This window comes from Camelina sativa, chromosome 12 (assembly GCF_030686135.1).
Source record: "Camelina sativa cultivar CO46 ecotype springtype chromosome 12, ASM3068613v1".
Taxonomy (NCBI): domain Eukaryota; kingdom Viridiplantae; phylum Streptophyta; class Magnoliopsida; order Brassicales; family Brassicaceae; genus Camelina; species Camelina sativa.
Window position 1 is genome coordinate 10010901 of NC_141891.1, and position 252076 is coordinate 10262976.

Genomic DNA, 252076 nt, shown 5'->3' on the forward strand with positions numbered 1-252076 from the left:
TTTCGTGTGTCAGAGGATGCATCAACCAACAACCTCTGACTTCAGTCCGCTCAAACGGATCTTAAGATATATGAAAGGCACACTTGACATAGGGCTACCGATTAAGAAGAACAAAGAGTTCACCTTGTCTGCATACTGTGACAGCGATCATGCAGGCTGCAAACAGACAAGAAGATCTATTGGTGGTTTTTGTGTCCTTCTGGGCTCAAATCTAATCTCTTGGTCAGCAAAGAGACAGCCCACAGTCTCAAGCTCATCAACCGAAGCAGAGTACCGAGCACTGACAGCTACTGCAAGGGAGATTACTTGGGTTTCTTCACTCCTCCGAGACATTGGTATTCCACAATATGAGCCTACACAAGTATAATGTGACAACCTTTCTGCAGTTTACCTCACAGCGAATCTAGCTCTCCACAACAGAACCAAGCACTTCGATACAGATTATTACTACATCAGAGAACGCGTTGCTCTTGGACTCATCGAAACGCATCACATCTATGCGGAAGACCAACTTGCAGACGTGTTCACGAAGTCTCTTCCTCGTAAGTCGTTTGTTCTGTTACGGACCAATCTTGGTGTGTGTGTTCCTCCCACTCCAAGGTTGCGGGGGAGTGTAAGCCACATAGTGGAGATGGGCTCAAGTGAGTCCACCAAAGTTTCCATAACAAGCCCAACAACAGTCAAAGAAGCTGAAGATAAGAAGAACAAAGAGACAGCTCAAAAGCAGAGTACGGAGAAGACGACGAAACCATTATTACTTCACGACAATATATTCAACGTTCTGCAACCTCAACCTAGTGACTCATCATGACAGCTATACCAATTGTCTAACCTATTCTAGATTGTTCCATAATGTCTATATAAGAGAAGTGTAAATCAACATTGTAAATTATTGAGAAAAGTAAAGTTTTTACAAAATCTCTCTCAGAGTCTTTTAATAATAGTATGTCCAAAGACGTGTTTATACTTTATATTAGTATAGTACTTGTTTTACATTTTCCAATAATTAGTTGGTTAGTTAATAATTATTGATCCCATTACAAAAATCAATTAAATTGTAGGAAAATGAGGTCACCCGACTAATTTTATGTTAAAATACGAAAGGCATGAAACTTATCAAACCAAAGTTTTGATGAGTTCACGAGCGCTTAAAAAGAGAAAAGGACAGCTTGCTTTCAATCCCGAATTCTACGGATAATTAGTTGATTGGTTAATTAAATTATGTGGGGTTTCATTAAACGTAAGTAATCGAGGCATTAATTATTAATTATATTGACGTCATACTCAGTACTTAAGGTTTGCCATCATCCAGTACTTGAAGAGGGCATAAAAATGATTCTCATATTGTATTTGGTTTTTCCAAACCATTTACCAACAGATATCAATGAAAATATTAAAAACTTATGGTTTCCATATAGTAAAAGTTTTTCGGGTCAACTAGTTTAGAACAATGATTTACAACATAATGTAGTACTAGTAACTGATAGTAAAATAATTTAGTTAAAGTTGGTAAATGAAGCTAATTAACAACTAGTAAATCTAAATGTAAGTCCAACGTGGAAGACACCTAATTTGCGTCAAACTTTGTCGTGCTTCTGCTTTTTCTCACGAACCCAACTAATGGTCCCCTCCCCACCATATTAGATAAACAATTATGTTTATAAATGTTAAAATTAATTTTTTACTAACCCTTAACCTCAAGTGGATGTTAAATAAATGTCTAAGTGATCTAATCTACAAGCCGTGTAAATAGTTTTTTTTTTGTCAAACAGAAGTAATATGGTTCTTTTTTTGCTTTTTTTTTTCATAAACATAGTTGTGTATTGGGATAGAAACAAAGTTGAAGGCTAGTGTCAATACTTAGGGACGGGGGAGGCATGTGGGTTAATTAATGATTAAGTGGGTGCTTTGAAGGCCATTAAGACGGCATAATTGGAGACAAATTAAGCTAACGACAAAACTATAAAGCTTAAAGAAACCTCACATGATTTAAGGGGTTCTTTCCATTACGAATCTCATTAACACATTTATATTCATTGATTTAATCACACTCAGTTCAGAAACATGGGTTTACCACTAACATATGAAAATCCATAACTGTGATCTTTAGATTGGATTGGATTGGATACCACTCATGGCTAATAAAGAAATCTAATCTAAGTAATACTGTAAAAAACAGAGTATATATATATATACTTGTTTAGAAATATATGTTTGTTTTTGAGGTGATTAGTCTAAGGCTGTTATGTTGGTTTAGAATGATAGTGATGGAGTGGGACTAACATATCGATATGTTTTACTTTTACTTGGATTGATTGGTTCAGTTTGGATTTAATCTTGTTTTTAGGATATAGTAGAAAAAGAAAACTCATTATCTATACTAGTATTTTTGCAGCAGTTTTTGCTCAAAAATACTAATAAGAAAATTTTTTGCAATTAATGCTACTAATGCAATTAATTCTGTCGACCTCTAGCAATTTTATATGGACTTTTTAGTATTTTATGGGTCTTGATAATTCATAATTTAAGGGTCTCCATTTATTTAGGTTGTACAGAAAACGATGTCCAAAATTTCATAGGACCCGCAAAAATATATTCTTTTGCTAATAATCTAGACAAAATTTCCGGAAAATGAATTTGTAGACAAAATTTTTGGAAAATTACATTGAAATAACTATGACATTAATGATATTCTCAATTGTCATGAATACAAATGAGTAGACGCTTGATTTATCAGGCATTCAAACTTTAAAAACTTTTATTGGTTTATTCCGGTTCTTTATTTTAAAGATTTTTAAAAGATTAAATATGAAAAACATTTAAAATTTTTAAAAAGTTAAATATGATAAATATTATACCGTAGATACAAAATAAATATTAAAAGTTAAGATGATATAGTGTGAATTAAAATATCTCCAGACAGGGTTATATAACGGGACAAGTTTTATCGATATTTATATAAATTAAAAAATATCAGTAATTCGGTATTACACAGGTAAAACATCATTTTATTATTTTGTTAACACTGTCAGTATCAGAGAATAGACATATGTAATTAAATTTAAATAAATTTTATATAAAAAATAATTTATTTAACAATTATTATATAATTATAACATATTTAACCAATAAATACAATTTATAATTTTAATATTTTAATTATAAATAATTTTATCCCGCGGATGCTAATCTAGTAGCTTAATATTAATGTTGAACATTGTCTGAAATGGAATCTTGCATTATAAACAAATAATGGGCTTCTGAAATTAAACAATAAAGGTTACATTGGTATATGCAATAATTATAACTAATCGTCCAACTTTTCAGGACGCGTTAAGGGTCAAATTTCATTTTTTTTTTTACAAAAAATATTGAACACTAATCTCTCTTTTGCTATTGGCTGACCAGAATGTTTCCGAACAGCTTGTCTTAGTTCTGCCAAACAGCAATTTTTTTTAGTTAATTATACCTTCTTAAGAGTATTGTATTACTATAATACTTAACCGCAAGATAAACTAAAATATACGAGGACATGAGTTTTTCGAATCAGGTTTTGCTTTCCCAGATATGGCAGTTGTCCAAAGATGTATATGTTATATTTTATTCACTCTCTATGGCTGGAGAAAAAATAAATGTAAACCTAATAATAGCTAAGATATTATTTCAACACAAGATTCCTTCTATTCTAAGTCCCAACTTTCTCCAACGATTTTGAAAATGTTGAATAATTTAACAGTGTTCGTTCTCGCAGCAGTGATGACAAACAATTTTCTAACAAAAACATATATTATACATATGATTGTCTCAAATAAATATCATAAATTAGTAAAATTAAGCATATGTACTATGATGGATTAAGTCAAGGTTATATATATGTCTATATATTTTATACAGAGTGTTGTTAACCATCCAGAAGTTTAACGTCCATTAAAGAAAAGATTATTAGGAAACAAAACATGTAAATTACTAAAAAAAAGTTACTATTTTTTTAAGCCTTACCAAAAAAGTTACTATTGGTTTACATGCCTAATCTTTGATGGACCGGGTGACCGAGATTAAAAAAAAATGGGCCATCATTGCATGAATGGGTTTTTTGGACCCGAACAGTTTCTCAATCATATTTAATTAATTACTTGAAGACTTACGATAAGATTAAGGCTATAAAGTACAAACGAATTTATAAACGTATCCATAATTATACTTATTTGTTTCTTATCTCTAATTCGATGTAAAAGTATATTGTTGAATGCAAATTCTTAAGATCCTAGTACCAGATTCCATTTCACATACTTTTTTGTTCTTTAATTAGTCCTCGTATCATTAGCTATCTAATTTTGATAAAAGGATATGATAATTTCTGTTAAATAAAAAATTATAGCTAAAGTGATTCGCATAAGAAGGAAGCAGAACTTTACAGGTTAACTTAGCTGTATGGGTACTATGGTTCGGGTATAGGATGAAATACCAATTTATTTATATAGGTAACTAAAAGAGAGAATTATCCACGGTAACCCACTTTTGTTAATGATTAGCCATGCTAACCTCTTTTTATTTTTATTGTCAGACTAACTCATATTTTGTGTAAAAATTTCCATAATACCAAAAACGTTCTTTGTTTTTTTCTTTTCAAATGACAAAAATATGTAGTTCATAAAATTATTAAAATTAAATTCCAATCTTTAAATATTTATGAAAATACATTAATTGTTTAAAACCTAATATAATATTAATCTTGAATCGGACTTTTTCATTCTCCACAACATAAGATCTCTTACGTCTTTTTCTTTTTGATTAGTTTTAGTTGTTCAAGTTTATTGAATTTCTGGGCTGAATTATTGTTAATTCTAAACCCCTATCCTTCGATTGTGTTTCTAGAATTCTCTGTTCTTATTTAGATTGAAACTACTATTAATATATTTTAATTGGGTTTCATTAATAAGTTTTAAAAATACCACTGAAATGTAAAAGAGAGGTGGATACAATGGCTATTAAGAAACTTTTATGAAACTACTACCAAACAAGTCTACTAAAATTAATATTAGAGTTCTGCTACAATACACCAGACTTAACCAAAGTCTAGATTACTCCGCAGACTAGCTATAAGTCTGTTTAATATTTTTTAAAAATCTACCAAAAATGCGAAAACTTTATTGAAGTATATGAATCTCCGCAGACTAACTATAAGTCTGCTTAATATATTTTTTAAGTCTACCAAAAATCCGAAGACTTAACAAAAGTCTAGATAACTCCGCAGACTAACTATAAGTCTGCTTAATATATTTTGAAGACTTAACTAAAGTCTATAGAACTCCGTAGACTATCTATAAGTCTGCTTAATATAATTTTGAAGTCTACCGAAAATACAAAGATTGAACCAAAAGTCTATAGAACTTCGCAGATTAGTATAAGTCTGCTTAATATATTATTGAAGTTTACCGAAAATACGAAGACTTAACAAAAGTCATAGATTTACTCCGCAGATTAGCTATAAGTCTACTTAATATATTTTTGAAGTCTACCAAAAATACGAAAACTTAACAAAAGTCTAGATTACTCTGCAAACTAACTATAAGTCTGCTTAATATATTTTTGAAGTCTACTGAAAATGCGAAGACTTAATTAAAGTCTAGATTACTCCGCAGACTAGCTATAAGTCTGCTTAATATATTTTTGAAGTCTACCAAAAAAGCGAAAACTTTATCGAAATATATGAATCTCCACAGACTAACTATAAGTCAGCTTAATATATTTTTGAAGTCTACCGAAAATCCGAAGACTTTACTGAAGTCTATGATTCTTCGCAGAGTAATTATAAGTCTGACTAATATATTTTTTAAGTCTACCAAAAATGTGAAGATTTAACCAAAGTTTAGTCTATAGAACTATGCAGACCTATAAGTCTGTTAAATTTTTTTTTTGAAGTCTACAAAAAAATTACCAAATTTTTTTGAAGATTTTTCTTTTAAAAAATATTTCTTTTTTCATCTGATTCTCTTATTAAATGATTTCCTTTATTAATTTTTGTTTGTCGATTATTTCCTTTTTAAATTTGTTTTTTAAAATAATTTTCTGAATATTTAGTATTGTATGTGTGATTTTTACAATATTTATGTGGTTAGGAAGAAAAATGAGTAATATATGCAAGGGTAATATGGTAAAAATGTGCTATACAAATATTTATATAGTTGTTTCTAATAAATTGTAGGTTAGCGTAGCAAATCTCCCTAACTAAAATTGTGAAAAATATTAATTTTTTTGCTTCCTGGTTGTTTCTTTATGGTTTTGTCCAACAACCACTTTTAATCCCCAATCCCGGAAAACAGTGATAAATCCTTGTCACTTCATAAAAATTAACTAATCGTATCTTTTATTTTTGTCCTTGAGTCCTCTTTAGTCAAAACCTTTTTAGAGAAGCAACAAAATAAAAGTTGAAATATCCAATCATCCAAGAAAAAGATGGTATTCTTATTTCTTAATTCATAATGTTTTTATTTGAAATGATGCCTTATGCAATTATTTGTTGCTTTTTGGAAAGGAAAATATAAAGCCAAGGTCCACCGGTCACATATCCTCTTCCAACACATCTTTGGTCTTTGTTATTTGTATGTTCAACTAATTCTTTCTCAGTTCCGTGAATTATATAGTTTCTATTTCTGTAAGTGAGACAAGTTCTGAAAACCATCCACACAACTAAAAGACTACATTTGTGGTGTATTAGATGATGTCAAACTCTTCTTACATGAAAGTTTTGTTGTTTGCTTTCCCCTATTTCATTCCTCAATCAATATCCAAATTTTCGTACAAACAATAGTTAATTTTTTTCTACTAATTTCACATTTTGGAAAGAAACAAAAAAACAAAATATATGATTGAAAAGTGGAAATGAGACTGTTATGGAATCATCATCACCAATGCACTTAAGGGTGTATACAGGAAACCCACCCAACTTGTTCAACCATTTCTCCCTATTGGCAGTTACAAAAGCATCCTCGAGATAATTGTTTCAACATCACTCTCTCACGCAACTCATGCTTCTGATCTACAAGTTCTATAAAATCCTCCACGCAAACAACAAAACCATTGCCCACCTCCAGACACAATTTCATCTTCATCAACAAAACAAAGTAACAAAGAACTATATCTGCAAATTTGGCAGCAACCTATATAAAGATTTTGTTTCCTTTCTCCCAAATTGTTTATTTTTTCAAGGAAAAAGGATGTCTGAGACATCAAAGTCAGAGTCTGTCGATCCAGAAGTTTCTGGAGGGTTTAGTTCAAAGACCTTGATGCAGAGCACTGTTCATGAGCTGAAGCTGCAGATGAGAATTGGTTTGCCATTGGTGGCTATGAACTTGATGTGGTTCGGTAAGATGACCACCACGTCTGTGTTTCTTGGCCGTCAAGGTGAGCTTAACCTAGCCGGAGGTTCTTTAGGTTTTTCCTTTGCAAACGTTACTGGCTTTGCTGTTTTGTATGGAATCTCTGCTGCAATGGAGCCTATTTGTGGCCAAGCTTTCGGAGCCAAGAACTTTAAGCTTCTCCACAAAACCCTTCTCATGGCAGTGCTCTTGCTACTCTTGGTTTCGGTACCAATCTCTTTCTTGTGGCTCAACGTTCACAAGATCCTTATTGGTTTTGGTCAAAGAGAAGACATTTCCTTCATAGCCAAGAGATATATTCTCTACCTCCTTCCTGAGTTGCCAATCATCTCTCTGCTTTGTCCTCTTAAGGCTTATTTAAGCTCACAAGGTGTTACTCTCCCAATCATGTTCACAACAGCCGCAGCCACTTCTCTTCATATCCCCATCAACATATTCCTCTCTAAAGCAAAAGGGCTTGAAGGAGTTGCAATGGCGGTTTGGATAACCGATTTGGTCGTTGTGATTCTTCTAACGGGGTACGTGATAGTAGCAGAACGATCTAAAGATAACAAATGGAAAGAAGGTGGCTGGTTAGACCAATGTGCTCAAGACTGGTTGACACTTATCAAGCTTAGTGGACCATGTTGTCTCACCGTGTGCCTTGAGTGGTGGTGCTACGAGATCTTGGTCCTTTTAACTGGGAAGTTACCAAACCCGGTGCAAGCCGTATCGATCTTGGTCATAGTTCTTAACTTCGACTACTTGCTTTACGCTGTGATGCTCTCGTTGGGTACGTGCGTGGCAACACGAGTGTCCAATGAGCTCGGCGCAAATAATCCGAAAGGAGCTTATAGAGCAGCTTACACTACACTCATTGTAGGTGTTGTTTCAGGCTGCATAGGAGCGTTAGTGATGATAGCGTGCAGAGGAGTTTGGGGGTCTCTGTATACTCACCATGACCAAATCATCTTAAACGGTGTGAAGAAGATGATGCTGATAATGGCAGTTATAGAAGTTATAAACTTCCCATTAGTAGTTTGTGGAGAGATAGTTCGCGGTACAGCAAAGCCGTCGCTAGGAATGTATGCGAATCTTGGTGGATTCTATCTCTTGGCTTTGCCTTTGGGAGCTGCTTTGGCGTTCAAGGCAAAACAAGGGCTTGAAGGGTTCTTGATCGGGTTTTTAGTTGGAATCTCTGCCTGTTTTACGATATTGCTGGTCTTTATTGCAAGGATAGATTGGGAGAAAGAAGCTGGGAAAGCACAGATTCTGACCTGTAACACAGAGGAAGAAGGTCATGATATGATCTCAAATTAAACCTGAAGAAGTGTATCTTAAAGTGTAAAGAGGTAGATAGGTACGCCTAGTGAGCCTTAAAGTGGAAAATGCAAAGAAAGGAGTGGGCAAATAAGGAAGGAGGAGGTAGAGTCAGAAGATAGCCTATGAAGGACATGTCTTCTGTCTGACCAAAACCAACAAGAATCTTGTTAAGTAAAGATTTTCTTAGGGAAAGTGTGTGTTTAGTAAGTTTTGGCCATTTGGATCAAACTTGTTTTACTAATATGAAATTTAACATGAAAAGATTTTTCCCTTAAGAAAGTAAAGTAACGAATAAGAAAAAGAAAAGCGCCCACCGTGGGGCTCGAACCCACGACCACAAGGTTAAGAGCCTTGCGCTCTACCAACTGAGCTAGACGGGCTGTTGATAGTAAACCACAGTAAATTGTAATAGTCGTAAATACTTGACCAATCTGACTCCTCTATTGGCACTAATGCTTTTACGGTTTTACCATATAAAGAACTCTCTCTTTTACAGCTGAAAGCTAAGGATATTTCTAAAAAAAAACTTGAGAACCAAAAGACATGGATTCTAAGTGAGTTACCAAAATTTACTAAAAAGAAGGAATATAAAAAAAAAAATGAATAAGAACATCTCCAACATGGATTCAGTTTATCAAAAGATAGGATTCAGCTATACAGACTATGTTAGTTGAAGTGAAGACAAAAGAAGAAAAACAAACCTGGACTGTTCTGATTTTGGTATCATATGACACAAAGCCTAAAGGCATCTTCAGTTCTTCACAAACCCACCCTACATCAAACGAAACCTGAAGAAGTATTATATAGTGTAAAGAGGTAGATATATAGTTACGCCTAGTGAGATAGCCTATGAAGGAGATGTGTTCTGTTTGACCAAAACCAACAAGGATCTTGTTAAGTAAGTTTTGATTTACGGAAAGTGTGTGTTTATTAGTAAGTTTTGGCCATTTGGATCAAATTTGTTTTTCTAATATGAAATAAATTCAAAGCTTTTCTCAACTATATTTTTCTTTGCAACATGAGAAGTAAATAAAGCTAAATTGATTTTGGAGAGAGCCTTTAAAAAAGTAAAGTAATGAAAAAAAGAAAAGAAAAGCGCCCACCGTGGGGCTCGAACCCACGACCACAAGGTTAAGAGCCTTGCGCTCTACCAACTGAGCTAGACGGGCTTTTGACAGTAAACCACAGTAAATTTTAATAGTCTTAAATACTTTCTTGATCCTGATGATTCCTGAGTGGTGAAGGTGAAGACTGAAGAAGACAAACAAACCTGGATTCTGATTTTGATATGGCATGACACAAAACGCCCAAACCTTTAAGGCATCTTCTTCACACACCCACCCTACCTGTAATGCAACATTGTATCACTCTGATCAACCAAAAAATTCTCACTCACTACTTTGAATTACTCAATCTATTCTAATCTAAACAGACACGATTTGTTAATTAAAATTTCGGATAAACTAATACGATTCCTGGATAAAGATCGAATAAGAAGAAATCATCAAAATTAACTTAGATCACGAAAACCTACGCGGTGATTTGAGCTGGATTAACAGTACCATAACGGATCCGTCTGTGCGTGCGTGCTTGCGCATTTTAGCTTTCTGGTGCTAATATGGCTTAAGGAATTGAGAATTGAGATGCCCAAGGAAAGGAAGAAGAAGATGACGTCTCCCGTTTCCGACTCCGAGGATGAAGAACTACGAAACGATATCCTTTTGAAGCAGTTGTTGACTCTTTCAGGTAAATGGGCTCTTGTTTTAAATTAGACCAATGGGCCTTTGGCTTATTATCTTCAGTAAACATAAAATATCCACCTAATGTTATTTAAAGAGTATCACATGTTTAGTGTATTTTATTTTTATGTTAATATTATCATCTTCAAACCCAAACTAAAATAAAATAAAAAATCTAGCTCCACCACTAAAATGTACTTATATCTTACTTAACAAAAACAAAGATAAGATAAGTATGTATATCATATTTTGGTTGCATCAATATCTGGATCCATATTGCAAAAGTTCGAAATGTTGTATTCATATCTAACTAACCTTTTTTCTTTCTTTCTTTCTTTTGTGTTAAAGGATTTATCTATATCTAACTTTTAAACAAATGATTTCTTTGGTCAAGAATGTACCGAACGAAATAGTACAGTACTTGTAGCTTCTATCGATTTTCATGAGTATTTTACTTCTGCAAGTATTAAAAAAAAAAAAAAAAAAAAGTGTTGTTCATTGAAATAATAAAGAGTGACATATACCAAACGGAAATAAATATCTTCACCAATACACAGCAAAGTTATTGGAGTACAACCCATTTCTTGTTTTTTTTTGGTTCTTGATGTTTTGGTAGACAAAGAACCTAAAGACATTGATTGTGTCTTGTGAGTGCCATGTGAATCGGAAACACATCTCCGAGGTGTAGTGTGGGGCACTCAAATATATATCTCAACTTTAGGGTTAACCATTAACTTAGGTTGATTTTGGTTTCTTATTATATTTATTGGTGATATATTACTAAGTCTTAACTTAAGTGTTCGACCACGTTCGTTTTATAGATCGATGAATAGAGACAGACACGGACTCGGGTGGTTCGGAGTTATTTTATGTTTTGTCAACGTTTTATTAATTGTTTATAGCGTTGAGTTTTTTGTTGTTATTAAGAGCCGTCAAAAGGCCGGTTTAGAAGTTAAGACTCTTTCTTGTTAGTTGTTTGTTACATATGAACTTCATTTGAATTTAGGTCGCTCACATGATATTAAAATTTTGGAATCTATCGCTGTTTGGAGAGGCTAATTCTGGTTTCAGAGTTCGAATTGTGTTTCAGTTTCATGGCCAAGTGTTGATCATGAGATAGATGGATTTTGGTACATCCTGAGAGGATGATGAAGTGGTATAACACCCCATGTGATGTATCATGCATATGAGCTTGTGATATTCCTTCTGTGCTTAACACATTTATTTCTCTCTTGCGCGCCTTTTTATTTTTATTAGTATGCTTTGTGTAACATATTAGAAAAAGGTGAAGAAGAATCGCGTTATAAAATAAAATAACAAAAAAAGGTTAAACGGGTTTTCTTCGACATCGTTCTTAAAACGTTAATAACATTACTTAAATCACGTTTTTTTCCTTTATAAATGCAAAGCTAATAACAAAAATCACGTTATGTTTTACCAAATATGTTGATCATCAACCAAAAGGTGGACACGACAATGAAATTAATTATCTAAACTTTTGGAACACGATTGAAAAATCTTAAGAATAAGTAATATCTTTTTTTTCAAAGTGAAAACTTATTAGAGCTTCCGATCCCTACAAGGCTACAAGATTAGAATATCGTAAGAATAAGTCATATCTTTTTTCATGAAGTGAACTAGTGAGAAAAGTGAAAACTAATAGAAATGTTACGAAATCTATATAAAGGTAGTTGTTACACCTATCTAAATATTTTGAACAATATAAAATATTTCGAACAAAAATACAACAACTATACTCCTAATTTTGATATATGATCGTGATCAGGCAGTTAGTTGTCGCTGTATCGAAATGTAAAATTCTTAGGTTCATTTTCAAAAATAAAAAATAATATAGTCTGAAGAACATCTTTTACATATTCTATATATATATTTAAAAAATGTTGGCTACCAGCTGTATAATACATGACTTTTTATTATAAAGTGTAATACATGTCTTATAAACGATATATATACGTATTATATTGTTAAAAGTGATTAGAAGATGTCACTATCTTCTAAATTGTGAGTCAAATATTAAGAAAAGTGAAATGATAAGAAATTGGCCGGTTCAAAAGTCTGAACTTACAAGCCAAATAATAGTCCCACGCCACACTCTTCTCTTTGAATTGTCTTTGACAATTACTAATTTTTTTAGTTCATACGTTCCTTACATTCTGAATAAATTATCTCACTCATTAGTGTCAAATGCGAATGGGAAGTATAAAAATACGAAACTAAATGGATAGCATATTATTATATTCGTTATCTGTAATTCTTCTGACCATTGAGTAGTGAGAACTGTTGCATGCAGCGACCACATGTTTTCTGTCTTTGACCAAATCCTAATCCTCTCTATCTGTCCTCTGATTCTTTACAGATTTCATAGAAGAATCTATAACTCGACCGTGATCGACGGCTCAGATCTGACACTATAAATATCGAGATCCAGATAGCTAATTGCGTCCCACTTTCCCGGTTTCACCACTTACTGCGACAATTGCGGATATTTTTTCTCAATAACAGATTATTAAGGATTTAAGTTTTAAAAAAAAAATAATAAAAGAGAGATTTACATCGAAGAAAAAAAAAGTTGTTTACATTCAAACGAATTGTTCCAATAATAACGATCCTTTTTATTATTGTACATCCATTAGCGATTTCTACATAAAATAGTTTAAGTTTAGACCTAAAGCTATGCATCCGTCAACCTAAAATATCATATTTTGTTGTGACAATAATCACACGCAAATCTCCATGTCCGCTATCCCGGATTCAAGTATAAAGATAAAACGCATAATTGTGTCTTAAAAATATTAAAAATGGGCGTGACTCCATAAAAAGACGAATAACACATCGGTGCTACAAGCACTCAAGCAGCCGCCACCACGACTCGAGTGTTTCCATTTAAATAAGCTCAAACCATTTCATATGACACTTTCAAACTTATCTTTTTGTATCAAGATTTTTCTTTTCTTTATGATATTTTCCGTTACAAAATCATTATATAAATGGAGACTTAAGAATTAAATGTTTTAACAGAACGACGGTTGCTGTTTATTCATTTATGACTAAATTTTTGTGACGGAGAGGGTTAGGCCATTTATGAATATGTTTTGTGTATCTCATGTAAAAATAAAAATAAATAAACAAAGCCACACCGACCAAAGTCGCTCACATGTCGAATGGTACACATGGGTCCAACTTCTTTTGACGCGCCTTCAACTACTACTACTCTACTACCCTTTCAAAGGCCGTTTCTTCTTTACCGTGGCGTGAACAGATGATTTTTCCACAATTTTTTCTTCAACTTTTCAACGCGTTTTTTCAATTTAACATGAAACTAACACAAGACTTGTTTTCTCTTCTAAGTTTAGCAATTTCCTATATTCAAATTACTACAATGAAAACAAAAACAGATTACCAAATTTTATTATTTCAGAACTGAAGTTGAAAGTTGAAACGCTATTGGTATATATCAAGGAAAAAGAAGATAGTGATGGTGAAAAAATAAAAGAATTACATGTGAACTTAGAAAATGTATATAACCCAAAAAAATATCTGAGTGTGAACGTGAAAATTGGCGGGAAGACAGCCGATTAATCCGCGCGAACCGGAGACATCAATGGCTGTTTGTTATCACTACTCAAATCCCGTAAATCCTAACGGCGTTAATTTTTTTTTTTTAAAAACTCAAAACGTTGTTAAATCTACCGTTGACAAACCGCGCGTAAAAATCTTACAACACTCACATGTGACATGCGCCACGTAGGATCCCCCCGACCAAAGTGGTTCACTTTGTGTTCGGTTGTATCGTACGGCACCACCATTGATTTTTTTTTTTTGGTTCGTTTAATTTTTAAAAAATTAAAAATTAAAGTAAAAACTAAAATAGTTAGACAAAAAAAAAGGGAAGGTGGGTAAAGAATCCAGGAGACAAGAACGGAAAGTCTAATAAGAAAGATTTTTTTTTTTAGTTTTTGTTTTTTTGAAAATTCTAATGGTTTAGATTTTTTTTCTATGGGATAGGAAGCCCCCAGAGTTTTCCAAAGCAGGAACAGGTCAGCGTCTGTTTTTTTATGTATTTTTTTCTATAGAGCTCGGTCCTAACGCCTACTTGATATTTTAATCATAAATACTATTTCTATTTATTAGTAGTATATATTACCCATTTATTTCTTATCCTATTAAATTCTCTAGACAGACTTGGAAGTAACTCTGCCCCTGGAGAAAAAGAGAGAGAGAGAAAGACAGATGCTCTGTAGAAGAAGCACATGAATTGTTCTGGTTTTATGATAGCTTTCTCTTAACATCTGAAGAATAAGATAAATAAAAAGGTGGTGTTTCTGAGTTTATAAGGATTATATTTTCTGAAACAAGGAGCAAGAAGAAGAAATTAAGATGGAGTTATCTGATTGCTCTAATGAATTTGAGAAACTCGTTGTTCGGATGAACATGCCCAGGTACATATATATCTTCTTTAATCTTGTTGCTCTTTTCTACTTATGAACATCATCATCACAGAAAAGAGTCGATGTTGAAGATTATAATCTTTTATGAAGAAAAAAAAGATTCTTGTTTTCAAACATCAACTTTTTATTCTTCTCCTTATAATCGTTCAAAACTTGATTTCTTTGTGAAATTTCTTCATCTATGTTTGTTTAATATTTAACCTAAAATTAAAATATAATCATCTTAGGATGAGTTTTCAGAAACAATTAAGGTTTATAGGAATTTTCTGTAATAAATAAAAAAAAAACCCTCCAATTTGTATGGAAGGCTTCGTCACAACCTGGCTTTACCGTCATCTAATAGTATAATAAACAGTAAAATCACAAGTCAAATTTAATTGACAATTTCAATAGATTTTTCTTTATTTAAATTGTTTTGCTGTTTGATTCATACACAACAACAGTGATATAATTAAAAGGGTCACTGTCTTTTTGGTCACTTGCAGGGTCGTAATTGACAATGGAGTTTGCCCTAATTCAACTGTCGTCAAGGTACTTTTTTTTACCCTCACGCAACCTTCCTCTGTTTCGTCTTCGTCTCTTCTCTTCCTTTTTTATTGAAAACGATTTTTATTAATATTTTCTTGATTTTTTTTTTTCCTTTTTTTCTTCCCCTAAAGATTGATAGTGCAAGAAGCCCAGGGATATTGCTAGAATCTGTACAGCTTCTCACAGATATGAATCTCTGGATTACAAAAGCTTACATCTCTTCTGATGGGAAATGGAATATGGATGGTAATCTCATCCCTAATCTCACGCTAATTAATTATAGTACTAAATTAAGGTTTTTTGTAATAATTTATTTCTTTATTCAGTTTTTCATGTGAGCGATCTTAACGGAAACAAATTAACCGACGAGAACCTAATCCGTTACATTGAAAAGGTAAATTTATATTTATCATTAATCATTCTTTAATTACAATATTAACTTTCTTAATATTATTTGCTTACACTCGTTTCATTTTATTTCATAGTCGATCGAGACGTCTTATTACTGTAAAACCGAAGGGTATACCGGTTTAACCGCTCTGGAGTTAACCGGAACAGACAGAGTTGGTTTACTCTCTGAGGTTTTCGCTGTTCTTGCTGATCTTGAATGTGATGTTGTTGAAGCCAAGGCATGGACGCATAACGGGAGAATTGCGTCGATGATATATGTTAGAGATGGCAACTCCGGGACTCCGATCGATGGAGACTCCGACCGAGTCCAACGAGTAGAAGGGCAGTTACGTAACTTGCTAAAAGCAGACGATGGTTACCAAAACAACACGAGGACATGTGTTACGTATGGTGGCAATACTCATATGGAGAGAAGGTTGCACCAGAGGATGTTTATGGACCGTGACTACGAGAAGAAGTTTGATACCGAGAAATCTCCGATCGTTTCGGTACAGAATCTTCAGAAACGTGGTTACTCTGTTGTGAACTTGCAGTGCAAAGATAGAATGAAGCTTTTGTTCGACGTTGTTTGCACGTTGACTGATATGGCTTACATTGTGTTCCACGCCGCGATTCGAACGGTTGGAGAAACGGCGTTTTTGGAGTTTTATGTAAGGCATAGTGATGGACATCCGGTTAGTTCGGAACCGGAGAGACAACGTTTGATCCAATGTTTACAAGCCGCTATTGAAAGAAGGACGGTTAAGGTATGAAACTATGAATAAACTCTTGTTTGGTTATAAGAAACTTCAAACTGATTGGTTTATAGTAGCTGACTTACAAGTTATAACTCTTATGTAGGGTGTGAGATTGGAGTTATGCACCGCGGATAGACCGGGGTTGTTAGCAGAAGTAACACGAGTATTGAGGGAGAACGGATTAAACATTGCTAGAGCCGAGATATCTACTAAAGATGGTATAGCGAGGAATGTGTTCTATGTGACAGATGCAAATGGTAACCTAATAGATCCCGAGATAATCAGATCAATTAGGGAGAAGATTGGAATCAATGATCTAAGCGTTAAAGAACCGTTCCCGACTAATTGCCGAGAAGAGGTTGAGAAGGAACAACAACATCGAGAACTGCAAGATCACAACGGACGCAATGGAGGAGGGACAGTGTTGGTGTCACTTGGGAGTCTAGTGATGAAAAATCTATACCAATTGGGTTTGATCAAATCATATTTTTAAACCGATGTAACTAACCAATCCATATAGACCAATTCAATCGTGTTTGTTAATAACCCACGCAGTTGAATTGGTGTATATGGAGCAGATTAGTGAACCGGTTGGTTATGTTGTAATGTGATGATATCTTGAAAAGGTATTGTTGTACATAAAAGTGGGAAGTTAGTTAAGAATTTGGTGGTCGGTCTTCATGTTGGACCAATAGGTAGTACAAGGGATGTTAGGTAGAATCTTGGTAACATTTATATTTTAATCTGTACATATTTATGATATAACCTATGGTTGTTAGAAGATTAGTTTTGTGAATAGGGAAATCAGTGTGTTTATGTAAAATTACATAATTAAATTATTGGGTTAGTTTTACGCAAAGGAGACAAACGGGTCCTACATGTGTGAATCTTATTGATTCGTTTTTGTTTTTTATAATCTCAAGTTATCTTCGCATGCTTATAAAAAGACTAATATATCTTCAAGATGAAGATAAGCTTTACATGTGACCAATAAACAAAAAAAAGATTAAGACTTATGGTTAAGAAGAAAATGATAAATAAACTTTACACAAAACTATTGGCCATGAACATATGTGTCGTCCCTATGACGTAAAGCCTACGTATTATTGTGACATCTATGATGATGAGTCATTTGCTTATGGACAGATTAAAATAACAAACATAAAAAAATTCTTAAGGTATTAGTTGATACTTATGGACATTTTAATGTCCGTTTAGATACCTTTCGAAATTGTTGGTATCAATATTATTATTTTCCTAAAAAAAATTGAAGGCAGCATTATTGGTGGAAAAATTGAATGAAGAAGTCAAACAAAATTTGAAAATTGGAAAAATCGTACTCATGCTTCTCTGTACTTGTATGCTGTGTGTACAATAATAGTTCTCTATGAATCAAAATTAGAAAAACAATCCAATAAGAAGTTAAAGAGAATCTAACTTTACTGTGGGCTTTGAAAGCAAAGTTGCAAACAGCTAAGCATTAGTGACCAATACAAGCCATACACGTGACTTCTGAATCTGAAACTTGCACCAACCCGGTTCTTCTGACATGTTGCCATACATATACCGCCGGTTAAAGTCAGGTTCGCATTATATAAGCTGTAAAGTATGATTGGACTTTTTATGTAAAGTATTTTATTCATTGGTGTAAATGATACAATTAGATGTAATGTGAGACGTTTATACTATGGATTATTAGGCCCAAACTAAATTACATTGGGCTGTTTCCATTATTTGCTCATGGTCTTATTTTAAAAAGCAAATTGTTGTCAATAATGAATTTATCAACCTAATCACATTTCTTCCTAAACATATAGTAATTCACTATTACTACTACTACTAAATTGCTAGTACTAATCTATCTTATCTCTATTTTCTTAATTAATTTTCTTGTATTTTTTTTTTGGAAATTATGTTTTAATCGCTACATGTCAATGCTTTGTGGTCCCAAATTATATTATTTAAAAAACGATTATGATTCATGATTACTTCCATTGTGTAAATATTCAAACAAAAAAGTAGTCCAAACCTTGGAAATTATAATTAGTCATACATATTATAATATATATGCTTACATTAGCAAATAATGTGATAAAATATTGTTGTTGACAAAGAAGAAGATTATACGATGTATCTTTTTTTTTTCTTTTCAAAAGAAAACAATTTGCTTTGTAATTCAAAATGACAATAATTAGTATGGTCTGTATAAATCATAGTGAGCCAAACAGCTACATGTCCGTGCCGGTTTAGCTTGAAATATGGCATTATTTGAAAGACACACCATAGATTGTCTATTGTCGTTCATCTCTTTGTGTTGTCGTGTTGATGTATTAATTAAACACTTATGACTGATATAGTACGGTGAACAGATTCATAGCAATTTACAGGATTAGCGACACATTTTATAATTTTTTTACCAATAAGAAAATTGAAGTCGAGTAATATTCAAAGTCAATACCAAGACTATTTTAGAGATATGGAGTAGTTGAAACGTATCACAAATCACACCCAAAAAAAAAAATATACAGTATATATATATATATATATCATCTGATTATTATTATCATTATATGATGTATTATTATTTTTCAACTACCAACCTATTCCTACAGACATTTATCAAGATGCGAATTAGTAATAAGTAAAAAGAATTGAACATACAAATATATATATGGTTGGAAATTTCAAATATATTGTTTCTTTAGTGACCATACTTTTTAATACATACATAAACCGGGTATTACCATACTCCACGCTCGGTTTTGTTGGTTTTGTTAACTTTGTTCGTATTGACTGGTATGTTATATGTTTTTAAGTTTTTTTTTTTTCATTTTTTTGTGTGTGTGGCCTTGTGGGCAAAGTCTTATACATTAATAATGCTTTGTTGATGTCCAAGTCAATAAAACAAAAAACATCCAAAAATTCAAACCGAAAACAAAATCAATTCCTAATAGAATGATAGAACGATTAAATCTTAAATCAAATCAGAAAGTAAATATTGCCAAATCAAATCAGGGTGTTGTCTTGGTCCCTATGTCATGTGTATTGCGCATGAGTCTTGTTTTTGATCTCCAAAACCACATGACCAAAATTTGCTTTCCTATACGCCTAGTAACTTGGTTTAGATCATTGAAGCAGTCTGTGAGTCCTTAATATTTCCTCTCTCCCATAATGATGTAAATAGGAGCAGATGAGTCTTTCATCCAAGAGCTCAACCCATTGGTGATATTGTACTTGACATTAGAGATAGGTTTGGATATTGTACAATAGTGTTTTGTTGTATTTTTTTTTTAATATTGTAAATGTAAATATCATTTAAATTTAAAGTTTAGAGGTTATACTATAATACAATGCCTATGATGATTGAGAGTTGAGACCTTGGCAACAAAATAAAAAACAAGGTAACAATAAACGAAGAAGGCACAAGAGTGAATCATTTCCAAAATTACATTAGGTTTCCACTATCTTAGAGGGGTGATGCTGCTCCAAATCTCTCTGTCATGAACTTGAAAATAGTGTAACGAGGGACTGAATGTTGGTTGTGTAAACCGAGCATTCATAACACTGTTAATTTCAAACTATATAAAACATATTATGAGTGACTAAACGTTGATTTGGGAAGAGTAATTAATGACTAAAATTAGTCATACCAAAGAAGATAATTCTTTTATCACATGAGATTCTTTGAATTTTTTTTTGTCGACATTAAAATTCATTTATTAAATTTTTTTAATTCAGTAATATTTGTGTAATCTGAAGTACGCCATAGATTAATCGGTGACTTAGCTTCACTCGGTTTAATCATCGGTTTAATTATCTTGCAACAAATTGAAGGCACTTCGTTTCACAGTCACTGATTAATCCATTATCCATTTGGACAAATATTTCGCTACTGTTAAATATATGTATACATCTTTTTGCATATAGAACACTGCAAAATTTGAGAAGCTTAACAACGAAACACTAGGAGCATCCAGAAAAAAATGTATGATAATGAGATAACAATAACTACTTGTGTTGTGTTACGTACCGTGGTCACACTACTAACAAGTAACAACGATACATCTAGTTTAATGTTTGACATATCAAAATGTAGAATCTGTTACAAGATCTCGTGCTTTAAGCTTACTCTGTTTCAACTTTCAAGAGTCGTGCTTTAAGTTTAAGCTTAGTTAGCATAGAAGTAAAATATTTATGTAATTTGTGTCGTCTGGTATTAAATTTTTTTATTTGTTGCTAAAATCAATTTCTGTATATTTCAAAACAACAATGATATAAAATCGTTTTGTCAAAGAACAATGATATAAAAATTCACAAGCAAGAGAGGAAAAAGAAAAAACAAACTCTTATCTACAGGCCACCTTTATCTTTTCAAAATTAATTTAAAAAAGTAGTAGAAAATTAGTATCACCCACTTTCAGTTTTTTTTCTTTTTCTTTTACTCACTTATTTATTAAATATTCTCTCTCATTTAGTTTATTAATTTCCCCCATCGGATTCCAGCTAAAAACACGAGTTCCCATTTCTATAAATGACAAAAATTATAAATATTTTCTCCAAGTTAAAATATAAATAATTGTGAGTTGTTTTATAACGCCCTATTAAATACATTTCCTTTTCACGAAAACAATACATTTTCTTTTTTCGTATTAATCTATTCAAAATATTAAATTAAAAACGGACAGACAAGGAAAAAGTTAGGAAGGAAATGAACTGAAAGCCTGAACCCAAAATATTATTAAATTATATATATGAAACGCTTTTCTTTTTAAAATAAACAAATCTTTGGTATTTCCAAAAATTCAAAAATCAAATATTCATTGCCGTCAAAAAAAAATATTTATTTTCTTTTTTCATCTAAACCACACAAGCATAAATAAATCTAATTTTCCTCACTTTCCTCTCAAACATTTCCTAATTCCATCCTAATAATTTCCATAGCTTTTAATTCTAAAGAAATTGTAATATTCTCTACAAGAAAAATATTATTATCTCATATTTTTCTTCCTCTTTTGATTTTTAATCTGATTTCTAAATTATAATTTCAACTTTTCTTAAAAATATAAAAAAGTTTATTGTTCTTGTTTCTTTAATTTCTTGAATGGTTTAAAGCTTCTGTCTTAAAAATCTATTGTCGATATGGAGATTACCGGAGGAGAAGTTGTAAAAACAACCACCGGGACCGACGGTGGCGTTACGGTGGTGAGATCCAACGCTCCCTCTGACTTCCACATGGCTCCGAGATCAGAAACTTCAAATCCACCTCACACCTCCTCCCTCTCTCATCCTCCTCCTCCTCCACCGTCGCAAAGCTCCTTCGCTCCTCCTCCACCACCGGCGACTTACTCAGGCGGACCAGTGAAGAAGAGACGCGGACGCCCTAGGAAATACGACGGAGCAGCAACGGTGACGCTATCCCCAAATCCGATATCATCAGCCGCACCAACGACTTCTCGCGTCATCGATTTCTCTGTATCGGAGAAACGTGACAAAGTGATGATATCAGCAACTACTACCAGTTCTAACTCCTTCATCAGACCAAAGTACCACCACCAAGTCGAGAATTTAGGTAAATTATTAATTTTATTTTTTTTCTAAATCTTTGGTTTCATTTTTAAGAGTTAAGACTGAATCTTGAGTTCTTGTGACTATTAAAGTTTTTTTTTAAAAGATATATTTTGGGATCTTTCTGGGTCTTTTTTAAGTTTTAAGACATGCAAAAGAAAAGCTTTCTACTAACTTCAACAAGTGGGACCTCTTACCTTAATACTTCAACTTTTGTCCGTACATACACGGTTATCTATACGTATATATACGGTAATAGTGTTATATAGTGCATGTTAAATTGAGGAGATGTTGTGCTTTTTAAGGTGAATGGGCTGCTCCTTCCTCTGCCGGAGCTAATTTCACACCGCATATTCTCACGGTGAACGCTGGAGAGGTCAGGAGAAACATATATTATATTTTTTTAAATTGTGTTTTTATGTTATGAGTAAATTGATGATTAGTATTGGGGAATTTGTTTTTTTTTTTTTCTATATAGGACGTAACGCAAAAGATAATATCGTTTTCTCAACAAAGGTCTGTAGCTATTTGTGTTTTATGCGCAAACGGTGTCGTTTCCAGTGTTACACTTCGTCAGCCTGATTCATGTGGCGGTACATTGACCTATGAGGTATGTGTTGTGTTGTTTCCATCTCCAATCACTCTGATGAAAAAGACCGTAACCAAACTTTTATTTGAAGTTTTTTTAACCGATTTTTTTTTTTTAATAATCATTTTTAAGGGTCGGTTTGAGATATTGTCACTGTCTGGAACATTCATGCCTAGTAGTGACGCGGATGGGACAAGAAGCAGAACAGGTGGGATGAGTGTTTCTTTGGCTAGCCCTGATGGACGTGTTGTAGGCGGTGGTGTTGCTGGCCTGCTGATTGCAGCTACTCCTATTCAGGTGGTTGTTGGAAGTTTCTTACCCGGAACGAACCAGCAAGATCAGAGACCGAGGCAGCAGAACCACAACTTCATGTCGTCTCCAATGCCAACCATCAGGCCCATGCCCTCCTCTTCTCTCCCTATCAGTACATGGACACCGCCTTTACCTTTTGATCCGCGACACAAGCCTTCTCATCATGACATTAACATCACTTTAACGTGATTGCTACCTCAAAGATCTCATAAATCCTCTGTATCTCAGTTCAGAACTCTACCTGTCAGAGGTTTAGGTGTTATGTTGGTCTGTAACTTAGGATTGTTTTTTTCCAACTTTTCCTACCGTTTCTTTTCACTCTTGAATGTAGAAACTGGTTCAGTTTGCAAATGATTGCGCACTTAGTGATTGCGCGTTTAGCAACTCCACTAGCAAGCTCTATGAAAGTAACATCTAGTCACTACGCAAGATACAGTAGTATTACTGAACTCTCAATACATGACCATAACTGTTTAAAACTATAAATACATAAATGGTATGAGTGTCGTTGGCTAGCCCTGATGGTTGCCGTGGAGGCGTCGCTGGCCTGCTGGTTACAGCCACTCCTATTCAGGTAGTTGTAGGGATACAAAGTAGAAAGAACAGAGACCAAAACAGAAGAAGTACCACCTCATGTCTACTCCAATGCCAACCTCTTCCTATGCAGCTGATTATCGAACCATCTGTCCCACGCCGTCTTCTCTCCAGATCAGTACATGGACACAGTCTTTATCTTCTGATTCACAACACAAGCCCTTGCACATTCTGGTTTACCCAATCTACAGACTGTTTCTTTAACACTGATGTTGATGGATGATCCTAAACCGAAATCTCAAAGTACTGAACTCTCAAGTCTCAACCCAGCTACACGCAAGTGTCTTACGCAGTTTCTTCTCTTCCATAGCATCTCTTACATTCCTTGCATCATCCCATCTACCAACAGACGTATATATATTAGCAAGATGTGAAAGATAACCAGTAGGATCAGTCTCAAGTTCAACACAGTGGCTGCACGCAATCTCCCCAAACTCAACGTTGTTGTGTAAACCACTAGCTAAAAGCAACGCTCCCCAAACACCAGCATTTGGCTGCATAGGCATACTCTTGATCAGCTCATACGCCTCCTCTAGCCTCCCAGCTCGTCCCAACATATCCACCATTATCCCATAATGATCAGCTGAAGGTTCCAGGTTGTAGTCTTTCATGGATTTGAAGCATTCATAGCCTTCTTGAACAAGACCTGAATGGCTATACGCTGATAATAGCCCTGTGAATGTTACTAGATTTGGAGGGATCTTCTTTTTGATCATCTCTCTGAACAAACGGTTTGCTTCTGTGGCCATGCCATTTATCCCACAGCCCATGATCATAGCAGAGTAAGAAACTGTGTCCTTTTTGTTTAGATTACTGAACAATTTGGATGCCTTGGCAAAGTCTCCTCCTTTCATGTAAAGATCGATTAGCGAGGTGCTTAAGAGATCATCAATCTTGATTCCATGTTCGGTTACATAAGACTCAACCCATTTACCAAAACTGGTATCACCTAACTGTGAATTAGCTGATACGACACTTGAGAGTGTGATCTCATCCGGCTGAAAATCAGAATTAAGCATCTGAGAGAATAGCTTCAGAGCATCCTTTGGCTTCCCGTTTTGAGCATAACAAGTTATCATGGCATCATAGACGAGTTTGTCTTTCTTAGACATATGTCTGAAGAGCTCCTCAGCAGACTGAACATCACCCGATTTTGTGTACCCTGAAATCATTGTAATCCAAGAAACACTATTCTTCTGAGGCATTGTATCGAAATAGGTTCTTGCTAGTTTCATTTCCCTGCAATTCACATAGCCACCAATCAAAATATTCCAAGAAGCTGAGCTTTTCAAAGGCATCGCCAGAAACAAAGAGCATGCATTTCCCATGTCACCTTTTTTGGCATAGCTCGAGATTATCAGATTCCATGAGACAGCATCTTTCTCAGGAATCTTGTCAAAGACACTACGAGCTTCATCCACATTCCCACTTTCCAAATACCCCTGTAAAAGCGAGTTCCACGAAACTGTATTCTTCTCAGCAATATCATCAAAAACCTTCTGTGCCATCTCAATGTAACCGAGCCTAGCATACAAACCCACCAAACCTGTCTGAACATAAACACAGCCACATAATCCTGTTTTAAGCGCCTGAGCATGAATCAACTTACCATCAATCACGTTCTCTATCTTACCACAAGCTCTCAACACTGAGGTTATAGCATGTGAACTTGAAGGAACTCCAGAGTTGTGCATTTCAATGTACACGGAAACCGTTTCTTTAAACTTCCTATGCTGGCTCAAGAACCGAACAAGACACCCCCAGGAGAAAGAATCCAGACCATTGAACCCCTTAAGGATTCTTTTGACATAGTTTACAACATTTCTAGAGAACTCTTTAGTCAACTGAAGAGTTTGGTGGACCAAAACGGGTTCAAGATGGTTAAAGCGGTTCAGAACTAACTGTGCATGTACCTGCTTCCCCTGTCCAAGCACTACACATCTTTGAAGGAAGAACCTCAGCTTCGAATCCAACATTTAATTTGAGAAACCAACACACACAAAAAAAAAATACCCAAGTTCAAAGAAATCACTCTCCTTCTAATACTCTGTTAATGGCTCAGTTCCTATTTTCAGTTCTGTTCTATATAGAAAGGCCAATTTGGATTTCCAATCTAATCGGAGATGGAGAGAGACCTTTGAAAATGAATCAACGAAACCAAAAGAGAAAGATTGATGAAGCTTGCTTGGAAGATACTTGAGAGAGGAGTAGGAGGAGTTTGAGAGAGACAACGTGGGAACGACGGTGGTCGCGGAATGTGAGTCGTCGGCGGCGATATCGACGGACACTCACTCCTCCGCTATGTACCTGTTCTGGGTTTTGCAATTCGCACAAGAATGAATAAATTTACTCAAATACTCTCTTCTAGCTAGAAGGTTTCTTTTGGCACTGTGTAAAACGTCTATAAAGCGAAATCCAAAGTGCAGTAGATTACAACAATTCACTTTGTTTTCCAACCTTAAAATTTACATCAAATTAATAGTAGCTTTAAGTTTTTTATTTTCCAAAAAACAGTTAAATGTGATTTTTTTTTTCTTGTTCCACATTTTCTTTGGAGTTTAAAGCAAAATTAGATAGTATAGTATAGTAATTTAGTCCAACATAACCAATCTAATACGCTAGTACACTTTAATATATTAAGCATTAATTCATTTTGGAATTAGTTTCTCGCGAGTGAAATCATACTCCCTACGCAACTACGCATTGGTGATTTACCACCCTAACTTACGCGAGTTTGATTACATCTATAGCTCATCCCGGCTGTCTTCTTTCCATTTCATTTATGACTGCTCGTCCTTGTTTCCCTTGGGTTTTCAGTTTTCACACCCTTCACACTCCCCCATTTGGCCTCCACGGCTCCACCCCATCCAATCCGATTTTCCAAAACTAGTTACCCAAGGCTTAGGCAATTAAGACGTAAAACTATGCAAGTCTTTATTAAGATATCTAAAAGCGTTGATAACAATACTGTTGCATGGAAAGGAAACTAAAAACAGCTCAGGATTAAAACGCCATATAAGCTATAGCATTCTAATCCTATGTTCTCGGTTGTATCCTTCGGATGGGTCACTCTCCATATGAGAAATCCGTTTGGTCCCACGAACACATCCATTACCTTTGGTTTTCCGCGTCATTGAGGTAGTATTCCACCCTTTAAACTTGTTCTGCCACTTCTTCCTCTTCTTAATTATTTAAATTATTTTTAGATGAATTATATTGGAAGAGAGATTTAAAATATCATTTATTTTCTATTATATTATGATTTTAATATATTGCTAATACCAATAGTATTAAAATGTTATATATTTTGAGTTGAGTTGATTCAATTATAATAGTGTAAAAATATTGTCCCACATACTAAAATCCTAGTTAGACTATTACCTTTGTAACCACTAAAAGTATTAGAAATAATAAATAATATAATAGATTTTTTGTTGTTTTAAATATAGTTGAGTTTAAGCAATCATTCCCCAAAATTATATGTAGCTTATGTCATTTTTTTCTTTCGAAAATAACTTATATTGATTTAAAAAATGTCATTACAAAGGGGAGTATGTAATCATTAGCTTTTGTCTTTTTTATATTTACTTTTTGTCAACATGATTTTGATATTGTAAAAACCAATTGAGAGAATAAATATTAGCATGTACTCATCAATATGCATTAATATTTCTTGCTGAAAACTAATTACGGGACTACTTAAAAGTAATTAATTTCACGTATAATATTCATATATACGAATATGTGTATATGTATGTGTGTGTTGGTACAATATATATATATATATATATATATATATATATCATTGTAAATTTATTCAAATAAAAGTAATTGTGTGTCAAATTTATTCAAATAAAAGTAATATTCATAGCTACATATCTTTAGCTATTGAATTATATCGATATTTATCGAAATATATATATATATATATATATATATATGATATAAAAAAAAAGAAGAATAGTAAGATAAAAATGTAACAAAAACTTAAATTTAAATAAAGAAAATAATATGTAATTAATTTTAAATGAACTTTTAAAAGAATTGATACAATAAAAACGAAAATTACTAATCATGAAAATACAAGTAAAATAACAAAAACATAAAAGGAATAGTGAGAAAAAAGAATGTAAGTTAGGATAGAAAAAAACAATAATGTCATCATATTAAATTAAATAGTTATATGTTTTATATTGGAAACTAACATGATTTCATTGAAATAATAGAAAGATTAGTTATATGAGTGTATAAGCATCATTTTAAACTATGCATTTTTCGTTTAAAAAGAAAGAATATGTGATGTATTAATATTTAAATCATAAAATATTTGAATAATTTGATGTATAATTTATCACTTGATGAAGTGAAAAAGAATATGATAACGGTTTAATTAAGGAAAGCAAGTTATAAAAAAAAACATAAAGTAATCTATGAATGGTTCAATATACTTACCTTTTTATATATATGATGTATGTGTTCTAATTAACCTAATAAAATAAGATAAAATCATAAAGATGCATACATACACTGATACAAGGTATTTAAAAGATTATTAAAAAAAATGAGAGAGAATTGCATTTACACCTTTTCCGAGGAAATAAACTTGCATTTGTACCTTTATATATTGTTTTGAAGTTTGAACGTGAATAATATAGCATAAAACTTCATTATATTGATTCATTTTCGAATGATAAAAGGTAGTATATTTTGATGATAGTATTATGTTTTACATAAATTTTAACTGTAATTAAAAAAGGAAAATAAATCATATTAAATTGTAATATTCAGAAAGATTAAAACAAAGAAAATGTTATAAGTATTTTTCCATTTGTTAAATTGGTATTTAATTTAATATTATAAATAAATGCAGAATTATATATACACATATGGAGGATGTGTATAAATATAGAGGATGATATAATACTTTATAAATTTAATGTTATTTTTAATATTTACTTAGTTAACATATGATTAGAAATAATAGTTTACCAAATGGGAACTAGACTCCTCTCAGAAACTTGCTTCTTTCAATGCCAACCCGAAAATACCATCCGACGATGTAGTTTGAAAATTAGTTCCTATTTGGTTCGTTGTTGGACGAAAGTCTAAAAACGGAAAAAATTAATTAGCTATGATAAAACAAATAATATTCAGTAATAAGTTAATATAAAAAACAGTAATTACTCTTATATGATTATCAGTCATACAAGTAAAAATAGAAGGAAAAAAAAAGTAATCTACGAATGAACAAAAAAATTATTACCAAAAAGAGAGAATTGCATTTCTATTTATATATTGCTTTGAACATGAAATGTTACAACTAATCCATACGACCATAGTCACCATACCATATTAAAACCAGATTTTCAAGAAGATGACAAATGTTCGACACCAAAATTACTACCAAATTTTCAAATTTCAACCACTATGATCCATGAGTTTTGATGTGTAGATTATTATTTTGATAATTATAATAAAAAAATCACTTCGTTATCTATGATGTTGGATAGTTGGATGTGGTAATTATAATAAAAAATAATAAATTGTGATGTAGGAGAATATCATGATAGTGGAGAGATTTTAAGAAAAGTCGGCTTGTATATCTATATTAATTTTTGGTGATTTTAGTAACTTATTGAGTTTGTAGAGAGATGGTGGACATATTTTAGTAACCTTATAGATATTGTTGATTTTTTAGGAATATATCTACCAACTTAATTGATTTGGTTTATTTACTATATTTCACTTATTTAGTTTTGTGCAATTTTTTTAGGAATTAAGTTTGTAATTTTTTAAAAATAAATACAATTTAAAAGATAGAACACAAAATGTATTTTAAAAATGTTTAATTCACTTGTTCGATTGTATTTTCTTTTTCTTAACATTTAATCATTTCTTGTTAGATGTGTATGTCATAAACTGACTATGTAATCTCTGTTTCAAGTTTAATAAAGTAAAGCAAGATGTTAAAAAAAAAAATAGTAAAATTGTTTGAAATAGCGAAAAACAAGAAAAGTAAAATTATTAGAAACTATAGTTTATTTTTAATTTTCAAATCTAGCTATAAAATCATGATATATAGCATAGTGATTTGTGTTGTGTAAATTATTAATAAATTGGCGTAATTATTTTGTTATTCACCAGATTGAATAGAAGCTTTTTGACTTGCAAATCATCAATACCGGTAACAAGTATGTATGGTAGGGTATAAATCTGCATACTATTATATAGTACAATATTTTTATAAACAATAAGACTATCCTCATCGGTGAATTTATGTTGTTTCTTAGTTCATTTCTTAGGTGTAGATAGTATTAATTATTCAAAGCAAAGTTAAGAAATGCAAGATTCGTTTCTAATTTTAGGATTGCAAGAAACGTTTTTGCTGGACAGGTGTCACAAAATCAGTGGGTCGAGTCTTAATTGAGAGGAAGAGGTTTATTTTTTTTTTCATCTCTCTTTCACTTTCCTTTTCTCTCTTTTATCTCTCTCTCTCTCGAGATTTTTCGTGATTTCAGCTTGAATCTCTTCTCTCTTCGATTTCAGCTTGATTGCTTCTCTTCCAATTGATTCCCACGGCTGATTGTCCATGATTCGGTGGCGATTTGGTTCCGGTGAAGCAGGAGGCATGTGATTCCGGTGGTGATCGATCCGTCGAAACCCTAATATTTGGGGAAGATTCAAGCAGTTCGATTTATTCAGGTAATTGTTCTGCATGTCTAGTAATTGTTGATTGTTTATTTGAAAAATGTCTCAATCTTAATTTAATTAAGTCTTTCGTTTGTATGCCTTGCGTATTTTTAACTGTTCGAGCAGTTCGATTTGGGGAAGATTCAAGCAGTTCGATTTAATTAAGTCTTTCGTTTGGGGAAGATTCAAGCAGTTCAATTTGTTCAGGTAATTGTTCTGCATGTCTAGTAATTGCGTATTGTTTATTTGAAAAATGTCTCAATCTTAATTTAATTAAGTCTTTTTAATTACCAGAAAGAAGTATTACAATCAAAATGAGTATTTGATTTTGTACAATAATATGTTTCTTTTCTCTCCCGTTGAGTCTTGCACTTAAACGTTTTGTGTTTTGTACAATAATAACATTTTAATTTTGCAAAGGATGATGATCCACTTTTTGAGTCCTATTTTGCAAATTTTTTTGATAACCATGATATTCATGGACAACATTTTGTGAAAAAGAAAAAGAAACGAGAATTCATTGAAAGAAACCGGGAAGAAGGCCACAACCGTTTGTGGAATGATTATTTCAGTGAATCTCCGACATATCCTCCCCATGTATTCCGACGACGTTTTAGAATGAACAAGCCATTATTCTTGCGTATTGTCGACCGTCTTACTGCAGAAGATCCTTATTTCCGACAAAGAAGAGATGCCACAGGAAGGCTTGGTCTTTCTCCGATCCAAAAATGTACTGCAGCAATTAGGCTACTAGCATATGGTGGCGGGTCATTAAAAATCCATGTCTTTTATGGGATAAAGACCAAGTGGGATTGATTATGAGGGCGTGTATCATACTCCACAATATGATTGTCGAAAATGAACGAGATGGAAACAGTCAAGCTGACGTTTCTGATTTCCCACAAGCAGAGGGTGTGGATCTTTCATATTCTATCAATATGAATTCAAATATTAGCAACGTGCTGAATGGTCAAATAATAATCCGTGATAGAGAAGTGCATGACCAATTGAAACTTGATTTAGTTGAACATTTATGGACTAAATTTGGATATTAAATATGTTTCATGTTTTAATTAAATATGTTTCTATGTTTTATTTCATGGTGTGTTTTATGTTTTTGTTTTTTAATGTTTTGTGTTTTAATTTTAAATGTTGTATGTTATTTTATGTTTTTATTAATAAAATATATTTCTATAATATATAAAATAATTTCGAATATTTTAAAATATTAATTATTATTTTACTATATTTATTACTAAGAAACCCTTAAATTTGGTTCTACCAATAATCAACAAAATTTTCCTTTAACTCTTACCAAAGTTTCTTCTATTTTTTTTATTATTAAAAATGTCTTAAGAAACAACTAAGAAACTAAACCAATGAGGATAGTCTAAAGTGCCCTTATTATGTGAGATTGGATTTTGGACCAAACACAAACTAAAATATTTTATGTGCCAGGTCCAAAAGTATGTTTCGGTCTATCTCATTGCACACATACCAATATGTTCCATATCTTTTTCGTTCTTCTTATGATTTTCCCATTGAACTGAGCGATGCATGACTCGATCAAATTTTACGAGGGTATAAAGGCTAGTTCTCACTGTGGCAATCCTGCGTAACGATCCTCCGGTTTGATCATTAACTTTCTTTCTCATGTAGAAGCTTTTACTTCCTAATTCTCCGATTATTTCTCTTATCTCCAAATCTGAAAATTACATCAAATTAATAGTTAAGCTTTGTTTCTTCCTTAACAAAAACATTAAAATCATCGGTTCCAATCACCCTTTTCTTTATTATATAAGGTAACTCATATTATGCTTTTTTTTGTTGTTGTGATAATTGGAGTTTAAAGCAAAACAAGATATATAGATATTGTAATCCAACTTAACCAATCTAATATACATCAAACTGAAAATGCTTTAACCGTTAGATAGATAGATAGAGTTGTTTTATAATATCTTACACTGGATGCTGAAATGTGGCTGATGCAATTCAAAAGCGGAATCTCGATAGTTTAGGTGTTCGTCCTTCTTCGCAATACTTATCCACGAAGATCTTGATCGTTTCTTCTGACGTTGGAACTAAGTTTAACCATTGCTGTCACAGGTCTAGGACTCCTTACACTGATTACTACTTTTGGTGCCTCTCTTTCATTACTCTGATTTTTTTGTTTCCAATTGTTTAATTCTTATAATTAATGATATAAAATGCTTTAAGAAAGGCAACATACCACAGAAAACAGAAGAAAGAAGTTTATATCAGTCTCTTAATGCATATTTTTAGAAGATTATTATTACTTGATGCCCCGCGAGGACGCTTGGGGCAACAGGACTGTCCAAATAACCGACCAGCGCCCAATAACCAGCCTGAAGTTGGTAACTAGGCAGGCGGACAAGAAAATCAGCCGGCTGACGCGCCATCACCCCCGACCCGTCGCAGGATTAATGTAATAATGATAAGCCTCCCATTTGACCCCAACTCGCCTCGCGCCGTGTATCCTGTCCACGATGTCGACAGTACTGAAAGCCATTGGTTACCTGATAGCACACCTACTTGCCGATCATACGCTCCAATCATGTTCAAAGAAGAAGATGCTGCCGGACTGCCCAATTCACCCACTGGACCCATAGTCATCGAAGTGAATATCGGTAATTGCCTAGTCCCGGATGTCTTAATCGACACTGGAAGTTCGATAAACATTTTCTTTAGGAGAGCGTTCAGGAGACCATGCCAGAGGTGCAAATGCTAACTGGTTTCAATGGGAGCTCCCTCACTTCTCTTGGCACAGTCATGCTCCCGATATACGTCGGTGGAACGGTCCACCTCTTTGCTTTCGCTGTCATTGACAGGCCAACCGCATATAATGTCATCCTCGGAACGCCTTGGCTCCATAAAATGAAGGCCGTGGTCTCAACGTACCATCAATGCGTGAAATTTCCAACAGCGCTCGGCACCTACACCCTATATGGCGACCCGACGGCAACTCAATGGCCACCTCGCCGTCATGTCGACATGATCATTGGGAGCCTGACAGCGTGTAGAGATTGTGTGTTCCATCTGTGACTACGTGAAGGCCGGCACGACCGCAATATGGCCAGTTAAAGTACCACCGTTCGTTCCACCGATAACGTTCACATCTGAAGATCTGGTTGGAGTCAATTTTCTGTACACCGACCCTCTCGTTATCGAGTTGCACATCGGCGAGAGCGAAGTAACAAGGATTATGATCGACACGGGGAGCTTCGTCAACGTTATTTCCGAGACATCCTCGAAAAAATGGAAGTCAATAACAGAGAAATCAAACCATCAATCAGGCCATTGACAGGCTTCGACAGAAACTACATGATGTCGTCCGGCACAATCAAATTACCGATCTACGTGTCAGGCGTAGCCTCATGGCAAAAGTTTGTCGTCTTCGATAAGCCAGCAGTCTACAACATCATTCTAGGATCCCCCTGGATTCACGACATGCAGGCTGTTCCATCAACTTACAATCAGTGTGTCAAATTCCCTATGTCCAGCGAAAGATGTACGATTAAGGGAAACCAGGCGGACGCTAGGAGCTGTTTCGTTATTGAGTGTAAGCTACGAAAAGCCGTCGATTTATAGCAATCAAAGAAAGCGCTGGACGAGTTGCCATCTCCAGCCCTGAGGAAATTCCAAGTCATCATCTGATCGACGAAATCAATATTGACGAGAGCGACCCAAAGCGGTGTGTTGGAATTGGTGCAGACCTTGATCCAGCAATAAGAGCAGACTTGATTCAATTCTTGAAAGACAATGCTTCCACCTTTTCCTGGTCTTTCGACGACATGGTTGGAATCAGCATGGACGTCACGAGCCACGAGCTTAATGTTGACCACATTATCCCAAAAAGTCGAGCCATCTGTCACAAAGTGGATCGTGTCGGTTCAAATTGCACAACCGCCCTTCACAAGATCCTCGACCCGCTTTGCAATGCCATTCACTTGAGCCTTCATCATCATCGAGTTAAAAGCACGCCTTGCGTCCCAGATATGCTGACGAATTTGGTTCGACCGTTCGCGATAAATCTCCCTCACTTCGCGACGAACCTCCTCTGCCCTTTTATCGACCACTAGTTTAAGCTGACGATCGTAGTCTTCCGCAGCTTGCTGAGAAGAGGCCTCCAAGCGGGTAACATCAGCACAAGAGCATTCCAGTGACCCTTGCAATTGGCGGTTCTTCTCCTTCAGGCGATCAAACTCCCGCCAAGCCTTCGTAGACTCGGACCGATACTTGCTAATCAGAGTCTTAGTTTCCTTCAGTCTGGCTTCAGCCTGAGCAATATCCCGCTCGGCAGTTTTCAACCTCCGTTCGTAGCGGCATACCATCGAATATACCGAGCTCGCTAACTGAAATAAGGTCGTGTAAAGTGTTTTTTTAAAAAAAGGAAATGGGAAAAGAGGGGGGAAGAAGATAAAAGAAACCTGAAGTTCTCTCCGAGCCGACTCGTCGAACGGATCAGACTCCTTCAAATCTTCTTCAGATCGGTCACCCGGCACTTTGGAGATTTTGCGGATAAGAGCACCGCATTCCTTCTTGTCAGACAGAAAAGGAGTGTCCTTCACATAGCGAAAGAAGACAAAGTGGGAAGATTGGGAACCCTTATCCTTCGGATCCGATGAAGAAGTCCTTGGCTTTTTGAACAGAGCCGGACCATCAGAACCAGATGGAACGTCCTTGCGTTTACCAGAATCCCCTACCGAGTCAGACGGCAGGGCCGGCTCAAAGTTTTCTTGCACCTTGTGCAAATTTATTTTTTTTCCTTATTTGAAGGTCTTATTTGTAGATTTTCAGAATTTTGGGATTTTTTTGTCAAAATATCAAACATTAAAGATCCTAAACACCTTATAATTTTTTCTAATATATTGTCAGCTGGTGCAAAAGCACCCCTAGCACCTCTCCAGCGTCGGGCCTGTCAGACGGATTCTTCGAAGAGGAGCGATCCTTCTCAGCGGTAAGGTTGATTGAGACAATATCCTTGCCTCGCTTGCCAGCGTCACCAGTTTTCCCTTTGTCACGGGAGGACTTACCATCAGAAGCCCGACTCCCCAAAGCACCGCAGCATGAGAACTCTGAGCAGACGAGTGGTCAACCAGACTCTTCTCCAAGGCCAGTTGCAGTTCCTTCTCCTCCGCGACGTCCTTCTTTTTCGAGATAGGCTTGCCAGAATACTTGAGAACGCCCATTTTAACCATTTTCGTGCGATTTGCGTCCTGCCTACACAAACGAGACCCTTAACAAAGAATAAACAGGGCGAAATAGGCCGGTCGGAAAAATAGTAAACATATCAAGACAATACCTTTTGACGGTTTCCTGCCTCGAGTCTGATCCAGCTGAGGAATGCTCCTCCAATCGAGAACTGTCTGCCTCCTTAGCAAATCACAAACCACAAAGAAATTGGGAGTTGGCGTATCGGCCGACTTGTCAACTAGTTCTGAAAACTAACAAAGACAAAATAATCAGCAGTCAGCAGCCAAAGCAAGAAAAGAAGGCTGGGACCACCAGAGAAACTACCAGGGGACAACTTCCACTCAGTCTCAAAGCCTAAAGACGTATCCTCTACCAAGGCATCATCGACCTTAGCATAAAAGTATCTATTCAGCCAAGTGTGGGTTTTCGATGGCGGGTGATCCATCAACTTATACCCATGCCCTGTTTTAAAAATCGGCCTAGGCGGCCGTGTAATCGGTGTTTATACACTCGGCGGCACCCTACCGCCGCGATTCCAACACAATCGGCCAAAAAATCGGGAACTTAAGAAAAGAAAAAAATTTGGAGGTTTTGAAGTTCTAACTGTGTTTTTTTTGGTAGATCTATCATATGAGGACTAAACCTACAAGAATAACAAAGTAAAACTATGAATAGTTGCCATGAAAATGAAAAACCAGACTTAAATTAGGGTTTTCAGTTGACATCACGGAAAAGAAGATAGGGATATTTTGGTCATTTTATATTCATTAAAGGAAAATCAGAAAAAGAAGCAAAAAGAAGTTGGTGCGGCTCGAACCCAAAAACCATGAGTTTTACATACTAATGCAAACCACCGGACCACGCATAATTCTCAAAAATACATTACAGTTTTAATATATTATAGACTTATATAGATAAAACCCCTAAAACTAGTCCACGATTAATCCTCGATTTAAATCCGACTTTCCGATTAATCGCTAGGCCCACACTCACCGCCCGACTAACGCCTAGAGATTTTTAAAACAGGGTACCCAGGAATCGCGCTGGCATACCAAATGCCGTTAAACCCTTTCTGCCTAGTAAAGCGGATCATATCTTTGACGAAACAAGCTGTCAGCTTGACTCCACATTGATCGGCGAGATGTTTGAGACCGACCATATTGCGAATCGTATGGACGGTGAGCTGGGTAATTGCTATCTGACGACGCCAACACTAGTCCATCAAGAAAGCCGAAATCAGAAAGCGAAGACCTCCCTTCGTAAAAAAGCTCGTATAAGCTAATGTACCCATCTGGACAATTAAACACCCATTCGTCGGATGTTGGACATACAACAGAAACACGCCGGGGAAATTTACAGAAATCAGTCATAGCGGTAAGCGATTCGACATCACAGAGCGTCGGACCAGAGTCAAAGGGAGCATCAGGGTAATCAACTCCTTAGCCAACCTCTCGTCTCCAAACAAAACATTGTCGGGAGAATAAGCAGATCTTGCTTCGTCACGAGAGCAAGGAGAATCATAACAGCCTACTCGATCATGGGTAGAACCGACCGTCTCCGGTTCGATTGGCATATCAGAAGATGAGGAGGATTTCGGATCAGCCCTAATTTCGGGAGAGCGGTCCCTCGGTTGTCCCCTCTTAGGCCGCTTCATAAGCCTAGACAAATCTGTTGATGCTTCAGAATCGGACATATCAAAGGCTTGACCCGACGACCTAGCCCCAGAAGAACTAGGAGATGAGCGTTCATTCAAATAATCTTCACACGAGTTAGACATTAAACTTGAAGATCGACAGTTACAACAACAATCCAATCGGGCACTACTAATATGATAGGCTAAAAGCTACAAGAAAACTATTAACTAAGGAGATAAGGGGTTACCTCGAATTTTGCGGCTGGAGAAGGAATGAGAAAAATGCTCCAAAGGCCCTCCTTTTATAGAAGGAAGTAAGAGAAACCTTTGATACGGTGATTGGATGCAAAGCAGCACGAGTTCCAAGGTGCGACGCTTCAGTCCTACTTTCTCCAAAAGGATGCAAAACCCTAGCATAACATTTCGTAAATGGGCCAGGCCAAAAACTCCCAAATAAAAGCTCATCGGCTCGAACTAAAGCCAACACAAATGAACTAAGGGGGGGGGGGGAATTGTTGGATATGGGTTTCACCCTGCCTTGACAGATCTTCAACCTAGCCCATTTACCAAATAGTCAACTTGGCACTCAGAAATGTTGGCTGACCAGATCACATTTGTCGGACCGACAGAGCTTCTAGAAGGCCCAATAAAGACGGACAGCCCATTGATTGATGGCCTGCAAAGAAGCGATCACCGACTTTGCTTTGAGACAATACCACATCGATCCCGAGACATAAAGATGAAACGTCCCATCAGTTATAAATACCGAGAGAACGACGTGCAAAAGGGACCAAGTAACCTGGAGCAGGAGTCTGGAAATAATCCGATTCTAGCACTAAGTTAAATAGTCATTTTGAGTATACATAATTCTGTAATTAGCCGGTCGGCTTAAAACGGAATATTTTGTAAACTTGACGATCTTTGACTGTCTGAATAAAACTTTGTTTTGCCCTCTTTAATTATTATTCTCGATCTAGTAGTATTACTCTTTCAACAAAAAACAATTCTATAAAACTGTATAGGGAACAAATTTATTGGATGTGAAGAAATCGAGAAATTCAAAACAACTTTCGTGAAGACACAAAAAGATTAAGGTGATAGTGTGAAGCACATAAACAATTGGAGACTCAATTGGTATCTAATTCATTGATGTTTTACGAAAGTGCTGATAGTGGAAAATATTTTAAAAATGATAAACCAAATCAATACATCAACGTCAAGAAATGAATGATACATCAAAACGAGTAGTCGAGTAATATAAAACGAGAGAGTAGTTTGTGTGGCTGAGATTGGTCCGAGGTTTGTTTTCAGTTTCACTGTTGAAAGAAAGAACTTTTGGATTCTTTAAAAGACATAATATGAATGGTGCGGTCGACGTCACTTATGCCATACGCACTCACGTGTACCCGATTTTAATATTAATTTACACTCTTTAACACTAACAAGTTATATCTAACATTAGATCTTACAGGTGAACCCGCTCAACTCACTTATTATGCAAATAGTATTATTGGTTTCCTTAGCCAAGATGACATAATAGTTGGTGATGTTAGCTTCTCCAACATCACCAACTATTATGTCATCTTGGTTAAGGAAACCAATAACACTATTTGCATAATAAGTAAGTTGAGCGGGTTCACATGTAAAATCTAATGTTAGATATAATTGTTGGTATTAAAGAGTGAATACATTAATATATAAAGGTAACTTGTAAATATCTCTACAAATAGATGAGCAGCAAACTTCTAAATTTTATCTCTACGTTTATAAAAGGTAAATATGCAATTCTCTCTCTTTTTAAAATCTTTTAAGTAACTTGTAATCTTGTATGTATACATTTTTATCTAAAAAAATTCTTTTTATTTCTATTCATTAAACATAATATATATAAAGGTAAGTGTCTTGGACCATTCATAGATTATTATTATTATTATTTTCAAAAATTTGCTTATTCTTAAACCATTCTTTTTTTCTTTTCATTTTATTAAATTATATATTATACATCAAATTAATATAATATTTATGATATAAGTATTGTTAGGCACATATTCATTCTTTCTTTTTTTAAACTAGAGATGCATAATTTTAAACTATGCATCTCTAGTTTAAAAAATAAAGAATGAATATGTGCCTAACAATACTTATATCATAAATATTATAATAATTTGATGGATAATATATAATTTGATAAAATGAAAAAAAAAGAGGATGGTTTAAGAAGAAACAGAAATTAATTTAAAAAAAAATCTATGAATGGCCCAAGACACTTACCTTTATATATATGATGTTTGTGTCCCACCAATATATTTTTTAGTTAAAAGATGTATACATACAAGATTACAAGTTACTTAAAAGATTTTTAAAAGTAAGAGAGAGAGAGGGAATTGCATATTTACCTTTTACTAGCAAATAAACTTTGTGATAAAATTTTAGAAGTTTGCTGCTGATCTATTTATAGATATTGATTAGAACGTGAAACCTAATTCATACCCAATTAAAACCAGAATTGCATGAACATGGCAAATGTACACTCCACCAAATTTTCAACCATTTTTCTTGTTGTGATACATGCGTTTATTGTTTTTTTTTTTTTTTTTTTTTTTTTTTCTTTTCTATCTTTGACTTCGACTTTGATATTTTTTTTTTTGACTTACGTTTCACTTACTTTAGCCATCACTGGTTAGGGATATCAATTATTATTTTTTTCTCTTCCGTTACCCAAAAATTTCTGCGATAAGGATGGCTTGGTAAGCAAGCAACCAGGCGCCCATTCCCAGTTCTTTCTCTTCTCCGATTGCCCAATAATATCTCTTCTTGCCCAAAAATTATCTTCCTCTTCCTCTTCTCCGATTCACAATTTCTTGGCGATTCCATCTCTCTCCCTCTCTTATGATCGAACTCTGATTTAAGCTATTTATGCCCATAAATTCGATCCCTAATCGTTGGAGTTGTGGTGATACCAAGAGGACTTCTCTTTATTTGCTCAATTTTTACCCTCTATCTCTTTAAGTTGTGATGTCTACTGAACCCGTCTCTACAGGACAGCTTGTGTCCACCACCACCGGTCCAACGACTCCGTATTCGCTCAGCGCCTCTGACAATTCGGGATCTCTAATCTCCTCTGTTGTCTTGCGCGAAGATAATTATCCTGAATGTACAACTGAACTTCGAAATTCTCTCCAAGCCAAAATCAAAATCGCTACCAAAACTCCGATCTTATTAGAGATTGTCGCCGACTGATGGTAAAATGACGAAAGCTATAGCGATGTCCACTCTTTTAAAAAAAATACTCTTTGGGTTTTGCATTTAGCATATAAGAAGACACATCCAAAGAGTATGACTTAACTAGAAGGTTTTCAACTCATTGTCTCTATTTGTGTCACTCATACTTTTTATTTCGCTTTCATCATAGTATATAGATTTTTGGAAATGATAATTTGGTCTTAAATTTTTGTAGATATTGTAGCTGTTTTAGTTTTAGATATTCCAGAAATTTTATTTTATAGCCGATCAAGATTATGAAAAAATGACTTTCTTAAAAAATAGAAAATCTAGATTTTAATAGTTTTTATTAATTTTTCTTTTTTAAAAACTAAAATCTATGTTTCATTAGTTCTTCATCAATTAAACTTGTTTTTTTCTTTCAATTTTTAATTTTTAAAAGATTTTGTAACACAAAAACTAAAAACCATAAACCAAATATAAACTCCAAAAAACGAAAAACTATAATCCAACCACTTTAAAATTTGCAAACATTCATAGCCCTTTGTTTTCCAACTTTCAAATATATCTATATATACTTCATCTGTTTCACAAAAAGTATTAGTTTAAAGTTTATTGTTATTTCACAAAAGTGTGATATATTTTCCATTTTCAATGCATAAATTTACATCAAGTTTTCTAGTTCTACCCTTAATCCAAAACTAATTAAACCATTAATAACTTATTAAATAGAGATATATATTTATTATTGGATGCACAAAAAAGTATATATATACAATTTAATATATTTTTTAATTTGTGTGAAATGTATCAAACTAACACTTTTTTTTTAGAGAGTAGTATAGTAATTTTGTGCTATCCGTATTCAAATATGCGTAATGCATGTTGTGAATTTCGTAGTTATCGTGTTGTTGTTCACCACATTGGACAAAGTTTGCCAGTTTGACTTACAAATCAATATCCGGTAACAAGTATGTATGGTATAGTAAAATCTGTAAAATATATAGCACCGTTTTTATAAACAATAAAGTGCTCTTATTTTGGAACAATACACAAACTAAAATATTTATGTGCCACGCTCAAAAGTATATCTCATTGCACACATACCAATATGTTCTATATCTTTCTCGCTCTCCTTATGATTTTCCCAATGAACTGAGCGATGCACGATCCGATCAAATTCGACGACGGAATAAGGCTAGTTCTCACCGTTGCAATCCCGGGCTGGCCCGGCCCACAGGGGAAGCTTCGGGCCTCTAATTTTGAAGGCCTTTTTACATATAAATCTTTTAAACAATAAGGTCTTTTTTTTTTTGGATGAGATATGTATAAGAGCTAAATATTTATATGTAAAATATCTTTTGTTTTTGTTAGATATGTGAAAAGCCTTTAAAATTGTGGGCTTTTATAGAAAACTTAAAATTTTAAAGCAACTAAAGCACAAAAAAGGGTATTTTTTTTTTTTGCGTAGGGCACTTGTTAATGTCGGGCCGGCACTGATTCCGGGTAACAAACCATCATTTTGTTCATGAGCTTTCTTTCTCATGTAGAAGCTTCTACTTCCTAATTCTTCTATTATTTCTCTTTTTTCCAAACCTGAAAAGTACATCAAATTAATAGCTCAAGTTTTTTTTCTTCATTAATAAAAACATTTAAAATCATCGGTTTAAATCACCATTTTCTTTATTAGTATAAGCTAACTCATATCTTATGTGATTCTTTTTTTCACATGATCACTAGAGTTTAAAGCAAATCTATATATTATAGGATAGATATTTTAATCCAACCTAACCAATCTAATACACATAAGTGAATAAGTGATCAGACTGAAACACAAAACTGCTTTAACTTTTAGATAGAGTTATGTTATATATATAAGTTTTAATATCTTACACTGGAACTGGATGCTGAAATGTGACTGATGCAATTCAAAAGCGGAATCTCGATCGAGTTTAGATGTTCGTCCTTCTTCGCAACACTTATCCACGACGATCTTGATTGTTTCTTCGACGTTGGAACTAAGTTTAACCATTGCTCTTACAGGTCCAGCCGTCCAGGACTCCCTACACTGATTACTACTTTTGGACCTTTGGTGCTTCTCTTTTATTACTCTGATTTTTTTTGTTTCTAATTGTAAGACATAAATCGATGGTTACATATGTAAATATCAAAGAGTATTTGTCAAAAAATATTCCCAAAACTTGAGGACTAAATGTAAAATTATTTTACAGAGTTAAAAATCATGAATGATTATGTAAATAGTAATTTGCCAAAAAAAATAATAATGTAAATAGTAAATAAAAAACGATTCTGACCTCTAGATTGATCGGAGATGAAGACGACGGCGAAGAAGAGAAAACCTCAGAACGAATCCTAGGCAAGTAAACGATCGGGTCTGCAGATTCTTCCGTTTGTAATCCTCTCATCGTCGCAAACTACCTGTCCAGTGTCCACATTTTTACGTGTATTTGTGTTTAATTCTTATAAATAAATTGGAAATTGCGTTGCACTGCCACTATATGTATTACTAATATATATATATATATATATATATAGATATGGAAAGATGTATTATTGATATCAAATGCGTTAAGAAAGGCAAACATACTACAGGAAACAAGGAAAGAAGCTTATATCAGCTTCTTAATGCATATTTTTAGAAGATTATCATTACTTGAGAGACAAACAATTCTATAAAACTGTATAGGGAACAAAATTATTGGATGTGAAGAAAATTCGACACGTCAAACAACTTTCGTGAAGACACAAAAAAAATTTAAGGTGATAGTGTGAAGCACATAAACAATTGGAGACTCAATTGGTATCTAATTCATTTATGTTTTACGAAAGTGCTGTTTAATGGAAAAATATTATAAAAATGATAAACCAAATCAAGATACATCATCAACGTCAAGAAATGAATGATACATCAAAACGAGAGAGTAGTTTGTGTGGCTAAGATTGGTCCGAGGTTTGTTTTCAGTTTTACTGTTAAAAGAAAGAACTTTTGGGATTCTTATTAAAAAGACATTAAATGAATGGTGCGGTCGACGTCCCTTCACTAGTAAAAAATGTTCATATAGTTACGGAATTTTGTTACGGTAATAGTTGTAGGAAACTATTACTACAGATTGTTACTACTTAGTGACTAATAAGTTGGGAAAAAAAATTGTAGCTAAAATGTCACTAAATGTGGGTATTTAGTTACTGAAAGTGTCAATTTAAATCTGTAGGAAATTTGTGACATAGTTTGTGACACAACATGCTGTAGGTAATGAAAAAAAAATGTAAAATAATGAAAATATAAGTGTAACAATCTGCTATTAATTAAAATAATGAAAATATAAGTGTAAAATATTTGCCTTATAAGTCTTACTTAAAATCAAATCTAATACTTTTTAGATCCTAAACCCTCAATATCAAAATTATAACATTAAATGAGAGCAAATTACCAAAATTTTATAACAAAAAAAAAAAGAATTTTCTCATTGGCTAATAAAAAATGGCAAGGATTGTCCTTTGGTTTATCATCCACCATTGATTCAATTTAATCTAAGGGACAGAAATCATCTCTTGTTTTCTTTCTCTTCTTGTGGTCATCGTGTCTTCCTTCACTTTTGAGAAAATTAGTTTTTCTTTTTCTCATCTTCTCTCTTTCCATTGTCGATTCAACAGATTCTTCTAAGTAATTTCAGGTTTAGAAACACAGAGTATGTCTACGGAGCTGTTGTTTTGGTTTGTCACCTTCTCTCTCTCCTTCTTAATGTGTTTTAATTATTTCTTTGATTTGTATTTTAGGTTTCATCGACATATCTGAAGAATCAATGTCAACGGCGATGTCGGAGATGGTGGATCTGAAGACCCTAGTGTCAACAACGACATCGGAGGTGGTGGATCTGAAGACCCTTGTGTCAATGATGGCGTCAGAGATGGTGGTGGAAGTGAAGGACCACCGAAGATGCTCACACCTTTTACCACCACCACTACGTTTTGAAGCTTCCGCCAGTTCACCACCAATACATCTCGGCCGCCGCCGTCGTTTTGTTCTCCGTTGCTCCGCTGCCGCAATAGTACATCTCCACCGTCGTTTTGTTCTCCGTTCCAATAGTTGTATAGATATATATTTATTCTACATATAATATAATGAATTTAAGAAACAAATAAAAACTATTATTAATTTCTTTTTCTAATTAATTTTTTTTTGTTTTTAATTTTTTTTTAGCATTTTCCTACAAATTGTGTAGTCTTTAATTTGTAGCACTTTGCGACACTTAGTCACGATGAAAAACTTTGCTACGACCAAATAGTTACTAACATTTTTGGTCGCAAATTTGTAACTAATCTTTTTTTTGCTACAAAAATCATGAGATAACTACAAAATTATTAGTAACTATATGATAAGTTTTTACTAGTGCTTATACCATACGCACTCACGTGTACCCGATTTTTTGTACCCTGAAATAATTGTAGTCCAAGAAACACTATTCTTCTGAGACATTGTATCGAAATAGGTTCTTGCTAGTTTCATATCCTTGCAATTCACATATGACATACCCGTCAATCGAAATATTCCAAGAAGCTGGGCTTTTCAAAGGCATCGCCAGAAACAAAGAGCATGCATTCCCCATGTCACCTTGTTTGGCATAGCTCGAGATAATCAGATTCCATGACACAACATCTTTCTCTGAAATCTTGTCAAAGACTCTGCGAGCTTCATCCACGTTCCCACTTTCCAGATACCCGTGTAAAAGCGAGTTCCACGAAACTGTGTTCTTCTCAGCAATATCATCAAACGCCCTCTTTGTTGCCATCTCAATGTAACCAAGTCTAGAATACAAACCCACCAGACCTGTCTGAACATAAACATGCACAGCCACAAACTCCACTTTTAAGCACCTGAGCATGAATCGATTTACCATCAATCACGTTCTCTATCTTACCACAATCTCTCAAAACTGAGGTTATAGCATGTGAACTTGGAGGAACTCCAGAGTTGTGCATTTCGATGTACACGGAAACCGTTTCTTTAAACTTCCTATGCTGGCTCAAGAACCGAACAAGACACCCCCACTTAATTAATGAAAAAAATATTAATTAAAGAAACAAAATATGTATATCATTCAATTTTAAAATTATTAATTCTATAACTTTAGATTTACACATTGTTTCTTTAATTAATATTTTTTTTACTTAAAGTGTCAAACTAAATATTAATTATAGGATATGTGTAAATCTAAATATTAATTATAGGATTTACACAATTCAGGAAACAAGACAAAATTATATTAATTATAGAAAAAAAATATTAGTTAAAGAAAAAATGTGTAAATCTAAATATTAATTATAGGATTTACACAATTAAACAAAATTATATGTCCGTTTGTGTTTATAAAGTTAATTTTTTATAAATCCAAACGGACATATAATTTTGTTTAATTGTATAATTTAAATCCTAATCATTTTTTTATAAACACATATTGAAATACAATTTTCTTTAATTGCAAAATCTAAACTTTAATCACTCTTTTATAAACCCAAACCGACATATAATTTTCTTTAATTATAAAATCTAAACTCTAACCACTCTTTTATAAACTCAAACCGACATATAAATTTGTTTGATTGTAAAATCTGAACTTTAACCACTCTTTGGAAAATCCAAACGACTTATAATTTTGTTTAATTATAAAATCAAAACCCTTCTACTATTTTGTAAACCCAAACCGACATATAATTTTTTTTAATTGTAAAATCTAAACCCTAATCACTTTTTTGTAAATCCAAACTGGCATATAATTTTGTTTAATTGTAAAATCTACACTCTAATCATTATTTTATAAACCCAAACTGACATTATTTCCTTATTAAAAAATCTACAGAATTTGTTTTCTTAATTTGTTTTGTCTTTTTATTTTTATTTTGATTTATTTTATAAATATGATATGACATGGCGTTTTGTTGTATTTTGATTGGTTTATTATTTTATATTATAGAAGAAAAGATTGTTTTGTAAAATTGGAAACTTAATACTAATTAAATTAATTATAAACTTAATACGTTTTTTTTTTTTTTTTTTTTTTTTTTTTTGATCAAAGAGATGCTTTCATTCCATTCAACCAGATAGTTTAAAGTACAGCACAAGGTAAGCTAAAACAGTGTATAGAGCAATAAAAGTACAGGGGTAGATAGAGGCAATCGATGTGAAAAGCTTGAGAGCTGTGGACCACTTGCTTAGGAGCAATATGGAGCTTGTGAGATCAAGACAACCGATGCAGACTCCTTGAGCAAGTCAAAGGAGCAGGGAGCCACTGTCTTGAGACTTCGAAGACTGGGCGGAGGTGAAACTGGCAAAGCTGAGTTGCCAAGAGATCGAGCAGGGGTGCTATGGCTCTGATGACCGGTTACTACACATGTAGTTGTTGGTCCAAGGTTGGTAGAAGAGTACTTAAAGAGGTTGTGGTAACCACTCCTCCTTGGAGTGAGAGTCATAATGCCACTAGTCTTCAAGCTAATGTGAGGGAACTTCAAGAAGTAGTTGATTAGCAGTTTAAAGGTCTTTGAGCTTAGGTAAGGTGTAAGTAGAGAGTTGGTGAAGCCTCGGTAACCCTCACTCCTTAGAGGTGGGATCATAATGCCGAGCTTCCCTAAACTGTCTCCTTCTAGAGGGTCATCCTTAATTGATTCTAGAAACAGGGTTCTTAATAGACTTGTAACATCCGCGAACGAATTTTTAAGGTTTTGGTGTGGGTGTCGATCGACACCCTTGGTGTATCGATCGACACCATGTTTTCTGGTTTGGTCCGGTTCGTTTTAATTGCTGTTTGGTTCGGTTTGGTTCAAGGAAAATCCCTAAATCGTGTTATAAGTGGAGAAGCGACAAATTAAGGGTTTTAGGGTGTCTTGTCGCCGTTTTCAGAGATAGAGAGAGAGGAAAGAGCCTATTGTGGTGTGAAGGAGATTAAAGGAGAAAGATCAGAATCGTTAGGGTTTGGGAGGAAACAGTTTCGGCATATCAAATCGTTCTCAAAGGTAATGAAATTTGGTAGGTTTATTTCCAAGTCTTTCATCGTCATTCGCCTTTTTACAGAAGTAGATTTGGATTTAAACTCGATGAGTTATTGGCAGTTTCGTGAGACACGTTTTCTGAGACGCGAGTTGGGACCATCGGAGATTGTAACTGAGATCGTGGTCTCGTGTGGTGCCTGATCGTGCTGAAATTTTGTGGGAAGCGTCGTGACGTCTAGGGGTAGCTTTTCACCGGAGCGATTTGATAGTTAACGGTTGGTTTTTATTTTAGGGTTTCGTCTTTGAGACTGTTCTTTTCTGATGTTTCTGTCCAGTTTTGCTATAAGTCGTTTTTGGTTGTGTGGCTTGTTGTAGGGTGTTTCTGGGCTGTTTCAGACGTTAGGAGGGTCTCAACTGGTTGTATTGGTTGTTATAATCAGTTGATAAGGTGAGTGCTTGACCATGGTTGATCTAAGCATAAGATCTCTCTTGTTTGGGTGTTTTCTTTGCTGTTTGTGTTGTTTTGTTGCTTGGGTTCGTTGCTTTTGTGATTCCCAGTGATTTCCGAGGTAATTGGGTGAGTTTGAGACGAATTCGAGATGATTTGGAAGGGGAGTTCGACGTTCGTGTTCGCGCAGATCGTGTCTGCAGAAGAGGCATCGGTCGACACTGTTTAGCATCGGTCGACACCATTGTTTGTAGTATCGATCGACACCGTGAGGCATCGGTCGACACTGGTCTCAGCCGAGACTTGTTTTCCTGGTTTGATGTATTGTTGTGTGTTGTTTGTTTTGCTTAAACATGAGGGTCTCATATGCTTGTGTGTATAACCTAGTAGATGGGAGGACGGCCTCACTAAGTATTTATGATAATACTTACGCATCTCAATTGTTGTTTGTGGTGTGCAGGTAAAGGCAAAAGTGTGATCGTGGAATCATGGCGATGAGGAGGAGGATGATCTAGGGTCTCGTTTGTGTGTTATTGTATTTGTTGGTTATGTTGTTGGAACCTTGGTTAGTGTTATGGTAGGTTGCCAGATAGAATGGTTAGGAATGTTATTGTATTGATGATTTGTTGGTTTTGTATTATCGGTATGTTTCCGCTGTCCTTAATGTTATTGCTGGTTTAATGTTGAGTTGTGGTTTGGGTTGGTTAATTAAGTAGTATGGGATGCTTAATTATATATTGTTTTTAATTATTAAAAAAAAAAAAGGGGTCGGGTTGTTTCATTTTGGTATCAGAGCCCTTACGGTTCTAGGTTTGGGTTCACTAGGCTTTGTGCTGTAGATGTTTGGGATTTGCATGCTTGAATTGATTATGTGAGTTAGTCAATTGTGTGTGGCATGGAGTTTTGTGTGTGTCGACACATGAAATACCTTGTGGAACGCACGCATAACCTCAGGCAACTCCAGCAGATATGCCACTGGTCCCACCCGCTCAACCACTCTGCACGGACACATGTACCTCGGACTCAACTTAGTCTCTGACAATGACCTGTTCGGACCCCGCAACATAGTCATCTTGAGGTACACTCTATCGTCAACCTGAAACTCAAGATCCTTTCTCCTCTTATCAGCATAGCTCTTCTGCCGATCCTGAGCCTCCCTCATGTTCAGCCTCAGAACCCGAATCTTCTCTGACGTCTCCTGAACAAAATCCGCACCATATATGCTCCTCTCCCCCACCTGAGTCCAACATAACGGCGTACGACATGGTCTCCCATACAAAGCCTTATAAGGAGCCATCTTAATACTTGCCTGATAACTGTTGTTGTAAGCAAACTCTACCAGGTTCAGGTGATCTGCCCAATGGCCACCCCAATCCAACACACAAATCCTCCAGCGTCTGGATCGTCCTCTCAGACTGTCCATCTGTCTGGGGATGATAAGCTGTACTCATATGCACCTTAGTGCCCATCTCTGCCTGAAATACCTTCCAGAACACTGAAGTGAACTTAGAATCCCTGTCAAACACAATGCTCGCTGGCACCCCATGCAATCTGACTATCTCTCTCACATACTTCTTAGCCAAGACCGCTGCTCCATCAATCTTCTTAATGGATAGAAAATATGCTGACTTAGTCAACCGGTCCACAATGACCCAAATAACATCAAAAGTTCGTGACACTGGCAATCCTACCACAAAATCCATCGTGATCATATCCCACTTCCACTCTGAAATGGGTAGACTCTTTAGTAATCCGCTTGGAACCTAATGCTCAGCCTTCACCAGCTGACACACGTCGCACCTCGCGACCCAACTAGCTACAACCTTCTTCATCCCGACCTAATGATAGTACCTCTTGAGATCACGGTACATCCTAGTCGCTCCTGGATGAATAGAAAAACATGCTCGCATGAGCCTCCCTCAAGATCTCCTATCTCAAATCCTCATCCTTGGGCACACAAATCCGACCGTGCACCAAGATAGTACCATTAGTTGAGAGCTGATACTCTGAATCAACATCCTTAGAGACATTCACCATCCCCAAGTCCTTCTCCTGAGCCAACCACACCCTGCTCAGAAGATCCGCTCCATAAGCCGCCTCCTAACCCAATGGTTCTCGAGGAACCACACACAAGCTCAACGCACTGACCTCTCCTACCAGAGACTTCATCTCATGGTCCTGTAGTAACCTATCAAACCAAGGAAACTCCTGATCTTAGTGACATTCTGTTGTCTAGGCCAATCCCTGATAGCCTGAATCTTCTCCGGATCTACAGAAACTCACTATGCAGAAACAATGTGACCCAGAAAGCCCATCTCACGCTGCTAAAAACTGTACTTGCTCCACTTAGCAAACAACTTCTGCTCCCGCAGCTTCTCCATAACTGCCCTCAAATGCACTGCATGCACCTCAGGACTCTTAGAATAAACCAGGATATCGTCAATGAAAATGATGACAGATACATCCAGAAACTCCTGAAACACACTGTTCATCAATCTCATAAACGCTGCTGGCGCGTTAGTCAATCCGAAAAGCATCACCACAAACTCATAGTGCCCATACCTCGTCCTGAAAGCAGTCTTCCTCACATCTGCCTCATCTATCGGTATCTGATGATAACCCGACGCCAGATCTACTTTAGAGAACCGAGTAGCACCTCCCAGCTGATTCAACAACTCATCAATCCTGGGAAGAGGGTACTTGTTCTTGACAGTGACCGGTTCAAACCCCATTAGTCAATGCACAAGCGGAAACTCCCATCCTTCTTCTTAATAAATAACACCAGGGCTCTCCACTGTGATACACTAGAACTTATAAATCCCTTGCTCCATAAATCCTCTAGTTGCTTCCTCAGCTCAACTAAACAAATACTCAAGTATGCCGACATCAACTCGCCGCCACCTAAATATCAACCCTCTTGTTCGTCCAAGAACCTCTAGTAACTTGCCACTTAGGGAAACTTCCCCAAGATAACGTTATTCCAGAAATAGCTTTTCCACTTGGCAATTCTCCACAGTAAATCATCAATACGAGCGTAATAAAACAAACAAGTACCATACGTTCGTATATTCTGATTCACCGCGTCAAATGCTTTGCAGGCAGCTAACTCAAACCACTTGACTTATTCCCTCTAACAAGTTTACCAAAACCTTGGATCTAGCAACCCTGACCAACTCCAATGAACTTCATCCAGCATCGTTACAACGATTAGTTTATCCTGCCATGAAGGCTTTTCGTGAACTTATGTATCTGGCAAACATGCCTCTCCCGGCTTAATCCTGCTGTAACTCCCCTTCCCGGGACTCCGGCACCACCGGCCTCACAATCCTGGCACACAGCCAAACATTCATAAACGCTATGGTCATAAAACCTTGTCCCAAAAGTCAACACATTCAAAACCCGAGATTAAACCACCGTCAATCTCTCAAGGTCTACATTCAATCGTTATGTTTATACTCACGTCCTAGGAATTGCTTGCTCCCAACTCTTCCACTCTTAGGTCGCAACCTTCGAGTCATACCGATCTCACTCTCAGACCAGCGTCTTCGAGTTATACCATCTCACTCTCAGACCAGCGTCTTCGAGTTATACCATCTCACTCTCAGACCAGCGTCTTCGAGTTATACCATCTCACTCTTGGCCCACAATCCTCAAGATCTCGGTTTCAGGGGAACTACTCATCCCCTCAGGAGAACAACATCCCCTCTGCCACTCTCGGAGCCCTCAGCCCCTCGAGCTATCGGTATTCAGGGGAATCACCATCCCCTCAGGAGCAACAATCCTTAACGACTATAAAAATCTCTCGACACAACTACCTCCTGTGGTCCGAGTATAACATTGCAATGTTACACCTGCCCACTCAACTTATATCCAACTGGATTAACCACCAAGCAGAGAAGTATCTGCTCCAACTGCATATGTCCACCTATTCGCCTCTCTAGGCCCGATACCTCTTGAGAATAATCTCATACCGGTCATCTACAACCGCTCCATCCTCTTAACATAAGGTGGAAAGTCCTCAACATCCGCAGCCCTCGACTGCACCCCGCCACATGTGGCACAACTGGAGCCTACACTGGTACCCCTCTCGGTAACCGCTCCAACAGCACGCCAACAGATCCGCCAAGCGATCATCTCGACCCTGGGCTCCACCTGCTGCAACCCCACACCTGGGTTCCCAGCACCCCCGACACGCTCACCGGCTAATCCCCTCTGGTCCCTCCTGATACGCTTGCGACCCTCTGACGTACCTCCTCGTGGAACTCTGGACCACACACTTGCTGGCCTCGGGACCCGCCCGACACTGACCACGACCACGTCCCCCCAACTACTCAAACACCTTAACCACTGATCTTCCAAGAACAGAGGCTAACAAGCAGAAAACAAATCAATACCACACAAAGAAACATAACAATAACTCACCGTGGAATCTCATTGAAGGCTCGAAGAGGATGATACTAGGACTCCATACCGCAGACAAATTTACTAACTACTCATAATCAATTCCCTCACACAACATCATGCATCAAGCAAAAGGAAAATAATTCACCCAATTAAATTCCTAACCGCTCTAACCATCCATTTAACCATCCTAGAACCGTAAAGGCTCTGATACCAAAATGAAACAACCCGACCCCCTTTTTTTTTTTTTTTTAACAATTAAATACAATGTATAATTAAGCATCCTATACTACTTAATTAACCAACCCAAACCACAACTCAACATTAAACCAGCAATAACATTAAGCACAGCGGAAACATACCAATAATACAAAACCAACAACATCATCAATACAATAACATTCCTAACCATTCTATCCGGCAACCTAACATAACACTAACCAAGGTTCCAACAACATAACCAACAAATCCAATAACACACAAACGAGACCCTAGATCATCCTCCTCCTCATTGCCATGATTCCACGTCACAAACCTGCACACCACAAACAACAATTGAGATGCGTAAGTATTATCACAAATACTTAGTGAGGCAATCCTCCCATCTACTGGGCTATACACACAAGCAACTGAGATTCCAATGCTTAACAAATGACAACCAAACACAACAAACCAGGAAAAATCACGAAACAAGCAACTTGGTGTCGACCGACACCAGAGAGGTGTCGATCGACACTCCCTTCGCAGATACGAACTGCACGAATCCGAACGACGAACCTCCGTTTCCAATCATCTCCAATCCGTTCCAACCTCACCCAAAACCTTCGGGAACCTATAAGAACCATAACACAACCACCACAAGCAAGAACAACACCACTAACACAACCAATCAAGCAAGAACAACATCACAAAGCACCACCAATCAAGCAAGAACAACAAAGGATTCTCAGGCTTAGATAAGCCATGGTCATGCACTCACCTTATCAACTGATTATAACAACCAATACAACCAGTTGAGACCCTCCTAACGTCTGAAACAGCCCAGAAACGCCCTACAACAAGCCACACAACCAAAAACGACTTATAACAAAACTGGACAGAAACATCAGAAAAGAACAGTTTCAAAGACGAAACCCTAAAATAAAAACCAACCGTTAACTATCAAATCGCTCTGGTGAAAAGCTATCCCTAGACGTCACGAAGCGTCCCACAAAATTTCAGCACGATCAGGCACCACACGAGACCAAGATCTCAGTTACAATCTCCGATGGTCCCAACTCGCGTCTGAGAAAACGTGTCTCACGAAACTGCCAATAACTCATCGAGTTTAAATCCAAATCTACTTCTGTAAAAAGGCGAATGACGATGAAAGACTTGGGAATAAACCTACCAAATTTCATTACCTTTGAGAACGATTTGAAATGCCGAAACTGTTTCCTCCCAAACCCTAATGATTCTGATCTTTCTCCTTTAATCTCCTTCACACCACAATAGGCTCTCTCCTCTCTCTCTATCTCTGAAAACGGCGACAAGACACCCTAAAAACCTTAATTTGTCGCTTCTCCACTTATAACACGATTTAGGGATTTTCCTTGAACCAAACCGAACCAAACAGCAATTAAAACAAACCGGACCAAACCAGAAAACATGGTGTCGATCGACACCCACACCAAAACCTTAAAAATTAGTTCGCGGATGTTACAATTCTTCAATCTCAATAATTTTTTTAAATCCCAAGGTTAACTTATATTTTTTTTGGTTTTCACTCATCAATTTAATTTATAGTGCTAGATTTCATACTAATGGTTTCATCTTTAGAGAATTTAGTGAAATGATATTTTTAAAATGATATTTTATTTTTATATTTAAGTTTCAGTTGAATATGTTTTGTTTTTTGGATCATTTTTTATTTTTATTAAGACACAAAAAACCAATTGGTTAATTATGTTCTTTTTGTTTTCAAAAACCTCAAATCATAAAAAATATATATATTATATTGATCTCTGCAGATTTATCAATTGGATCACAAAACAAAATAGTCTTTATAAATGGATAAATGGATAATTATATTGATCTTTAAATATTATATTGATATTTATAAATTATAAAAAAATGATACATGAATATGTGAGATAACCAGAGACATAATAGATAATTACATATGGATCATTTCAACTTTATGATCTTATTGTGTGGTGAATATTGTAAGGAAGTATGAAAATAATGACTTATAAGATGTTAATATAAAATAGAAAATGGAGATAAACATTTTAAAAGATTAAAATAAATATATAAGATATACATATCATACAAACTCTAAAACTAAGCTTTTACAATGATATTTGATTTGATTTTTTATAACCCATACAACAACAATAACAAAAAAAATACAAAACAAAACAAAACAAAACAAAAAAAAAAAAAAAAGAGATTTGAGAGTAGTGGAAGAAGATGAGAGAATGAAAGAGTGATAGACTAAGAGAATAAGATAATGAGTATTTATAGGAAGATAAATGATGAAAAATTACATTTAGAAAAATGAGTGTTACAATTCTAATTTATTGTTTTGTTTTAATACAATTGATTAATACAACTTAGTGGAGAAATAAAGTTAATGCATAATTTATAGGGAGAAGCTATAAAGATTTCACTTTTATATTATGTGAATTAAATGTGAAAATTAATTGTTTTTAAATTTGTGTTTTAATATAATTTTTTTTTTGTTAAAATTAAATTGCCAAGTGGACCAATAAGGAGAGACTGGAACTCTACTTTTATATATATGATTTAAGTTACAAAAATATGTCAGTTGTATCTAAGCTGAGGTTTTTTCTACAAATTATGTATGTTACTATTTGTCACTACACTTAGTAACTAATTAGCTACAATAATTATTAACTTAAATTTTGTGACTAATTTGTAACAATTTATAGATATTATTTGTTATTAATTGTTTTTTAGCAAAATTATGTAACTATATGATACAAATTTACTAGTGCAAGAGAAAGAATCCATACCATTAAACCCCTTGAGTATTCTTTTGACATAGTTTACAACATTTCTAGAGAACTCTTTAGTCAACTGAAGAGTTTGGTGGACCAAAACGGGTTCAAGATGGTTAAAACCGTTCACAACTAACGGTGCATGGACTTGCTTTGCCTGTCCATGCACTAGACATCTTTGAAGGAAGAACCTCAGCTTAGAATCCAACATTTGAGAAACCAACTTCTAAAATTCAACACCCCATTGAAAGAAATCACTCTTCTTTTAATCTAATCGGAGATGGAGAGAGACCTTTGAACAATGAATCAACGAAACCAAAAGATAAATATTGATGAAGCTTGCTTGGAAGATACTTGAGAAAGGAGTAGGAGGAGTTTGAGAGAGACAACGTGGGAACGACGGTGGTCGCGGAATGTGAGGCGTCAGCGGCGATATCGACGGACACTCACTCATCTGCTATAATAAACCTGTTCTGGGTTTTGCAATTCGCACAAAAATGAATAAACTTTCTCAAATACTCTACCGTAGCTAGAAGGTTTCTTTTGGCACCCGTCTAAAGCAAAATCCAAAACTAGAGAGAATAGTATAGTAATTTAATCCAACCTAACCAATCTAATACGCATTGGTTTGTTTACCACCATAAACTTCAGCGAGTTTGATTCAATTATAAATTTATAATAGTGTAAAAAACTGTCCCACCTGTTAAATCCTAGTTAGACTATTATCTTTGTATGAGTAGAATTTTTTGTTGTTGACAATAATAGATTTTTTTGTTGTTTTAATTTTTAAATATTGTTGAGTTTAACAAACCATTCCCCAAATTTGATTTGGTTCTTACGTAAGTATATTTATGGCTTAATTAACATCGACTAGAGAATGTAATTCATTCGTTTGCATTTTGCCCTTGGTCTTGCCATGAGAGCATTAATTAACATCGACTAGAGAAAGTAATTCATTTTAATTCCCTAGTTTAATGTCGATATCAAATTACATGTGAGAAACCGAATGCTAAGCATAGCTATTGTCATTAAGAAAATAAAATATTTGTATGTACTTAAAGAATAAAGAATATAGAATTACAACTATATATGTAAACATTATATGTTATTCAAAAATATATTTAGCTTAGTCTTTTTTATATTTACTTTTGTCAACATGATCTTGATATAGTAAAAACCAATGAAGAGAATAAATATTAGCAAGTAGTCGTTAATATATGTTAATATTTATTGCTGAAAACTAATTACCAGACTACTTAAAAGTAACTAATTTCACATGTTATTCAAAAATATATTTAGCTTAGTCCATTTTATATTTACTTTTGTCAACATAATTTTGATATGGTAAAAATCAATCAAGGAAATAAATATTAGCATGTAGTCGTCAATATGTTTTAATATTTATTGCTGAAAACTAATTACAAGACTACTTAAAAGTAAATAATTTCATGTATAATATTCATATATACATATATGTATGTGTGTGTGTGCGTGTTTGGTACAATATATATATATATATATATCATCAATGTAAATTATATATACATATCTACATATTGTCAATGTAAATTTATTCAAATAAAATAATTGTGTGTAGCTATTGCATTATATTGATACTTATCTTTGATAAATATACATATATACAAGATATTAAAAAACCAAATCAAAGAAGAATAACAGAAAAATGTATAACAAATACTTAAATTGAAATAAATAAAATAATATATCATTAATTTAAATGAGCTTTTAAAAGAATTGATACGATAAAAATGAAAATTACTAATCATGAAAATACAAAAAAAATAACAAAAAAAATAATGTTACTTAAATATGCATCTTTAGTTATATAAAAAAAGAATATGTGATGTATTAATATTTATATCATAAAAAAGAAATGACACAACCTAATCAAGATATTACGAAAACAAAAAACACACAATCAAAAAAGTATAAATGAATAGATTAATTGTTTTGATCGCTGCAACATTGATGATAATGATGTTTGTGGGGGGAACACTTAGTGTTCATAGGGTATGTGAGGAACACTTACTTAGAACCCCAACGTCAACATCTCGGATTGGGCCGCCGGTGAGCAATTCTACGTAGGCGATTGGCTCTATGAGTAATTATTATCAACATTTTCACAATTATTTTTTATTTTACTTTTTAATTTTGGTTTACAAAGTATAGTTTGTATTTAACTATAATTTTATCATTTAAAACTGGCAGATTTTGGGTTTGATCCAAAGACTCACAACATCCTCCAAGTAAACCACAGTAGCTACGAGCAATATGTCAACAATGATTTCATATCGAACGTGACAGGGTAGAAAAAGATGTATTCCACCTCCTAGAACCGAGAGGTTATTATTTTATATGTGGAAGAGGATATTGCAACAAAGGCATGAAACTAAGCATGAACGTCCTTCCTCAACCGTTTCCACCAAGTCCAACCGGTATCATGATCACTCCCGCCTCCACATCTACTATTCACATACCCTCAAAAGCTCTCGTTGTGGTTGCATGTTTCTTTGTGTTTTTCACCTTCATCTCTTAGAGATTTTTTTAAAAACAAAGCATTAGCTTTGACTAGATTATGTTGTTTGGTTTGGGTTTTCCTCTCTTCATTAAAAATAAATTTGTAATTGCTTCTTAATTTCTTCAAAAAAAAAAAAAGACGCGTTTTGCTTTGATTTTGGTTAGAAATCCATACTTGCCTAAAAATCCAAGAAAAACTAGATTATGTTTGCTTTGTGTTTTTCACCTTCATCGCTAGATTGTGGGCTTGTTCGATTGGCTGCCGCAGGTACCTGCGGCTGCGGCAGACGCAGGTATGATTGTTTGTTTGCTTGCCGCAGGTACCTGCGTCATGACGCTACGGCAAGCACTGCGACCTGCGTCTAATATTTTTAAACGTTGTTTCAATTCAGCGGTTAAAAACATAAACGCAGCCGCTACCGCTGCCGCTGCCGCAGCCGCTGCTGCTGCCGCTGCCGCAGCCGCTGCTGCTGCCGCTGCCGCAGCCGCCAGCGTCAACCAAACGAACAAGCCCTATGTTGTTTGGTTTCCTCCTTTCATTAAAAATAAATTTGTAATAGCTTCTTAATTTCTTCAACAAAAAAAAAAGACGCGTTTTGTTTTGATTTTGGTTAAAAATATCTTATCATAATTTAGTAAGTGTACTCCAAGAAAAAGCATGAAACTGTGAAAAATAATAAATAAGGCGTGACAAACGATTGATGTGAAAAAAATTAGGGTAGAACTAATTGAAAATTGATGCTATGATGTTAGGAGAATCAGGTTCCGATTGGTTTGTATTTTGATAGAGAAGGCTCGTTCGTAGGTGTCTCAGGCAGATTCCTCTTGGTTAACTCTGCTCTTTTTCTCTTCAGGATTGTTATTAACCAAGTGAGACTAAAAGCTACAAATATAGAGGAATTATGTATCCTTCAAGTTGATTAACTCTTTGTGTTTGCCAACCAAGGTTCATATACATTATAATCTCGCTTCTGCTCGCTGTCTGTTCTCTTCTTTCAGGAAATTAAATGGCTCCAATTTATAACAAGCCTGCCAATTCTTGTCAAGGGTGTTATTTTAAAAGAATTTTTAAGTACCCAAAATTAGGATCTACCATTGGAAGCATACAATTTTACATTTTCTTTAAAAAAAAAATCTAACCAAACAATTTTCAAAATTTAATATTAAAATATTTCTTAGCCCAATTAATCATCCTTGTTTTAGCTTCCCGTTTGGATATGCCCTAAAAGTATACTAGGGGAGTTACCCGCACGCTTGTGCAGGCAAGAATTAAATAAATAAAAAATGACAAATAAATTTTCTATTTTCAAATAAGTTTTGTGTTCTTCTTAAATATGTTCAAAATTGTAATTAATTTTGTATTTTAAACTTTTAATCTCACATTTCTAAATGGACAATTAAAAAGTTTATTTAATAAAATTTTAATTAAAATCTTCAATTTATATTATCTTGTTAAAATAATTTTAAAGCCCATTTACAGAATGGGAAAAAATTTTATGAGCCCGATCCATATTATGTGGTTAATTTAAATTAGGTAGAATTTGGGTCAAAATAATTTATAATTTCGTTTAGACCATTAAGAAAATTTAGAAATTAACCCATAAAAGGGTATATAGTACTTTATCATACAAACTTTCAAAATAATTATAAAGTTAGCATATACAAAAAGTTCGTTAACTAATGCGCCTTCAGCTTATAATCCTCCAGATTACCCTTCATGCTGCATTATGTGCTTAATGTAATAACGTACAGCAAATTCCGTGCTTAAAAATTAGAAAACACATCCATAAGTTAGAGCCTAACATGATACACCACTTGATATTTATGAAAATTAAAAACTTACATAGCCTTGTGATTCTCAAGTCCTTCAAACTCCGGTTTTAAATAGATCTTGGAGGAGGCCAATGTGTTTACAATACACGGTTCACCTATGGATGTTTTAAGTGTTAGAAAGATTGCTAAATGAGTATTCAACCTAGTCTTAAGCTTTTTTCAATCTAGCAAGTTCTATTAATAGTACATACCTTCATACTCTCCAACCCTCCAGAAACGCAGTACACAAAACACCGGTTCAGTTTGATATGTGAGATGGCATCCAGATGACTCCCATGAAGACATGAAAAGGTTAGCATAGAAATTCATTGCACGACACTTTACAGTTTCATTCCTACAAATAAAAATACTTGTTACACTATAAAAAATAAAGACAGACTTATAAATCTTAATATCAATAAAGATGGAATAAATATGATTTACCTGCCATTTAATAGTGTCAAAACAACTTCATAAACACCATTTCCATGATTTCTTCTGTCCTCCACAGCTACTACACATCCGCAAATATCTATTTTTGGAAAAAGTCAATAATTTTCTTTACAATGTATGTCTCCAAAGCTTTATAATATTCACATGAAACTATTTTAGTAAAAGTTCAATTTGTACTTTTCTATTTGAGGGACCAATACACAAAGTTCCAAATTTCTTTGAGAGTTTCTAGATAACTTAACACAAAGCTAGTAAACAACCCAATCCAATTTAGTTATACTATGTTAACCTAAATAAATTGGTACTTAATTTAGTAAAATGTACCGAAAGATATGTGATGATTGATCTTTCCACGATATATATCATCCAAATCTTCGAATCAGAAGTAATTTTTGGAGTTGATTGATTCGAGCAGGGACATGGTTGAATCATCCGTAAACTTGATCTGAAAAGGATGATGAGTATTCCTCTCCCCGAGGGTTGGATTGATGATTTTGAAATTCCGAATTACATACCACTCGCCCTCGTAAATATACTTCCGGAGCTTTTTGAGTATAGTTGGGACAAAGGCGACCTCAATCGTGTCACCCTTCAAAGTTTGTTAAGAATCGTGTAAGTAATCTAGTATATAAACACTACTAAAATAAAAATTTATGTAAAATCGATTTCGATTAACTGCTCTAACCTTCGTATCCACAAGAAGAAGAACACGTTTTGTGAAGAACTCGGTGACATGCCAAGAATTCAAGACTTTAGCGTGAATACACCAGTTCGTTCTTCCTCGGTGAAGATCAGAAATGTAATCGATTCTCATGATTTTCAAAATTAGGGTTGCTTACTCTTCCTTCACTGTTTTCGAAGACGAAAATGGGATCTTGGATTAGTAAGAATACAAAGAGTCATGATTAAACATAGCGTTGCGACTTAATCGTTTTAGTGTCCTTTTTTTTAATAATATTTATAATTTTTATATGTATAATTATGATTATAATAATTACAGATTATTAGTATTTTTTATAGTCGGTATATTTGATGTTAAATTAATTTTACAATAGTATAAGCGTTTATATAATTTAAAGTATATTTTATGATACAACAAAAATATTCATTTGCAAAAAAACATTATTGTAAGTAATTTATCTTATCAATATCCTCATTTCTTGATCGTTGCAAGTAGTTTGGATTTACTATAACATTCCTCATAGTAGTTTATACATTTACATTATGATACAGAAAACAATTTTTAAATTTCATATAACATTGTTGATAACAATATCAAAACGATTTTCTGCATTATGAATTTATATATACTAATTTAATAGAAATCTTATGATTTGTGTTATGTTACACGCAGCTAAAAAATAACGATGAGGATAATGGCCAAATTGGAATGTTAAATTTATTCTTTTGATATATTTTGAAAACATCTATGATCTTTCAATTTTTTTTAGTAGTTAATATGCTAAGACGTTGTTAATATATTAAGAATTACGACTATTTGGTAATTAAAATTACTTAATTTTATTGCATAATATTAAATTACCGCATATATTTTCTGATATCTTTGGTCAAAATTCGTATATCATATTTGAAATTTTTATCTTGATGTAATCATTTTGGTAGGGAAAATAAAAAAATATTAACTATGATAATCAAAATCTTTCTCTTTTTAAAATGGTATGTTTTGGTCTTAGATTTTTAGACGATTATGTTTAAATTAAATTTAAAATGGCATGGATCTGTCATTCATGAAAGATACCCTGTCAAAAGTATCTTTAAAATATGATATTATGCATAAATTATTTTAAATATATTATTGAACGTAAATTAAAGATTCGATAGGAGTTATTAGCATATAACGCAAAAATATAGGTCCAAGATTAAAAAAATAAACAGCTAAACTCTTTCGAATAATAGCAACTCTTAACATTATATTGAATCATTAGAACCACTCTCATCTTCTTCTGAGCCGTTGTAATCTTCATCGTCTGATGTATCTTGAAAACAAAGACTGCGAAAGACAAAGGAACATAAGAGTTAAAACATCTTATAGTAATGATTCCAAATTAATTTCCATCATAGTATAGGAAATTTATGAACTTACAGTGCCGGATCTGTAGTGAACGCTCTTGCTTCGTTACCAAGCAAAAGTTTAGAACATCTTATTTGAGACATTAGACAACGCCGACCTTTTTTTAAAAAAAAATAAGTACCAAATATTAAATTTCATATATTGGCTTATCTAAAACAAAAGCTTATATATTGCTTAATACCTTCAAAGACAGAGATTCTCCAAAACGTAAGCAGACACAATACTGGTTCACTGGCAAAGGAAGGACTTGCAACATGTTCTTCCCATTTTTCATGAAATTCCGAACATGTATCACCGACGGCAATACATTCAATCTGTTCGTTACTTTGCAGTAAAAAATCAACAATTGACAACTTCAGTCTTAATAATTATGTATTATTTTCATTGGCATAAATAAATCAAATGAGGTAGTACTTGTTTTAAAAATTTTAAAACTATTTACTTACTTGATGTCAATTACAGTAAAGGGAAGAACCTCTTTCAGACCATTGAACCCAACTTCATTTTCTAGAAAAACAATTTGACGACCTTGCCTTACTCTTACCACCGTTCCACAAAAATCTGAAATTGATTGAAAAGAGCAAACACATCAAAAAACTATGAATCTAAGGAAATAATGTTTTATAAAACTATAAGTATAACAGTATATTTAAATTTATTTACCAACACAACAATTTCTCTCATCTTCTGCAGCATTTTCAACTATTAGTGCATCTATTAGATGAAAAAAATTGTCTGGACATCTAGAAGGGATTGGAGTGATGCGAGTTTGGAGAGTGATCAATATTTCGTTAGAATTGTTACAATTCCTGTAAATATTCTGATTCTCAAGAACTTGGAACTTGTAAAGAAGAAACCATTGTCCTTCCTGCAACACGTCTATGTACTCAGCAAAGTAAAGCTGACTTCTGAGTTTAGCTTGAATTCTTTTTCCCTAAAATTCATGAAAAAACTAATTTCAGATTTAAATTTAAGGTGATGATGGATATAAATCGAATGTTACCTTTTCATCAACCAAGATCAAACAAATGTAGGTAGGCTGCATTATAACGATTTCGGGTATCCATAGCCTCAATACTTTTACAGCAACACTCAACCTATCTGTTGATGGATTCAAATCCTCTATGTATGCAACCATCTTTTTTTTTGGTACTTTGTTTTTTTTTTAGAAAGAAGAAAGACGACGAAAGGTGAGAGTCTAGAATATAGTGAATGTTTTATCTTGGATATATCTACAAAAGAGGAATATAAAGAGTGATTGGAAGTTACGTAAACATTTATGACAATTTCGTAATGTCAGTTCGAAATTGATTTAATCAATGCGAAGACTTTGAAAATAACAAAAATCTTTTTTGTTTGTACTTGCATCCATACATGCATTGGTTAAATTTGATAATATAATAAAACTATTTAATCGACACTATAATGCATAATTGATTAATTCATATTTATAATGTACTATATTCAATTATACAATCTGCTTGAATTAAGGTTGTTATTAATCGCATATACCATAAATTATTCCAACGATCTCAATTCCTACTGCAATAAAAATATGAGAAATATTCATATTTCAAAATAGATGACAATTAATTAGAATTATTTCTTAGGTTGGTTAAGAATATTGTATTGTGTTGGAAATTGACTTCTGTTTAATTTTGTATTGCATATAATAGGTTTATAACACTTTTTAAAGAAGTGTATTCCATATAATAGGTTTATAACACTTTTTAAAGAAGTAATGTTCTTAGCAATTTTGAAAAATTGTTTCAAACCTTTTAAAGTTTTGTATCTTAAAGAGATTAAAGTCGAATACTGATCAATAACTAAACTAAAAAATTTAAGGGATGTTACTTTTAGAAATATACAAATTTAGTAGTTGATTTGTACTTTAAGTTTTTAATTTCACTTTTAAAAATGGACTTAGTTATGTAAACTTAAAAATTATTTTTTAGAAGCCCAAATACAAATTTTCATGAATTTGATGAGCCCAATACATTCGATATGGTTAACTAAATCATGATGGATAAGGATTTGCGTCAAAATAATTTACTACGTTTAGACAATATAGAAATTATTTTTGAAAGTAATATAAATTCGAGGTCATACAAACATTACAAATAGTTATAAAGTTTACATATTCATAAAGTTTTTTTAAAAATAAATTGCCTTCACCTTAAGCCCCTTATACGATTATCCTTCATGCTCCAGTACACGTTTTATGCAATAGCGTCCAGCAAATTCGGAGCTAATATATAGAAAGCACATTCATAAGTTAAACCCTAGCATGATTTACTACATGGTACTAATAAACATTTTAAACTTACATAGCCTTGTGATGCTCAAGTCCTTCGAAATCCGGTTTATAAAGATCTTGGAGGAGGCCAATGTGTTTTCAATACACGGTTTACCTAGAGATATTTAAAGTGTTATAAAAGTTTAGTAAATGAGTATACAAAATAGTTAGTCTTTAACATTTATTAAAACTTGTAAGTGCTATTAATAGTCATACCTTCATACTCTCCAACCCTCCAGAAACGCAGTACACAAAACACCGGTTCGTTACGATATGTGAGATGGCATCCTGACGACTCCCATGAATACATGAAAAGGGTAGCATAGTTGTTTACTGCACGGCACTTGATAGATTCATTCCTACAGATGAAGATAGTAGAAACATTTTATAAAGAGTGAGAATTAAAACTATTAGCAACATGATATGTGGAATAAATGTGTCTTACCTGCCATTTAATAACATGAAAACAACTTCACCAGCATGTTCTCTGTTGTCCGTTACAGCTACTACACATCCACAAACATCTATTTTTTGCCAAAAAAGTCATTTTTTATTCCAAAAAGATGAGTAATTGTGTCCAAATCTATCATTTACATAAAACTATTTAGTTTAAAAGTTCTATTTGTACTTTTATATTGGAGGAACCAATTTACAAAGTTCCAAAATTCTGAAAGTATAATGATTTACGAACACAAAGATAGCAATATCTATGAATAATTGATTCTAAATCTATCATCCAGTTTTAACTGCTTATGTAAAAGTTCTATTTGTACTTTATATGGGAGGGACCAATTCACAAAGTTCCAAAATTCTTAAAAGTCTAAAGATTAACCAACACAAAGATAGTAAAAATCTTTATCCACAGGGTATAATTGAAATTATTATAAACCGTATATTAAAAATGTACCAAAAGAGATGGGATGATGGATTCTTGAACGATATATATCACCCAAATCTTCAAATCGGAAGTAATTTTTCGAATTTGCTGATTCTAACTGAATCATGGTTGATTCATCCGTAAACTTGATTTGGAAAGGATGATGAGTATTCCTCTCTCTAAGGGTTGGATTGATGATCTTGAAAGTCCTAATCTCATACCATTTATCCTCATAAATATACTTCCTGAGCTTTTTTAGTGTTGTTGGAACAAAGGCCACCTCAATTGTGTCACCCTTCAAATTTTAATAAAAATTGTGTTAGTGATCTAATAGATAAGACTCTTAAAATAACAAATTTAAGTAAAATTTATCATTTGAAAAATTCTCTAACCCTTTTGTCCACAAGTAGAAGAACCCGTTTGCTGAAAAATTCGTAGACATACCAAGAATTCAAGACCTTGGCTTGGATACACCAGTTGGTTCTTCCCGGATGAAGTTCAGAAATATAATCGATATTCATGATTCTATCGAATTAGGGTTTTACTGTTTTCTCTCAGTTGTCGGAGACAAAAAGGGGATTTCGGAACTGTAAGAAAACAAAGAGGCACGATTAAACGATGCGTATTAACGTTGTAGCGTACCACCTCTATTTTTTTCACTATTATATATTATTATTTAAATTATGATAACAAATGAAAGACATAATTTATTTTTTATAGACATGATGCAAGTTTATAAGTTAAAAGTGTTTGAGATTTAATTGTTAAAATTTAGACTTTAGCATACAGTCAACAATATATTTTTTTACCATTACGTTAATATATTCTATATTAAATTACATACCAATACCACCATTTTAGTTATATTACATATAATTATAAAGAGTATTATGAGTCACATTGTATTTTTAAGATCCAAAAAAATTGTATAACTAATTCTATAAAATGTATAAAATAAATTTTAATTTAAAATCCAAATCAAAATTTCAATTACAAACATAATAATTAAACAGTTTCAAAAACCTCTTTGAAAACAACATTAAGTGTTTTATTCTGGCATTTCCCATCTTTATCTGTAATTAACACCTTCAATCCTTTCCTGGTTGTGACTCGAGAGAAGACAACATAAAGCTGTCCATGTGTGAAAACCGGTTTCGGCAGAAACAATCCAACATGTTCTAGCGTCTGACCCTGACTCTTGTTTATAGTAATTGCAAACGCCACGGTAATAGGAAACTGTCGTCGTCTCATACGAAAGGGAAACTTTGCATCAGGTGGACTAACATACATTCTAGGTATAAGTACTCGATCACCAACCTTTTTTCCTGTCACGATCCTTGCTTCGATTACATGTTTGGCCATCTGAGTAATAATTAGCCTCGTACCGTTACATAAACCACCCTTAGGATCTATATTCCTTAGCAACATGACAGGTGCTCCAATTCTCAAAGTCAAAACATGGCTTGGCAGTCCTGAAATACTGTTTAGGAATTCCTGAGTGTAGATCATATCATCAAGTCCGCTTGTATCAGACGTTTCAATACTATCAGAACTAAGATATTGTCTCTCCTCACCTGTAAATAAAAAATTTACAAATTTGTATATGTTTTGAATATTAAAATATTTTTTAAAAAGTAAATTTCTATACCATATTTAATTTGCATACCTGGAAGCTTAGAAAGCATAAACTGATTTATCTTATCAACATCGTCATTTCTTGGACTTAGAATAGCTCTTTCACTAAAGAAATTTGGGTCAGTTCTCCTTGTAAATTGTTCTCCGTAGATCTCTTTAACTATTGCTTCAATAGGATTTCCACTTATATTAATCAACAAATCATCCAGAATTTCTATCTCCACATCCCCACTATCTGACTCGTTAATTTTGCCATCCCCAATATCAAGAAGCCACTTAGAAAAAGTAGCAAGAGCACCCGCATCCATACTATTACGTGCTTTGTGAAGTCTCAAAATTTTGGTAAGTTTAAGAACTTTACAACTATTCCAAAGAACAGATGAGTTGATAGATGCTAAAACTGTCGCTACCCTTCCTCCTTCCGTAATAACTAGCAAAATCTGTCTAAAATCACCTCCTAACACAACAACTTTACCTCCAAAAATCTGGTCACACTTCATTATATCTCGCAAACTCCTATCTTAAGTTTCGTAACAAAGCTTGTTCATCATCAGAGCCTCGTCCCATATTATGAGCTTTGCTTCTCTAATTAAATCAGCAAGATCAGATTCAGCATTTATCGAACACACAGAATATTCATTAAGATTGATTGGAATACCAAATCTTGAATGAGCCGTTCTACCACCTTCCAAAAGCAAAGCAGCTATACCACTTGAAGCAACATTAAGAACGATATTACCTTTAGACCTTATATCAGCACCAAGAATAGTCCACATAAAAGTTTTTCCAGTACCTCCGAAACCATGGACAAAAAACATACCTCCTTTATTGTGATTCACAGAGTGAATAATTTCTTCATAAACACGCCTCTGCTCATTAGTTAGCATAGGTAACAACTCATCGTATAACTCCCTTTGTTTATGAGGCTTATATATTCTCTCATCTGCGATAAGCCTACTATCATCTGCTCTCGAAGGCCGTAAGAGACGTCCCATTCGATCGTAACATAAGTTCTATTTCAGTCAAACATATATTTTCTATCTGAGTTCGTGACAACATTAGACCTACCACAGGAAATTTAAAACACTTTATTATTATTTTTTTTCCTTCGAAAACGAATATTTGCATGAAAGAAAATAAGTTTTTGAAATATCTGGATCGTTCCTGTTTCTCCTTTCTTTAAACAAAATATCCTCATACAAGATGTCTTTTGTTTGATTCCAAACTTCAAGAGGAACAGTTAACTCTTTGTATGCAGTAGGATCGCAAATAACTTTCTTAAAAATTCGCCAAAACACCATTCACCTGCTTCGTTTATAGCTGCAATGTACTCCTTATCATCATCCGATAATCCCAAAGCATAGCAAGCTTCTTAGAAATCTTTATAAAGTACACCATTGACTATTTTTAAATAGTCAAAGCTTGTTGGTCCTGGAATTTTATTAAGCAGAACTCTCAAGTAATAGGCTTCTCCTACAGAAGGCGGTACATAAGTAATTCTGCCTATTGCAAAACTTTTCCGTTTCTCTGACCTTGGCTTCCAGAGTTTTTCTCTCTTATTCCACACAAATTTAGATGGAAATTCAGCATACGTAAGTTTTTTGGCCTGGGGATAAATCTTGTTGCATTCCATCCAGCCCAAAAATTTAGAAGTTCTATTTGTTGTACGGTGCAAAACATCTTCTATTGGATCATCCTGGTTGCAAATAGCCAATTCTTGTCCTGGAAGATGAAACGGGAGTTTTTCTACGGCTGTAGTACGATAACAAATCAGGAAAGCAAAGATTCGCCAAGAAGCCTCACATGCAGATACATACCTAAAAAATCTTGGATTAGTTTGTTACGTATAATTTAATATGAGAATGTTTGACAATCCTAATAAGTTATTACCTGCAATTGAAAAACTTTTTAATTTCATTTTCTTGATCTTCTTCTCCTACTTTGGCTCTAACATAGTGCGGACCTTTAGTGATGTACTTGAACAAATACTTTACTGAACGTGTCTGGTTGCACCACTCAACATTTATATGAGCACGAAAACGGAGTGATAAATCACGATTATAGGGAATAATGTAACTATTATCGTATTTAAAACCTCTTTTCTCCACGATTCTCCCATCGTTTCGTCGTCTATATATTGGATAGCCAGCATCATCAACAACAGTATTATCCATGAATGATTTTGGGAAGAATTTTGTGCATTGCCCATTATTCATGCATAAACTATCTCTATTCATATGACCACACGGACCATGGATCATCACATCAGAAACAACTTCGTACAAATACTTATCCACCTCTTTATCAGGAATCTCAGCGCTGATGTATTTATCAATGTCGTCTGATGTACGCATCTTATTGTCTGGGTGTAAAAACAGAATCATGTGTGCATGAGGCAGACCCCTCTTCTGGAATTCTATTGTATACATCGCTGAAAATTATTAAACAATATAAACATTTTTAAAAAAACATTAATAAGTTATTTTTTTCCAAAACTAATATAAATAATAATAATAAAAATTTATTTAATACATACTAGAATTTATGATACCAAAAGTTTTTTCCTTTCTTACTTGATCCATTAATCTATCAAGTTCATCTTGAAAACTCGACTACATATATCAGGTCTATCTTCTTTACTAAGACGATGCCTTGCTAGATAACGATCTATTTCAGGCCACCTTGGGTTGCATGTAAAAGTTATAAAAAGATCAGGAAATCCAAAATATTTGCAAGTAGCCATGGCGTCAAGATAATGTTGCATCATATATCTCTTTCCACCCGTAAACGATGACGGAATAAATATTCTTTTTCCATGTTGTGCAAGTCTTCATGTCCTTTTTCAGCAGCTTCAATTATCTTATCGACTCTTTCAGTTCGGAGTTTGCTTTGGTTCATCCAATGTAGTTCAACCTGTTCGATTCGATGGTAGTGAATGCATTGACTAAAAAATGCTGGAATAATTTGCCTGCCATAACAATAGTCGAAGACTCTTCATATCTTTCAAATATTCTATACGCATAAAATTCCCTCATGGTAACGGTTTTCCTTTTACGTCCACGGGTATCTATGAAACCTATACCGATGCCTAATCTGAAACCATCTTCACCATAAGGGAACAACAATGGGTACTGTAAAGGCAAGTATGCAGGATGAAGCTCACTTATTCTCTGTAAATTACCCGAACGACTTTCTATAACAATGTCACGCTTATTCACATCAACTGTAAAATCTCCGGGTATTAAAGCAGCCACCTCTTTACTGGTAGGAAGATTATGAGTTCTTGCATCAGTAGTTCTTTCTGAAGGTAAGATTAATCGCAGACCTTCGCTACCTTCTTCCATATTAAATCTTTCACGTGCCGATCTAAACGCCTGAACATGCGGATTATGACTATCAATCTCATGTTTTAAATCTCCAGAAGATCCTAATGATCTATATCAACAACAAAACACAAAAATTAATATTAATAATGATTAGTAGATACATCAAATTATGCTAAAGATATTTAACAAATAATTAAGATATGGAAAATATTTAAATACATATTTATGAATATATATAATTACCTAAATGCAGAAATTCTATTAGTTATCTCGTTACATACGTCATGTATATACAATTGCAAAAACATTGGTTCCTTTCCAGGTTCTGGCAAGATATCACCGATACGATGATAGTTTTCTCCGCACACCTACATATACATTTTTTAAAAAAATTATTATTTTAAATATATGTTAGATATACATACTTATTTACAAAACAGTGGTATAACGATTCAGATATGCATCGAGATATACCATTATTTAATAACTTAGCTTTTATGGGAGGAAAGCCAAGAAACATCTCAGATGTCGCATTGCTTTCATTAGTATCGAATGAAATCCCATCAGTAGAGCTGTCTGAATCACTTTCATCGTTCGTATCCGAATCAGTTGCGACGAAACATGCGAAATCTTCGTGTAATCCGGGAAGAAGGAAATTTTCTGCAAAGGTAACCATTGGATTAGTTTTAGCATTTATATATATTTTTTTTAGATATATACTCATTTTGAAATCCCTTCCCGAACATATTACCTTTTTTCTTCCTTTGTGCACGTTTAGACTTCAGTATTTGCATTCTTTTCAACCTTGCCATCTTATGTGGATCAGGATTCTGAAAATTCAGTGCATTCGTAAAAGCAGGAAGATTTATCGTAGAACTAACACCTGTAATTTAATAATGTTGTTACGTGCAATCTATTAGTTTTGAATGTAACATATATCTTAATGTAAAGAATATAAAATGTCTGTACGTTTTCTAGAGACGGCATGTGTCGTTACATTCTTCCTCCGATATGGAATCTTTGAAGGTCTCATTATAATACGTCAAGTGTAGTAATCTGCAAAATGAATTTCAAAGTACGATCAAGAATTCATATAATCGTGTAATTCTGACTATTTTATTCTAAATTTCGCTAGCTGTTAGGTTTGTTTATATTGGAAGATGGTGCCGTATATATGATGCCATCTAAAATGTGCTAATTATTGATATATACGAATATTGACATATGTATCTATATATCATCTTAACTTTTTTGAATATTTTTAAAAAAATATGTTATTTATCTTTCTATTATGTATGGAGATCTCTAATACGATTTTTTTTGAAATTTACTTTCTTGATCTTTGTCAATATATATATATATATATATATATTTTTTTTGTTATATTTCCATAATATTGTAGATCATTATCGGGTCATTACTGAAAATTTACTTTTATTTTTATATTTTCAAATTTTATATCATATTTATTAAAACATGTCAAACTAATTTTTTTTTTCATAATTAACATTCTACTATTAACAAACTTTCCGCTGAATTGTCATATCATAATTTTTATTAATTAGGAAGATAATTTCATTATGTTATAAAACTAACATTTGTTAAACATTAAAAAGTGATAAAATCACTTTTAAAAACATAACGAATTATAATAACATCGTGATGATAATCAGAAATAACAGTAGTGATTGTTATTGAATATTAAAATCTAAAATTAAAATCCAAAAACAACATTCTAAAGTCTATCTTTTTCATGATAGATCTTTGCGTACATATCTCTTGTTCTTCACACACCAGAAATATCCATTAACATCCTTATCATATGTGTAGATTGGCTCATTGTTAGGCATGACATTGTATTCCATCCAGGATTGAAATTGAGATTTCTTGTTCTTTGATTTCAAAATACTATTTTCACCGTCAACAACGGTATTTTGAACGTCAAGATGCGCCAATGAGTTATTTTCAGAAGAAATTGATTCTTTTCTGGTTTTCCTGACTTTTTTTTAACTGGTTCCGCAATGCGATCCTCACAAAAGGAAACAAATTGTTCTTGTTGAATTTGCGAACGGAGCGCATCTTCATCAGGTCCTGATCTTTTCTTGGTGGTTCGACAAACTCCAGATAAACGTTTCATTATGATTCTGCACGTATACATTTGAAACATGTGAATGTAATTTCAATAATACAAAATAGTGAAAAGCTTGATTTTTGTTTTACCTTATACGTCAAAAAGCAAGAACTTAAAAATTAATTCAGTTTTTTTTTTTTTTTTTTCTAGTTGACATGGTAAATTAATAAGACTTATATATATATATATATAACATGTAGAAGTTGAGTTTTCACATTTGATAATATTATGTTTCCTAAAATTTCGTACTGAATAAGAAAAATAATCAGGATTACCTTTAAGTTTTTTAATATAAAAGTATTGTTAACATATTCGTTAATGGTCACTTACTTAGATTCTCATATTGAATATTCAAATTATTAAATTTGGCCTTTTATTTTTAACATATTATCGTTACTTATGGAATTCTGATTTATGTTTAAAAAGATTTGGGTTGGGGTTTAGAGATATCCTAACCATTATTATTTACCAAATGATAATATAGTATGAACTTATTTTACTTATATTAAATATACCTTAAATATTTGTTTATTGTAACATAATTATAGTAATTGATAAAATTAAAGTTTGACAAATACAAACACGCTAAGATGTTTGAAAGCGTTCTTAATTGTCCAAAATAATAAAAACTTTCAATTCAAAAAATAAAAAAAAAAGTTGAAAATAAAAATTAACCAATATCATGTTTTGAAATGACGCAACTTTTTCAATCTCGAGGTTCAGTTTTGAATTTTTTTCCTTGTCATCATGCTATGACCCCCAGTCGTTCCAACATTGCTGTCTGTATGATCTCTCTTAGATGAAGTCAAATTCATTTCAGCTGGTGCGATTTGCAACTTATGGTCGTCGAGATCCAAAGAATTATTCGAAAGTTCATTCCTTCCATATAGTTCCTACATTGAAATTATATACATTGAGATTTTAAAAATATAAAATTCATAATGGTATTATGGATATTTGTTCTTTTTTGTTTACTTTAATACCTTTCCAAATTGCACAACCATGTCTTCCTTTTCCCAAAACTTTTCGACAACATAAGCAGACTTGCCGCTTTTTAAATTCTCGATTGTAATCGCCTGAAAATATTTTTTTGGAACACGAACTGGGAATTCATCACATGGTTTCACAACAGTGGTTCTATAAAAGACGATTTTAAATCCCAAAGAACTTGTGTTATAACTACTATCATAATCGACTAAGCTGAACGTGTCGACTATTTCTGACTCGCCGACAGCGAGTTGGTTTTGAAACCTGCTGACCAAACCATCTTCAATAGATGCATGTATCCTTGTACCCTATATATAACGATTTGAAGTTACAAAACTATTATCCAGATTCTCTAAAAAAATTTTAGATAATTCAAATAAACATGACGTTTCAATTTTAAATTAGAACTTACATCACTATCAACGAAGACCATCTGAAGGGACTTGAATGATTTCCAAAGTCTTATGATACAGACTCTTATCTTTTGATGGTCTAAAGCAGGGTTGAGATTGTCTAACTGAACAAAAGGTCGAACGTTCATCTTTTTAGAAGTCATATTGAACTGAGCATACAACTCATAAACACATTAGCGGAACAATATTTATAGAGATGTTATACAACCGACTTGATTTTTTGATTTTTTAGAATATTTTCTTACTTTATTTTGTTAAAACGATAATGATGAGGAATGTAAACATATCATTTATGAATATTCTCGATATTCTTATTATCATTATTAAAAAAGTATATTTAACATTTTTTTACTCTTTCAGATTTAATGAAATTCATTAAGCAGTTGTAAATTACCATATATCGTTATTAAAATAAATGTTATTTTGTAAATTATAATAGTGGTCTTTAAGAGTTTTAATTAAACAAATCTCTATATGTTAAAATTTGCAACTAACTAAATTTAATAATAATCCAGAAAAATAATATTTTAATTAATTTATTAAATCCCAAAAAATCATCAAATATAAACTAACAAAAGTGTTTTTCAATAATTTTCAAAAAATACGGAACTTCGAAGAACGGTTTTGAGCATAGTTATCAATAAGGTCTTCGATGCTTCTCAAAGGAGTCCTCAACAGCAAGATGAATATAGGAGTCAAGTGAATCTCTGTATTTTGCAGAAGGATAAATTCTAATCAGTATTTTTCCATATCAATTAATCATTAATCAAATAATGTTAGATTTTACTATTACCTTAGGTCTAAATCGAACCTATAGTCGGTATCATCCAAATCTTTGATTCTTGACTCACCATGATCAACGTAATTGTACCTAAATATTTAAAGTTAGTCAGATACATCCACATATTTCTAAAATATATAATCAAAAGACCATTCAAAGTAAATCTCTGACTTACATGAACATGTAGTCTGCAAAATCCGCACTCTTCGGGTCCTCGACAATCTCCGAGCATCCATCGCCGTTGGTTAGGAGAACATTATCATCTAGCATTACCGATGTTAAATAAACAAATTATTCATTATCATAATAAACTGTTCTGAATTACTAAACTAATTATCTATAAACAAACATATTCACCTCCGAATCTTACTGCTTTCCACATCTTGAACAGACAGACCCTCTTCCTGTTACGCAGTTCGAAAGTTTTGAACATATGATTGGCATAGACTCCTGTTGCGAAGCAGTCAAGTACATATCCCCTTTGGAAAAAGGTTTGTTGATATAATAATGTCAATCTACGTATTTTATCAAGCACTTAAAACAATTCTTAAAAATATTACTATTCATATATAAACTTACTCAATCGACTCGATAGTGAATTTTATGTAGCGATCCATCAAGCTCCAACGATAGACACCATCTTCTTTTTTGAAACTCTTGATTTCACCCATATTGGTGATGCATCCAATCAGATTAACTGCCATAAAAACGAATAATATTAGATTAAAAATAACAAATTAATCTTTTATAAAACAATCCATTATAAAGTCCGATTTACCGTAAGGCCATCTTCCATGAAACGCATTATCATAAACACGTTTAAAATCTAGATTATTAAAAGATTTGCAAATGATAGGATCTCTTGCAAAACTGATTATAGTTTTGTCTGTGAAGAAGATCCGATAACCGTTTTTAGTTTTCTGGATCTGTTCTCTTTCATTCTTGACTTCGAACTTCTCTATAACATAAGTTCGATCCTCCGACAATTTGAATTCCGGAACACCATTGAGTGATGCCAGGATAGTAGCATGTCCAAATGTACCCTAATTCAGAGAATGATTAACCAAAGTATTTAGACACACGAATACATATGAAGTAACAACGAAATAATTCTGTATAACATACCTCTTCGTCTACCAAGATTAGTTCTGACGACACATCATTTGAGCGATCTCTCACTCTCCATGAACGGAAAACCTTGACACGAATCTTCCATCCCATTGTCCAAGGACACAATTTGTCGAGCATCACAAATCTCGCCATTAATTTTTTTTTGTCTTAAAAAAAAGTATTTTAGTTAGAGAGAAGTTTAGAAAGAGAGTGAAACGAAGAAGTTGAAAAGACAGTAGTTTGGTTTAAAGTTTTTAAAATCGACTATAAGAATTTATAAGGTGTTAATGGTTGCATAAAAAGTATTGACTCGAAGGGGTGTTACCATCCACACCTTTTAACTACATAATTGAAAGGTTCATGAATATGTAAAAATAAGAGGGGATGTCTATTTTGAATACAAAAGGTAATTAATATAATATAGTTTTCGTTTTATGAATTAATTAATAATTGAATAATATTATAAAGCAAATTAAAATCCAATCACATTATCATAGAGGATTAAAGTATTATTTTTATCTTATAAATATGAAGTATAAAAGTCATGCACTTTAAAAAATCAATTTCAAATTTCCATATCAGCAAAGGCATCCAACATCTGTGTGACTTGAGGACATGGAGAATTGATCATGACACTGGTACAATTGTGCATTGTGGTAGCCATCCATGTATCTACATTAATAAAATTTGATTATTAGTTAACTTTTTATTAAAAAAGCAATTATAGATTTATCAGAAAGAAATGGTCCGAACCTTTATTACTTTCGAGCTTGGCAAAACGTAATACACATATGATAATATCATTGTCACGATGTATCCAATGGTCATAGAAGCTGTTCGCGTAGTCTTTTGGTAAACAACATGAGAAATGTTCACCCCTACAATTTATCATCACTGAGTACTTCTCAAATCATTGAAATTTAAATTAGAAAGCTCAATAATTTAGAGCAACTTACTCAATATTTTCAAGAACAATGAATAACTCATTCCATTCTTTGTATGGTGGACCTTGTTCCATGGTATTTCCAACACTAAAGACTCTTCCGATAAGATCTACGGAAATTTATACAATAATTTAACTAATCAAGCACTTTAAACTTAACAAATCGTTAAGAAAGATGTCACGATAAGGAGAACCCATCAATACATGGATTTTTGTACCCTACGTAAACGTTATACATAAGTAAATATAATTAATATTAAATTTATAAAACATTATATAATATAAATATACCTTCTCATCTACTACGATTAAGTCTGTTGACTTGAAAAGAGGATGACGACACTCAAATTTCCTCAGAATTTTTACGTTAATTTTCCACTCATGAACGAAGGGGTTTAGGTCATCCACATCGAAAAAATAGTCTCTCTTCCCGAACTTTTTTTTAATAGCGTTGGATAGGAGGTTAGCCATAGTAAACTTTTTTCAAAGAATTCTTAGAGAGTTTTGTCTGTCAAACGAATTTATACATACATAATACATAAATCTGTTTTCAAATATTTACATCTAAAGATATTGTCAAATATTCATTATATTTATCATCGTGAAAACTTTAATGGTTTTTGTAAAACAATCATAAATTAGTAATTCATTATTGTCATGTTTCCCGTCATTTTTATAAAATTTCTATTTTGTAAAAGTATTCAATATTTTCAGATATCTACATTCCAAATTATGTTATAACCACCAAAATTTCCGCATGATAAAAATTAAAATATTCATTAATTTATACTGACTGCAAAGCTTATTAAAAAAATATTTTTATTTTCATAGTTATATTTTATATTATCTACATATTTTTATGTAATTAACATAATTAGTTATCCATAAATAACATAATTAGATACCTATATATATATATATCTAATACAATAGAATTCTTTGATTAGATCATACTATAATTGTAATGCTCAGTTTCAAATTATTTAAATTAAACCCATTCAATCTTAAAGTCAAATAATCTATTAATATTATTAATACAAATCTCGCTGAGAATTTCTTCAAAATAAGATTTTTATATGATAATCACTAAAACGGTTATTTCATAAATTTAAAAATCATATTAAAGGCCGAGCTCAAATATAATAACTATTTTATGATATATCAAAATACACATTAATTATTATCAATATCAGTTCTCCATTAAGGCAAAATCCTCAAACATCCGCGTGACTTGAGAACATACAGGATTGATCATGACCATTGTACAATTGTGTACCGTTGTTGCCATCCATGTATCTACATTAACAATAAATAATTAATTTACATATTTTCAATTATAAACAATAATATTTCCAGCATGTATAAATAATTCAAACCTTTGATATTCTCAAGTTTGGCAAAACGTAACACACATATGATATCAAAATCACAATGTATCCAGTCATTGAAAAAGACATTCGCGTAGTCTTTTGGTAAACGACATGATAATCGTTCAAACCTACAATTATACGTTATGTAGAATTAGAGTCATTAACACGTTATGTAGAATTAGAGTCATTAACGAACACGGTTGTATTATTAAATCATATTTCGTTAATAGAACAACTTACTCAATATTTTCCAAAACGACGTACAACTCATCCCATTCTTTATATGGAGGACCTTCATCAAAACGATTTCCAACAGTGTACACTCTTCCAATTATGTCTGTTCATAAGAATTGCATTAGAAATTATTTTTCCGGTATTTCTTTAAAAAATTTATATAATTATTTTAATCTCACCTACACAATGATCAGGGTCTAATTTCCCTCTTTTATATCATTAAATGATACAAAAGAATAAAACTGCTTGAAAGACAAAGGATGAATTTTTTTAAACCATGTTTTGTCTCCCCAATGTATCATAAAACGATGATCAGTTAACTTAAAAACACCATCAACAATGGTTAGTGAGAATCTTGATAACGTTGTCCAGTTACCTTCTTCAATATCGTTTAAAAAGATGTCACGATAAGGAGGACGCATCATCACTTGAATTTTTTTACCCTATATTATTAAAAAATATATAAGCAACATAATATGATTTTTTTGTTTGAAATTTATCATACGGGATACATAATGTGAAATTACCTTATCATCGACTATAATCAAGTCAGATGATTTAAAATTAGGGTGGCACACCTCAAACTTCCTCAGTATTTTGACGTTAATCGTCCACTCATGAACAAAAGGGTTTAGGTCTTCCACATCGTAAAAATAGTCTCTCTTTCCGTTCTTTTTTTTAATGGGATCGAACAGCAGGCATGCCATGTTTATAAAAGAGAATAAAAATTTATAGTAAAACTAAACCTACGATCTTGATTTTTTCAACTTGTAACCGGAAAAATATATCTATATATACATTATCTTTTTTTTTTTGGAAATTGTATATTTATGATATTATCAAAACTCAATATTACTTACCATTAGATAAATTCGATGGTATATATTCATTCTCGGTAATCACCATATATTTGTAAATTTACATAAACTTAAATTATTTACCTAATATTTTAAGAAACTTACGATTTTCAAAAGTTTTAAATATTTGTAAAAATATATCATTCAATGAATATAGGAACTATATATCAAACATTGCATACCATATTTTTTAAGATTTATGAGAATAACTTTAAAGTCCAAGACTAAATTATGTTTTCTTTACGATTTATCAGAATAACTTTAAACTAATTTTAGATTTCGTAATTAGGTCAATATCTCTAGTTTTTATTATCGCTTTAACTTTAAAATAATAAAATAATAAAATAAAGCATCGATTATATTTTATGTCAGATAATAATAACGTAAAATTCAAGAACAGCAAACGATTAATATAAAATTCTTATCATTGTTAATGATTATTAAAGGGAACACGAAGTTTATCCCAATCAATTGTAGGAACAACACATTCTTTTTCATCTTTCTCAATAACAACCCTAACATCTTCTAGTCTGTTTCGCTCTTCAATCAAGTCAATTCGCCCCTCCAAGATATCGTCTATTAGCGAGATCTGAGCATCGATTGTTTCAAGCTGACAGTTTAAGCGGACAGATTCTTCTTTTTTTGTTGATGTACTCTTTAAACATATCAATAATCGCAGTGAAATGTTTCGTCGTTTCCTTTAGAACCACGTCTCTCGATTTGCGGAACGCTTGTTTAACTATGTCGATTGCTCCATCTTCCCAGCCGAAATCTGACATAGGCTCTTTCCGTTTCCTAGAACTTTCACCTTCCATCTATGATTTTGAAAAAAAAATATAAAAATCTTTAAACTTTCAAACTAAGAACTGCTGGTACGAAAAAATTTATTGAATATCGTTTGGGATCTTACCACAAGGTTATGGATGATAATAAGCTTTTATTTTACTCTTTCTTTCTTGACAGGGGAAAACAAAAGGTCACGATAATAATAATATAAAGACTTAGAATGCTTTAATATTAGTTCTAACAGTCGCAAAGGTTTTCTAATTGGCGTCTAGTAAGGCCAGGCCCATATAATTTAACCAAGAAAAACATTCGATCCTGTCTGTAAAATTTTATTAGATTTTAAATTAATTAAATTCACGTGAGAATACTTGTGAAGATATTTGTTAATTTAGAAAATACTTAATAAAAGTTAAACAAACATTCCAAAACATATTTAAATAAATTAAATAATTATTCATGCCCAAAGTTTCAACAAACTATAGATTGATGCTCGTATGACGAAATTATTCATCATCTTCATCTTCATCATCTTCATTACTGGAATCAACGTCTAGCCAGCGTTTGTAAAAATAAAACAATTCAGGATTAAACTTCCCACATAATTTTGTTTATACTTTTTTTTTCAATTTATTAAATTAATAAACTTACAGCATATCGCCAGTATTAATTCTATCCACTTCATCTTCAAGAATGACCTTTGAGCATCGCAACTGAGACATCAAACATTGCATACCTAGCAAAGTAGAATTTAAGTAAAATGATATTTTGGATGGTATATGAGACTAATATTGAACAGTACCTTCGTAAACAGAGATCCTCCAAAACAGAAGAGTACACATTATTGGTTGATTAGTAGTATAGGTAAGCGAAGACATAATTTGTTTCCGTTTCTCAAGAAATGCAGTACAAACCGAACCAACAGCAACACATTCAATCTCTTGGCCACTTTCAGAAAGAAAAAATGATTGTATATAATTTAATAAAGAACTGTTTAAAATAAAATTTCTATGTATTTACAATGTTATAGAAAGTTTTTTAAAATATCTTACTTGTGTTCAAGGATAGTGAAGGTCACAACTTCATTCTCTGAAATGTAGCCATTTTGATGATCGAGGAAATCAATCATCTGCGAATTGTTTACATGTACCACCATTCCTAAGACATCTAATATATTTAATGTTTTTTAAATATAGTAAAATTAAGATGGATGTATGATCATAAATTGAGTATAAAAACTTACCTACACAACAATTCTTCTCGTCAGGCGTCGCATTTTGCATTCTTCGTGCATCATACATAAGAATAAAATTGTCAGTACTTTGTGGATTTATTGGAACTATTTTTGTTTTTTCCTGGATCAGGATCTCAAACGGATGGTTTGAATTTCGCTATGATTGTTGACCTTCAATCACCTTAAATCCAGAAATCTCGTACCAGTCTCCTTCATTGAGCTTTCCATAGTAACAGTCTACATAAAGTTCCGCATCTATCTTGGTATCAATCCTAATTCCCTAAAATATAAACATAATTTAGCATTCCATTGATTTATTTTGTTGTATATCTCGATTGATATTTGCAAAAACTGCTAAATGGGATGAAGAAGAAAATTTACCCTTTCGTCTACCAAAATCAAACTTTGATAAAAAGGCTGTCCTTGTATAAAATGCGGTAGCCATTCTCGAAGTATTTTCACAGCAACTTTCGGGTTACGTAAAGTAGGATTCAGATCTTTCAAGTACAGCACCATCCCGATTGGACTTTTTTTTGAGTGTATTTAGAAGGTAGTATAAGCATCAGAGAGAACTTTCAATTTGTTGTACTTCAAATATTCATAGACAAAGGAAGATAAGGATTATTACAATTACAGTTAAATATTTGTGTGGATTGTATTAAAACCCGTGCTCTAAACAGGGAAAGCTGCATGAGTATCTGTTCGAAATGAATAATCAATGTTTTCGTATTTTCAGAATACTTTATTTTAAAAAAAAAATAAACTGGACGGTTGAAACTCTAAATTTCAGACTGCATGCCTTCCTTTTTTTTATTTTCAACTTGCATGCTGACATCTTTTAATTATGATGCATTGGACTATCGTTTTTTATTACTAAGAATTTTGTTGAAACTTCATTGGAAAACTAAAAGTCTTCCACTTCATATTTCTTTTGAAGTAATTTATATGTAGTTAATTTTTATATTTTTGTTTAAAGGAAAATTACTGGTTATTAAAACCATAATTCGATATATTTAACTAATTTGTTTAGCTCATGTAAATAAATAATTTAAATATTTCATTTTATATCAAAGCAAGAATTTTTAAAAATCCAACTACTAACTAAATATAAAATAATTAAAATCCCATAAAATCCCTAGAACGCCATAAAAAAATTGTGGAAGCCAGTCTTCTATCCGCGAGTCCTCTTCCTCGATCTCCTATAATTCAATTAAGTAGAACGTGAAAAAGTTTACAAACGAATTTCGTTTTCATATATTTTATAGCATGAACAAAGATGTTATTCTTACAATTCCATCATTTTCGCAACCTCAGAATTGCGAGGATTGAGTGTTATTCGGGTACAAACTGTAGAAGATATACTTCTTTTTCCTGCAAAGTTATAACAGAATTTATTCCTTTAAATACACGATCATCAAAAATATACAATAATCAGTTTGGTATTCGCCATCATCATCAGTTTCTTCCTCGGTATCATCCTCTTCTTCATCTTCTTTATAATCATCATCGTCCTGATCTAAAACATCAATGTCATCATCAGAGTCTTCAAAGATCGTGCAATCTGTTTCATATTGATCATGAAAAGTAATGTTTTTCTTTTGATTTGAACCATATCGAGTACAGTACTTAAATAACATACGGATTTATCACTTTGTGTGACATCCTCATGTTTTCCATTATTTTCCACCCCTTTGATTTCCTCTTTTTGTTGTAATTCTCTGAAATTACATCTGAATTCGCCAACATTTACAACCTCACCAATAATGTCTGTAAAAAATTTAAATTAGTTCTAATATAATGAATCTCAAATAGTATTTGAAATTTCTTTTAAAATAACTGAATTATTCACTTACCGATTAAGTAATCTTCACATTGGGTACCATCATGGATGAGTTTGAAATCTACGAAATCATAAATCCTTCCCCTCCAACAATTGAATTCTCTCTTATCTTGGTATTGTACAAAATAACAATTTTGTAACGATGTGTAGTAGCTAAACATGAACCATTCTGTTCAACAACCTTAAAGTCTTCGAAATCAAGCCAATTACCAACCTTGAACTTTAAGACAAAACGATCATAAACATCTCCACGAAAGGAGCATTGGACCTTTACACCCTAATAAAACATAGTATTATTAATTATCGGATAATACGATTTTGTTACATGTCTTTAAAACATTTTTAAAACCTTGTAATTTGTAACTTTCAGTTATAATTGCATATAAACTTATTGTTTGAAATATATAATGAGCTTATAATTAAAATAAAGTAAATACCTTAATATCAGTTAAAACCATCTCCAAACTTGGACCTTTCTCTTCCCACAGACGTAAGACCTTCACACGAATTTTCCATTCATATTTTGAAGAGTTCAAATGCGAAACATCATCGAAAAGGCTATACCTAACCATAATTTTTTTGCTTTTTTGTGTGTTCTTTGGATTTCTTCTCTGATTTAGGTTTAAAAAATCAAAAGTGTCGAATAGACGTATATATATACAATTTTATATATTCACAATTTACATTTTTTTCGAAAGTGATATTTTTAAATTCCTATTTACCAAATCATTTTACTATTCTGTAAAGATATCCAGACATTGATATATCTTTATATTTCCTTTTATTTTTGAGTTAAATAGTAATCTTCTTAATAATTACCATTACAGCTTTAAATGCGTTTTTAAAAAAAAAAAATAATAAATCATGATCTTACACTATATTCTAAACTGTTTTAAATATAGAATATCTCTTAAGATTTGCAACCCTACTTTACATAAGATATAAAATAACAATTTTAGATCTTTCTACGATAATCTTCAAATTTTTGAACATAATAATTATCACATTTAAAAGAATATTAGCATCATTATGTCTTTTCTCTATTTTTTTCAAAATTGAAATAATAATCAAGAACCTTAGTAACCGATCGTTTAGATATCATAATAATCATGCTTATCTTATCCTCTCGTCTGAATATGAGCTACGACACCAAGGATTGTTCTTCCATATGCAAATTGTTTTCATTAATTAATAAAATTATTCAAATTATTAGACATAATTTTTAACACTTTTTTATGTTAATAATAGTTATGAATATAGCATTTCATTGTTTTATTTTGTTCTTATATAATAATCAAGCACCTTGATATTCGGTCATTTGATCGTCATTAATAAAGTATAATCTTATATTATTAAAATAAATTATCATTGGACTATTTCTATTTCATAAAATATTCATCCATCTAAAACAATATCAATAAAAAAACGATTATAAAATCGCATAACATTCATCCTACTATCCTCGGAAATTCGTCTTCCTCCTTTCTTCACGCCTGATTTTTTGCAACGACACCAATCATATCTTCTTCCATACGCTGCCTATTTTTTAAATAATAACAATGCTATAAATTATATATAATGGAATTTGATTGAGATTATTTGAAGATAATTACCGTGTAGTTTAGAAGGAACGGAAACGACTCTGATTTTTTGCGATCAATAGCTTCTCTGCAGATATTCACAAAAATAGGATTAAAATCAGAATTTACGGAAAAATGATAATAATTTGTTTCATTAAATTTTAGTATCAATATGACTTTGATTTGCATAATAATACCAAATAAACAAATGTTTAACAAACGTTTGAAGATGATCCAAACAAATAATTAGTGTCAAAACCGCCTTTTAACATAGAATTACTACCGAACAATAGCCGAAAGACGTTGTGTTGCTGACTCTGCATCTCTAATCTGTTGATTAATCACACTAAATGTTATTATATCAGTGAAAATAAGAGTTATAAATTTAAAACAATAACTATAAATTTATTTAAAAATATACCATAACTTCTAAGATATTATTAACACCATTCAGAGTCTTTCTGCAATAATAATCAGTAAATGCAAATGTTAATATGATTTTCTGAATCAAAAATATTTATATATATATAATTAATTTTCCTTCTAAAATAAAAATACCTGTTTTTCACCATACGATCATTGGTAGATTCATCTAAACAATGTTTAAATTAAATTTGATCATTAGAAATATATTAATATAAGGAAATTTAAATTTAGCAACATACCTTTTAGCAATATATTTGAAGATGCATAATTCAAATAAGAAATTTCGATAGTCCTCGCCACCTCTACCTATTCATTTATATTTATTTGTTAGAGCCACAAACCTATGAATTAATTTTTATAACGATGATAGAGTAATTTACTATTAAAATTTTTAAATTACCAAACATCTCTCATCACTATGATCATCTTCAGAAGCTTTCCTGCAACTATAGAAATAAGTCTTTCTATTTAGCATCATCAAACTATAAAGATTAAAGTTTAAAGTATTCAAAAATAAAAGACCTAGATTTCTTGTCCGAGAACATAGAACTAAGATCACGACCATGTACTAACTCACCTGAAACATAAGAATTAGTATAATCGTTTTTACAAAACATTAAATAAATCAAGAAACCAAATACAATATAATATAAGAAGTAATAATGAAACCATACTCAAAGTTTTGGTAATGCTCGAACCTGCGTTCCAAACAAATACTACAGAAAGAGGACATGAATCATTGAAACACGAACACGAATACGAAGAACCATATAAGGCCATCTGCAATGGGCCAACACATTGTGTGTTCTTAGGCTTTTAAAAATCGAAAATATTGAAAAAATGGTCTTAGAACATATTGTTTGATCTTATTCTAGAACTAATTTAAGCCCAGTTCTAGTGTGACGTGGCAACACGTGATTGGAAATGATTTTTGCAAAGGAGAAAATTTTCATTTCTTGCAAATGTTCTCCTTCCACTCTGGTTGCGACGATAGCTTGGTGGTCACCATCTTCTCCGATTAAGGTGTGTTTTCCGGTCATTCAAGTTCCCAACAACTTCACCGCTCATCCATCCGCTGCACCGCTTTCTTCATTTAGTAATAATCCTCCGTCAAATCTGATCAAACGTGTTTTTCAGATTCCTCTTTCGGCTTTCAGGTTCGCAATCCGAATCATCCCTAACCATTTGTTCCTTTTTCGCTCATGATTCTTTTTGGTTTATGCTGCCTTGTCGTTTGTTTCTGATTACATTGGATTCTCCGGTTCTCTTAGGTCTGTAATTTTCGGAAATTTTCATAAGTTTCGTCACCGTCACTTTGATGTTCTTGCTCCACTTAATTTGTTTTTGTTTCTGGATAATAGATTCTTAATTTCTTATGATATGTGAAGAAAATTCAGAACAACGGATTCATCCTGTCAACTATTTATGTGATTTTCACTTGTTGTTGTTTTTTTTTTTGTTAATTTTCCCCAGCGTCTATATAGAAGATGGGTAAGTATGAGGTCATGAAACGGGCAAGCGAGGTTGATGTTTCTACTGTCAAATATAAAGCTGAAGAGATCAAAGGTTTGGTTTTTCAAAGGTTTAGCTTAATTTTGTTTATTATGGATTTGATATGCTTCTTGTGTAATTTGCAGCCCCTCATTTGACTGGCTTTTCGTTCAAGTTGTTCGTTCATATGCTTGAAGCACCGCTTATTGGCCCATTGATTGTAGATCATTTGAAGAAAGACAATGACATGACAAAGGTCTGTTCTCATCAGACTGAGTTTAATTATCATCTGCCTTTGTTATTGGTTTTTTGATTGGTCTCAATCTTCTTACATTTTGTATTTGATTACATAATTTATGTGCTTTCTCGTGTTGTGACTGACAGATTGTTCGCAATACAGTTATACCAGAAGAGCCCATGTTTAGACCTGAGTTCCCATCTCAAGGTATTTTGCTTCTACTTTTTCGTTTATTATCTTACAATTCGTTTATCATTCATATGTTGTGTAAACAGAGAATGTTGTTGCTGATTGCTAGGTAGCAAAAAGGATAATCTCAATCATTGAGGAGTTTAGCTATGACAAGCCTCCAACACCATTTTTGATTAGCTATTTTGTATATGTTTATATCTTTAATGTTTTTTTTGTTTCATAAAAACCATATTTATATCTTTCATATTTTGTATATGTTTATATCTTTTAAAGTTTATATCTTTAATATTCTTAACCATGTTCTCCCAATAACCAACTACTTAAACAAAAGATCTTAACTCATATTTTTACATTATCTTAATAATTTTTTAACTCTAAGAACACTCACAGCTGTTCTCCTATTGCAGATGCCTTAAGGGATCATCAAAACTATAATACATATATAATTTGAAGAACATGAGAGAAAATTAGGGTTTTCTCTGTTTTAAAGATTTCGGATTATGGAGAATGATTATGGTTATACCTATATATATATATGTTTACAACCTATAATTTTAGGGTTTCGAATAGGTCGGTATATTTTAGTTGGGTTTTTTTGAAAGCCCATTATTTTAGGTTCTAGCGTTTAAAAATTTATTAAATCACGTTTTGACGATTATATAGATTAGATATTTAATAATTTAAACTTTTTATAATTTTCTAAGTTATTTTGAAGGGTAAAAACGTCCAGATTAGATTCTCATTAATGGCAAATTAGTAATCTTAAGTCTGAGGATGAATGTGGTGCGTTTCAGCAACCTAAATAGAGAACAAAAGCTTGTCCGAAAATTTTTCAGGGGCAATTTTCATTAAGGGAAAGAGAGGTCAAATTTTGTGAGATTGGCTGTGAGCCCTCTCGACTTCTCCTTTAATATATTAGATATAGTCCAAAATCCCAAGTGGTTAGAATAATATTTTAATACTAGTACAGTCGAACTTCTATAAATTAATACTCGGTAAATTAATATTCTCTATAAATTAATAAATTTCTCCGATTCCAAGTTGGGACCAGTGTAATTTTGGACATAATTCGATAATATAATAAAATAATATCTTTTTTGAAAATCCTTTGTAAACATATGGTCCCAACAATAGTATAAATTAAAAATTATTTAAAATTATCAAAATATATGTATATATATGAACATTAATTTTTGTTAGACCTCATTTCTAATATTTTTACTATATACTATATCAAAAACTTTTTGTTTTCTCTTCAAAACATGAGAATTGTTATTTTTCTTGTAATTGATTATAAAAATATTATTTATAACAATTAAATCTTAGTTTTAAAAACTTTTTTTTAAAATTACCAAATATGGATAATCTCTCTATAAATTATCGATAAAATAAAACCTCTATAAATTAATAAATTTCTGCAGTCCCAACATAATTTATAGAGGTTTTACTCTAGTTGACTTTCTAAAACGACTAATATTCTAACAAAAATACTAGTAGTTGACTTTCTAAAAATAAAATGACTAAATCATTTAGTGGGGGTTATTGGTTTAAGATTTGAATAGAGTTTTAAAGATTTGAAATGTTATGTAGAATTTGTTGTTATTAGATCAAGATTTTGTTAAACTCTGTTAAAGTTTAGTGTTATTGGTTTGTGATTTGTAAAAAGTCATTTAAAATCTTAACAAATCTGGGTTATTGGATTCAGACTTTTATAAAGTCATTAAAAGTTTTGTGTTATTCAATTAAAACAAAAGAATCTAGGATTGTTAATGAGTTCAATTATTATGTTATTGGTTCATGATTTTAGACACTTTCTTTACAAAATAAAGTCATGGAAAGTATAATAAAAATACAGGATTGTTTGGAGGACTTTACAAGATTTTAGAAAACTAATCAACAAAACTCTCTAGCAATCTTTAATAATCTTTCACTTATTCATTTTTAATGATTTTGTTGAACTCTTCAAAAATCTTCATAAATCTCAATTCTGATAGCTACTTAGCTCGTGTTTATCAGAATTGAGATTAAAACACCTATGACAATCCAAAGAGTCTGACAATCGAAAGATTAAAACACCTATGACAATTCATCTATACTTGTAATATAGATGAATAAATTATGTGAATATCATATACGTAATGTTATATCAATTTCACGGTCTTACCTCAATCCCTAGCTTGTTCTTGATCTTAGTGTTTGAGATGTGATCATCATTAGCAAATTAATCCACAGAATTCAACAAATTAATCCACCCACCCTGAAACAGAAAGAAGATGAAGAAGAAAAAACAAGTGACACACTCATATTGAGTTCTCTTTTTCTAAATGGAAACAAACAAGCTATGCTTACAATCGTCTTCAGTCACTGATACTGATAATTTCGTTCACATTAATTTAAAATTATGACTAGGGATATTGAAAGAAACTGATTTCAGAAAATTAAAGAACAGCCGTTGAGGTCTGCCGTCGTGAAGATGATTAGTTACCAGAAATTGAATCGCTCTCATCTGCTTGCAATCAATTTTTGAGAGGATTCTCTTCCGGTTTTACAATCGTTTTCGTCGACAAAGAGAGAAAGAGAAAAAACGACAAATTTAAAAACAAAACCATATCTTGAAAACAGTCGATTAAATTCAACTCTATGAGAAACATTGAAAAATCGAGTTGACCTTAAATCAATTGGGTTCGCTTTATTATGCGACTATTGGTATTGGGACAGTGGTACTCTTTGATACGGGTAATGCGGATCTCTTCGTACCTAGTACGACGGAATGGAAAGTCCAAGAGACTAGTAAATATGATTCAAATAATGAGCCAGTCTCCTAGACTTTCCTAGGCAAGTACACGATCGGGTCTGCAGATTCTTCTGTCTGTAATCCTCTCATCGGCGACGGTCGCTGCAAACTACTGTCTTCTCCGTCACGGCGACGACTGATGAGACTCGGCTCTGAAAAGCTTCGTTCGAAGACATGATTTTTCGATTTCGAACAAGTTGTCATAGACAGAAAGCATTACCATGTATAGTGTGATGCGTATCCCAAATTGTATGATCTTAAGGGATTCATACATATAGCCTGGTACTGTATAATTCTTTATTTTTAATTAATGGATCAATGATAATTAATGATGGATTATGTCCTTAAAGAATTTTCAATATATCTTATATAATAAGAGAAAGTTTTTCTCAACTTTTGCTTAGAACATGACATTTGGCTTATTATATAATTGACATGTGTCCTCTCTTATTCTTAAAGGTCATTGTTTTAACATTTTCATATTGGGCCTAACAAAATAAGACCAATTACAGACCCAACAAATATAATTACAGCCCTTACACCCATCAGGAGGATATGAACCAAACGAGGTCGAATTCACCTGTATTCACATTTTCATGGTCATTAACATTTCATTCCAATCCTTGATTACTCTCCCTCAACCATTGCATTAAGTTTTTTTTTTAAATAACAACCTTTGACGACACTCACCTTCTCTCTCTCACACAATACTCTACCCTGTATTCAACCTCCAACGAAACATACAACACTGGTATCAATATGATTGTTGTTCGGGTCATCCATATTTGGGAAGTTCGAGACTTTTGAAGAAAAAATGTCTTACTTATTGTTCCTGATGAAAATGTCTCTTTCCTGATGAAAATGTATATTATCTCTATTATTGTTCCTCTTGACCCCTGATTTACCTCCGTTTTAACAAATTCATTTCGCCTTTGTTTCAGGATTGTGCTATACAAGTTCCAGTCCTTCCTAATCGTGTGCCTAAGTTTCAAGATCAATTGGTTAAAGGCCAGTTGTACAGCATCAATGATTTCGATGTTGTTGCATCCTCCAACCGTTATCGTCGCACCAACCACACGTGGAGAATTGTTTTCATGGAGAAAACGTCTTTGGAGACTGTTAAAAAAAGACAATGCTCTATTGGTTTTGATTATTTTAGGTTCTCTACTTTTTCAAACTTGCTTGATATGGTAGACAAGGGTGAGGAGCTTCCAGGTAACAACCTATTTTGCTCTGTTCGTATTTCTGGTCTCTTAGCTTCCACTTTGTTCTTCAGTATATGATTTATATCTACATTTACCCACTCACCAGATGTTGTTGGCCAAATATTCCTCGTCTCAAACATTTGAAAACAAAGATAAGAACCATCATTCGAAGACAACTTTCAATTTAATACTGACTTGCAATTTAGAAAGGTATTGGTATTGGTTTTGTTTTGTTTTTTTGTTTTTTTTTTTCAGATTCGTTCTACTCTTTGTAAGTCTGTAACTGTGCAATGTTTCTGGTGTTTGTTGTAGTGGTGACAACGTATACATATCTCTTTGGAGAGAACTTGCGGTCGATGCCCATGCCAAACTTTTAACCCTAAAAGATGAAACAGTTATTATCATTGCAACCCATGTAAACCCACGGAAAGTTGGGCATAATTGTTTTGTTTTTAACATCCTACTTTCTATTAAATATCAATTGGTTAACATTTTATTGTTCTAAAACTTAAGACCAACGTATATGGGCCTATGAATGAATATAATACTAACAATGTGCCATATGTATTCTTGACAATTTCAAAATTAGAGCATGGTTAATAATACTATTTAAGATTTGATGTTCTTCATCGTCAATTCAATAAACCGTGGAAAGCTAAATATTGTTTTAGTAACATCCCATTATCGCCTTTAAATCCCAATAAATTAGCTTACATTTATATCAGTTTCAATGTTTAGTCATAAATTTATATTCCAATCTCTTATTTCTCTTCATCTAAAATTCTATATTGTCCCATTAATTTTAAATGGCCAAATCCTGCTACTATAATGGCTGACTGGATGGTTCCTTAATATGTATATTTCATGTGATTGTATTCAATTTCGTACTCAAATTATTTTTATGTTTCGAGGAAAGTTCTACTGTCTCTGAAGCATTTTTCTTTTAGATCACATTAATGATTTGCTCATTGCACAATTCATTTTTATATGAAAATGGAGGATTTAAGATCTCAGACAAGGAACTAAAGTTTATGCAAGCATGTAAAGTAGTAGTCTGGACTGGCGGTTAGGTGGAGGAGAAAACCTTTACGGAATGACCAAACAATCAAATAAAAAATTAAGTTACTCTTATTTTCTCCTTTAAGCTTTTTTCTATTGACATAGTGAGTAAGGTGTAATTACATTTTCTGTTTTATCTCAGCCAGTTCTAAAGGTTAATTACGGTATGGAGCCACCATGAGTCTACGTGCATGTACACTACGACATATTCATAAACTCAAAACAATGCAACTTAGCCTAAGATATATATCACACAACGGTACAATTGTGTTAGAAAATGATTTTTTGAGTTTAAAATTTAATTATACATTCTTTTATTTTATATATTATTCTAACTTGGATATTTGTTAAGATTACTACAGATAGGGAGACCTAAAGCTTAAAATAGATGATCAGATCTCTATTATATATATGTCGGAAGGAAGAAATTAGAAGAAACAACGTTAGCCAAGGTGATTTGTAATTGGTTTCAGTTAACTTGTGATATGGGACTTCAATTTCAACTTTCGCTTACGTCTTCACGTAATAACAAAATAAAGATGATGAGGATTTGCCTTAAACAATGTCGAAGTGAATAAAATCACCAAAAGGTGATCTTTATTTTATTTTATTTTTGGTTTAAAGCCACTAAATAGGTTTTGAAGTTTTGAAGGATTCGTATCATTTTCCGCCTTGTGTTGACAGGACAAAAAATGTGCTACTGATGTTAGGGGTTATCAACAGTTAAAAGGGAAATAAATCACTCATTATCTGAATCTGAAGATGAAAAATATGCAACATTAAGGAATATAATATTTATTTTATATCTCTAAACTTCATCATCTTTGATAAAAGATTACTCATGGGATAAATTCAAAACTCAAAAATGATGGTAACTCTCGGCTATTTCGATAAGGCCACAACGGAAACAACGTCCAAACAAGTTATTATCGTAGTTTGAAAATGACATGTACTAATATGACTATATGAGTCTATAATCTTTAGTTGGCAAATTACATCTTCACCCAACAGAAAATATAAAGACGATGATCATTTGTCCATACAGCTTACATCAAGCATGAAGTTGTTTAAATATTGATTGACCATTTTAATGTTAAATATCATTTCAATGTTTACAAATACATCTTTGTCAAAAAAAAAATGTTTACAAATACATTACATAAATCATCTATTTTGTAATCACAAAATTCGCCATGAATATATTGCAAAATGGTTACATCGCAAAACAACATGTCCTAAAAGAGAATCAGTCTAAGCTTTTAAAAAAAAATTTCCTCAAAAAAGTAAAACATGATTAATAAAATCCATTATACATGAGGGTGTAGTTTAATTACTAAGATACATACTCTTTCTCCAAAAATTTATATCATTTTTATCAATAAAGAAAAATCCAATTAAGTAAGCAAAATACAAACATATGAAAATCTTTTTTTTTTTTGTTTTTGAACAAACAAATGGTTTCATTAATTAAAACTCAACCAGTACAAGAGTTAGGGATCAAAATCTCAAAAGTTAAAAGGTTACAAAGAAGGGCTTTCCCCAAATCCTTAAACAAATACAAATGAGACATCAAGTAATGATCCATGAGAGCTTTGAAACAAGTACTTAGAAGTAGTTTGAAGCATGTGAGATCATGGTTGCTTGATTGATCATCCTTGAGGGACTCAAAGGACGACATGATTGTCATGGTTGTACGACACTTTGACATTGAAAGGAGAATCATAGGCCAAGATCTCACCCGGAGTGAGGTGCCATTGCAAAAGCAAAGCATTGACAAAGATTCGGTAGTGAACAGATCGGTGGTGGTGATGAAGCTGAAGATTTATTGCGTAGCTATGTCGGATGAGGTCATTAACGTACCGGGCGAAAGACCAAAAGCCTGCAAAGCAAAATAATCAGACCAAATGGAGGGATCAAAAGCCATATATTGCCAGAAGGATATTTCAATCTGTAACGGTGCAGGTGGGTTCTCTCTCAGATGGCGCCCATAGCCAATGAGATAAAGGAGTCCACACAAAGCAGGTAGTCGGATTGGTATTGAAACATGAGAGGCAGACAATTACTGATGGGGTGTTGATACCACAGACAGGGTACGGTTCTTGTAGGTGGCACTGAAAGCAGGTTGCTTTGCTTCGTCGAGTGAGCACATTGGACTCTAGGGAAAAAGACCAAGAAGCTGCAAGCCTTGACCATCAAACCACACGGGGGGGATAACTAAGAACAAGCCAGAAAAATATGACAAAAAGGAACAATACAGGTGGGTTCTCTCTCATATGGCGCCATTTTCCAAAGAGAAAGAAATCCACACAAAGCATGTAATCGGATTGTCAAGGAAAGTGTTGAAGCAAGCTTGATCCTATGGGTTATTGGTAGCAAAAACAGTTAGGATACCCAGCAAACAATGACACTAACTGAGCAATAACCAGGGGTCTAACATCAACTCGGTACATCCAAAACACTCTAGCAACTGTAGTCTACAATGCAGTCTTCAAACAAAGAGAGCTAACAATGGCCATAGGCAATGTTTTTCAGATAACAAGAGGACCGATAGAGATAACCTGGGCTTTTGAGAATTGGGCAGTAACACTTGGGATGCTTGCAGACCGAGAAAAGGATTAGGGTTCGAGCCCACAGATCGGAAAGATACTGTGGGAGATCCGGGAGGTGTGGAAGCGCGGGGACTGCCGGAAGAGAGAGAAAGTAGTTTCAGTCTCTCTATTGGAAGCATGTTCGGTTCTACTTGAGGCGGGAGTCGAGTAACAGAGGAGAGTCGTTTCTCTGACGAAGTCATTGAATTCCCTCGGCGCCGTCTCCGTTTCGCAAGATTCAGGTGGCAAAGGAGGAGAGGGTTCTTCAGAGACGACAAGCATTCCGGATCTAAAGGTGTATGGACCATTGGACTCTGATGTCGCCGACAGAGAGGTTGAGACAATGGAGCATAGAGTGGGATTCGCCAAACTCGTGCTCATTTTGAAGAAGATGGCGAACGAACCTTTACTGCGATTTGGGTTCTTTGGAAGGGAAGAGGAGTGGTTCAAAAGGGAAAATAAAAAGGGAAAAAAAGTTTGAGACTTTGATCTAGGATAGTACAAGGAGATAGAGAGGGAAATAAAGATCAGAAATTCCCGACGCTGGCGGACGGAAGCCTCACCGGCGTCGAAGATGTGTGAGAGAATTAAGGCAAACTCAAAAAATTCACACATCCTTTGTTTTTATTCTCAATTAAACAGATGAAAATCTAACAATTAAAAAAAATATCAATTGAACAAATATGAAGATAAGCCTGTGCGTAGCATGGGACAACTCCTAGTATATATATATATGTATTTGCAACTCCAAGCGTCAACAACATTTATTTGATAGAAGAAAGTAGCATCAGTAGAGAAAATCAAATAAAGATGGGTCGTAACAGTTTGGTTATCATTCTCATTATCGTCTCTCTTTTCGGCCTCCACAATTGTAAGAAGTGATTCAATCCTTTTTTTACTTCAGATCCCATAAGATTCAATTCATTGTTGCCACATGATCAAACTTTTGACCTAATGTTTGTAGGTCAAGGCGAAGATCCCGATCATCCAAAGGGAATAGAAAGATGCTTTCAACACTTTATGGGAGAGCCATGGCAACTCGAGTTTTTGTGCTGTATCGAAGATATTACCGTTTGCTTCCCTTTCACCGAACCAGAAAATTGCCTCAAGCAATGTCCGCCGCTACGAAAAGGTGAAGCACCGTCTCCTTCACCTGGTGCAACACTGCCCCTCTATGAATGCTCAATGGTTAAGCTCCCTAGCCTTTTTATATTATGTACTCTCCTGACCCACATGAGAGGTCGTCTATTACAATGTCATCAATAAGTCATTAATGCCAAACTCAGTTTTGCTTGCTTCTCTGTTCTGCTCCATGTTCTGTTCTCTTATTGATTCCCAGTTTGGGTTCTTCTGATATGATTTGTTTCCGGGAGTTTCGGTTAATATTGATGATGTTATACAACATGTATGGTGAGAACGATGAGGTCATGAGCAACGAAAACATAGGAGAAGATGTTTCTTTTTGTGTTTCTGTTCCTAGAGTTCTGAATGAAGATCACACTGATATTGTGAAGCTAAAGCGGGTTGTAGAAGTAAGTTAAGAAAAGGCTGATCACAGTCATGAGAATGGAGGTGAGTGAGAGTACATTTTGGTCATGTTAGAAATGATGCAATGCGTAAGGAAAACAATACACATCAAGATTAAAAACTAGTTTATATGCAACAGAGAAAAATGATGGAAACACAATGCATGTAATAGATATAAGGCATCGTTGCTTAAATGTTGCGTACATTGACTCACCTGACCTGATTCTATTGAGTGTTTTCAGTTGGATCAGAAGTTCACATGGCTTACAGTTGATTAGAAATATCTCCTTGAGGCTTCTTTTTGGCAAATCATATCTTCAATCCAAACTCTTGGTTTTCTGACTCTTCTCTAGTGTTTGCATGAGTGGAGATGAGACCATGGAGCCAGTTTCCACAAGATCACACGCACATGAGTACTTTGGTTGACAAGACTGTGTTATAGCAAGCATTGACGGTTAGTTAAGCACACAAAAATGCATTACTTTGTCTCTATATCATCATGCTTGCACATGCTTGCTGATTGTAACTGATTGTACACATGCTTACTGTCTATGACAACTTGTTTTACCCGAGAAGAGTAGTGTGTGTGGCTGAGATTGGTCCGAGGTTTGTTTTCAGTTTCACTGTTGAAAGAAAGAACTTTTGGGATTCTTAAAAAAGACATTAAATGAATGGTGCGGTCGACGTCCCTTATGCCATACGTACTCACGTTCACCCGATTTAATTTGTGTAATCCAAGAAACACTATTCTTCTGAGTCATTGTATCGAAATAGGTTCTTGCTAGTTTCATTTCCTTGCAATTCACATACCCGCCAATCAAAATGTTCCAAGAAGCTGGGCTTTTCAAAGGCATCGCCAGAAACAAAGAGCATGCATTGCCCATGTCACCTTTTTTTGGCATAGCTCGAGATTATCAGATTCCATAGCACAACATCTTTCTCTGGAATCTTGTCAAAGACTCTACGAGCTTCATCCAGATTCCCACTTTCCAAATACCCCTGTAAAAGCGAGTTCCACGAAACTGTGTTCTTCTCAGCAATATCATCAAACGCCCTCTTTGCCATCTCAATGTAACCGAGTCTTGAATACAAACCCACCAGACCTGTCTGAACATAAACACACCCACATAATCCGTTTTTAAGCACCTGAGCATGAATGAAGTTGCCATCAGTCACGTTCTCTATCTTACCACAAGCTCTTAACACTGAGGTTATAGCATGTGAACTTGGAGAAACTCCGAGTTGTGCATTTCGATGTACACGGCAACCGTTTCTTTAAACTTCCTATGCTGGCTCAAGAACCGAACAAGACATCCCCAAGAGAAAGAATCCAGACCATTAAACCCCTTGAGGATTCTTTTGACATAGTTTACAACATTTCTAGAGAACTCTTTACTCAACTGAAGAGTTTGGTGGACCAAGATGGACTCAAGATGGTTAAAGCGGTTCACAAGTATCTTTGAAGGAAGAACCTCAGCTTCGAATCCAACATTTGAGAAACCAACTTCTAAAATTCAACACCCAAAAGTAAAATTCAAAAACCAACACACACCAAAAGAAAACCCAAATTCAAAGAAAGCACTCTCCTTCTAATGCTCTGTTAATGGCTCAGTTCCTATTTACAGCACTGTTATATATAGAAAGCGCAATTTCGATTTCCAATCTAATCGGAGATGGTGAGAGACCTTTGAAAATGAATCAACGAAACCACAAGAGAAAAGATTGATGAACGTGGGAACGACGATATCGACGGTGGTCGCGGAATGTGAGGCGTCAGCGGCGATATCGACGGACACTCACTCATCTGCTATGAACCTGTTCTGGGTTTTTGCACTTCCCAAGAAACTTTCTCAAATACTCTCTTTTGGCTAGAAGGTTTGTCTTGGCACCCGTCTAAAGCAAAATCCAAGACTAGACAGAATAGTATAGTAATTTAATCCAACCTAACCAATCTAATACGCATTGGTTTATTTACCACCCATAAACTTCAGCGAGTTTTATTCAATTATAATAGTGTAAAAAACTGTCCCACCTGTTAAATCCTCGTTAGACTATTATCTTTGTAGTAGAATTTTTTTTTGTTGACAATAATAGTTTTTTGTTGTTTTAAATATTGTTGAGTTTAAGAAACTATTCCCCAAATTTGATTTGGTTCTTACGTAATATCTTCATGGCAGCGTTTGCATTTTATCCTTCACCTTGCCATGAGAGCATTAACATCGATTAGACAAAGTAATTTGTTTTGATTCCCTAGCTTAATGTCGATATCAAATTACATGTGAGAAACCGAATGCTAAGCGTAGCTATTTTATACTTATATAGTTTCATTAAAAAAATAAAATATTTGTATGTATTTAAAGAGTATAGAATTACAACTAGATATGTAAACATTATATGTTATTCAAAAATATATTTACCTTAGTCCTTTTTTATCTTTACTTTTGTCATTTACTTTTGTCAACATGATCTTGATGATATAGTAGAAACCAATTAAAGGAATAAATATTAATAAGTACTCGTCAATATGTGTTAATATTTATTGCTGAAAACTAATTACGAGACTACTTAAAAGTAATTAATTTCACATGTTATTCGAAAATATCTTTAGTTTAGTCTTTTTTATCTTTACTTTTGTCAACATGATCTTGATGATATAGTAGAAACCAATTAAAGGAATAAATATTAGTCGTCAATATGTGTTAATATTTATTGCTGAAAACTAATTACGAGACTACTTAAAAGTAATTAATTTCACATGTTATTCGAAAATATCTTTAGCTTAGTCCTTTTTTATCTTTACTTTTGTCAACATGATCTTGATGATATAGTAGAAACCAATTAAAGGAATAAATATTAGTCGTCAATATGTGTTAATATTTATTGCTGAAAACTAATTACGAGACTACTTAAAAGTAATTAATTTCACATGTTATTCAAAAATATCTTTAGCTTAGTCCTTTTTTATCTTTACTTTTGTCAACATGATTTTGATATGGTAAAAAACCAATTAAAGAAATAAATATTAGCATGTAGTCGTTAATATATGTTAATATCTATTGCTGAAAACTAATTACAAGACTACTAAAAAGTAAATAATTTCACGTATAATATCATATATACATATATGTAAGTGTGTGTGTTTGGTACAATATATATATATATATATATCATCAATGTAAATTATATATACATATTTTCAAGTTAAATTTATTCAAATAAAATAATTGTGTGACATATATAGCTATTGCATTATATTGATACTTATCTTTGATAAATATACATATATACAAGATATCAAAAAAAAAATTGAATAAGAATGACATAAAACTGTATTACAAAAACTTAAATTGAAATAAATAAAATAATATATCATTAATTTTAAATGAGCTTTTAAAAGAATTGATACGAGAAAAATGAAAATTACTAATATGAAAATACAAATAAAATAACAAAAACATAAAATAAATAGTGAGAAAAAAAGAAAATAATTTTACTTAAACTATGCATCTTTAGTTTTTAAAAAGAAGATTATGTGATGTATTAATATTTATATCATAAAATATTTAAATAATGTGATGTATAATTATCACTTTATGAAGTGAAAAAAATGAGAACGGTTTAAGACAAAAAAAAACCATAAAGAAATCTATGAATGGTCCAAAATACTTACCTTTTTGTATATATATGATGTATGTGTTCCAATTAGCCTAATAAAATAAGGTAGAATCATAAAGATGCATACATACACTTATACAAGTTATTTAATATTAAAGAAAATGAGAGAGAATTGCATTTGTACCTTAAAAATTAAACTTTGCATTTGTACCTTTATTATATTGTTTTGAAGTTTGGACGTGAATGTTACAATATAGCTTAAAACTTCATTATATTGATTCATTTTCCAGTGATAGAAGGTAGTATATTTTCCGGCCCAATAGCTTTATAAATCTTTCTAATTACAACCTATGATAATAGAAAAGGAAAATTGTTAATTTTCAAATCAACAACAAACAAACAGGATACAATATATATATATATATATATATATATATATTATATTTATTTATTTATTTACCGATGGACAACATATGACAGTATTGCCAGAATCAACAATAGCAGAACAGCCGTTTATGCAATGTCCAGTTTGCCTTCCTTCAATTAAAGATCTCCCCCATGTCAAACTCCCAAAAATATTTAGGAGCGGTGACAGAGAGTAGGACATATGTGTGGTCCCCTATAAAGTGAGTCGAGTCGAATCCACCAAATATAACTGCTCCATTTTCAGCATCATTTTTGTCATAATATTTCAATCACATTGAGAATATTTTTTTTTCAACACCACCTTTTTCTAAAATTTTATACCTGTGTAACATTATAACAAAAAACTTAATTATATTGATTCATTTTCCAATGACAATAGTTTTTTAATAAGAAAAAAGGAAAAGTAAATCATATTTAATTGTGATATTTAGAAGAGAAAAAAAATAAAGAAAATGTCAGAAGTGTTTTACATTTGTTAAATTGATATTAACATAAAAAAAGAAAAAATATTAATTATTTTTACTTGTTTTTCTATAGTAATATCACCAACTATTATGTTATCTTGGCTAAGGAAACCAATAACACTATTTGCATAATAAGTGAGTTGAGCGGGTTCACCTGTAAAATCTAATGTTAGATATATCTGTAGGTATTAAAGAGTAAATAAATTAATATATATATATATATATATATATATATATATATTTAAAGGTAACTTGTATATATCTATAAATAGATCAGCAGCAAACTTCTAAATTTTATCTCTAAAAGTTCATAAAAGGTAAATATGCAATTCTCTCTCTCTTTTAAATCTTTTAAGTAACTTGTAGGGGGATGTATTCAACTTGACATTTTAGGTGATTTGTATAAAAGTTACAAATCTTATGTTATTCAATCATGGATTTTAAAAAGTCTTCTGAAATCCACTGTTATTGAACTGATGATTTAAAAATCTACTTTAAAATCCACTGTTATTCAAAACAGTTTGTGGATTTGGATTTTAATAAGTTTTAGGAATTCTGGAGGATTTAAGAGGATTTGTTTAGTTAAAAATACAGAAATCCAAATCTCATGGTTTTAGGTGGGATTTGAAAGAATTTTACCATAAATCATATCAACTTCCCTAAAATCTATCAAAATTCCAAATTTCTTAAATCCCATAGAATTCTCCAAAATCATTGTTTTAAAACACCCCCGTAATCTTGTAAGTATACATCTTTATCTAAATATATTCTTTTTATTTCTATTTACTAGGTTAATTGGTGGGACACAAACATCATATATATAAAGGTAAGTGTCTTGGACCATTCATAGATTATTATTATTATTTTTTTAAAAATTTGTTTTTTCTTAAACCATTCTCTTTTTTTTTTTTCATTTTATCAAATTATATATTATACGTCAAATTATTATAATATTTATGATACATATTGTTAGGCACATATTCATTCTTTCTTTTTTTAAACTAGAGATGCATAGTTTAAAATTATGCTTATACACTCCCGTAAGTTTACCATATAAAAAACCACATACCTTTTCAATCTAATATGATGACATCATTCTATCCTAAGTAAATTTTTATTATTATTATTGACATTGTTCCTTTTACTTTTATGTTAATTTACTTGTGTTTTCATGATTAGTAATTTTCATTTTCTCTTATCACTTTTCAAAAACAGATTATTTAAAATTAATTATATATTCTTTTCGATATTTAGATTTAAATTTTTGTAATACTTTTTTCTGTTCATTATTCTTTAATTGTTTTGTTGATATGTTGTATATATTTATTGAAGATAATTAGCAATATAAATCGATAGTGAATTTTATTTGAATATAAATTTACATTGACCAAGTTTCTGACATGTTGATCAGCTAGCATAGGAATGAAAATAAATCATCTTGTTTTGTTGTTGCTAATGAGGCAAATAGCAAATGCTTCCATCAGAATAAGTTTAAAAACAAAACCATATCTTGAAAACAGTCGATTAAATTCAACTCTATGGGAACATCCAAAAATCGAGTTTTCAAGATAGGGTTTTGTTTTTAAGCCAATCCTAATGGAAGCATTTACTATTTGCCCCATTAGCATCAACAAAACAAGATGATTTATTTTCATTCCCATGCTAGCTGATCAACATGTAAGAAACTTGGTCAATGTAAATTTATAGTCAAATAAAATTAACTATTGATAATTATCTTTAATAAATATATACAAAATATCAACAAAACAATTAAAGAATAATGACAGAAAAAGTATTACAAAATTTAAATCTAAATAACGAAAAGAATATATAATTAATTTAATTTAAAATAATCTGTTTTTGAAAAGTGATATAAGAAAAACGAAATTACTAATCATGAAAATACAAATATTTTTTTTTTAAAAAGTAAAAGGAACAATGATAATAATAATAATAAAATTTTACTTAGGATAGAATGAAGTCATCATATTAAATTGAAAAGGTAGGTGGGTTTTTATATGGGACACTTACTGGAGTGTATAAGCATACTTTTAAAGTATGCATCTCTAGTTTAAAAAATAAAGAATGAATATGTGCCTAACAATACTTATATCATAAATATTATAATAATTTGATGTATAATATATAATTTGATAAAATGAAAAAAAAAAAATGAGAACGGTTTAAGAAAAAACAAAAATTTTTTAAAAAAAAAATCTACGAATGGTCCAAGACACCTACAAGATTACAAGTTACTTAAAAGATTTTTAAAAAAGTAAGAGAGAGAGGGAATTGCATATTTACCTTTTAGAAGTTTGCTGCTGATCTATATATAGATATTGATTAGAACGTGAAACCTATATAATTCATACCCTATTAAAACCAGAATTGCATGAAACATGGCAAATGTACATGTACACCAAAATACTACCAAATTTTCAACCATTCTTCTTGTTCTATCTTACATGCGTTTACATGCGTTTAAAATTTTCAACCAAATTTTCAACCAAATTTACATGCGTTTTTTGTTTGTTTTTTTGTTTTTGTTTTTCTATCTTTGAATTTGATATTGACTTCTTTTTTTTTTTACTTACTTTAGCCATCAGTGATTAGGGCTATCAATTTTTTTTTATTTTTTCTCTTATGTTGCCCAAAAATTTCTGCGATACACAAATAATAATATCTCTTCTTGCCCAAAATTTATCTTCCTCTTCCTCTTCTCCGATTCACAATTTCTGGGCGATTCCATCTCTCTATCTATCGGATTAATCGAACAGAGACTCTCTGTCCCTCTCTCATGATCGAACTCGGATTTAAGCGATTTATGCCCACAGATTCGATCCCTAATCGTTGGAGTTGTGGTGATACCAAGAGGACTTGCGTTGATTGTGGAACTATCCGAAGGAGCACATGTGAGATTTTGAAGTTAACCTTTTGTTTCAATCTTCTTCTGGATTATTGGGCGGTTGGGAGTATATATATATTCAACGCAACCTCTAGTAGATATATCCAACGGATCTCTATTTTGTTAGTATCTGAGTATGATCCGATCCCAGCTTATATATATATGTTCACAAAAGGGTTGGTTTTATCGTTTTGTATTGCTTGTTTTGTTTTGGATCAATCTAGTGTACTAAGAACTGATATACTACTCTTCACATTTGCATATTTGAATTCAATGAATCAAGAAAAATCTGGAGAAATGCTCCTGTGGGCCATTTGGAGCTACGTACTACTACTGACAAACCTCACTCACACATACTTTGTCGGAAATGCTCCAGTGGGCTATACAATCTACGGAACCTTAATGTTGTTTGAAGATTTTTAATCAGTTGATCATGTATGTAGATGTTGTTGTTGTTGTTGTTGTTGTTTTATGGACTCTTACCGGTTTGGGTCTCCGATGCCATTCCTTTTGACATTTGATTGTGGGCTCTTGACATTTTCTTTATTGCAATGGCAACTTCAAGGAAGAAGCCTGATCATGCTTTACTCATACGGGTGAGACACAAGTAAATGGATTGGCTCTGTTGGTGAATCCATTTTCTGGAGATTTTGGTTGGAATGCATGTTTATGCATCTGGCTACTTGATTTGTGAAAAAAACAAAAATAATGATTTCCTTTCTTTTGGATCTATCCTCTAGTAGTATATGGGGGTTGCTAAAGGTATTGTTCCTTTGTCGTAAGTCGATATGTTGGACAATATCTCATTAAGCCTCTCCTAGGTTTCGTCTTTGGCCTAGCTGCTGTTTCTCTTTTCAATCTCCCAACTCCAATAGGTTAAAAGCTCATTCTCTCTCTTGCATCATTCAAGACTGTTTGCAGGTCGTCTACTGACTAGTTTTTCTCAATCTCAGGTGCTGGAATCATAGAATAGATTCTTTTATTTGAGATAAAGTGGTCCGATGGATGATTATTTGGAAGAATCAGCACCAGCGAATTTGAGAGCCACACTGTTAACACAGTGACGTTGGTCGGTAGGAGTAGAGTAGCCTTCACCTTTGAAACAATGGCCAAGATATCACTTATTTTGATTATTTCTATTACTTAGAATATGATGTGAGGAAGGAGAAGTTGTGAGAAAGGAAAACAATGGCCAAGATATCATTGGTCTACTCGTAAATGGATTGGCTCACAAAGATTGAAGTAAGTGAATATAATTTGTTACTCTTACATCAATTTGTTACTCTTATTTCATTCTTACATGTTACAAAAGAACTACAAATAAACATATAGAAGTATTGATTTCTACCAAGACCAATGATATCTTGGCCATTGTTTGTGGTCATTAGGAGAAAATTACTTTGGTCCATTGCTTCATGTAATATTTATGTTTGTTCTTCTAGTTTGTATACTAGTATATACTCCCTCTGTCTCACAAAGATTGAAGTTTAGGATTTTACACACATATTAAGACAGAGAGAATATATGATTTATTTTTCTAATACTTTTTCACTTTCCCACCTTCCCACTTTTACACTCCATACACTCTACAGCATCAGTAATCATTAAAACAAAAATTTATTAAAAATATTCAAAACATCAATCTTGTTAGGACAAAAAAAATTCTCTAAAACTTCAATCTTTGTGAGACAAAGGGAGTATTTTTCATTTGATCACGATGCTAATACATTTATTTCATTTTTTTAATGGTATTGGTCACATTTTTCTCCTCTTAAAATTATGGCCCCTCGTTTAATTGTCACAAAACAAATAAAACTATGGTCCTTTGAATCTTCCAAGTCTTTAGCTGAACAGATTTAACATTTAAACGTTGAGAAAACATTATTTTCCTCTCTCCATTATAAACAGTAAGACTCAAACAAGTTGAGCAAAGCGTGAAAGTTGTCAATATTGGAAGATGGAGAATTAGAGATCTACCTAAATTGATGGTTGACTTGAGATGATAAAGTTGAAATTTGAAAATCTAAAATATATGATATTAAAAAAAATTAAAAGATTATTGATAAATGTTAATATTTATGTTTGTTCTTCTAGTTTTAGAAATTTAGATTGATCAGCTCTCTCTATATAAGAAGAATGCACGTAGTTATAATATTATTTTTACAATAATCAGTAATAATTTTTTCTTAACACTTTTGTGTTCTTCACTATCATCAATTTGTTACTCTTATTTCATTCTTACATGTTACAAAAGAACTACAAATAAACATATAGAAGTATTGATTTCTACCAAGACCAATGATATCTTGGCCATTGTTTGTGGTCATTAGGAGAAAATTACTTTGGTCCATTACCACAAACAATGGCCAAGATATCATTGGTCAAACATGTTTCTTTGTTTGTGATTTCTACCAAGACCAAAGATATCTTGGCCATTGTTTATGGTCATTAGGACAACAATGGCCATCAAACATGCCAAACCTAATGACCACAAAATTACTATGATACAATGAGATTAAAGAGAAGAACGAATGATATGATGTGAGGAAGGAGAAGTTGTGAGAAAGGAAAACGACAAAAGAGAATATGGAAGCGAAGAAGTTTTGATGACAACAAGAAAAAAGGAGAAGCTTTGACAAAAATAGAAAAAGAAAAAATATCTTATCCGTTGGATTTAATCTATGAACGGTGGATAATAGACTAAAGTTCGATCCTTACCACTATTAACTAGCTAATAAAAAATCTTTATTATTATTTTATTTTGTTTACGTATTCTAAAAACTAAATGTGTATATTATGTTAATAGTATAATTTATTTTCACATCAATTTTCTAAATGTATCGTTTATCAAAACGATTTTACCAAAAATTAATAGATACATCAATTATCTAAATGATGTAAATTTTTACTTTATATCATTTTTTAAAAGTGATACAAACTATTAAAAATTGTATCAATTTTATTTAATTGATGTCAAACAAGTTAATTAAAATATTAGTTAATATAAATGATGCTAAGTCATATATATTTACTTCATTTATAAATAAATGATTTAAAATAACATTACTTAGTTTTGTGATATAATTTAAGTGATACAAGACACACGTTTTTTTGTAGCTCATCTAACTTCAAACTTGCAAAAACATGTTAAAATGAGAAAATATCTAAAAGTCGATTAATTAGATAAAATAATATGTATTATGATCCTATTTTCCTGAATCCAAGAAAATATCATGTTTAAATTGGAGATCCATAAATTGAACTAAATGGTCATATGATGTTTTTATGTTAACTTATTATATGATGTTTATAAATGATCCATAAATTGAACTAAAAACTTCAGTAATAAGTTAATATAAAAAAAAAGAAAAAAAAACATTTATTATTCTTACTTGTTTTTCTTTAGTAACATCACCAACTATTATGTCATCTTGGCTAAGGATACCAATAACAAGATTTGCATAATAAGTGAGTTGAGCAGGTTCACCTATAAAATCTAATGTTAGATATAACTGTTGGTATTAAAGAATGGATAAATTAATATATATATATATATATCAATGAGCCATATCATTATGTATGTAAGTTAGTGATTTGGATGAATCATATTTACTAGCCTCCTGGACTTTCCATCCAATCGTACTAGGTACGAAGAGATCCGCACTACCTGTATCAAAGATTACCACATAATAGTCGCATAATAAAGCAATCCAATTAATCCAAAGTCAATTCGCTTTTTGGAGAATTTTTTGAATTTTCTCTAGGTAATTGATCAAGTTAAAATTGACCAAGATTCTTACATGTTGATAAATTAAATTTTCTTATAGAGCTCATCTCTACAAAATATTTGTTACGCTGCATTTTCAAATTATAATATTGTAGTACAATCTATAACATGTCATAAAAATAATCAAATTTGTTTAAAAATTTCAGTTCCAAATATGCATCATTTTCGTTTTTAATAATATTATAAACTATAAAAATATGACGATTAAGGTCATTAATGATAAATTTGAATTTATGTATATCATGTGTCTAAGTGAATTTATCTATATATTTGTAATTTGTTAAAAAATTGTTTTTAAACATTAATATTTCAATTACATAACTATAAAATTTGTAACATCAAAAGAGTAATCTTATTTTTGAAATGATTCAATGAACATTTTTTTCAAAAACAAAATAACAATAAAAATTAACAAAAACATTCATCTATCAGTTAATAAGAATTATTTTATAATATCAATATAAATTAATAAAAATATCAAAGTCTTAACATTGTTGACAAAAAAAAAAATCATAACATTACTAAATTTATAGAGATTTTACTGTAACGGACTTACCTATATTACGTGCGGGAACCGAATATTGATCAATTTTACAATTTATTATTTTTATTTTTTTGTAATATTATCACTTTTGAATATGCAAGTTGAATGAAACGATCCTACTCCACGTGTCATAGGAGTTTTGGCGATTTCCAATATTTTTGATAATTGGGTTTTTGAATTGTTTTCTTACAGTCAGTATTAGTCTTGACTTTAAAATAATACGAGTATATGTATAACATTCAATAGTATTGTTTGTACCAACTTTTTAGTCTGTTTGATAAAAATTTCGGCCAGAAACATAAAATAAAAAATTTGACTGAATCAAATTGTCTTCCTCTTATTGATTATGATATTGGATGGACATTAATATAAATATGAAATACTATTAGCTTTTATTGTATTATCAATTTTTTTTACTAGCACCACCAATATTAAATATTAAATATTTCTAATTGAGTTGATTCGATTATGTTAGGGTAAAAAAATGTTCTCACATACTAAATCATAGTTAGATTATTATATTCGTAACCACTAAAAGTAATAGTTAAATAATATAATTTTTGCTCTTTTAAATATGGTAGAGTTTTACCAAACCAAATTACATGCCATGAGAGCGTTAATATCAACCAAAGAAAGCAAATTATTCTAATTCCCATATCTAACCGTCAGTATCAAATTACCTGTGAGAAAACAATGCTAAGCATATATATATATTTAACATATTATGTTATATATTAGTTTTATTAAGAAAATATAATATTTGCATGTACTTAAAGAGTATAGAATTAACTAGAATGTGAACATTATATGTTAATTCAAAAATATATTTAGCTTAGCCTTTTTTATATTTAATTTTGTCAACATGATTTTGATATGGTAAAACCCAATAAAGGAAATAAATATTAGCATATATAGTCGTCAATATGTGTTAATATTATTGCTGAAAACTAATAAAGAGACTACTTAAAAGTAATTAATTTCACTGTGTATATACAATATATATGTGTGTGTTTGGTACAATATATATATATATATATATATATTACATCTTCAATGTAAATTTATTTAAATAAAATTAATGATGTGTCATCTTTAGCTATTGAGTTATTGATATTTATATATATATTGAAGGAATGTTACTTAGGATAGAAAAAACAATAATGTTATCATATTAATATATTAAAAGGTATGGTTTTATATTGGAAATTAGCATGTTTTCATTAAAATAATAGAAAGATTAGTTACGGAAGTGTATAAGCATAATTTTAAACTATGCATCTTTAGTTTAAAAAGAAAGAATATACTGCATGCGCATTAATACTTCTATCATAAATATTAGAATAATTTGATGTATAATTTATCACTTGATGAATTGGAAAAAAGGAGAACGGTTAAAAAAAACCTACTAATGGTACAAGACACTTACCTTTTGTATATATGATGTATATGTCCCACCAATTAGCCTAAAAAAATAAGATAAAATCAGATAAAATATGTTTTTGACAAAAAAAAAAAATCAGATAAAAGATGCATACATACAAGATTACATATTGCTTTTAATGTGAAATGTACAGCAATTCATAGAAGATTAAAACCAGATTACATGACAAATGTTAGACACCAAAATCACTATAAGTTTTTATGTGTAGATTATTATTTTGATACTTATAATAAAAATAATTTAGTAATGTATGAATCTATGATAATGTTTGGATGTCGTGGGATGGTCTGTTTACAATTGGGCCATACCATTAGTGGAGTTAGGACCAAATATATAATAGGGTTAAAAAGACCATTACCATTTTTGTAGTAAGTAAAATCTTCTGAAAATTATAATTTATTTTCCTACTTTCAAATATATTTCATCAATTCAAATCATGATACAATATATAGCATAGCGATTTGTGCTGTGTTGTGTTACTGTTACCCATATTAATAGACATTTTTCGTAGTTATTTTTTTTGTTAACCAATCACCACATTTGATAGAGTTTCACTTACAAATATATATATCTAAGAACAAGTAATCCCTTATATAATATTAGTGAAGTACATTTTGAATATAATCTTAAAATATGTAAATAATTACATCATAATGTCATTATAAATATAGGTTTTAAAGAACAAATTAATAATAGTCATTAAAAGTTAAAAGTGTCAAAATACTAATTTATTCAAATTAATTATTTTAAAAACAAAAATAAATCATTAATTTGTTAAAAAAATCAATGAAAATAAACATATAAGATTTGATATCTAACTTACCTTACTAATTTTGTCATTGATCATTATACTTCATCTCTTATTTTCATATGATTCTATTTTTGTAAAATAAATAAATCATCATATCATCCATATAATGATAAAAATTATGTTTCATTCTACATATGCTATGATTTGAATTTTGAAAAATGAACATATAATGATTAAATATAGTGAGTTATATAATGGAATGAGTTATGATCCTTATAACGAACGACCAACTAAATGTAAAATATTAAGAATATATGATGAATTGATTTAAAACTAATATAATAAATTAAATTTTATTTTTAAACATAATTTTTTTTGTATAAAATAAAATTTAATATTCATGTTGTAGCATATATACTGATCTAGTTATGGTATAAATCTGTAAACTACATATAGCACAGTTTTTATAAACAACAAAGTGCTCTTATTTTGGAGCAACAACACAAACTAAAATATTTATGTGCCATGCTCAAAAGTATATCTCATTGCACACATACCAATATGTTCCATATCTTTCTCGTTCTCCTTATGATTTTTCCAATGAACTGAGCGATGCACGATCCGATCAAATTCGACGACGGAATAAGGCTAGTTCTCACCGTTGCAATCCCGGGTAACGAACCTCCGTTTTGTTCATGAGCTTTCTTCCTCATGTAGAAGCTTCTACTTCCTAATTCTCCTATTATTTCTCTTTTTTCCAAACCTGAAAAGTACATCAAATTAAATTAATAGCTCAATCTTTTTTTCTCAATAAAAACATTTAAAATCATCTGTTTAAATCACCCTTTTCTTTTTTATAAGCTAACTCATATATTATGTGATTTTATTTTCACATGATCACTAGAGTTTAAAGCAAAACTATACAGTATAGGATAGATATTTTAATCCAACCTAACCAATCTAATACACATAAGTGATCACGCTGAACACACAAAACTGCTTTAACTTTTAGATAGAGTTATGTTATAAATATAAGTTATAATATCTTACACTGGATGCTGAAATGTGACTGATGCAATTCAAAAGCAGAATCTCGATTGAGTTTAGGTGTTCGTCCTTCTTCGCAGTACTTATCAACAACGATTTTGATCGTTTCTTCGACGTTAGAACTCAGCTTAACCATTGCTCTTACAGGTCCAGGACTCCCTTCTACTGCTACATTAATTACTACTTTTGGTGCTTCTCTTTTATTACCCTGTAGATTTTTTTGTTTCCAATTTAAGACAAAAGTCGATGGTTTGATATGTAATATTAAAAAGTAATAGTCCAATATAAAATATTCTCAAAACTTGTGGACCAAATTATTTTACAGAGTTGAAAATCATGATTATGGAAAATAGTAAAAAAAAAAACGAGTCTGACCTCTTGATTGATCGGAGATGAAGAAGACGGCGAAGATAAGCTCGTTAACGTCGGAGAAGAAGAAAAAACCTCAGAGCGAATCCTAGGCAAGTAAACGATCGGGTCCGCAGATTCCTCCGTCTGTAAACCTCTCATCGGCGACGGTCGCCGCAAATTACTGTCTCCTCCGTCACGGCGACGATTGATGAGACTCGGCTCTGAAAAGCTTCGTTCGAAAACATGTTTCGTCGATTTCAAGCGAGTATTATTCTTATCGGAAACGCATCGTGACGCCGTGCGTCTCGTTCTTGAGCTCCGGCCACCGTTTAAAACCGGAGTCGGAGCTTTCCTCCTGTGAATAGAATCAGACATTTTTTATGAGTTTGCGTAAGGATCAGAAGGAGAGAAAGGTTTTGTGTGTGGGGTTTGCTTGGCAAAGAAGCGAATTCAGAGTTTATTCTCTCTGCTTTTGCTTTACTCTTTTATCTTTGTTCTCTTTCATTTGTTAGTACTAGGTACTTCCCCACGCAACGCGTGGGTTGTGGTATAGTTGGCACTTTCTTATTTTTTTTTTGTCTTTTTCGTTTTCTCTTTTGTATTATTTCGTTTTAATTAGGCATATACGGGTTTTGCCGTCACTTTTATTTATACACTATATGTTTATACCATTTCGTTTAGATGTGTATAACTGTGGCGTTTATTTTTTATGAATTATGAAGATGTTGTTTCTTGTTTATGAGGATCCAATCTTATCATTGACTGGTATTGTTTCCAATACATTTATTGTATTATAGATTTTCTAATTAACTGCTTATGTAAACCCTTCATATGTTGATGTTGCAATAATAAGTTATTTTTAAAAAATATCTTCCGTGTAAGTGATTATGTTTGTATGCCCATGTTTTGGTCTAATATCAATAAGATCGTTTCTGTTTTTCTTTAGTTGGCTTTGAAACCAATTTTGAGTTAAGTAAATAATGGGTCGAATTATGTGTAATATAAATTCTTATGTATATATATTGTATATATGTGACTATAAATTTAGCTAACTAAAAAATTATGTAATATTTAAATACAATCTTGAACATATATATATATATATATATATATATTTTTGTGGGAGGAATGTATGAAATTATTGGATAGAAGTTATTTTTGAGTTAAATGACATTTAATGTCTTTAAATAAAGTGAGTTAAATATTATAAATTTTTATATGTGTCTTGACTTTTTTAAAAATGAATACCAAGTGTTTCTTTCCAAATTTGAAGTGACATAGTATCTTAGTTTTCTTATATGATTTTATGAACTTCAATGTAAAAGTTTTTCAAAGTAATAAGTACACTCATTGATTGAATTATAAAATTTGGAGAAATGTTTATTTCGATTAATCATCTGCTCTTTTAAATAAATTAAATAAGTATGTTGTTATTCCTACAAATAGGACAACATATATTATAGTTTAACCATGGAGTTAAGCAATGGAAATGGAACTTGTGATTGCAAGACAAAATGCTTATATGTTACACATTGATCATTTAAAAATGAATAGGAACATCTAATTCTCAAATAAAGTTGATTGTTTTGGAAAAACTAACATATGTGAATTTAAATTTAACTATGCAAATTTAAAAAATAAAATGAATAGATTAGAAAGGCAAGAAATATAAAAAAATATTATAAAAATAAAATAAAAATTGAAAACAATGTTAAATATATATAATACTTTCTACATTAAAATATAGAATCAAACTCTTACAAGTTATAACATATATGAGATATAACAACATTTGATATTGGTAGGAGATGAGGAGAGAATGTTTACTATAAGATGGTAATCCAAATTAGATAATGGAGATGAATCTTTAAAAAATAGAACAATGTAATATATATATATATATATATAATACTTTCTAAATTAAAATATAGAATCAAACTCTTACAACACATATGAAATATAACAACATTTGATATTGCTGGGAGAGGAGGAGAGAATGATTACTTATAAGATAATAATCCAAATTAGATAAAGGAGATAAATCTTTTAAAATAAGAACAATGTAAAATATATATCATGTAGTCTCTAAAATTAAAATTTAGCATTAACAATTTACAATGATATTTCATTTGTTTTTTACAACCCATACAACAAAAATAAGAAATCAAAAATGAGAGAATGTGAAAATAAGATAGTAAAAGAATGTCAATATGAGAGAATGATAGATTGAGAGAATGCTTATTTATATGATAAGAAATGATGGAAGTTACATTTAGAACTATGGAGTTACAATAGTAATTTATTGTGTTTGAATAAAATTGAGTGGTAGAATATGATTAATGCATAATTTATTTTATTTTCAGTTATAATTTTATTTTAATGTGTGAGTTAAATGTATTGTGTTTATTGGGTCTTAAATATTGTTTAAAGCAATTAGAAAGCAAATAAAAATAAATAAAAATTAGAAAACATTAAATGAAAATCAACCAATAAGGAGAGATCAAAACCTTACTTTTATATATATGATATATTGCTTTAAACTTTGAAATGAGAAATATATTATAAACAATAATTTTACATGAGAAATATATTAATTTAGCCAACCAAAATATGACTATAAGTTTAGCCAACCAAAATAAATAAAAAATATTAAAATTTAACCAAAAATATTTTCTCTTGAAAGATAAATAAGTTAGTAGGAGGAATGAATTAATGTACAATTATTGGATAGGAGTTACATTTGAGTTAAATGGAGTTACATGTCTTTAATTATAAATAAATATTTTATTTTTTTATAACCTAAAATAAAAGGAATATCAAGTGGCTGAATCAAAATTCACATGATTTGGTTGTTTGTTGATATAAACTCAATAATTTTTAAAATCCCAAGGATAACTTATATTTTTTTGGTTATCACTCATCAATTTAATTTATAGTGCTAGATTTCATACTAATGGTTTCATCTTTAGAGAATTTAGTGAAATAATATTTTTAAAATTATATTTTATTTTTATATTTAAGTTCGAGTTGAATATGTTTTGTTTTTTGGATCATTTTTTATTTTGATTAAAGACACAAAAAACTAATTGTTTAATTATGTTCTTTTTGTTTTCAAAAACTTCAAATCATAAATATATATATGTATATATATATATAATATTGATCTCTGCAGATTTATCAATTGGATCACAAAAAAAAATAGTCTTTATAAATAGATAAATGGATAATTATATTGATCTTTAAATATTATATTGATCTTTATAAATTATTAAAAATGATACATGAATATGTGAGATAACCAGAGACATAATAGATAATTACATATGGATCATTTCAACTTTATGATCTTATGGTGTGGTGAATATTGTAAGGAAGTATGAATGACTTATAAGATGTTAATATAAAATAGAAAATTGAGATAAACATTTTAAAAGATTAAAATAAATATATAAGATATACATATCATATAAACTCTAAAACTAAGCTTTTACAATAATATTTGATTTGAATTTTTATAACCCATACAACAATAATAACAAAAAAATACAAAACAAAACAAAACAAAAAAGAGATTTGAGAGTAGTGGAAGAAGATGAGAGAATGAAAGAGTGATAGACTAAGAGAATAAGATCATGAGTATTTATAGGAAGAGAAATAATAAAAAATTACATTTAGAAAAATGAGAGTTACAATTCTAATTTATTGTTTTGTTTTAATACAATTGATTAATACAACTTAGTGGAGAAATAAAGTTAATGCATAATTTATAGGGGGAAACTATAAAGATTTCAGTTTTATATTATGTGAGTTAAATATGAAAATTAATTGTTTTAAATTTGTGTTTTAATATAATTTTTTTTTTGTTAAAATTGCATTGCCAAGTGGACCAATAAGGAGAGACTGAAACTCTACTTTTATATATATGATTTGTTTTCAAACGTTAAGTGTGGCTTTTAAAATTCAAGCCGACCAACAACAAAAAAAAACATTAAAGGTAAAATAGTAATATGAGACGTAGTTCTATGATATTTATTATTCCTGTCAACATTATAGTATGATATGATATCTTGTGCTGATTCTTACGTGTATTTGTATAATTTAATTCTTATAAATAAATTGGAAATTGCGTTGCAGTATATGCATTACTAAAAAATAGATATGGAAGGACGTATAATAATTGATACAAAATGCTTAAGGAAGGCAAAATACTAGAGGAATAAGGAAAGACAGTTTCTTGATGCATCGTTTTAGAGGATTATTCGACAATTGTGAGTTTCTTGATACTTGAGAGACTCACAATTCTATAAAAGTGTATAGGTAACAAATCCAGAAAATTCGACACGTCAAACAAGGAAACGAGAAATCCAAAACAATTTACAAAAATCTAAAGGTGATACACAGTAGTGTGACGTGCGTAAACTAATAGGGAGGTCTAGAAAGAAACACATAAACAATTACTAGTATCCAATTTCATTTGTTTTTCACGAAAGTGCTGATTAATGGAAATATTACAAAATCATAAACGTCAAGAAATGATACATCAAAATGAGTAATATAAAAAAAAAGAGTAGAGTGTGTGGATGAGATTGGTCCGAGGTTTGTTTTCACTCGTTGAAAGAAAGAAAGAACTTTTGGGATTCTTAAAAAGACATTAAATGAATGGTGTGGGTCGACGTCCCTTATACCATACGCACTCACGTTCACAATCACGCGTAACACACTTGTTTCCCACCAAGTATTTACAACGATCGATCGTTTGTAAGTTTGTATACAACCCACATTTTAAAAAATTCTTAAAACTTTTGTATTACCCATTACTATTACATTTAAATATCATTTAGTGTTATGACGAAAATTTTAGATTTGAGATTTTCAAATGTAACGTCACGTTTCGTGATGTAATACCACCATTCTAAATACTTAATTACAATTGGCCAACAGCTTCAAATTATTTCAACGTTTGCTATAATAAATTTAATGCTGTCTTTAAAATTCTTATACAAGCACAAAAGTCATATATTACATCCGTGAATTTTCCCTCAAAGACTACTCTGACTCTACGGGTTTGAGGATGTATATAGTATAGTTTCTTCCTAAAAATAAATTGTATAGATGAACACTTGCAAAAATTAGAGAAACAACATGTTCATGTGACTTTTGAGTCTCTAGTTTTCTAACCAGTTGAATCCATCACGAGAACATACATAACTCTCTGAACAAAATATCACAAAAAGTTCGAGACACGTTAGCAATGTTGGTTTATTCCGGTTTAAACAAATCTAACTAAACCGATAATGCCACGTCACCAGTCTAATTATTCGCCAACTCAGGGCATGTTTATCGGGGAATTGTTAGGGAGGTTCTTAGTGTATTTGGGCAAAAAAATAAATCAGAATAAAAGAAAAAATCTAAGATCTCCTCTTATATAGTATACTGGAACGTGGGTTAAGAGGCGCTACGTGTCAGCTGTCTGTTGGGCGAGCAGAAAATACAAAATGAAAAAAAAAAATATTGGGGGTGAATGATTTTACTATTTTTCCTCTCTCTCTCTCTTTCTCTCGCGATTGTATCGGTGAATCAAGAACACAAATTGGAATCAGAAGATTGAAACAATTGGAATCACATGGTTTGTTTCTTAGATGTAGTACAATTGTTTTCTGATTAGAGTTCTTAGATTTAGGATCGCAAATAAGGGTTATTTGATGTTAGTTGGAAAATTAGGGATTTTGGTGTCCATGTTATGGTGAAAGAGTTTTCTACTTTCCTCAAGGTCACATGGAACAAGTATGTATAGAATGATCCAACTCTCCCAAATCGTTCTTAATTTGTTTCTCAATTATAAGAATTGAATGTTTTTTTATTATTATGTAACAGTTGGTGGCTTCGACTAATCAAGGAGTCGTTGATCAAGAGATACCAGTTTTTGATCTTCCTCCGAAGATACTTTGCCGTGTTCTTAGTGTTGTGTTGAAAGCAGAGCATGAGACTGATGAGGTTTACGCTCATATCACATTACACCCTGAAGAAGATGTAAGTCAAAAATAAGAATTTTTTTGACTTAATATGTTATCAATTCAGTCAATTTGATGTTGGTCATTCTTTAAAGAGAGATTTCAAATCCTTCTGACTAAAGAAGATGGTCTCTTTGGATATCTTGTGTATATGCAGGTGTGGTCCATGTAAGGTGATTGCTCCCAAGTACAAAGCTTTATCAGAGAAGTATGAGGACGTTGTCTTTCTAAAGCTTGACTGCAATCCAGATAACCGGGTTTGTGCTCTATAACCCAATATCTATCTATTGAACCATGATAGTATCTAAAGATAAGAGAAGACTTTCATCAACAACGCTACTATGTACTTCTCCTTTGTTGTTGCTGAATTTTTTTTGACTCTTTTCTATTGGTGGCAGCCATTGGCAAAGGAGTTAGGAATAAGAGTGGTTCCAACATTCAAGATATTGAAGGACAACAAGGTCGTCAAGGAAGTGACTGGTGCGAAATATGATGATCTGGTTGCGGCGATTGAAACAGCGAGGTCGTCGTCTGCTGGTTCTGGTTGAACAAGAAGCAGAACAGTTTAGACAGTGGAAAGCCTCCCGGGAGAAGGAACTTTTGCAGGTACCTTTTCCTGTTTCTTTTTATGTTTTTGTTCTGTCATAGCTTTGATAACCTTGGATTAAGTATTAATGATTGAGACTCAAGATGATTTTGTTATGTTATAGAGATCATTGATTCATATTTTGTTCTGTTTTTGTTGATTATGTAGATGGATATGTTTTTTGTTCTGTCATAGCTTTGATAACCTTGAGTTAAGTATTAATGATTGAGATTCAAGATGATTTTGTTCTGTTATAGAGATCATTAATGCCTTTTTTGTTCTGTTTTCATGATTATGTAGATGGATATGTTTTTGTTACATACTAACTCATTCACATTGTTGTCCTCTAGCTATATGAACCTGTTACATACTAACTCATTCACATTGTTGTTTGTAACTGAAACCAGATTCATAAGATGGTTGAGCTGTCGGGAAGCCCAGATCGTGAAGCCATGTGGTATTTAGAAGTCATGGACGCATACAGACTATTCTATGAGCCCTTGATCCTAGAGTGAAGCCATGTGCTTTCCGCAGCCCACATCTCCACAAAAACCAAATCATCAGTGACGAGTGTTTGTTCTTTCAAAGAGTTTCTGTCTTCAGTGATGAAACAAACCAAGGATGTTGTTCTGTCTTCAAATTCGTTGTAGTTTTATGTTGTGTAAGCTAGCAAATGGTTTGTTACCCCAAGACACTTGGTAACTATCCTGCAATCGTTTTTTTTCTGTCATACTCATCTTCTAACATCAATTTCTGTAATACTTGCTGTTAATCACTAATGATGAGTGTTTGTTCCTTCAACTCTCCCCATACTTTGAATCAGTATTAAAATTAACTCTCCCCATACTTTCAACTCTCCCCATACTTTGAATCAGTGTTAATCACTAATGACGAGGACTGGATCAATATACTTTGAATATGATCTATGGGGGTGGGGACATTGTATATGAATACCGGTTAAGAATATTTGGGCAAAATTTGGAGCAAATCAGTATTAAAATTAATCATTTTCTCCATTTAAGAATTGCACTTCTATTATAATATGTATTAATGTTTTATTATGTTTTGTATGTTTGAAAACTAATTAAAATGCAATATTTTCTAATTTTATAAAATCTTAAATGCTTACACATTTATACCACTTCTATTCTATTTAAAACTTTTAAATTTAAAAAAAAAATATTTTCAAAAATAAGATACTCAAAACAAGAACCTACCAATAAAAGAGATAATTTTATCTAAGAGATCATGAGTTCTTATATTTCAAACAGTGCACAATTAATTCAAAAAAAATGTAAGAACTCCCCTTCTAATATACTACCGATAATCATGGTCTCAGTCTCTATAACAGACAAAAATCAATCCAGCTACAACGACGACAACGACGCTCACACTCACTCCTCTCTCCCAATCTCACCGTCGCCGTCGCCGTCGCCGGAAGAAACGAGTTCTGACGTCGTCCACAATGATCCCTTACGCTACAGTCGAAGAAGCGTCCATGGCGTTAGGACGAAACCTCACTCTCCTCGAAACTCTCTGGTTCGATTACTCCGCCACCAAATCAGACTACTACCTCTACTGCCACAACATCCTCTTCCTCTTCGTCATCTTCTCCTTCGTCCCTCTCCCTCTCGTCTTCATCGAATTGTCTCGATCTACCTCAGATTGGTTCGATCGGTACAAGATTCAACCCAAAGTGAAGAACTCTTTCTCCGATATCTTCCGGTGTTACAAAGACGTCATGAAGATGTTCATCCTCGTCGTTGGTCCTTTACAACTCGTTTCTTATCCTTCGATTCAGGTTTTGATTTCTTCTAATTTTGGGAATTGATGATTCTGATTTGTTAGATTTTGGATCTTAGAGATGAATCTTTTGAATTGTGTTTAAAAAACAGATGATTGAGATTAGAAGTGGATTGCCATTACCATCGTTAATGGAGATTGTAGCACAGTTAGTGGTTTACTTCTTGGTAGAGGATTACACTAACTACTGGATTCATAGATTCTTTCATTCTAAATGGGGTTATGAGAAGTTTCATCATGTTCATCATGAGTATACAGCTCCTATTGGTTATGCTGCTCCTTATGCACATTGGGCTGAGGTTTTGCTTCTTGGCATTCCCACGTTTCTTGGACCGGCTATTGCTCCTGGTCACATGATTACCTTCTGGTTGTGGATTGCTTTACGCCAAATTGAGGCTATCGAAACTCATAGCGGGTGAGTGAAGAAGACATGGTTGTAGATAACTTTTCCTTTCCTTTTCCAAGTTTCTAGCTTTTTTGTTATATTTCATCATATCCACTTTTTTGAATTAGTTTATAGTGAGTTGGGGATGTATACATGTGGGATGTTTCAATAATGGCTTACTTTTTTTTTGGTAGGGTTAAGGTCCTTTTCAAATACCTTTTAGCTTTGAGGATTGTTTTAAAACTGCTTAGATAACCTTTTGGTTAACATTCCTATTGGCTAAGGAAGAAAGCATTCTTCAAATGAGAAGTATTTCCTCTTGTTCAAAGAAGTATTTGGACAATATGATGTTTTCTTGGTGGATGAAGCTTGTTTCTCGGGGGAGATTAATTGAGTTCTATCTTTTTTCTTTTGTAGGTATGATTTCCCATGGACTCTGACAAAGTACATTCCGTTTTATGGTGGAGCTGAGTATCATGATTATCATCACTACGTTGGAGGACAAAGCCAGAGCAACTTTGCATCAGTTTTCACTTACTGCGATTACATTTACGGAACTGACAAAGTGAGTATTGAAAACTTCAGTTTCTTTCTGGTTAGCGTCTACCAATTCTGGATAAAACATTGACAATGTGTTTATATCTTTACTTTCATTAGGGTTACCGGTTCCAAAAGAAGCTTCTGCAGCAGGTAAAACAAATACTCCCAAAACTGAGACTCAACAACAATTAGCTTATCTCTCAGCATAAAGATAAATACACTATCAATTGCGAGTTCACATAACGATTCATAGTTTTATTTTGTATTGATGATGTGTTTCCTCTTGATCTTTCAGTTGCGTAGACTCTCCTACTTAATGTGTATCTTTTGAAATGCAGATCAAGGAGTCGTCCAAGAAGAGCAACAAGCAGGTTAATGGAGGAGGGAAATTGGATTAGTTTCTAGCCTATTGAAGCAGCCACAGCTCAAAATGCTCCTTCCTTTTGACATTTTACGATCTGAAGGTTTTCTATAATGTTTGGTAACTCTTTTTGAGATATTAGAATTTTGTTTGGTAGAGGAAAGAAGATATGAGAAGGAATCATCAAAATCCGAAACTGTGTTGGTGAGTTTTTTAGTTTGTTTATTCATATTTGGAATAGGTAAAAATTGTTTTAGTTGTTTAGAGGAATTTTTTATTTTTTATTTTATTTTTTTGTCAACCTTTGTTTAGAGGATTTTAATGAGTCTTGAAATGTATAAATTTCTTTGCTTTATCAACAAGTCCAGTTTTCTATAAAAAAAAAAAAAAAGAGAAAAGATTGTAAATATTAACTTTTTGTCAGACTGTTTGGTTTAGTTATTAGATTCAAATTCAATTCAACTAGTGTAAAACTAGTAATTTAACTGACGCCGTAATTAAAATCATCAAAGCCCGTCTAGCTCAGTTGGTAGAGCGCAAGGCTCTTAACCTTGTGGTCGTGGGTTCGAGCCCCACGGTGGGCGAATTTTTTAAAGGTTCTTTTGGGGCTATCTCCGATCAATGTTGTAGTATGTTTTTACTTCACTGTTGCAACTTTGCAAACTCACTACACGGCATTTATTACACTCCATGATTTCAAAGGGGGGACGATAACGATAGTTGCATTGAATTCACTTTTGAAGAACCAAACCTAATTGAAATGAAATGACCGAAACTAACGAAACACACGCATTTACTAAATGCTTTCTCACCAAACTTCAAAACAGTTTTAGTAGACAGTATCATTTATGTCGTAGGTACAATTATTTACCATGCATACGTAGTAAATATAATAATGCTGGAAAAATTCACTATCCGTATATGATAATTCGTTTTTGATATCTTCAAATTTACTGAAAAGTACAAATTTTGCAAGAAAACTTTCGAAATAACATTAAAAACTGGGTATGAGCTAGAATCTAAAACTAGTTCAAGAAAAAGTTTTAATGAAAAAGTTTGTCCACTCATATTTTGTGTATCAACGATTTTTTCTATTCTAGACGTTTGGATCACTATTCGCTAACAGAAGAGTATAATGTTGATGCCGTAGATTTTCAAAAAAAAAAAAAAAAAAAACTTAAGCAATTCAAAATCATTTGCTGAACATAAATTCCTGCCCAATAATAATTGCAATAAAAATTTACGAAAATATAGTTTTAGATATCCTCCAATCTATATATTATAACTGACCTAATTAATGCCAATAATCTATGTTTTAATTTTCTTACTGTACGACAAAATTAAAGCAAACGAAAATCTGATCCCTTTTATTTAAATAAAAGATGATGTAAAAAAATAAGAGATGTGAATCTAGAAGTAACGGTAGTTGACAAAAAAAAATTAATAATAATAAAGTAACAGTGAAGATATAAACAAGAAATCATTTATGTGTTGTACTAAAAAGTTTTTTTTTTTCAAAAAAGAAAAAACAGAAAGAAAGAGGACCCAATTTGGCGGACTTCTCAATGGGGGAAAAACATAAAAACTGTAAGTTCTTTTTTTCTTTTCTTTTTTTTGGGGTAATATCTAATAACAAAATCGGCGAAATTAAGTTGGTACCGTGCTTTGACATGTGTGTGCATTTTATATAACTCCTACACCATACTCATATATAAATTGTCAAAAACATACTCAAGCCACACGTTAGCACTTGTGAGTTTCACTCCAAAACACTACTATACATAAAACACACAAGTTATTCCCGACACAACATACAGTCTCAACCAAATATGATCCCATATGGAACCGTTGAAGAGGCGTCCGTGGCTTTAGGACGAAACCTGACTAGGCTCGAGACGGTTTGGTTCGATTACTCAGCCACCAAGTCCAATTTCCATGTATATTGCCACACCATTTTGCTTCTCTTCCTTGTCTTTTCCCTCGCTCCTCTCCCTCTTGTGTTTGTTGAACTGTCCGGCTGGTTCGATCAGTACAAGATTCAGCCGAAGGTTAAGTATTCGTTGTCAGAGATGTTCCGATGTTATAAACAAGTCATGAAGTTGTTCCTTCTCGTCGTCGGCACCTTACAAATCGTTTCTTATCCTTCGATCCAGGTTCTTAATTAATTTTATATTTCATTTATTATTAATAAAAACTTTATATATATTATACTATATACACATAATACATGTGTATGTGAATAATATTCCCTATTTTTAGTGTTAGTTTTGCAACTTTTTATGTGTGAGTGGCAGTTACAATCTCTTTTTGCTGATATTTGGGTTATTTAGAGCAAAATGTAAACTCAACCGTTATATTACCTATATGTATGTATGTATACTCCCCTTTTTCTAGGTTTGGGATTTATTAGCTAAATATTTTTTTTGTGTGTTACTGGTGATGTTCTTGAATTATTATATACCAAAAAAGGAATTGATTGTATACGTGTTAAATTAACAGATGGTAGGGATTCGAAGTGGTTTGCCATTACCATCGTTTATGGAGATAGTAGCACAGCTAGTGGTTTACTTCTTGATAGAAGATTACACTAACTACTGGATCCATAGATGGTTGCATTGCAAATTGGGTTATGAAATGATACATCGAATCCATCACGAGCACACATCTCCGATCGGATATGCATCTCCGTACGCACATTGGGGCGAGATCTTGATACTTGGTATTCCGACGTTTCTTGGACCTGCGATTGCTCCTGGCCACATTATGACCTTTTGGTTATGGATAGCTTTACGCCAAATCGAGGCTATTGAGACTCACAGCGGGTAAATTTTTTTTAGAAATGATAGTATAATGTTTTTCATAAGTGCAAACACAAACATAAATATTTACGTCACTATCAGAACAATGTGGTTTATAAGTTATAACGAAAATAAAAATAAAAGTGCACCTGTTTATTTTGTTTGCAGATATGATTTCCCATGGACTCTGACAAAATTTATTCCTTACGGTGGAGCTGAGTATCATGATTATCATCATTACGTTGGAGGACAAAGCCAGAGCAACTTTGCTTCAGTGTTTACGTACTGTGATTACATCTATGGAACTGACAAAGTGAGTACTACTGTTTATCAAACCAATCCCCTTGTTTCTTATATATCTTTCTTTAACAAAACATTTGACCAGTGTTGTTATTATTATTTTTATCTATCCTTAGGGTTATAGAATCCATAAGAAGCTTCTTCAACAGCAGGTTAATATTCTCAACTTTAGATCCATAATGTTAGCTTCATATATGTGGTCTTAATCATAGTTTATTTTTCTTTATGATTTTTGTTTTTTGTTTTTTTTGTTTTGGGTGAATCTTATACTTTGTAGGTTAAGGAGGAAGCAGAAGAGAAGGGAGGAACGAAATATGAGTAGTAAGAAATTCGAAGAGTCTTAAAAAAATTATTCTGTTGATAAAAATATTAATATGTAAACATAAGATTAAGAATAAAGTATTATCTAATCTATATTGTCGCTCTCTAACATGTGAAGGATAAAAAATTATATATATTTTAGAAATAATATATGGACCTCTAAGAGTATCTAATGGATGAAAATGCTCTTCGCCTCTTATTGTATTCTTCCTTCCTTGTTTCTTTGTTTTTGAATTAAAAATCCCTTTACCGTTTGTATTGTATATCAATCGTACGAACCGTCGACCAAAAACAAAAATGAAGCACAATTAGCTTATGTGTCAAAAATTTGGTTGGCTAGATGACTTCTACATTTATATTATAAGCGACTAAATTATATAGTACGTTATTACTCCAAACCATTGTATTGTACATGATAATAACCAACGAAATAATCTAGACACAGTATGATCCCATATCGAACCGTTGAAGAGGCTTCCGTGGCGTTAGGACGAAACCTGACCTGGTTCGAGATGGTTTGGTTCAATTATTCAGCCACCAAATCCCATTTCTATGTATATTGCCACACCATTTTGCTTCTCTTCCTCGTCTTTTCCCTAGCTCCTCTCCCTCTTGTCGTTGTGGAGTTGACTGGTTGGTTCAATCAGTACAAGATTCAGCCGAAGGTTAAGTATTCGTTGTCAGATATGTTCCGATGTTATAAAGATGTCATGAAGTTGTTCATTCTCGTCGTCGGCACATTGCAAATCGTTTCTTATCCTTCAATCCAGGTTACTATATATTTTTTATGTTTTCATTTACTAGTTGAAACAAACGACTCATTATTTGCATATGTGTTAATTAAATTCACAGATGATTGGGATTAGAAGTGGGTTACCATTGCCATCTTGTTTGGAGATAGTAGCACAAATAGTGGTTTACTTCTTGATAGAGGATTACACTAACTACTGGATCCATAGATTGTTGCATTGCAAATGGGGTTATGAGAAGATTCATCGAATCCATCACGAGTACACATCTCCTATCGGATATGCCTCCCCGTATGCACATTCGGCCGAGATCTTGATCCTTGGGATTCCGACGTTTCTTGGACCGGTGATTGCTCCTGGCCACATTTTAACCTATTGGTTATGGATAGCTTTACGGCAAATCGAAGCTATTGAGACTCACAGCGGGTAAAACTAAACATATATGAATCATACTTACAAAGAAAGTATTGTAATTATTAGACTATAAAATATATAGTCTCAAATCATAAATATTTACATACGAAATTATTGGACTATAACATATATAGATATTGGAGAATATTATGTGGTTTTGTTACAAAGAGCAAAACTTTTGCGTTAATTGTAGATATGATTTCCCATGGAGTCTGACAAAATGGATTCCTTTCTATGGTGGATCTGAGTATCATGATTATCATCACTACGTTGGAGGACAAAGCCAAAGCAACTTTGCATCAGTTTTCACTTACTGCGACTACATCTATGGAACTGACAAGGTGAGTGAGTGTGTTGAACAAAACTTCGGTGAAATTAATCAATTCTTGGTCCTTACATGCATCATTGACCAGTGTTGTTGCTAATTTTCTTTTATGTCAATAGGGTTATCGAATCTATAAGAAACTTCTCCATCAGCAGCAGGTTAATTATATTCTTAACTAATTAACATTATTAGCTGCATAATAAATGTGACCTTGTTTATTTATTTTCTTTTTGTTTTTGTGATCTATTGTATACGTTGTGTAGATTAAGTAAAAGAGTAAGCTGGCGAGAAGGGAGGAATGAAATAGAAAAGATCCCATAGATGTGAAGGGACTACTTGAGTAATATATAAAGGGTTAGGATCCCTCCACTTATTGCCAATTGGTTTTGAGTTGGAAGCATATAGTAAAGCCCGAATTTAACAATACGATCAGTGATAAAAATTCATAGAAGGTTGAAAATGTTAATCCATTGATAAGAAAGATTTAAACGATGATCCATGTTAAGTGGATTGTGTTGTTTCGGATTTCAAATTATCCACCGTTTCATAATTTTATAGAAATATTTTAGAACATATATATAGTTATTTGTTTCCAAATACTTTTTTTTTTTTGGATCAAATTTTGTTTCCAAATACTATTGTTAATAATTTATCTTAATGATCAATGGCATCTCTAGTGACTCTTGTCCAAAAATTTTCTTTTACAGATTGTAAACAATTATCTTGAACATGAAAATTAATAAAGTCTTTAGAAGCCAAAACAAAACATATATATTTAAATTTATTTATTGTTAATATTAATAAAAAAAAACTTTTTTTTGGGGCAAACTATAAATAATTTGTTCTTTAAAAAGGAATTTTTAATTTATTCATAAAAAATCACATAATTTTTCAGCTACAATGTCACCCCATTTTTTTTATAAAATCTCTTCCTCAAATTCAATAAAAAGGGTTTGCTCCGACCAGAAAAATTCTGGTTTTTTTTTTTTTTGCTTCTTTCCCTGAAGAATCCCGACAATGGCGTGGAACGTGTTCAAGTTCTGCACAGCACTTCGAGCCTTGGGTTCGATTATGATCGTAGTTGTCATCGGGATCATCGGATTCACATACTACGCCGTTGTCGTCGCGAATTACGGACCTGCTCTATTGACCGGTGGTTTCGATTCGTTAGTAGCTCTTTTGGTTTTAGCCTTGTTTCACTTTCTGGTAACCAACTCAATTTCTTCTTCTTCTTCTAGGTCAATCTTAAATTTTTAAATCTTTTTTGTTTTTTTTTGTTTTTGTGTGTGACCCTTTTGAGATCTTTGCATTTAGTACCCCCTAGATTTGGATTTAGATTTGGGTTGTTTCAGATTCACCAGTTACAGCTTGACTTTGCTTTGATGATGCTACTGAGTCAAAAGCTTGTTGCTTTGAAGCTAGGCATGGAGATAATGCTATTGCTATATGTGTTTATTGCTTATATGTTGGAGTTTTGCTTTTTGAGTATCGAATCAGATTCGTATTGTACATACTAGAATCTAAATTGGGCATTACTTCTTTTGTATCCTATTTTTTTTTGTGTGGTAATAGGCTCAATGTAGCTGGTTGTGTGGGTTTAGATTTATGGCTGTTGGATTTTAAGTATCTGTTATGGTATCTTTCACTTCTTGTAATACAGATGGCAATTGAATTAGGAAATCAGTGATACTATAAGCTAGCAATCAAGTAGTCATCCTTTTTTTGGTTTTGGTTTAGTGTAGAGTTACTTCTAGTTTGAAGCTGTTGGTTTCTAGATTATCTACGTTTGAACTCCTACACATGTTAGAAGTCACAGAAGAAAGATTAAAGGAAGCAAAAGTCTCATGATTGTTGTTTTGTGTGCAGCTTGTAATGCTATTGTGGAGTTATTTCTCTGTTGTTGTGACGGACCCTGGTGGTGTTCCAACGGGTTGGAGGCCAGAGTTAGATATAGAGAAAAGCGATGGAAACCAAACTTTGATTGGAGAAGCTAACCCATCACTCTCGGTTGGAGATTCCTCGACTCATGGTGTAAGATACTGCAGAAAGTGTAATCAATATAAACCGCCTCGTTCTCACCATTGTTCAGTATGTAAGTCTCTTCAATTTTGTGATTCTTTTCTTTGAATACGGTGGTGTATCTCTTTTTTTGTTTTAGTTGTGAAAAAGATTTCATCTTTGGTTTTCAGGTGGAAGATGCATACTAAAGATGGACCATCACTGTGTTTGGGTTGTAAATTGTGTTGGGGCAATGAATTACAAGTCTTTTCTCCTATTCTTGGTATGTCAACTTATCAAAGCATCACTGAATGAAGTTGTTTTTGGGCTTATTACAGTTATAATACATCTATATGATTAGAACTTTAGTCATGTGAAGATTGCTGAAACGAGGGAGTTACAAGTAGTTTCTTTTGTTTTGATTAATGCTAATTGATTAGCTTTAGAGCCATGTTTCTGACAACTTTTATGACATAACCCATCCTTTCACATGTACTGCAGTTTCTCCTGAACTATTTCCTTATACACAATCAATCGTGATCTGTTCATTAAATGTTGTCATGTTATTAATGCATTCCCAATATGTCAAAATGCAGTTTTACACATTTCTTGAGACAACGTTGGTTGCAATATCGCTATTGCCAGTTTTCCTCGTATTCTTCAGTGATGGAGATGGTGACATAACTGTATCACCAGGAAGCCTAGCAGCCACCTTTGTTGCATTTGGTGAGTTCAAAGATATATATATATATATATATATATATATATCAATATCTGAATTTCCGTTTTTGTTTGCTAGTTTGTTTCAGAACACCTTAACGTTTCCAATTCTTTTGTCTGATTCAAAATCTTCTCTCTCTTGCTTTCCAGTTTTGAACATAGCATTTGCGCTAAGTGTCCTAGGCTTCCTTATTATGCACATAATGCTGGTTGCTCGTAACACCACAACTATTGAGGTAAAACAACTTTCACTTTGTTCTGCTCTTAACTTGTGGTTTCTCAGGGACCCCTCTATGCATAGTAATGGGCTAATGGCAAACTAATGTTTTTTTTTTCTTTCTTTTCTTCTTAATCTCAGGCATATGAGAAGCATACAGTTAACTGGCCGTACAACCTTGGTCGTAAGACAAACTTTGAACAGGTTTTCTCTTCGTCTTCTTTGTTTGTCTCAAAAACTCGTGTTGTTATGGTCGATTCTAGAGTTAATAGAAGTAGTTTCTGGCTTGTGAAATGAAATCTTTGGACATAGACACAATCAAAGCTTGTTTGTTTCTTTTGTTGAATTAGGTATTTGGAAGTGATAAGATGTATTGGTTCGTGCCTTTATACACCGAAGAGGATATGAAGAAGTTGCCAGCAGTTGGAGGGTTGGACAATGCGAGCAGGTCGGAGACAGAGCCACTACAGTCTCTATGACCTTTAGACTTGAAATTTTTGAATTAATCAAAATCTGCTTTGTGTATGTATCAATATACCTTGTCACTTGTGTATTACATATTAGTGCCTTTTTGTGGAATATTTGTCTCTTTTCTTTTTTTTTTTTTTTCGTGTAAAGAAACTTCTCAAGTATCTTTACACACAGCAAACAATAACATGTTCATTTGCATAAATATACATTTTCATTATTATCTATAGACGATAATCTAGCTTGTATATATTTGGATATGGTGTATGTAGTAAGATTGCTCAAATCTGCAAAGTCCAATGCTTCTCTTTAAGGCGAGAGAGCTTCTACGGTTCTACCTCAAACTCCAATAGTGTGTTGGTGTAAAAGCCCACACTATACCAGCTTTTAGGACATTTGAAATCCATGATGACCCCTCTACAACAACAAAAAAAATAGAAAGATATAGAAATTATAATTTAATTATGGATTTAACTAAGGAAAAAAATAGAAATTATAATTTAATTAGGCCATATTTAGAAAAAAATCCAAGAAAATCTACAGAAATGATATGGGTGTAAGTTTAGCCAATTGTTTCACGACAACTGTAATTACAGTTTTAGACAAGATTTCTTTCTTTCTTTCTTGCTTCTTACCACACAAACTGCATTAAAAGAAAAAAAGGTTACAAGTCTCTCACTACCCATGCTCGAAGAATTTAGGGAAATCTGAAATTGTTGTTCCGAGGTATACACTCTTTTGAATCATTCTTTTTTTTTTTTTGGTTAATTGTTTTGAATCAATCTCGTTAGGGTTCTTCGTAATATTTGATTGATAGGGCTTTGAAATTGAAGGTTTTGTGTGTGTGTTTTCTCTTTTTTTGTTATATTATGGCAGTGAGTTTTGAAGAAGTGGAGATGGATGCTGAATCATCGAACTCAACATGCCTTAAGGTAACAACACGTCAACACCACTTAACCAAAACCACTTTAACTGCACTGCACACACTTCAAATTCGCTTGCTTTGTGTCTATCTTAATACACACAGTTTTTTCTTTGTTTTAAGTGTTGTTTGATGCAGACATGAGATATATAGAAGGTGTATTAATTTAAAATTATGTCATGTTTTCTGAATTTCGACATGTTGTAGCATGGATCTTATCTGATTCCATATATGTATTTGTGCAGAGAAAAGCCAAAAGTTCTTCAGAGTGGGAAATAGATATCTTTGCTGTGCAATGTGCCGAGTGCCAAAAGTGGAGGAAGCTTAATTCTCAAGAGGACTACGAGCTATTCAGAAGTAGACAACTAGAGGAACAGTTTGTGTGCGAAGAGATAGAAGGTGTGTCCTGCGAAGATGCTGGAGACATAGAGTATGACTCCTCCAACACATGGGTTACTGAAAAGCCTGGCTTGCCTGAGACACCAGAAGGGTTCAAGAGGAGCTATGTTATGAGAAAGGACTACTCGAAAATGGATGTGTACTACGTAACTTCTACTGGGAAGAAGCTCAAGACGCTGGCTGAGATTGAAGCCTTCATTGCGGCCAATGAGGAGTTTAATGCACCACTTGAAGACTTCAATTTTACTGTCCCAAAGGTGATGGAAGACACTGTCCCCAAGCCATCCAAGGAAAATGATTGATTGAGCTACAAAGTGCTTATGAGTCTCCAAGCTTCTTATGCTGTTGAAGTTGGACTTATGACTTAAGAAGTTAAATGTTTTTTTTTTTTTTAAACCATCGCTTTGGCTATGGTTGGGTCGTTATTATCTAATAAAGGATGACATTTTCTTCTATTTTCCTTATGTTCATGAGTCGCTCTTGTTATACGTTTAATCAATTTGAAGATAAAAAAAAAAAAAAAAAAAACGGAACCTCAGAATATTAGATCATTAGTATGTAAACTCGACAAAGTGCATGGTTCAATATTCTAGCTTTGTATGCTCAAGCAATGCTCTCCTCGCGTACAAATGTCTCCATATACTGAAATTGGTATATAAGCTTAGAAGTGGCTGATATATATATAGATGCTTTTAAAGGTTATGTAATGAACATCACCACTTGAAATCTATTTCTAGTGCGGGCTCAGACATTTTTATAGGTTTCTGGATGAATTAAAAAAAATAACTCTCTAATATATCAAAAATTATTTAAAATGTCATTTATTTTGATAAGAAGAAAAAATTAGTACCATTTTATGCATAATTTTTCCAAAAAAAAAAAGTAATAAGACAAACTAATGCAAACTAATGTTTATGCAAACTATTTACTGTAAATTAAAATTTCTGAATAATTTAAGTTAATTAAATATATGTTAATCTCAGACAAACTAATGTTTTTTTTTTTCTTTTTTTTTTCCTTCTTAATCTCAGGCATATATATGAGAAGCATACGGTTAACTGGCCGAGTGGCCGTACAGCCTTGGTCGTAAGACAAACTTTGAACAGGTTTTCTCTCCGTCTTTCTCAAAAACTCGTGTTGTTAACTTGTTATGGTCGATTCTCGAGTTAATTAATATATGTATTTTCTGGATAGTGAAAAGAAATCTTTGGACATGCATATACACAATCAAAGCTTTGAAAGGCTTGTTTGTTACTTTTGTTGAATTAGGTATTTGGAAGTGATAAGATGTATATTGGTTCGTGCCACTACACACCGAAGAAGATATGAAGAAGTTGCCAGCACTTAGAGGGGTGGACAATGCGAACAGGTCAGAGACAGAGCCACTTCAGTCTCTATGACCCTTTAGACTTGAATTTTTTGGTGCTTTGTGTATATATCAATATACCTTGTCACTTGTGTATTACATATTAGTGCCTTTTTGTGGAGTATTTAGTCTCTTCTTATTCTTTTTTTTTCGTGAAAATAAACTTATCAAGTAGCTTTACACACAACAAACATGTTTCTTTCATATTCACATTTGCATAAATATACATTTTTCATTATTTATCTGTAGATAATAATAATAACATGCTTTGATGATATCTATCTTTTATATATTTGGATATGGAGTTACAAGGATTACACAGTTTCTGCAAAGTCCAATGCTTCTCTTTTAAGGCAATAGAGCTTCTATACCAGCTTTGTGCACTTGAAATCTATGGGCAATCTAAACAAAACAAAAAAAAACACTAATAATAAGACTTTTTTTTTTCAGCAAAAGAATGACTTAATAAGACTTAATATAATTAAGGGATTTGACTAAGGAAAAAAAAATAGAAAAAAATATAATTAAATTTTATGCCCATGTGTAAAAATATCCAACAAAAATCTACATAAATGGTATGCGTAAGATTTTTAGCCAATAGTTTCAGGACAACTGTAATTTACAGTCTTACAAGATTTCTTTCGTTATTTCTTCATATATACCACACAAACTGCATTACAGTTCTCTCATTACCCATGCTCTGAGATTTTTTTTTGGGAAATCTGAAATTGTTGTTCGAGGTATACACTTTTTTGAATCAATCTCGTTAGGGTTCTTCGTTATATTTGATTGATAGGGGCTTTGATATTGAAGGTTTTATGTGTATTTTTCCTTTTTGTTATGGCAGTGAATTTGAAGAAGAGGAGATGGACGCTAGCTCATCAGCGAATTCAACAAGCCTTACGGTAACAACACCCCCACTAAACCAAAACCAGTATCGCTATTATGATTTTGAATGTGTGGTTTATCCGTTACATAGAAACTTAAGCTTCTTCTTTACAGAGCAAACATGTTCCTTTTGATTTTTTTTTCCCTTCACTAATATACATTTCACATACACCAAGCAATTTTGCACACCTAAAATCCATAGAGCCATCTACACAAAAACATTGATAAACATAGAGCAATGAATTATTATTATCTTTTAAGTGGTTCTTGGTTTTTAATTTGTTTTTTTTTTTGAAGTTATAGTAATTAATTTTGGAATTAACAAATAAAAAATCTTAAACCTCAAAATATAAATAACTCTTGTTGAAAAAAAAAATCACAAAAACTTCAAAATTATGGTTTTTATTTCTCTTAGAAAATTGGGAGAAACCACACAAAAACTAGTTTCACATTATTAAAAAGAATCTAGTAAATTTTAAAAGTCTTGAATGGTAAAAGAAAAAAATAGATTTTTAAAGAAGCAAAATCCAAAAAATCCCCTAAAACAAATAAACATTCAAAGCCTAAAACTTAATTAGAGAAAAAATATTACAATTTTAATTAAATTATGCAATGTTTAGAAACAAAATCCATGAGAAGTTTAATGAAATGGTCTGTGTGTAACATTGTAGCCAATCATATCATGACAATTGTAAAATACAGTCGGAGAAAGATTAATCACATTTACTTCCTTCTTCTCTTTATAATAATACTAGATTAGGACCCGCCCGATGTGCGGGTTTAGAGTTCTTAAAACGAAATTAAATTTAATAAAGAATTTAAAATAAATATTTTTAGTAAGTAAAAACTATCTATAAAAGTCAATAGATATACCGAAGTGTCCAATGTGGTATTTGGTGTAATTAGTGTGATTCTGTTGTTGAGACTATTAATCACGTTTTCTTTGAATGCCCTCGCTCTTGTGAAGTTTGGGATTTATCTCCGACTCATGTCTCGTTAGAGGGTTTTCCATATGAGTCGGTGTACTCGAATTTGGATTTTGTTTTCTGGAGCGATAAGTTAGCCTGGGAAGAGGCGCTCTATTTTATGGCGGTCATGTCAGCTCCATCTCTGTCTTCGGATGTCCAGATTTCTTCACCTCGTTGTCAGATTGATGGTTCTTTGAAAGCAACCAATTTGCATTCAGGATTGGACTGGTGGTGTCGCGTTGGTGAAGAGTGAACCTTGTTGTTGGGGGCCAAGTCTCTAAAATGGAGCCCCTCCCCCTTCATTCATAGTTAGAAGCGTTGTATTGGGCCATGGAGCGGATACGTGCTGCAGGGATCCCTTGTCAACATTTCGAGACTGATTGTGCTGAGTTACTCACTATGGTTTAGTCCCCTAAAGATTGGCCGTCCTTCTCCAACGTGCTCGATGAGTTCAACTCGCTGGAATTCTTCCAACTATTCTCCATCTCTTGGTTCCCGCATGCATCAAATACGAAGGTGAATTGTCTTGGGATACGTGCTGCAGGGATCGCTTGTTAACATTTCTTTGTTCTAACTTCTCTTGTGCATGAGGAAGTCCTCTTTTTTGGAATTCAATTGTGTGAACAACTGGTTATTTTTTTGAAAATAAATTAGTGTATCGCAAGAAATAATAATTTTGATAATATCTCGTAATAAAGTATAATAGTACCTACTGTGATAGGACCGAAGAAGACACCATCTTGTAGATCCTTAAGAAGTTCTTCTAATTTTATTTTAAATACACGACATTCAATGTCAGGTCTATCATTTGCATTCTCGTTACCAGCCATTTTAATATGATCAATCATTTCTTTCCACTTTGGATTTGCAGTTATTGTAATGAAAAGGTCTGGATTTCCATACCATCTGCATAGTGCCATTGCATCTTGATAATTTTCTACCATGTATCTCGGGCCGGCTGTGAAGGAAGATGGTAGAATTATTCTATTGCCTAATTTTTTTGAATCTGCATCCCCTTGTACAATTGCATCACATACATTATTGTACAAATCAGCTCTAAGTTTTTTTCTGATTGAACTGATAAAAGTTCATACGTTCTTGTTCAATAGCAGTATATGCATCAACCACATATTGGTGGAAAAGACGGCCTGAACGGACTATTGTTCCTGGAGATGTTAACCTGGTATGTATTTGATATGCATAATACTCTCGCATTGTAACATATGACCTCTTAGTAGCATTTCCTTCTGAGCTATATGGAATAGTTTTCTCAATATAACCTTGTTCACCATATGGAAACAACAAAGGGTATTGTAGTGACATGTACGATGGATGCAAAAAACTGATGTACTGTGGTTTGTCATTCCTAGGTTGCACTATAATATCTCTGTCATAATTAGGGATAGAGATGTCACCCACAATAAGTCCAGCAATCTCGTCTCCTTGTGGAAGGTCAAATTATCTGCCACTTTCTTTATTTTTCAATAGCCTAATGGAAAATACTTCTTTAGATCCAGATTCGTATCTATCTCTAGCTATTCTGAACACTTTAGCTAAGTCATTATATTCATCAAGCACTTTTATCAATCCACTCAGAATTCCTTCATCTAACTCATTACTTTTTCCTTTGGCAAGTGCATTGAGACGGTTTTGAACTTCATGAGCAGTATCATATACATATAGCTGTGCAAAACGTGGAAGATCTCCTTCAACTGGTAGCAGTGATCCAAATTTGTGGTAATTTTGACCATGCATACGAAAAGTAAAAGGATCGTTTCCTGAATTGATATCGTTATCTATTTTTCCACCCATTGATGTAAAAGCAAGCATTGAATTATATGCTCATATATTGTTCCGAAACGATGCCGACCGTGACAGTAATTCATCTAAGTAAGTTGGAGGTGGTCGCAATTGTTGCAAGATAACTCGTCCTTGTTGACAACAAATCGAGAATTTCAGCACTTTTCCACTATGTTTTAGACTTTCAGATTTCCATACCAAAGCTTCGCAATAATTACATGTGACCAAATCATTGTCTTTTTCTTTATTCTTTCCAGGAAAAAAAATAATACAATGTTTAGCTTAGTTTCAATTTTTTTAAATCCATAGAAAGAAAAATATCTAGGAACAATACGTTATGCATATTGTTTTCGTTATTCATCATCTATACCTTATTAATTACGTGTAAGGTTAAATAATTTGAATTCTTACCATGTTTTTTTGCCCTTTTTGCTCTTAAAGATCTTCGTTTTGGATCTATAACAGGATTATCTTGAGTCTTATCAAGACATAAATTCGATGGTGTTGACTGCTTGCTAGTTCGAGCTACTTTTGAAACATATCTTTTGTTGTAAATCCTGCGGGTAATTTTTTTTGGATCAGATGGAAGTATTCAAAAAATGTATAAGCGAAATATAATAAGATCTTAGATGGAGGTGTTTACAAATTGTATAAGACAAATTCAATAAAAGTCCTTACCATCATTTAAGTAGCAAAGTTGTTATTTGTGAACCCTATATTTTGGTAATCAATGTTAGATAATGAAATTTTTAAAAAATTAAAACAATATAATTTAATCGTATATATATGTGTAGCATTATATAAATATTGTACTTAAATATTGATATAGTTTGTCTACCCATATTTGAAGTGTAGCTAAATCCAGCTTTATATGAGATTCATCTGCAAGTATTTTTTCCATCATAGCAATTTGATCATCACTCATGATACCCCGTTTTCTTTTGCTAGTATGGTTTTCCGATGTCTCATGGTTTGTAACTGTCTCTTTGGTGTTCATGATTTTCTACTGTACTCAAGGTTTTTATTTGATATGGGATACCACTTAGTAGACATCTTTATATAATAAGAGATATGCTCAATGTCCTTATAGTGATAGGTAAATATTTTTTGAACTTTTTTTGTTTCTAGAAATGTGGCCAATAATTCACGTAGAATAGTAAAAATCAAATTAATTGACATATTTAAACAAAAAGACGTGGCCAATATCAAATTAAATAGGACTTACATATCTCCTACGGTTAGATATTGAAATTGCAAAATATCTCCTACGGTTAGATATTGAAATTGCAAAATCCAGTAAAGGTTTAGTAAAGATATTGTTAGGTTTAGTAAAGATTTTGTTTCTAATTCACGTAGATTAGTGAAATAGTAAAAATCAAATTTGTTTCTAATTCATGTAGATTAGTAAAATAGTAAAAATCAAATTTGTTTCTATATTTATTTTTGACACGTGTCAACATCTTATCAATATTTTTGACATGTGTCACCATCTTGTTTCTAATTCATGTAGATTAGTAAAATAGTAAAAATCAAATTTGTTTCTATATTTATTTTTGACACGTGTCAACATCTTATCAATATTTTTGACATGTGTTACCATCTCGTTAATAAGAAATTTTGTCATTGAACTTTATATAATAAGACTAGGTTGAGTCTCGTGCGTTGCACGAGATTATTATATTAATTTGTTTTCTGGTTAAAAGTCATTAAAAATAAATTAATTTAAAAAAAAAATTTCGAGAGACTTTACAATTTGAAGATCATACCAATAAAGTTTATTTGTATCGAGAAACTTTGTTTTTTTGGTTAAAAGTTATTAGGGTTTTGGAATTGTTTTATTTGTATTCATTAACTATATAGTTAATGTTAAATGATCAATTTATCCTTTTCTAAATTATGAACAATTTAAAAAACCTTTTTAAAAGTTTAAATTATTATATTATGTTTTTATTGAATTCTAAATAGTATTATAGTTTATACTATTTGTATTCTATAATTAGGACATGTTATTTTGTGATTGTAAAATAGAGTGTCGATATTTTGAGTTCCTCGTAGATCTGAAGACAAGTTGATTGTTATTTCTAGGTCTTAAATTACTGCTTCCACATCAAGTGTTCTTGTTGCATTGGATTGTGGTATTCGCTTTCAAAGAAGACGTTGAGTGGTTGTGGGTTAGCTGGTCCAAATGATAGGATAGAAGCGTGTATAAAATCTATCAAATTATTCATGACAGGTAATACAAAAATTGGTTATGGTTATGAAATGTGGATTGTTGGAATATGAGATTGTGTAGCTGATGTTTTTTTTTTTGTCGATATTTGAGCTTTATATTAAAGTGTGAGTTTAGAAGAGTTTAGACATTACTATATTTTATGGAAATCTTTGGTAATTTAGTTTGGAGATAAGAATAAGGTAGGAATTCAATTAAGCATAGATGCCATTAGAGAAAAAATTTTAATTTTAAAATCTAAGATAGTTGTATGTAAGTTGTAATAGGTTGATTATGAAAATGTTTGTTTTAGGGATAATAGAGATGTATCTTCAAAAAAAAAATGTAAGATATATATCATATAGTATCTAAAGTTAAAATTTACAATTAAGCTTTTCTAATAATATTAAATTTTGTTTTTTTTTTGACACATACAACAATAACAACCAACCAAGAAAAACACAAAAAATGTATAATATTTAAGAAAGAGTGAAAGAGCATGAGAAAATGAGTATTCATAGGATGGGAAGTCATGGGAGTTACAATTTATATACAAAAAGTATGAGAGTTAATTGTAATTTATTATTTGTTGAAAAAAATTGAATAGAGAAATAAAGTTAATGCAAATTTATTTTATTTCAGTTTTAATATTAAAGTGTGAGTTAAATGTATATGATAAAACGTGTTTTATTTATGGTTTAATTTGAAATAATTTTATCAACTAACTAACTCCGAATCAACCTCCAGCTCAACCCGTGTTACTCTCTGTTCACTACAAGAAAATAATTGTATTAAGACGAAACATTTAGTCACAATACAAAGTATTTAGTCACAATATAAACATTGTTACGAATTTGTGACGATTTTTGAATGGTTGCAATACAATGGTCACAAATTTTTATTTGTAACAAAAACGTCAATGAATATATTAGTAACCATTTTGTCATCAATAACTACGACACCAAAAAGTAACAAAACTGTCTTAATTACAGACCAACAAAACGTCTTTAAATCGTCACAATTCGTATTTAAAATAACGTTTGAATTATGTATCTTATTGTTACGAAACTATAGTCTCAAATGGTCACAAATGATAATTAGAAATTTGTCGCAAAATTTTAACAAATACTCAAAAATCATGATATTTTGTGACTATCATAATGTCCAATTTTATCATTAGAAGTTATTTTCAAATGGTGTTAATAATAAAAATTCATTGCATATGATAAAAATTATAACAAAAAAATCAATCTCAAAACAATATTATTTTTTAAATTTATTATCATACAAATTTTTTATAATCATAAACATTAGATATACATTATAAGTTATCTTTATTCTTACAAAAAAAAAAATCACAAATTCGTCCAGATGAACATATTCGATGATAACTTCCATGTTATAACTCCTATGGAAACGATTTCAGGCTTTATGGAAAGGTAAGACTCAGATCTTTCCAACGGTTGGTAGATCAGCTTCTGGTTCAATTTGTAGCAGTGGGAAACAATTTCACAATATGACTGATGTTAATTCGCGAATCTGCGCAGAATAGGTTTGAGAAAACATGTATAACTTTTAATTTACAAAAGGGGTTACAAAATCCTTTGGGGAAAACTTACATCTATGGGTTGGAAAATTTCTCACCAAAATTCGTCCATAAAAGAGTCCGGTTACCCCTTATTTTCCACCATCTCCTAGAGCATGTAAGATCTGTCCTTAATCTCAATTGTGGCTCCTTGTTCTCTTTCTCTCAAATGGTTCACTCCCTCTCTCTCTAGGTTATGGAGGCACGAAATTATAAAGAATAAAACCCTAATCATCTCTTAAATAAGTCTTGTTAAATTAGGGTTAGAGACTTGGCTTAATGGGCTTTGTATAAATGACATAACAATTTATACTATTTTATGACTAAAGTTTACTCATTTTTATGTCACAAACTGTGACTTGCATATCTTTTATAAGTTCATAACTAATTTGCAACAACATATTGGTCACAATGTAGTCATAAGAGTGACATAGCATATTCGTCACTAATTGTGACAAACTTTTGTTACTGAGTTTTTTCGTCATAATATAGTGACGAAAATACTATGAATTTGTTACAAATAAACTTAGTCATAATATCGTATTTAAAGTGTCACAAATTTGTGACGGAAATTTTTTGTCTCAAAAATACGTCTCAATAAACTTATTTTCTTGTAGTGGTTCCCAAGCAATATGGAGACCGTAATACACTCCCCATAACTCCGCTAAAGGCGCAGAACAAATTCCTATGTTCAAAGCAAAACCTCTGCACCATTGCCGCATCCTATCTCGCAGTACTCCTCCAGCTGTGGCCAGACCCGGATTCTCATGTGAAGCCCCGTCAGTGTTCGGCTTCACCCATCCATCACCCGGAGGTTTCCAACAGATCATTCATTCCACTTGTTCACCCCCGCGGTTTCCTACCTGAGCAGCCTTATAAGCAGATTCCACTTCTTTTGCCATACTTGTAACAAACTTCACTTTGTCCCTGTACTTGCTCACTTCACCAAAAACATGAGAACATCTCCACTTAATAATATTTAATTTGTTTTTTTAACACAAACAACAATAACCAACCAACCAACCAACAAAAAATAGCAAAAAATTTATAATAGTTAAGATGAAGTGAAAGAGAATGAGATAATGAAAAATGAGTATTTATGGAATGGGAAGTGATGAGAGTTATAGTTTTGAAACTAAAAAGTATGAGAGTTAATTCTAATTTATTGTGTGTTGAATAAAATTGAGTGGAGAAATAAAGTTAATGCAAATTTATTTTATTTCAGTTTTAATATTAAAGTGTGAGTTAAATGTATATGATTAAATGTGTTTAATTTATAGTTTAATTGGAAATAATTTTATCAATTTTATATTAAAGTGTGAGTTAAATTTATATGATTGAATGTATTCAATTTGTGGTTGCATTAGAAATAGTTTTTCAGTTTCATATGACAAAATGTGTGTTATTTATGGTTTAATTGGAAATATTTTATATCTTATTTCAATTGTAATACTAAAGTATGAGTTAAATGTATATGATTAAATGTGTTTTATTTATTGTTTTGATTGAACCGTTTTAGCTTTATATTAAAGGGTGAGTTAAATTTAAATGATTGAATGTGTTTTATTTGTGGTTTAATTGGAAATGTTTTTTTCAGTTTTATATTAAATTTTGAGTTAAATATATAAGATAAAATGTGTTTTACTTATGGTTTAACTGAATTTTCTTTTAAGGTTTCTATTAAAGTTTTAATTTTAAAGTGTATGATTAAATGTTTTATTTTTGGATTAATTGAAAATATATTTTTTAGTTTTACATTTAAAGTGTGAGTTATATTTATTTAATTTAATATGTTTTATTGGTAGTTTAGTTAAATTTTTGGTGAATAAGTTTTTTGGACAAGTGTTAGTTTTACAGTAGTTGTGGAAGAAAGTTTTAGGAGGTATCATACTTTATTATATAAGAAAGTTTAATTTTAAAGTGTAAGATTAAATGACTTATTTGTGGATTAATTGAAAATATATTTTTTTAGTTTTATGTTTAAAGTGTGAGTTATATGTATTTGATTAAATGTGTTTTATTGGTAGTTTAGTTAAAATTTTGGTGAACAAGTTTTTTGGACAGGTGTCAGTTTTATAGTTGCCATATGTCAAGCTGTGAAAGAATGGAGATGTCGAGATTCCCTTCGACTCGGCTGATTCAAAATCTCGCAGAATTGAACAGATAAGGGGGGAAGGGATGGGGAAGAGAGAGATGCGAGGAAGAGGAGAAGTCGGAAGTCATAGATTCCGTCGGTTTTTATTCGAGAAGTCGACAAAATTATGTGGCCCATTAATGATTTACATATCAATTGGCTTAAACATGACAGATAGATAGAGTTTGTTAGAAAACAGAGAATTCAGAAGTGCCACGTGACAGATAGATAGAGTTTGTTAAATGTGTAACCCTACTTTATTATATTAGATAAAGAGAACGAGAGGACCCATTATGGAAAGCTTATTGCTCTAATCTCGACAAAGATTAATCACATTTACTACCTTTGTATTAGAGCAATAATCTCGACAAAGTGCATGGTTCTATGGTCTAGCTTTGTATGCTCAAGCAATGCTCTCCTCGCGTATAAATGTCTCCATATACTAAAGCTGGTATATAAGCTTACAAGTGGCTGATATATATAGATGCTTTTAAAGATTATGTAATTAACATCACCACTTGAAATCTATTTCTAGTGCGGGCTCAAACATTTTATAGGTCTCTGGATGAATTTAAAAAAAAAAAAAATCTCTTAATATATCAAAAATCATTAAAAATGTCGTTTATTTTGAATAGAAGAAAAAAATTAGTACCATTTTATGCATCATTTAAAAAAACAAAAAAAGTAGTAAGATTTACCTGTATCAGAAATATATTCATGAATTAAAATTTCTGAATTATTAAATTTAATTTAATATATGTTAATCTCAGGCAAACAAATGCTTTTTTTCTTTTCTTTTCTTCTTACTCTCATGCATATGAGAAGCATACAGTTAACTGGCCGAGTGGCCGTACAACCTTGGTCGTAAGACAAACTTTGAACAGGTTTTCTCTCTGTCTTTCTCAAAAACTCGTGTTGTTAACTTGTTATGGTCGATTCTCGAGTTAATTAATAGAAGTATTTTCTGGATAGTGAAAAGAAATCTTTGGACATATACACAATCAAAGCTTTGAAAAGCTTGTTTGTTACTTTTGTTGAATTAGGTATTTGAAAGTGATAAGATGTATTGGTTCGTGCCACTATACACCGAAGAAGATATGAAGAAGTTGCCAGCACTTGGAGGGGTGGACAATGCGAGCAGGTCGGAGACAGAGCCACTTCAGTCTCTATGACCCTTTAAACTTGAAATTTTTGGTGCTTTGTGTATGTATCAATATACATTGTCACTTGTGTATTACATATTAGTGCCTTTTTGTGGAATATTTGTCTCTTCTTATTCTTTTTTTTTGCGTGAAAAGAAACTTCTCAAGTAGCTTTACACACAACAAACATGTTTCTTTCATATTTACATTTACATAAATATACATTTTTTCATTATTTATCTGTAGATAATAATAACATGCTTTGATGATATCTATCTTTTATATAGTTGGATATGGAGTTACAAGATTACACAAATTCTGCAAAGTCCAATCTTCTCTTTTAAGGCAATAGAGCTTCTATCCCTTAATTGAAATCCATGGGCAATCTAAACAAAACAAAAAATAAAACACTAATAATAAGACTTAATTAAGGGATTTGACTAAGGAAAAAAAATAGAAAAAATATAATTAAATTTTATGCCCATGTGTAAAAATATCCAACAAAAATCTACATAAATGGTATGCGTAAGATTTTTAGCCAATAGTTTCAGGACAACTGTAATTTACAGTCTTACAAGATTTCTTTCGTTATTTCTTCATATATACCACACAAACTGCATTACAGTTCTCTCATTACCCATGCTCTGAGATTTTTTTTTGGGAAATCTGAAATTGTTGTTCGAGGTATACACTTTTTTGAATCAATCTCGTTAGGGTTCTTCGTTATATTTGATTGATAGGGGCTTTGATATTGAAGGTTTTATGTGTATTTTTCCTTTTTGTTATGGCAGTGAATTTGAAGAAGAGGAGATGGACGCTAGCTCATCAGCGAATTCAACAAGCCTTAAGGTAACAACACCCCCACTAAACCAAAACCAGTATCGCTATTATGATTTTGAATGTGTGGTTTATCCGTTACATAGAAACTTAAGGTCTTGGTCTCGTGTGTGTGTTTGGTTCTCTTTGCCTAGTCAATGTGTTGTTATGTTGTGAAGTGATTTTCTTGTTTCCGCCGGTAGATAAGGGCACTCCTGCGGCTTCGAGTTTTGTTATCTTTTTCATCGGTTCTTGTTCTCAAAGATGCTTTGTTAATATGTTTGGTCATGTTATATTGCTGTCTATTTTGTGGTTCCAACTAGATTTCGATATGTTGTAGCAATAGCATGGTTCTTGTATGATTATATTTAACCTAGTAGCTTGTGCTTTTGTGTCGTGCAGAGAAAAGTCAGAACTTCAGAGAGGGAGATTGGTATGTTTGCTGTGCAATGTGAGGAGTGCCACAAGTGGAGGCAGATTGAGACGCAAGAAGCATACGAACAAATAAGAAGTAGACTCAAGGAACTGTTTGTATGTAAGCAGAAAGAAGGTACTACCTGTGAAGATGCTGGAGACCTTGTGTACGACTCCTCCAGAGTATGGGCCGTTGACAAGCGTGGCTTGCCTGAGACACCAAGAGGGTTCAAGAGGATCTTAGTTACGAGAAAGGACTACTCGAAAGTTGATGCTTACTACGTAACTCCTACTGGGAAGAAGTTGAAGATGTTCTCTGAGGTTGAAGACTTCCTTAAGGCCAATGATCCGGATTATGATAGTAGAAGACTTTGGAATTTCTGTTTTACAGTCCCAAAAATAATGGAAAAAACTGTCCCCAAGCCAACCAAGAGTGAGAATGCATGAGAGCAGTTCAGAGACAGAGCCACTTCAGTCTCTAGGACCATGAACTAGAAATTCTGGAATTAAAAACTTCTTTGTGTTATGAATTATTGTCTCTTGTCTTGTGTATTAAGATTTGAACCCTTTCTGGATTTTTTGTCTTATTATTTTTCTTTTTGGTGAAAAGAAATATCTCAAGCTTCTTCTTTACAGAGCAAACATGTTCCTTTTGATTTTTTGCAATTTTGCACACCTGAAATCCATAGAGCCATCTACACAAAAACATTGATAAACATAGAGCCATGAATGATTATTAGCTTTTAAGTGGTTTTTGGTTTTTGATTTGTTTTTTTTTTGTTTTTTCTGGTTTTTAGCTATAGTAATTAATTTTAGAATTAATAAATCAAAAATCTTAAACTCAAAAATAAAACATAACTCTTGTTGAAAAAGAAATTGTTTCTCTTAGAAAATTGGGAGAAACCACACAAAAACTAGGTTCACTTTATTAAAAAGAATCTAGTAAATTTTAAAAGTCTTGAATGGCAAAAAAAAAAAAGTTTTAAAGATGCAAAATCCAAAAAATCACCTAAAACTAATAAACATTCAAAGCCTAAAACTTAATTAGGCAAAAAATATTACAATTTTAATTAAATTAAGAAATGTTTAGAAACAAAATCCATGAGAAGTTTAATGAAATGGTCTGTGTGTAACATTGTAGCCAATCAAATCATGACATTTGTAAAATACAGTTGGAGAAAAATTTAATCACATTTACTTCCTTCTTCTCTTTATAATAATAATATAAAAAGACAAACTATTGCTCTGAGAGATTTCTGGAAAAATCTAGTTTCGTTGTTCAAAGGTATACACTTTGAATCACTCCCCCTGTTTGATGTTTGATTTTCTAATTGATAAATTCTCAATTTTGAAGTTTTCTCGTTAGGGTTCTTCGTTATATTGAAATTCTAAGGGCTTAAAAATTGTATTTTTTTTCTCCTTTTATGGCAGTGAGTGAATTTGAAGAAGTCTCTCTTGGTCACCGGAAAAAAGTGGCAAGATGGATGCGAAATCAGCAGCTTCAGCGTCATCAACCACCGCTAAGGTATAGTAGTAAAACCCACTTTACTTCACTGCACACACACTTCGATTTCGCTTTGTCTCTGTTAATATACTCACAGATCTTATGCTATTTGTGTTCCGTACAATTCAATTCTATCTCTTTAACTTCGAGATTTTCTCAGTTGAGAGACATATAAGCTTTTATTGAACATAAGTTTTGCTATATCCGTTTGGGGAATCAGGCTTTTATTACCCTCTTTATGAATGTGTTTTGCTATGTTTTGGAATGATTCTCTTGTTCTTGTTCTCAAAGATGCTTTGTCTATTTTTGTGGTTCCCGACTGTATTTTAGAAGAAGAAGTCTTGAAAAGTGTGAAACTTTGTGTTCTTTAGGCATGTTTTCTAGTCTTTGCCATATATTAAGACGAGCTGTGTGATACTAACCTGTTGTAGCATGGTTCTTGTTTGGTTATATGTTATCCAAGTGGCATGTGTGTGTGTGAGTGTGGTTCTTCTTTTCACAGAGATTCCATATATGTATCTGTGCAGAGAAAATTCATTACTTCAGGGAAGTTGGTTGATATCTATGCTGTTGAATGTAAACTTTGCTTGAAGTGGAGGAAGATTGATACTCAAGAAGAGTATGAGGAGATCAGAAGTAGACAACGAGAGGACCCATTTGTGTGCAACAAGAAAGAAGGTGTTTCCTGTAAAGATGCTGCAGACCTCAACTATGATTCCTCCAGAACATGGGTCATTGACAAGCCTGGCTTGCCTAAGACACCAAGAGGGTTCAAGAGGAGCTTAATTCTGAGAAAGGACTACTCGAAAATGGATGCTTACTACATAACTCCTACTGGGAAGAGGCTCAAGTCTCGCAACGAAATTGCCGCATTCATTGAATCCAACCAGGATTATAGTTATGCACCTCTTGGAGATTTCAATTTCACTGTCCCAAAGGTGATGGAAGATACTGTTCCTAGTACTGTCCGTGGTGGTCTAACTATCAGGTCAGGACCCATAACCATATTCCATCCAAGGAAAAAATTTAATTGAGCTACACAGTGCTCCAAGCTTCTGATGCTGTTCTCCGAGTGATCTGGGATCTCTAGGTTGTAGTTGGTTTAGTTTTTGTAAGGGGTTTAGGGTTGAACTTGTGACTTTATAATGTATTTCAAACCCATCTCTTTGACTCTGATTTGGTCGTTATTATGTAATGAATGATGATATTATCTTCTCTTTTTTCGTTATGTCCCACTAATGTCCAACAAGTCTCTTACACTAATGACCATCACCACTTGAAATATGCTTGGTTCATGAGAGTATTGTCTGCAACACGAGGTCGATCTCAAGAATGTAGAGTAAGTGCAAAACGAACCTAGCATGGAAGAATCAAGTACTTGCCTCTCTTTCTGTTGATTTTGTGGCTCTTCTCGTTGATCTTCAACATGTAAATTTGAACTGGTTTTGAAACGCATAAGTGTAATTTTTGGTAAGCTGAAAAATATACTCCATGACCATTTTTGTTTGTGTATTGTATATGTATATCACATTTTTTTCTTTCTTTAAATATAACTTTTCATTATTATTTATGCCAATCTATATTTCTAGGAGAGACCAAAGTGCTTCTCCTCACAGTGAAGCTAGTGTGGCAGAGTTTTTTGGTCCTCAAGGACTATAAGGTGTCCACGAACAGTCCAGATTCTGCAGCTTAGACCATTATCAGGTTTAATTCTAATCCTGTAGATAGCCGTAGCTTTCTGTTTCAAACTCTGCCTAAACAGCCAGGTTGCTAAGGTTAAAGGATGTTGTATTTAATCCACCCAACAAGACTAATATACCAGTTGTTGCATCGAGTAACAATAGCTATTTAAAAACCGTAGACTCTGTAAATCGATTAAATGGTGTCACATAGTAAGTCTAAACTCATGAAAAGGAAACCTACAAGTGCAAAAGAATCTCAAGAGATAAGGAAATGCTTTGCAAGCACACAAAACGGTAACAAGTAAGTAAGTATATCTCTACTCTAAGTTCCTTGAGTGTGTATCACAAATCTGAATTTCTAAAAACTCGTTTCAGCCATGTCTTCTTGTTGACTCTACTCTACTCTACAGGTTTGCTTCCGTCCGGTTAAGCTACTGGTTCCGGACCAAAGTCACCTCCAACTGCAACAAGTAAAGTTGATGTCTTATTGGGCAGAAACAAGTAACCCAAAAATTCCAATAAAGTATAGTTGAGAAAGAGACTAATTACCACAACATCTCCATCAGTGATAAGCCTATAAGCTATTGCAGTTCCTCCAAACACACCAGATAGTGTAAGATCGATCTGTACAGTCCCATTCGGGAAGACGTGACCAACTAGCTGTAATATATCAGCACGGCCCTGCAATTCATATTTCAATCAATAACCTGTTGCATGAATCTCTTCTTCTTTTTTTTTTTTTTTTTTTTTTTTTGTCTAAAGTAAACACATACCAAGTTTGTCAGTATCTCTTGGCGTGTATAAGAGTATACAGTACCATCTGAAATTTTCCCTGTTGCATTTTGAAGGTAGATGATCTGACCGGTCGTCTGAGAAAGCGATGCTAACCATCCACAGATGTCCTGGCACCAAAGATACAAAAAAAACGTCACACTTTGGAAAGAACAGTTTCTATAAAGTTTGGAAGAGTTGAAAGGGTATAACATACTCGATTAGTGGTGACTGTGAGGATTCTGTGTTCCCTGAAGAATGATTTTAAAAAAACCTTTTTATTTCCAAAACTTTGTAATGCAAGAGGACAAAACTGCAACTAGATAGAAGTATAGAAAACCTTGCAGCTGCTGGAAGCACGAGCGGGACTGGTACCTGTTCCTGTAGTACTCTTCGCATTATATATTTCACCTGCAGACGATGTTTTAATTTAGTAAGAGGGAAACAAAAGCTGTGAATACCTCTTGAAGCAGAGACTTTTAAAATGTAACTAATTAACTATACCTCAACATCTCCATGAGACACAAGCCGGATGGCTCTACAAGAACCACCAGCAATACGAGAAAGTGTAACTAGGACCACAACAGTCCTCCATACATTTAGGTGTGGTAGATTGATTGCACCAAAGATGGCCTCAATTCGCTGAGGACCCTGTTTTTTGCAAAAGACGATCAAGAAACGTTGTTGCATGTGATATGCAAAAACCTAAATTGATTATATATTCGAAAAGAAATTAACAGAGACTTACGTTGACGACTGTGACAGATTCTGGAAAACCTCTCGGCGTCACCTCAGCTTGAGAGATAAGGCCTGTTGCAGACAACGGTAGGATGGTCATGTTGCTACACGACACAGCAAGACGCACGAGCTCACCGATGATTTCCTTATTTCTTATAATGATCGTTCTGATTATAGTATTGAGGTCAATCGGTGGATTCCTGAGGATAAATCAGTGACAGAGATAAAATCACTTTACATGTTTTTAATGAGATCAATGCAATCACCCCAAGCGAGGTCTCTATCAATTTCTAAGATCTATGTTCTCTAAAGATCAAACCAAACCAAGCGAATTCAACACTAGATTCACCAAGACGCAAAATCTCACGAAAACAATCTCAATAAAACAATCTCATCGATTCAGCAAGCATATAACAGAGATGACTTGTGTACCAAGAAAACAAATTGAAAGCATGAAACGAGAAAAAAGAAGAAGATGAAGAATCGTACATCGCTGGTGGCTGTGGCTGTTGTTGTTCAGCAGACATGGTAGAGTAGAGTTCTTCTTGATCGTTCACACCCGCTTAAGAATCTCTCAGTAAGTTTCTCGAGAAAATAAAAGAAACAAGAATCTTTCTCGAGAAAAAAAAATGAAGCGTAGTAGAAAAAGAAAAAATAATGAAATGTAAGTTTGTTTTATAGAAAAACAAAAACATGGGTAGATTACCTCCACGTGGATTTTTCAGCAAATAATAACCGTTCGATGGATCCGCATTCGTACACTCCTAGTCTCCCCCAGGCCCAGCTTATTAGGTTTTTATGACGTGGCAATGGCATCGTCCATCCACGTGGACCACCGTTGGGTTTCTCATCAATTCCTAACCGTCGATCGTTGACCGTTGGGCATCTCTCTGCTCTCAGACGTTGACCCTCATAAATTAAGCAATGAGAGAGCATTAGCAAATTACAGGAATGGTTTCCGAATGGCTCAAACCCTCTGCCAGTCACAGCGGTACTTCTGTAAAACACATAGTTCCTGAAGATGATTCTTTTATTAAATTCGTGTGAGAGGCATTGAACTAGCTACAAGTCTTTTCTCCTATTCTTGGTATATATATATGTCAACTTATCATAGCATCACTGAATGAAGTTGTTTTTGGGCTTATAAATACATGGATATGATTAGAACTTTAGTCACGTAATGATTGCTGAAACGAGGGAATTGCAAGTACTGTAGTTTCTTTTGTTTTGATTTGATGCTAACTGATTCGCTTTAGAGCCATGCTTTTGACAATAATGTCACACCACAACCTTCCACATGTACCGCATATTTTCGTGAACTTGATATGTTCTATTCATTAATGTTTCCATGATCTTTAATGCATTCCCAATATGTCAAAATGCAGTTTTATACATTTCTTGAGACAAGTGTACGTGGTTGCAATATCACTATTGCCAGTTTTCCTCGTATTCCTTCAGCGATGGAGATGGTGATATAACCGTTTCACCAGGAAGCAGCCACCTTTGTTGCACTTGGTGAGTACAAGATACCTATATATCTCAATCTCCGTTTTGTTTGCTTGTTTGTTTCGTTGCACCTTAACGATGCCAAGTCTTTTCTTTTGATCCAAAAACTTCCCTCGCTTGCTTTCCAGTATTGAACATAGCATTTCCCGTACATAATGCACATAATTAATGTTGGTCACTCGTAGTCGTATAGCACAACTATTGAGGTAATACAACTCTCACTTGATTATCGAGTCAATACAAGTATTTTCCGGCAAGTGAAATGAAATCTTTGAAAAGCTTGTTTATTTCTTATGTTGAATCAAGTATTTGGAAGTGATAAAATGCAATGGTTCGTGCCATTGTACACTAAAGAAGATATGAAGAAGTTGCCATCACTTGGAGGTTTATATCAACAAGACTTCAACAAGCATGTCGGAGATGGAGCCGCTTCAGTTTCTATATAGACCTTTAGACTTAAAACTTTTGGAATCGAAAATTTGCTTTGTGTATGTATCAATATACCTTGTCTTGTGTAAATTTGCTTTAGTGCCTTTCGTGGATGTTTTGTCTCTATCTTTTTTTTTTTTTGTGAAAATAAATTTTCTCAAGTACTGTATCTATCTTTTTACACACAACAAACATGTTCATTTGATATTCACATTTCATAAATATACATTTTCATTGTGATCTATAGATGATAATAACATGCATTGACGATATCTATTATATATTTGGATATGGATCGGAATAGTGAGATTACTCAACTCTGCAAAGACCTGATGTTCCATCAAATAACAATAGATATATAATCACCACAGTCCAATGCTTTTCTTATTAATGCAAGAGAGGTGCTCCTACCCTCCAACTACAATGGTGTGTTATGTAAAAGCCCACACTATATCTGATTCTTGCACACTTGAAATCCATGGGCATCTACAAAAATAAAAAAAATAATAAAACTTATAATTAGGGATTTAACTAAAGAAAAAAAATATAACTTAAAGTAAATTATGCCATGTTTAGAAAAAAATCCATGAAAAATCTACATAAATGGTATGCGATAAGATTTTTAGCCAATTGTTTCACGACAACTGTACTTACAGTTTAGACAAGATTTCTTTTAGTCTTCACAAACTGCATTATAAAAAAAAGGGTTACATGACACAATTCTCTAATTACCCAACAAAAATTGCTCTCAAATTTTCCATTGAAATTGTTGTTTGAGGTATACAATCTGTTGAATCACTCTCTCGTTTGGTTTTCATTTTGTGGTTGAAAAATCCTCAACTTTGAAGATATTTTTTAATATATATTTGGTTGTTAGGGCTTGAAATTGAAGGTTTTGTGTGTTTTTTCTTTTGTTATGGCAGTGAATTTGAAGAAGTTGATATATGGACGCTAGATCTGCGGATTCAACAACTCTTGAGGTAACAAAACTAAGCAAAACCACTTTTACTCTCCCACACTTCAATTCGTTTTATTCTCTCTCATAATACTACTCACAAATCTTATGTGTTTATGTTTCACACATATCAATTTTATCTCTTAACTTTGGGATTCCTCGATGAAAAATCATACATAATAGGTTTAATACTCAAAATTTTAACTTTTATTATGTTGTTAATATACCAAAAATTAAACAAATACGAAATTGCGAGGAAAGTCATTTGAATAACTAAAGAAAAATCCAATTCAAGTAGTAAAGTATACATAAAATGGATTTAAGAAATAGTAAAACTATAAAATCATCAGCAAATCACTGTGTGACATCTGTAAGACATAGTTCCTGAATTTTTCTTTATTATATTCTTCTGCCGAGTAAAAGAATCTAAAATCCTGATATTGTTGTTTTGAGCTCACTGAATGAACTTTATGATCAATCTTATGATGGTGATTTTGGTTTTGTGCTATGAAATTTTCAGTTTGGAGTAAAATAACATATATATGGTAAACTATATTGGAAAAAATGTCGTTTTAACTATAAACTTTCAAAAAAGAGTCGTTTAAATCATCAACTTTTCGTGTGGTCATTTAAAACATAGAGTTAGAGATGACTTCCCATTTAAAACATGAAACATTATTGACCAGACCAAAAACCTAATTTTATAATTTAAGGTGACGGAGTAATTAACATCCGTTAGCTTTTCTGTTATGATGTCGTTAATAAATTTCGTTTGGGACAAAAAGACAGTTGTTTGGCTTCGATCGCTTCAGACATTTTTTTCCAAACTATATTTCTACGTATATACTCTGGATAAATATTATGTACATAAATTTTCCATGCTTATTTTAAAAATATAACACTACGGTTTTAAGATAATAAAATGTTTTTTTTAGTCCTGTATAAGGGAAAATTACCATTAAATGTAATTTCCAATTACCAAAAAATTAACAAAAGAAGTATATCAATTTTAACCTGTTATAGAATAAAATAATGTGGTAAGATTTGTTTTCCTGTATGTTATAATTGTTATTCATGCATAATATACGTTGGCAACCAAAAGAAGACAACAAGTTTAAGTTACAAGTTATATAAATATCCAAAATTTTAACTTTTCTTCTTTTGTCAATACTAAATTTTTTTTATAACTAATACGAAATTCAGTGGGAACTCATTTAAAGAAGAGAATTAAAAAAAAATCACAATTCAATTAATAAAAAAATATATTAGAATTTAACAAAATAGTTAAAAAGTAGTAAAATTATGCAACATGTTTAGAAATAAATCCATGAGAGCAGGAAGACCAAAATTACAGGAAAGGTGTCCGGTGCCCCAAACCACCAAACCAATCATATCGCGACTTGTGTAATTCCTGAAGCTTCTTATTTATTCCTAAATTCCTTCTTCTTCCTCAGTTCCTCCTCAAACGATACATAACTCGAGAGTCGAGTAGTAGTCTTCTCTCTCTCTCTCTCGATCCTTGTTGTTTGAGGTATATCGATGAATCTCCTTCAATTCCTATGATGTTTTTGATTTCACTGTTTTTTTTTTTGTGTTTTTGAATTTTTCGATTTGGGGTTTCTCGTTAGGGTTTTTGATTCATGTTATAGCTCTGCTCGTACTTTTTCGATTTTGATTTTTTTTTTAGACGATTCGTTTTGTAATTGCTTTTAGGTATTGCTTTTGTAAGTAGTTTAGAGAGTTGGTTGGTTGTGGCCTAGAGAATTTGAGATCTCTTATGAATTCTGTTATTGTTTTTGTGTAGTTTTAAGTTAATCCAAGGGAGGAAGATGCAAGGAGGTGGTGGTGGTAGAGATCCTTTTGGTGGATTTGGTTTTGGAGGAGGAGGAGGCTCTTTTGGTGGATTTGGTGGTGGTCTTAATAATGGTCCTCCTCAAAATCTCATGTCCAGTTTTTTCGGTGGAAGAGATCCGTTTGATGATCCTTTTTTCACCCAGCCTTTTGGTGGTGGTGGTGGTGGCATGTTTCACTCCAATTTCTTTGGAACTTCCAGCATGAATCCTTTTGCAGAAATGCGTCCTCCACCCGGTTTTATTGATCAGCCACCAGGACCAAGTCGATCATCACGTGGACCTATTATTGAAGAGATTGATTCTGATGATGAGAAGGAAGGAGAAGAAGAAGAAGGGAAAGAGAAGAAGAAAGGGAGTCTTGGCAAACATGGCCGGTCCAGCAGTGAGGCGGATACTGCTGAATTTGCTAGAGTGGAAGCGGAAGGTGGTGATTACAACAACCTTAGTTATAAAGCGGACTGTGTCTACTGGAACTGAATGTGTTTTTTTTTTTATGTTTTGTGCAGAGAGAAGGAACAGAGAGTTGCAATACATGAATGCAAATCCGGAGAGAAGGAACTCACAGCAAATGCAGAACATTAATGTTAGTGGTATGGTGAACAATGGACTATGGCAACCACAAACCCGTAGTTATAGTTTCCATAGCTCCTCTGTTACTTACGGTGGTCAGAACGGCAACTACTACACTTCTTCCAAGACTAGAAGGACAGGAAGTGATGGGGTCAGTTTTTCACTTTTAGTAGTAATCTATTTATATGTGTCATGTATGTGTGTGTGTGTAAGAATGTTAGGTTATGCTTACTGCTAAAACCGGTATTACTGTGAAACAGTTAACTCTTGAAGAAAGCAGAGAGGCCAACACTGCAACGCGGGAAGCTGCACACAGGATCTCGAGAGGCCTTCATAACAAGGTGTTTTATACATTACAGAGCTGAGGATTATGAAAATATTTTATCTTGTCTTGTTGGATCTCAAATATAAGTGATTTTCTTATGCTTTCCAGGGCCACACAGTTGCTCGTAAACTTAACTCAGATGGCCGTGTTGATACAACGCAGACCTTGCACAATTTAAACGAAGGTATAAGTAACACTTTCTCGTTAAGCCTCAGAAAGATTCTATTGTGGATATGAGATCCTTATATACCCTTTGCTTTCAATTGCAAAATTCTGCAGATGAGTTGGTTGACTTTGAGCAGTCTTGGAATGGAAATGCTAGAAGGCAAATGCAGTTACCTGGTCGGTCTGGTTCCTTTGGCAGTAAGTATTCAAATTACGCCTTTTTTTTTTGTGTTGTACCTTCCTTTGGGAACACTGAGTAATCATCTCTTTGATATTTTTACAGGCGATCTTGTAAACAGAGAGCAACCAGTGTTGCTTCCCTCGACTGATCCAAGTCCTTCTCATGCACGATCTGAACCATCAAGAAGAACAAAAGGTGCAATGAATGTAAGAGGATATGGCAGAAACTAATCTAGGACCACATGTCCGGTTTCTAAAAAGGCTTTAGGGCATGCAACCAAAGACTATTTACTGTACTTTGGTTGCAATATTACTGTAACTTGTATGATGACATGATATGAGGGTTTTAACTACTGCTCCTTGATGATAATTATCTATGTATCTTTTGTTACATTAATCAGTTCTCGTTACCTATAATTAGATAAGGGTTATTATTTTTCAGTTTTACAAAATTCATAAGTATGGTTATGAGTGTTTCTGATCGACATAAATAGAAGAGACGACCACTTTACTGTTAAAGAGAGGTATAAACAACAACGACCAAGACAACATAAGATAGTAACAGAAGATTACTTTTTAGAATCTTAATACACGCATAGCCGCATAGGTCCACTAATTTGTGTAATTGTGTACATAGCATAGGTCCACTAAGTTGCTTCTCATTATCCATTGTTCTAGGGTCATATGTTCAAAGATCATTATTCATTTCTAATTATAGAAATTTGGTATATCACACACAAGATTAGCGTACAAAATGAATGAATGTGTCATGTGTGTCTGTCTACACTGGCACTGTCACACCCCTCTCCCAAAAATACACCAAAAGAAAGTACCAACTTGCGTAGCTAATCACATTTCTCTCCTGACCTGAAGAAGGGAAAAGAAAAAGGGGTGAGTAAAACGAGTTTACTCAGTGAGGAGATCAACTCTGCCCACTAGCCATACAGTAAACACGTTCCAAACATAAACACGACCATTACTTAGCATAAAATCAGAATGTCTAACCATCAACAACCATCACATCGACGACATGCAACACATAACTCATTTATTTCTTTATCTCGTTATCATGAAATCATGCAACTTAAATATCACACTCAGAGCAAGGCCCTTGCGGCACAACTACTCCCACACTCAGAGCAAGGCCCTCATGGCACAACTACTCCCACACTAACATTCTCATTCTCGTTCTCATGCATATGCTTATGCCATTCATAAACTTGTCTTAACATATATCCTTAAACATTAAAATCACACATTCAAGTTACTAACAACCTAACTTTATAAAATAATCACAAGCCACCCAAAGACTATTCACAAGCCTATACTTAGCAACTATCGAAGATTATATAAGGAAAGAGGCTACTGCATAACCGCAAATACCACCCTCACCTGACTTTGATCTGGCAAGAACTGGAAGGAAAGGCTGAAGCAGTTAGCAACAATCTTTCTCGGTGATAAGGATGGCTCAGGTGGCTTCCCTAACACCCCTTCTATCTGAAACAATCGTCAAACTGCCTTAAAGTTCACAGGTATCGCCGGAATTCTTTCACCAAAACGTCAGGTTGAAACTGCAAACTCGGATCGAAGTACCGTTTGTTGCTACTTCTTCCTTGCAGAAAGATCTATCCAACGACACCCAACTCACAATCTGGGTCCTTTAGTTTTGACCGGAAACTGATCACCAATATCCCTACTTGACACTGATCTTTCCTTCCTCCACCAAACCACCGGTGATGGATCTCGACTCCGGTGAGAGAAGTGAATGACGGAGATAAACGCTGACTCAAGCGGTGGTGACTACGGCTCGACGTAACGTGGCGAACAACTTGTTTCTACTTTCTTACGAACAAGGACACACCACAACAAGGACAGCAACTTGATCTCAACGAGACTAGTGATGGTGACTTGAGATTCAGATTTACGGAAACAAGGGAGTGATCGAAGTTGGAACGAAAACTTTGTAAGCGGCTATAACGAAGAAGACCATACGTACACCCATATATACACACTCGCTTAGGGTTTTGTTTAACAAAGGAGCTGGGCCTTTAGTGGGCCTAAACGGGTCTCACAGTTCTCCCCTACTTTAAGAGAATTCGTCCCCGAATTCAACATTCTTAGCTCGGTTAGGCTTTCATCCTTAATAGATCATGGTATCAAAACTTGTCCAATAAAAATTCTAAACGACTCAATTGACCATTAAAGAATCGAATAAAACGCAACAGTCTCAAAACCATTTAAAACAGTAAAAAAATCTTCATAGAAATTCAAGGAATGAATTGAATAAGAACCTAACATAGTATGGTCCAAAAAGAAAAACCGAAAAAGAACATTTAAAGCTTTCCTCTGATAAGCTTAAATCTTCTGCCTTTGAACTTTAGTTTTTAACCTGATCTTGTTCTAGAGCAATGTCTGACGCGACACCTTGATTTGATGTAGCAAACACACCAGGCCTTAAAGCTTGCCTCTTCGGAGGTGGTGGAAGGTTTTCCCGGTTTTGGTTTCCTTGATGTCCCCCTCTTTGAAGCATAGTACACTCCCGTGCATAATGGCCCAGCTGACCACACCTCCTACAGTCTCCATTTCCGATGGGGCAGTTCTTGACCAAATGATCAGTCCCCCCACACCTAATGCACGCTCCAATTGCCTCCCAACATGTTCCACCATGCTTTCTGCCACACGTAACACATTTTAGGAAACGATTCTGGCCTAGCTCTGAGTCATTGTTATCCCAAATTCGCTTATGAGATTTTTCTTCCTTAGTTACCCCCTCATTAGTCCTTATGAGGTCCTCAGCTTCTTCCTCAATTCCTCTTTCAATTGTAGCAGCTTGCTCTACTAGCTCAACCATGCTAATACATCCCCGAATAGAACAACGATTGCGAATATTAGCCCTTAATCCTCTCATAAATCTACGAATCAACTCCTGCTCTCCATACTCCCTTCCAATAAACCTCCTTAGACGAGTGAACTCAGCATCATACTCTCTGACAGTCATTATGCCCTGACGAAGCTCCAAAAACTCACATTCCAGCTGGTCCATAGCTTCCTGAGGAAAATACTTTTTATTAAACTCATCCAAGAAATCCTCCCAAGTAGGCACATAACCAACAGGTAAGCTCCTCTCAACATTTCTCCACCAATTGTCTGCATTTCCCCGCAAGTAATGCACTGCAAGATCCTTTCTAAACTCCATTGGACATCTAGCTGTCCTGAAATTTTTCTCCAACGTCTGCTGCCAATCATCAGCCCGGGTCTGATCATTCCCACCAATAAAGTACTCAGTCCCCATGGTTCCCATGAGCTTCATTGTCTCGAAATAAGAAAACTCTGCCGGTAGCGGTGGTGGCTGACGATGCCGAGGTGCAACTGGAGGTGGCTGACGGGGTGCTGCTTCTCTAGGTGGTGGTGGGGGTGCATACACAGGTCGATCCAAAATCTCCTGCATCATGTTACGGAGCTCTTGCATCTCTGCACGAGTTGCAGCAATCTCTTATGCATGAGCGGCAATAGGATTATCTTCTGCTTGTGGTTGACCTTGCTCATTAGCTGGTGCATTACCAACTTGGTTTTCTCTGGGGTTTGCCGCACGCCTTCCTCTTCTGTTTGGTGCCATTCTCTGCTTGCATAAGATCAAAATTCAGAACCACTACGCAAACTAAAAATTTACTCAAACAATTCTAAACGCAAGTCTACTTCTTTTGGTGTTTTTTTTTTTTTTTTGAAAAGTCCCAGTCCCCTTTTTTTCAAAATGCTACAATAATTTTTTTTTTTTTTTAAATCGTTTTAAAATCTTAGCCTTCCGGGTCAGAACCGGCTTGACTTTAACCTCCGCTCTGATACCAATTGTCACACCCCTCTCCCAAAAATACACCAAAAGAAAGTACTAACTTGCGTAGCTAATCACATTTCTCTCCTGACCTGAAGAAGGGAAAAGAGAAAGGGGTGAGTAAAACGAGTTTACTCAGTGAGGAGATCAACTCTGCCCACTAGCCATACAGTAAACACGTTCCAAACATAAACACGACCATTACTTAGCATAGAATCAGAATGTCTAACCATCAACAACCATCACATCGACGACATGCAACACGTAACTCATTTATTTCTTTATCTCGTTATCATGAAATCATGCAACTTAAATATCACACTCAGAGCAAGGCCCTTGCGGCACAACTACTCCCACACTCAGAGCAAGGCCCTCATGGCACAACTACTCCCACACTAACATTCTCATTCTCGTTCTCATGCATATGCTTATGCCATTCATAAACTTGTCTTAACATATATCCTTAAACATTAAAATCACACATTCAAGTTACTAACAACCTAACTTTATGAAATAATCACAAGCCACCCAAAGACTATTCACAAGCCTATACTTAGCAACTATCGAAGATTATATAAGGAAAGAGGCTACTGCATAACCGCAAATACCACCCTCACCTGACTTTGATCTGGCAAGAACTGGAAGGAAAGGCTGAAGCAGTTAGCAACAATCTTTCTCGGTGATAAGGATGGCTCAGGTGGCTTCCCTAACACCCCTTCTATCTGAAACAATCGTCAAACTGCCTTAAAGTTCACAGGTATCACCGGAATTCTTTCACCAAAACGTCAGGTTGAAACTGCAAACTCGGATCGAAGTACCGTTTGTTGCTACTTCTTCCTTGCAGAAAGATCTATCCAACGACACCCAACTCACAATCTGGGTCCTTTAGTTTTGACCCGAAACTGATCACCAATATCCCTACTTGACACTGATCTTTCCTTCCTCCACCAAACCACCGGTGATGGATCTCGACTCCGGTGAGAGAAGTGAACGACGGAGATAAACGCTGACTCAAGCGGTGGTGACTACGGCTCGACGTAACGTGGCGAACAACTTGTTTCTACTTTCTTACGAACAAGGACACACCACAACAAGGACAGCAACTTGATCTCAACGAGACTAGTGATGGTGACTTGAGATTCAGATTTACGGAAACAAGGGAGTGATCGAAGTTGGAACGAAAACTTTGTAAGCGGCTATAACGAAGAAGACTATACGTACACCCATATATACACACTCGCTTAGGGTTTTTGTTTAACAAAGGAGCTGGGCCTTTAGTGGGCCTAAACGAGTCTCACAGGCACCTTACTTTCTTCAAATCATTTGTTTTGGGCAACTCGAGATTGATTCTCGGTGGAGTGATGTTTTCGTGAAGTATATAATATTATTCCTTCTTCTTCTTTAGTATTTATAGAAATTATACTTTACAGCACCAGAAGGACCAACGACAAATTAGAGAAATTTTCATTAGCAAAAAAATAAAATAAAGCTACAAAAGCATAAAATTCCTGTTTTCGCATGATTACAGATATTTTGTTGCGTAGAAAATTAAATCATCCTTCGTATTTGTGAATTTTTTTTTTGAAATTTTTGTAACCGTTTCCACTTCTAAAAAGTAGGTTTTATTGAAATTAATGTTTTGAATACAACTTGCAAAAAAATTTGTAACTTGTTAGGGGAAAAAAAGTTTCAACTTTGTGAATTATATTGATTCTTACAAGACTCACAACAATGAGTTTCTATAACCCTTTACCAGTGAATGTGAAACTATGTTGATATTGATAAATCTCCCTCGTGGAGAATGAGTTTATGTAATGGTAAATATAAACTATGCCTGAGTTTATGATAGTGACAAAAATATGCATGTAATGGTAAATGCACCTTTTGCTTTACATGCCACTTCTTAGATTTGGAACCGAAAGATCATTGTTAGTGTTTCTCTATTGCATTTTTAGTGGATTAAGTTAGCTTTTCTTTGAAGTATTTATATAATAATATGTTATTGAAGAAATTTTGATAACTAGTGTAAATATAAAAACAGAGTATAAAACAGAGTACTTCTTATTCAAATGGACTTTTAGAAACAACAAACCATGACGATAAGATAAAAAGGTACTTAGGGAGAGCATATGTTTGTCCAAAAAAAAAAAAAAAAAAGGGAGAGCATATATATATATAGCTTCTGCTCTTTATAAATAAAAAAATGCTTTAAGGATTATCGATTGGCTTGACGTAAACACCAATTTGATGAAGAGCACCAAATGCAGACTTGCCATGGAACCCAACAATCTTGTGACCTTCCATCCCCAACACGAACGATTCTCCCACATACTCATAATCTTCTTCTTCGTTCCCCAACGCTTGATATGTACCCTTGTTTGTCTTGAACTTAAGCATCGTTATGTATTTGAATCCAATCAGTTCAGTCAATTCACGCACTATTCCAGAAAGTGGCAGTCTTTGACCGTAGTGTCCTTCAACGGATGTGATGTATTCATCTCCTAACGAAAGCTTAAACTACACCAAACATAAAACTATATTAACATTAAAAAGTTCATTGCGTATAATTAATTCGAGAAATAGAACAAATACCTCTTTGATATCATCACCTTGGATGATCTTCACGTGATCGTTTCCATTTACAGTTTGGTACTCTCCGTCGGCGTATCCGTTGACGTACTCGAACTTGGCCGACTTCACAACTGAGTGTTCGCTTGATACTGTTATCTTGTAAACACCTTCGTGGATCCCATCATCCCACTCCTTGCAACCAGGATTCGCACCTTTTGCTTCTAGTTTCTTCACTGGAGGAGCTACCACCACCGCAAAATTTGCTCCGAGAGCAGTGAGACGATTACCGAAAGACCTTCCTCGGAACCCGACAAGCTTATCAAACCCTTTTGCCATGATGACGAATTTGGTACCATTCGGTTTCCCAAATACCTCAGAGTCTCTATCCTTTGATGTTTTGAAGGTTAAAGACGAAATCAAACCATATCTATCGTAGAATCCCTCAATGGACTTTATGTACTCGTCATTTTCATAGTCCAGCACGAACTACATAACAAGGGTTACGTTATTAGTAGTGGATAGAAACAGAACATGAATTCAAGAAACCAATATTTATATATATATACCTCTTTACGTTCTTGTTGTAATTTGCCGTGAGAATGAGTTATCAGCTGATCTCCATTACTGTATACGAATTCAACGGAGGTGACACGATCAGCATCTTCTCCAACACGCACTTTCCTCACACAGTCGTAAACCCCATCGTCCCAATCGTCTCCATAGATCCCACCATGAGGTTCTACTTGCTTGAAAACAGGAGGAACGAAGATAAAGTGAGCTCCTATAGAGCAGAGAAAGTCACCAAAGCGACCATGGAGCCCAACAAGTTTCGTTCCGTTATTGCCTTCTAACACGAACTCCTTGCCAGGCAAACCGGGCGAACCAAACACCTGAGATGCTCTCCCGCATGATGTCTTGAACTGAAGCTCCGACACCGCAAACTTAGACCTTGGATTCTCATCCATTCGACTAGGTTTTAACTGAAAAAAAAAAAGAGAAAAACAGAGCAATTACAAAATGGTACACCCATACGCAGAGCTGAAAACAGAGCAAACAAACAACCTCCTCTAATCCAGCCAGGTGCTCGATATCGATGGTACGACTCCCATATACGTAATCATCTCTAATCGTTCCCCAAATCCATGTGATGTACTCGTCTAAGTGATTAACTTCAAACTCGGCCTTAAACACAGAGCAAAACAGAGCAATTTTCATAAACAAAGCAGATCATTTAAACAGAGCAAAACAGAGCAATTTTATAAACAAAATAGATCATTTAAACTCGTAGAGAGAGAGAGAGAGAGAGAGAGAGAGAGAGAGAGAGAGAGAGAGAGAGAGAGAGAGAGAGAGAGAGAGAGAGAGAGAGAGGGAATAATAATAGGAAATACAAAAGTAAAGACCTGTGTTTGTGTTCTTGTCTTTTTTCCATGTTCTCGTTCCACGACTACTCCATCTCTCACGTACTCAATCTTGATGTAAGCGATGCCCTGGGAGCATTCTCCGACAGTCACTTTCCTCACATAATCGTAAACACCATCGTCGAATACGTCTCCGTTGATGCCACCTTGATCTGTCACTCTTGTCGTCATTTTCTTTTTTCCTGAAATATCCAAATACGGTGTTTATTATTAAGAGCAAAACTCAAGAACAAGGTAAAGAAGAATATAACAAATGTATAGATGAGAGAGTAGAGAGACTTAGTAAAAAAAAAGGAAATGAATGGTGAAAGTAAAAATTAGAGAGAGTGATTTGTGACCTTTAGAAGTTCTTAGCTCTTGTTGTGAGAGTGGTGATGAATGAGCTGTTGTGGTTTATGTGTGTATTTAACGACCCTTTACTTGAAACTGTTTGGTATGGTATGGACCCTTTGCTTGAGTTTCTTATGTGATAAAGATAACTTCTAAGTTCTAAGTGATAGATTACATTTAATTTTAAGAAAAATTATTGAAGAACTTGAACAATTGTCAAGATTTACATGTAAAATTCATGCATGCCTACTTTATTGGTGTTTAGTTGTTAATAATGTAGAAGTGTTTGAATTATATTTTGGAAGTTTCAATTGGTATTCATCATTAAGTTATTATTGTGACAAAATTTCAATTTGACTTTCAAAAAATGCAAACTACTAAATAAACGATAAAAGTAAGAAAATTGAACACGAAAAAATTACCATTATACCGTAACCGTCGTTTTAAGTGCATGAATCTAAAGGTATGAAAAAACTTGGCTCTTATACCAACTGAAGTAGGGATCTAGAGACAAACTATTAAAAGCATGAAAATCTGTAAGAATACACGAAAAAGACCATTATACTTACAAATACGATAGATATAAAGTTTTTAGTTTTAACACTATGTTAAATAGTCGAACAAACTATTAAAAACACCAAAACTAATAACAAAAAATATAAATTTTTAAATTTTAACATGTGTTAATTAGTTGAACAAACTATTAAAAGTAAGAAAACTTAGCACGAAGAGAAGACTGTTAAGTAGCATCTACTAATTAATAAGAACTTTTAAAAATTTGACAATTGGACCCATAATGTTTATAAGTGTGGTCTATGCAAATCTCGTAGACTAATGTGAATAAGGGTTGTAACTTGTAAGTGAGATTGTGAAGTCGAATCAGTATGGACAATGACATATATAGTATAACTAAGTGAATAAGGGTTGTAACTGAGATTTTGTTTTATATTTTTACACAAGTCAAGTAAAAAATTAATATTTTCTCTTCTCTTTCTAAATATAGATTTGATTTGATATACAATTTAGTTTACCTCTAAAACGTCTCCAATATTGACAATGAAAGAATTTGGGAGAGGGTTTAACAGGAACCCATTTCCCATCTTTCTTGATTTGGAGACCTTCAACTTTATTCACCTGCATCAGAATGGTGAGTCCAACCGAATCAGAATTTGGAGTTAGACCGATAACCTGATCGGGTCGTTCACATGGCGGGTAGTAATTCATCCTCATACTTTGTGCTGAATCAACATCAACGAACAACTTTTCCATTTCCTCTGGTCTGATCTCTAGGGCTTTCGCCATTTTGGCTATTAAGATCTTTGCTACGCTCTGCACTTCAGCAGAATATGTCTCCAATGTATCTCTGAAAAGAAATTAAAAAACCAACATTCTTACAGAGAAATACTAAGGGGGTTTAAATTGAGGTTTTGTGTAGTTAAAATTTAGGTTAAGTTAAAATAAAACCTAAAGGGAAGAGGTAGCTTGGGGAACAAGTGAGGCCTGCGTAATTCAACAGGTTGCACTGTATGAAAGAACAAGTCTGCCCAATCTAGTTTCTGATCTTCTGAAACAATAAAAGCTTGTCCGAAAAATTTGATCTCATATGGTTGCTGCCAGAACTTCTTTTCTTCCATGGGAAGGTTGAAGAAACCTTGAATCTCCGACTTTGTTTTGTCCAAGAAACTTGGGTCTATTCCATGGTTTACAAGCTGTAGATGACCATAATAAATACATAACACCATAGTTAATTTAAAAGCTGTAGATGACAATAAATACATAACCAAAATAAAATTTTGATATAGTGTTATATATGCTCCCCACTTTTTTTTTTTGGTTTAAAATGCTCCCTACTTTGGGGCTTAACATGATAATAAAAAACGAACAGGGGTTGTTTTGTAAGAAACGATTTCAACAGGATAATTTCTTCAAATAAAAACGGTAAATTCTGAGACTTGCTTGCAAAGAAAAACAGAACAGGGAGTTATTTTGTAAAAAATGAGTTCATGCAGAACAATTTCGTCAAGCAAAATTTTTGAGAGACTTGCCTATAAAAACAAGTCTAATAGGCTCCGTATGATTGTATGAAGAGTTAAGAAAGAAAGAAGTTGTTGTGTAAACAGTAAAGTTGGAGACTTTTACTTGGAAAAATCCCCACTCTTTGCAAGCGAAGTCGAGTTTCTCAACTTCAGAATTAGAGCCGTGCCTAGAGATATGGAGGCCGGAGGCGGTGTTGAACTTTTTTTCTTCTACAATCCATATAAAACAAAAGTTTCTAAAATAACAATTAATATCATACATAAATAAAGGAGGAAAAACAACAATAAAAATTAAATATATTGAAACATCCACTATATTAATCTAAGAATGTAAATATATTAGTTATCACAAATTGTAATTTCAATGTTTGATTTTTGGTTTAATCAGTTTTAATTTAAAATACCTTATTAATTATTAACTATGTTACCCAAAATTAAAAATACCAGGTTTTTTCAATATAAAAGTGAGATTCTAGCTAATTAATTACAATAGTTTAGATGTATACTAACATCTATAATTTTTCAAAATTTTTGGCCGTAGGCGAGAGTTTCTTTTTGCCTCACGTAGGCACGGCTCTGTTCAGAATCCATGGCCGTCGATGAACACAGCCGCTTTATGTCGATGATTGGGATCTCGGTATTGAGACGACGCGAGTCATCGACTACGTCAGTTTTGTCTTGATCAAACCGGACATACCAGCTGGAAGGAACGGTCGTGATAATCTTTTCCTTAACCATCTCTTGAACAGAAGGAACTATAATATAGCTCCACTGTGCAGCTCCTTTTGCTTCCGTGGTGACTTCTTTCTTGGACGAGAAAGAACAAATTAAGCGATACAAAGATATTGGAATTGGAGATGCTACTAATGTTGGGAGATTATTCTTCTGTTGGTAAGTTGGTTGATCTGAAAAGGGATTTTTCTACGTAACTGATTGATTACTCTGAACATTGGGACTTGGAATTTTAAAATATACTATAACACGTGATAATCTTGGGTAAAATTTCTAAAAAAAAACATTAACTATTTAATATTTGTCAGAAAAAAACATGAATTTTTTTTGTTGTCAGAAAAATATGTAAACTATTTTTTAGTTGATAAAAAATATGCGAACTATTATTTTTTTCCAGTTTCTCTTCGTCTCCGTTACGACTGTTAACTGTATTGTGATGGCATTACTATTTTTGAAAAAAAAATCCAGAAAAAAACACAAACAATTTATTTTGTCAGAAAAATACATGAATTTTTTTTCTCTGCCTGAAAAATACATAATTTTCATTTCTTATTTTTCCATTAACAATGTTAGAGATCATAACTCATAACTTTCTCTGCTCTCTTGAACTTCATTCAAGTTTTCACTACTATTTAGGATAACTAGATTCAAGAACAAAAATACACAATTAGATTAATCGATTTCCAAATTTCTCAATTAGTGTTGTTTTATAAATGGTGAATCTGGTTAGGTTACAAGAGTTGATGTCCCACAAAATGGCTATAATCTACGATCTCGATCAAGTTTGCGTACACCAGCCCATTTGATGATTTACACTGGCTATAATCATTATAAAAGGTGCTAAACTAAAGAGATGAATATTTTTTGAAATGTATACAAAAGTTTACAAAGGTGGAAATCTCATAAAATTTTAGAGAAGTGTTGATGAAGTTTCAAAATTTGTAAAGTCAGTAGAAATCCAAAAACAACACTAATTGAGAAATTTGGAAATCGATTAATCTAATTGTGTATTTTTGTTCTTGAATTTAGTTATCCTGAATAGTAGTGAAAACTTGAATGAAGTTCAAGAGAGCAGAGAAAGTTATGAGTTATGATCTCTAACATTATTAATGGAAAAATAAGAAATAAAAAAATTATGTATTTTTCTGGCAAAGAAAAAAAGTTCATGTATTTTTCTAGCATAAAATAAATAGTTTGTGTTTTTTTTTTCTGGATTTTTTTCAAAAATAGTAATGCCACCACAATACCGTTAACGGTCGTAACAGAGACGAAGAGAAACCGGAAAAAATAATAGTTCGTGTATTTTTTATCAATAAAAACTACTCTATATATTTTTTTGGCAACGAAAAATTTTCATGTTTTTTTTTGGCAAATGTTGATGTTTTTTGGAATTATTGCATCCTAGCACACTTTTCCAACATTTTATTGCATCCTAGCACACTTGTTGTCCACAAGGCACTTTTTCCCTTCCTTCCTTCAATTCTATACAATTTTACCCCTCAACTCCTTCTAATACCTTATCAAATTTGTTAGAGCAAAATAATCTCCTCCTTCCATTTCTAACTAAATATTTGATCCTGTGGCTGTATGACTTACACCTGTCTAAGTCCTCCATATATAAAGGTTAAATCTTGTGTGGATAAGGGAGACAGAAAGGAATAGGGTTTTGGTGGATAAGGGAGACATGGCGGCCCTGGTAACGTTTTATTGACTTAACGTTTTTTGGTTGTTTTCTGTGGATTCCGTCTTTTGTTTTGTTTCTTTTCTGTGGATTGCATTTATATTGACTTAACTGTTCTTGGTTGCAGGTTGGACACTGTATTTTCCTATGCGGTGAGTGGGCTTCTTCGGTGGATGGCGTTTGGAGGTTTGAGGTGGATAAGTTTCTCGTATCGAGGGTCGTTCCCCTCTCCGAGAATGTAACATTAGCTGAACTTGAGGATGTTGTAATACTCAAATTTGGCGTTCTGAAGAAGAAGGCTTGTTTAAGCTTTTCTCCTCCCAACAGCATGCTTTTCACCACGGGTGAGAGAACTCCTCCTATACTTGTTACTACCGATGTTGGCTTAGACTACTTCAAGCAATTGTTTCGTGAGAACCGTCATTTAAATATGTTTGTCAACTTCCAAGAGTCTACAAACAGAGTTCCAAGCACAAATGAGTTTGTTTCTGGTCGTGGCATTCCTCTCTCCGCTAAGTCACCTGGATGTAGTTTTGGATCAAGCGATGATGAGTTGTCACCATTACTTGATGCCGCTCTTGGTAGCCAACTGGATTATGTCGTCGCTGGTGTTTCTGCAATGGAGGAAAATTTTAAGATTGGTGTTACTAATGGTAAGAGTGGGAAGCGTGTGTCTGCTGGAACTTCAGCTGGTTATAGTATCGGTAAGAGTTTGAAGCGTGGGAAGTGTAGTTTTGTTCCCAGTAACACTTTAATTGATGTTGATGTTGAACTGGAAGGACCTGTTGGTTCCAAATCAACAATCCCCACAATACCTACCACCCAGGTTGATCCATCGCTACTGGCTGAGGTTGATGAAATAGAGTCAAAGTATTGGGGAAGAGGTTGTGATGTTGAAAACTGGAATCACAAAATTGGCAATGAGGCTGAGGGTAATGTTGAAGACTTGGGTCATAGTTCCGAAGAAGAAGCAGACGCAGAAGAAGAAGAAGGACCAACTCAGGAGATTCTTACTCCTACAGGTTATGATCGAGAATTTTGGGGGAACTTTGTGGGAGATCATTTTGGTCGTGCAAATCCTGTAGAAATTATGTGCACCACCAATGACTGCTTCGACCATAGGGTTGTCGTCAATGGAGGGACATCCTTACCAAAAGATGAGACATTTGGTATGGTTTCTGGTGGGGTTTTCGGTCTGAGTGGTGACCCAGCAGTTAGTGAACCTGTCCAAAGCACCGTGACCACGTGGACACATAATGGTGGACAGGAACAGATTCCAGCTAGACCAAAAAGGAGGTTAGCTGATGTTGATGATGAGGAGTTTGATATTCCTCCTCTGTTTGATGACATAGAATATGAGAGGGATGTTGTAGTGACCCTCACCTAGGGGTAAATTTTTGACGTGATTTCAAGTCCAAAAGACAGAGAAAGGAAGCCAGCAGGAAGAACTGAAAATTTGACGAAGGGAAGTCGGAGAAAAGTTTAACGGACCAAGAGTTGTCCGAGTCGTCCGTGACGTACTGCCCGTACCGTCCGAGACGCATCGTCCGGCAGTCGCCGAGAGATGCCGAGAGTACCGAGTACCCGAGAAAGTGTCGAGTACTCGAGGAAGTTACCGAGTACTCGAGGAAGTTGCCGAGTACCCGAGAAAGTGTCGAGTACTCGAGAAAGTTACCGAGTACTCGAGGAAGTTGCCGAGTACCCGAGAAAGTGTCGAGTACTCGAGGAAGTTGCCGAGTACTCGAGGAAAGTGTCGAGTACCCGAAGGAAGTTGCCGATGAATGCCGATAGTTGCCGAAAGAGCTGCCGAGGATCGACGATGGTCGACCGAGAGTATTAAAAGTCTTCCCCACCAAGAATCACTTAAGTCAAGGAAGTTAAGTGGATTAATATTTTAATCAAGAAAACTTAGTGGAGTTAGTGGGATAAATATTTTATTCAAGAAGACTTAGTGGGGATTAGTGGAGGATTAAAGAATTCAAGGAAGTTAAGTGGAAATCAAGGTGGCTAACCAAGATTTTTCCAAGTGTTGAGTACACACTAATGAGGAGAGTGTATGTGACTCTCATTGGTTGCCTCCACCGCCCATTCACTCTATAAATAAGCTCTCATTCCTCTCATTTTTTCACAAAGAAAGAAGGGGTAAGTTGAGAGAGTTTGAGAGAGAAAGAAGAAAAGAGTGAGTGTTGCGAGAGAAAGAAGAAGGTGTTGAGAGGGAAAGAAGAAGGTGTTGAGAGGGAAAGAAGAAGGTGCAAGACAAGACTATCGACCAACGACCATCAACGTTAGATCGATAAGGAAATCGATTCTAACCAAAGGAGAGATCTGAGTAGCCGCGAGAAGAGCTTCATCAAAGGAGGTCATTTGTCGACGGTTTACTGTGAGTTCAGGCACATAATTGCATCGGCTTAGATGGAGAGTTAAAAACATCCATCTAGTGCGCGGTTATGCATGTTGCATGTAGATGCATTTACTTGAAGTTCTTTTATGTTTTCTTGTTTAAATGCATGCATGGTGAGGTTGTACTAGTTACTAGATCGAGATGATCTAGTAACAAAGGCGCGTTTTGGTTGAGGTAATTGTAAGATTATGGGTTTAAGAACCGCATAAACTCAAGTATAAACTTCAGGGAGTTCTTAAAGCGTTCTCATCCGCGAGAAAGTCCGGCTAAGCGTTGTAAGATTTGGTATAGCTACCCTTCCCACTCCGTGCCACATGCAGCCGCGACATGCAACCCATGTTCGTGTGTGTGCAGGGTTGGTCACGAAGAGCTCGGAGGTTACTGGGCTCGCTACCCTGGCCGAGGCTATTTACACGATGGTGTAATTTTGGGCTGATATCCAAACGCTTGCCTTTGTGGTGGCGACTTGGAGAATTCATGAGGGGTTGGGGAAGAGGGATGCATACCGGGCCCAAATAAATTAAACTTGTTGAAAAATGTTGTTGCATGTTGTTGCATGGTGTTGCATGTTGTTGCATGTTGTTGCATGGTGTTGCATGTTGTTGCATGTTGATGCATGTCGATGCATGTTGTTGTTTTTGGTCGCATATAGTTGCGATTATTGGTTAAGTGAATTCTGTGAGCTTGATAGCTTCCGCATGTCATCTCTGATGGTTGTTGAGATGTTTTGCTTGCTTGCTTGTTAATCACTTATGCCTGCATGATGTTTATCTATGCTTGCATGTTGCTTGTTTATGCTCGCATGTTGTTGAATTTACGTGCATGTTTATTGTTTATGGGGATTTGGGGTTTGGGATTTATTTCTCTGCAGGAACCCTGAGCTCACTAAGTAATCTAAGATTACTTATGATAATATTGTTGTTCTGTAGGTAACCCAAGAGGGAACTAGAGGGCGTGGTGAACGATAGGACTCCGGAGTAGTTTTCTTTTTGGTGTCTATTGTAAAACAAAAGTATGTTTATTTGCGAACCAGACTTTGGCTCTATGCCTTGTGAACTTTTATGTGTACTCGGTTGTAGTTATTGTTTTAAGTTTTAATGCATTCGGATTTTTCTTTAAATCGAGCGATGTCGTACTGATATAGACTTAGTCCGAGTCGACTCAACACACGGCGTGTCTGTAGGGTTGCAAAGCCTTAAGGATGGGCCGTGTGGTCGGGAACCTCGCCGAGGGACTGGTCGAAAGGCCTGATTTGTTCTCGCACTTGGCCGGACCTTTGACGAACGTTCCCATAGTAGCGCTTCGGTGCCGTCCGATGGCCTGGGTGGTAATAGTGCGGTTCGGGAGCATTACAACGATGGTATCAGAGCATGGTTATGATGCTGTATAGGACTCACGTTTTCAAATGATTTATCGAGTCAAATGGTCGCAATAGACACTTAGGATAATCCGGATCGTTTATCACTTAGGGTTAGATGGGATTAAGTAAACCCTTTGTTGATCGTGGATGCAGATGTCTCGACAAGGATCCGAAAGATCTAGGTTGACGTATCGTTCGCCGGACACAGGGAGGGGCTCAAGTCAGCAGTTTGGTCCGGAGGAATGGGGTTCGCAGTTTGATGATGCGCAAAGGGAAGAGTCGTTCCCAGACATGTATGGGCCGGACATGTTTATGCCGGAGTGGTATGTACCTGGCGCGACGCCAAGATACACACCAGCGGGTTCAAATCGTTTTAGTACACCGGAGAGTATGTACCCGCCAGGGTTCTCACCGTTTGGACCGTACGCCACTTATCCAACTCAGAACATGCCGAGGGGAGACCAAGCGCATGGAGAAGGACCGAGTGAGCAGAATGTGCCGGAGACCCATCAGACACTTAAGATGGTCCAAGACCTCTTGAACCATATGATCCAGCAGCAGCAGCAGGATCAAGCAAACCGTGCAGCAGAAGATCCGTCCGATCAGTTTCTTAAGCGGGTGATTTTATTGCGGAACTTAGAGTTCCGTAAGTTCAAAGGAGACCCGAATGTGGTATTAGCAGACGCGTGGATAAAAGACCTGGAGAGTAACTTCGAGATGACAAGGTGTCCAAAGGAGTTTAGGAGACCAGTAGCGGTTAATTTCTTGGAAGAAGATGCTCGTGCATGGTGGGATACCGTAGTTTCTCGTTACTGGTTCCAGACGATAACGTGGGGAATTTTTCAAGAAAGAGTTCGAGCTGAAGTACTTTCCACCAGAGTCACGCGACCGGTTGGAGAATCAGTTTTTGCAACTAGAACAAGGTGAGATGACCGTTCGAGCATATGGGAGGATTATTTATAAGACTTCGGAGGTATTTGTACCAAGGAAATGATGACGAGTTAGCAATGGCCCGCAGATTCTTTAACGGACTCAGGCCAGATATTAGAGGAAGGTTACACGCTGTGACCTACCGCAGCATCGCGGAAGTGGAAGAGAGAGCTATGAGTGTTGAGGAAGCCATCGTGTTAGAAAAGGAGATTGCAGCTCGGGAGAAAAAGAAGGAACCAGTCCAGCAGACTAAGATTGTGAACACCCGAAAGGTGAATCAAGTGGCAGGACGAAATTGGGGCGCAGGCCGCGGAAAGGTTAAGATGAATGTTAGCCAAGGAGGTCGTAATGTGAGCAACATGGATCCGAGGGGATGCTATGTGTGCGGGCAAGTTGGGCATTTCGCTCGCGCCTGTCCGACTGTTGTGGAAACGAAGGGTAACAATCTGTCGACCGTCACGTGTTTCTACTATGGCGAGTTAGGACACTATGCGAACTCATGTCCGTCGAAGCCGGCCAAACCGAACGCCCAAACTGTGAACCGTGCCCAGGCAGCGAACCAAGTGAAGGAACCCCCAGCAAAGAAGCAAGCAACCCCAACAAATGTTTTTGCTTTAGGAGTAGAGCCACCTAAACCTCCACAGGCCGCGAAGGGCCCTATAACAGGTTTGATTAGGTTCTAACTCTCTTCTGATTGTTAGTGATTGGTTTTGTGTTTTGCGTGGTTAGTTTTAGCATTGCATTTTGTTATATTTGCTTTGCGTTTAGGAACATTACTTGTTGGTGGTAACCCCACACATGTACTGTTCGATTCGGGAGCGTCCAATAGTTTTGTTACTCGCGAAGTGGTTGACAAGTTTGGAGACTTGTGTGAGGAGGAAGAGGTGAACATCAACGTCTACACTTCTCGTAATCAACCACCGCTGAAGAAAAGAAGATGGGTCAAGGAAGTGTCGATAGTCTTGCAAGATACGAACGTCCCGGTAAATCCATTGGTGATGCCATTGGATAGGTTCGATGCTATTCTGGGAATGGATTGGTTATCTGAACACCAAGCCCATATATACTGCAGTAGGAGCAGAGTGGTATTTGAAAATGGAGGGAGGACCCCTCTAGTTTTCAATGGGATCAGCCTAAGTAAAACGGCATACTTCGCATCGGCAGCGAGAATTGGAAGATCGATGGAGGAGGATGAAGTGTATTTAGTCACTCTGACCGCCATGGGAGGAGATGACAAGGAAGGCATGGAAATTGAGGACATTGCCATAGTCAAGGACCTTGAGGACGTGTTTAGGCCATTGGAAGGATTGCCTCCACCAAGGAGCCATCCTTTTACCATAAATTTGGAGCCCGGAGCTACCCCAATTTCTAAGGCACCGTATCGCATGGCACCAGCCGAGTTGGCTGAACTCAAGACTCAGTTAGAGGACTTGTTGGAGAAGGGTTTTATACGATCAAGTTCGTCGCCATGGGGAGCCTCAGTGTTGTTCGTCAAGAAAAAGGACGGAAGCATGCGGTTATGTATTGATTACCGAGGTATCAATAACATAACAATAAAGGACAAGTATCCTTTGCCAAGGATCAATGAGCTATTAGACCAGCTAAGTGGAGCAATTTTGTTCTCAAAGATTGATTTAGCCTCCGGCTATCATCAAATCTCAATTGCGGAACAAGATGTGATGAAGACGGCGTTTCAAACGAGATATGGCCAGTATGAGTTCGTGGTAATGCCGTTTGGACTTACCAATGCACCGGTGGCATTTATGCGATTGATGAATGAAGTTTTCCATGACTATCTGGATCAATTCGTGATAATTTTCATCGATGACATCCTGATATACTCGCGTAGTGCGGAGGAGCACGCGGAGCATTTGAAGAAGGTTTTGGAAAGGCTAAGGGAAATGAAGCTATTTGCGAAGTTTAGCAAGTGCAAGTTTTAGCAAAGAGAAATTGGATTTCTAGGACACTGAGTTTCGGAGCAAGGTGTGTCCGCCGATCCAGAAAAGATTGCCGCAATACAGGATTGGCCGAAGCCAACGACCGCGTCGGAAGTAAAGAGTTTCTTAGGCCTTGCAGGCTATTACCGGAAGTTCGTAAAGGGGTTTTCGTCCATCGCGAAACCGTTGACACGGCTTACCGGGAAAGGAGTACCTTTTATTTGGAGCGAGGAGGTAGAAGAAGCTTTCAGGAAGTTAAAGGGAGCACTGACATCAGCACCAGTGTTAGCCCTACCTGAGCCAAACAAACCATATTCTGTGTTTACAGACGCATCAAGAGTTGGAGTTGGATGTGTGTTGATGCAAGGAGATAGGGTGATTGCCTATGCTTCTAGACAGTTAAGGAAGCATGAAGAGAATTACCCCACACATGACCTGGAGATGGCAGCCGTGGTGTTTGCATTGAGAATATGGAGATCGTATTTGTATGGAGAAGCTGTCCAGGTATTTACAGACCACCAAAGTCTTAAATACTTGTTCACGCAACCAGATCTTAATTTGCGCCAGAGGAGATGGATGGAGTTCGTAGCCAACTATGATTTGAAGATTCAATATCACCCAGGCAAAGCGAATGTAGTAGCAGATGCGCTAAGCCAAAGAAAAGCACAAGTTGATGTTGAGAAGGACATGGAGTCTTTAGCTGAGGAATTAAAGAAGGTAAGGCTTTTAGCCTTGGAGGGAGAATCTAGTGAGCCGTTGGGTTTACAAGCCGTAATTCAAGCGAGCCTGTTACATCGAATTCGTGAAGAACAACCCAAGGACGAGAACTTGAAGAAGATCATCGAAGAGTTGAAAAGTTCGGGAGGACCGAATGCTATTGGTTATCATCTGGCTGATGATGGCACTTTACTTCTCAATGGGAGAGTAACCGTACCTGACAGGAACGGACTATGAGAAGAGCTATCAGGAGCCGCCCATAGCTCAGCATTGAGTATACATCCGGGGAGCACCAAGATGTACAAAGATGTGCGTAGGTATTATCATTGGCCTGGACTGAAGAGAGCAGTAGCAAAATGGGTAAGCCAATGTGATTCATGTCAACGAATAAAGGTATAGCATCAAGTGCCAGCAGGATTGCTTCGCAACTTGCCCATACCGACTTGGAAATGGGACTCTATCTCTATGGATTTCATTACCGGTCTACCTATAAGGAAAGGGAGAATCAATGACACAATATGGGTAGTGGTTGATCGTTTAACCAAAGTAGCCTGTTTGGTTCCAGTGAGAAGCACGGTTCAAGCGCCAGTATTGGCAGAGAAGTATATAGACAAGATTCTTAAGTTGCATGGGGTACCAGCAAACATTATCTCTGATCGCGACCCGAAGTTCGCGTCAATATTCTGGCAAGATTTACATAGGGCGTTGGGAACAGATGTTCACATGAGCACCTCATTCCACCCAGAGACTGACAGACAGACGGAGAGAACTATTCGAACCATAGAGGACATGATCCGACTATGTGCGCTAGAATGGTCATCAGATTGGGAGAAGAATTTGCCATTGGTGGAGTTCACGTATAACAATAGTTATCACTCGAGTACCGGCATGTCGCCATTTGAAGCCATGTACGGAAGGCCGTGTAGAACGCCTTTATGTTGGACAGAAGTTGGAGAGCGGACAAGTTTCAATCACAAGTTGATTGATGAAACGACGGAGAAGATCAAGTTTATTCGAGAGAGCATGAAGAAAGCTCAAGTTCGCCAAAAGAAGTACGCGGACCGTAAGAGGCGAGAAGTGGAGTTTGAAGTTGGAGACATGGTGTATTTGAAGGTTGCACCACAAAAAGGAAAGGATCGTTTTGGCAAAGTGGGAAAGCTTGCGGTAAGGTTTATCGGACAGTACCGGATTGAGAAAAGAGTGGGCGAGGTAGCCTATCGGTTATCAATACCCGAGGTTATGCGATTGCATAAAGTCTTCCACGTTTCACAACTACGGAAGCATGTGTCAGATCCTAGAATGATTGTGCCAGAGCCTATCGAGGAGTTGGAGTCAAACCTAACCTACCCCAAAGGACCGTTTGGAATAGGGCAAAGAAGAACCCGAAAGTTGAAGAACCGGAGCATTCCTCAAATCCAAGTATTTTGGGGAAAGCAGAACCGTAAGGTCACCACATGGGAAGATGAGGATAGGATGCGTGCCAAGTATCCTCAGTTGTTCGCTGAAGAAGATGAGGCAGGACCGTCAGAACCCTATGGAATTCGGGACGAATTCTATTAAGGGGGGGGGGGAGAATGTAGTGACCCTCACCTAGGGGTAAATTTTTGACGTGATTTCAAGTCCAAAATACAGAGAAACGAAGCCAGCAGGAAGAACTGAAAATTTGACGAAGGGAAGTCCGAGAAAAGTTTAACGGACCAAGAGTTGTCCGAGTCGTCCATGACGTACTGCCCGTACCGTCCGAGACGCATCATCCGGCAGTCGCCGAGAGATGCCGAGTGTACCGAGTACCCGAGAAAGTGTTGAGTACTCGAGGAAGTTACCGAGTACTCGAGGAAGCTGCCGAGTACCCGAGAAAGTGTCGAGTACTCGAGGAAGTTGCCGAGTACCCGAGAAAGTGTCGAGTACTCGAGGAAGTTGCCGAGTACCCGAGAAAGTGTCGAGTACTCGAGGAAGTTGCTGAGTACTCGAGGAAAGTGTCGAGTACCCGAAGGAAGTTGCTGATGAATGCCGATAGTTGCCGAGAGAGCTGCCGAGGATCGACGATGGTCGACCGAGAGTATTAAAAGTCTTCCCCACCAAGAATCACTTAAGTCAAGGAAGTTAAGTGGATTAATATTTTAATCAAGAAAACTTAGTGGAGTTAGTGGGATGAATATTTTATTCAAGAAGACTTAGTGGGGATTAGTGGAGGATTAAAGAATTCAAGGAAGTTAAGTGGAAATCAAGGTGGCTAACCAAGATTTTTCCAAGTGTTGAGTACACACTAATGAGGAGAGTGCATGTGACTCTCATTGGTTGCCTCCACCGCCCATTCACTCTATAAATAAGCTCTCATTCCTCTCATTTTTTCACAAAGAAAGAAGGGGTAAGTTGAGAGAGTTTGAGAGAGAAAGAAGAAAAGAGTGAGTGTTGCGAGAGAAAGAAGAAGGTGTTGAAAGGGAAAGAAGAAGGTGTTGAGAGGGAAAGAAGAAGGTGCAAGACAAGACTATCGACCAATGACCATCAACGTTAGATCGATAAAAAAATCGATTCTAACCAAAGGAGAAATCCGAGTAGCCGCGAGAAGAGCTTCATCAAAGGAGGTCATTCGTCGACGGTTTACTGTGAGTTCAGGCACATATTTGCATCAGCTTAGATAGAGAGTTAAAAACATCCATCTAGTGTGCGGTTATGCATGTTGCATGTAGATGCATTTACTTGAAGTTCTTTTATGTTTTCTTGTTTAAATGCATGCATGGTGAGGTTGTGCTAGTTACTAGATCGAGATGATCTAGTAACAAAGGCGAGTTTTGGTTGAGGTACTTGTAAGATTATGGGTTTAAGAACCGCATAAACTCAAGTATAAACTTCGGTGAGTTCTTAAAGCGTTCTAGTCCGCGAGAAAGTCCGGCTAAGCGTTGTAAGATTTGGTATAGCTACCCTTCCCATTCCATGCCACATGCAGCCGCGACATGCAACCCATGTTCGTGTGTGTGCAGGGTTGGTCACGAAGAGCTCGGAGGTTACTGGGCTCGCTACCCTGGCCGAGGCTATTTACACGACGGTGTAATTTTGAGCTGATATCCAAACGCTTGCCTTTGTGGTGGCGACTTGGAGAATTCATGAGGGGTTGGGGAAGAGGGATGCATACCGGGCCCAAATAAATTAAACTTGTTGAAAAATGTTGTTGCATGTTGTTGCATGGTGTTGCATGTTGTTGCATGTTGTTGCATGGTGTTGCATGTTGTTGCATGTTGATGCATGTCGATGTTTTTGGTCGCATATAGTTGCGATTATTGGTTGAGTGAATTCTGTGAGCTTGATAGCTTCTGCATGTCATCTTTGATGATTGTTGAGATGTTTTGCTTGCTTGCTTGTTAATCGCTTATGCCTGCATGATGTTTATCTATGCTTGCATGTTGCTTGTTTATGCTCGCATGTTGTTGAATTTGCGTGCATGTTGATTGTTGATGGGGATTTGGGGTTTGGGATTTATTTCTCTGCAGGAATCCTGAGCTCACTAAGTAATCTTAGATTACTTATGATAATATTGTTGTTCTGCAGGTAACCCTAGAGAGAACTAGAGGGCGTGGTGAACGATAGGACTCCGGAGTAGTTTTTTTTTGGTGTCTATTGTAAAACAAAAGTATGTTTATTTGCGAACCAGACTTTGGCTCTATGCCTTGTGAACTTTTATGTGTACTCGGTTGTAGTTATTGTTTTAAGTTTTAATGCATTCGGATTTTTCTTTAAATCGAGCGATGTCGTACTGATATAGACTTAGTCCTAGTCGACTCAACACACGGCGTGTCTGTAGGGTTGCAAAGCCTTAAGGATGGGCCGTGTGGTCGGGAACCTCGCCGAGGGACTGGTCGAAGGGCCTGATTTGTTCTCGCACTTGGCCGGACCTTTGACGAACGTTCCCATAGTAGCGCTTCGATGCCGTTCGATGGCCTGGGTGGTCATAGTGCGGTTCGGGGGGGTTACAGATGTGATTCCTGATCTTCACATTGATGACGATGATAAAGGCATATACCAGGGCAAAAAATTCGCAAACAAAGAAGATTGCCAGATAGGTTTAGCCATATATGCAATTAAGAAACAGTTTCATTTTAAACAAACCCGGACAAAGCGAGACTACTTTGTTCTTAAGTGTTCTTGTGTGAAATGCGACTGGAGGATTATGGCTAAAGAACTGAGCAATGGATACTATGAGATACATAAAGCATGTTTGGAACACACATGCCCAGTTGAAATAAGGTGCAATTACATGAAGAAGGCGACGTCTCGAGTTATTGCTGTTGTCTTCAAAGCACTATTTAGCGATCCATCAAAATCACCAGTACCAATGGACCTGCAGCAATTGGTCCTTGAGGACCTTAAGGTTTCAGCATCATACAGTAAGTGTCGTAGGGCTAGGGCAAAAGCTACAGACGATTTGTTTGGCTCTGATGAAGATTTGTATGATCAACTGGCTGAATATTTGCATCTTTTGAAGCTCGCAAATCCCGGTACTATAACAGATATCAAAACAGAAATCGAGGAAGATGGTACTGAAAGGTTCTTGTACACGTTCTTCGCGTTCGGTGCATCCATTCAAGGCTTCAGTAAGCTGAGACGTGTTCTTGTTGTCGACGGGACGCATCTAACTGGTAAGTACAAAGGAGTGTTGTTGACAGCAAGTGGCCAAGACGGTAACTTTCAAGTATTCCCTCTAGCGTTTGCTGTTGTAGATAGCGAGAATGATGATTCGTGGACTTGGTTCTTTGAGAAGCTTGAATGCATAATCGCAGATAGCAACACACTCACCATCATTTCTGACAGATGTCAGTCCATTTATGTTGCTAAGAAGAGGGTTTTTCCACGTGCTCATCATGGCGCTTGTTTTGTCCACTTGGCGAGGAATGTCAATGCCGAATTTCACAACAAAGGTCTTGCCAAACTGGTCACTAATGCTGCATATGCCTACACTGTAGGCTCTTTCCAGACGATTTATGGTCAAATTAGAGGGAAAAACATCGAATGTGCTAAATGGCTTGAGAAAATCGGCACTGCTCATTGGTCACGCGCATATTTCCAGGGAGACCGTTACAGTCTGATGACTAGCAACATAGCTGAATCGTTGAACAAAGCACTATGGAAGGGTAGGGCGTCACCAATAGTGGAGTTGCTTAAGTTTATTAGGGCAATGTTAACACGCTGGTTCAGTGCAAGGAGGAAAAAGTCTGCTACACACAACGGGGTAGTAACTCCGGAGGTTGATAAACAAATGAAAAAAAATATGTCACCAGTAAACAGAAGCAAGGTTGCAAGTGTGTCAAGTTGGAGTTATGAAATTGTGGGGTTGTTCAACGGGAAGCACCATGTCCTTCTGGATTGCAAAAAATGCACTTGCAAACATTACGACCGAGTTAAGATCCCATGTGGACACGCAATGCTGGCTGCCAACTACCAAGGTATTCCTCCAACAGCACTTGCAGACGAGTACTATAAGACTTCTACATGGGCAGCTACGTACGCTGGAGTAATCAACCCTGAAGTTCATCCTAATGATATTGGTATGGCCGATGGAGTTGTTAGGAGGGACCTAATCCCACCAAAGTCTCGCCGGCCATCTGGTAAGCCTACCAAGACTAGAATTCCATCTGTTGGTGAATATCCGGTAAGCTAAATCTATTTATTCAACTGTCTCTCATGCGAGTGATCATGTATTAACTTGTGGTCTAATTTTTTTCAGAAACCTTCAACGGGCAGTGTCAGAGTTAATAGGTGTTCAAGATCCAAGCAGATAGGACACAACATTTCCACGTGTACCAATCCTATTTGATGGTGTTGCATCTTTTTGTGAAGAAAGTTATGTTTTGAGGGCAAGGAGTAATTTTTTTTCGCCTTCATAACCAGTTTCTTAATTGTTCTCTTTTTTTATTGACAACTATTGTGCCTTTAAGGCTGCGGTAAACGCTATGAGTTAGGTACGTCTTGAGTAGAAATTTTTGGTCCCTTCCACGTAAATGCTGGATTAGTGGCGTCGGTAATATTAGGATCACTTTTGAAATATTTATGTCATAACCATATGGCTTACTTCAGGCGGTTATTGTAAACGTAATGAGTTTTGAAACGTTCCACTACATCTATCTTTTGCCTTTTTAAAAATATTGCTTGTCTCATACCATCCATATGGACACCTACATGTGGACATGATCAGTGCAATGTGGACATAACTGGTAAGTACAAAGGAGTGTTGTTGACATCAAGTGGCCAAGACGGTAACTTTCAAGTATTCCCTCTAGCGTTCGCTGTTGTAGCTAGCGAGAATGATGATTCGTGGACTTGGTTCTTTGAGAAGCTTCAACGCATAATCGCAGACAGCAATACCCTCTCCATCATTTCTGACAGATGTCACTCCATTTACGTTGCTAAGAAAAGGGTTTTCCCACGTGCTCATCATGCCGCTTGTATTGTCCACTTGGCGAGGAATGTCAATGCCAAATTTCACAACAAAGCTCTTGCCAAACTGGTCACTAATGCTGCCTATGCCTAGACAGTTGACTCTTTCCGGGCGATTTATGGACAAATTAGAGGAACAAACATCGACTGTGCTAAATGGCTTGAGAAAATCGGCACTGCTCATTGGTCACGCGCATACTTTCAGGGAGACCGTTACAATCTGATGACTACCAACATAGCTGAATCGTTGAACAAAGCATTGCGGAAGTGTAGGGCGTCACCAATAGTGGAGTTGCTTAAGTTTATTAGGGCAATGTTAACACGCTGGTTCAGTGCAAGGAGGAAAAAGTCTGCTACACACAACGGGGTGGTAACTTTGGAGGTTGGTAAAGAAATGGCAAAAAGTATGTCACAAATAAGGGGAAGCAAGGTAGCAACTGTTGAAAGCTTTTATTATGAAATTGTGGGAGGGTTCAACGGGAAACACCATGTCCTTCTGGATTTGAAAAAATGCACTTGCAAGCTATACGACTGACTTAAGATCCCTTGTGGACACGCAATGCTAGCGGCAAACTACCAAGGCATTCCACCCACAACACTAGTAGACGAGTACTATAAGACTATTACATGGGCAGCCACTTACGCTGGAGTAATCAACCCTGAAGTTCATCCCAATGATATTGGTATGGGCGATGAATTTGTTAGGAGGGACCTACTCCCACCAAACTCCCGCCGGCCATCTGGTAGACCTATCAAGACTACCATTCTCCCATCCGCTAAGCTTTTTCTACTTATCCAACTGTTCCTCATTGGAGTGGTCATCTATTAACTTCTACTCGTATTTTTCACTGATTCCTTCAACTGTCAAAAACAGAGCCAATAGGTCTTCAAGATCCAAGCAGTTAGGACATTTACAATCCTACTAGATGGTGTTGACTCTTCTCCTGAAGACCGTTTTGTTTTAAGGGGCAACGAGTAATTTATTTTCCCATTCTAAACAACTCTCTTACTTGTTCTCTATTTTAATTGACAACTTTTGTACCATTAAGACTTCGATAAACGCTATCAGTTATTGTGTTAGCATCCATATGGATACCAACCACATGGATACGAATCTAAGAGATTACCCATGTCGATATACCTATTTGATTTTTATAAGTATCCACATGGATACGTATCTAAGAGTTCTCCATGTGGATATATCCATCTGATATATATACGTGTCCACATGGAACGTGTCCACATGTATACGTATCTAATAATATCCAAACACATGTAAGTGTGACCATTTGAGTGTTTGCTACAATGGTACCGTAAAATTCACCATTTGAGTGTTTGCAACAACGAGTAATTTATTTTCCCATTCTAAACAACTCTCTTACTTGTTCTCTATTTTAATTGACAACTTTTGTACCATTAAGACTTCGATAAACGCTATCAGTTATTGTGTTAGCATCCATATGGATACCAACCACATGGATACGAATCTAAGAGATTTCCCATGTCGATATACCTATCTGATTTTTATAAGTATCCACATGGATACGTATCTAAGAGTTCTCCATGTGGATATATCCATCTGATATATATACATGTCCACATGGAACGTGTCCACATGTATACGTATCTAAAAATATCCAAACACATGTAAGTGTGACCATTTGAGTGTTTGCTACAATTGTACCGTAAAATTCACCACGACATTAAGGATTAAGAATAAAATGAAATAAACACAAATTAAAAACGTAGAACAATGTTAGAAATAGTGCGGATGTTGTGAGAAAGAAAGTGGTTTACAGAGTACGAAAAAAAAAACAACTTAAAAACATGAAATAAATCTACTAGATTTTGAATTAAGCTTCAACTTTCGACCAATCGATTGGAGGAGGAACCCAACACGCATCGTAATCAGCTTCCGTCACTTCTCGCAACTCCTCAAGACTCTGCAACTCTCCCACCAGATCTTCAATTTCCAGAGCCATGATTTCATTGAGTTGAGCGATTTTGGCATCGATGGTTTGCACTTGATGAAGGAGGGCTGCTTTCTCTTGCTTTTTCTTAAAATGATCCTCCATCATATGAATTATTGCCAAGTAGTGATCCTTAGTCTCCGCCTCGGTCACCTCTCGTGTCTTAGTTAGCGCGGCTCGCATGGCCTTCAGAACCTCCCCTTCCCATTCGAAATCATCATTCCTTTTGGGGCGTTTGCTCGGACTGGCTCCTGCTGTTGGCTCCTCTACGAAGCGTTTAGGACGTGCTGTTGAACCCTCTCCGGCTATTGCTGCGCTCTTGAAATTATACTGTTGCTTGAAGGAAACACAATAGTTTCGGTCGATTTGACTTAGAGTTTTATAGGGGTCATGATCGAACAGGCACATAAGGCGAATAAGACGATTGAATGCATATAGACAGATCCAATGAATTATCGGGAAACGAAACGATACAACGTTTCCGAATCATTCATAGTTTTCAAAACGATGACAACGTTCCGACTTCAATCCACACTTGCTTTTGGTTGGGTTAGGCTAATTAGGTACAAAGACAGATCCAATCAATACAATGAGTGATGTGGAATCGAAAGGATAAAACGTTTGCGAGTCAATTTGAGTTACCAAAACAATGACCACGTTTCAACTTCAATCAACACTTAATATTGGTTTTGTTTCGCTAATTAGGTACAAATCTGAAATAAACTTTCTTTTGGTTCGACATACAATTCATGACTTAACAAAATACAAAAAAAAACCCTTGAAGCATTATTGATACAAAATTCATGGCTTAATCAGTATCCACATGAATACCATCCATATGGATACCTTTAGATCAAAATATTCACCAATCTAACATGCAAAAGAGACTTTACAAGTGAACATCCATATCTGAGCATCCACATGGCTACCAAAACCTTAAATAAAAATTCACTGAAATCTACCATAGAAATAGAATAACTACGAGGACAAATCCACAGAATATAATAGTTGCGGTCAATGTTACGCATCTAATTATACTTAAAGCCATAAATAACTATACCAAACGTTAAACGTTACACATCTAAAAATACAAACTTACAGTTCAGATTTAAAACGGCAAAACAACTACTAATTACCTATCCCTAAAGACACATTACACATAATGTAAATTATACTACACATACAACACCACTACAAAATGTCAATTATTCCTTCTCTGACGTATAGATAGGGGCAACTAATTCAGTGTAGATGTCCATTGCATATTGAGCTCTGAATTCATCCACAATCTCGTCTGTGATTGCCGCCATCTGTTCTGGTCCATTGTCATTCGCAAGAATCTCAAGAAACTTCATTGCTACCGGGCCACAATCACCGCAACGCTTGTTCACATAAATGCCTTCGTATCTAACCCATTTGAACTTCTCAACACCATGATCTTGGGACATCGGTGGCTTGCAAAATTTCTTAATGATAAACGGTAGCATCTCTACAACAGGAGCGACGAACTTCTCCACCTTTCTTATATCATACAACTCAACATTGGGATCAAGGATGAAAACGCACCAGTTTGGTAGGTTTATGGCGAGTCCTACCCAATGCTCGTTTTGCCATATCATCGGCATATATATAGTGTCAATAGTCTCAAACCAGTCTGAAGGACTACCAGGAATATACCGCTCCAATAATCCTTTCCACTGCACTCTCGACGGCTTTTTCGCAACTGAAAAAGTCTTGTACTTCTGCAAAAGGTAGTTCCCAAGCCAGGGTGAGGCAATCGTCGAACGCTCCTTCTCGAGGACATCTATATGTCTTTTTCTTAAGAAAGTGACTAACACCTCAATATGCTGTTTAAGACAATGAAAATAAAGATCAATAAACACAATCCACTAATTTAACAGTCAAATAATTATAAATAAAGCAGGAATTACCAATGTAGACACCCATTTCTGTGGGTCAGCAAGTTCCATAAAAAACTTGTTGTTTATGAGGTGACCGCAACGTGTAAGATGTTCACTGCAAGGTATTGTACAATTAGTTAACGACCTACAATAGTATCTACAATAGTTACCAATGTAGAACACAACTAAAAATTTAAAACCAAAACCAGGAATTACGTGTTAGGTGCTTCAGTCAAGGTTTTCTTAAAGCATTCAAACAGAGTGGTGTCCAGATGAGGTAACAAATCATGCCCATTAGAAGGAGAGTAAGGGGCCTTCTTCAGTAACTCAGCAACAAGATTTTCTTCTCCTTCGGTCAAAACAGCACGCTTTCGTTCCTGTGGAGGAGAAGAATCACTTACATCTAAAATATTTTCAGGGTCAACCTCTCTTTCCTGTAAGATTAAATATCATATATTACTATACATCATCCCTTCACACTAAGCATTCATAGATATATGCCCACAAATTATACCTCCCCTTCATCGCCGGACGAGTCTTCAGCTGCCTCAACGTTTGTCAATGGAACTTCCTCTACATTAGCTCCCTAACCAAACAATATCAATCAACATTAGTTCATCCACATACATCTCCACATGTAAAGCGTGAAACATACATAATGTACCTCATCGTTTAGCTTCTCTGACGCTAGGCTCAGTATGGTCTCCGACTCTACCCTCACCTAAACGTTATCATGTTTTCCCAATTAACAACCATAATAGTGGCTAGCTATTCCATATAATGTTCAAAAATTATTATTATTCTAACAAAGAAAATTAATAGATAAAATATTAATCACCTTATCTTCAACATCCTCCCCTACAACGTCTGTTACAGGATTCACCTGTACACGATCCCATATCCATGTGGTCAGTTAATTTGCTTGTACTTTGATATCAAAAAAATCGTATGCAAAGTATAATACTATGACACAACGTTCTTTCATATACAACGGTGAATGATATACCTCATCGTATACTTTCTCGGTTGCAAGGCTAATTATAGTCTCTGAGGCTTCAATGACCTAATTGTTCAGAAAACAAAGAACTTAACGGGGTCTAAGATAACAAAATTACGAGGTAACATAAAGATAAATAAACGTAAATAAATGCTCCCTTTAGACGTGATATCACCTTATCTTCAAAATTATCTTCTGCGCCGTCTGCTGCCACATGTCCCTGTCCAAATTTGACATAACCATATGGTCAGTCAAAGTAACACAAAAAAAACAAATCATAAATTCAGCAATATTCCCATGTCAACTAATTCCTCTTATATACAAGCAGAATCACATGAACATTTAAAAGTTAATCGAAAAAACCGACACTAGTTCAGAAAATGCTAAAAACCTGCTCTCCACAACATTCTTGTTCACCAACGCCTAACACTTGACCCTGTCCACAAATGAGTAACCATGTGATCAATTACATAAGATCAGTGTCCACAAATCAGTATCCATGTCAACACTAATCCTGTCCACTACTACTATCTTGTTTGTAAATATTACCAATTTCACATAATTGTATGACCATACCAACAAAACCAAAAGGATAAACTCTTACTAACCTTTTCCTCGTTTGTATCTGGCTCAGCGACTGCTCCAAATTGTCCCTAACCACGAAATAGCATCCATGTGTTCAGTTACATTGTATGACCATGACTTCTAATAATTTTATCACCACAAAAAAATATAAAGGAAACTAACTTTTTCCTCGTTTGTATCTCGCTCAGCGACAACTCCAATTTGTACCTGACCACCAAATTGCATCCTTGTGTTCAGTTGCATTGAAAAAAAAATGAATATCATATCTTACTACAAGTATTGCATCACTATACACAAACGGTTAAGAAATAATAACCATGTCAAGTTGAATGTTCACAGGTTTTGGTGTCTCATTGTTAGGATCAAATAATGACATCGGGATGGTATTCATTTTCTTACGCCCATCTCCCAATGTAGATGGTGCTGTACATCCATCCTCTTTAGCTTCCTTCTACAATAAACATCCTTCAAATTATTAACATTATGCTTCCTAAGAATCATCTTTTAATTACGAAATATAATCATTCGTCTAATTGTTTTACTTCATCTTCACCACCGATGTATTTCATCTCTGTATCGTAGATAAGCTTCAATTCAGCAAAATAGGAGACTCCATCAGAGTCCTGCGACATATACTATATTTAGTACCACGTTTTTTACGTCTCAAAAGGAACAAAGGTTTTAATCTAATTGTTTCACTGCTTACAGTGATTATTTATAGGTTTGCTTTCAGTGTCATATATTGGTATGTCAACAGAACACGACCTCTCCAAGCAACTGGACTCCAACTGTAAGTACGATTTTCATCCAGATGGATGAGTATACACACATTGAAATTTTAATGAAGTTTGTAATTTACAAAACCAACTTACCCTCGCTGGCGAAAGAGTCCTTAAAACATCCATCATATCAAGAGTAACATTGTCTCCCTGTTCAGTAAATGAGACTTAATGGGAAATTTAACCAATCAAAAAAATTTAAATTCTTGTAAAAATGGATCCACGTGACAAAATCATATTTCTCCCACCTGCAACTCTTCTTTGGTCTCACAGCCTCTGCATTCTACACCGTTACCTCCACCACAATTGATATCCTTCGTAAATTCACAATCTCTCTCAACCTGCTATTAAAGATCCATGTCAACTAACAACATAATGGACTAATGCATGAATTAACTAAACACAACTAAAAAGAACATATATGTCTCTAACCTTATTCTCAAGAACTCGTAAATCACTATCATCACTCACATCCACCTTTGATGACGTACATTTTTGCAAATGAGTTCCCGTCTGCTTTAACACTACATTTTGTAAGTGACACGACGTTTCAACTAAAACAATATCATGAAAATATGGGCTTACTATTCACAAACCTCAATAACCTTCGCGGTAAGTACAAAACAAACTTCTCCGCCCAACTTTTCATCACATTCATTCTAAAACAATGAAATAAAGAAGGACATCAGTAATGTGCATAACAAAAAAGATAATACAAACTATGGGAAATTGTTACTAACCACAGCCGGAATATCAGCAACATATTGACGCCAATTATGACCACCATCAAGAATATCCTCCCCACTTTGATCGACCTCAACTGTGATAACATTCTCGGGCACATCTTTGGTGTTCCTCGTTGAATCAGTGACATTATCAACACTAACACTATCAACTGCGTCACCCTTCCATGAGATATCTTCGCTAGCACTAATACTGTCACTCTGTTTGGGACTAGCCTGACGGACACTTACCCTTCTCTTACGGGAAACTTGTATAAATTTTCTTCTCAACAATCTACTCTTTCTAAACGCTTTAAACCTCCCTTCCATTTTTTTGTACTTCCCCTCAATCTTCTTGAACTTCAATTCATATTCAGCCCTAAGCTCACCTAACTGCTTCTCGAACCAACACTTTAGTTCAGAAAACTCATTACCTTCAATCTTGGCCAACAATGTACGAGTTTTCTTTTTTATATAACTACCTCCTCTAACGCCAAGTCTATGCGTCTTAGCTCCATCGCGGCAGACAACGTTCTTCCAGTGTACAACCTTCTTTTTATTGTCTCTCATGGTAATTAAAGGCAATGACATATCCTCTCCTGGCCACTCCTTTCTCGAGAAAACGTGTCCTCTTCCTATCTGCGCCTCCATATACATTATCTTTCTGTCTTTAACTTCATCATCCCACTCTCCCCATCCCTCTTCAGGTGGATCAACAACACGATACGGATTAACAACAAGCTATGGACAACGAAAACTAAGTTAGTATCCTATCCACGTGGTCACAAACTAAAACTTAGCACGAATGTCTTAACAAAAATGTATATCCATGTGGTCACCATATATACTATCCACGTGGACACAACTAAAACTTAGCGGTACCAAAAAATACACTAACCTGCTCACCGCTTTCCGTCACAAGAATGTCTCTCAAATTAAGGTTGTTCTTGGCAAACACAAGTGAATCCCATTCCAATATGGTCCTCCTGTCATTAGCCCCTGGTATCTTCTCCACGAGCCCAGATATGTTGCTATACGCAAGTAACTGTAGTGACAAGGGAAAACCGGCCAAACGGATTGTCTTCTGCTGCAATTTCTCTGTGAATGTAGCAATCTTGTCCTTGGTTTTATCCTGAACTCTCAATTTCTTGTTAACATGAGTAATTGGCAACCTACTCTCTGGCCTCATCGAAGCTAATGTCTTCAAGAAAGATTCTCGCCCCCAAGGGAAAGCGAGAAACGCATCTACGTCTTCAAGCATCTCCACATACTTGAAAGTCGGACGATGAGTTTGAGTTTTGGCTATTAGGACACCATCAACAATAATAAGCAGTGCTAGCCGAAGTTTCTTGTTACCATCTTTGACTAATGGGTCTTCAAAGACTTTAATAACATCCGCCAATGTCGTCTTCCGATCTTCTCCAATCAACTCATCCCAGAAACCTTTCTCCTCAGGTTCAGGAACAAGGTCGTACTCTGGGTCGTACTCTTCAGGGAACTCACGGCAATCCAAACCAGTAACAACACCAAACTCAACCAAAGAAAATCTAAGTGGCTGTCCACCGAACACTGTCCACAATTCATACTTCTGTTTGGATAGTACCTGTCTGCATAGTAGAGCGTGCAGTAACTTGCAAGATATTGGACACTCGGCAACCCGAAAACTAAACAAGGATCCCAACGGTGAATCCAAAATCCGCTCCATCTCAGGTGTCCCTTTAAGCACATCGCGGATTACATTGAGAATCTCGGGCTTCGAGTAGATGTTAAGCCTCGCATCAGGGTAGCGGTCGGTGGCAAATAAACGTTGTGGAAGCCGAATATCCCACTCGGAATTACTCTTCTCCGCCGTTTATACAATATTTCCGGTTGGTGAAGAAGGTTTTTCAATTGAAGGCGGTCTGAAAAAACTAGTTATACGGCGATTACCTATCATCGAAATAGATTAACGTTCACATACGAAATGTTGCACGGGAAGAAGAAATGATTTCCAAAGAACGGCGGCGAACTAAAGGATTTCCACAGAGATCGACGGCGGCGGATCTAGGTTAAGTGAGTGACGAACGAAGATAATTCTCTTTTACTTCGTGGTCAAAATAAAAAAAACCGAACCCAATAATTCAGTCAAAAAAAATAAGTCATACAACGCAAAAACGATGTCGTTATACAACCTGGTTACGATTCCATTATCTAGTTACGGGATATGACAGTAATCTCACAAACTTAAAGTGCCCTATGAACAAGAAGTGTGCCATTTGCACAACTTTCTTACAAAAGTGTGCCACATTGCCAATCACCCATGTTTTTTTTGGGAATTTTCCCGATAATCTTGAAAAAAGATACATGACCCAAAAGTTGGTCGTGATCGAGGGACGTTATATATGGACATTATCAATGGAAATGATCGATAATGATATATATATAGTTTAAGTCAATAATTGGTATTTGTTAGTTTGACTAATACCTTTGGACCTTTGGTTATTTGTTCATATTTTTACTCGAAATTCTTTTTTCTATAGTTCATAATATTATATTGTCTTATAATTACAAATGAATTTTATATTCACACTTTAAGTTATGTTAAAACTTATTTCAACTTCCCTGCCTTAAATTAACACTGGATGCGTTTCCTTCTCTATGTCATGAACAATTAGTATTTACTACTCTCTCTTTTACTAATTAATCCAACTTCTAAGATTTTTACACATATTAAGAACATATATTAAAAGTTGAATATATATATATATATATCATTATTTTGTGATTAACAACTTTTCACAAATTTAAATAATATTCAGTTATATTTTTTTTTTGAAATTTACAAGTTATCATTTACTTATTTAAAACACATAGAAAACCTAAAACTTGTATTTTTTTTTTTGTTTGCAACAATTTTGTTTCTTCTAAAAATTAGATTAATAAGAAGGAACAGAGGAAATTAAATATATATATATATATATATTTTGGACAAACAGGAAATTAAATATTATGTAAAAGAAAAAGAAAAAAGAACAGCAGCGCGGACGATGACCGACAGAAGTGAAGGCTCCATTTAACTGGTATTACTGTTTGTTATGTTTGCATGTGGATGATGACCAGCACCGGCTTAAACATATTAGATGTTTCTGGGCAAATTTAAAAAAATGTCCCTTTGGTATCTTTGGTTCATATTATTTTTTTCCCCTTTTTAGTTTATAATTTTTTTTTTGCGTCCATTTAGCTTACATTTTTTTTGTTTTGGTGCCATTTTGTCTTATACTTATGTCCCACTTAATCTATGTATCCCGGGTGGTCACACTGCTTGCCCCTATGGTTTAGCCGGCACTGACAATGACGCACAAGCTTATGTATTACACATAAGTACTGAACAGTGAAGATTAGTGATTTTGTCTTTTAACAGATATGAATCCATAAGATAGAAGGAAGAAACTTACTTAACATAAAACCAAAAAAGAAGAGAAGGGTAAAACAAGGTACTAGGGTAGGTGTACACACGACAATGACTAGTTTGAGTAAACAGAGTTTCTTGGCGAACAAGATATCGCGCGGGTCACTAGATTCTCAAAGCATCAAGATAAGATTTTCCTTTGAGTTCACGGGAGAACAATCCTTTCATGTAGTCTGTAGTTTTCAGGCTTCTAAACCTTGCTGCCTCTTGCCTTTGAACAAGGCTTCTCGCTGGACCAATTTCTTTATCCAGTCCCGTATTATGGAATGTTGCAATGGACAGTCGCTCTTTCTCCGAGTTCACCATTCCCCGATGCTCGATGCTTCGGTACGTTCCGTTCGTTATGATCTGCATTACCATCACTCATTAATTGATCATTAAAATATTTACAATTACACATGCCATGGTGGAACAAAAGCGATAGTCTTGTTTGGTCACGGTTTGTCCGTATGTCGAGAAAAATAGACTTTGAACTCAAATCAATTAACAAAACGTGGGTTAGTTCATCAAAAGTTGTCTGTTTATATTTGATGACATGTGATCTCTCCATTTAATATGGCTTACCTCTAAGATGTCTCCAACATTGACAACGAAAGCATTTGGTAACTGTAAGGGTTTGACAGAAACCCACTTGCCATTTTTCTTGATTTGGAGACCGTCAACTTCATTGACCTGCAAAAGTATGGTGAGTCCGGCCGCATCGGAATGGGGAGTTAGACCGGTAACCTTATCAGGTTGTGGACACGGCGGATAGTAATTCATCCTCATAGTCTGCGTCATATCATCACCAAATAATTCTTCCATCTCCTCTGGTTTGATCTGCAGGGCTTCCGCCATTTTCGTTATTAAGATCTTAGCTATATTCCCCACTTGAGTGGAATACATCTCTAGCGTATCTCTGAAAAACATAAACCAAAATGTAAACGGAGAGACTTTTTGGACTTACTTGAGAATGTTAAATTTAACACATTTTGATGGAATGCAAAACCTAAAAGGAAGAGGTAGCTTGGGGAACAAGTGAGGCTTGCGGAATTGAACAGGTTGCGTTACAAGGAAGAACATATCTCCCCAGTCGAGTTTCTGATCTTCTGAAACCACAAAAGCTTGTCCAAACCCTTCCATCTCCTTTGGTTGCTGCCACAGCTTCTTTTTCTCTTCCATGGGAAGGTTGAAGAAATCTTGAATTTTTGACTTGATTTTTTCCAAGAAACTTGGGTCCATCCCATGGTTTACAAGCTGTAGATGATTACAAAGACGTAACCAAAATGATAAATTTGAAACAAAAAGTTTTAGGCTCCATTTTGGGTTTAACATGGTAAAAAACAAAAAACAGGGGGTTGTTTTGCAAAGAAACGATTTCATAGGGATATATTCATCAAACGATGATAATTAATTCTCATACTTGCATGAACAAGCCTAGTAAGCTTGAGACTAGGCTTGAGACTATAGATTATATCGTAAAATAGTGTAAAATAGTATAAAGTTTGAGACTTTGCCTGGAAAATCCCCACTCTTTGCAAGCGAAGTCGAGTTTCTCAACCTCAGCGTCCACGGCTATCGAAGAACACAACCGCTTCATGTCGATGATTGGGATCTCGGTTGAGAGACCAGAATCATCGAGGACTTCAGTTTTGTCTTCATAATCATACCGGACATACCTGGGGAGGAACGGTCGTGATCATCTTCTCCTCCACCATCTCTTGAACAGAAGGAACTATGATAGAGCTCCACGAGGTTTCTCCTTTGGCTTCCATGGCGGTTTTCTGGAGAAACGAAAAAAAATGATGTAGATTTTTAAGCTAAAAGCCTGATTTATGGAAACTACTTTTGGTTTTATTTGAGCATTTATATGTATGTGTATAATATAGACTTATTTATATATGAGGCGCCAACTCATGTGATCACCTTACCAAAGAAAAAAAGTCATCATGTGATCATATTTAATATTTTTTTGTTTACTTTTGGTAAAAATTAAGTTAAATTTGCATTGACTATTTGACTTTTTATTGACTATATGAAAATTGGTATGTGTACATATTTGTTAGTTGTATATATGAATCAGCTAATATAAAAATTCAATCTATTAAAGTTTATCAAAATATACATAGAGATAAAATTAAGGAAATTTTAATTTACTTTTAGATTTCATTTCAGTATTAACAATAAATAATATGATATTATGGATATTATGATTTATTTGAAAGCAATATAAGATACCAAATTAACATCACTGTTTATTTAACAATATTTCTAACATAACAAAAAAGTTATTTTATTTTTAGGTAATTAAGTAGTCTTGAATAAGTGTTAAATATGTAACTAGAAACAAGCTAAAGAAATTGGAATGAATTTTTTACTCATAACCTTTAATCTTAAATCTTACAAAGCAACAGCAGCAAGCCTCCGCTTCTTCCATTTATATGCAGCCTCAACAATCTTGAGATTCTTAGTCTGCGATTCTTCCGAACATAATTTATGAATATCTTCCGAATAGCCGGCTCCTCAGCAAAAGGTCTGAAAGCTTAATGAAAAAACACAAAGAAAAGTATAAAAATTTGAGTTTTAACTGCATATTGTTGGGTTCGAACCCTCAACCTTCCATATAATATAGGGCACTCTTTCCAAATGAGCTAAGAAACTAACACTATTAGGTTGATGCTTAAACGCAGGCACGGTTCATACCTAGGGCGAGAGGGGCGGTGGCCATGAACAACATTTTTTCTTCAAAAAACTTTATGTGAATGGGGTCCAAAAAATAGAAAAACAAAATTTTATGTTGAAAATGGTCTAAAAAATTTATATGCCAAGGGACCAAAAAATTGTTGAGACGGGGCTGCTTAAACGGTTTTTATAAATGTGTATAGGACATGTGCCCAACCTAGTTAACACGTAGATCTGCCCCTGGGTCTAGATAAATGTCGCCCTATTAGTCTGAAAGGAAAAGTGGGAAGAAAATGGTTAGCAAACCAGTTGAAATTTCACACATCTACAACAACAATTGGAAGTACTTCAGCTAAACACAATAGAGTATGCTTTCCTACAAAAGCATGCACGTGAGCATATTAAATAGAGAGGAAGACTACCATACCTACCTGCCCATCAGTAGACAGTTTGATGCTAGAAACCATCATGCTCTTGATCCCGACTTGTTGTTTCGACTCTCTGATGATGGACTCTTTACCAAGTAACTTTCACAACCAAAATAAAGTCAATAACTACAAAACTCTCAAAAGAAGTAGAAAATTTTAAAAGCGAAGGAAACCACAAAAGAAGCAACCTTTCTTGTAGCCCAGAATTCATCTCCCCACAGGACTTTACTTTCCAAAAACTGCTCAAACAATCTCTGCAACTCACTTCATATCATGTACGTTACTCATCTTAAAAAGAAGTGGTGTAAAACCCTATGAAAACAAGACACTTATAACCAACAAAAGAAAGCAACTTAATGTTCAGACTAGTGGATTACATACCTATTATCTGGAAGAAACTTGAAGAGCAGCTCCAAAGTCTGCAATACTAAGTTGTTCAGCTGTAGGCTCCTCAATAAACAGAAACCATGACACATGAAGCTTACTGATCAAAACAGTACAAGCATACATACATGTCCCGATAGTTTTCAAAACTCAAAGATATAAGTTACAATTCCTTCCTTCCCTATAATCCAAAAACGAGAAAACTTATATACGGGATGAAGGCTTTAAATTTTCAAATCACAAAGCTTTCAACAAAAAGATCAACTAAGAAAACAAACCTGCTCATTGCTCAGATTCAGCAAATGAGCTTTCTTTGCTAAATTCATGACCTGAGAAATATACCATGACAAAAATTGAGCTAAACAGTGAAGTTGCAATATCACTGAGATATAAGTAATCATTTTATGCTTACAGGGCTACACAGTTGCGCATAAACTTAACTCAGATGGTCGTGTTGATACAACGCTGACCTTGCACAATTTAAACGAAGGTCTAAGTAACACTTTCTCGTTACATTAATCAGTACTAGTTACCTATAATTAGATAAGGGTTATTTAGATAAGGTTATTTTTCAGTTTTACAAAATTCATAAATATGGTTATGAGTGTTCTTGATCGACATAAATAGAAGAGACGTACCACTTTACTGTTAAAGAGAGGTGTAAACAACAACAACGACCAAGACAACATAAGATAAGAAGATAGTAATAGCTAGAAGATTACTTGTTAGAATCTTAATACACGCATATATAGTCGCATATGACATACATGATAGTCTGATAGACCACGTCATAATTTGTGTAAGCATAGGTCCACTAATTTGAATCTCATTATGTTTTGTTGTAGAGTCATAAGTTTAATTAAAGATCATTTCTAATTATAGAAAATTGGTATATCACCTCACTTTCTTCGAATCATTTGTTTTTGGCAACTCGAGATTGATTCTCGGTGGAGTGGAGTGACGTTTCCGTGAAGTCCATGAAAACCAAGCATCAAGGAAATGCTAAAGTGAAACGTGCACAGCTTCAAAAGTTAAGGAAAACCTTTGAAATCCTAGAGATGAAATCTGGCGAAGGAGTGGCCGGATATTTTGCTAGGGTTATGGAAACAACGAATGACATGAAGAACTGTGGTGAAGTTATTGAAGATGTCAAAATTGTGGAGAAGATTCTTCGCAGTCTCACAGACAACTTCAACTACGTTGTCTGTTCCATTGAAGAATCTAAAGACATCGATCGTATGTCAGTTGATGAATTGCAGGCCTCACTGCAAATTCATGAGAATAAGGTGATCGAGAAGAGAAGTGAAGAGCAAGTGCTGCAAGTCGAAAATGAGGCAAGAGGAAGAGGACGATGGAACCCCCAGAGAGGAAGAGGTGGTAACAGGGGTCGAGGGAGAGGCAGATCATTTGTGAACAGATCCGCTATCAACTGTTTCCGATGTGGAAAGCAGGGACACTACCAGTTTGAATGTGCAAGTGCAGAGAAAGGTGTCAATTATGTGGAGTTTGATGAAGAAGTGGAGCTCCTGTTAATGGCACATTTTGACTTGTGCAACACTAAAGAGCAAGGAATGTGGTTCCTTGATTCTGGATGCTCAAACCACATGACTGGGGAGAAGTCATGGTTTGTGGAGTTGGACGAAAGCTTCAAGCACTCAGTTCGCTTGGGAAATGGAACAAGGTTGATGGTCCAGGGGAGAGGAAAAATCAGAATGGAAGTAGAAGGAATCACTCAAGTGGTAAGCGATGTCTACTATGTTCCAAACCTCACTAATAATCTGTTGAGCGTTGGACAACTGCAAGAGAAGGAGCTAACGATTCTGATCAAGAATGGTGTGTGTAAGATCTTTCACTCCCAAAGAGGATTGATTGTGGAGACGCACATGACCATGAACCGGATGTTCTTGGTGAATGCTATGAAGAAGCCCGTCTCAGGAAGCTGTCTCAAGGTAGAAGATGAAGATTTGGGATCTCTCTGGCATAGAAGATTCGGACACCTAAACAGCAAGTCCATTCATGTCATGCAAAAGAAGGAGATGGTACAAGGTTTACCAACTCTCGGAGAGGAAACAAACGTGTGCACTGTCTGCAATATTGGAAAGCAACAAAGAGACAAATTTCCAAAGAAAAGCAAGTGGAGAGCAATAGAGAAATTGGAGCTGATTCATGCGGATCTATGTGGCCCAATCTCTCCAACCTCAAACAGTGGTAAACGATATCTTTTTGTGCTTGTTGATGATTTCTCTCGGAAGACCTGGATCCACTTTCTTGCAGAGAAAGCAGAAGCCTTCGACACTTTCAAAGTTTTTAAAAACTCTATCGAAAAGGAAGCAAAAAATGTCATCAGAGGGCTACGTACAGACAGGGGAGGAGAGTTCACCTCTGAAGCTTTCAACAAGTTCTGCAGAGAGCAAGGCATAAAACGACAGTTGACTGCAGGCTACACTCCTCAACAAAACGGAGTAGCAGAGAGGAGAAACCGCACAATCATGAACATGGTTCGTTGTCTACTGTCAGAGAAGGAGATGCCACGATCTCTATGGCCAGATGCCGTGAGATGGACGGCACATGTTTTGAATCGTAGCCTCACTAAAGCAGTAAAAGACAAAGTCCCTGAAGAAAGGTGGTCTGGAATCAAACCGAAGGTTGATTACTTCAGGATTTTTGAGTCAGTTGCTCATGTTCACATTCCGGTGCAGAAGAGGATAAAGCTCGATGATCGTAGTCACAAATGCATTCTTCTCGGAGTTAGCGATGAATCAAAGGCATATCGCCTCTATGATCCAGTAGCCAAGAAAATCATTGTCAGCCGAGATGTCGTATTTGAAGAAGATGCAAAGTGGGACTGGAATGTGAGTGCACCGGAGGAGTGTGTATTAGCTTGGGGAGATGATGATATGTTTGAAGAAGAAGATACCGATGATGAGGTAGAGGATGGTGACGATGCAGAACCAGCAGAAGTAGAAGATGGTGATGATGCAGAACCAGCAGAGCTTATGGATGCTGGAGCAAAAAACCAGACTGATCCATCAAAAAGGTCACGACAACAGCCTGGTTGGATGCGAGACTTTGTAACTGGTGATGAGGTGAGTGAAGAGGAGGATTCGCTGAACTTTGCCTTCTTTGTCACAAGTGATGATCCAGTGAATTTCTACGAGGCTGAGAAGGAAGACAAATGGAGAGAAGCCATGAAAATGGAGATTTAGTCCATTGAGAAAAATCAAACGTGGGAGCTGGTCCCTCTGCCACAACACGCCAAAGTAATTGGTGTTAAATGGGTTTACAAGACAAAGTTAAACGAAGAAGGAAAAGTGGAGAAGTGCAAAGCTCGACTGGTGGCAAAGGGATACTCTCAAACTGCTGGAATAGATTACACGGAGGTGTTTGCACCGGTCGCTCGGTGGGATACAATAAGGAGTCTCTTGGCAGTAGCAGCTCAACATGGTTGGCATGCCTATCAGCTTGATGTTAAGAGTGCTTTCTTGTACGGAGAATTGAAAGAAGAGGTCTACGTAGAGCAGCCTGAAGGGTTTCTCAGAGCAGGGGAGGAAGATAAGGTTTATCGTCTGAGAAAAGCTCTCTATGGGTTAAAACAGGCTCCAAGGGCATGGTTCAGTCGAATTGAAAGCTACTTCAAGAAGGAGGGGTTTGAGAAAAGCAGCTATGATCACACTCTGTTTTTCAAGAAAACAGAAACCAAAATTCTGGTGGTAAGTCTCTATGTTGATGATCTGATATTCACAGGAAATGATGAAGTGCTATGTGCTGAATTCAAATCGTCAATGCAAAGAGAATTTGAGATGACTGACATGGGAAAGATGAAGTTCTTTCTTGGAGTGGAGGTACATCAAAACCGTAATGGGATACACATCAACCAGAAGAAATATGCAAGAGAAGTCTTGGAGAGGTTCAAGATGTGGAACTGCAACTCAGTCAGAGATCCAATTGTTCCTGGAACTGTCATCACGAAGGAGGGAAGCAGTAACACCGATGCAACATTCTACAAGCAGCTTGTGGGTTCTCTGATGTATCTTACGGTAACACGACCAGACTTGATGTTTGTAGTATGTTTGATTGCACGTTTCATGGCAAATCCAAAAGAAGAGCATATGCAGATAGCAAAGAGGGTACTAAGGTACTTAAAGGGAACTTTGGATTTTGGAGTTTTCTATGGGAGATCACCAACCATGAGTCTAGTGGGGTACACAGATAGTGATTATGCTCGAGATGTTGGCGATCGGAAGAGTACTTCAGGGTATGTGTTCTTACTGAATGGAACAGCAGTGTGTTGGAGTTCAAGGAAGCAAGACATCGTTACTTTATCTTCTACTGAAGCAGAATATGTAGCAGCAACTCATGCAGCTTGTCACTGTGTTTGGCTGAAAGGAATGTTGCAGGAGCTGAGTCTGTTAAGTGAAGGGTGCACGGATATTATGTGTGATAGCAGCTCAGCGATCAAACTATCAAAGAATCCAGTCATGCATCAAAGAACAAAACACATTGATGTGAGGTACCATTACTTGCGTAACTTGGTAAACGACGGAGTTATGAAGCTGAGTTTTTGTGGCACCAATGATCAAGTTGCAGACATCTTGACTAACCGATTAAGCTTGACCAGTTTGAGAAGCTTAGACAGTGTCTTGGAGTTCGAAGATTTGAGAATTAAACTGAAGCAGGCGAGGTTCAGTTTAAGGGGAGGAATTTGTTGGAGATTTGACACAGTCTGAAGTAGAATAAGTCAAAGCGAAGTTTTAGGGAGACGTGATTTAGTTGTTGAGTTAGAGTTGTTTCCGTTTGTTGTTCCTGAAGTTTCTCTCTTTCGTTGTAAGGCTTCTATATAAGCCATTGTTATTTCTTAGTTCAATAATACGAGTTATTCAGACTATTTCACTTTGCAGAGAACATATCTAGTTCAGTTTTCCTTTACCAACAAGTTTCGTTCCGTTTTTGCCTTTTAACTTGAACCGCTTGCTAATCCAACCGGGAGAACCAAACACCTTAGATGTTCTCCTGTATGATGTCTTGAACTAAAGCTCCGACACCGAAAACTTAGACCTTGGATCTAACTGAAAACAAGAAAAATAGAGCAATTACAAAATGGTACAACCATAAGCAGAATTGAAGACAGAGCAAACAAAACAAACAACCTCCTCTAATCCAGCCAGGTGCTCGATAGTGATGGTGCAACTCCCATATTCGTAATCATATCTAATCTCTCCCCAAATCTATGTGATGTATAAGTAAGACTTTCTCATTAAGCCTCAGAAAGATTCTATTGTGGATGAGAGATACTTACATATACCATTTGCTTTTTCAATTGCAAAATTCTGCAGATGAGTTGGCTGATTTTGAACAGTCTTGGAATGGAAATGCCAGAAGGCAAAAGCAGTTACCTGGTCGGTCTGGTTCCTTTGGCAGTATTCAAATTACGCCTTCTTTTGTGTTGCACCTTCCTCTGGGACAAAGAAATCATATCTTTGATATTTTTACATGCGGTCTTGTAAACAGGGAGCAACCGGTGTTGCTTCTCTCGACTGATCCAAGTCCTTCTCATGCACGAGCAGAACCATCTAGAAGAACAAAAGCTGCAATGAATGTAAGAGGACATGGCGGAAACTAATCTAGGACTACATGTCCGGTTTCTAAAGGGCTATAGTGCATGTAACCAAAGACTATTTACTGTACTTTGATTGCAATATTACTGTAACTTGTATGATGACATGATATGAGGGCTTTAACTACTACTTCTTGATGATAATTACCTATGTATCTTTTCTTACATTAATCAATACTAGTTACCTATAATTAGATAAGGGTTATTTAGATAAGGGTTATTTAGATAAGGGTTATTTTTCAGTTTTACAAAATTCATAAATATGATTATGAGTGTTCTTGGTCGACATAAATAGAAGAGACGTACCACTTTATTGTTAAAGAGAGGTATAAACAACAACAACGACCAAGACATCATAAGATAAGAAGATAGTAATAGAATATTACTTTTTGGAATCTTAATACACGCATAGTCGCATATGACATACATGATAGTCTGATAGACCACGTCATAATTTGTGTACAATAGCATAGGTCCACTAATGTGAATCTCATTATGCTTTGTTGTAGAGTCATAAGTTTAATTAAAGATCATTTCTAATTATAGAAATTTGGTATATCACACACAAGATTAGCGTACAATATGAAAGAATGTGTGTGTCTACTGTCACCTCACTTTCTTCGAATCATTTGTTTTTGGCAACTCGAGATTGATTCTCGGTGGAGTGGAGTGACGTTTCCGTGAAGTTTCTTCTTCTTTAGTATTTATAGAAATTATACTTTACAGTGCCAGAAGGACCAACGCAATTAGAGAAATATCCATTAGCAAATTTGAAAAAAAAAAAAAAATCGATCAATTAATGATTGTACGGTCAACAACAATGATTCAATGAATATACACATCTAACTATTTTCGTCCAATCCGTGGGAAAAAAATTTAGAAGATGTCAAGAAACCTATAGGAGTTGTAAAAGGTTTACTTGCGTTTATTGATCATACATCATCGGCTTATATACAACATTGACAATTAACCTAATCAACATACATAATATGGACTCTAAGTAAATACAAACGAGGCCCAATATGGCCTAATATCCCCCCTCAAGATGGAGTGTGGAGGTTTCGAACACCCATCTTGACTAGAAAAGCTTCAAATTCCTTCTTCCCCAACGCCTTTGTCATGATATCTGCAAGTTGGTGACGTGTGTGAACATGATGAAGAACAATCACACCACGCAAGACCTCGTCACGTATTAAAATGACAATCATTTTCAATGTGTTTGGTACGAGCATGATAAACGGGATTCTTCGCTAAGCTGATCGCAGAGGAACTATCAGAGAATAACACTGTGGGAGGCGAGGAATCAATCCCCAAGGCTGGCAAAAGTCCACGCAACCAGAGAATCTCTGAAACCGTGTCGGCCATAGCACGATATTCCGCTTCGGCCGACGAACGCGAGACGACATCATGTTTCTTAGTCTTCCACGAGATTGGAGAACCACCGAGCTGAATGACCCAACCAGTGAGAGAACGACGGGACATTTGCTGTAGTCAGAGTCGCACCAAGCAGTAAGAACAAGAGGCGTATTCGCGCGGAGAAAAATACCTTGACCCGGACTATGCTTCAAATAACAGAGCACTCGAAGAGCTGCTGTCCAATGTGCTTCCTTCGGCTTGCTCATAAATTGTGAGAGAATATGAATGGCATATGATAATTCAGGCCGTGTAACACCAAGATAAATCAACTTGCCCACAAGTAACATCAACAAAATCTTTCCCTTTGGCCAAAGCAAGTTTGTGGTTTTGCTCCATTGGAAAAGTAACAGGCTTAGCACTGAGGCAACCAGTTTCGGTGAGAAGATCAAGAGTGTATTTCCGCTGACACAAGTAGAAACCAGTGGAATTACGGGCAACCTCGATACCAAGGAAATAGCGGAGATAGCCTAGATTCTTCATGTGAAAGCAATCACTCAAATAGCATTTAAACTTGTCAATGACATGAACCGAGCTGCCGGAGATAATCAAATCATCGACATAAACAAGAACATGCAACGAGGAGACAGGCATCAGAAAATGTGAACAAAGAGTAATCAGAAATGTTTTGAACAAACCCATACTCCTTTAACGCAGAACCCAACTTCGCAAACCAGCATCTAGGCGCCTGTTTAAGGCCATACAAAGCCTTGTTAAGGCGACAAACTTGCGATTTATCATAACAGTTCCTTGACGAGTCGAAGTAGTAAACCGACCATCAGGAAGCTTAATCATAACAGGAGGCATATCACAAACCTCACTCAAGAAATCCAGAGATCCTGTCATATGATTAGATGCTCCAGTATCAATAATCCAAGATTCAAGAAACCACGTACTGTTAAGTTTATCCGAGGTAGCGGACTGGCGTTCAGCAAGGAGTTGAACCAAGGATTTCCATTGATGGTCATTAAGACCAGTTAATCCTACTCTGTCTGCATCGGTAATGGCAGCAGTATGCATCACGGAAGCAGGAGGACGTGTAACAACCATAGCATTAGCCTGTGAACCACGAGAAGCTTCTTGAGGACCACGACCACGAACAACGGGAACCGGAGCGGAAGTAGTGACACGACCACCGGAGCTAGACTTATTACGTGGCTTATCAACCCACCATGGAGGATAACCAATCTTACGAAAGCAGTTATCGTCGAAATGACCAACCTTGCCACAGAGTTTGCAGGTGTGAGTACGGTAATCAAGCGAGGCAGAGGACAAACGAGAATGAGCCTGAACAGCAAAACTGACCGCATCAGTCTGCTCATTATGAAACTGACTGGCCAATTTGGACTCATCTTCCTGTTGGAGAACATTGTAGGCCTCCTCCAACGTTGGCAACAGAACACGCGAAAGGAGAGATGATTTGACAGTGGCATAAATCGACTCATCGAGACCCATCAACAACTGATGTAACTTATCCTCCTCACGCTCCTTATGAACCTCTTCCATTGTCTTGGCCGTTTGATAATCACCCAAGCTTTTCCACAAGCTGGTGAGTTTCCCATAATATGTGTCCAAAGAAATCCCTTTTTGACGACACATAGCAAGTTCGGTCTTCAATCGCTGAACCCGCTGGCCATTCTTCACACCATATCGCTTCTGAATATGATTCCACAGTTGATGAGAATCATCAAGATGAGACATTGAATCTGAGAGAGTCTCATCAATGGTAAGCTTCATCCAAGAGACCACCAAAGCATTGTTGGCAATCCAGTCTTCAAAATTGTCAGAGTCAGCTCCCGGGTTGGGAATAGATCCGTCAGCGAAGCCAAATTTCCTGCGAGCAGAGAGAGCCAAGCGCAAGTTGGTTGCCCAAGCATCATAGTTAGGACCACGAAGTAAGGGTCGAGAAATTACGATACCGGGATTGTCACCAGAGGAAAGATCATAGGGAGAGATGGTCTTTCGTCTAGCATCAGTAAGAGACGAGACGGACGTGGTGGTGGAAGCCGATGACGTAGCCATCTCAAAAGAAAATGTTTGTTAATTGAAAATTTAACAAAACAAGGTCAAACAAAGAAGAACAGAACAGAGATCAAAAAACAGAGAAAATAAGAAAGCAAAAAGATCAAAAGAAGTGAGATCTTAGCTCTGATACCATGTCAAGAAACCTATAGGAGTTGTAAAAAGTTTACTTGCGTTTATTGATCATACATCATCGGCTTATATACAACCTTGACAATTAACCTAATCAGCATACATAATATGGACTCTAAGTAAATACAAACGAGGCCCAATATGGCCCAATAGAAGAACGCAAGAATAGACAGTGTGAATCTACTATACTATAGCTTCACGTGATAAAATAAAATTTAATAATTGGCAAAACAGAGCAACTTATAATGATTGTGAGAGAATTTATAAATCTATATATAATAGCAAACTCACTTTTTTTTTTTGTCAACTTTTAATCCAACGGATGAGATTAGTTACAGTTTTAATCCAACGGTTTAAAATTATTAATCGTGTCTTTTCGTCGCACCCCCATCTTTTAAAAGTCACACCTCTTAGTCTTTGCATCTCTTTGTTGTACCTCTTGGTTTCAAAAATCACATCCATTATTTTTTACACCTTTTAAATCACACCTCTTAGTTTTTGCATCTCTTTGTTGTACCTCCTGGTTTCAAAAATCACATCCATTAATTTTTACACCTTTTAAATCACACATCTTAGTCTTTGCATCTCTTTGTTGTACCTCCTGGTTTCCAAAATCACATCCATTAATTTTTACATCTTTTAAATCACACATCTTAGTCTTTGCATCTCTTTGTTGTACCTCCTGGTTTCAAAAATCACATCCATTAATTTTACACCTTTTAAATCACACATCTTAGTCTTTGCATCTCTTTGTTGTACCTCCTGGTTTCAAAAATCACATCCATTAATTTTTACACATTTTAAATCACACCTTTTAGTCTTTGCATCTCTTTGTTATACCTCCTGGTTTCAAAAATCACATCCATTAAATTTTACACCTTTTAATTTCACACCTCTATGTGTTACACCTTTTTGTTGTACCTCCATGTTTCACATCTATTAATTTTTACACCTTTACATTTCACACCTCTATGTCTTACACCTCTTTGTTTATTATATATAAACTTTTCTTGACTACATAAACAAGTCTCGAAAAAAAAATTCTGAGTACTAAAGAATTGTATTATTGAAGTATTTTTTTAACTTTCAAGCATCAATCTCTAATTCAAGGTAATTTAATATTTTTGCTGCGAATGACCTGTAGTGTTTCTCGGTTAGATTATTATTACTGTTAGTCGACACTATTAAGTTCATACATTAATCTTATTTTTGTTAACTTTTAGTCTCTTCAAAATTTTTAGCCTTTCCGGTTTTTATGGTTTTGCATGGCTAATGTTATTAAGTACGTGTGCCATATTTTTTGCATGGCTAATGTTTTTGATTCTCAATGTGCAGATTTTATTTTTTGACTTTTTGGAAAAACCAATACCAAGATACGAGAGGCATGATGATATGCAGTGATGCTGGAGCTACGGATAAGCCAAATTTTTTTAACAAACATGGTATAATTATAATTTTATATATGTTTTTATTTTAACCTATTTTTTTCTAACAAACATGGTATAAATGTTAATTTTTTTTCCATTAGATGTTCATGATCCAGGTTAGTTTGCATTTTTTGTAAATAAAGTTTTTAAAAATTTTAGTTGAATTATAATTTCTTATACTTTCTGGGTATCAAACATTTTGATAATATATTGAAATATTACAAATGAGCATGGAAATAGAGAGCTTGTGACAACACAAAATCAAATTCTATAAAGCGTAAGCACGACCAAATGACAAGTCAAGTTAGAAACAAAAGATCTACTAAAGGTAACTTATTTAGTCTTTGATGACTTTCTAATCTGTATATACAACTTTTTAAAAACATAATGTATAACAGTCACTTTTAGAGTGATCTGGAATCTGCCAAAAAAAAAAAATGCAAGAAATTTATAAAATTAGTGTTTAGCCTAAAGAAGAGAACATCAAAAGGTGAGATATTATTATCACCTGTTTCACCACATCGACTTTGTTTTTGCTGTCGTTTATTGAAGAACATGATGGTACCGATTCATAGACATAAGTGGGAAATCAAATAGAGGGGGATGCAGCCTGGATGGTGAGCAGTCGACACGGTGGAATGGGATGGATTGGGAGAGACCAACATAAAATCTTATATTCTATATTTTATTAATTTTCTGACTTTTTTAGTTTAATTGAATTACTTTGATTGAATAGCTGATGAGTGTACAAGTTTTTGTCTATATGCATTCTTAGTCTTTACGTCTTGGATTTTTTTTCTTTTCCAAAGAGGAATATGTGATTTGAAGCAAATATTACAAATCCATGTATCAAATGTGTTAGTAGGAAATAAGGCAATCAAGATTAACCCATTAAAAGGGAGGAAAGAAGGGGGTCTTTTGAGGGAAAACGTGAGACCAATATGCATGTAACTGTGGAAAGCATTATAGCCAAATATATATCTCTAAAAGTTGTAGCTGAAGAATGTGAGTTACTCTATACTAACCAATTAGGTTTGATTGGTCCGTCATATAAAACTCGGTTTTGTACATATCTAAAAGTGAGAGAAAAAAACATCCACAAGCATAAGTGAAATTTTATATATGGTTAAAAGTAATGTTCATAGTAAATCATTTGTATACAAACTCCACTTGCTTACAACATCGGAATATTGATTGTGATTTGTGAATCAGTAATCTATGGAAAGAGAAATCGCGTATCAAAGTGAAGGGGAAACGAAACTCAATCCAGCCATCTACTCTGATCTCAATCTTCGACCTTCCTTCGACAAGTGGCATTTAGTATTTTCTCGATATAGTAAATAAACCAAGAGAGAAGCAGCCTCATATATATTTTGATTGATAATGATCAACAACAAAGACAATTTCTAATAGCGAATTAAGAAAGGATACCAATATATAGCACCATATGGTCGGAGACAAACATAAATAAAATTTTATATATGGTTAAAAGTAATGTTCATAGTAAATCAAACTCTAAAAAAGGCTCACTTTTGTGTGTGACAACATAAAATATAATAACATTGAAATGAACCTTTGGTTTTTTAATCAGCAGAAAGCAATAGCAAGAAGTGAAAATGATCAAATTGATTGAGAAAAAAAAAAATTTAAAATGAATTACAAGTATTAAAATTCAATTTAGGATTTCACCTCTCCGTGCGGCAACGCACGGATCGCTTTCCTAGTATATATAATATCAATTACAGTTTAAGAATATTTGGCTACAATTTAAATATTTGGCTATATGAATAAAATTTCAATTTGTGGAAAAAAAAAAATCATCGCTGTTTTTGTCTCCATTTAAATAAGTGATCTGTGTAAAACTATAGCTATATATAGTGTGGATCACATGTTTTACAAGTCGGATATATATAGTATATTCATTCCTCGTACGTACGAAGTCAAAATTATTATAACGAATTTGACATAATAATTTAATTTGGATTGTCGTTTTCTCTCTCGTCTCAAAAGTACAAGTGACGAATGACTTTTTGGATTGTCGTTTTCTCTCTCGTCTCAAAAGAACTTCAAAAGTATAAAATTTCTGTTTTCACATGGTTAAATTATCGTTGGTATTTGTGAAATTTTAGTAACCGTTCCGTTTTCACTTCTAAACAGTAGGATTTACTGAAATTAATGTTTTGAATACAGCTTGCAAGAATTTTTTTAACTTGTTAGGTGAAAAAAGGTTTCAACATTGTGAATTATTGATTTTTACAAGACTCACAAAAATAACCCTTTTACAAGTGGATGTGAGACTATGTGATATTGGTAGATCTCGCTAGTAGAGAATGAGTTTACGAGATAGTGACAAAATATGCATGTAATGGTAAATGCACCTTTTGCTTTACATGCTAGATGCTTGTAATCGAAAGATCATTGTGTTTCTGTTTCATTTATTATTTTTTTTTTTTGTTGAATTAAGTTAAGTTTTGTTTGAAGTATTTATACAACAATATGTATAAGTATAACACATTCTTTAATCTTTATTGAAGAAAATTAGATAACTAGTGTAAATATAAAAATAGAGTACTTCTTTATTCAAATGGAAAAGCCATAAGGCATAATTAAGGAGAATACTAGCAACAACAACCATGAAGATGACATAAAAGGTAATTAAGGAGAGACTAAAGCATACACACATGCTTTTGCGATTTATAAATAAAAAACTTTTTAAGGGCTATCGATTGGCTTGACGTAAGCACCAATTCGATAAAGAGTATCATATGAAGACATGCCATGGAACCCAACAATCTTGTGACCTTCCATCCCCAACACGAACGATTCGCCCTCATAATCTTCTTCTTCGTTTCCCAACACTTGATATGTTCCCTTGTTTGTCTTGAACTTAAGCATCGTTATGTATTTGTATCCAATCAGTTCAGTCAACTCACGCGCTATTCCATCGTTATGTATTTGACCGTAGTGTCCTTCAACGGATGTGATGTATTCATCTCCTAACAAAAGCTTAAACTACACCAAACATAAAACTATATTAACATTAAAAAGTTCATTGGGTATAATTAATTCGAGAAATAGAGCAAATACCTCTTTGATATCATAACCTGGGATGATCTTCACGTGATCGTTTCCATTTACAGTTTGGTACTGTCTGTCGGCGTACTCGAACTTGGCCGACTTCACAACTGAGTGTTCGCTTGATACTATTATCTTGTAAACACCTTCGTGGATCCCATCATCCCACTCCTCGCAACCAGGATTCCCACCTTTTGCTTCTAGTTTCTTCACTGGTGGAGCTACCACCACGGCAAAATTTGCTCCGAGAGCAGTAACACGATTATCGTCAGACATTCCTCGGAACCCGACAAGCTTATCAAACCCTTTTGCCATGAGGACGAATTTGGTACCATTCGGTTTCCCAAATACCTCAGAGTCTCTATCTCTTGATGTTTTGAAGGTTAAAGACGAAATGAAACCATCTTTATCGTAGAAACCCTCAATGGACTTTATGTACTCGTCATTTTCATATTCCAGCACAAACTACAGAATCAGGGTTACATTATAAGTAGTGAATATAGAAAAACAGAACATGGATTCAAGAAACCAATATTTATATACCTCTTTACGTTCTTGTCGTATTTTGCCGTGAGAATGAGTTATCCGCTGATATCCATTACTGTACTCGAATTCAACGGAGGTGACACGATCAGCATCTTCTCCAACACGCACTTTCCTCACAGAGTCGTAAACCCCATCGTCCCATTTCTCCCCAAGGATCCCACCATGAAGTTCTAGTTGCTTAAAAACAGGAGGAACGAGAATAAAGTGAGCTCCTATAGAGCAGAGAAAGTCACCAAAGCTACCATGGAGCCCAACAAGTTTCGTTCCGTTGTTGTCTATCACGAACTCATTGCTAGGCGAACCGGGCGAACCAAACACCTGAGATGTTCTCCCGTATGATGTCTTGAACTGAAGCTGCGACACCGGAAACTTAAACCGAGCAATGTAATTTTCATCCACAGTGAAATTTTCAAGTAGTTTAGGGTTTAACTGAAAAAAAAAAAAAAAAAAAAAAAAAACATTGCAATTACAAAATGGTACAACCATAAGCAGAACAGAAAACAGAGCAAACAAACAACCTCCACTAATCCAGCAAACCAATTGTTACGACTCCCATCATCTCTAACCGTTCCCCAAATCGATGTGATGTATTCGTCTGGGTGATTAACTTCAAAGTCGGCCTTAAGCACAGAGCAAAACAAAGCATTTTTATAAACAAAGCATATCATTTAAACAGAGCAATTTTATAAACAAAGCATATCATTTAATCTCGTTAAGAGAGAGAGAGAGAGAGAATAATAATAGGAATTACAAAAGTAAGACCTGTGTTTGTGTTCCTGTCTTTTTTCCATGTTCTTTTTTCACGACTACTCCATGTCTCACGTACTCAATCTTGATGTAAGCGATGCCCTGAGAGCATTGTCCGACAGTCACTTTCCTCACACAATCGTTAACACCATCGTCGAATACGTCTCCGTTGATGCTACCGCAATCTATTACTGTTGTCGTCATTGTTTTCTTCCTGAAATATTCAAATACGGTGTTTATTATTAGGAGCAAAACTCAAGAACAAGGTAAAGAAGAATATAACAAATGTATAGATGAGAGACTTAATAAAATAAAATAAAAAGGAAATGAATGGTGAAAGTAAAAATTAGAGAGAGTGATTTGTGACCTTTAGAATTTCTTAGCTCTTGTTGTGAGAGTAGTGATGAATGAGCTGTTGTGGTTTATGTGTGTATTTAACGACCCTTTACTTGAAACTGTTTGGTATGGATCCTGTTTGGTATGGTATGGACTGTTTGGTATGGACCCTTTGTTTGAGTTTTTTTATGTGGTAAAGATAACTTCTAAGTTCTAAGTGATAGATTACATTTAATTTTAACATGTGTTAATTTTAACATGTAAGAAAACTTAACACGAAGAGAAGACTGTTAAGTAGCATCTACTTATTAATAAGAACTTTTAAAAATTTGACAGTTGGATCCATAATTTTTATAAGTGAGGTCTATGCAAATCTCGTAGACTAATGCGAATAAGGGTTGTAACTTGTAAGTGAGATTGTGAAGTCGAATCAGTATGAACAATGACATATATTGTTGTATAACTAATTGAATAAGGGTTGTAACTGAGATTTTTTTTATATTTTTACACAAGTCAAGTAATAAATTAATATTTTCTCTTATCTTTCTAAATATAGATTTGATTTGGCCCTCAATTAACTCATAATTTCATATTATAGTTTTATACGTTTATTTATCATTATATATATTGATGATGACATATTCATATAATTAATCTCTCAACTGTTAAATATCCTATATCTTCTATAGAATTGTTTTCAATTTCTTCTACTGAGAGATTTCATAATTGTTGCCGCCTCTACAACGCTCTTAGGGGTTCTTTTCTGCAAGTCGCCTTCGTAGTGTCCGAACGCAGCGTCAAGAGCCTGGCAGAGAAAACAGGTTTATCATCAATTCATAAACCAGATTTCAATGCAAGATTTCAACACAGGAATCATAGACCATATCTAATAAACTTCAACTACAATCTTGAGCCAAGTTTACCCAAATTTTTCATGTTTGTGTTGCATCATTTTTCACTGCAAAAAATCAGTCCTATTGTATCACTTAATTAGTATCACAAAACTAAATGATATTATTTTAAATTACTTTTTAATAATTGATATAAAATTGACATCAATTATAATAATCGATATTGTTATTAATTTGTATGACATCATTTCATTATAATTGATACAAATCCAGATCAATTACATCACTTACAAAATACTGATACATATATATAAATTTACTTCACTTAATAACTGATGTGTCTATTAATTTATACTAACATCACTTAAAAATGATACTAATTTTATTTTAAACAATGTTGGTAGAATCCCACATCGGCTCTACCAAAACAATCTACTCCAAATTGCTTCTATATATGTTCCCTTATTCATACGTTTTTAGTGGGCACAATAATTAATTGTGGGCTCTATCCTAAAAATATAAGATAGTAATAAACTAATAATTACAATTTATCAAATAAATATATAAAACAAATATGATAGAAAGATAAATAATTACATATTATACTACAGAAAAAAAATTGTTTCATAATATTTATTTTAACCTCAACTTTTCTAAAATAATATAAATATTTTACATTAGTTCTGATAAATGATGCAAATATTTTATATCAATTTAATAAAAATGATGTAAAAGTTGCAACATTTTTTATAAGTGATGTAAATGAACATCAATTCAGTAATTGAAACAAATATTTATTTCAATTGATACAAATTATTTGCATCAACAAAATATAAATCATTCATTAAAATGATGCAAATAATTTTTGCATCATTTAAACCTGATGCAAAAATAGAAAATAAATGATTTAATACTACACTTTTTTTGTAGTATACTGTTCTAATGGATTACTCCGAGTTGCTTATTATATCAAAAAGACTTGAGGAATTTCATAGCATACCTCGAGTTGTGAATAACCATTGGACATTGCATCCTTCAGCCTACAAACCTGCATAGTTACATATAACATCCTAGCATAAAGAACTTGCTCTTGGTGTAAGATTAGTTTGAAAATTTCCTGAGAAAGTTAAGGAATCTATGTATATAGCAAATTCTGGGATGGAGAGATTTCTGAAACAGAAAGAAAAGAAAAAAGTTTACCTTGGTATGAAAAATATGTAGTTGTTAGGGTAAGATGACCAAAAATGTCTCAGTAACTCTTTTATTGATGTCCAGAACTGCAGACGAAAGAAATTTTACAATGCATTTGAGGGCACAACAGAATACATAGGCATTTTCATATAACCAATCTCTACTTATCAGTATATAATAGAGCTTCTTGTTACTTGGGATATTGGAAAAATTTGGAACTTACATGTAAAACTTGAAGATCCTCTAGTTCTGCTAACTTGGGACATTCTCTCCAGTCTCTCCTGATTAGAGTCTCTGGTGGTTTCACTATCAGCTTTTCTTACTACTAGGGGTAACAAAGATGGATAACGAAGTCAGACAAATATAAAGTGTGGCTTTGGGCATTGATCAGCACAGAGAAAAGCAAAAGTAGAATATAATATAACAGAATGAAACAGCAGACCTTGATTAACCCGTGTGATAGCCTCTGCAACAATCCTCGTATCTTCTGACTCAACATCTGCTTTCGAATTTAAGTAATAAGTTAGCACCATTGTAAACTTACCACCAAGAACTAAAGTCAAAAAGGCCAAAAAGACATGTTTCCATTTCGTGAACTATACAAAATCGAAAGAGGTGCTTAGAGGCGTTTTTACCAAAGATTCTGCCTTCCAATACAACAGTAGCATGGCGATTAAGATCTTGCAAAAGGGATCTTTTAAACTGATCATTCTGATGGTTCAACAACATCCATGATGCCATCACGCTGGATCCCATGGTTCTGTGTTACGGAAAATTAAAATTAAGCATTACCATAAGGTGACAATACATAAAAACCAATACTCAAAAAAATGATGAGGTCCGAGTTGTGACTGTGTTGTCTTTTGTGCGGACTGGAAAGACAGCGAGTTCCTCTTTCTCAGCAGCTTCTGCTGTATTTTTTGGTGCTGTAAAGTAGTATTTTACAGCCATCAGGCATAGGAAAATAATTACAAAAGCCAGTTAGGGTCCATGGTACTTTGAATATTAAACCTTTATTCACAAAGATGTCATAGTTTTGAAGTCTTTGCTACGTGACTCGGAAAATTTATGAATGCCTGCGGAACAGCAGGCTTCTCAGTAAAAATCTGAAAGCGTACTGAAGAAAGGTAAGAAAAGAACAGTACACATGAATGAAACAACATTTGAAGTATTCTGGCTACATATCTACAGAATAAACGAGCACAAAAATAGAAGGTGAACTGAAAGGTTGTAGTTTCCAATTGGAAGCACATGATGCAAACCTAACACCTATTAATAAACATAGTGAACCAAAGAGCTCACCTGAAAAATTATCTCAGGGTCAGGGGTCTAGGTAAATGTCACCCTATTAAGTCTGAAAGGAAAAGAGTGAAGAAAATGGTTAGTAAACCAGTTAAAATTTCACATGATCTGCAACAACAAAATGGATGTACTTCAGCCAAAACACAATAGAGTATGCTTTCCTACAAACGCATGCACAGGAGGATATTAACTAGAGAGGAAGACTACCATATCTGGCCATCAATCAGTAGATAGTTTGATGCTAGAAACCATCATGCTCTTGAGCCTGACCTGTTGTTTCGACTGTCTGATGGACTTTTTACCAAGTAACTTCTGCAACCAGAATAAAGTCAATAACTACGAAAACTGTCAAAAGAAGCAACCTTTCTTGTAGCCCAGAATTCATTTCCCTCAGGACTTTACTTCCCACAAACTGCTTATGCAATCTCCGCAACTCACTGCATATCATGTACGTTACTCATATTAAAAGGATCAGTGATGTAAAAACCTATGAAAACCAGAAACTTATATAACCAACTAAAGAAAGCAACTTTTATATACAGACTAGTAGTGGATTAGATACCTATTTTCTCGAAGAAGCAAACGTAGCTCCAAGTCTGCAATACTAATTTGCTCAGCTGTAGGATAAATAGAAACCATGACACATGAAGCTTACTGATCAAAACAGTACAAGCATACATACATGTCCGGATAGTTTTCAAACTCAAAGATATAACTCCTTCCTTCCCTATAATCCAAAAAACGAGATGAAAAGCTCTAAATTTTCAAATCACAAAGCTTTCCAACACAAAGACCAACTAAGAAAACAAACCTGCTCATTGCTCAGATTCAGCAAAGGAGCTTTCTTTGCTAAACAGTGAAATTGCAATATCACTGAGAAATTAGTCTTGAATGCAACATACATACTTTTGATGGTCTGTGTTCTGCAATGTAACCTCTGAATCTGTTTGTGAATCGAAAAGGAACAACCAAAGAGAACATATAATACGATTGTGAGAGTACTCCATGAGTTCCTAGATCCTTCTTCTTCAAATTACTCTTTTAAGTTTTAACTCACTCTTCTTCTTCAAATGATTCAAGTTGTATGTTTATGTTTTGTGTTAATATCTACAAGAAGTTTGATATCTTATTTATATACATAAACTCAATTTAAACCGGCCCGGTTCTTGCTGGAAAGAAACAAAACCAATTGGTGTGATACTACTTAACCGGAGAATCATATTTGGAAAGTTTCAAACAAAGTTGCTACTAAACTATAAAAAGCAGACTCATTCACTCTTCTTTCATACAGTTTATCTCCTGAAGCAATGTCTCTATATTAGGCCTATTGTTTGGTATCTCTTGTGTACAGCTTATCCCAATCCTCGCCATTGCAACCGCCTCTTCTTTATCAAACTCTCCACAGAGATATTCATCGATGAAACCGTTGACTTCTCCATCCTCAGCTGCAAGTCTCAGTGAAGTTGTAAGCATGAGCTTCCCAGATATTATCTGGAGTATGATGACTCCAAAGGCGAAAACGTCAGTTTTCTCGGTGAATTTTCCGGTTGTGACGTATTCAGGAGCTAAATATCCCATTGCTGCACTTGTTTTGAGTGCTGAGAAGACCATATCATCTGCTAGAAGGTTGTGTAAACCCGAATCAGCTATTAGCGGGTTGAGTTGCTCATCGAGTAGGATTTTTTCGACAGATATGTTTCGGTGAATTATTGTATGCTTTTTTTGTTGATCACTTCCATGTAAGTAAGCAATACCTGTAAGAGTTTTGTGTGTTAGATATACATTTTTGTTTCCTGAAACAAACACAAAGAAGTGATCAAAAGACTTTAACCTTTTGCTATCCCTTTGATGATGGAGATTCTTGCAGGCCAAGCAAGAACTTGATTGGTTTCTTTTTCTTGTAAATCAAGAAAGTTTGAAAGCTTTCCTTTTGAAGCAAAATCGTAGATGAGGAAACACTCTCCTCTGCCTCTAGAACAGCAGAATCCGCGTAGCTTCACTAAGTTCTCGTGTGACAGCGAAGATAAAAGCTTTAGACCGTTCATGAACTCGACTTCTTCGTTCTTGCAACTGCTTATGTTGATGCTTCTTATAGCTACGGGAGAACCATCTCTGAGGACTCCTTTGAACACCGAGGTGAAGCTGTTTCTGCTCATTAGATTAGCTTCTGAGAAACACTGTGTTGCAGATTCAATGTCTTCTAAGTTAAACCTGAAGCTACTGTTAACAACAAAGAGATGAGGCTCTTGTTGTGAGAACTCAGCTCCGTTTCTGCTATCGCCTAGCGGATCCCATTCTTTGGTGTAGGCAAGACTCACGAGAGGCGATGCACGGAGATCTTTTTGCTGATCTGTGCTTAGTCTTCCCTCGGAGAACTCTGGTGTGTTACTAATCTTTTGCTTCCTTCTTCTGTAACGAAAGAAGGTTAAGATACCGGCACCAATCAGTGTTATCGCGACGGTGATCACGCTTGATATCACCGCAACTTGTGTGAGTTTTGATGAGGATTTATGGCAATGTGTTTGGTTGCAATGCTTCTGGAGATATACAGACTCAGATATGTTGTGAAGAGTTGATTTATCAGTGTCTATTTCACCCGGAGGCTGCTTGAATTCGATGTTTGCTTCCTCGAAAGCAGAACAAGCTCTCAAAGAAGGGAAATCTATACCACATAGTCCGGTGTTGTTCTCAAACTGGAATCTCCCATTCAACTTCTTGAGACCTTTCACAAAACATATTCAAATAAAAGACCAAGTCAAGAAACAGAGAGACAAGCTTTACGAAAATGTTTCAAGAATCATCATAACTCACCAGGAGGAACAAAGCCAGAGAGAGTATTGTTGCGCAAGTCAAGAGTATCCAACTGAGCAATGTTGGCTAGGGTTTTTGGGATTAAACCCAATAGACTGTTAAAGCTCAAATCAAGCCTGCATAACATACTCAAGTTCCCTAAACTCCAAGGAACCTCTCCGGTTAGTTTGTTGTGTTGCAGAGACAACACGTTTAGTTTCTTCAAAGATCCAATGTTATTTGGTATATTCCCTGTTAAGCTGTTGCAGCAAAGATCCATAACTGCAACAAAAGACAACACAACCATTCAAAATCAAACAAGATGATAAGTCAGTGAAGAGTGGTTTAAGGTCATTCAGCTCTGTGGATCTATCGGTATACGAAGATGCTAACCTTGCAAGCCAGCCATGGAGCCGATCTCTGCCGGAATCTCGCCGGATAAGTTATTAACATTGAGATAAAGATCTGACAATTCAGTGAGATTTGTGATCTCTTGAGGTATCTCTCCGGAGAGACTATTGTAATGCAAGTAAAGACCTGATAAACATTTGAGCTCTGCAACCGCCGGAGACAATTTTCCGGTCAAACGTTTCCCTTGTAAGGATATGTTTGCAACTTTCAGATGCTGGTTACAGGCAATTCCTTCGAAAGATCCGTCGCATGGGTCGCCGTTAAACGTCCATGATCGGAGAAGCTTGTTCTCAGGGTCAAGCGACGATTTGAGCTCCATTAAAGCTTTTAGCTCTGCGTTTCCTTGAACAGTTGGTGGAGTTGGAAGAAGGATTGAGAGAAGAACAAGTAACGTGACACTTACGGCAACCATTCTTGTCTTTACTACTGATCTTTTAGCTCATTTATAAAGCAGAGTACTCTGTTTTATAGAGCAGAGTAATAAACGAACGAAATTTATAGAGCAGAGTACTCTGTTTTGTTTTGTTGGACGAAGACAAGATATTTTTGTGTTTGTTTCTCGGATTTGGAAAACTCTATCTTTCCAATCTTGTGAATGAAAAGTTATTCTGCAGAATTTTCTGGTTTTGGAAGAGAAGAGAAAGAAGAAGAAGAAGAGGAACAGAGGCTGAGCTGGTATAAAGTGGGAAGACAAAACAATGCATTGAATACACTGTCTGTGTGAGACAGAGACGTGTACTACTTTTTGAAAAGGAAAGCCATATTCTTGAATCTTGATGACTTTTTTTGGTGATTTTTAACAGTTAATGTTCACATTTGTAAGTGGGGATGTGATGTAATTAGGTGCTTTGTTTATTTATGTCTATTTGCTCGAGATATTTGGGTTTATATCGCTTCCTTTGCATTGCCTTATGATTTAGACACATTTTTGGTAATATATCAAAAGTTTTGATTTAAAACAAAATTATGCTTTTTGTATAACCAAAATAAATAGTTTGTCAGCGTATGTATCATACATGTGCTCTGGTTATATAAAATGGTAAAATGGGAAAAGTGTAGAGTGGCTTTAATGTGAGAAAACGATCTAACAAGTGTAGTTGAAGTTCATCTTTTGGCGATTGGCACTTTGTTTGGCTTATAGTTCATAACTTTTGGAATCATTTTGAAACTTGGATCATCAGTTTCTTCTTTGTCTCATCACTCCTTGGCCTTCGCTGCACATGCCACGTGCAACTGTTTACTCGTGCATACACATACACACATATTGACATATACGCGTATCCAAATATGAACGAGTAGATTTTTGGTTGGGTATGGTTGATTAAAGAATGTTTTGTTTAGATCTATATATTTCTTATAATGTTCTAATATGGTTAGACTGATTTAGTTGATTTACTATATAGTATATCTATACTATTAAAAGGAAAGCATTTTTAATAAATAAACATAGGGTTAGAGATTATTACAATGAAATGTCACTCAAATTAAAATAAGGATATATATAATTCTTGAAGCCAAACAGATTGATATTAATTGGAACCAAACAGATTGATAGTCTTTAGTTGTGTAATAGCCAAACAAAATCAGTCTAATCATATTAGAGAATACATAAAAATCGAGTGTAAGTAAATCCTACCATAAAAAACAGAATGATTTATTAGATTAGGAAAAACAGAATAAAATCAGCATCCCTAAAAATTACAAACTACCTTAATTAATATCTAAATAATTAAATTCAAATCATTAGAGGGGGTTATTGGTTTAGGATTTTGAAAGAATTTTAATGACTTTAAAAGTTATGTAAAATATGTTGTTATTCAATCAAGACTTTTTAAAACTCTTTAAAAATTTGGTGTTATTAGTTGTAGATTTGTAAAAAGTTATCTAAAATCTTGATAAATCTAGTGTTATTGGATTAAAAGTCTTATAAAGTCATTAAAAGTTTTATGTTATTCAATTAAAACAAAAGAATCATGGATTGTTAATGAATTCAAATTTTGTGTTATTGGTTTAGGATTTTATAATATTTCTTTCATAACAAAAGTCATGAAAACTCTTTCATCAAATATAAAGATTTTGAAAGATTTTATGAAATATTTTACAAGATTAGGAAACACAAATCAGCAAGATTTAAAATAACTTTCTAAACAATCTCTTATAGAATCCTTCATTTTTACTTTCTAATTTTCTATGATTTTAAAAATCAGCAAGATTTTTAAAAACACAAAGTCATTAAAATTCTTTCTCAATCCTAAACCAATACCTCCCCCTTAGTCTTCAAATCTTGAATAAGGAAATAATCCAAACGTGATTAATATCTTTCTTAACCGAAAATAATATAGTTATATAAAAAAACACAACATAAGGAAATTATAATAAATTCAAAATCTCATATATTTAATATCTACTATAACTACAAGATCACAATACTAAATATATTCTTTTTATCATCGATAATTCAAATTGCAACATTTAAGATATGTGAAATTCATGTATTCTTTCCAAATCAGTATAATTTGCAAACTAATAACAAGGTAATATTACCAAATTATGAGAAAACCTGTGTTTTTCAAACAAATTTTCATATTTATATTAATAATATATTTTAGATAATACTCATAATCTTAGGAGAATTCATTAGTGAAACTAAATGTTAAGTAATAACAAGATTGTAAAAATATTTATTCTTATCAAAACTAAAAAAAATATCTATGAATCGGCCAAATTTTTGTTTTTGTATAAATATTGCAGTAATCATCTTCAATTCAAAAAAAAACTCTCAAATCTCTTTTACTCCAAAACAGAAACTTATTTTCAAAGGAAAGAGAACTTTGATTTACTACAAAATATCAAATCGAAAAAATAAAACAGGATGTTCTTTATTTTGTTTCTTTGTTAAAACATTTTTTTTCCAGTTTAATCTCTCTTTTAGTATATAATTGTCTGTTCTTTTGACTAATAGCAATGATTTTAAAACCGGACCAAAGGTGAACCGGAAGTCTTTCGGGTCACTGGGTCAACCGGTCGGACCGGTTGAACTACGGGTCAATTAGTTTATTGGTTTATTTACATTTTATGAATATAACATCTACTTTTCTATAAATATATGAACAAAACATATATAATTAAGTACTAAACAGCTAAAATTAAACTTTTAAATGATTAGATAAAATAACTAAATAATTTTTTTACAAATAACAATATTTATTTTTAATTTGGTTTGAGTTTTAAATGTGATAAAAATAAAATATTTTAATTTGATATCGACTCGTCGGTCCAACCTGCCGGTTCAACCACCGGTTCACGGGTTTTTAACGGATTTTTCTGGTTTTTTACGGATTTTTATTTGTCTAGTTTTTAGAAGTAATCCGGACCGGAATGTCTACCGAGTCGCGGTTGGACCGGTCCGACCGGCCGGTCCGATCCGGGTTTAAAAACATTGACTAATAGCGACGATGTGTTTATGTAGGGCTTGAAGTTCACATTACTGGAGAACTATAAGGTATTGCCTCCAGCTAATACAAGGTCAGAAGTTTAAACTTTATTATTTAGAGAGTATAATAGATGTTAATTTTCACAAAATATTCTAATGGTTATCTAAACTTTTTAAATATAAGGTTAAGAACATAAAGGTTGGTGGAATAAGAAGACAATAGATACATGAAGGTACCAAAATATTAATGAATTTAATATTTTTTAGCCACACATGATTTAATAATAATTATATGTATATATATATATGTTTGCAGGTGGTTAGAAGAACAAATGTTGTTACTACATATGATGTGAAAGAGAAACATGAAGAAGTTATTGATTATAATCAATTTCACTAATTGATTGTGTTTAGATCAATGTTTTTAAATGCTTCGGTTTTTAGCATAACCCGGACCGGGATACCTTCTGATTCACAGTTAAACCAGTTCGATTGGCCGGTTCGGTCCGGATTTCAAAACATTGGTTTAGATTTTATATAATTATATATTAGATTTGTTTATCCATCCCCACATATAGTGTAGGTATATATATGTGTGGTATAAAAAATCAAAATGTTACTAATATATTTTATAAAAAAATTCGAATTGTAAATTCACATTTTCGTTTCTTTTCATTTAATTTGTGTGCTATTTAAATTGGGGCGATCAAACAAAACAAAACATATGGCTATAATTGTCTATCCAAACCGATAGGAACAAGTAATCTTCAATCAAATTTTGGAAAGATAATTATAAATTCAAATAATATAAGGAAATCAAATTTAATTCTACCGCATAAGTAGAACTTATCATATCAACTAAAAAGAAAGAATCCCTCTAATCTTCGTGAACCATATAATAGGATTTTATAGAGTTTCGAATGGATAAATATCTATTTTAGGACAATTATTTCAAAAATTTGGGTACTTTTAAAAATTACAGAGTTTGAGACTATCAAAACAGAAAATAATTTTTTACCCGATCTCTTAAAACATATTTTATAGATCATTAGTGTCACAAATTATGTTTGTAAACAACTTCTATCAAGTTTGGACAAATAACTTGGAGTTATATTTTAATTAATATTTGGTTAATAAAAATACATATTTTATAGATTAGAATTTTGTTTTTGAAACGCCTGTTACCCATAGGTTTTGCAAATTCAGCAGTATGAATACAGATATTGCTCATGTTGTTTTTAGAGAACCGGTTTTCTAAGAGTAAAAAATAGCAAAATCGTTACAAGGTAGGCCTATCAATGTGGGTTCCCCCAGCTAGACAATTTAGGTAATCCAATTTGGTTAATCTTTATAACCGATCACTTTGGTTCGCATTTGATTTGGATGCATCGTCGTGTCGATCCAAATGTTATTGTGAAATCAGTTTTGATCCAAAACCACAATTCTCATATAGAAAAAACATGATATGTATGGGACATGACGAATTTTTCTGTCCAGAAATAAACATATTATTTTTGCTTATTTTTTAACTGTAGTTGTTTCTACTAATAACAAAACTGATCTGATCCTACTTTTTGACTAAAATAAATAGAATATTGTACTGATATGAGTTTAGATTATAAGTATTAATAATATTTGTTAAAAATATGTTTATAAACATAATTTCACACATACATAATATATTGTAGACCTGATAAATAACATTAATTCTTGAAATCAATCATGCACGTACGTGCGGGTCCGAATCTAGTACGCCTATAAAAGTCAATGATAGTATCGAGATTTAGGGACAATCATTCAACTAGCTCTTTTTTCTTCTAATTAGTTGTGGACTAAAACCTTAATATTTGGATAGATTTAGGTAAATTGATCTAAAGATGAGCTTTATTTTTTTTAATTTTTTTTGTTTCTTTTTTGAATAAAATGTAAAATTTATTCGAAAAAAACGTTTTACATCAGCTTTTGTTTAGAAGATTTGAATTGTTTGAGAGTTTATCTAAAAGAAATTAAAACAATAAAAGGGAAAAAATTATCTTGAAGCAAGCCATAGTTCCATTGCAGCCGTATATTTACCATTTCCTTGAGTGTAGATGGAGAGTAGTCTGTCTCTGACATTCCGGTCCAGGAGTTTGAGAAGAAGAAGAGGAGGGTTTGGGGCATCTCCTTGTCTTCTGCCATTTGGTTTCTTCCAAATAGTGTGGACTGTGGCCTGGAACATGTAGCGCAAGAGGTATAGTGTGACAGAGCTTTGTGTAGCGTCCGTGAGTAGCGAGAGGATGTGTTCCCATGATGTCGAAAATCTGTTTGTTAGAAGATTTATTAGATGAGCTTTATTAGATGATTAGTTATAGAAAATACTATTTGTTCGTAGCTACATATATTAAATCCTAACTTGGGTTTAGTGGAACATGGACAGTTTGACTATTATAAGAATCCAATGTGGTCTCAAAAAATTCATCTCGTTAGATATCTTTGTCACTCTTTGATTGGTACACAATTAAACTACATGTACTATTATTCCTAGGCATCTTTATACCGACAACTAGTAATTTCCTGTTTTCTACTGTGTGACCGACAAATTAACAATGAATGAAATTGGTGAAAATAATAAACATAAAACAAGTTAGTGTAGTTGATGTGAGCACCGGATCGGACATCCGACCAGGAACACTCGCACAAGACCCGGACACCATTGGAACACTCGGATCACCCGCAGGACAACTCCGGACCAGCATGCCTAGGATAACTCCCGGTGCAACCACTCGCTCGAAGAGCTCGGCCAGAACATCCAAGCATAAGATTAACCACTTCGTCCAAGCTTTCGTCCAAGAAGACCAAGAGAGCGACTCGGACAAGGCAACCATCGGCGAGACCGTCCGTACAGCCTTCGTCCTTAACCAAGGATGAGGGCGCCAAGACGTCAGGATCATGACTCGTACTCTTTTCCCTTACTTCGGGTTTTTCCCATGAGGTTTACCGGAGAAGGTTTTAACGAGGCGACGAGTCCTGACGCACAACGCCGCGTTTTGAAGTCAGTGACGCGGTTCCCGCGTTCAGCCTAAGGACGTGGCCTATTTTGTCTTTTTCTTTAAGCTTTGCGTTTTGAACCTTTTCTAGATCCTTCCCTTGTGAACGTTGGAATAGTGTGACGTGTTCACCGTCTGTGGAGACGCGTCAAGGGCTACGTGTGCGGTCCATTATGAGTCCGCGTGCCCTAGTTCCCTTTAAACCCTTACGCTATTTAAAGCGTCCAACGCCACGAGCTTAGGTTCTTCAGACTTGAATAAAATATAACTTTTCCCAAAGAGAGATTCTTTGTGTTCTTGTCTCCCCTCTCTTTCTCGCATCTTAGTCCGGGACTGGGCTTGAAAGAAACCCTAGAAAGACCGATCCGGGATCGATCTCTCTAGACGGCGTACGACGCTTTCCACCGCTCGTGTACACCGCCGTTCGAACCATATCGTCTCTATCGCACCGCGGTCAAAACCGATCGTTAGTTGTGTTTCCCTTTCGCCCCCATCTCTTCCCAGTCAACCGAGGTCGAGTTTCTTACTCGGTTCGCTAGCCATCGTTCGTCTCCGTCCGTCCGTCCGTAGCGTCCGTCCGTCCGTGCGACTCGGCAGACGACCGCGTCCGGCGTTCACATCAGCTGGTATCAGAGCTCTAAAAGCTCCTGACTCAAAGGTTGTGTCTTTCTAACCCAGAAACTCCTTCCTTTTGTTTAAAGTTTCGATCTTTAGCCTTTGTCTTAGTCTAGATCGCTTATTCTTGTTTCCGCTTGCTGAGTTAGTCTTTAGTTTTATTTTATTTTTTTTTTTTTTTTGGTGTTTGTGTTGTGTTATTAGACGTGTGCTTAGGTTGTTTCGTGTTCTTCCTGTTCTTCTTTTTGTTCGTCGTTGTTCTTGTCTAGGACTCCTTAGATCCATAAAGTAGCGCGTTTGCTTTTGGGTTTGTGTTGTGGTCCCAAAAGTTTTGCTTTTTGTGCGTGAGTTTGCTTTTAGGCGCGTGTAGGTTTCTTTTGGTTTAGTCATAGGTTGTCGTTAGCTCTGCTGTCTTCAATCATTGACTGTCCCAAATAAATATCTCATCCGTCAGTTTTAGACGCATTATACTCACGAATATTCGTTTTGGTTTGGACGAGGTACGTGACTCATTCGGCCAGCGCATCGCGTACGGACGAAGTCCACGTCACCGTTCGAGAATCAGCTCCCGACCGTGATATCTACCGTTCTTGACCCGAAGTCTGTCCGAGATATCAACCGTCCGAGTTTTCTGTCAATCCCTCGGCTCCAAGTACCGTATCTCCTTCAATCCGTACGACCACCATCCGTACCACGGACGCTATGGCTGCACAACAACAACCGGAGATTCCATTACCCCCGCCGGAGATCGGTGCCACCTTAACGGCCCTTCGTAACGGCATAGAACGTCTGGCCGAACGATTAGCCCGACTTGAACTTGCCAATCCTCCGAGAGAAGATCCGCCGCCCGTGCGACGACGTAGGCAAGAACCAGAACCGAGTGACCAGTCCGACGACGAGTATGAACCGCGTCCAAGACAACGATACCGACGCGATGATCGGTACGAACCAGGGCACAAGTTGTCACCTCCGACCTTTGCCGGCAAGTCCGACCCCGAAGCATACCTCGATTGGGAAAGCCGGATGGACCACATCTACTCGTGCTACAACTATCCGGAGTTACGCAAAGTTTCTTACGCCGTGGCCCAACTCACCGACCACGCACTCACATGGTGGGATCGTCTGGTCGCTGATGAGCGTCGCAATCATGACCGACCGATCACCACTTGGGAAGTCATGAAAACCGTCATGAGACGTCGTTATGTTCCACCACTTTACCATCGCGAGCTCCAAAAGAGATTTAGGAGACTCACGCAAGGTTCGCGATCCGTGGAGGAATATTACGAGGAGTTCGAGCACCTAAGCAACCGACTCCAAGTAGAAGACTCCGAGGAGTCTCTCATGGCTCAGTTCCTTGATGGATTACAGGACCGGATTGCGCGTAAGGTCGAACGCCAACCATACCAGGGGTTCGAAGAGCTGCTGCACTTAGCAGTGCAAATCGAAGCCCAAGTCAAGAAGAAGATCGCCACCACGAGCCGGACCAGAGCCCAAGGTGTTCCCAACTGGTCGCCAAGCGCATCACCTTCCAACCGGCCACAAGAGAAGTCCCAAACGGCCGTCGTCGACTCGCGATTCAAGTCAAGAGAAACCACCAAGGATAGCCGACAAGATCCTCGCAAGACAACCAGCAACGCGCGCAGTCGGGACATCGTCTGTTTCAAATGCCAAGGCCGAGGCCATTATGCCCGCGACTGTCCGAATGCCCGCACCATGATCATTACCGAGTCCGGAGAACTCGAGTCCGAAGGAGAAAGGTCCGAGGCAAATGACCAAGACAATGCGGACTTGGAGGAAGCCATAGCTGAGCCCGAAGTTGGAGAGCTGTTGATGATCCGAAGAATCCTCAATGCCAGCCAAGAGCCGGACGACTCCAACCAACGAGACAACATCTTCCACACGCGATGCACGGTAAGCGGGAAGGTGTGTGGCTTGATCATTGATGGAGGCTCCTGCACGAATGTAGCGAGCTCCTACATGGTCAAGAAACTTTCCTTGCCCACCACATGCCATCCCAAGCCCTATAAGCTTAAGTGGTTAGACGATAAGACCGTGATACGCGTAAAGGACCAAGTCCTCGTCCCATTTAGTGACGGACCGTACAAGGACCAAGTCCTATGTGATGTAGTACCGATGCAAGCTAGTCACCTCTTACTGGGGAGACCATGGCAGTTTGATAAGGGAACGTCACATTGCGGACGCACCAACCAGTATACGTTTGTACACGATAACAAACGTATCAGTTTAAAGCCTTTAACACCGACGCAAGTCCGCGAAATGCAATCCAAGTTGTCTAAGGATTCGGACTCTAAAATGAACTTCCTGATCCAGTCAAGTGACGTTAGAAAGTCCCTTAAGGACTCCAACCAAGTGTTATTGATGGTTTTTAGAGATTTGTTGGTTGAAGGAACAGGAGACTTGGGGGATACACTCCCGGACGAAATCAAGAACGTGCTTAAGCGATACTCGGACGTGTTCCCAGATGACTTGCCCGAAGGTCTACCACCTCTTCGAGGAATCGAGCATCAGATCGACTTGATTCCTGGAGCCCAGCTACCAAACCGTCCCGCATACCGAGTAAACCCGGAGGAAGCTAAGGAACTGGAGCGGCAAGTATCCGAGCTCATGTCGCAAGGATATGTCCGAGAGAGTCTTAGCCCCTGTGCCGTCCCTATCCTACTTGTTCTGAAGAAAGACGGATCTTGGCGCATGTGCGTCGATTGCCGGGCTGTAAACAACATCACGATCAAGTACCGGCATCCGATTCCGCGTCTTGACGACATGTTAGACGAGCTCAGCGGATCAACCATCTTCTCTAAGATCGACCTCAAAAGTGGATACCATCAAGTGAGGATGAAAGAAGGAGATGAATGGAAGACCGCATTCAAAACCAAGCAAGGTTTGTACGAATGGTTGGTTATGCCATTCGGTCTATCTAATGCACCTTCGACCTTTATGCGTCTAATGAACCATGTGCTTAGAGCTTTTATCAACAAGTTCGTTGTGGTCTATTTCGATGATATCCTCGTTTATAGCTCTTGCCTATCTGACCATGTCGAGCATTTGGAACTTGTTTTAAGCACTCTCCGCGAAGAGCAATTGTACGCTAACTTGAAAAAGTGCGTCTTTGCTGCTAATGAACTTGTCTTCTTAGGTTTTGTTGTTAGTGAACAGGGGCTTAAGGTGGACGGCGAGAAGGTCCGAGCCATAGAAGAATGGCCAACACCTACCAGCGTTTCCCAAGTCCGATCGTTCCACGGGCTGGCCAGTTTCTACCGACGGTTCGTGAGAGACTTTAGCACGGTCGCCGCACCCCTTACCGCGGTGATCAAGAAGAATCAGGAGTTCAAGTGGGGAGCCGAACAAGAACGATCCTTCCTGGAACTCAAGAAGCGACTCACTCAAGCTCCTCTCCTTGTCTTACCCGACTTCAACAAGACCTTCGAGGTGGAATGCGACGCATCGGGCGTCGGCATTGGAGCCGTTCTCACGCAAGGCGGCAAACCGGTGGCCTATTTCAGCGAAAAGCTCAGCGGGGCCACTCTTAATTATCCCACTTATGACAAAGAGCTGTACGCGTTGGTCCGAGCCATGGAGACTTGGCAGCACTACTTGTTAGCTCGGGAGTGCGTAATCCACACGGACCACGAGACTTTGAAGCATTTGCGCGGCCAAACGAATCTCAAGAAGAGGCATGCGAAATGGCTGGAGTTCATCGAATCCTTTCCATACGTCATCAAGTATAAGAAAGGAAAGGAGAACGTTGTCGCCGATGCCCTATCCCGAAGACACGCCTTAATCACCACCATGGACGCCAAAGTTTTGGGGTTCGAGAGCATCAAGGATGCGTATGCGGAAGACGCTGAGTTTGGGGAATGTTTCAAAAATTTCGGTAAAGGCAACTATGCGGAGTTCTATGTATATGAGGGCTACTTATTCAGAGGTCGGCGCCTTTGCATCCCAGCCGGCTCTATCCGCGACCTATTAATCCGAGAAGCGCATAGTGGAGGTCTGACCGGACATTTTGGCGTGGCTAAAACTTTAACCATGCTTCAAGAACACTTCTTCTGGCCAAGGATGCGGAGCATGGTCGAGAAGCATTGCGGCCAGTGTGTGGTGTGTCGAGCCTCAAAGTCAACCACTCATCCCCACGGACTCTACACACCGCTACCAGTCTCGACAGGTCCTTGGGTCGACTTGTCCATGGACTTTGTCCTCGGACTACCGCCTATACATCGGAATGACACTATTTTTGTGGTGGTCGATCGTTTTTCCAAGATGGCGCACTTCATCCCATGCCAGAAGAGCAACGACGCAGTGCGCTTAGCCAATCTATTCTTTAGCCATGTAATCCGTCTTCATGGCCTCCCGCGGACGATCATCTCGGACCGGGAACCGAGATTCCTTGGTCACTTCTGGCGTACCTTGTGGAAAAAGCTGGGCACGAAGTTACTCTATTCCACTGCCGCGCATCCTCAGACCGACGGACAGACCGAAGTCGTCAACCGGACACTTGGCGCATTACTCCGAACGGCTATCGCAAGCAACAAAGGAACCTGGTTAGAATGCATTCCTCTCATCGAGTTTGCCTACAACCAAGCGGTTCACTCGGCCACCAAGAAATCACCATTCGAAGTCGCCTACGGATTTAAGCCTTTAACACCGATGGACTTGCTACCATTGCCACCGGACGAGACCGATTGTCAAGATGGAGCCACTAAGGCCGACATGGTTAAACGTTTGCACGAAGAGGTCCGAGCCAACATCGAGAGGAAAAACGAGCAATACGCACGCCTTGCCAACAAGGGCCGAAAGCCAATGCTCTTTCAACCTGGCGATTGGGTCTGGCTGCACCTACGGCCGGAGCGTTTCACGCAAAAACGGAAAGACAAACTAAGCCCCCGAGGCGACGGACCATTCCGGATCGTCGAGAAGATCAACGACAATGCCTACCGCCTCGAGCTGCCCGGTAAGTACAATACGTCCACATCGTTTAACGTTGCTGATCTTGTTCCGTTTGATGCAGGTGATGACGAAGATGTTTTGGGGACAAAACCTTCGCAAGGGGGAGGGAATGATGTGAGCACCGGATCGGACATCCGACCAGGAACACTCGCACAAGACCCGGACACCATTGGAACACTCGGATCACCCGCAGGACAACTCCGGACCAGCATGCCTAGGATAACTCCCGGTGCAACCACTCGCTCGAAGAGCTCGGCCAGAACATCCAAGCATAAGATTAACCACTTCGTCCAAGCTTTCGTCCAAGAAGACCAAGAGAGCGACTCGGACAAGGCAACCATCGGCGAGACCGTCCGTACAGCCTTCGTCCTTAACCAAGGATGAGGGCGCCAAGACGTCAGGATCATGACTCGTACTCTTTTCCCTTACTTCGGGTTTTTCCCATGAGGTTTACCGGAGAAGGTTTTAACGAGGCGACGAGTCCTGACGCACAACGCCGCGTTTTGAAGTCAGTGACGCGGTTCCCGCGTTCAGCCTAAGGACGTGGCCTATTTTGTCTTTTTCTTTAAGCTTTGCGTTTTGAACCTTTTCTAGATCCTTCCCTTGTGAACGTTGGAATAGTGTGACGTGTTCACCGTCTGTGGAGACGCGTCAAGGGCTACGTGTGCGGTCCATTATGAGTCCGCGTGCCCTAGTTCCCTTTAAACCCTTACGCTATTTAAAGCGTCCAACGCCACGAGCTTAGGTTCTTCAGACTTGAATAAAATATAACTTTTCCCAAAGAGAGATTCTTTGTGTTCTTGTCTCCCCTCTCTTTCTCGCATCTTAGTCCGGGACTGGGCTTGAAAGAAACCCTAGAAAGACCGATCCGGGATCGATCTCTCTAGACGGCGTACGACGCTTTCCACCGCTCGTGTACACCGCCGTTCGAACCATATCGTCTCTATCGCACCGCGGTCAAAACCGATCGTTAGTTGTGTTTCCCTTTCGCCCCCATCTCTTCCCAGTCAACCGAGGTCGAGTTTCTTACTCGGTTCGCTAGCCATCGTTCGTCTCCGTCCGTCCGTCCGTAGCGTCCGTCCGTCCGTGCGACTCGGCAGACGACCGCGTCCGGCGTTCACATCAGTAGTATTCTCAAAAAACTAGAAAACGAGACTATTTGGGATCTGCGTGCAGTGTGAAATCAGGTCTTGAATACATGATGAACCCCCATTACCACTTTACTTTCTCTTCTTCTTTTTTTTTCTCCGGTAATTTTGAAGTGGATGAAATTGTATATCATTACTATTTTAGTTTTTTCTCCTTCCAAATAATCGTATTATAAACCTGCCACTATCAGAATCGTATTATAGTTTGAGAATTTCAATGTCAAAATTTCCATCAACAAGTCATTTGTATACTAAATCTCTCAGAGAAAGAAAAAGATTATGTCAAAAATCATTTGTCTTTTATTTGTTGGCATTTGAAGATGGAGGAAAGAGGACTTTTGAGATGCTTTTTCTCTTCTTTAATTACTTTGACCTTTACTTGATTGTTTTACTAATACTTTTGTCATTTTCTCCTTTTTCAAATATCTTTTTTTTTCACTAGTCTTGTTTGAATCTATATGATGTATTTTTAATAACTTTATATTCTAAACTACTTTTTTCATAGAATTAGTATTGTTGTATAATACCACTATATACACATACATCTAAGGACACGTTTATGTGTGATTTGATCTAGAACTCTAATCTCTCTAGAAGGTTCAGTGACTATATTATTTTCTCCCACTTTTCGTTTCAGTACGTAGTGACACATTTCCATAAAAGTGTCCATCGATTGAATTAACCATTCCCTTACGTTATATACATTAAAAAAAAAACAGTTCTTACTTTTAGTAGTGCCGTTTATCTTCTTCACAGTTGATTTTGTATGACTAAGGAAGACTAATGCACTAATCCCTCCACCATTATCGGTAGAAATGTCGACTTTTTGAGCAACTAAAGTATAAAACAAAAAGCAAACATTTATCGAAATGCAACACAAAAAATTTGAACTTTTACAAAGCTCACTTTGAAATTTGAAAGCGTTGTTACACCCATCACGAAACTATTCAAATCAAAAAGAAAACATATCATATCATTTGAATAATAAAACACAATTAATCTTTAACTACTTATCAAAAAAACAATTTATCGAGTACAGAGAGATTCAATCTCAAAATGAACAAATGGGCACAGAATCAAAGAGCAGCAACGGTCTTATCCCCAAGTACCAAGTCTTCTTTCTCTCGCCATACCGCATGAACTTCATCTGTGCGAAACCGCTGCGTAAACGTAGAGTCTTGGATCGGCGTTTCAATACCGTTAACAAACGCGAGTAGACCCGTGTAAGCAATCATCGCTCCATTGTCGATACAGTAACGGTCATCCGTTGCAAATAGCTTTCCGTCACGTTCAGAGCACATAGTCCTCATCATGTCCTGCAAACGCTCGTTACACCCGACACCACCAACTATCAAAACGTCTTTCTTGTCACAATGCGCCATTGCTCTTTCCGTGATCTCAACCAACATCGCAAACACAGTCTCCTGCAACGTTCAACAATCATAAATATTATTACTCTTAAAAAAGTCCAAAACTTTGCATTCATGTGACAAAGATAGATATGACATTTAAGAACAAAGTGATAGCCTTACTTGAAGGGAATAGCACAAGTCTGCTGGTGTGCACTCGTTATTTTTGAGCTTCTCCTCTGCAGTAGTTTCAATATAACTCAAGATTCCGCTGAAAGATACATCCATACCTTTAACAGCATACGGAAGATCAATAAAGTTTTCTCCTTTCTTCGCAAGCTAGTGAAAAAAAATGAAAAACCGAGTTAACATTGTTCTTTAATCTTTATAGAACAGAGATAACATTACACTCTCTAATGAAATTGAAATCTACCTGTTCGATGTTATAACCAGGGCTTGGATCATTAGAAAGCTTCAAGACTCTAGCAAACCGATCCAAACAATTACCAACAGCAATATCAATGGTCTCACCAAAAATCCGGTACCTACCTTCACTATAAGCAATCACCTGAGTATTCCCACCACTCACATAAAGAACAACAGGATCAACAGCACCAGTAACTACTCTCCCCATCTCAATGTGAGCCACACAATGATTCACAGCAACAATAGGCTTTTTCCAAAGCTGTGACAAGACCCTAACAACAATAGCTGAGACCTGCAACGGTGCTCCCATCCCAGGACCTTTCGTATAACAAATACAATCAATTTCTTCAGGAGTTACTTTGGAAGTCTCAAGAGCTGATTTGACTAAAGGAAGAACATGGTCAAGATGATGATGTGCAGTCTCTCTAGGAAGGAAACCATGACCAGGTGGAGTTATGTAAGTATGCCGTGGATTGGCTAAGATTGTACCGTCTAATGTCACAATTCCAACTCCAATCTTGTTAGCTGAACCCTCAAAACCTAAAGCTATCATCTTTTTCTTCATATCTACGCAAAGAACAACAAATTTAGGACTAGATGAAGTAAAAAAAAACTCAAACTTTACTCGGAACAATCACTAGTTACAGGTCTAAACGTTGACGGTGGTGAACAAAAGTACTCATTTTTATGGATTGGTATTGGTATTGAGAGAGACCCAACAATAGATTCGTATATCCTTAAGTTTCGTTTCCTCTAAGATGAGAGAGCTCTGAACCCTAGAAACTTTTTTAATCCTAAACCCAGGAATTAATTCCACTCGAGGCACAACACAACGACCCATGTAGGAGTGAATTAAATCAAAACTAACCTGAAGCTGCGTGATGGCTGGAATCCAGAAATAGCTCACAAAGCTCAAAGCCAAACGAAATCAGACAGAGAGAGCTAAAGAAGAAGAAGACGGCGATGGAGACGCCGGGCCGGGACAGGAAACGACGACGTTTCAGTTTCTCTCAGGACGTATGTGATACGACATCATTTAGTGTGAGGTTAAAAAAAATATGAGCCGAGCCCAATTTAGCTCCTAATTTTGGGTTATGGTAAAACGGACGACGTTTGGGTTTTTTCACAAAAGATATTTGTTTGAAATTGTTTATGGTCTTGGTTTATGTCTTAATTTGGAATTGGCAATTGCATATACTTTTTTTTTTTTGGTATCAACTTGCTTGGGCAAAAGACTCCAATCCGAAAATCCGACCCAAACCTGATCTAAAAAATCCGATCCGAATCCGAATTCAAAATTTTAGAATACCTAAACGGATTCCAAATCTCTAAATCTAAAAATCTGGATCTAAACCGATCTGAACAAAAAACCAAACAGGTACCCGAATATATCCTCAATATTAATATAATAGTAATATGTTAGTACTATTTACAATTTTAATAATATAAATGTCCAAAATATTCAGACTTTGGATATTTTATATATTTTTGAGTATTTAAACTATTTTTTTTAATAAATTTGGGTAAAAAATAATTTAAGTTTTTAAGTAGTTTGAGTAGTTTTGAATAATTTAGACAAATTTGGATATTATAATTTTGAGTTTCGAGAATTTCAGATAATCTGAATCTGAACCTGAAATAGCCGATTCGAATTCGACCCGAATCCAAAGTCTAGAAGTACTGAAACGACCGACCTTTTTTTTTTTTTTTTTTTTTAAAAATAAAAAATAAAAAATAATAAATAAAACTACAACTAGTGGTCCCATACCCACTAGCCACCTAACCACATTTACAATCAACAGCGGAATAATAACAACCAAATAAATATCCAATAATAGTCCAATAATAACCAATAACCATAACATCAATAATATTCAAATACCAAACAACAAGAAACAAGAAACCAGCAACCTAGCAATGTTTCTAATGACTCAACTCTAGCAACCTAGCAATGCCAGACAACATCCAATCGAGTCCCTAGAACATCCTCCTCTTCATTGCCTTTGATTCCACGATCACACTTTGCCTTTACCTGCACACCACAAACAACAATTGAGATGCGTAAGTATTATCACAAATACTTAGTGAGGCAATCCTCCCATCTACTGGGCTATACACACAAGCAATAAGATCTCTACATGCCACAAACAACAATCAATAAAACAAACCAGGCCATACACATAGCATACAACATCCATCGTAACTGAACAAGGGGTGTCGACCGACACCAGATGGTGTCGATCGACACTGACTATCTGGTGTCGACCGACACCAAACTGGTGTCGACCGACACCCTGCCCGACACTCCCGAAAACCCTAGTTTGTGTCGACCGACACCTCCACATGGCATCGATCGTCACTCGCCAAAGTCCCGAGCCGTCCTCGCGTTGGTGTCGACCGACACCCCAACTGGTGTCGACCGACACCGATGTCGAGCAGCGATTTCTCTCGATCAGAGACTCCGAATCTCGCCTCCAATCTTCTCCAATCCGCTCCTTGCACTCCTAGAAGCCAAACCCAGCCCAAACAGCAACGAAAAATCATAGAGAACTCAAAGAAACAACCACATAAGCACCAAAACACATAGAATCTAGAGATCTTAGCTTAGATAAGCCATGGTCATGCACTCACCTCTTTCAAGAAGATTCTGACCAGCAAGAACGAATTCCCTCACTCCCAGCTAGCTTCTAGCTCCTTCCCAGCCTTAGATCTCTCAAGAAATAGCAAGGAATCCCACCAATCTCTCTCAAAAGCTCAAGAACACTTTTCTCTCTCTCTTTTTCTCTAAAAGCGGCCAAAAACACCCAAAAACACGACCCTAGGTCGTTTCCCTTCTTTTACACTCGATTTAGGGATTCCCTAAACCAACCACGCAAACCGGACAATCAAAATTGAACCGACCAAACCGGCCACAACTGGTGTCGATCGATGCCTCACTAGAAGGTGTCGATCGACACCCTTACCAAAATACCAAAATTTGGTTTGCGGGTGTTACAATTCTCCCCCACCAATCTAGATTCGTCCTCGAATCTCGAACAAACATCAGCCAAGGACTCCCGTGCAACCGTCTCCACGGCCTGCACTCCTCCGACCGATCCACAGAAGGTCACCTCTAGGCGATAGACTCACGCTCCAGGCGTCATTTGCTCTTGACTTTTTGGACTTTCCTTTACTCATAGGCCTAAACCTTGAGTTTTATTGGCTCCTCATCAGACCTAAGTCTGCATGCCAAATGTTGGCTCCTCATCAGGCCGAAGCCCGCATGCCATAATATATATAAGGAAAAGCCCAAACTCGTCTCTCGGGTTGCCACCCTACAGCGCGCCCCCGGATCGTCATCCAAAGTCGATATACCAACCATACTCCCGAGCCACAAAGTCTCTGAATATGGCAGTACTAGGAGAACCTAAGTCCCCCAAGAGTCGCGAGCAAACGATTCTGAACACGTCTGAGTCCTATCCCTATCCAGGTTTCCTTCCCGTGACTCGCGTAAAACATCTCAATGTTCTACCAGCCACATATTCCCTCACTGGAATACCATATGACCACACAAGGATCATATACACGCCACAAGGGCCGCCACAAAGGCCAAACAAAATGTCCTAAAGAGGACCGCCACCAAGGCCACACAAATGTCCTAAAGAGGACTGCCACCAAGGCCAAACAAATGTCCTAAAGAGGACCACCACCAAGGCACTCTGGCTAAACATCCCCGCCACAAAGGCCATCTGTCCCGAAGGACCGTCACAAAGACACTCTGGCTAAACAGCCCGCCACAAAGGCATCTGTCCCGAAGGACCGTCACAAAGACACTCTGGCTAAACAGCCCGCCACAAAGGAATCTGTCCCGAAGGACCGTCACAAAGACACTCTGGCTAAACAGCCCGCCACAAAGGCATCTGTCCCAAAGGACCATCACAAAGACACTCTGGCTAAAGAGCCCGCCACAAAGGCCAAACAAAACGGCTAAACAGCCCGCCACAAAGGCCAAACAAAACGGCTAAACAGCCCGCCACAAAGGCCACACCCGGCTAAACAGCCCGCCACTAAGGCTTTCCGCCGCTCAAATGGACAAATTCTCTCTCCCGAGAAACTTTCCATATTTAGCACTTTCCATTTCTGGAAACTTTCCACTTAAGGAAACTTCTATTTCGGGAAACTTTTCCCAAACCCCGCCTCACGGAAACTTTGTACCCCGAGCACCACCTCATCTTGTCACTGAGTCGCACAACCAACCACCCCAAGCGACCGAGTAACAAGAGAGATGGGCTGGAATACTCCATTCCCGCTCCAGCCGCGGATTACAGACGGAACCAAACTAAGCAAGCTCAAGTCGTGGTTGCTTCTCATACCACTTCTTAAACCTTGCCTTCATCCTTGCTTCAGGCTCCCAAGTCTGCTCCTCCACACCATCACAGTCCCAAAGGACTCTCATCAAAGGAACCTTCTTCTTCCGAAGTTCCTTAATCCTCCTCTCGAGAACCCTCACTGGTCTCGCCTCCAAAGTCATGTTAGGCTGAAGATCTTCAGGAATCTTAGCCAACAACTGATCGTCCTCACGGAGACACTTCCGCAACATAGACACATGGAATACCTTGTGGAAAGCACGCATAACCTCAGGTAACTCCAGTCTATATGCCACTGGTCCAACTCGCTCAATCACTCTGAACGGACCCATATACCTCGGACTCAACTTAGTCTCAGTCAATGACCTGTTCGGACCCCGCAACATGGCCATCTTGAGGTACACTCTGTCTCCTACCTGAAACTCAAGATCTCTCCTCCTCCTATCAGCATAACTCCTCTGCCTATCCTGAGCCTCTTTCATGTTCAGCTTGAGAACCCGAATCTTCTCTGAGGTCTCCTGAACAAAATCTGCCCTATACATGCTCCTCTCCCCCACCTGAGTCCAGCATAACGGTGTACGACACGGCCTCCCATACAAGGCCTCATAAGGAGCCATACCAATACTCGCCTGATAGATGTTGTTGTAAGCAAACTCTACCAGGTTCAGGTGATCTGCCCAATGGCCACCCCAATCCAAAACACACATCCTCAGCAAATCCTCCAACGTCTGGATCGTCCTCTCAGACTGTCCATCTGTCTGGGGATGATAAGCTGTACTCATATGCACCTTGGTGCCCATCTCTGTCTGAAAAGCCTGCCAGAACACCAAAGTGAACTTAGAATCTCTGTCAGACACAATGCTCGCTGGCACCCCATGCAATCTGACTATCTCTCTCACATACTTCTTAGCCAAGACCGCTGCTCCATCAGTCTTCTTAATGGCCAGAAAATGTGCTGACTTAGTCAACCGGTCCACGATGACCCAAATAGCATCAAAAGTTCGCGACACTGGCAATCCTACCACAAAGTCCATGGTAATCATATCCCACTTCCACTCAGGAATGGGTAAACTCTTCAGTAAACCGCCAGGAACCTGATGCTCAGCCTTCACTAGCTGACACACATCACACCTCGAAACCCAACCCGCTACATCCTTCTTCATCCCGACCCAATGATAATACCTCTTGAGGTCACGGTACATCTTAGTCGCTCCTGGATGAATGGATAACTTGCTCGCATGAGCCTCTCTCAGAATCTCCTGCCTCAACTCCTCATCCTTGGGCACACAAACCCGACCGTGCACCAAGATAGTACCATTATCTGAGACCTGATACTCTGAATCAACATCCTTTGAGGCATTCACCAGCCCCAAATCCTTCTCCTGTGCCAACCGCACCCTACTCAAAAGATCTGCTCTGTCAACTGCTTCCAAACCCAACGGTTCCAGTGAAACAGCACACAAACTCAAAGCACTGATCTCTCCTACCAGAGACTCCATCTCCTGCTCCTGAGCCGAAGCTACCCTCTTCCGACTCAGAGCATCTGCAACCGTGTTAGCCTTACCAGGATGATAGGCTATCTCCAAATCATAATCCGCCACAAGCTCCATCCACCACCTCTGCCTCAAATTCAACTCAGGCTGAGTGAATATATACTTTAGGCTCTTATGATCTGTAAACACCTGTACCTTTGCACCATAAAGATAAGATCTCCAAATCTTCAGGGTAAAGACTACAGCCCCCATCTCCAAATCATGAGTAGGATAGTTGCCTTCATGCACCCGCAACTGCCGCGATGCATAGGCAATCACCTTCCCATGCTGCATCAGAACACACCCCAAACCAACTCTAGATGCATCTGTATAAACCACATAGGGTTCTCCCTGCTCAGGCAAAGCCAACACTGGCGCAGTAGTCAACATCTCCTTCAGGCTTGCAAAGCCTTCCTCGCACTCTTCTGACCAGACAAAAGGAACATCCTTCCCTGTCAACTTATTCATAGGACGTGCTCTGCTTGCAAACCCTGCACAAACCTCCTGTAGTAACCTGCCAATCCGAGAAAACTTCTGATCTCTGTAGCATTCTGCGGTCTAGGCCAATCTCTGATAGCCTGAATCTTCTCGGGATCTACAGAAACCCCCTCTGCAGAAACAATGTGACCCAGAAAGCCCATTTCACGCTGCCAGAAACTGCACTTGCTCAACTTAGCAAACAACTTCTGCTCCCGCAGCTTCTCCATAACTGCCCTCAAATGTACTGCATGCTCCTCAGGACTCTTAGAATAAACCAGGATATCGTCGATGAAAATGATGACAGATACATCCAGAAACTCCTGAAACACACTGTTCATCAATCTCATAAACGCTGCTGGTGCGTTAGTTAACCCGAAAGGCATCACCACAAACTCATAATGCCCATACCTCGTCCTGAAAGCAGTCTTCCTCAAATCTGCCTCATCTATCGGTATCTGATGATAACCCGACGCCAGATCCACCTTAGAGAACCAAGTAGCACCCCTCAACTGATCCAACAACTCATCGAATCTAGGAAGAGGATACTTGTTCTTCACAGTGACCCGGTTCAAACCCCGATAATCAATGCATAACCTGAAACTCCCATCCTTCTTCTTCACAAACAACACCGGCGCTCCCCACGGTGATACACTAGGACGGATGAATCCCTTACTCAACAGATCCTCCAGCTGCTTCTTCAGCTCTGCCATCTCTGCTGGAGCCATTCTGTAAGGAGCCTTGGATAACGGTGTCGTCCCCGGTTCCAGTTCAATGGTAAAAGGATCCGACCGAGATGGTGGTAATCCCTATAAAGACTGAAACACATCCTCAAATTCCTCTACAGTGAACCCTCAAGTCATCACGTAGAGCCCTCAAAAACCTCCTGATCTGAGCCTCCTCAGACTCCATAGCCCGACCTCCATAGCCCGACCTCCATAACACATAAGTCGACCGAACTCCAAATCCAGCTCTCGCACTGACCGTGTCCCCTGAGACAACTGAAGGAACTGCACCTCCAAACGATCCAAAGCCTCCCTAGGAAAATACTTGCGGTTGAACTCCAAAACGAAGTCAGCCCAAGTCATCTCCCGCTGCACCCTCCTAGCAGCCACAGATCTCCACCACAACTCAGCATCACCACTCAAAAAGTAGACCCCTATGTCCACCCAGAACTTCTCAGGACATCTCAGAGTGTGGAAGTTACGTTCCACTCTCGTCCTCCACGCATCCGCAACAGTAGGATCTACACCTCCTGAAAACTGCTCAGTACGCAACCGACCCATCTCTGTCAACATACTGAGATAACGAGTATGGACCCCTACATCCGCAGCCACTGGCTGCCGCTCCTCCGCCACCACTGGTGGCACTTCCCGAGCCTGAGCCGGTACCACAGGTGGTAACCGCTCCAACACCTGTGCTAGCAAAGCTGCAATGTCCACACCAGGGACTCCTCCCGCTGGGGCTCCCACACCCGGGACCCTAGCATCACCGACCACTGGAGCATCAACACCGCCCCCTCCGGCCACACTCACAAAATCCCCCGGAACTCCCTGCGACTCGCCAACACCCTCAGCTATCACACTCTGGTCCTCGGTCTCGCTAACCACTGAGGCTCTCCCCCTACCACGACCACGACCGCGACCACGACCGCGACCACGACCGCGTCCACGACCTCGACCAGCAACAACATCCTCTCTAACCATCTGCACTACCATGAACAGAAGGCTAAGCAAACAATTACTATTTAACACAGAAATAGAAACTCACCGTGGAATCACCAATAGGCTCGAAGAGGATGTTCTAGGACTCCATGCCACACACAATTGACTAACTCACATAATCAATCAAGACATGCAATCCCAACATCTACAGCACAAAGCCTAGTGAACCCAAACCTAGAACCGTAAGGGCTCTGATACCAAAATGAAACGACCGACCTTTTTTTTTTTTTTTTTTTTTTTTAAATAATAAATAATAAATAAAACTACAACTAGTGGTCCCATATCCACTAGCCACCTAACCACATTCACAATCAACAGGGGAATAATAACAACCAAATAAATATCCAATAATAGTCCAATAATAACCAATAACCATAACATCAATAATATTCAAATACTAAACAACAAGAAACAAGAAATCAGCAACCTAGCAATGTTTCTAATGACTCAACTCTAGCAACCTAGCAATGCCAGACAACATCCAATCGAGTCCTTAGAACATCCTCCTCTTCATTGCCTTTGATTCCACGATCACACTTTGCCTTTACCTGCACACCACAAACAACAATTGAGATGCGTAAGTATTATCACAAATACTTAGTGAGGCAATCCTCCCATCTACTGGGCTATACACACAAGCAATAAGATCTCTACATGCCACAAACAACAATCAATAAAACAAACCAGGCCATACACATAGCATGCAACATCCATCCTAACTGAACAAGGGGTGTCGACCGACACCAGATGGTGTCGATCGACACTGACTATCTGGTGTCGACCGACACCCTGCCCGACACTCCCGAAAACCCTAGTTTGTGTCGACCGACACCTCCACATGGCATCGATCGTCACTCGCCAAAGTCCCGAGCCGTCCTCGCGTTGGTGTCGACCGACACCCCAACTGGTGTCGACCGACACCGATGTCGAGCAGCGATTTCCCTCGATCAGAGACTCCGAATCTCGCCTCCAATCTTCTCCAATCCGCTCCTTGCACTCCCAGAAGCCAAACCCAGCCCAAACAGCAACGAAAAATCATAGAGAACTCAAAGAAACAACCACATAAGCACCAAAACACATAGAATCTAGAGATCTTAGCTTAGATAAGCCATGGTCATGCACTCACCTCTTTCAAGAAGATTCTGACCAGCAAGAACGAATTCCCTCACTCCCAGCAAGCTTCTAGCTCCTTCCCAGCCTTAGATCTCTCAAGAAATAGCAAGGAATCCCACCAATCTGTCTCAAAAGCTCAAGAACACTTTTCTCTCTCTCTTTTTCTCTAAAAGCGGCCAAAAACACCCAAAATCACGACCCTAGGTCGTTTTCCTTCTTTTACACTCGATTTAGGGATTCCCTAAACCAACCACGCAAACCGGACAATCAAAATTGAACCGACCAAACCGGCCACAACTGGTGTCGATCGATGCCTCACTAGAAGGTATCAATCGACACCCTTACCAAAATACCAAAATTTGGTTTGCGGGTGTTACAAGTACCCAAATGGATCCTATATCTCTAAATCCAAAAATCCGAAAATCTAAAATAGCCGATCCGAGTCCGAACGGGTACTCGAACGCCCAGGCTTAACTAGGAGGGCATGAATAGAAAAAAAACTATGAAAAATAGAGTTATTGACTCATTTTACAATATACGGCAAAACATGAAATGGTATACAGTATATATATACCCGACCAAAAATATGTATAGATATAATATTTGAAGTATATTGATAAGCTTTGTCCTGTCAGAAAACTTTATATAAAATTTATTTTTTTCGATTATGTTATTATTAAATATGTTGATTTAATTATATTGTAATGAATGATATATTACCTGCAATAGGCGATAAATAACTTCTTCGAACAATGATTCTATTATTTCTATGATGCAATTTGTTTCACAACAGTCAAATTTAAAACATATGGATTTACATGCGCCGATGCGCGTTATAGATTTTTTTTCTGCATACACGAGACCACAATGGACAACTTTGTCTACAATATTTTGGAATCTCCAATAAGTTTTGTACCAATAATGTGTAAGAAATTGTGCTTTCTGGAAATTCAACGCCATACCTCGTGTAGAATTTTGTATACTCTTGATCCAATGGTCAAAAGACTTCCCACCTTTATACAGAGTTTAAGGTTTCAGTAGAGTAGTCTGTAAGAAAGTTTAGCTAATTATTGTTAGAACATTACCAAAATAAATAATACAAGTGAGAAATACTATACACTACCAAAACTGAACCTAAATAATTTCTTAAACCATTAATCAAATAAAATCAATTGAGAAAAGTTGAAGTGATGTTAATTAATATATATCTCTATATACTTATTTAAGCAATATCGTAAGCGGCCGGCTCTCAAGGTTTCTGGACTAGCTGGAGAGAACAACAACTCGAAGTCAAAGGAGGAGGCTCAGGGTGTTACTAGAGATAGGAAGCCACCTATCCTGAAAGCTAAATGAAGGTTTTAAGTTGGAATTGCCTAGGGCTTGGTAACAAAGCCACTATCAGTTGTCTTAGAGATTTATGGAAGAAGCATCAGCCATGTTTTTTATTTCTTTTTGAAACTAGATAATTTTTTTTCTTTTTTAGAATTTTTTGTTAGCCATTTTGGTTATTCTCAGTTAAAAACGGTTCAGCCTATTAGTTGTAGTGGCGGTTTAGCTTTATTTTATAATAATAACTAGATAAGGGCCCGCACGATGTGCGGCTATTAAAATTATTGAAGAGAATAAATTCTAAACCCTAAACAATGTTTTAAAAATATAAAAAGAAATTTTATTTCTTGAAGTAAATATAAAATAATCTTTTAGTTAGAGAAAAAATTTATTTGTATTTACCTTCATACGTTTATTTATATTTTTAATATATTATAACAATTATTACAATAATCTAAAGCTAAATTATACCTCATTAAACCTTTGCCAAATACTCATTATTACAAATATTATTATTGTCAAATTTCAAAAACGTGTTACAACTTATTACAAAATATTTTACATGCAGAGAATTTTTCAAAGCAACATATAATTTAGTAACCATATACAATTTTACTGTATGTCACCATTAAAAATATGCTCTTAAATCCTAAATTATTTTATTGTTAAAGTATGCTCTTTATCACCACCTATAAAATATCTTTTAAACAAATTAAACAAAATTTATGTTGTTTGGCATAATTATAGTTCTTATAATTACTAAAATTGTTTTGTAACATAATTTCTTTAACCATGAATTTTTTTTACTACAAAAATATTTTGGATGAACAACTGGTGGAAATTATATACTCTATTACAAAAATAAATATAACATAAAAAAATAAAAATTTTGAATATTATAATCATGATGGTATATATAAAGCCTAAGATAATTCATATATACAAAATAGAAACTTTATAAACAATCCAGAACATGATATATGTCATAATCACGTTAAGGATTGATGCCTTATTTACTCCTTAGAAGTATAACATTATACCAAAACTACTTAGAAATATGACCACATCTCAAATATTCTCGAGTCGTAAGTTCTCAACTTATTTCTACCCGAATCAAAAGTTCTCATATATTTCTCTATATACCTGGATTTAAACGGTTTACGAACCAAATTCGATAGAAACCCACATAAATCAGGTTTGAAACCAATTTTAAAACGGTTTACCGTTACAACTTCCGAAATTTCAAAATCGCTTCTCAATTACTTGATCAAGCAGCTCTTGTTTCAACATATTAATCTTACCTATTCCCAACTGAAAAAGAAGAAAATAGGAGAAAATTTTGGTTTAAAAAAATAAGAAAAATTTACCTTTCCATTAAAGAAAATTGCCCAATTAAACAAAGTTGAAAGCAATGTTTTTGAATAAATTCTTTAAATATGAGATGATCTATGTTTATATAGAAGTGAGTATTTATAAAATTTAGAATTAATAATTAACTGTATATTTTTCTTAATCTCTTTTTCTATTTTTTTTGTTTGCAAAAAAAAAAGAAGGGTTTATCACCAACCAATCAAGGTTGAGAAATTAGAAGAAAATTAATTTGACATAATTAAAGAAACAATAGAAAATTATAACCATGATAACATATGAATCCCAAATGATTCAAAGATGAAAATATAAATTAAATAAAACAATCAAAAATACTACTATAAATTTTAAAATACAGTATTAGGAAAAGAAGACGCATATATTAATCTTTGTTTTTTTTTGTCAACATATTAATCTTACCTATTCCCAATTGAAAAAGGAGAAAATATGAGAAAATTTTGGTTTAAAAAATAAGAAAAGTTACCTTTCCATTAAAGAAAATTGCCCAATTAAACAAAGTTGAAAGCAGTGTTTTTGGATAAATTATTTAAATATAAGGCGATCTATGTTTATATAGAAGTGAGTATTTACAAATTTAGAAATAATAATTAACTTTATATTTTCCTTAATCTATTTTTCTATTTTTTGTAGAATTAATAACTTAAACTTAAAAATAAATAAATAATATTATAATTTTGAATTTTATGAAATATATATATATATATATATATAATCTCCTTATAGTTATTTAAAAAAACTTTGCATTTTTTAATAAATTCTGTAGTTTTTTATAATTATCTTTTCACATAATTAATATTTTTAAAAACAAAATATTTTATTTTTGTTGTAATCAAATTTCTCCTATTAAATATTAACTTTTACACATGTCAAAATCTGAGATTGATAACTTGACACATGTCAAAATCTTGCATTTTTAATAAATTCTGTAATTTTTTATAATTATCTTTTCACATTATTAATATTTTTTAAAATAAAATATTTTATTTTTGTTGTAATCAAATTTCTTCTATTAAGTATTAACTTTTACACATGTCAAAACTGAGATTGATAACTTGACACATGTCAAAATCTTGTTAATGGCTAACTTTCAAAACCCAACTTTATATAATAAGATAATAATAATAATAATAATAATAATAATAATAATAATAATAATAATAATAATAATAATAATAATAATAATAATAATAATAATAATAATAATAATAATAATAATAATAATAATAATAATAGTAATAATAATAATAATAATAATAATAATAATAATAATAATAATAATAATAACAATAATAATAATAATAATTATAATAATAATAATAATAATAATAATAATAATAATAATAATAATAATAATAATAATAATAATAATAATAATAATGTTTCCATTTTATTTGAACCTAATCAGTTGATTGATGTGGAGCTTGATTACAAGGGACAACTAATTTATTTATCCTTTGTTTATGGGGATCCGGTTCAAAAAAACCGTGATCTAGTTTAGGAGGGGTTAACACGAATTGGGGTAACCCGGGATTAACCTTGGTTTCTCATTGCTGATTTTAATGAATTGAAGAGGAACCACGAAAAGCGGGGTGGGCGGTTGCGTAATGTTTCGTCCTTCATCCCTTTTAATTCCATGATTCGCCATTGCAGTTTACTCAAATTTCCATCCCTTGGAGATAGTCTTTTTTGGCGCAGTTGGAGGGATAAGAAGCCGATACGATGTCGTCTGGATCAGGCTCTTGCCAAAAAGGCATGGCATGATCTGTTTCGGTAGTCTTTTACAGAATATTTGGAAATGGTTGCGTCTGACCACAAGCCAGTGTTAGCATGTCTAGAGGATAGGGTTCGTCGGTGTAGGAGTGGTTTCCGTTTCGATAGACATTGGCTAGATAAGGAAGGTCTCTTTGGGGTTATTGCTGAGGGTTGGGGCTCGACATCCGTTCCCTTGACGGGTAACCTTGTGGACAAGATCATTACTTGTCGGCATGCAATTTCTCACGGGAGAAAGGATCAAATGCCATATGGATGGGAATCTATTGAGGAGATAAAAACAAAATTGGCGGTAGCAGAGGCAGATGGTGCTAGTAATGTCGAGGAAATCGCTGCTCTGACTTGGCAATTAAGGGAAACATATTGGGATAATGAACTGTATTGGTTTCAGAAGATTCGTAGCCGGTGGATGCGGTATGGGGATCAGAATACCAGTTATTTTCATGCACAGACAAAGCAACGGCGGGTTAGGAACCGTATTGTTGGTCTTCATGATACAAATGGGGTTTACTACGGAGGAAACAGATATTCAAAATACAGCGGTCTCTTATTTTTAAGAATTATTTACTTCTTCGGACCCCTCTGATTTTGAGGAGGCACTTAGTGAGGTTCAACCGGTTATTACGGAGGAGAATTATAATCTCTGACTCAAATTACCTCTGAAAAAGAGACAAGGAGACTTTGTTTATGATGTACCCTGACAAGGTCCCGGGTTCAGACGCCATGACCGCTCTTTTTTTATTAAAAGGCGTGGGGTACCGTCAAAGCTGATTTGGTACTTTTGTTAATTCCTTTTTTCAGAATGGGTCTTCGATAAACGGTTGAATATGACAAATGTCTGTTTCATTCATAAGGTGGACAAACCAACTAGGATGACGGAGTTGCGTTCTATCAGTTTGTATAATGTAAGGTACAAGATTATTTCTAAGGTCTTGTGTCAACAGTTACACTCATTTTTGCCTTCACTCGTCTCATAACCGCAATCAGCTTTCGTCGAGGAGCGCTTAATTTCAGATAATATATTAATAGCACAGGAGATGTTTCACGGGCTTCGGACAAATCCTTCTTGCAAGGAGAAGTTTATGGCTATTAAGACGGATATGAGTAAAGCATATGATAGGGTGAAATGGTGTTTTATTGAAATTTTGTTGCGAAAACTTGGTTTTCTTTAATAGGTGGATCTCCTAGACTATGTGGTGTGTGACGTTGGTCCATTACAGAGTTTTGCTTAATGGCAAACCAAATGGTTCAATCATTCCTCACCGGGGGCTTCGGCAGGGCGGTCCTATGTCGCCATATCTTTTTATTCTTTGTACAGAGGTGCTTATTGCTAATCTTTGGAAGGTGGAACAGTCCAAACTTATTACGGGGATTAAGGTGCCGACTGCTTGTCAAGCGATTTCCATTTACTATTTGTTGATGATAGTCTTTTTTTCTGTCGTGCCACGAAGGAACAATGTGAGGTTGTCTTACGGATCCTAAAGCAGTATGAGCGAGTATCTGGTCAGCAAATAAAATTTCAAAAGTCTTCTATTTAATTTGGTAATACGGTTGATCCTGATTCGCGGGAGGCACTTAAAGGTGTATTGGGGATTATGAATTTTGGGTGGGATGAGTACTTACTTGGGTATCCCAGAGAGTCTTGGTGGGTCTAAAACGAAAGTCTTTACTGGCAAAACAACTATGCCGGTTGAAACGGTTCCACATTCACTTTTTGCTTGGGTCTTTAAAGATTGTTACTATACATATTGTGATCCTATGGATCCAATTAAATCGTACTCACCGTCTTATGGCTGGCAGAGTATGGTGTTTGTTTGCTCTCTGGTTAACGAAGGACTCATTAAACGGGTAGGATCTGGGAAATTCATTTCAGAATGTTCTGATCATTGGATTACTGCCCAATCCCCGAGACCAGCTGATGTGATCGTAGGACGGGAGCTCGGCAAGGACGACCAAGACACGCCGGACGCAACCGAGATGCCTGACCAAGATGCACCGAACGCGGCCAAGACGCCTACCTCGAACGCGGCCAAGGCACCAACGATCCTCCCAGGAGCCACGACTCGATCAAGGAGTTCGGCAAAGGCCGCCAAGCAACAGACCAACCTCTTTGTTCGATCATTCGTCCATCATCAATTAACCGATTAAGACTCCGAAGGCTTAGTTCGCTTGGTCTTCACTCTTACCCAAGAGTGAAGACAACAAAGTCACTTAAGCAAGGATTTCTACTCTTTTTCCTCACTCCGGGTTTTTCCCATTGGGTTTACCAGAGAAGGTTTTAACGAGGCATTGAGCTTGGTGCAAAACGTGTAAGGCCAAGTCGCTTCCCGCGTCAAGGCCAAAGGTGGTTATCTCTCTTCCCTCTTATCTTTTGGTTTAAATTGAACATTGGAATATTCCTTTTGGACCGTTGAGAGTGTTTTGTGGCTAAGCTTGTTAGTCAAAGGAGGCGACGTGTTCTCATTGCAAACAGAACACATCAAAGGACGATGTGCGGACCAAGATGAGTCCGCGTGTCCTTAAGCCCCTTCCTTAACCTAGCTATTTAAACACCTCTTAGCTCTTTGTTTCTCCTTAGACTTGAATGAAAATAAAACTTTTCTCAAAGAGAGATTCTTTGATCTTGTCTCACTCTTCTCTTTCTTCAATCCGAGATTGAGCATCGAGAAAACCCTAACAAGCTCCAAACCGGGTTCGACCTTGTTAGTGACCGTATCAAGAGGACAGCCAAACCTCTTGTGTCGTCAATCGATCTATCTCTTGTCCATCGTTCGCATCCTTTGTTCTCCATCGAAACATTTCCACATCGCTTCCATCTCCGCATCTTACCGTATCCTCCCTTAACCGTTTTCCGCATCCGTCCGTCCGTACCACATCCATTCAATCCAATAGAGGCTACACGACCGTATTCACAAACAGCTCGTTGGAATCTCGCCATTTTTCGTTTCTCTTGTTTGAATCCTCCCTAGATTCGAAACCTCAAAACTTTTCCGAGGAAAGTCTCTCGTGCCGAGCTCTGTCCTAAAACTTTTCCTCCGACCGATCCGCATCCGCGACCCTCGGTCACATCAGCTTGGTATCAGAGCTTCAAAAGCTCCTACGAGGTTGTGTTGTCTAGTATGCAACATCTTTAGGTTGTTTGTTAGTCTAGTATGCAACATCTTGTCTAGTTTGTTCCGTTTTACCATTTGGTTTAATTTGGTGCATGTTTGGTGTTGTTCATCGTTTGTCTAGGTTGTTAGCGACTTGTTTTGTTCATCCTGTTCATTGTTCTTACCTGTTTGCTTTTAGATCGATAAAGGTAGAGTTTTGTCCAGGATTCGTGTTTTTTTCTTTGGTCATAGAGCAATTTTTGTCTTTTAGCACTTTTGCTTTTGCTTTATGTTTTGATCATAGGTTTAATTTGTGTGAGTTGTGCTCAATCATTGGTGACGAAAAAAATCTATTAAGTGGTCCTATTGAGCGTCGGTTCTCACGCGTTTGTATTTTGCTTTTTGTCTTGCGAGGTTTAAATTTCAAACTCAACCGCGAGGCCTCGACACGTCACTGTTGACCAGACCGTACGATAGCCGACGAAGTACCACCAGCACCACCCGTGATAGCACTTGCGCAACCGTTTGCAAGTCAACGACTCCGAGGAGTCACTCATGGCTCAGTTCCTAGACGGGTTACAAGAACGCATTGCGCGTAAGGTCAAGCGCCAGCCCTATCAAACTTTTGAAGAGTTATTGCATCTCTCGGTGAAGATTGAGAACCAAATCAAGAAGAAGAGCGCCTCCGCGACTCGCACCCGAACTCAAGGAGCTTTGACTTGGTCTCCTAATGCGTCGCCTTCGAACCGTTTACCAGAGAAACCAAAGGCAACCAGTGCGGACTCAAGATTTAAACCAAGGGAGCCCGCCACCAATGAGCGCCAACATCCGCGACGCAACACCACCGACTTCCGGAGCCACGACATTGTCTGTTTCAAGTGTCAAGGGAGAGGACACTACGCTCGTGATTGCCCGAACGTCCGAACAATGATCCTTACCGAAGCCGGCGAGATTGAGTCCGACGATGAGGCCTCCGAGGATAACATTCGAGGAGTGGCTGAACTGGAAGAAGCTGTAGCTGAGCCTGAAGTCAGAGAGGTATTGATGATTCGCCGCATCGTGAATGCAAGCATAGCCGCCGACGACGCCAACCAACGCAACAACATCTTCCACACGAGATGCACTGTAAGTGGGAAGGTTTGTGGCTTGATTATAGACGGTTGATCTTGCACCAATGTTGCAAGTTCCAGTCTTGTCAAAAAACTATCTCTTGAGACCACAAACCACCCTCGTCCCTATCTTTTGAAATGGTTAAATGACAAGACTGTGATCCATGTCAAAGAACAGGTCATGGTCTCGTTTAGTGTCGGTCCGTATAAGGACCAAGTCCTATGCGATGTAGTGCCTATGCAAGCTAGCCACCTCTAATTGGGGCGACCATGGCAGTTTGATAAGCGCACCACACATTGCGACCACACGAACAAATACTACTTCGTTCATGACAACAAACATATTTGCTTGAAACCCTTGAGCCCAACGCAAGTACATGAAATGCAAAACAAGTTGTCTAAAGACTCGGACGATAAAAAGAACTTTTTAGTGCAATATGGTGATGTTAGGAAGTCCATTAGGGATTCTGGCCAAGTGTTACTAATGGTCTTTCGAGATTTATTGCTCACAGGTCTTGAAGGCTCGATAGACGCCTTACCGGAGCTGATACATGACGTCCTTAGGCTCTTCTCCGACGTGTTCCCTGATGAACTCCCTGAAGGACTACCTACGATCAGAGGCATTGAGCACCAGACTGATCTCGTTCCAGGCGCACAGCTACCGAACCGGCCAGCTTACCGAGTCAACCCCGAAGAGGCGAAGGAGCTTGAGCGACAAGTCAAGGAGTTAATGGCACAAGGATACGTTTGAGAGAACTTGAGTCCGTGCGCTGTTCCTGTTCTCCTAGTGCCGAAGAAGGACGGGTCGTGGCAAATGTGCGTCGACTGTAGGGCCGTCAACAACATCACCATTAAGTACCACCACCCCATCCCACGCCTCGACGATATGCTCGACGAAATAAGTGGCGCCAGCGTCTTCTTAAAGATCGACTTGAAGAGCGGCTACCACCAAGTTCATATGAAGGAGGGCGACGAATGGAAGACAGCCTTCAAAACGAAATAGGATTTGTACGAATGGTTGGTAAGGCCATTCGGTCTTTCTAACGCCCCTTCTACATTTATGTGTCTCATGAACCATGTTTTAAGATCATTTATTAATAAGTTCGTAGTAGTTTACTTTGATGATATACTTGTCTATAGTTCTAGCTTGTCTGATCATGTTCAACACTTAGAGTCAGTCTTGTTTACTCTCCATGAAGAGCAATTATACGCAAACTTGAAAAAGTGCGTTTTTGCTGCTGATGAATTGGTCTTCCTAGGATTTGTTGTGAGTTTGCAGGGCCTTAAAGTCGATGGAGAGAAGATTCGCGCAATAGAGGAGTGGCCTACGCCAAGAAGCATCACACAAGTCCGGTCGTTCCACGGCTTAGCGAGCTTCTACCAGAGATTCGTTAGAGATTTCAGTATGGTCGCCGCGCCTCTCACCGCTATTATCAAAAAGAACAGCGAGTTCCATTGGGGAGAAGAACAAGACCGAGCTTTCATTGAGCTCAAGAGGCGCCTCACGCAAGCCCCCTTGCTCACCTTGCCTGACTTCAACAAAACCTTCGAGGTCAAATGCGATGCTTTGGGAGTCGGGATCGGAGCCATTTTGACTCAAGGAGGCAAGCCCGTGGCATATTTCAGTTAGAAGCTTAGTGGTGCAGTGCTCAACTACCCGACCTATGACAAGGAGTTATATGTTCTCATTCGTGCAATGGAGGTCTGGCAACACTCCCTGCTGGCGAGAGAATTCGTGATTCACACCGATCACGAAACTTTGAAGCATCTACGCAGCCAAACTAATCTCAAGAGACATCATGCGAAGTGGTTGGAGTTCATAGAATCTTTCCCTTACATCATCAAGTACAAGAAGGGAAAGGAGAATGTAGTCACTGACGCCTTGTCAAGGAGACACGCACTGATCACTACTATGGACGCGCGAGTGTTGGGTTTTGAAAGCATCAAGGATGCTTATGCTGGAGACGCTGACTTTGGTGATTGTTTCCAGAACCATGGGAAGGGAATTTACACCGAATTCTATGTTCATGAGGGGTTCCTGTTCAGAGGACGACGGCTGTGCATACTAAATGGTTCTATCCAGGAGTTGCTTGTGCAAGAAGCCCACAGCGGAGGCTTATCAGGTCATTTTGGCATCACTAAGACATTGGCCGTGCTTCGAGAGCATTTCTACTGGCCAAAGATGCGCAGTATGGTGGAGAAGCATAGCGGTCGTTGCATCGTGTGTCGCACCTCCAAGTCGACAATGTACCCTCACGGCCTCTACATGCCTTTGTCGGTGTCCTCAGCACCCTCGATCGATTTGCCAATGGATTTCATCCTCAGCCTACCTCTTTTGGCGCATAAAGATAGCATTATGGTTGTTGTGGAGAGGTTCTCAAAGATGGCTCACTTCATCTCGTGCAACAAGAACAATGACGCCGTGCAACT

The 252076-nt window shown here is 35.4% G+C and overlaps 25 protein-coding genes, 7 long non-coding RNA genes, 3 other non-coding genes and 3 pseudogenes across 44 annotated transcripts; 21 read left to right on the forward strand and 17 right to left on the reverse strand.

Annotated features, from left to right (window-relative positions):
* The first annotated feature begins 6752 nt into the window (after positions 1 to 6752).
* Positions 6753 to 8960, forward strand: LOC104731215 (protein DETOXIFICATION 56 pseudogene; annotated as a pseudogene). Its single transcript, XR_015575275.1, has one exon. The product of XR_015575275.1 is annotated as a protein DETOXIFICATION 56 pseudogene (transcript).
* A 28-nt stretch (positions 8961 to 8988) lies between these two features.
* Positions 8989 to 9061, reverse strand: TRNAK-CUU (transfer RNA lysine (anticodon CUU)). The gene has a single exon. It is a non-coding gene; the product is annotated as a tRNA-Lys (tRNA).
* Positions 9062 to 9777: 716 nt separating this feature from the next.
* Positions 9778 to 9850, reverse strand: TRNAK-CUU (transfer RNA lysine (anticodon CUU)). Its single transcript has one exon. It is a non-coding gene; the product is annotated as a tRNA-Lys (tRNA).
* A 4321-nt stretch (positions 9851 to 14171) lies between these two features.
* Positions 14172 to 17424, forward strand: LOC104731216 (ACT domain-containing protein ACR7). The gene is made up of 6 exons (XM_010450532.3): positions 14172 to 14880; positions 15375 to 15420; positions 15549 to 15663; positions 15744 to 15811; positions 15903 to 16574; positions 16669 to 17424. The coding sequence occupies exons 1-6, from the start codon at positions 14819 to 14821 to the stop codon at positions 17056 to 17058; spliced, it is 1353 nt and encodes a 450-aa protein (XP_010448834.2). The 5' UTR covers positions 14172 to 14818; the 3' UTR covers positions 17059 to 17424.
* A 3781-nt stretch (positions 17425 to 21205) lies between these two features.
* On the forward strand, positions 21206 to 23415 carry LOC104731217 (AT-hook motif nuclear-localized protein 2). Its single transcript, XM_010450535.3, has 4 exons — positions 21206 to 22134; positions 22436 to 22506; positions 22609 to 22740; positions 22852 to 23415. The coding sequence occupies exons 1-4, from the start codon at positions 21705 to 21707 to the stop codon at positions 23218 to 23220; spliced, it is 1002 nt and encodes a 333-aa protein (XP_010448837.2). The 5' UTR covers positions 21206 to 21704; the 3' UTR covers positions 23221 to 23415.
* LOC104731218 (pentatricopeptide repeat-containing protein At4g22760) lies at positions 23375 to 25994 on the reverse strand. Its single transcript, XM_010450538.3, has one exon. The coding sequence runs from the start codon at positions 25599 to 25601 to the stop codon at positions 23880 to 23882; it is 1722 nt and encodes a 573-aa protein (XP_010448840.2). The 5' UTR covers positions 25602 to 25994; the 3' UTR covers positions 23375 to 23879.
* A 4053-nt stretch (positions 25995 to 30047) lies between these two features.
* On the forward strand, positions 30048 to 31429 carry LOC104731219 (uncharacterized). Of its 3 annotated transcripts, none has more exons than XR_015574285.1 (3): positions 30062 to 30327; positions 30442 to 30522; positions 30888 to 31429. It is a non-coding gene; the product is annotated as an uncharacterized LOC104731219 (long non-coding RNA). The 3 variants fall into 3 exon arrangements; XR_015574284.1 differs by lacking the exon at positions 30888 to 31429 and adding an exon at positions 30817 to 30845; XR_015574283.1 differs by lacking the exon at positions 30888 to 31429 and having other exon boundaries at positions 30048 to 30327; positions 30442 to 30734.
* Positions 31430 to 41256: 9827 nt separating this feature from the next.
* Positions 41257 to 42899, reverse strand: LOC104731220 (uncharacterized). Its single transcript, XR_758559.3, has 3 exons — positions 42700 to 42899; positions 42278 to 42511; positions 41257 to 41980 (listed from the first exon to the last, which is right to left on the reverse strand). It is a non-coding gene; the product is annotated as an uncharacterized LOC104731220 (long non-coding RNA).
* Positions 42900 to 43855: 956 nt separating this feature from the next.
* On the forward strand, positions 43856 to 44574 carry LOC104731221 (uncharacterized). Its single transcript, XR_758560.3, has 2 exons — positions 43856 to 44094; positions 44183 to 44574. It is a non-coding gene; the product is annotated as an uncharacterized LOC104731221 (long non-coding RNA).
* A 12619-nt stretch (positions 44575 to 57193) lies between these two features.
* Positions 57194 to 58702, forward strand: LOC147930348 (early nodulin-like protein 20; annotated as a pseudogene).
* A 14221-nt stretch (positions 58703 to 72923) lies between these two features.
* On the reverse strand, positions 72924 to 74023 carry LOC104733371 (uncharacterized). Its single transcript, XM_010452953.2, has 3 exons — positions 73800 to 74023; positions 73384 to 73695; positions 72924 to 73293 (listed from the first exon to the last, which is right to left on the reverse strand). Exons 1-3 carry the CDS (start codon positions 73941 to 73943, stop codon positions 73120 to 73122), a joined length of 630 nt encoding a protein of 209 aa, XP_010451255.2. The 5' UTR covers positions 73944 to 74023; the 3' UTR covers positions 72924 to 73119.
* Positions 74024 to 74320: 297 nt separating this feature from the next.
* LOC147930349 (uncharacterized) lies at positions 74321 to 76023 on the reverse strand. Its single transcript, XM_087479040.1, has 7 exons — positions 75707 to 76023; positions 75360 to 75624; positions 75161 to 75278; positions 74939 to 75060; positions 74757 to 74844; positions 74594 to 74671; positions 74321 to 74507 (listed from the first exon to the last, which is right to left on the reverse strand). The coding sequence occupies exons 1-7, from the start codon at positions 75842 to 75844 to the stop codon at positions 74438 to 74440; spliced, it is 879 nt and encodes a 292-aa protein (XP_087335166.1). The 5' UTR covers positions 75845 to 76023; the 3' UTR covers positions 74321 to 74437.
* Positions 76024 to 86090: 10067 nt separating this feature from the next.
* Positions 86091 to 87174, forward strand: LOC147930350 (fatty acid amide hydrolase-like). The gene is made up of 5 exons (XM_087479041.1): positions 86091 to 86115; positions 86443 to 86524; positions 86596 to 86705; positions 86834 to 86894; positions 86986 to 87174. Exons 2-5 carry the CDS (start codon positions 86446 to 86448, stop codon positions 87012 to 87014), a joined length of 279 nt encoding a protein of 92 aa, XP_087335167.1. The 5' UTR covers positions 86091 to 86115; positions 86443 to 86445; the 3' UTR covers positions 87015 to 87174.
* Positions 87175 to 93404: 6230 nt separating this feature from the next.
* LOC147930351 (uncharacterized) lies at positions 93405 to 95228 on the reverse strand. Its single transcript, XR_015575546.1, has 2 exons — positions 94001 to 95228; positions 93405 to 93816 (listed from the first exon to the last, which is right to left on the reverse strand). It is a non-coding gene; the product is annotated as an uncharacterized LOC147930351 (long non-coding RNA).
* A 13854-nt stretch (positions 95229 to 109082) lies between these two features.
* Positions 109083 to 111953, reverse strand: LOC104731223 (uncharacterized protein At4g22758-like). Of its 2 annotated transcripts, XM_087477660.1 has the most exons (4): positions 111408 to 111877; positions 111036 to 111240; positions 110543 to 110748; positions 109083 to 109256 (listed from the first exon to the last, which is right to left on the reverse strand). In XM_087477660.1, the coding sequence occupies exons 1-4, from the start codon at positions 111756 to 111758 to the stop codon at positions 109185 to 109187; spliced, it is 834 nt and encodes a 277-aa protein (XP_087333786.1). In that variant the 5' UTR covers positions 111759 to 111877; the 3' UTR covers positions 109083 to 109184. The 2 variants fall into 2 exon arrangements, with proteins under 2 accessions (XP_087333786.1, XP_010448844.1); XM_010450542.3 differs by lacking the exon at positions 109083 to 109256 and having other exon boundaries at positions 110337 to 110748; positions 111408 to 111953.
* Positions 111954 to 116915: 4962 nt separating this feature from the next.
* LOC104733372 (thioredoxin F1, chloroplastic-like) lies at positions 116916 to 118706 on the forward strand. Of its 2 annotated transcripts, none has more exons than XM_087479806.1 (5): positions 116916 to 117009; positions 117258 to 117413; positions 117552 to 117651; positions 117793 to 118000; positions 118388 to 118522. In XM_087479806.1, exons 2-4 carry the CDS (start codon positions 117364 to 117366, stop codon positions 117940 to 117942), a joined length of 300 nt encoding a protein of 99 aa, XP_087335932.1. In that variant the 5' UTR covers positions 116916 to 117009; positions 117258 to 117363; the 3' UTR covers positions 117943 to 118000; positions 118388 to 118522. The 2 variants fall into 2 exon arrangements, with proteins under 2 accessions (XP_087335932.1, XP_087335933.1); XM_087479807.1 differs by lacking the exon at positions 116916 to 117009 and adding an exon at positions 117093 to 117167 and having other exon boundaries at positions 118388 to 118706.
* A 522-nt stretch (positions 118707 to 119228) lies between these two features.
* LOC104731224 (methylsterol monooxygenase 1-2) lies at positions 119229 to 121424 on the forward strand. Its single transcript, XM_010450543.3, has 5 exons — positions 119229 to 119781; positions 119876 to 120198; positions 120586 to 120733; positions 120826 to 120858; positions 121047 to 121424. Exons 1-5 carry the CDS (start codon positions 119446 to 119448, stop codon positions 121104 to 121106), a joined length of 900 nt encoding a protein of 299 aa, XP_010448845.1. The 5' UTR covers positions 119229 to 119445; the 3' UTR covers positions 121107 to 121424.
* A 156-nt stretch (positions 121425 to 121580) lies between these two features.
* Positions 121581 to 121653, forward strand: TRNAK-CUU (transfer RNA lysine (anticodon CUU)). Its single transcript has one exon. It is a non-coding gene; the product is annotated as a tRNA-Lys (tRNA).
* A 1106-nt stretch (positions 121654 to 122759) lies between these two features.
* On the forward strand, positions 122760 to 124685 carry LOC104731225 (methylsterol monooxygenase 1-3-like). Its single transcript, XM_010450544.3, has 5 exons — positions 122760 to 123222; positions 123569 to 123891; positions 124036 to 124180; positions 124284 to 124319; positions 124445 to 124685. Exons 1-5 carry the CDS (start codon positions 122899 to 122901, stop codon positions 124487 to 124489), a joined length of 873 nt encoding a protein of 290 aa, XP_010448846.2. The 5' UTR covers positions 122760 to 122898; the 3' UTR covers positions 124490 to 124685.
* Positions 124686 to 124878: 193 nt separating this feature from the next.
* LOC104733374 (methylsterol monooxygenase 1-3-like) lies at positions 124879 to 126787 on the forward strand. Of its 2 annotated transcripts, XM_010452955.2 has the most exons (5): positions 124879 to 125258; positions 125341 to 125663; positions 125845 to 125992; positions 126096 to 126134; positions 126240 to 126787. In XM_010452955.2, exons 1-5 carry the CDS (start codon positions 124935 to 124937, stop codon positions 126246 to 126248), a joined length of 843 nt encoding a protein of 280 aa, XP_010451257.1. In that variant the 5' UTR covers positions 124879 to 124934; the 3' UTR covers positions 126249 to 126787. The 2 variants fall into 2 exon arrangements, with proteins under 2 accessions (XP_010451257.1, XP_087334451.1); XM_087478325.1 differs by having other exon boundaries at positions 126096 to 126240.
* A 51-nt stretch (positions 126788 to 126838) lies between these two features.
* On the forward strand, positions 126839 to 129606 carry LOC104731226 (putative protein S-acyltransferase 13). The gene is made up of 7 exons (XM_010450546.3): positions 126839 to 127182; positions 127843 to 128068; positions 128166 to 128257; positions 128571 to 128700; positions 128845 to 128930; positions 129053 to 129115; positions 129262 to 129606. The coding sequence occupies exons 1-7, from the start codon at positions 126994 to 126996 to the stop codon at positions 129388 to 129390; spliced, it is 915 nt and encodes a 304-aa protein (XP_010448848.1). The 5' UTR covers positions 126839 to 126993; the 3' UTR covers positions 129391 to 129606.
* Positions 129607 to 129980: 374 nt separating this feature from the next.
* On the forward strand, positions 129981 to 131155 carry LOC104731227 (methyl-CpG-binding domain-containing protein 4-like). The gene is made up of 3 exons (XM_010450547.3): positions 129981 to 130105; positions 130256 to 130311; positions 130547 to 131155. Exons 2-3 carry the CDS (start codon positions 130276 to 130278, stop codon positions 131000 to 131002), a joined length of 492 nt encoding a protein of 163 aa, XP_010448849.1. The 5' UTR covers positions 129981 to 130105; positions 130256 to 130275; the 3' UTR covers positions 131003 to 131155.
* A 1591-nt stretch (positions 131156 to 132746) lies between these two features.
* LOC104731228 (uncharacterized) lies at positions 132747 to 140518 on the forward strand. Of its 2 annotated transcripts, none has more exons than XR_015575617.1 (3): positions 132747 to 132806; positions 132914 to 132971; positions 140134 to 140518. It is a non-coding gene; the product is annotated as an uncharacterized LOC104731228 (long non-coding RNA). The 2 variants fall into 2 exon arrangements; XR_015575618.1 differs by lacking the exon at positions 140134 to 140518 and adding an exon at positions 134794 to 134895.
* Positions 140519 to 143382: 2864 nt separating this feature from the next.
* LOC104731229 (methyl-CpG-binding domain-containing protein 1-like) lies at positions 143383 to 144657 on the forward strand. The gene is made up of 3 exons (XM_010450548.3): positions 143383 to 143476; positions 143584 to 143641; positions 144011 to 144657. The coding sequence occupies exons 2-3, from the start codon at positions 143603 to 143605 to the stop codon at positions 144467 to 144469; spliced, it is 498 nt and encodes a 165-aa protein (XP_010448850.2). The 5' UTR covers positions 143383 to 143476; positions 143584 to 143602; the 3' UTR covers positions 144470 to 144657.
* Positions 144658 to 145068: 411 nt separating this feature from the next.
* On the forward strand, positions 145069 to 146761 carry LOC104731230 (methyl-CpG-binding domain-containing protein 1). The gene is made up of 3 exons (XM_010450549.2): positions 145069 to 145307; positions 145454 to 145547; positions 146054 to 146761. Exons 2-3 carry the CDS (start codon positions 145503 to 145505, stop codon positions 146558 to 146560), a joined length of 552 nt encoding a protein of 183 aa, XP_010448851.1. The 5' UTR covers positions 145069 to 145307; positions 145454 to 145502; the 3' UTR covers positions 146561 to 146761.
* Positions 146762 to 151356: 4595 nt separating this feature from the next.
* Positions 151357 to 155134, forward strand: LOC104731231 (uncharacterized). The gene is made up of 9 exons (XM_010450550.3): positions 151357 to 151430; positions 151576 to 151632; positions 153062 to 153138; positions 153412 to 153884; positions 153967 to 154181; positions 154291 to 154371; positions 154464 to 154539; positions 154635 to 154718; positions 154804 to 155134. Exons 2-9 carry the CDS (start codon positions 151597 to 151599, stop codon positions 154929 to 154931), a joined length of 1170 nt encoding a protein of 389 aa, XP_010448852.2. The 5' UTR covers positions 151357 to 151430; positions 151576 to 151596; the 3' UTR covers positions 154932 to 155134.
* Positions 155135 to 156877: 1743 nt separating this feature from the next.
* On the reverse strand, positions 156878 to 158582 carry LOC104731232 (uncharacterized). The gene has a single exon (XM_010450551.3). The coding sequence runs from the start codon at positions 158167 to 158169 to the stop codon at positions 157078 to 157080; it is 1092 nt and encodes a 363-aa protein (XP_010448853.1). The 5' UTR covers positions 158170 to 158582; the 3' UTR covers positions 156878 to 157077.
* A 1990-nt stretch (positions 158583 to 160572) lies between these two features.
* LOC104733375 (jacalin-related lectin 45) lies at positions 160573 to 163090 on the reverse strand. The gene is made up of 6 exons (XM_087479771.1): positions 162857 to 163090; positions 162501 to 162700; positions 162163 to 162282; positions 161667 to 162080; positions 161122 to 161586; positions 160573 to 161046 (listed from the first exon to the last, which is right to left on the reverse strand). The coding sequence occupies exons 2-6, from the start codon at positions 162687 to 162689 to the stop codon at positions 160738 to 160740; spliced, it is 1497 nt and encodes a 498-aa protein (XP_087335897.1). The 5' UTR covers positions 162690 to 162700; positions 162857 to 163090; the 3' UTR covers positions 160573 to 160737.
* Positions 163091 to 163870: 780 nt separating this feature from the next.
* Positions 163871 to 167231, reverse strand: LOC104733376 (protein SRG1-like; annotated as a pseudogene).
* A 69-nt stretch (positions 167232 to 167300) lies between these two features.
* On the forward strand, positions 167301 to 181606 carry LOC147930352 (uncharacterized). The gene is made up of 5 exons (XM_087476822.1): positions 167301 to 167312; positions 167425 to 168654; positions 178607 to 180286; positions 180830 to 181079; positions 181170 to 181606. The coding sequence occupies exons 1-5, from the start codon at positions 167301 to 167303 to the stop codon at positions 181604 to 181606; spliced, it is 3609 nt and encodes a 1202-aa protein (XP_087332948.1).
* Positions 181607 to 191358: 9752 nt separating this feature from the next.
* LOC104731234 (protein SRG1-like) lies at positions 191359 to 193109 on the reverse strand. 2 transcript variants are annotated; one of them, XM_087477896.1, is made up of 4 exons: positions 192970 to 193109; positions 192462 to 192709; positions 192038 to 192371; positions 191359 to 191821 (listed from the first exon to the last, which is right to left on the reverse strand). In XM_087477896.1, the coding sequence occupies exons 2-4, from the start codon at positions 192692 to 192694 to the stop codon at positions 191579 to 191581; spliced, it is 810 nt and encodes a 269-aa protein (XP_087334022.1). In that variant the 5' UTR covers positions 192695 to 192709; positions 192970 to 193109; the 3' UTR covers positions 191359 to 191578. The 2 variants fall into 2 exon arrangements, with proteins under 2 accessions (XP_087334022.1, XP_010448855.2); XM_010450553.3 differs by lacking the exon at positions 192970 to 193109 and having other exon boundaries at positions 191403 to 191821; positions 192462 to 192716.
* An 8351-nt stretch (positions 193110 to 201460) lies between these two features.
* Positions 201461 to 204169, reverse strand: LOC147930353 (uncharacterized). 2 transcript variants are annotated; one of them, XM_087477630.1, is made up of 2 exons: positions 203893 to 204169; positions 201461 to 203807 (listed from the first exon to the last, which is right to left on the reverse strand). In XM_087477630.1, exon 2 carries the CDS (start codon positions 203708 to 203710, stop codon positions 202622 to 202624), a length of 1089 nt encoding a protein of 362 aa, XP_087333756.1. In that variant the 5' UTR covers positions 203711 to 203807; positions 203893 to 204169; the 3' UTR covers positions 201461 to 202621. The 2 variants fall into 2 exon arrangements, with proteins under 2 accessions (XP_087333756.1, XP_087333755.1); XM_087477629.1 differs by having other exon boundaries at positions 201461 to 204163.
* A 3941-nt stretch (positions 204170 to 208110) lies between these two features.
* LOC104733377 (jacalin-related lectin 45-like) lies at positions 208111 to 210333 on the reverse strand. The gene is made up of 6 exons (XM_019233872.2): positions 210290 to 210333; positions 209938 to 210136; positions 209694 to 209795; positions 209173 to 209604; positions 208642 to 209094; positions 208111 to 208566 (listed from the first exon to the last, which is right to left on the reverse strand). The coding sequence occupies exons 2-6, from the start codon at positions 210124 to 210126 to the stop codon at positions 208267 to 208269; spliced, it is 1476 nt and encodes a 491-aa protein (XP_019089417.2). The 5' UTR covers positions 210127 to 210136; positions 210290 to 210333; the 3' UTR covers positions 208111 to 208266.
* Positions 210334 to 214710: 4377 nt separating this feature from the next.
* LOC104731235 (uncharacterized) lies at positions 214711 to 217653 on the reverse strand. The gene is made up of 4 exons (XM_010450554.3): positions 216786 to 217653; positions 216414 to 216674; positions 215434 to 216324; positions 214711 to 215356 (listed from the first exon to the last, which is right to left on the reverse strand). The coding sequence occupies exons 1-4, from the start codon at positions 217213 to 217215 to the stop codon at positions 214875 to 214877; spliced, it is 2064 nt and encodes a 687-aa protein (XP_010448856.1). The 5' UTR covers positions 217216 to 217653; the 3' UTR covers positions 214711 to 214874.
* A 1270-nt stretch (positions 217654 to 218923) lies between these two features.
* LOC147930354 (uncharacterized) lies at positions 218924 to 220549 on the forward strand. Its single transcript, XR_015574083.1, has 3 exons — positions 218924 to 219337; positions 220273 to 220328; positions 220421 to 220549. It is a non-coding gene; the product is annotated as an uncharacterized LOC147930354 (long non-coding RNA).
* Positions 220550 to 224579: 4030 nt separating this feature from the next.
* Positions 224580 to 226611, forward strand: LOC147930355 (uncharacterized). Its single transcript, XM_087476823.1, has 2 exons — positions 224580 to 226486; positions 226569 to 226611. The coding sequence occupies exons 1-2, from the start codon at positions 224580 to 224582 to the stop codon at positions 226609 to 226611; spliced, it is 1950 nt and encodes a 649-aa protein (XP_087332949.1).
* A 4263-nt stretch (positions 226612 to 230874) lies between these two features.
* On the reverse strand, positions 230875 to 232930 carry LOC104731236 (uncharacterized). Its single transcript, XM_010450556.3, has 4 exons — positions 232634 to 232930; positions 231773 to 232332; positions 231523 to 231678; positions 230875 to 231414 (listed from the first exon to the last, which is right to left on the reverse strand). The coding sequence occupies exons 2-4, from the start codon at positions 232328 to 232330 to the stop codon at positions 231067 to 231069; spliced, it is 1062 nt and encodes a 353-aa protein (XP_010448858.1). The 5' UTR covers positions 232331 to 232332; positions 232634 to 232930; the 3' UTR covers positions 230875 to 231066.
* A 10202-nt stretch (positions 232931 to 243132) lies between these two features.
* On the reverse strand, positions 243133 to 243695 carry LOC147930356 (uncharacterized). Its single transcript, XR_015574112.1, has 2 exons — positions 243654 to 243695; positions 243133 to 243597 (listed from the first exon to the last, which is right to left on the reverse strand). It is a non-coding gene; the product is annotated as an uncharacterized LOC147930356 (long non-coding RNA).
* Between the last annotated feature and the right edge of the window lie 8381 nt (positions 243696 to 252076).

Excerpts from the sequence above, each read along its gene's own strand:
- LOC104731216 (XM_010450532.3), top strand. The coding sequence starts at position 14,819 with ATGGAGTTATCTGATTGCTCTAATGAATTTGAGAAACTCGTTGTTCGG. Across the intron at positions 14,881-15,374 it reads GTTCGGATGAACATGCCCAG|GGTCGTAATTGACAATGGAG; the intron begins GTACATATATAT and ends GGTCACTTGCAG. Across the intron at positions 15,664-15,743 it reads TGGGAAATGGAATATGGATG|TTTTTCATGTGAGCGATCTT; the intron begins GTAATCTCATCC and ends TTCTTTATTCAG.
- LOC104731217 (XM_010450535.3), top strand. The coding sequence starts at position 21,705 with ATGGAGATTACCGGAGGAGAAGTTGTAAAAACAACCACCGGGACCGAC. Across the intron at positions 22,507-22,608 it reads TCACGGTGAACGCTGGAGAG|GACGTAACGCAAAAGATAAT; the intron begins GTCAGGAGAAAC and ends TTTTCTATATAG. Across the intron at positions 22,741-22,851 it reads GCGGTACATTGACCTATGAG|GGTCGGTTTGAGATATTGTC; the intron begins GTATGTGTTGTG and ends ATCATTTTTAAG.
- LOC104731218 (XM_010450538.3), bottom strand. The coding sequence starts at position 25,601 with ATGTTGGATTCGAAGCTGAGGTTCTTCCTTCAAAGATGTGTAGTGCTT.
- LOC104733371 (XM_010452953.2), bottom strand. The coding sequence starts at position 73,943 with ATGACTTCTAAAAAGATGAACGTTCGACCTTTTGTTCAGTTAGACAAT. Across the intron at positions 73,696-73,799 it reads TGGTCTTCGTTGATAGTGAT|GGTACAAGGATACATGCATC; the intron begins GTAAGTTCTAAT and ends CGTTATATATAG. Across the intron at positions 73,294-73,383 it reads TGGTTGTGCAATTTGGAAAG|GAACTATATGGAAGGAATGA; the intron begins GTATTAAAGTAA and ends ATTTCAATGTAG.
- LOC147930349 (XM_087479040.1), bottom strand. The coding sequence starts at position 75,844 with ATGGCGAGATTTGTGATGCTCGACAAATTGTGTCCTTGGACAATGGGA. Across the intron at positions 75,625-75,706 it reads TAATCTTGGTAGACGAAGAG|GGTACATTTGGACATGCTAC; the intron begins GTATGTTATACA and ends TCTCTGAATTAG. Across the intron at positions 74,508-74,593 it reads AGGTTCGATTTAGACCTAAG|AGATTCACTTGACTCCTATA; the intron begins GTAATAGTAAAA and ends TGCAAAATACAG.
- LOC147930350 (XM_087479041.1), top strand. The coding sequence starts at position 86,446 with ATGGGTAAGTATGAGGTCATGAAACGGGCAAGCGAGGTTGATGTTTCT. Across the intron at positions 86,525-86,595 it reads TAAAGCTGAAGAGATCAAAG|CCCCTCATTTGACTGGCTTT; the intron begins GTTTGGTTTTTC and ends TGTAATTTGCAG. Across the intron at positions 86,895-86,985 it reads ACCTGAGTTCCCATCTCAAG|GTAGCAAAAAGGATAATCTC; the intron begins GTATTTTGCTTC and ends GCTGATTGCTAG.
- LOC104731223 (XM_087477660.1), bottom strand. The coding sequence starts at position 111,758 with ATGTCTGATTCTATTCACAGGAGGAAAGCTCCGACTCCGGTTTTAAAC. Across the intron at positions 110,749-111,035 it reads GTCACATTTCAGCATCCAGT|GTTTGGAAAAAAGAGAAATA; the intron begins GTAAGATATTAT and ends TGTACTTTTCAG. Across the intron at positions 109,257-110,542 it reads GAAAGATATGGAACATATTG|GCTAATTGGTGGGACATATA; the intron begins GTATGTGTGCAA and ends TTATTTTTTTAG.
- LOC104733372 (XM_087479806.1), top strand. The coding sequence starts at position 117,364 with ATGAGACTGATGAGGTTTACGCTCATATCACATTACACCCTGAAGAAG. Across the intron at positions 117,414-117,551 it reads CATTACACCCTGAAGAAGAT|GTGTGGTCCATGTAAGGTGA; the intron begins GTAAGTCAAAAA and ends GTGTATATGCAG. Across the intron at positions 117,652-117,792 it reads ACTGCAATCCAGATAACCGG|CCATTGGCAAAGGAGTTAGG; the intron begins GTTTGTGCTCTA and ends TATTGGTGGCAG.
- LOC104731224 (XM_010450543.3), top strand. The coding sequence starts at position 119,446 with ATGATCCCTTACGCTACAGTCGAAGAAGCGTCCATGGCGTTAGGACGA. Across the intron at positions 120,734-120,825 it reads ACATTTACGGAACTGACAAA|GGTTACCGGTTCCAAAAGAA; the intron begins GTGAGTATTGAA and ends TACTTTCATTAG. Across the intron at positions 120,859-121,046 it reads AAAAGAAGCTTCTGCAGCAG|ATCAAGGAGTCGTCCAAGAA; the intron begins GTAAAACAAATA and ends TTTGAAATGCAG.
- LOC104731225 (XM_010450544.3), top strand. The coding sequence starts at position 122,899 with ATGATCCCATATGGAACCGTTGAAGAGGCGTCCGTGGCTTTAGGACGA. Across the intron at positions 124,181-124,283 it reads ACATCTATGGAACTGACAAA|GGTTATAGAATCCATAAGAA; the intron begins GTGAGTACTACT and ends ATCTATCCTTAG. Across the intron at positions 124,320-124,444 it reads AGAAGCTTCTTCAACAGCAG|GTTAAGGAGGAAGCAGAAGA; the intron begins GTTAATATTCTC and ends TATACTTTGTAG.
- LOC104733374 (XM_087478325.1), top strand. The coding sequence starts at position 124,935 with ATGATCCCATATCGAACCGTTGAAGAGGCTTCCGTGGCGTTAGGACGA. Across the intron at positions 125,259-125,340 it reads TTTCTTATCCTTCAATCCAG|ATGATTGGGATTAGAAGTGG; the intron begins GTTACTATATAT and ends TTAAATTCACAG. Across the intron at positions 125,664-125,844 it reads GCTATTGAGACTCACAGCGG|ATATGATTTCCCATGGAGTC; the intron begins GTAAAACTAAAC and ends CGTTAATTGTAG.
- LOC104731226 (XM_010450546.3), top strand. The coding sequence starts at position 126,994 with ATGGCGTGGAACGTGTTCAAGTTCTGCACAGCACTTCGAGCCTTGGGT. Across the intron at positions 128,258-128,570 it reads AGTCTTTTCTCCTATTCTTG|TTTTACACATTTCTTGAGAC; the intron begins GTATGTCAACTT and ends GTCAAAATGCAG. Across the intron at positions 128,701-128,844 it reads AGCCACCTTTGTTGCATTTG|TTTTGAACATAGCATTTGCG; the intron begins GTGAGTTCAAAG and ends CTTGCTTTCCAG.
- LOC104731227 (XM_010450547.3), top strand. The coding sequence starts at position 130,276 with ATGGATGCTGAATCATCGAACTCAACATGCCTTAAG. Across the intron at positions 130,312-130,546 it reads CGAACTCAACATGCCTTAAG|AGAAAAGCCAAAAGTTCTTC; the intron begins GTAACAACACGT and ends GTATTTGTGCAG.
- LOC104731229 (XM_010450548.3), top strand. The coding sequence starts at position 143,603 with ATGGACGCTAGCTCATCAGCGAATTCAACAAGCCTTAAG. Across the intron at positions 143,642-144,010 it reads CGAATTCAACAAGCCTTAAG|AGAAAAGTCAGAACTTCAGA; the intron begins GTAACAACACCC and ends TGTGTCGTGCAG.
- LOC104731230 (XM_010450549.2), top strand. The coding sequence starts at position 145,503 with ATGGATGCGAAATCAGCAGCTTCAGCGTCATCAACCACCGCTAAG. Across the intron at positions 145,548-146,053 it reads CGTCATCAACCACCGCTAAG|AGAAAATTCATTACTTCAGG; the intron begins GTATAGTAGTAA and ends GTATCTGTGCAG.
- LOC104731231 (XM_010450550.3), top strand. The coding sequence starts at position 151,597 with ATGGACGCTAGATCTGCGGATTCAACAACTCTTGAG. Across the intron at positions 154,372-154,463 it reads CGAGAGGCCTTCATAACAAG|GGCCACACAGTTGCTCGTAA; the intron begins GTGTTTTATACA and ends TATGCTTTCCAG. Across the intron at positions 154,719-154,803 it reads TCGGTCTGGTTCCTTTGGCA|GCGATCTTGTAAACAGAGAG; the intron begins GTAAGTATTCAA and ends ATATTTTTACAG.
- LOC104731232 (XM_010450551.3), bottom strand. The coding sequence starts at position 158,169 with ATGCAAGAGCTCCGTAACATGATGCAGGAGATTTTGGATCGACCTGTG.
- LOC104733375 (XM_087479771.1), bottom strand. The coding sequence starts at position 162,689 with ATGACGACAAGAGTGACAGATCAAGGTGGCATCAACGGAGACGTATTC. Across the intron at positions 162,283-162,500 it reads AGACAAGAACACAAACACAG|GCCGAGTTTGAAGTTAATCA; the intron begins GTCTTTACTTTT and ends TCTGTGTTTAAG. Across the intron at positions 161,587-161,666 it reads TACAACAAGAACGTAAAGAG|TTCGTGCTGGACTATGAAAA; the intron begins GTATATATATAT and ends CTTGTTATGTAG.
- LOC147930352 (XM_087476822.1), top strand. Across the intron at positions 168,655-178,606 it reads TGTTTGATGACATAGAATAT|GTTACAGATGTGATTCCTGA; the intron begins GAGAGGGATGTT and ends CGGTTCGGGGGG. Across the intron at positions 181,080-181,169 it reads ACGTGCTCATCATGCCGCTT|TTGACTCTTTCCGGGCGATT; the intron begins GTATTGTCCACT and ends ATGCCTAGACAG.
- LOC104731234 (XM_087477896.1), bottom strand. The coding sequence starts at position 192,694 with ATGGACCCAAGTTTCTTGGAAAAAATCAAGTCAAAAATTCAAGATTTC. Across the intron at positions 192,372-192,461 it reads AAGCTACCTCTTCCTTTTAG|AGATACGCTAGAGATGTATT; the intron begins GTTTTGCATTCC and ends TATGTTTTTCAG. Across the intron at positions 191,822-192,037 it reads ATGTTGGAGACATCTTAGAG|ATCATAACGAACGGAACGTA; the intron begins GTAAGCCATATT and ends ATGGTAATGCAG.
- LOC147930353 (XM_087477629.1), bottom strand. The coding sequence starts at position 203,995 with ATGGCTACGTCATCGGCTTCCACCACCACGTCCGTCTCGTCTCTTACT.
- LOC104733377 (XM_019233872.2), bottom strand. The coding sequence starts at position 210,126 with ATGACGACAACAGTAATAGATTGCGGTAGCATCAACGGAGACGTATTC. Across the intron at positions 209,095-209,172 it reads TACGACAAGAACGTAAAGAG|TTTGTGCTGGAATATGAAAA; the intron begins GTATATAAATAT and ends CTGATTCTGTAG. Across the intron at positions 208,567-208,641 it reads CAGGTTATGATATCAAAGAG|TTTAAGCTTTTGTTAGGAGA; the intron begins GTATTTGCTCTA and ends TGTTTGGTGTAG.
- LOC104731235 (XM_010450554.3), bottom strand. The coding sequence starts at position 217,215 with ATGGTTGCCGTAAGTGTCACGTTACTTGTTCTTCTCTCAATCCTTCTT. Across the intron at positions 216,325-216,413 it reads CTCTGGCTTTGTTCCTCCTG|GTCTCAAGAAGTTGAATGGG; the intron begins GTGAGTTATGAT and ends GTTTTGTGAAAG. Across the intron at positions 215,357-215,433 it reads CATCAAAGGGATAGCAAAAG|GTATTGCTTACTTACATGGA; the intron begins GTTAAAGTCTTT and ends AAACTCTTACAG.
- LOC147930355 (XM_087476823.1), top strand. The coding sequence starts at position 224,580 with ATGGCTGCACAACAACAACCGGAGATTCCATTACCCCCGCCGGAGATC. Across the intron at positions 226,487-226,568 it reads GAAGCTAAGGAACTGGAGCG|AAAGACGGATCTTGGCGCAT; the intron begins GCAAGTATCCGA and ends CTTGTTCTGAAG.
- LOC104731236 (XM_010450556.3), bottom strand. The coding sequence starts at position 232,330 with ATGAAGAAAAAGATGATAGCTTTAGGTTTTGAGGGTTCAGCTAACAAG. Across the intron at positions 231,679-231,772 it reads CTGGTTATAACATCGAACAG|CTTGCGAAGAAAGGAGAAAA; the intron begins GTAGATTTCAAT and ends TTTTTTCACTAG. Across the intron at positions 231,415-231,522 it reads ACTTGTGCTATTCCCTTCAA|GAGACTGTGTTTGCGATGTT; the intron begins GTAAGGCTATCA and ends TGAACGTTGCAG.